The sequence below is a fragment of the Mesoplodon bidens genome (genome assembly GCF_964165515.1).
Source record: "Mesoplodon bidens genome assembly, chromosome: X".
NCBI lineage: Eukaryota > Metazoa > Chordata > Mammalia > Artiodactyla > Ziphiidae > Mesoplodon > Mesoplodon bidens.
In genome coordinates, this window is record NC_138163.1 from 39,313,551 (window position 1) to 39,601,908 (window position 288,358).

At 38.6% G+C, this 288,358-nt stretch overlaps 1 long non-coding RNA gene and 1 pseudogene across 2 annotated transcripts; both read right to left on the reverse strand.

Annotated features, from left to right (window-relative positions):
• Positions 1-48,607: 48,607 nt before the first annotated feature.
• On the reverse strand, positions 48,608-225,196 carry LOC308608611. Its single transcript, XR_014014202.1, has 3 exons — positions 225,078-225,196; positions 112,690-112,752; positions 48,608-48,709 (listed from the first exon to the last, which is right to left on the reverse strand). It is a non-coding gene; the product is annotated as an uncharacterized lncRNA (long non-coding RNA).
• On the reverse strand, positions 122,267-122,759 carry LOC308608701 (ADP-ribosylation factor-like protein 5A; annotated as a pseudogene). Its single transcript has one exon. The product of its transcript is annotated as an ADP-ribosylation factor-like protein 5A (transcript).
• Positions 225,197-288,358: the final 63,162 nt, after the last annotated feature.

A 288,358-nucleotide genomic window follows, 5' to 3' on the forward strand; every position in this document is an offset into this window, starting at 1 on the left:
GGGAGTTCAGATATTTTGAGCACTAGCTGCCTTGGACTCCTTGCTTGGAGCTCTGCAGTAAATGTTGCATTTTCCTTCACCACAACCTGGTGTCAGTAGATTGGCTTTAGTGCACATGGGTGAGCAGACCCAAGTTTTGCTCGATAACAACATATTTTGGGGTGGCAAATTCTGCCCCCTTACAGGCACAAGGTTGCTTAGATGAATGAAAACGTAAAGGGATTTATTGTCATTAAGGAGGCAAATCTGTGATAATCAAGTGAAATAAATGCTCTTCTTACAGAGATGTACCTGATGTGTAGACCCAGCCAAACAATTCTGAGGGAGGCTTTATTTCATTTTGGACTGAGTTAAATGACTTGCTTGAGCCTTGATCTCCTGATTCTCCTCTAGTATCTAATTCAAGAGTCTATACTGCAATGCTTTATAATTCAGAAAGACTTTCCATCATTAGAAGCTCTTACTGCTTTGTGTGGAAAATTCCCACTAGGCCTCTGAGAGGATCCAGGGTATTTATTCATCCATCAATCATTTTAGTTTACTCTCAGTACGAAATTGTGCTTCAAGGTAATAAAAATGAAAAATCCAGCAGATAATAAATAATCTACACCATAGCCAAAACCTGTATCTCTGGCTTTGAAGTGTAAAAACCGGAATTTATCTGAATTTCATGGAATTAAGTACCTAAAACTGAAATCAATATATGTCAAAAAATTTAAAATGGCACTAAAAATCAATTCAATAATTGTACCTGAAGCCAAACTAGAGAATATGTGAGGACGTTGGAAAATGTTAACTCCAGAGGTTAGTAACAGGGAGAGTGGTGGAGAAGGAAGGGAGAGAGAGCAAAGAGAAAAGTGAGTTGGAACCATGTTCAGAGAGCAGAGGTACAAACTTTTCAACTTTGTCGTTGGCTAGATAATACAAGTTAGCTCAAAAATGGCCATTGGAAGCAATAACTTTGTGGCTACTACTGATAGATTTTTTTACCCCCTGTCTTTTTTTCATTCTTGCTGCCTCTTCTTCTGAGGACAAGCTGAAGTGCAACATCACCAAGAGGAGCAAGAGGTATTTGTTGAAAAGTTGGAGGTGGGACAAGGAAAGAGATACTCTCTATCCTGCCCAGAAAGTGCAACATTACCTCAGGTCTCTAAATGTTTGAAAGCCACATTTATGTGGCAAGGTTTGAATAGCCTTTCTTTGGCTGTGTAAGAAATGCTGTCCTCTTAACCAGATATTTTTCAGCTCATCTGACATTTATTACTTAGTCTGACATTATTTCAAATACTCAGAGGGAAAGATGAATGTGGGATCCAATTCACAAAGTGCTCTTGGAGGAATGGAAAGGCATTATGACTTTTTCCTAGACCATTTTGGTGTTGATTTTCTCTTCTTTCTTTTAAATCAGCCTCTGGTTATTGAGCTCACTCTGCTCCCAGTAGAATGATTTATTTTGAGTTTCATTTTCAGAAAGTGACCAACAATTAAATTCTCCAGTGTTTGATGGCTTAAGTATGGCAAAGCTCCTGGAAAGGATGCTTGAGACATGGAGAAACCACATTGGAAAGTTCAGTGTGGGACTATGTAAAGCAAATTGTTTATAACTCAAGTTCATGGCTCCCAATGATTGGGTCATCCCCCTGGTGTTCTTCTGTACTCTTTCCTAGACAGGCATTTGATCATTAATTCAGGAAACATTTATTAATAAGTATCAATTGTTTATTAGGAAACTGGAAATACAGAAACGAATAATATGCCACATCATCTCACAAGGAGCTGATGGTATAAGAGGAAATATAGAGAAGGAAACCAGCAATTACAATGCAGTGGAGGCATATATAATGGGGTTCTATGGAGGCACGTAGGTGGTCACTTAACTCATTCCCATTGGAGGTTTAAGGAATAAGATGATGCTTCAGCTTGTAGGGGAGCAAAAATAATTTTCCCTCTATACTTCTAGGTTCTTGGCTTAGACCCACCCTGTAATATAAGACAGATGAATGGCAGAAAAACAAACAGAAGTTTAATAACATGTAGAACTCCTGTATTTATACATGGGAGATACCCAGGAAAACTGAGTAACTCTGTGTAATGGCCTAAGCCACCATCTTAAATACCATCTCCAGCTAAAGACAAAAGAAAGATGTTATAGGAGGTTAACAGGCAAAGCTTAGTAAAGGAGGATGTGGCTGCTATAATGCAGATTAAGGTGGCTTCTCCATTGATTAGAGTTTCTAGAGATTTCATCATCCTCTTTTTCCTGGTAAAGAGAGGGAGACACCCTTACAAATGGAGATTTCCCTTATAAATATAAATGTCTCTTACAAACCAGCGCCTCCTACTGGGTTTTCAGAATTTCTCTTGTGTCTACTATTTTTCTTCTTTTCTTTCCTTTTTTTAAATAAAGTATAATTGATTTACAATGTTGTGTTGGTTTCAGGTGTACAGCAAAGTGATTCAGGTATACACACACACACACACACACACACATATATTGTTTTTCAGATTCTTTTCCATTATGGGTTATTACAAGGTATTGAATATAGTACCCTGTGCTATACAGTAGGTCCTTGTTTATCTATTTTATATATGGTAGTATGTGCTGTTTCTTAAAACTAATCAGCTCAAAATAATGCTTATGACAAGGAGGCACATTTTGGGGTGTTATATTCTGCTCCCCTTCAAGATGAATCAGAAAGTTCAGAGTGAGCAGGATACTCTAGGCAGAAGAAACTACATATGTGGAAGAATGAACATATACAGGGAACTGCCAATACGTTATATGACTAGAGGGTAGGGGATGCCTTGAGGGGATAGATAGATGGAAATGAGGTCAGAGAGGTAGGCAGGAGTTAGTTACATCATGCAGTGTCATATGCGCTATTCTTGGGAGTTTGAAATAAAGTCACAGATCTATTTTATTTCCAGTAGTGTTTCTTTGTAGGTTTTCCATGATCTAGGCACCTTTTTTTTTCATCTAGTTTCCCTTGTAGTTGTTGCCTTTTATATAGTAGTTACTTATTAAAGCTTCATGGACTTTCAACTTCCTGGCAGGCCAGGTTGACTGAAACTATGGCCCTAAAATAGAGCAAAGATAATGAGGTTAATGAATCTGGATTGGAAAATGTCCTTTGTGTCATTAGTGCTAGGCCCCAAGAAATAGAAAACCTGCCATATTGAAGTTTCTGTTAAGGGATGGAATGATGCTAGTGAGGTATTGATGATTTCGGGCTAGGCTTTATGGGTGAATGCCCTTCTTGGTGAGGCTACTCCAGATCCTGGGTTTGTGTCTTAGTTTTTAAGAATAGAAACTCATTTTGATCAGTTTCCCCGTACTAGTCAAAAATCAGACAACTCTGATCTTTCAGACGCCCATTTTCTTAACTTATGATAAGAATTGTATTCAGCAGTATAACTGGTGTCAATCCTTTGCACAGGGCACACTCTCCTGGTTGGCAAGTTCACTCTAGAGATGAAATGATATGTCAGAATATTACTTTGTGAGTATGGAGTTAGAACAAAGGGAATCTGATGTTCCCAGGGGACATTTTCCTCAAGCTATGGTGGTATGACAGTTTGTCCTTCCCCACTCCAGAAATAGTCCTCTCTAGAGAACTGGTATTTGTTTTTTTGGAATCAGAGCACTGATTCTCCTGGACAGAGCACATTGACATTTTCTCACACTTTGGCTCTCCCTAGAATCCATGCAAACACTCTCCCAACCACGCTTGTTATGACATTGCTTGTCAGAGCCTAGCTTACATTAATCATAGTTTAGTCTGGTTGGAAACTAAGATGACATTGGAAACTCATCAGCAGCACATTTGCACACCATCTCTTAGGATGGAAAGAATTTCTGTAGGTGGCCTGCTTTATCCATTACTTTGTTTCACTTTCAGAAAGTAATTTCTAGTTTGATAGACAATTATTGGGAACTATCCCCATTTTGAACCTGTTGCATCCCTTAGATTCTCGTGCTAACTTATCCAAGTAAGAGTCACGGATTGTTAAGCAGGAAAAGAATGAAGAGTTCCAGTTCAATAATTTGTGAACACTTTTAAGGCCACTAGCATGCTTTTTGACAAATGTAATTGTACTCTGAGTACATATAAAAATATTAAAGCATGTATCTGAGGGAACACTGATCTCTTTTTATCATCTGCTCATTGTACAGATGAGGAAACTGATGCTCATAGAGGGGGAGTGATTTGCCCAGGATAAGCCAGCTGGTCAGTGGCAGATCCAGGACTAGAAGCTAATCTCCTGACTCCTAGTCCAGTGATATTTTTACTCCATCACTTACTATTCATGAAACATGTAAAAAGACAGGAATGGAAAAGAAAACTGATGCCTGCATTGAATGACTTCTGGAAGGTACTCACTGACAATTCTAAGTAGACAATCCCCATTGAAAACTTCAAACACTCTTTTGATGGGGAAAAAAATGACCAATGGGAGGGATCATTTTTGCTGTTGGAAATTTCCACCAGTGCCTCTGTATACCAATACACTTTCTGACCTTTTTTGTTATTCAAACAGCCTACTCTGGTGCCATTTATTTGCAACCACATTCATGCTTTAAAAATGCATGTTAAATATTATCAACAGAAACATAGAATATTTATAGAATGTTATCAATATAAATATAGAATACCTCTGCCAGAAATCCTGGGAAAGTTAATATAGCATGCATGCAAATATTTGTGCAGAGAGTGGTTGTTGGGAGTAGTGTCAGGATATTTTTATTGTTGCATGGGAACAGTTTGAGCTGGATGGTTTTTGAATGCTCTTTCCATATCTGAGAGATTTTATTTTTCCTTAGATCTTGTAACTTGAGTTGGCGCTGATGTCCAAGTAGGACTGACCCTAGAAGACAGGTAGATTGTTCTGAGGAACAGTTTGGAGTTCCCCTTGAGTACAGTGGTTATGTTACCCTGTCTGGCTATTAAGTCAAAAAGGTTAGATGGGCCAAAGTTAGATGAGCTCTTGGATGTTTGGTTTGGGTGAATGGCAAGTTTTAGTTCCTGTTTGGGGCTCCATGTCTGCCTTTGGAAAATGAGAGGAGGATAAGATGATCTCTTAGGTCCCTAGCAGTTCTGATATTATATAGTCATCTGATTCTTTAATTTATTAGGCTAATATTGAGCAGTTGACGGTCGTTCAGAATCTATGAAAGATCTAGCAACTAAGCCGTGGTAGCTGACTGTGCCAGTATTTCTAGCTCTTGCTCCTCAGCCCAGGCATGTCCCCTTTTCCCAGGCCCCACCCCTCTGGCTCGTGAAAATGACTACCTGTGAGTTTTCCATAGCATCTGTAGCTTCTGACTGTTTATTGATCTAGGAAATTCTCTTTGACTACCTACTGAAGGCCAGGTACTGTCCTACACATTGAGGACACAAAGATAAAAGTCCCCATCCTCAAGTGGAAGAGAGAAACAAGCAAACAAGTAGCTGGGCTGTGGCAACCCATTGCGATACGTGTTCTAGGAGTACATGAATATGGGGCTCCTGGGGATAGAGAATAGTGTACAGCCCCATGGGGAATGAAGGGTGTTGGTCAGAGTTTGGAGAAGGAAGTGGAGCCTGAGGTAAACTTGGAAGAGAAGGTAAAAGCCAGGTGAGGTGGAGGAGGCGGAGTATTTCAAGTAGAAAGTGCAGCTCAAAGACTTGCTGCAAGAAAAAATGTTGTGTATACAGGGACCTGTAAGTGATTTTTTTAAGTTAGCCAGTTTCTGTAAGTAGTCAGCACTTTGGAGCACCTATCTCTATGCTTGACCTTGGGGTAGATTAGAAAAGTACAGAAAGTTTGTAACTCATGTGTGGCTTGTGTTCCAAATTTTTGTTTGTGAGTCAGCCGTTTGGAATGTGGAATGCATTTTTCCCACAGAAAACAATGGTCTCCATGGTAATTAGGTTCCCAGGCCAGCCCATAAAAGCCTATGTAGCCCATAATCTGAAGGATCATGCTGTATTAATAATACCATAGATGTTAATGACCATGTAAAGCTATGCTTCTGTGGGAAAATCCACTCCCTGTTTCAACCCTGGGTTCTAGAAACACTCTCTTTCCCAGTGAAGCTTCAGAAGTGTGTAAAGAAACCCTTGCTTTGCCATCCCTCCAGGTGGTAAACCGGTGGGCCCAGGAATTTTTTCAGCTCTAGGTTATTACCAGTGTCTCTTGGAAATTGGGAGAGGATATAAAAGAAAGAGGGATGCAGATAAGCAATTCAGCAGAAAGCAAAAGGGTGTGGGGAAGAAAAGAGAGACAAGGGATTGATCATTGATGTTAGAGAATAATCCCAGTCCCTGTCCCTACCCTACTACCCCTGTCTCTCCCACCTCCCGCCACCATGGAGGCAGGGATGAAAGCAAAGCTGGGAAACTTTGTCCTTGCTCAGGGTGGGACTAGGGACTGAGGGAAGGAATTAGCACTTACTGAGTTTCAGGATGCCTCAGGCATTTTATACATACCTTTTTTTAATCCTTAAAAGGAATGTCTTATTATTCCTGTTTCCTGGGGAGGAAACTGAGAAGCAAATAAAAGACTTGCCCAGGGTCACACAGCTAGTAAGTAGCATAGCTGCAAATCATACTCAGATTCTATGAAGCTCCTACAGTGTACGTGTTTATTAGTAATATCTGTAAGTTGGGATATTGTCTCATTTAATTGCTGAGAAAATTAAGGCAAAAGCTGTAAGAGTGATTCTTTCAAAATACTACCACTAGACAGAGATAGCACCACCAGAAGAAAACTGTGGTATCCTGACTCTTTGTCCAGTGAAGTTCATGGCATGGAGTACCTACTGTGGGCAAGGTAATGCCTTGGGCACAGTGGGTAATACATGTCCCTTGAAGCCATGAGCTTACTGTTTAATGCTTTTGTATTTAAATGGCTCATCCTAGTAGACTAAGGCAGCCTATAGTAAGTGCCAGAATAGAGACATGAACACCATACATTAGAAGAAGATGAAGACTATAATTCTGAGTCAAGGGATCTGAGGAGGCTTGTGAAGGGTAATGGCGGTAGTATCTGAAATTGGGCCTTGAAGGATTGATAGGAAGTGATAGATGAGCAGACCTGGAGAGAAGATATTCCAGGAAAAGGAGCCAGACAAGCACATCACAAGCACAGTGCCATTTTACTGTGCACTTAACTTTGTGTTAGGCGCTGGCTATGTGTTTTATGTACATGATCTCATTTATTCCTCACAGTAATCTTATGAAATGAGTACCATTATTATCCTCATTTTATAGATAAGGAAACTAAGACTCAAAGTAGGTTATTTGTTCAAGTCTACACAGCTAATGAGCGGTAGAATCTAGAGCCTACAAACTTAGCCCATACACTCATCCATTCACTGGGGTGATTGTGGTAGAGTGGGAGTTTGCTTTGGACTGATTTGTGTGCTGTCCAAATTCATATGTTGAGGCACTAACCCCCAATGTGATGGTATTTGGACATGTGGCCTTTGGGAGATAATTAGATTCAGATGAGGTCATGAAGATAGAGCCCTCTTGATGGGGTTAGTGCCCTTATAATAGATACCAGAGAACTCTCCCCACCCCCACTCCCAACACAACACACACACACACACACACATACACATATAACATGAGGACACAGGGAGACAGCAGCCATCTACAAGCTACAAAGAGAGTGCTCACTAGAAATTGAATATGCTGGTTCCTTGATCTTGGACTTCTAGCCTCCAGAACTGTGAGGAAATAAATTTCTGTTGTTTAAGCCTCCCAGTTTACGGTATTCTTTAAATGGCAGCCTGAGCTGACCAAGACAGAGTCTTAGAGTTTTGCCAGAAACTGGCAAGCTTGGCGGGGTCACCTTGATGAGGGCTTTGATTATTATGTTAAAGATGTTGGACTTTGTTCACTGGCTCCCCAACACCAGCTAAACATTTTTGGGGTGATAAGGTAGGATTTGCTCAGATACTACTATTCTGTTCACTCTCTGAATGGACCCAATAGAGAACAATGAACAGATTTCCAGCTGTAAATCAAATCAAGTAGCAAAGTTAGTGGTAGATGAAAAATTCATTGTGTAGTTGGAGAAGAAAGAATTGTTGGCTTGATTTTCTAAGGGGGGCTTCACAGAGGAAATATGACTTAAGGTGGGTCTAGATAGGATTTGCATTGATAGGATTCTTTTCTGAGGAGCAAAATTGGGTTACAGATGCTGTGCTGCATATAGAATGTGTGTCAGTGGCACGTTTTAGAGGTACATCCACGGAGACTACTTTTAATGAACCTTGACTGAAACTACCTTCGCATGGAGGAGAGTGCTCAATAAAAGGGCATTATGCTTATAATGTGATCCTTTTCCTAGAATATCTTCTCTCCAGGTTGGCTCACTTGTCACTTGCTATCAATCTTTCACGGCCCAATTTAGGATGCTACCACCATTACCCCTCACAAGCGTCCTCAGATTCCTCGAGTCAGAATTGCAGGCTTCACATTCTAGGAGAAGGAAATGATGCATAGAAAGGCACACAAAGGGGAGGGGGTAGGGTTTGTGGGACACACCTGCTTGGCTGAATCACAGTGACGCGTGAAGGAGGATGACAGAAGCTAGGTCATAATTGCTACAGAAGGAATTGTCTCAAGGACTGAGATGAGGTTAAGGGCCACATGGTTATGTCACCTTTCCTAAAGGTAAAGGACGTCAGGCAATAACAGTACTTGAGCTCTGTACGCTTATGCAGGTGCGAAACACTGATTGCTATGTCCTCAGTCTTCTCTTGGCTGTGCGAGGAGTCCTTGGCCTTAAAGAACTTCTAATCTAGTTAGATCAAAGTGCCATGTTTGCAATGTCATAAGAATGTATGAAAATAATATATACAAACACGAGTGATGTATTTGAAGCTGAGTACAAGCTGAGGGCCAAAGAGCAAAGGCACTAATTTGATTTAATTTGAAACAGACTTGGACCAAGAGACAGGAGAGTTGGGCATCCTGAGAACTCAAGTGGAGGTGTCCCCTTGACCGTGAGGAGGGACATTTCTTCCTCTGAGGTGGGAGGGTGAAAGGTAAGGATGGGAGGTGGGACAGGTCAGCTGGGGAAGGTGAGTTCTAAGATTGCTTTTTTTAAGGAAGAGAGGTGATTCCTTATGATAAATATAAACACTTTAATTATTTGCTTTGGTGACATTTAAAGCTTCAGTGAAATTTCTCCTATTATTTTTCTGAGGGGCAAAATTGGGTTATAGATGCTATGCTGTACGTAGAATGTATGTCAGTGGCACATTTTAGAGGTACATCCACTGAGAGTTTATAGTTCTTGCTGAGTTTATATACTTTTATTGAACCTTTCTTGAAACAAGTACCTTTACTTCCTCGTTGCTGTATTTTTCTTCAGCACCTGAAATACCATAGAGGCTTTCTGACTGAACAATTTCTAGACTCAGTACTTTATTATTATTAAAAGGAAGGCTGTTTTTCAAGTTCTCCAAGCATTGCTCAACACAGTGTCCTTTGAAGTCAATTAGAGTTAGTCTGTAGGAGTCACAGGACAGAGATCTAGGTATCTGGAATATTTTGAGCTTTGCTGTAAGTCTATATGTTGATGCATTTTTAAATAAAGAATATTTACATTTTAGAGGACAAAAATCCTGGAGGTATTCAACAGAAAGGAAACAAACCAGTGATGATGGAGTGCCATATAGGCCTTTTCATGTTATTTATATCCATTCATCTATTCATTAATTTACATCATAAGTGATTTATTTAGTGCAGCTCTGTGCTACATTTTTAAGAGCCGTGAGGGGCTGCAAAGTAAACACATTTTCCCCATCCTCAAGGAACTTATAGTTGGAGATACACATGTTACTTAAATAAGACTGTATGTCATAAGACAGGTATAGTTTGGAGAGGGAGGTATCGTTGTGGCTTGGAGTGGCCGATGGAAGCCTTGTAGAAGAAAAATGTGTGCTGCAACCCAAATGTCCATCGACAAATGAATGGATAAAGAAGATGTGGTACATATACACAATGGAATATTACTCAGCCATAAAAAAGAATGATATAATGCCATTAGCAGTAACGTGGATGGACCTGAGATTATCATACTAAGTGAAGTAAGCCAGACAGAGAAAGACAAATAGATGATATCATTTATATGGGGAATCTAAAAAAAGATACAAATGAACTTACTTACAAAACAGAAATAGACTCACAGACATAGAAAACAAACTTATGTTTACCAAGGGGGAAAGGAGGGGGTGGGAGGGATAAATTAGGAGTTTGGAATTAACAGACACACACCACTATATATATAATAGATAAGCAACAAGGACTTACTGTATAGCACAGGGAACTATATTCAATATCTTGTAATAACCTATAATGGAAAAGAATCTGAAAAAGACAGATATAGGTCTGAATCACTTTGCTGTACACCTGAAACTAATGCAACATTGTAAATCAACTATATTTCAATCAAAGTGTTTTTCATTAAAAAAACATTTTAAATAAGAAAAATTTGTCCTGAGACGTGAGGAACGGGTAGAAGCTGGAAAATGTGAGAATTTAAATGAGGAACCCAGTGTAAGTAAATATGCACAGGAAAGACTAGTCGTGGTTTCTTCAGGGGGCAGTGAAGAGACAGCTTTGTCTGTAGCAGAGGATTTGTGTAAAGGAGTAGTGAGATATGATTTCGAAAAAGCTGATTGGGGCTAGCCTGTATAGGGCCTTATCTGCCAGGCTAAGGAGATCGGACTTTATCCCTTAGGCAGCGGGGAGTCAAAATACCGTGGTTTTTAGCACCTTATCTGTGAGACAGATATTAGACTACAGACTAATTGTATCTCTATATATGTATCATATCACAGAGCACCAAGGGCTGGTATTCAGTGCCGCAGTATAAGTAAGATCTTGAATCAAAAAGCAGAAGGGATGTTACTATAAGAAAAGGAATGAAAAGAAAGTGTCATTAATATTCATAGCCTGTCACAGTTGCACTTCATTTCTTTGCTCTATTCTTAATCCACTTTAAATATTTTTAGCCTTAACTACACTTCGTAAAGGATTCTAGTGAAAAGTTAGGACTTGTGCACTTGGTATCCAATTTTCCGACAAGATATAAATCCTCTTTAAATGGGTCGCTTAAGAGGGAATGGTGCTTTTAAATTGTCTTAGCAGGATGACTAGTAGCAAATTGAGGGCAAATTAGGTGAATCGCTATTATAAAAAATCCAATCTCTCCATACTGTAGCACACATTTCCTTTTCAAGATCAGTGAGGCGTTAGGGACTCGAGCAGAAGTGCCTGGTGTTTTGATGGGGAGCCCACTCAGTGATTTGGCGTCCCAGTAAGCAGAGTGAGGCTGTGTGTACACAATGCTGATTTCTCTGTTTTATACTGGGGAAAATAGAACTTTGACTGAATAGCCAAGTATCTCTGGATATTTCCATAAGTTTAATACCAAGTAGGCAGCATTCTTGCTGAGTGGTTTTGTTTGTTTTAGGTAGATGCTTGGCATCCTGTAGACAAAATTTCATTCACAATGAGAAAACTTTCTATTGAAAAGTTTCTCGTGGAATTGTGTGTGTGTGTGTGTGTGAACTTTGAATCTTGGTAGAAATATACTATTGTTAAGGAACTGCTGAAAATTCACTTTTGCTCCCTCTCATTCCATCCCATTCTCTTTAAAATGCAGCTGTCTATTAAACAGGCAATGACATATTCAAAAGGAAAGGCACATGCATAGCCGAGAACAACCCATCTTGTGGTCAGCTCACTAGGTTTATACCATTGTAGAAAAGAGCCTACTTCCTCCCTGTCTGATTTGGAAAGCACAGCATTTGGGGCTGTACTCCAGAAGCTGACAGACTGTCCACATTATATTCACAACAAGTTTTTACCTCTTTGGAAAACATACACAATGAAGCCCTAGATGGGGATTCTTAGAAGTTCCCAATTCTGTGACTATTATCACCTTGTGCCTTCTACTTCAAGCATGCAAGCTGTTCCTCTTTGCCTATGCAAATCCCATCCGTCATATAAGGTCCAGCTAGGATGTCCCCTTCTTTGGGAAGCTTTTAGTGACTAAACCAAAGGGAAGAGATGTCATCTTCCTCTGAACCGGCACCTTGTTAACAAACACTCCCATGGCACTTAACACGTATAGCCTATACCAGAGTAATTTGGTTATGTTTTATCTGTCTTACAGGATAAATTCCCAAAGGACAGACTGTCTCATATATCTTTATATTCGCCCCAGAACCGACACAATGCCAAGCACATAACAGGCACCCCAGGAAATATTAATGGAATCAATTCATGCATGATATGTATTTAACTATAGACTTTTAAGGAGGGAAATGACATCATCAGGGTGTTAGGCCAGGCGGCACTTGGATAAACAATTTTATTAATCAGCTCAGGGCTTCTGTACTGAGTTCTACCATGAATAAGGTTGAGGATATATAGCTGAATTGAAGGGTCAATCTTGCTTTGGAAGAGCAAGGGAAACCTGACTCTGTGGAAGAAAAATTTGCTATAATTCAGTAAATATTTATTGATCCAACTTTCATGTCAGGTACTATGTTAGTATTGGGAATAGAGAGATCAATAAGAGAAAATTTCAATCTTTTATTAAAATAGAGTTGACATACAATATTATATTCATTTCAGGTGTGCTACACAATGATTTGACATTTGCATACATTATGAAATGATCACCATGATAAGTCTAGTAACCATCTGCCCCTATACAAAGTTATTATAATATTATTGACCATATTCCTTATGCTGTATATTACCTCCCTGTGGCTTATTTATTTTACAACTGGAGGTTTGTACCTCTTAATCCCCTTCACCTATCTCCCCGCCCCCCGCCCCGCATTCCTGTCTTTAAGATGCTCCTAGCCTACTAATGTGGAATTAGGTGAGGTGAAAAGTATCAGGTAAGAAACAGAAGGGAAAGCCATTCTAGATTACTGATATCAGTTAGACCTTGGGGACAGCTAACACAAGAGCAGATTCTGGAAGGCCCATTTTCCCACCTTCTTGGCTTCTTTTGATAATTCCAGATGCACACTAAAGCAGAGCAGGAAATGTCAACCAGCTATCATAAGGTGATACACGTATTGGCTTTCTTGTCAGAAAAGTCACATTTTTTCACCTGCTATTCCTTGGTACCTCTCCCTACATAAGGTGTAATGTCAAGAATGTGGCTAATACTCTCAAAAAATAGAGAAGGCATTCTTATGACAGAAAAAGGCCAAAGAGAATGATACCTAGAGCTTATTTCTATTCTTGGCTTTGAAAAATTCCCTTGAGCTACACATACACACAACCTGGGCCACAGGGCTTCACATGCACAAACACATACACACCTCACATTTACATATACTCTGATACACACACAGGCACAGACACACACACTGACAAACACATATGTTTGCACACTGGAACGTCTTGAACCCAGCCACTGGCTCCTGCTGCTTTCTTCTATGGAGCTGGGTTATTGTATGAGGTGAAGTTCAATGGCTCACCTCCCAACCCCCCAACACCACACCCCCTCCCCTGGCCCCCCATGGGCACCTTTGCTTCAAGATTTAGAAGTGTCAGTTCTCCCTAGGAATCTCCTTCCTGGGGTCTCAACACCCGTCCCAAGGAAGGCCACACATCACAACTTATTCCCTTCACCTCTTTAACATTGAGTGAGTTCCCTTTCCTGGAGAGGTTTTTTTTTTTTTTTTTTTTTTTAAATCATGGAGAAATGTTTAAAGGGAACACAAGGACAAATAGATGCACTGACACTGGTTTGTGAATATGCAGATCTCTGTTCTTTTTATGCTCCATAGAGAACTGAGCCTCAGGTCTCAGATTGGTTCAGGTTTTGAGTTTTGGCTTCCTAGTTTTTGTCAAATGGCAATGATTGCATAGCAAACTCACTGACAGCCTCATATCCCTTACTTTAGGGAGCCTTCAGTATGACTATTGGGACCATTTACCTGGGAGCCAATTCTCCGGTTTGGATACTTTTAACTATCAATGAGAGTCACAAAACCCCTTTCACATGCCCAGGATTTACTGCATGTGAGACTGGGGAACTGGAAGTGTTCTATGAGAATCAATAATACAATTTAGATGCTTGCTGTATTTCAAATTAAATGGAACAATATTAATTCAAACCATAAACAGCACTAAAGAAACTCAAATGTCACAGTTTTTGAAAGGAGACATGCATCGAACAGATTTCCCCCTCATCCCATACCAAGCAGCACTTTAGCTATTTTTAATTAGAACTAGCTAAATATAACTCTTATCTTTATAGACGAGGGATGTGTTTGACATTTTGCTAAACCTTTCTTTAAAATACAAGGCTTATTAATAAGTGATGTTAATTGCTGGAAAAGAAGAAATTAAATGCTGAGACTTTGAGCTGACCTAGTTTCAAGGTCTAAGTCAAAGTGAAAGTTAATGGAAAGCCACCAGAATCGGAAAAACACGGGGTTTGTCGCTGTCTTGGTAATAGCCTGAGATGAGAATGAGAGAATGGAGGCGTCATCATGACAGGAGGTTTTTGAGAAGTAATTATAGAACGAAAATAGCAATAAAGAATCTCGGTAAAGAAAATCAATCAGAGTTATATGAAGATCACCAAAGATGTCACACTGGTAACATTGAGTTTTAGTCCCGTGGCACCCACAATGGGCAGCTCGCCTCATCTGAGCGGTCAGGACAGAAATAGGTTGTGTTACCACATCTCTGATGGGTCTGTCTGCCTGCCCTCTGTTTCCCTGCTGTGAATCCAAATGCTGGCTATGAACGCTCAGCTTGGCCTGATGATGAGGAGACGACGATTATGGTTGACCTGAGTGATCAAGTCACGGGATATTTACAGCTTTGGCAGTGAGTGAAATGCAAAGACTGCTGAGGTGTCATTGGGGGTGGCAGGTGGGTTGTGTGAGGAGGAAGAGTGATAATTTTCTAAACCAATCTCCTCAACATTTTACGAAATACTGATCTCCATTCAAATTTTAAGCCATGCCTTATGATAAGCCTTTTATCTCTTTACTTTTTTTTTCCTTCCAGAAGGAAAAATAAGTGCTTAAGAACAGTGCTTTTGGATAAAATTTAATTTTTCACTTTGATTCTCTGAGGGGTAGAGAGCATGCTTAGAGTATAAAATCTCTCCGTGCTATTGGGTGTTTTAAAAATGTATTCTTAGAGCATGTACTATAATCCTCATCCCCCTTTCTCCCTTTCATTCATCATCCATCCACCTGCCAGAGATTAATGAAACATTTGAAGAAGTTCACTTAGTTTATAACTTTCTTATCCCATAAGTGATACTTGAGTGTTGTAGAAAAATCAGATGATGTAAATAAGCAAAACAAGAAGAAAATAATGATCACCCTTAATGGGTACACAGAGGTGACCATTGCATTACACTTTGTTTTTTTATGCATATATGTATTTGTCTATGAAAATATAGATGGTCATAAATAATATATATTAATATATAATGTATTAGATATATAAAACAAAAAATAGACTATAACGCCATACACACGACATAATGTGTGTGTATGTGTGTATATATACATATAATGTCTTACAACTTTTTTTTAGAGAACATGCTATTTTATAATCTGTTTTATTTAATAACACTCTTTTATTTTAATAATTAGGCTCACATACCCAAATAGTGCAGTTAGGACATTTCTCTTGGCTGCAGATCCTGTTCCCAGACAGATGTTCAGCATGCAATGCCCCGGGACAGGTGTACTAGTTGTTTATAACCAGGGTCTGTTCTGTTCTTTTGAGGTTGAGGCAGATTCTGATTGCACAGTGCCCATGCCATACTGATTTCTAATATTTGACTATTACCCCTGAAGGTCACAGGCAATCTCCAGCTTCTAGAGAATACCACACTGTGGTTAGAATTAGGCTAGGGGCAGCCTAACAAAAACCTGCCATGTGCTGGATGTCCATGCGAGATGCGGATGTGTAGATCCCCCTGCCCCACGAAGAGCTTACAGAGTATTTAGGTAGTCATGCTGTACATGTAAGCAAAGGTGACCAACAGTGCTGGTACTCAATATTGGTTAGGTTCATTACCAGATGAATGGTGTGGTCTACAGAGATATTAGAGTTCAGAAGCCTGCAATAGTTAGAGAAGGCTTTACAGAGGAGATAACATGTGAGATAAGAGGAGAAGGGGGATGCAATTCAAATGAAGGGAATAAGAAAAACGTAGAGTACATTTGGGAAACTGCAAGAAGCTTAGTTTTGCTTTTAGAGTCATCCTATGTCCTTCCCTTGCTCTGTGAGGGTTTTGACCCTGGCCAAATAGATTTTCTGGGCTTCCTTGCCAAACGGCTTCTGGTTGGATTTGACCCATAGGAGATGCTAGTCAGACACTGGTGGGCAGGAGAAGGGGAGAAGCCATGGTCTCCCCCCTCTTCCTCTCGGCTTTCATTTGGGTTTCTGGCAGTTGGCATTGTTTCCTCTGTGGCTCTAGATCTTATTGGGAAGCTCCAGGGTCTCAGCTTCTATTGAGTGGCTCTTCCTCCAAGGTTCCAGCTCCTCTCTGGTGTTCCTGGCTCCTGGTTCCCAGGCCCTGGTAATATTATCTCCTGCCTTGTCCCTCAGCCGTAAGGGCGGTAGCAGCTTCTTGCAGTTAGTAAGGTCTAGGTTGCTTCATCTTTCCCCCATTGCTCTTCCTGTTCTTCTCACACGGTTGTAACTTGTTTCCTGTATTAAATGACCTCTATGGAGCTAGCTGGTGTGGGTTCTCTTTCCCTGGCTGGATTCCAACTGATGCAGTCTAGAACAGGAAGTGGAAAAGATGAGGCTGGAAAGATGGTTAGGGCCAGATTGGTGAATGACTCTGTTTCTTGCCCATGTAGGCAACCTTGCTATACCATAAGAAGCTCCAAAAAGATAGAGAAAAATATATTCAGTTGCTAAAAGGTCAGTGTTTGTGTCCTGTAGATTTCATTTTATTGCCCAGATGTCATTTGTAGCAAAAGTGTGGAAGTGACCTGAACTTCTCTTCTTCCTCACTTCACGCACTAATAGACATCTAGAAGAGAGGAAAAGGATGAAAATGGAGTGGAATTCAGCTTCTTGGTGATGAATCCAGTAATGGAGATAGAGTCGTACTCCAAGCAATGGGAACACTGACACCTCGGTCTGCCTTGGGAGGTATAGAAGCCTTTTAGGAGGTGGTGATATGTGAACTAAGTCCTAAAAGTAGGCATGTTAGTTTCCTATTGCTTCTGTAACAAATTACTACAAACACAGTGCCTCAAAACAACACAAATTTATTAGCTTACACTGACGGAGGCCAGAAGGCCGATACATGTCTCACTGGGCTAAAATCAGCGTGTTGACCTGACTGTGTTCCTTTTGGAGCCTCTAGGAGATGATCATTCCCTGGCCTTTCCCAGCTTCTAGAGCTGCCTTCATTCCTTGGCCCATGGCCCTCTTCTTCCATCTCTCATCTCCCTTATAATGACCCATATGGTTCCATTGGGCTCTATTGGAGAATCCAGGAGAATCTACCCATCCCAAGATGGAGATCACGTCTAAAAAGTCCCTTTTGCTAGGTAAGGTAACATTCACAGTTTCTGGGGATTAGGATATCTTTGTCGAGGTGGCATTATTTTGCCTGCCACAGTAGGGTAGAGTTTCATTAGGTAAAGGAAGAAGGGAAAGTATATTCTCATCAGAAGGAGCAGAATGTGCTGGACAGAGGCAAAGGATGATGAAGCACATTCTAGCCCATCAGCAGATAATTATTATCACTGACATTTCTCCAGCAAAAAAGCATGTTTACTATGACCTCAGGAGCATGCACAGTACCTCACATCCCTACAGTACAAGCAGAAATAAGCTGTTTAAGCCAAGATACAGGCTATCCTAAAGCTCAGCTGAATATCACCCCTTAGCAAAGTAGACAGGACATTGGACTTGGAGTCTAATGGTCCCCATTAGCTATTTTGGCGTTGCCACCTGTCTTAGTCCTTCAGGGCTGCTATAACAAAAATGTCATAGATTGGGTAGTTTATAAACAAGAAAAATTCGTTTTTCACAGTTCTGGAGGCTGGGAAGTCCAAGATCAAGGTGCTGGCAGGTTCAGTGTCTGGTGAGGGCCTGCTTCCTGGTCCATAGACTGATGTCTTCTCACTGTGTCTTCACATGGAGGAAGGGTCACTCTTATAAGGACACTAATCCTATTCATGAGGGCTCCACCCTCAGGACCTAATCACCTCCCAAAGGCCCCACATCCAAAGACCATCACAGTGGGTGTTATGTTTCAATATATGAATTTGGGGGGACACAGATATTCAGACCATAGCACCACCAAATAGCTGTGTAGTTTTGAGAGAGTCACCTTATCCTCTTTTAGCTTTAGTTTCCTTCTCTAAAATGGGGATAGAGGATCCCAACCTCATGGGGCCATTACTATCATTTAGGGAGATAATTCTTGTGGAAGCTCCCGAGACACTTCCTAGTACACAGCTCCCACTTATTCAAGAAGCCAAGGACAAATTCACCATTTTTAGAGGCTGAAGAGCCTGTGGTCTAGCAGTCAGTGGCTGACGCACCATGGGTGGGACAGAACTAAGGTTGGAAATACAGAACTGGCAAATGATACTGGAAAATTACCTAGAAAAGACAAAGTAACTGGGAGAAGACTGATTTATAGGTATTTCAGAAAAGAACAGATATGGCAAGTGGGTCAACTGGGACTGTAGTGGGAAGCTGTCTTTTACGGAGCCTTTGTTCAGAGTCTTAAGATATGTAGAAAAGGGCCAGTGTGAATCCCATAGACACTGGAGCCTAAATGCTGGTGACCATTTGCAACCTTAGGTCATCTTTCAGGTGTCCAGTAAATTTATGGACAGGCTTGAAAGGGTCAGCCATTACTCAAAAACATGATCAAGATAATCCAGTCATTATTCAAATTCACAATGCTCAAGCATTACAGCAATTAGAAATAAGGATTCTTAAGCATTATGTTTCCTATCTCCGGTGCCTAATACTGTGTGAAAAGCAGGCAGCAGGCCAGGGCTGGGTGGTGAGTGCATGTAATGGAACTAAGCATTTGTCTGTCCCTTGTTTCTCCACTGATAACAGTCACTAGCATTTAATGAGCGCATGTTACATATCAGGTGATCTCCCCAACAACGTTCTGAGGAAGGCAGTATTAGAATACCCATTTTGTAGGTTAGGAAACTGAGGCTTTGGGAGTTGAAGTGACTTACCCAAATTCACACAGCTAGTAAGGGGCCCAGTTAGAAACTGAACCAAGTTGAACAATGTTCTTAATTGACTACATCATGTGACTAATACACCATACCTAAACCAAAATTTGTCTCTGTCATCGTGGAACTAAATCTTGGTCTTTTCTTGTTTTTTCTCTGTCTGATTCCTGTAGTCTGCTCTTCTCAGGTTAGACTTTCCTTCAGTTGGTTACTCTCTGTTAGTTTCTCTGCTCAGTTCCACCCTGTTTCTCTCCCTAAGCCAACCTATCCTCCAGACAGTGTAGGGATAGTGGAAATGGGATAGACCTGGAAATTAGCTGCATGACCTTGGACTAGAAACTTCTCTAAGCCCTTGTCTCATCCATAAACTGAAGATAATAGAACATAGTCTCTTTTTTTGAGGATTATATAAAATATGTGCCAGTCTCTAACATTTCGATAATCAATGTAAAAAATCCCTAATATTTTATAAAATATTATTTCCTTTCCATTCACAGACGTCTTCAGGGATTTGTCTCAGGAACCAGCCTAACCAAGTTGGAATTTAAGCTCTGTCACTTGCTCGCTGTGAGACCTAGGGCAAGTTGCTGTGCATCGGTTTCTGAATCTATAAAATTGGAATAATAACAGTGCCGAACACATAGTGTTATTGTGAGATTTAAAGAGATGTAAAGTCTAATATGGCTTGGCCCATAGAAAGTAGCCGTTGTTAGTCTCCATAGGCATCCAGGGTGTATTAAATTCTTAAATATCCCTTACTCCCTTACTATTCCTTATGAAATACTGATGCAGTAACAATAATAAGTGCTAAGCAAAATTCAGTCTTCTGATCTTAAATTTCCTCAACTATAAGATAGGAATAACTATAGCACCTCCTTCATAGAAATATTTATGAGGATTAAGTGCAGTAAAATATTGAAAGCACTTAGCAGTGCATGGCATGGTAAATTTTCTATGTGTTGGATGCCATGATTATTCATTTGGTCAACAAATATTTATTCAGCACTTTCTATATACCTGGTACTGTTGCAGGTACTGGGGCTACAGAGTGGTGAACTCTGCTATCATAGAGATTACATTCTAATAGGGAATAGAGATGTAGTGGCGATTGCTATGAAGAAAAATGGAGAAAAGTAGGGTGGTGAGGTAAGTACTCTTTGAGGACCTTGAATGAATATGACATTGCAGTATGTTAATGAAGAGTCAAAGAAAGGACTTGTTTGGCAGATCACAGCATTGGCCATTTGTGCTGGGTGCTGCATTTGAAGCAGAGAACGGCAGATAATCAAAAAGGCTGAAGGGTGCTGACTAGAACTCTGGCAGCCAGCCCCACTGACAATTGACCAAAGTCAGCAGTGAGGCAAATAAAGAGAATGTCCTTTCTCTCTGGAAGTCTGAGGATGTATTGGACTCTGATTTTTTTTTTTTGCATGTTCTGGACAAACTGGTCCAAATAGTCATGTTTTTTAAACCTCATGAAACTATTTATTACCCTTTATTAGCCTCCAGAATGAGGACTAGATTGCTTCCTAGAGGTTTCATGCGATGTGTGGATCTTTATAGGACCTCATTGATTCTCTGTGTGAAACAGGCTGTTGGTGCTTTCAAAAAATGTAAGTAATAGCTAGCTAACAAACATCCTTACACTGAAACGCTGCCTGATGAGTGGAAGATTTGAAGATAACTGGTCCCCAAGTCTAGTGGTACTTCTCTATTCAACCCTACCAAAGTAGCCTTACTACTAAATGTATCCTGCTTTGGATTCATGTGGAGGCAGTGACTTCTGCCTTCTATTAGAGGGTCTAAATACTTGTAGACTTGCCCATTATGTCAAAGAGATGTCGACAAGACCAGAAATAGTAAGACACTCAAACTTTAAACTAGACTTCCATTTGATAGCCTCTTTGGGATTTTACAGGAGGAAAGTGCTGACAATTAGGGGAGAGTGACAGTGAGAATAAATGAATACCTGGATCACATGCAATAGGCACAACTCAATTGGATGACTCTTTCACACCAAGCTTAACTACCATTCAGATAATGGACTTCGAGGGCTAAGGTGTCACTAAAATGCCATCCAACCTACTCCTATCTCAGGTATTTAAAAATCCCCACAGCAGTTTGATAGAACCAGAAAGAAGAGTGACATTGAGTTTGACATTTTAGAAAATTAATTAACAGGGCTGCATTGACATGAACAGAGCAGTGTGATAAAATTCCACTGGGAGGCGATATTCAGACATACTTGCAGGCAGCTGGGCAATGAAATCTTATCTTGTCAGATAACTGGGCCTCGGTTATTAGGAGCGATTAAGAACTAGGTTTCAAATCTCAGGAGAGGACCTAGAAATAATTCAATTTTTAGTCACAAGGTTTGCCATATTTACTGAATGCCTGTCCTGTGCCAGATGCTGGATGAGACACTTGGGAAATAACTAACCTTGTCCTGTAGGAACTCTCACGCCAGAGGGAGAGACAGATAAGTAATTTAGTACATTAAGTCCTATGACAGAAGAACAGGGCACTGTGGGAACACACAAGAAGGGAGCTAGAGCAAAACTGGTGGAGGAATGATTAAGCTGAGACCTACTGAGCAAGAATTTCATGAAGGAAAGGATAGGTAAGGGAGATCTGAAAGCCTGGAGGAGTTAGGCTTAATATCTAATCGGTTCCCTGGTGATGGATACAAGTTGAACCATTCTGGGCTAGTGGTCACCTGTATCTGTACTCACAGCTTTTGCTGTACCCAGATGTTATGGCAACAGTTTCTCTTTCTGTGAGTGATCAAACCACTGCTTATACTGAAAATGTCCTGCCCATGCTTTTAATTAAAATTAAATCAATCTCTCTCTGATCAGATATGTATGTGTGGATTTTTTCCCCTCCCCTTTCCATGATTTTGATAATTGAAGAGATTGGGGATATTGTTCTGTAGAGTAACTCACCTTTTGGATTTACCTGTTTTTCCTTGTGGTGTCATTGAACTTATTCCTCTAATCCTTGTAGTTCTGAAAACTGGAATTTAGAACTATACCTTATTGGATTGAGGTTAAACATTTTTCATAGGATTGCTTCATAGATGAGGCTGCGTGTTGCAGATTGCATCCCATTGAGAGCCATATAATGTGTGGTTGACTCTGTATTAGTGAAAGGATCATTGGGTTAATGTGATGATTGGGTTAAGATGATGACTGTCAGCTTGCCCTATTGAAAAGTTAACCTTTTGCCCCTTTTCAGCTAGCAAGTAATCCACGCGGGTGATCCTTGGGCACTATGTAAATATGGAGTTTCCCATCAATCTATCACCTAATAGATTTTGTTTTCCTTCAGGGTCCTTGCGCAAATCAATTACTTCCGTGGGGTTTTCATCGCTGCCTATTCTTACTTTTTTTTTTGTGGTACGCGGGCCTCTCACTGTTGTGGCCTCTCCCGTTGCGGAGCACAGGCTCCGGACGCGCAGGCTCAGTGGCCATGGCTCACGGGGCCAGCCGCTCCGCGGCACGTGGGATCCTCCCGGACCGGGGCACGAACCCACGTCCCCTGCATCCGCAGGCAGACTCTCAACCACTGCGCCACCAGGGAAGCCCTATTCTTACATATTTTGAAGGGAGATAGTGGTTTTGCTGAGATCTTTGCTTGGTTCAGAGGCATATGAACTTGCTATATCAGATTATACATGCATTATACATACATTATACAGTTTTTCCATGTAACTAATCAGCCAACCACATCTCCTCATCACTGTTGATTATACTACATCCAGGGGCAATGGGTAAAGGTACAGTCATTAAGTAATTTAAAATAAGGTGTGAGTCAATTCTTTGGGGGTATGGTTTTCAATAAGAAGTGTTGTTGGGATGGGGGTAGGAGCAGAAAGTCAAAAGTCAGGATTTGCCAGTGCTGGAGGATTACTGAGATAAGGAATGTGGCAAGAGAAACAACATTGAAATGTAGGTCAGAACTAGACCAGAGTGAGACTATATGCTGAGTCTGAGAGTGTGGCTAGATCATGGGTCACAAACTCAAGTGCCTACAGAGACTGAGAGGTAAAGGGAGTGAAGCACACCAGGTGTAAGGAACAAGAAGGCGTGATGAGGCCTATGAAAGGAATGGAGGTCCTCTGTCCTGTCTAAAGGGGGCTTCTACTATTTAGCAACAGCTAATTGTTGTAATGTGCAGAATGGATCTAGTATTGCCAGATCTTTTGATATTGCTGGAGAAGCCGGAAGTCTGAATCATAAAGGGAAACAAAACAATATAAAAACGGGAACCACCAATATGAAGAGTAAATTAAAAATATGTGCAGTGTGGGCTTCCCTGGTGGCACAGTGGTTAAGAATCCGCCTGTCAATGCAGGGGACACGGGTTCGAGCCCTGGTCCGGGAAGAGCCCACATGCCGCGGAGCAACTAAGCCCGTGCTCCACAACAAGAGAAGCCACCGTGATGGGAAGCCCGCGCACCACAACGAAGAGCAGCCCCTGCTCTCCGCAGATAGAGAAAAGCCCACACGCACAGCAACGAAGACCCAACACAGCCGAAAATAAATAAGTTAAAAAAATATATATATATATATATATATATATGTACAGTGTAACACATCTGTTCCTGGGCCTCATTTGGCTTATGGGGCATAATTTTGCCAAATTTGATCTGAAAAACCTTAAATTTGTATTTACTAAGGTCAGAAATTGTGTGGATAGGTTGACGGTGTCCACTTTAGGTAGACAAAGGATCCAGAGCTCAGGAACTAGATAGTGCCTGATAACCAGGGATATTTACCAATCAACCCTGATCCTGCTACGGTGCTTTCATATTTGTCTATACAGTCTGTTTCCTAATTTGATTTAAGTTCTCTGAATGTATGCATCTTGTCTTTTTTCCCACAGCTTCTTGCATGTTACCCTTCATATACCAGGTCCTTGAAAGAGGGATGATGGTGATGAGGACGATGATGATGGTTTCTACCTAGTAAAAAAAATCACGGTAAGTTATTCCATGTTCTTCTTATCATGGATAAGCAAGAATGATGAATGAATTTTCTGCATAGCATAAAATGCTGCAGAGTTCATCTGTGAACTGATTTTGCCATTTAATGTTATTTTCAACAAAGCATTCATAAAATTCATGGCTGCAATTGTTCCATATTATTATGTTCTCTCTTGCAAATTTTCTTAACTAGAAGCCATTCCTCATTTTTATGTTGTAATGTTTGAGAAAGTAATGAATGATTAAGGTAATCAGGAATACATGAAGTTGGGGGAAGACACATACATATATATTTTTAGTCATATTTGAAGAGTAGCACTTAAATGATAGTGTACTAACTCTATCATAACATCAGGGAAATTTATATTATATGCCTGATCCAGCTCCATTTTCTGGAAAAATAAGTTCTTAAATATGTCACACCTATCACGTGACTTCCGAATCTAAAGTAGAAATGGGAATTTTTCTTTGTTCCATTTTCTCCCAAGGATTCTCTGATCTCTCTCTAACCAAATACCAATTTAAGGACAGAGGGGCATAAAAAGGGGAGTCTGAATATAGGTGCTAAAGGCAAATTACATATTTTACAACTTTGGCTAGGAATGACTGTTTAAGTGAGTAGCTCATTAACCCAAAGGAGTGAATTTTTAATGGTGGCGCTTTGGCAGAAAGTTTTTTTTTATTAATAATTCCAATTACTAAATGTCTTCTGTGTGCCCGGCATTGTAATAGCTGGTTTTAGTACCAAGTATCAGATTGTCTCAAATTTTTACTATACCCTGGCAAGGAAAGTAGCATTAGCCCCACTTACAGATGAGGAAACCAAGGCTCGTAGAGTTGAAGTAACTTGTCCAATGACACGTATCTAGTAGATACTGGAGCTGGGATTAGTACCTGGGTCTGCTGCAAATATTCTTGCCTTATACCATATTGCCTCCCACTATTGTTAAATAACAGTCCTGAAGAAAATAGGGACCCTATATCCATGTTACATAGTTATATAGTCCTTAACCTCCAATCAAAATATATATGAATTTTCCCTTGGGAATGGCATGATCTATAACCACAATGCCCTCAGATCCCAGTAGTCTGAAAAAGGAAAAGCAAAAACCTTGCTTTTCATTGACTTTGGTTGGTTGACCAGATGGTTCTCTATTTGTGCTTTTCATGGGAGAGGGGGATTGAAGGGTAGAAGAATTTAACCAGTGTCCTGGATCAAGAGGGATCTGGTTCCCCTCCAGCTCACAGGTACATGTAAAATAAAGTAGTCAGAGAAGGACAAATACTGCATGGTTTGACTTATGTGAGGTATCTAAAGTAGTTGAACTCAGAAGCAGAGAGTAGAATGGCAGTTGCCAGGGGCTGGGGGAGGGGGAAACAGGGACTTACCATTGAACAGGTATAAAATTTCAGTTAAACAAGATGAATAAGGTCTAGAGATCTTCTGTACAAACATGGTGCCTATAATTAACAGTACTTTATTGTACACATAAAAATTGGTTGAGGGTAAATCTCATGTTAAGTGTTCTTACCACAATAAAATAAAAATTAAAATATTAGCATTATGCCGAGTGACAGATGCCAGGCACAGAAAAGAGCACACTGTACAGTTTCATTTATATGAAGTTCTAAAACAAGGAAAACTAATTTGGGGTGATAACAGATCAATGGTTGTCTTGTGGGGGAGGGGTGACTGGGTTGGAGCACCCTGGAACTTTTGAGCATGGTGGCAATGTTCTACATTTTGATAGGGGTGTTAGTTACACAGTTGTATGCATTTGTCAAAGATGATATAACTTTATATTTAAGATTAATACATTTCACCATCTGTAGATTATACCCTGATAAAATATTAAAAACAGTCATTTAGAGGGCAAAACTAATAGCTTAGTGTGAATTAATTTAATCACATAAATCACCTAAGGCTAAAACAACTTTTTATCCCCAGAAAAATCTCTTTTACAGCAGACCTGACAGATGATTTCCGGAGTCATCCTGGGTATTTCAAGAGTTTGGGAAGTCATTATAAGGTGTATGTGTACTATAAAGTTGGTAACTCTCGTGTTTTCAATTTAATTTAAAATACTTGTAAGTCAAATAAAATAGTAACTAACATTTACTGAGTGTGTGACAAGTTCTAAGGGCATAGATGAGTTTTGTCTGTTTTTGTATCTTTTATAAAATATGCAATCATATTGGAATGGGAAAATTAAAACTGTCTTTTAGAAAACTCTAAAGAATCTACCAAAAAGTACTAGAACTAATAATTGAGTTTAGTGAGTTCACAGGCTTTAAGCTCAAAACACAAAAATTAATTGTACAAAACAGACAAAACCCATTCATGCTGTTGGAAGAGTAACTGACACTTTTCAAAATATATGCCTTTTCTTTCTTTCTTTTTTTTTTTTTTTTTTGGCCTATTGCACTTGCTCGGCCATCAGATACAATGTTGAATAAAGTGTAAGTATACACAGCCTTATGTTCTGACCTTGGGGGAAAGCATTCAGTCTTTCACTGTTAAGTACTGATGTTAGCTGTGGGTTTTTTGTAGATGCCCTTTTTAATGAGAATTTACATCACGAATGGGCGTTGAATTTCTGACAAATACTTTTTCTGCATCTATTGAGATGATCATGTGGTTTTTCTTCTTTAGTTTGTTCATATGGTGATTTATATTGATCGATATACAAACATTGAACCAGCCTTGCAATCTTGAGATAAGACTCACTTGGTCATGATGCATTATACTTTTTATATAATATATTGCTGGATTCAATTTTCTATGAATTTATCTGAAGACTTTTTCTATGTTCATGATGGTTATTGGTGAATAGATTACTTTTTTGTAATATTTTAGTCTAGTTCTAGTACCAGGGTAATATGGGCCTCACAGAATGAGTTGAAGGTGTTCCTCTATACTCTGGAAGTATTTGTTTAAGCTTGGTATTACTTAACATTTTAAATGTTTCATAGCACCTACCAGAGAAGAGATTTGGGCTTGAAGTTTTCTTTGTGTGAAGGTTTTCAATTATGAATTCAATTTCTTTACTAGTTATGAAGTTATTCAGATTTTCTATTTAAATGTGTCACTTCTCATAATTGGTATCATTCATGGAATTTGTCCATTTCATCTGATTGTTGAATTTATTGGCATAAAATTATCGTTAATATTGCCTAATTACCCTGTTAATATCTCTAAGATGTTAGTAATATTCTCTCTTTTCTTCTTATGTTATAATCCTTTTCTTGTTCTTGATTCATTTGAAGTTTGTGTTTAAGTTTTGCTAGTGTGAGTCAAAAGACTATCTTTTATTTTATGTCTACTTTAGTGCTATTATCAAGGTGTGACCTTCTTGGGTCTCTATTGAATACCCTTGGTGCTCAAAAAGGTCTCTACAATCTAGCTCAGAGCTCAGCAGCGAATAAACTATGGGTCAAATCCAGCTTGTGGATTGTTTTGGAATAGTGTGGGAGCTAAGAATTATATTTCCCTTTTTAAAACATAGTTTAAAAGAAAAAGAAGATTATGTTACAGACATCATATGTGACCCACAAAGCCTAAAATGTTTACTATCCCGTCCTTTAATGAAAGTGTTGGCTGACCCCTGCTAGCTGATGAGAACTAGAATATTTTCTAATCATGTGTGAGCAGGGAATTGTTCAGTTTACATCTCCCCTCCGGTTGATTTTTGCCTGGCCTCACAGAGCGTCACCCTAGGCATGAACAACTTCCTAGCCAGCCAAAAACATCATGGGACCTCTTGGACCCACCTTATTTTTCCTTCTTCTCAAGGATTTCGAATCTGCACTGTGTATTGTCCCATGTATGAAAATAGATGTTTCACATTTTTGTCCAGTTTTCTAGAGTTTTTAACAGCAGGAGGATAATTCCAGTAATGGTTCCTCTATCATAAGCAGAAGTAAAAGATCTCACCACACTAAATAAAGTTTTGATCTATTTTATCAATTATTTCTCTATATTTGTAGTGGAAGAGAAGCTTTTCAATTTGGATTGGTTTGCAAAATTGCTAGATAATTTCTAGTTCTGGAAGATGGTTTTTTTTGATGACAACAACAAAAATTTCTTGAGAATTGTGGTATGTCAGTCTGTTGTATTATTTAAATTTCATAGCAATACTCTGAGGTTCAGAGAAGTCATGTTTTCCAAAGACTCATGGTTTTTGCATAGCAGAACTAGAATTTGAATCTAGGTTTGTTTGACTCCCAAGCCTCAGTTCTTAGGCACTTCTTTTTTTTTTTTTTTCTTATTGAAGTATAGTTGATTTATAATGTCATGTTAGTTTTAGGTGTACAGCATAGTAATGCAGTTATATACATGTATATTCTTTTTCAGATCCTTTTCCCTTATAGGTTATTATAAAATATTGAGTATAGTTCCCTGTGCCTATACAGTAGGTCCTTGTTGGTTATCTACTTTATATATGGTAGTGTGTATATGTTAATCCCAATCTCCCAATTTATCCATCCCTCCCCTTTCCCTTTTGGTGACCGTAAGTTTATTTTCTATGTCTGTGGATCTATTTCTGTTTTGTACATAAGTTCTTTTGTATCTTTTTTTTTTTAGATTCCACGTATAAGCAATATCATATGATATTTGTCTTTCTCTGTCTGGCTTATTTCACTTAGTATGATAATCTCTAGGTGCGTCCATGTTGCTGCAAATGGCATTATTTCATTCTTTTTTAATGGCTGAGTAGTATTCCATTGTGTGTATATACCACATCTCCTTTATCCATTCATCTGTCGATGGACATTTAGGTTCCTTCCATGTCTTAGCTATTGAAAATACTGCTGCTATGAGCATTGGCGTGCATGTATCTTTTCAAATTAGAGTTTTCTCTGGATATATGCCCACGAATGGGATGGCAGGATCGTATAGTAACTCTATTTTTAGTTTTCTAAGGAACCTCCATACTGTTCTCCCTAGTGGCTGTACCAATTTACATTCCCACCAGCAGTGCAAGAGGGTTCCCTTTTCTCCACACCCTCTGCAGCATTTATTATTTGTAGACTTTTTGCTGATGGCCATTCTGACCGGAGTGAGGTGATAACCTCATTGTAGTTTTGATTTGCATTTCTCTAATAATTAGCTATGTTGAACATTTCTTTCATGTTATTCAGTTCTTAACAACTATAATCAACTGTTTTCACGTAGCACATTGCAGAACTGCTGTGCAAAGGGGAAAATACGATAACAAGAAGAAAAGACAGTAAAGCAAGTGAATGCCACCCCCACTGCTACCTATGTCCTCATTCTGTTACAAATTTGCCATCCTTATTAATATGGCTATGGCTTCTTTTCAGCCTGTATTCTAAAAGAGAATGAATATCATTATAGAAAAATCAAATTCTGCCCTGACAAAACTTTGTTGGGGCCCATCAACCTTCAATACCCGGTGATTCTCCCAATTTTTATTGGCCACTCGAGTGTTATCCCAGAACAGCGAGGACAATTATCATTCTTCTTTAGCAGTCTAAGTGTGCATTGGCTTAGGCACTGAGCCTCCTTCTGGGCCAAAGTGTTTTTGTGAAACAGCCATCGATCTTTAGTTTTTAGAATGCAGCAGACAGTACTCAAAAGGCTTTCTTTCATTTCTAGGATATTAATTCAAGTGTTTTATGAACATAACTTTTCCTATATGCAGGCAGCTTCATTCTCAGATTCTTTTAGGAACATGGAAAGGCATCACTAAAATGTATGCTTGTTTTAGGCCCTGAAATTCTCATTTCCATCATTGCTTTGGTTTATGAGTGTAAACTCTGATGAAATGCAGCCTGGTCACATTAACTATTCAGCATATAAAAGCTTATCCTATTAACTAAGATGATTTAGGAAGTGAGTGGAGGGGCAAGGTTGGGGCAGAAGACAGTATCGCTGGAGTTCTACGGTTTATTAGGAGATAGCTGTGGTGGGCATATCCTGGCAACAGTGTGTGGGCACAGGGATTGAATGGTTCTCTATTGATGGTAGATACAGAAGTTTCTTGGGATTTTCTGAGTGAGAGACAATATATATGATAATGTTTAAGAGATGAGCTTTGGAATCAGGCAGACCTGATTTGAGTTCCAGCATTTCCATTTGCTAGGTGCAGCTGCTGTGAGCTTTGACAGTGCTCACAAGCCATCTGAATATTGCCGCATAAATTGCAATATATTTAATATTAAATGCTTAAGCTATTTCTGATTGCCCAACCTAGGAAGAAATAGTGGTGCTGCATCAATGAAGAACAGAAATTGGGAACAAATGGGTTGGGGTATAGGCCAGTTGTAAAGGGACACACATTCTGAGTCAAGAAATATATGGTGGGAACAGGCTATGTTTAAACTAGCTGTGGGTACCCACTGGATGTAGTCAAAATAAGCTGTGGAGGGGCATTTTATGTTTGCAGATCCTTAGATCAGAAATTAGGTTATGATCAGGGGCAAGAAGCAGGGCAGGATAACTAGAAGGCAGGCTTTGACGGAAGCTGCTCATTCCAGTCAGGGACCAAGGTGAATGAGGCCCTTCCTTTTTAAGCTGGCCTAGATGGTCCTCACCAGCTCAGACGCAGAAGCAGATCTTATTCTGAAAGGTCAGAGGCTACATCCTCGTCTACCTAGCATCCTCCTACGTTATCGCCTAAGGGCAGTGCCACATTCTCTGGTGGACTTTGGATGCTTTTTCTGTGGTTAGGATGTGAGTTCTTACAAGTGAATTTCTTACTCTGGTCTTAACAAATTTGTGTCTTTGGGTGCCCCAGGGAAGAACAACAATTATTGGATTATGCTTTTGTTACACATCAAATGAATAAGCTGTGGTTTTTTTCTTTAATTAATTATGGTTTGACATCTTATGGAGAACATTAATGAATAAAAATGGTATTTTTCATTGCAAAAATATCAGAATGTCACATTCTTGTATTGAGTGCCAGGGACTAAGCATAAGGAAATGCAAGTATTAGCAGAATGATAAGTAATACTATGTTAGTTTCCTATTGCTGCAGTAACAAATTGCCACATGCTTAGTGGCTTAAGACAACACAAATGTATTATTTTACGTTTCTAGAAGTCAGGAGAGCGTCGTGTCTCACTGGGCTAAAATCAAGGTGTGGGTAGAGCTGCTTTCCTCCTGAAGGATTAGGGGAGAATTTATGCCTTGCTTTTCCCAGCTTCTAAAGGCTTCCAGCATTCCTTGGCTTATTGCCCTCTTCCTGCAATCACATCCCTCTGACCTCTGCTATGATCACACCTCCTTCTCTGACTCTCCTGCTTCCCTCCTCTTATAAGGACTCCTGTGCTCACATTGGACCCATCCAGATCATTCAGGATAATCTCCCCATCTCCACATGCTCAAAGTAATCACATCTTCAATGTCCCTTTTGCTATATCAGGTAACATTCACAAGTTCTGGTTATTAGGACATGGGTATCTTGGGGATGGTCATTATTCTGCTTGCCACAAATAAATTTAGCAATTGTTTTTTCCTATTACTGTAGGCACACTCTAAAAAGTTGTTTATCAAGCAGATATTTGAAAACTGAACTACACATTGCTATTTACTTTCATTATGAATTCAGAAACATGTTCTCATAAGGAGAAAACAAAATACACACACACACACACATATGTATCTATACACACACACACACACACACACATATACATATAACTTAAAGACATAGTAGAAAGAACTCCTGGGAATCCTAATAGTTCCTCCACAGACATCCTTCCCTTGTCACTGCAGTGCATGTGCATTCAGTGTTTCCATTTAAATCCTACACAGGCCATCGATCAAACAGCCTTTTACCCTCCTTGATCTTTTACCTTCCTTTCAAACAGCACATGCATATTTCGATCTATCACCCAGTTATATTCCACTGCAACTTGTGATGCTACCATTTCAGGTATTTGCAGGAACTCTAAATAATATCAGGATACTTTTAATGACAAAATAAATAGACATTCATTTGTCCAAGACAGTAAAGATGTTATTTTATCATCAAGTATATTTGACCAGCTACCAATTAATGTCTATGGATCCTAGTGAAGAACTGATTGCCAGAAGGGTTTATTGGAGAAGAAAACATTAAAACAGAGTCTCCTTAGCTAATAAGGGATCTGTGGTGCCATTAGGCCAAAGCTTCTGTGCTGAAGGGGTCTAGAACATGCCACAGCAGCAAAGGCATCGTTTGGAGCTGAAGACATTTGAGAATCCACAGCAGCAGGAAGAGGCTTTCTCTAAACTCTCTTTATCTTCCTGAAAGCAAAGCGTCCCCAAAGAATTCAGTTGTCCTAAATCCCCTCCCTGGGAGTTTCACAACCACAGACATTGACGCTGATCACTAAAGAGAAGATAAGTTAGCACCTGGATAAGAAATCGCCTAAATAGACATTGTCCTAAAACTATCACATTTCCTACCTATCCTCCTAAAGGCCCATTTATTTTTCCTAAAAGTCTTTTGTTCTCCCAGAAGTTCTCCCCCTCTACCCTTCTCCATCCCCTTTTAAGATGGTATATCATACCCCAATTCTAAGTGTCTTCTTGAGTCACATTTCTTTGGGAGCTCAACATGCATACATACATAATTAAATCTTTTTTTTTCACTTACTAATCTATCTTTCGTCAGTTTAATTCACAGGCCTCCCAATTACTGAACACCAGAGAAGAAAGGAAGAGGTTTTTCTCCCTGACAGTGCCTGGATGTGTGCATGGCAATAGACATAGTCCATGTGATTCAAATCACATTTTCAGTGTAATAAAAGGGGAAATAAGAACCTGAATATTTTATTCTGGCTCCTTAAGAGTGAACATGAGAGATATACTCATTTTACCTTCATTATTAAGGATCTATGACAAGATACATAAGTGTGACGGTGTGGACAGATGCTCTTTGTCAGAGGGTATAGTCACTTTGAGTGTCAGTGTTGCCATAGCTGGGCAACGGACCATTTGAAATCTCAGGCTTTAGGATACAACCCTTTGGCCTACAGCCTGAGCTCTGTGTGTCCCTAACTTTATATCTACCAGAAGTTATACATAATCTAGTTAGTTAATCATCATCCAATTTGGGTTATCCCTGTTGGGCAGAGTTTCAAATAAGCCACAGCTATTTGGCCTTCCCTGTGTCCAAGCCATATATAGTTGCCTATGACGTTGGAACCAATTACTAATTGGAACCAGCTACTTGGAACCAATTACTAATTGTCACTCTAGACAGGGCCTATGAGTGCAGGGGAGCAAAACTTGCCACCCCAAAATATCTTTTTGGCATGCAGATTATTTTGAGCTGAAAACATTCAAGGCCCAAAAGATTCAGGAAGAACCTTTGACCTTCCCTCAAACTGCCTAAAAGAATGTAGACTGAGGACCTGTTCCAGGAGGGGTTATCACCATAGATAACTATAATATGAACTAGGTGTGTAGACAGGGAGGAACCTAGCAAAGTCTGTTAAAATTCCTCTCTGTGTCCCATTGTCTCTGCCTGGCCCAGCATACATTTGTTTATCAAACGTTTGCTTGTCCATCTCCCTGTGAATTGGCTTCCTCCCCTTTCAAATCCCAAACTCCAACCCGCAACATCTTCTTTTGTCTTTAGCTGAAAAAAATTGTTTTTAATTTAATTTTTTAACATCTTTATTGGAGTATAATTGCTTTACGATGGTGTGTTAGTTTCTGCTTTATAACAAAGTGAATCAGCCATACATGCACATATATCCCCATATCTCCTCCCTCTTGCGTCTCCCTCCCACCCTCCCTATCCCACCCATCCAGGTGGTCACAAAACACCGAGCTGATCTCCCTGTGCTATTCGGCTGCTTCCCACTAGCTATCTATTTTACATTTGGTAGTGTATATATGTCCATGCCACTCTCTCACTTTGTCCCAGCTTATCCCTCCCCCTCCCCATGTTCTCAAGTCCATTCTCTACATCTCTGTCTTCACTCCTGTCCTGCCCCTAGGTTCCTCATAACCACTTTTTTTTTTTTTAGATTCCATATATATGTGTCAGCATGCAGTATTTGTTTTTCTCTTTCTGACTTACTTCACTCTGTATGACAGACTCTGTGTCCATCCACCTCACTACAAATAATTCAATTTAGTTTCTTCTTATGGCTGAGTAATATTCCATTGTATATATGTGCCACATCTTCTTTATCCATTCATCTGTCGATGGACACTTAGGTTGCTTCCATGTCCTGGCTATTGTAAATAGAGCTGCAGTGAACATTGTGGTCCATGACTCTTTTTGAATTATGGTTTTCTCAGGGTATATGCCGAGTAGTGGGATTGCTGGGTCGTATGGTAGTTCTATTTTTAGTTTTTTAAGGAACCTCCATACTGTTCTCCATAGTGGCTGTATCAATTTACATTCCCACCAGCAGTGCAAGAGGGTTCCCTTTTTTCCACACCCTCTCCAGCATTTATTCCTTGTAAATTTTTAATGATGGCCATTCTGCCTGGTGTGAGGTGATACCTCATTGTAGTTTTGATTTGCATTTCTCTAATGATTAGTGATGTTGAGCATTCTTTCATGTGTTTGTTGGCAATCTGCATATCTTCTTTGGAGAAATGTCTATTTAGGTCTTCTGCCCATTTTTGGATTGGATAAGGTCAGACACTATAAAACTCTTAGAGGAAAACATAGGCAGAACACTCTATGACATAAATCACAGCAAGATCCTTTTTGATCCACCTCCTAGAGAAATGGAAATAAAAACAAAAATAAACAAATGGGACCTAATGAAACTTAAAAGCTTTTGCACAGCAAAGGGAACCATAAACAAGACCAAAAGGCAGCCCTCAGAATGGGAGAAGATATTTGCAAATGAAGCAACTGACAAAGGGTTACTCTCCAAAATTTACAAGCAGCTCATGCAGTTCAATATCAAAAAACAAACAACCCAATCCAAAAATGAAGATGATTTTAAGATGGCGGTTTCAGCCATTTTGGTGAGTTTCTCATTTCTCCTGGGTCTCTCCCAAGTAAGTATACATGTTGTTAAGCTTTTGTGTGATTTTCTCCTGTTAATCTGTCTCGTGTCAATTTAATTCTTAGACCTCCCAGAAGAACCTAGATGGGTAGAGGAAAATTTTCCTCCCCAACATGAGCCATGGCAACTTTATGCAGAAAGAACTCTCTCAGTCTGCTTTACTCAGAATGGGGCTAGAGCCCTGGCAGGAAATTAATTAAAGCTTCCGGAACTGCTTTTTATTTTGCTGGAACTGCTTTTTATTTTGCTGAGTATCCTCAAAATGAGTTGGGAACGATTCAATTAGTATTAATTGAAAATTTACAATGGTACCATGCTGGGCCCTTGGTTACAATGTTCTCATGGACTCTAGTCTGTACTCATCTAGTCTGTGTATTCACAGATTACTGAATGCCAGGTGAAAATGACATATTCTGATACTTCTCAGCTTTGTGATCTTTGGCAAATCCATTTTCTTCTCTGAGCCTTCATCCTTCATTGCTTAAATGTAGCCTCAGTGTGTGAAAGGGCTTATGAATTATAAAACAGCATGCAAATATATACTGTTAATAATCTCCTGGACTCCCTTAACTGTTAACACCATGTATAGAGGATGCAAAGGTTCAACCATGCTGCAGCTGATAAGGTATATTTGACCATAATTATGGTTAACTGTAAGAAATTTCATTTTATGTTTGCCAGTTTATTTTGTGTGAGCAGCTTCAGCATAGAGGAATTGTACACAGACACAGATTCAATGTTCAGAAGAGTTCCTGTACATAAAAGTAAGTATACAGGGTTATGTGAAAATCATGAACATGAATAGTTTTCAAGTGTTTTTAGGGACATTGTTTGAAATTCTTTGTGGATAGCACCTTTAAATACTGGATGATGTCCAAAGGGAGTGGACTTGAATGAGCGAATTAGAAACAACAATGAAAACTGGGGGGAGGGGAAGACAAAAGTAGAAAGACAGGATTTATTATTTTTATTTGTTTATTTATTTATTTATTTTTTGCGGTATGCGGACCTCTCACTGTTGTGGCCTCTCCTGTTGCGGAGCACAGGCTCCGGACGCGCAGGCTCAGCGGCCATGGCTCACGGGCCCAGCCGCTCCGCGGCATGTGGGATCTTCGTGGACCGGGGCACGAACCAGTGTCCCCTGCATTTGCAGGCGGATTCTCAACCACTGCACCACCAGGGAAGCCTGAAAGGGCAGGCTTTTGTATACTCTTTAAAAGGTGGTTCAGAGCTGCTGGAGAAACAATTAACAGGCAAATCTTAGTAGTGTGGAGCCCCACAGAGGAAGGAGAAAGCTGTGTGGGTTAAGAAAACACTAGTCTCTTCAGGTCCTTCACTCGCAAGGTAACTGAAAAAGATTTTAAATAAGTAATTAAGACCTGTCCTGCTTTAACTCCTTTTAAGAACAATGTAGGAGTCTAAATAAATAAATGTAAAATGAATACCTGTACTCAAAATAGTAGCTGAGAAGAAAATGTTACCATGAGACCAGAAAATTTGAAAGGGCTTGAGACAGCCTGTAGGTGGGAAAAAGATAAGCCAACATTACATTAGGTTAGTCATAAGTACTGTACTTGAGTGTTCCTTTCCTTTCTGACTTTTGCTTTACTGTAGATATTTTGCAATGTGTAAGTTAAAGTCAGTTCAGCAGTATATGTGCCATTGTCTGAAGAAACAAGGCCATGTTTTTCTATAAAGGTCTGGGGAAGAGTTTGACCAGAGTATCTCTTCTTGTCTCCAATCCCTATGTCCACAGTAACTTTCATTTCCTCTGTGTCACCCCAGAAAGTCTTCACCCTGTAGCAGATCTCCATGCTCTTGTAAGATTCAGGAGCACCCTAAAACTTGCCCTTCAACTCCATTATTATTTTAATGCTTAAACTGTCCTAATTATTTCCCTAGGATATTTCATTAGGATGAGCTATTAGCTGTTGAGAAGGTTAGAGTTTCATTTGGGGAGAGTTTCTTTTACACTAATGGAGGTGAGAGCATAAGCTGGTAAAAGGATGTAAATCTTAGCCCTAATAAATTTCATTCTGAGAATTAGAATATTTTAAATGTAATATAGTACGGCAGGCTTAAGATTTGTATTGAAAGGATGGTGTCACCATAATGACATGCATTTTTTAAGGCCTTTAGGAATAGATGACTAGACTCTTAAACCAGCCTGTCCCCTGGGGAGTGCATTAACGAATTTAGGCCACAGGGTCGATTAGTAAATCACTGCTGTGATGCACTTACTCACCTCCCAGGGCCTCAAAGAGTTACTGCACCTCAGAAAGCCCCTGAGAGTAATTTATACACTGAAAGGATTTGACTGAATAAATACAGTCTGATGTGTTGTAATGGGCTTTGATGAGCATCAAAGACCAACTTTTAGAGTAGCATTTGTGCTTTGTAGAGGTGGGATTGAGGGCTCCGCAATTTAGAATTTCCATCTCTTCTTTTGAAATAGAATGAAAATTGTGTTCCTATGACCTTTTCAAGGGGTCATTTGTTTTGCAGGCTAATGCTATTTCCCTGTGTTAGATGGCTCCTTAACAATGGAGGAAGAGGCAGAATGGGCAATCAGTCAAGACACAAAGTGTTGAAAATGGCAAATGTTCAGTGTCATTAAATCCGGAGATACCGCTCATGCTAAAATCTGCTAAATGGAGTTTTATAAACACACAATATTGCCCTAGTTGTACTGTAATCCTATTCCGCCACTCTTCTCCATAGATGCAGTACTAATGGAAAGTAGTCACAATGGTGGTTTGCCTGTTTTACATTAGAAAATCTTTTAGACCTATCTGTATTAGAATTTCATCCTGGGTTTATTCCTCTCAATAGCCTCAGAAGCATCATGTATTTCTAAAAGTGATATTTTACCCTTCATTAAACCTTGTATTCCAAGAAAAAATTGTCTTTGCAACATTTAACAAGGGAGATCTTATAATGACATTTAAAGTCTACAGACAGACAGGATTCACAATGAAATAATTTGGGTTCCTTGTATAATGAATAAATTTAAATCAATGCTAGGGGGAAGGGAAGTGTCTTGAGCAAAAAAATTTAGGATGCTCAGAAAGGTTGCAATATTTCCATCACTAAATTAATATAAGGGGTACAATGTTAGTCTCATGAAAGTTAATTAACTTCTCAAAGGCAGGTCTGTAGACCACCTTCATCAGCATCACCTGGGGTGCTTATTTCAAATGCAAATTCTTGAGCACTACCTCAAACTTACCGAATGAGAATTTCTGAGAGTACAGGAAGGAACCTTCATTTTTAATTAGCTCTTCGGGTGATTCTTTTGCACACTTATGTTTGAGAAACCCCTAAAGGGCAGCAGGATATTTTGATAAGAAATCTAGTCAAAGCTTTTGGCTCACAACTGCCATGGACACACGTTCATTCAAGAGTCGTAAGCTTGCGAAACCAATACTCAAGTGACCACAACTGGACGTTTGATTGGTCACAACAAGGAATGCCAACCATATACATAGCAACCACCTTTAGGAAAACACTTAGCCGTTAGAATACTGGGAACAAAATGAGATAAAATAGCTGGTCACTGGTCAGTTGTATATGCACAGGAAGTGTGAGAGGAGGGGGGAGGTAGAGAGGATAAAGAGAAGGTAATAAGACTCACTGTTTAATCCAACAGAGGTTGATAGTAGTTAGGATAAGGGGAGCTTTAAGCAGAGAGGCAGCAGTGGTATAAGAGAGGAGTGGGGAGGTAGAGAGGATAAAGAGAAGGTAATAAGACTCACTGTTTAATCCAACAGAGGTTGATAGTAGTTAGGATAAGGGGAGCTTTAAGCAGAGAGGCAGCAGTGGTATATGAGAGGAGTGGGGGCTGTGTGTACAACTAGTACATAGGTTGCATCAAGGTCCCTTTAACTCCAAAGCCCACGAACATGAACAGTATTCGTGTTTCTCAAAAAATGTAGTCCCCTTACTACATGCATCATAATTACCTGTAGGTCTGTCAGAATGCAGGTTTCTGAGTTGCAACCCACCAGGCCAATTCAATCAGACCATCAGGGGGTTGGGAGTCCTGGAATCTGCATTTTGAGGATTTTCAAGGGATCCTGATGGACATGAAAGCTTAGACCTGCAGTTAAGATAAGTATCACAATTGTAGTACTCCCTTCTGGTAGCAAAACTTACTTTGGGCATTGTATGAATTTTTTATGGCCCCTTTGACAAACTACCCCAAAGGTGTGGCTTAAAAGAACGTAAATTTATGTAGTTTTTAATTTATATACATTTATTATCTTACAGTTCTGTAGATCAGAATTCTGACACAGGTTTCACTGGGTGCAAATCAAGGTATGTGCAGGGCTGTGTTCACTTCTGGAGGCTCTAGGGGAGAATCTATTTCCTTGCTTTGTCCAGCTTCTAGAGGTTGCCCACTTTCCTTGGCTCGCGTCCTCCTTTAAAGCCAGCAACATGGGGCTGAGTTTTCATGCTGCTATCTCTCTGGTCCTATTCCTTACTCACATCTCCCTCTGACTCCTTCTGCCTTCCTCTTCCACTTATAAGGACCTTTATGGTTACATCGGGCCCACCAAGATAATCTTATTTTAAGGTCAGCTGATGAGTAGACTTCATTTTATCTACAAACTAAATTCTCCGTTTTGCCATGTAAAGTAACATGTTCACAGATTCTAGGGATTAGGAAAGGGACATCTTGGGGTGGGGGGGGCAAAGCTAATTTATTCCTCCATTAAATAGGCACCTATTGAGCACCTAATGGATGCCCATCACTGTGCCAAATGCTGGGGATAGAAAGTCAATAAGGCAGTTTTTGCCAGTAATGAGTTTGTACTCTAGTGGGGAAGAGAGACATGTCATTAGTTAGAGTGTAGTAAGTACTATGATGGAGGCATGCAAAAAGGCACAATGGGAACCCCCAAAGGGGTAATATTTATTTTTCTAAGGGAAGTTAAAGGTTTTACATTGAACATTAGCTTTTCAACTAGTTTTTCAGGATACTTAGAATTTCACAATGTGAATACCAAAGGCAGAGCATCATAATCAGACAACTTGTACAAAGTCCTAAAGTTATGAAATAATGTGGCTTGTCCAAGGATTAACTAGTTATTGGGTGTGGGCAATGGTGTATGAAGTAGGTGTTGGCAGAAGATGGGGCTGGAGAGGCAAGGCAGGGACCAGATCACAAAGGAACCTTGTATGTGTTAGAGTTTGGACTGTATTCTGCATGCAGTTGGAAACCATTGAAGGTTTTAAATAGGGGGATGGTATGATGAATCTGTGATGCTGGGGGGAGAATGAATGGAGGGGAAGGGAAGCAAGACTGAAGACAGAGAGAGCAACGAGAAAGGTAACAGTAATTGAGAGATGACGGAGTCTGAACAAGAGTGTGACAGAGAATGGAGATCCAGGAATGGATCTGAGGGACAGAGAGGAAGAAGAATTAACAACATTTTGACTGACTCAAGGAAGTGGCATGGGGTAGAAGGGCATGGAATGGATCGGGGTGGGGGGACTGAAAGAGATTGTAGAGTAGAAAGAAAAAAAGAATATGAGCTTTCTAGGTAGAAAACAAAGTAGCTGGTATCCAGAGAAATGGAAAATGGAATAAAATGGAATAAAATGTGGAAATAGGAATGAAAGGTGGAAACTTTTTCCAAGTGGAAAATGGAATAAAAGATCAAATAATATTAAGATCTAAGTAGATATTTGATCTTGAGAATGTAGAGCAGTGACAAAAGCATAGATTTTACAACTAGTCATCTCTGTTACATTTGTGATTCTGTCATGTAGTAGCTAGATGGCCTTGGGTGAATTCTTTCACTTCCTTTTTTTTAATTGAAGTATAGTTGATTTACAATGTTGTGTTAATTTCTGCTGTACAGCAAAGTGACTCCGTTTTATATATATATATATATATATATATATATATATATATATATACTTTTTTATATTCTTTTCCATTATGGTTTATCACAGGATATTGAATATAGTTCCCTGTGCAATACAGTAGGACCCTGTTGTGTATCCATTCTATATATAATAGTTTGCATCTGCTAATCCCAAACTCCCATCCTTCCCTCCTTGACTCCCCCCTTCCCCTTGGCAACCACAAGTCTGTCCTCTGTGTCTGTGAGTCTGTTTCTGTTTCATAGATTGGTTCATTTGTGTAATTATTTCACATCTTTAAGCCTCATTTTCTCCATGTGAAAAATGAGGACACATTATGTATTCAATATGCTGTGAGAATTAACAAAGGGAACATATATAAAGCACCAAGCAGTGCCTAAAATATAGTAGGGGCCTAAAAAATGCTGTTTTCCTTGATAACATTGGAAAAGGAAAAGGAACAGGACTCCAGTCCATCGGAGGGAGATTAGGGAAACAGAGGGACTATGGTCCCGGCAACATTATAAGACACAGGGACTCAGGTGCAGAGAACAAAGCAGAGTCCACATATCTGAATCATGGAGCAAGGAATAAGGCAGAAATCTAGTTAGGAGAACTGAGGTAAAAGATGATGGCTGATGGGTGATTTCATGTTATATAAATTTTACTTCAATAAAACTATTAAACACATAAAAAATAAAAGATTATGGGTGAATATAAAGCCAAGTTGATTTAATATACCATAAAAGTTGGTCTGATATACCTTAACTTTTTTTTCCTTCCTAAAGTAAGGACCCATCCTAACAACTAGACTGGGGCTCTGTGTGTGTGTGTGTGTGTGTGTGTGTGTGTGTGTGTGTGGCGGGTGTGTGGAAGCAACGGCCCCAGTTGTGGAAGGAGGTAACCAGCAGAGGTCATGTATAGATGGCGTCTGTGGTCCCATCAAGCACCATAATTCTGTGATTTGATTTCAGCTGAAATTCGTACATTGTGAAGCAACTGGAGCAAAAAAAGTCCGTGCTTATTCCGGCTTAGTTCAAGAGTGGTAGAATGAGAATTGGAAGAGGTGTTTGTTGGTTTTGTTTTGTTTGTTACAAATCAATTTGAGAATGAATGAAAGCATTAGAAACTCCCCCGAAACACACCTAGGCACATGCACATGGTTGATATATAATTTCAGGAGGTTCAAAGATCCCCTGAAAATATCTGGTATTACTCACAGTTCTTTCCATCACCCACTGATTCTCTACCACTTTTTTTCTTTAAAAAAATATGTTCTATATTTCAGGCATACTCTAAACACTTTATCTGATTTAACTTAGTTCATCCTTATGGCAAACCTATGTGTGGTAGGCTAATAATGGCTCCCAAATATATGGCTCCATACTAACCCTTGGAACCTGTGAATGTTACCTCCTATGGTAAAGTTTTTTGCAGATATAATTAAAGCTCTTGAGATGAAGACGCTATCCTGGATTATCCAGTTAGCTCTAAATGCTGTCACACATGTCCTTATAAAAGAGAGGCATAGAGAGATCTCACACACACAGAGGGCCACGTGGAGGTAGAGCAGAGATTGGAGTGATGTGGCCACAAACCACCAAATACTGCAGCCACCAGAAGCTGGAGAGGCAAGGCAGCATTCTCCCCTAGAGTCCTTGGAGGGAACAGGACCCTGCCGACATCTTGACTTCAGACTTCTGTCCTCCAGAACTGTGAGAGAATACATTTGTCTTCTTAAGTCACCCAGTTTGCTAAGCCACTCTTAGATTTCTAATGCTCGAAAATGGTGCGAGATAATATATGCTTTTTGTTTTACGCTGCCCAATTTGGGATAATTTGTTACACAGCAATAGATAACTAATACAGTGAGATAAGTGTATTTAAAAAAAAAACCCTGAAACCCATTCATGGATCTTATAGCTGGAGTATAGGTTAAGAATCCTTGCTAAAGTAGTAAAAGGATATAACAAGGTAGGACTGTGTCAGAAATTTATTGTTTAATGTTTCAGTGAACCAAAAGAAATACAGGATCTCAAAACTGCATTAGACTCAGCAGTGCTTAGACTTTCCCTAGAGTACTGTATCTAATTATGGACTGCTTAATTCAAATGACATGTGGCAAACTTTAGGAGAGTTCAAGGAAGAACCATCAAAATGATGAGACAGTAGCAGGGTAGGAAGTGTGGAAAGATGAAAGTGAAGAGTTGAGCCTCAGCAAAAGGTACATAAAGCGTTAAAAAACAACATATACTGCAGTGCCCTCCTTACTCTAGGAATGATGGTGTATGTAAGAGAGAGGATGCCTAGAAGTTTTCTCTTCACATATTTCCTCCAGTACCTGCCATTATGCCTAAGATTTTGCTATTAATAATATTCCTATTTTATTTTACTTTAATTATTATTTTCTAGAGTCTCCTTATGCACATTCCTCTATGAAAGGTCAATTTATAAGATGCTGTCTTATGAACTGATAATCAGGGATTGGTTTGCCAGGTTCTCTCCAACTAAGTCAGCTAAGCACTAGTCTTCAGGCAGGATAGTACATTGGTTAGGAGCATGAACTTGGGGGCCAGAAAACCTGTGTTCCCATCTTAGCTTGATTCTTTAACAAGCCTGCAACCTTGGGAAACAAGCCTGCTCAACCTCTCTGTGTCTATAAAACGGGGGATAATAACTGTAATAGTGCCTTGTGAAGATTAAAGGTGTTCATATGTGTAAAACTCTTAGTGAAGAAGCCTATAGTAGATGTTATATCAATGCTAGCTGTTATTACTTTCCTATAATAATAATTATTAGTTTCCCAACCTTATTTACTCTTCTGACTGGTAAGAAGAATACTTTCCAAGGTAGTTCCCTGGAGCTGCCACATGGTCCATTCTGGGGTGAACTGAACTCACAGAGTAGTTCAGGAATTCTGTCCCCACACCCTCCTATCTGTGATTAGAAAGACTATGGACTTTCCATCAATCAAGAACATTCATGTTTTCTTTCCAAGTGGGAGAAAGTAGAAGGAACTTTTCCTATATAATCCCTGGTGGTCCTCCTGCCTTCCAAGTTATTTGGTAAACCCACAGTTCTAGCTTTCCAGGTATACCAGCCTTTTGCAGTTTGGGGACATTGGTTTCCTGCTTTGCTCTGCTGAAATTAAAATTTTTGCTTCCTCTGATTATAGTAGCTATCAGCCACACCCAACTTCTAAATCTAAGGCAACTCTAAGTTGCCTATTTACCTTTGATGGAGAGTTTTGTTGAGCTTTTTAAGTTGAGGGCAAAAATATATATTTCTTTCCTCATTGTTTTATGTAAGTCTCTCCTGTTTGCAAGTAAGAAAACTAATCTTAAATCAGCTTAAGCTCCACATTCTCACTTTCTGTGCTTAGTTCAAATTTCTGAGAGAGAAAATGTCATGGCTACTGGTATTCCAGTGGGTTGGCTACTCTTAAGTTGGCCGTCTATCTCTGGGGGTAGGTAGTGGTGTTGTTTATATAGATGAGGTCGTGGCCTGAGAAGACAGCCCAAAAGGTGTAAATGACTACTTCTTTTGCTCATATCTAGGGCATGTACTCCTTTATAGGTTATATTTATTTGGTTGATAGCATGGTGGTTTGTAGCATGGTGAAGCCATTTGATACTGGGAATAAAGAAGTGGAATTAGCTAAGACTATATATACTTGGTTTGTGTTTAGCCTCATTTTGCTATGGTGGTTTCTAGGTTCAGTTGACGCTCCTATAGATGCTAGAACTCAAACGGATTTCTGCCTCGTTACTCATTTTCTAATGTATGTGCAAGAGAAAGTTCCACTTTCAAAGAATCCAGTTATTCTGTCCTTCATCTCTTTCATAATAGTACTACTAAAAGTCCTATGTATCAAGTATTTTTTGGCAGTCACTGTACAATACATAACATCTACCATCTCATTAAATCCCCGAAATAACTCTCAGGGGGTTATTATCATTCATTCCATTTTATAAATAAGGATACTGAGATTCAGAGAAATCAAGTCAACTTTTTAGGATTGGACAGCTAAGTTGCAGAACTGGGATTCAACTCCAGATCTATCTAATTTCAGTATGCATATTATCAACGACTACTCTATACTATCTCTCATTACATTATATTGCAAACAGATTCAGTAATCACAAGGGTATGGCTTCCTAAGGTCAGAGGGTTAGGCTCAGCAACTCACTTAAGAGTGGAAAAAACATAGAGCACTTTGGCAACATCTACAGAAAATCAGAGACGTAACTAAATGACAGAATGACAGATACTAGAGACAAAGACTCCTGGCCAGAAAGAGTTCCACATAAATAACCAGCCACAAAAACTGGTCCACCAGTGCCACAGTGGCATCTAACTCAGTGGCATACATATTGAAACTAAAGCATTTAGAAATCATCTCCAAAAACAAGGGTAGAAATATAAATTTTGAATGAAAATAAAAAATCAACCTCAATTGTAATTAGATAAATGCAATGTAAACAAAATTTGTTTATATCTTCTTAAACCCTTTCAGATTTACAGTGATGGAAAAATTGATGATAGTGTTGGAGAGATTGTGAGGAAGTTGGGTGTTCTAGTTTGCTGCTGATAGCAACATAAATTGGTTAATACATTTTTAGGAGGAAATTTATAAATTCAACCTCAATTGAAAAGTGGATAGTCCTTCATTCAGTAGTTCTACTTCTAGAAATTTATCAGGCAAATAGGCAAATATCTATGTATAAGGATGCTCATTTCAATGTTGTTCATATTTGGCAAACTTGAGAACCAGTTTAAATAATTACTACTAATAAATTGTATTAATCACTATGATAGAATAATATGCAGCCCTTAAAATGATATGTGACTGTATTTACTTATATGAAAAGAGATTCAGGTTATAAAACCTCATGTTTAGTAATCATTTCATCTTTACCTATGTGTCTATCTAGGAAGATATAATTATAAAAGGTTAGCTAATTATAACTGGGCAGTGGATATTCTTCTTTTTCTAATATGTGTTTTTTTCCTTCAACATTTTACAGTAAGTAGCATCATTTAAATGATCCGAAACGTGTAAAACTTTTCTTTCTTTTTTTTTTTTTTTTGAGGTCATGCCACAAGGCTTGTGGGATCTTAGTTCCCCAAGCAGGGATTGAACCCATGCCCTTGGCAATTAAAGCACGGAGTCCTAACCACTGGACCACCAGGAAATTCCTAAAACTTTTTTTAAATTGACGTATAGTTGATTTACAATGTTGTGTTAATTTCTACTGTACAGCAAAGTGATTCAGTTATATATATGTATATTTCAGATTATTATCCATTATAGGTTATTACAAGATATTGAATATAGTACCCTGTGCTATACAGTAGGAACTTGTTTTTCCATTCTATATATACTAGTTTGTATCTGCTAACCCCAAACTCCCACTCCATCCCTCCCCCACACCCCCTCCCCTTTGGCAACCACAGATCTGTTCTGTATGTCTGTGACTCTGTTTCTGTTTTGTAGATAAGTTTATTTGTGTCATTCTTTAGGTTCCACATATAAGTGATATTATATGGTTATTTGTCTTTCTCTTTCTGCCTTACTTCACTTAGTATGATAATCTCTAGGTCCATCCATGTTGCTGCAAATGGCATTATTTCATTCACTTTTTATGGCTGAGTAGTATTCCATTGTATATATGCACCACATCTTCTTCGTTCATCTGTCAATGGACATTTAGGTTGTTTTCATGTCTTGGCTATTGTAAATAGTGCTGCTATGAACATAGGGGTGCATGCATCTTTTTGAATTATAGTTTTGTCCGGATATATGCCCAGGAGTGGGATTTCTGGATCATATGGCAACTCTATTTTTAGTTTTTCGAGGAACCTCCATACTGTTTCCCATAGTGGCTGCACCAGCTTACATTCTCACCAACAGTGTAGGAGGGTTCCGATTTCTCCACACACTCTCTGACATTTATTATTTATAGACATTTTGCTGATGGCCATTCTGACTGGTGTAAGGTGGTATCTCATTGTAATTTTGATTTGCATTTCTCTAATAATTAGCAATGTTGAGCATCTTTTCATGTGCCTGTTAGCCATCTTTATGTCTTCTTTGGAGAAATGTCTGTTCAGGTCTTCTGCCCATATTTTGATTGGGTTGTTTGTTTTTTTGTTGTTGAGTTGTGTGAGCTGTTTGTATATTTTAGAAATTAAGCCCTTGTCGGTCGCATAGCTTGCAAATATTTTCTCCCATTCTGTAGGTTGTCTTTTTGTTTGTTTATGGTTTCCTTTGCTGTGCAAAAGCTTGTAAGTTTAAGTCCCATTTGAAACATGTAAAACTTTTTTTCCACTTACAAATTATGTGTTAGAGCTTGTCAGTGGTGGGGTGGGTCAAATCTTCCCACCAATGTTGCATAGGCACTTGGTGTCACAATAGATTATGGATATAAGAGGAAATGTACCTGAATATTTGAAGCTTAGTAACAAGAACTGGAGGTCTAGCAAAGAAAAATAGTATTGGTAGTATGTGGAGAGTTAGGCAGATTGGTGGCCAGTACCTGGGCAATCGTGGAAGATTTGGAATCATTAGAATACAGGGCAAGACTATTCATTTTGTGGTGCCAATTTTCTTATATTTTAGTAACATATAGTTCCTACTGATACCCTGCACAAATTTAATGACTGAGGCCTTTTAGACAGATAGGGCAGAGTCAGGAGAAAGTCAGCTTTGTGTCACAGGACAGTCTGGTATGATCTGACTCTTTGAAGCTTGCCTTTTATACCACAGTTGTCATTGGCAGTCTTTTTTTTAAAACATCTCCATTGAGGTGTAATTGACATACCAGACATTCATCCATTTAAAATGTCCAATTCAGTGACTTTTAGTAAATTTAGAGAGTTGTGCAACTCTTCTCACAAACCAGGTTTAAATTTTCATCTCCCTATGAAGAAACTCCATTAATTAGTAATATAATACCCCATTTTCCCATCCCCTCAGCTCTAGGCAACTACTAATCTACTTTTTATCTCTATGGACTTGCCCATTCTGGGCCTTTCATAAAAATGGAATCATATAGTATGTGGTCTTTTGTGATTGGCTTCTCCACTTTCTTAGCATAAGGTTTTCAAGGTTCATTCATGTTGGAGCATGTCATAGACTGTCTTCATAGCATTGAAAGAGGAAAGCATAAATGATTAATGAGAAGCCTTTTCTCTGCTCAAAAGGAAAATAATTTTTAAAGACCAAAAGGACTGTTGCAGAATGGACACTAAAGACTGAGGATTTAGAACAAGTGAGAATTGAAAGGGTAATAAGAAATCAAAAGATTCTACTTGTGAAATTGAAACTGATAAACTCAATGAAGAGAAAAAATTTAAATATCTTTAAGTGGTTGCAGGAACTAGAAGAATTGGGGCAAAACTATAATGTTTTGCTTTATATAATAAACAACTGCTTAAAATTAATGCAAAGTTTCAGAAGAGATACGATACCTGCTCAAGAGAAGATAATAGAAGAAAGTGATACCTTAGCTCTTCATCTTTGGAGGTATCTCACTGAATATCTTTTTGAGTTGGATTATGGATAACATTAGGGGTGGCAATAGCAGGACTGCTGGATCTCCAGAAAAATTCATCAGGTCCTATTAGAGGAAAGCAGACAAGAAGAAAGATCTAGCATCATGATTTGGGAGATAGAAATTCACTGTGGTTGAGGGGCGGACAAAATGGGTGAAGGTGATCAAAAGGTACAGACTTCCAGTTATAAATAAGTCCTGGGAATTTCATGTACAGATGATGACTATAGTTAATGACACTGTATTGTATATTTGAAAGTTGCTAAGAGAGTAGATCTTAAATATGCTTGTAAAAATTTTGCCATTTGCAGCAACATGGATAAACTTGGAGGGCATCATGCTAAGTGAAATGTCAGACAAAGACAAATATTGTATGATATCATTTATATGTGGAACCTAAAAAATCCAATGAACTAGTGAATATAACAAAAAAGAAACAGACTCACAGATACAGAGAACAAACTAGTGATTACCAGTGGGGATAGGGGAGAGGGGAGGGGCAAGATAGGGGTGGAGGAGTAAGAGGTAGAAACTATTAGGTGTAAAATAAGCTACAAGGGTATATTGTACAGCACAGGGAATATAGCCAATATTTTATAATAACTATAAATGGAGTATAACCTTTAAAACTTGTGAATCACTATGTTGTATACCTGTAACTTATACAATATTGTACAGCAACTATACTTCGATTTAAAAAACGTTCTTGTCACAAGAAGACAAAAATGGTGGTGATGGATATTAACTTGTCTTATTTTGCAATGTATACAAATATGGAATCATTATGTTGTAATCTGAAACTAATATCAATTATAGCTCAATAAAGTATATAATATGTAATATATAGTATATAATCTAAATATATATATATATGAAAAAAAGACTCATGGAGATGGCAGACATACTATAGATAAGCAAGAGATCCAGAAGGAATATTGGCCTATAGAACAAACGATGTTGGATCAGAGAGAGGAGACTGAATAAACTATGTATATGAAGGGAAAATATGGAAAATTTGAGTGTTGAGCTAATAAGAAATGAATCATAAATATCTGTGGAAATGTTATTGCTTTATTTGGTAGTGAGAAAGGGTGATAAATATGTATAATATGTAAATAATTTTGCTAATTAAAAATCTACAAGGACCAAACAAGATAGTGACTGGAAAAGCAGTTTGAAAAACAGAAAACGCTATGCAAATGTAGTTGCCATTGTCATTAAGTTTTGTGCTTTAGACTCTAGATTATTCTCTTTGCATCAAACTATTCAAGGATGCTGCTTTATTGTCTTCCTTGGCCAAAACCCCATTTTGTGGCCTTTGGATTTTGGATTTTTCCTTCGGTCATTGTCTTCCCACTTCTGATATGTATTCCATATTGCTGTATTTTAGTTGCTTATCCTACTTGTCTCAGCCTTGCCTAGTCTCTTGGTTCTTCTCTATATGTGGTAATCCCAGTATCAATCCCACTAGGCTCTGATTTTCACTCAGTCTGAAGGCTTGTGGCATGTAGTGAGGTGGGGAAAATGCACCGGGTTGTGTCCATCGTGCCATTTCGTGCTCTTTGCCCTCCTTTCTCTGCTTCTTGTCTTTGTTAGTGGTTCCATCATGGCCTCACTGATTCAGGCTTACAAACGTGAAATCTTCCCCTCCTTCACTTAAAATGTTTCTGGAACACCTACTCTGTACAAGGACCAGCTGTGCTAAATAGTAGAAGGAGTGCTTGCCATCAAGGAGCTCATAGTCAAATGTAAAATAAGGATGTCTACATAACTAATAATAACATAAAGGTTGACACATGCTATGATGAAGTTGCAAGAAAAGGACAAATTTAATTGACACGGAACATGAGAAAAGGTTTCACAGAGAAAGGGATATTTGAGCTGCATGTTTTTTCCTTAAAGGTGTAAATTTCATACAGTAAGTCACCCTTTTTAGTATACAATTCAGTCATCCCATAACCATCCCCCTTGCTCTTCTGTAATCAAACCTTCCCCCTACTCCCAGCCCCTGACAACCACTAATGTGTTAGTTGTCTATAGTTTTGCCTTTTCCAGATTGTCATAAAAAATGAATAATATACTGTATAAAAAGAAGCCAGTGTAAAAATGCTTTATAGTGTAACACATTTGAGATTCATCCATGTTGTTGAGTGTATCAGTAGTTCATTCCTTTTTATTTCCAAGTAATATTGCATTTTATGGATGCATCACAGTTTGTATATCCATCTACCAGTTTGGGTTGTTTCCACTTCGGGGTATACAGGTTTTTGTGTGAATATGATTTTTAATTTCAGTTTGGTAAATATCTAGGAATGGAATTGCTGTGTTGTAATGTAAGTTTATAAGAAGCTATCAAACTGTTTTCCAAAGTGGCTGTACCTACCAGCACTATATGAATGTTCTGGTTGTTTTGCATCCCTGCTGGTACTTGGTAATGTCAGTTCTTTTTTTTTTTTTAAATATTATAGCATTCTAAATAGTGTGTAGTGATATCTAAATGTGTTTTTAATGTGATTTCCCTATGGTTAAATATGAACATCCTTCCATATCTTTATTTGCCATCTGTATATGTTGGGTGAAGTTTCTGTTCAAATATTTTGCCCATTTCTAATTGAGTTGTTATTATTGACAGTTTTTTCCCATTTTTATTGAGTGTTATTTTAACCACTATCTAATTTTCATCACCCCAAAAGGAAAGCCCATACCCTTTAACAGTCACTCTCCATTTTCCTTACCCCCAGCCCCTGGCAACTACTAATGTACTTTATATCACTATGGATTTGCATATTCTGGACATTTCATATAAATGGAATCATATAATATATGGCCTTTTGTGTATTCATTTTAGCATAAATTTATTCAAGGATTATCCATGTTGTAGCATGTAACCAGTACTTCATTCCTTTTAGGGCTGAATAGTATTCCATCATATGGATATATCACAATTTGTTTATCCATTCATCAGTTAATGGACAATTGGTTTATTTCCATTTGCTGACTATTATGTGTTTTTTTTTGTTTTGTTTTGTTTTGTTTTGCTGCACCGCACGGCATGTGGTATCTTTGTTTCCCAACCAGGGATTGAACCCAAGCCCCCTGCATTGGAAGGCAGAGTCTTAACCACTGGACCACTGGGGAATTCCCTGCTGGCTATTATGAATAATGCTGCTGTAAACATTCATGTGAAAATTTTGTGTGGATATGTTTTCAGTTCTTTTGGCTGTATACCTAGAAGTGGAATTGCTGGGTCATATGGTAACTCTGTACTTAACTTTTTGAGAAATACTGAGTTTTGAGAGTTCTTTATATATGCTGGATACAACTCATTTATGAGACATGTGATTTGCACATATTTTTTCCAAGTCTGTGGCTTCTCTTTTCATTATCTTAATATTGTTTTTTGAAGTTAATTTGTCAGTTTTTTCATGGATCATATTTCAGTGTCGTATCTATGAAACCTTTGTCTAAACCAAAGTTACAAAGATTTTGTTCTATGTTTTCTTCTAGAAGTTTTATAGTTTTAGGGTTTACATTTAGGTCTATAATTCATTTTGAGTTAGTTTTTGTGTATGATGTGAGGTATGATTCAAGTTGATTTTTTGCATGTGGATATCCAATTATACAAACACCATTGCCTTTATCCTTTGTCAAAAACCAGTTGGCCATATTTGTGTGGGTCTATTTCTGGACTCTCTTTTCTGTCCCTTTGATCTATATGTTTATCCTTCTGCCAATATCACACTTTCTGAGTACTGTAGCAATGTAATAAGCCTTACTATCAGGTGGAGTGAGTCCTCCAACTTTGTTCTTTTTCAAAATTGCTTTGACTATACTAGTTCCTTTCCCTTTCCATATGAATTTTTTTTGAACCAACTTGTCTACATCTACAAAAAAAAATTTCCTGCTAGAAAAATTTTTTAACATCATTATTGGAGTATGATTGCTTTACAGTGGTGTGTTAGTTTCTGCTTTACAACAAAGTGAATCAGTTATACATATACATATATCCCCATATCTCTTCCATCTTGCATCTCCCTCCCTCCCACACTCCCTATCCCACCCCTCTAGGTGGTCACAAAGCACCGAGCTGATCTCCCTGTGCCATGTGGCTGCTTCCCACTAGCTAGCTATTTTACATTTGGTAGTGTATATATGTAAATGCCACTCTCTCACTTCATCCCAGCTTACCCTTCCCCCTCCCCGTGTCCTGAAGTCCATTCTCTATGTCTGTGTCTTTATTCCTGTCCTGCCCCTAGGTTCTTCAAGAACATTTTTTTCTTTTTTTTAGATTCCATATATATGTGTTAGCATACGGTGTTTGTTTTTCTCTTTCTGACTTACTTCACTCTGTATGACACACTCTAGATCCATCCACCTCACTACAAAAACTCAATTTCGTTTCTTTTTATGGCTGAGTAATATTCCATTGTATATATGTGCCACATCTTCTTTATCCATTCATCCGTCGATGGACACCTAGTTTGCTTCCATGTCCTGGCTATTGTAAATAGAGCTGCAATGAACATTGTGGTCCATGACTATTTTTGAATTATGGTTTTCTCAGGGTATATGACCAGTAGTGGGATTGCTGGGTCGTATGGTAGTTCTATTTGTAGTTTTTTAAGGAACCTCCATACTATTCTCCAAAGTGGCTGTATCAATTTACATTCCCACCAACAGTGCAAGAGGGTTCCCTTTTCTCCACACCCTCTCCAGCATTTATTGTTTGTAGATTTTTTGATGATGGCCATTCTTACTGGTGTGGGGTGATACCTCACTGTAGTTTTGATTTGCATTTCTCTAATGATTAGTGATGTTGAGCGTTCTTTCATGTGTTTGTTGGCAATCTGCATATCTTCTTTGGAGAAATGTCTATTTAGGTCTTCTGCCCATTTTTGGATTGGGTTGTTTGTTTTTTTGATATTGAGCTGCATGAGCTGCTTGTAAATTTTGGAGATAAATCCTTTGTCAGTTGCTTCATTTGCAAATATTTTCTCCCATTCTGAGGGTTGTCTTTTCGTCTTGTTTATGGTTTCCTTTGCTGTGCAAAAGTTTTGAAGTTTCATTAGGTCCCATTTGTTTATTTTTGTTTTTATTTCCATTTCTCTAGGAGGTGGGTCACTGCTAGAAAATTTTGTCTGTAATTGTAGTTGAATTTGTAGATCAGTTTGGGGAGATTCGACCTCTTAACAATATTGAGTCTTCCAATCCATTAATGTGGTGTGTCTCTCCATTTATTTAGGTCTTCTTTGACATTTTTCAATAATGTTTTGCAGGATGTTTTTTTCCCCACACATACAGATCTTGCACATATTTTCCTAGATTTATACCAGTATATTTTATGCTTTTTAATGCTACTGTAAATGGTACATTTTTCTTCAATATCCAACTGTTCATTGCTAGTATATAGAAATACAATTTATTTTTACATTATAAACCTTGTATCCTGAGACCTTGCTAAACTCACTTAGTTCTGTCAGCTCTTTTGTATTTTGCTTGAGGTGTTCTACATAGACAATCATATCATATGCAGATAGAGACAGTTTTATTTCTTCCTTTTCAATCTGTGTGCTTTTTAGTTCTTCTTGCTTTTTGCAGTGGCTAGTACCTCCAGAACATTGTTGAATATGAGTGGTGGACGTAAACATTCTTACCTTGTTCTGGATCTTCGAGGGAAGGCATTCAATCTCTTACCCTTAAATATGAAAGCTGTAGTTTTGTAGTTTCCTCAGGTTGAGGAAGTTCCCTTATAACCCTACTTTGCTGAGAGTTTTTATTAGGAATGGAGATTGGACTTTACCAAATGCTTTTACCGTGTTTATTGAGATTTAATGTGCATATGAATTGCCTAGGTATCTTATTAAATTATAGATTCTGATTCATTCAGTCTGGGAGGGCCGGAGATGCTGCATTTCTTTTTTCTTTTCTTTTTTTTTCTTTTTCCTGGCTGTGCTGCACAGCTTGTGGGATATTAGTTCCCTGACCAAGGATGGAACCCCAGGCACTTGGCAGTGAAAGCGTGGAGTCCTAACCATTGGACTGCCAGGAATTCCTGATTCTGCATTTCTAATAAGCTCAGAGATGATGTTGATGTTGTTTGATAACAGACCACATTTTGAATAGCATAGACCTAGGGTCTAATCTCTATGGTTTGAAGGGAAGACAGTACTGAAGGGTGCTGAAAAAATAAGAGTTGCAAGGAGAAATGTAGAGAACAAATTTTGTCCTGGAGGCCAGTGAAGGAGAGTATCAAGAATGAGGGAGTCACCAACAGTTTTAACTTTTGTTTTTATTTTTTACCAACAGTTTTAAAACCTTCAGTATTAGATTTGTCAAACATGAAATTAGTGTTGGTTTTTTTTAAAATTAATTAATTATTTATTTATTTATTTTTGGCTGCATTGGGTCTTCGTTGCTGCGCACGGGCTTTCTCTAGTTGTGGCGAGCGGGGGCCACTCTTCATTGCGGTGCACAGGCTTCTCATTGCAGTGGCTTCTCTTGTTGCAGAGAATGGGCTCTAGGCATGTGGGCTCAGTAGTTGTGGCTCATGGGCTCTAGAGCACAGGCTCAGTAGTTGTGGCACATGGGCTTGGTTGCTCCGCAGCATGTGGGATCTTCCCGGACCAGGGCTCAAACCCGTGTCCCCTGCATTGGCAGGCGGATTCTTAACCACTGCACTACCAGGGAAGTCCCTAGTGTTGGTTTTATAGCAGAAGCTGTACTATTTGAAGTATCACATCATATTATAAAACCAAGCCTCCCTCATTGTCCACATCTGTTTAGTTCCCAAGTTTGGATTGTGGCAGTTCAGATAAGAGAGAACACAATGTGATCTGAATATATTTGGTTCCTGAGTGTTGAGTCATGAGTAGTAAGAGTCAGATAATGAGGAATATCTGTCTTAACTCAAAAATGTGTCCTAAAATATTTGGTTTCTATGTTAGTATAACAAGAGCTCAAATACTTATATATGTTTATATCATTTTTTCCCCTACTAGCTGCATACTTCTTGAGATTTAGGATTATGTATTTGCCTTTTTCTTCTCAGACCCTTGTATTATCACTTGGTACATGGTAGATGCTCATTAGATGTTCATTGAATTGTTGAAATGAGCCAAAGGGAGGAAGAAAAATTATAGACTGCTTTCTCAAGGATTTAGTAGTAGAGGGATGGAGAACGATAATCAGATAGGTAAGGAAGATTCAGGGTTGAATGAAGGCTTGTTTTCTTCTTCTTTTTTATTTTTAGCCATATAGGTATGTGGTTAATTGCAGGCAGAGAAGAAAGACCCAATAACTAGGAAGTGACTGAAGTTATAAGAGAGAAAAAGAATAATTAATAGAGCATGTTTCTGTAGCACATAAAGAGCACAAGTAGCTGGCTTAATCATAAGGGGGGGGGAACATGACAATACTTTAACCCATTTTGCATTCAGTCACATAGAATCTTCCTTTATCACAAAACCATTCAGACATAGCTTTCACTATAATCAGCCCTAATCCAGGACCTCATTGCTTTTTACCTGAGTAATTTATAGTTTGTCTCCTTCTCTATGTTCTCATTCAAACTCTTCTTTGCAAGTGGCTGTTGGAACTCTCTCCCAAAATCTTTTCCAGAAACAATCTTCCTACTGGAGAACCCATAAGGGGCCCCTCCTATCTGATTTCTGATTTCAGCCTAGTATCTCAACCCCTTGAGATGGATGATGATGTTGGGTTGTTACTGTTTTCTTCAGCCCTAGATTTCTTTATAGGTTCCATTATCAGAGGCTAATATGTGACTCTTGATTCTGTTGCTATGTTGGCATCTAACACAATGAAATTTTTTCCTGTAACTGAAAGTAAATGATGATAATACCTTCCATTTTCTAATCAGAGACAAGGATTTCTGCCAAGGAGACATTCTCAAAAAAAACTTTATTTCAAAGGAATGCCATCAAATGGATAGCTCTGTATGAATGTGTGCATGTGTGTGTGTTTTATGTCACAGACATAATTTCTATTTGATATGAGTTTATTCTCATGTGTGGGCTAATTGATAGCTTACAGGGTACTTGTGTTTTGCAGTCTGTTGTTTTTGCTCTGAGCAAAAATTTACTCAGCTGATGAGAATATTTTGACAACTCTGCCAGTGTGCCCAGGAACTGCAATTTGGTATGAATTTTCTGGCTGCAATGACCCAATTTTAAGATGTAAAATAGAATAGTCTAAATTTATATGGAAATAGTATAGCTAGCCTGGCTTCCCACAAGGAGTAACAAACATTAAGACCTTGTACAGCTCCTAATATATAAAATCATAGGATGGAAACATCATGATTTTTGTCTCCTAATCTCATTTGCAAATGTTACAAATGTTGTTTACTGAAATCAAGTTGTAACAAAAATTACAAAGAATTATGGTTTTTAGCTTGAGAAAACAGTTCAGTTTTTTTCTTAGGAATGTCTCAGTCAACATTTTATGATTTATTTGTACCTTTAAAAATACCCATACTTTCTCAAAATTCTTCATTTCTTGATGGCCCCACATATACATATGCCCAAATAATTAATTTTCAACAAAGTGTTCTGTCATTTTTCTATTGTGTTCAGTAGTTCAATAACTGCCTTTATGGTGCTTCATTGTGATTCCTATGTCCTCATTCATTTTTCAGCTATTTAACTTTTAAGATTCTGGTCACATAAAGGAATGCACACTGAGTTTTATGAATGACCAAAGGCAACCAATGGCTCCGCGTGTGTGTGTGTGTGTGTGTGTGTGTGTGTACATTTATACATATACATATCAATACGCACACACGTATGTATAAATAAACTGACATCATTTGCATAGGTATGTTGTGAACTTTAATATTTAAAAACCTGAAACTCAACCAACATAAGTACTAAGCTGTCATTAGTTATTAAAGATGCCTTTCCCATAGGATCAGTAAAACATAATTCTGCACTAGCTGACAGGGAAAGCAAAGCAATCTGTGTTCCCCGAAAGTGTGGTGTTTTAGCAGCTTTCTCCTGTAGGGTTGAGGCTGGCTTGGCAGCCTTGATTATATTGACCATTTTATGGGTCGATTGCCAGGAGATTGAACAGTTGATTTGATCTGGTCTTCTTCATGGCCAAAAGGGCCCGATGGTTTGACTGTGATGGTGACTGAAACAACAAACTGAACTGTGAAAACAGTTGAATCAGTGGTGATAGGTGAACACCATCCCACATCTCAAAGAGATCCCTAACATAGAAACTTCAAAACCTGATTTTCAGATTCAGCTGGAGCCCTTACTCATGATGGCTAGCTCAGAATTGGTGGCGCAGTAGACAACTTTAACTGAGGGGATTTTCCATAACGCAAATCAACATTTTAAAGGGTAGGATATTAAAGCAGCCGGAAAGAAAAACAACAAATTTCTAGTGCTATTGAGAAGCCTTGAAAGCATGCCAAGTTAAAATGATGATGGACCATGATATGAGAATCTATAATGAATTTATAGCACAAACATCATGACTCATAAGCTTGTCACGCAAGAGCAATTTTAAGAAGGAGTCATTGCAAATTGATACCTATGTTCCTTGCTCCCTTATGTCCTGAAGTGACATTTTACCATGTACTAGGAAACTGTATAATACTGAATTGACATTAGCACTTAAAAATAAAAGGCAGTATTATGAAGCAAAGATTTGTATATGTCCATTAAGGCTTAAGTATCCATCTAGTTTTATGACTTTGGGCTCCACTTGTGACTGTGATGGCAGTGCCTACACATATAAGGTGAAATGGGGGGTTGCAGCAATTCTCAAGATGACTCTGGTTGCAGCATCTCTTACCAAGGAAATTCACTGGGGGTGGGGGAACATGAAATCCTCAAACTTTATGAGCATCAAATTTCCTTAAAACTTGCTTTCTTTTTAAATTGCCCTTTTTTTTCTTTGCTACGGTGATTATTTGATAGTTTCATTTCTTGCACTGAGCTTTTTCCTTGCTTGTCCATATCAGAAATGTTACCATCCTGAGGATGCAGTATATCAGAAGTCTTCCTGGGTTTGAAACTGAGGGGGGGCATCTAATGAGCTATCAATAGTGATATCCATTTACCTGGGATTCTGGGTCCTCAGTATACAAGGTAAGGGTGGAGAGAGGAGCAACTCTGTTTCTAGAGCCTTTTACCAAGACACTGAGGGACGGCCTCTCAGATTTCTGTTCTTGAAATGTGAGGCCTGGATGAGAGAATGTGAATTTGAAGCAGGTTTTGTCAGAGATCTTTTGTCTCAGGGCATGAATTTATCTATTCGTTCAACAAATTATTTATTGAGTACCTGTTACGTGTTAGGCAATGTGCTAGGCACAGTGTATACAGTAGTTAACAATATAGCCATTGTCACAGACACTAATTTTTTTATTAAAAAATAATTTTTATTTAAAATAAAATATATTAAGATAGATTTGGAATTAAAAATTTTATATGAGCTAATACAGAAAAGGCCAGGGTGTTACGAATGAATAATGGAGACTGGTAACACCTTTCAAATCGATGAGGGGAAGTCTCTGAAGAGTGACATTTAAGCGGACACCTGAAGGATGAATAGGGTGTTAATCATGTAAAGAGAGGTGGGCGGTGGGGATAAATGTCCCATAGCATGTGTGAAGGCTTAGAAGAGAGAGGCCCATGTGGCTGCAGGCAGAGAGAGAGAGAAAGATCGCTCAAGATAAACCTGGGAAGGCAGACAGAGGCCAGGTCATGCTGGGTGAATTAGTTTGCTAGCCCTGCTGTAACAAGTACCACAGACTGGGTGGCTTAAAACAACAGAAATTTACTGTCTCATAGTTCTGGAGGCTAAAAATCCAAAATCAAGTTGTTGGTGGGGTTCGTTCCTTTAGAGGGCTGTGAGGTAGGGATGTGTTCCGGGACTGTCCACTTAGCCTGTTATGTAGCCACTTCTTCCCCCTGTGGCTCTTCACATTGTCTTCTCTCTATCTGTGTGTCTCTGTGTATACATCTCCTTTCTCTTTTTTTTTTTCATATATATAATGACACTAGTCAGATTGGGGCCTACTCTAATGATCTCACTTAAATTGATTACTTCTGCAAACACCTCCTCTCTAAATAAGGTCACATTCTGAGGTACTGGAGGTTAGGACTTCAACATATGAATTTTGGAGGGACACAGTTCAACCCATAACACAGAGCCTTGGAGGATATGTTAGTATTTTGGACTCTTCTCTGAGTTCCTAGAGCTGCCATTGAGGAATATTAATTTTTAAAAAGATCCTTCTATTGTGTGGGGAATCTATTGTGGGGAGTTACATTAATTTTTTATGGCTGCTGTAACCAATTCACACAAATTTAGTGGCTTAAAAACACACACAGATTTATTGTCTGTACTGCAAGTGAAAAGTCCAAAATCAGCTCTCTGGGCTAAAATCAAGGCAGAAGTGTTCCTTCTGAGGGCTATAGGAGAGAATCTGTTTCCTTGCCTTTTCCAGCTTCCAGAGGCCTCCTGCATTCCTTGCCTCATGGCTCCTTCCTCCATTTTCTTTCTTTTTTTAAAAAATTTATTTATTTAATTTATTTATTTTTGGCTGCATTGGGTCTTCATTGCTGCTCGTGTGGGCTTTCTCTAGTTGCGGCGAGCGGGGGCTACTCTTTGTTGCGGTGCGCAGGCTTCTCATTGCAGTGGCTTCTCTTGTTGCAGAGCATGGGCTCTAGGCACGTGGGCTTCAGTAGTTGTGGCACGCGGGCTCTAGAGCTCAGGCTCAGTAGTTGTGGCCCACAGGCTTAGTTGCTCCACGGCATGTGGGACCTTCCCGAACCAGGGCTCGAACCCGTGTCCCCTGCATTAGCAGGTGGATTCTTAACCACTGTGTCACCAGGGAAGCCCCTTCCTCCATTTTCAAAGCCAGCAATGTAGAATCTTCTCTCCTCTCTGACATCAGCTCCGATCATTACATTTTCTCTCTCTGACTCTGCCTCCCTCTTATAAGGACCCTTGTGATTACATTGGAGACAACTCTATAATCCAGAATAATCTCCCCATGTCAACATTCTTAACTTAATCACATCTGTAAAATCCCTCTTAACCATGTAAGGGAACCCATACACAGGTTCTAGGGAATAGTTTGTAGACATCTTCCTGTGTGTGTTGTGGGGAGGGGTGTGTGAGGGGCATTATTTAGTCTACCACAGGAGTAAAGGATGAAAGCAAAAAGCCAGTCACAAAGCTTCTGTAGCCATCTGAGCAGGAGATGATTGTAACTCAGACCAGGTGGCAATGGAGATGGAGAGAAGTATTCAGATTGGAGAATTGTTTAGGACACAAAATCAACAGGCCTTGCCAATGAATTGGATAGGATAGGGGAGTGAGAGAGATGGGGTCAACTGTAGTTTGGTTTATATCTACTATGCCTCCTGGTTATTCTGAATGTCATCTTTATATCATAGACCAGGAAATTAAAACTTGCACTTTAAAAATGCTCCTGTATATTTCTAAAAGGAACCATTTTTGCATTCGAAAAGAAGCTTTGTTTCTGTGCTTACTTTGGCATAGGTAGACATTTTATTTTTAACTTTTTGGAAGAGTTGTGTAAAACAGTTTGCTCAGATTTGAAACCTTATGAATAAATCATTTGAAATGGCCTCCTAAATTTGCAATTTATCCCGTTAAGTTTGAAAATGAAAAAGAAGCTCAAGAATTGGAAAATAAAGTCAACTAGCAAATGAAAATTGGTTGAATGTTCAACGTGCATCAAGAGCAAGTAGCAGTTGAAATACTAAAAAGAAAGAATTTTCCTGAGCGGATGACCAAAACTTGCACGTGGTCTGTATGACATTACAAGAAAGGAGGCTGGATTCTAGTTGGAGGTCTCCAAAAAAGTCCAATGGAGAAGACTGGCAAAGATATACCTGTTGAGAAGCTCCTTGACTGATTCCTATAATCAAGAGCTCCAGGGGATATTGAGGAATGAGGAAAGGGAAAACATAAAACTATATGGGCATTCTTGGGTGAGACAACACATTACAGGTGCACTTGGAAGCAAATTCAGCATATGGAACTAATAACTATTTTATGATGTTTGACATATCTCTAGAAGCACATCCCAGAATCCCATTCAATGAAAAATCCCTTTAGGAAAGATAAATGATCAGCTTAAATGATGACTCTGCCCAGCAAACAGAAGAAAAGCTGTTTCAGAAGTTGATGAGTTGTTGATTCATTTCTTTTTTGCAAATTTCCAGCTGAATTTGGAATGAAACATAACCACTGCATCCAGCGCTTTCCATTTTGAATCGTTTCTAGAGCATTCTATAGTTTAATATGGTCTTTTATGGCAAGATATAATTGTTCTGAACTGTCACTAGATGTCTTTTATTAACTCCAGTTTGGCCTAAATGGAAAAGATATATTAATGCTATGTTTATTTTAGTGATGGAGAACTAAAGTATCATACATATACCAAAGTCCATGTAGGTAAGTTTATTTGTACTAATCAAACAAACTGTCTAGAGCATTAGAAACTCTGGGCCATAGCATCATGTAATAGATAGTGGGTTCAGCACTTTTCCTCATTTGTTCTGCCTCTGTCTGCTCCAGCTCCTCCAGAGATGGGCCTGCTCCATTCACCATTTGAAATCTCAAGTGGTCTGATCCTACTTTCTCATCTATAAACAAGTCATATAGTATTTAGCCTTTTCCTGATTTGGGGGGGCGGCATTTTCATCTGTAATGAAAGCCTTACTAATTTACTAGTCCAAGCATATTTGTATAGCTCCATCACATGCCCACTTTAATAGATGCCACCTGATACAGAAGCCTACTACTTAGAAGCTTGCCTTATAAGCCTACTCAGTGTTTGAAATTTAGGCCACCTAAGAAAGGAAGTTCACCCATAGACACTGTTTCAGGTTTTGGTAAGCACTGGGGAGGGAAGCAGGAAGAATGAATAAATGAATGAATGAGACCTCATCTGTTATTAATATGGCAGTGTTTCCACCTATAAAAATAGGGGGCTGTATTAGATTTCTAGGGTTCCTTCCAGCTCCTGTGGAAGATATTTGGAGAAAAATATCTCCCTTTCTCATCCTCAGGACCTCCCACTCTGATTCAGGGCCTCCCACTCTGATACTGTTCCCTAGCCCTTACCAAAAGGATGAAGACATTTTATAGCTGATCCTAAAACCACATGAACTGTGGGCAAATGTATCACAGTATTTCTAGAACAGCATGCCAACTCTTGATTATTTATTATGTCATGAGTTTATGAGTGAGTGGGCCATGGTGACCTTCCTTCACAGGGGGGAGGACAAGTAGGCAGTGCATGACCACCGGGATAGCTGCCTTCATATGAAGTGTGGTGGATGACATCCTGAGGTGTACAGGAAAAGCCACATGATATGATGGAAGGAGCATGGGTTTTGGAGGACTATAGATACGGGTTTGATTCCTACCTCAACCATTTTTCTATCAGTGTGATCTTTTTTTTTTTTTTTTGCAGTACGTGGGCCTCTCACTGTTGTGGCCTCTCCCGTTGCGGAGCACAGGCTCCGGACGCGCAGGCTCAGTGGTCATGGCTACAGGCCCAGCTGCTCCATGGCATGTGGGATCCTCCTGGACCAGGGCACAAACCCACGTCGCCTGCATTGGCAGGTGGACTCTCAACCACTGCGCCACCAGGGAAGCCCCTATCAGTGTGATCTTATGTAAGTTATTTGAGTTCTATTAGCCTCACTTTCCTCATATGTTAAATAGGAATAATGATTCTATTGCCTATCAGGGTAGACATTCAGCAGTGATCCTTATTATGCTAAAACTATTTGTCACTCTAGGAAAGCCAAAGGTTTGTTCAGAAAGAGGGAGAGGGTTGCCTACACATTTTCCTTCATTCTGTGTGTTGCAGTACTAAGAATCATCTTGTATGCCACTGCTGCCACCAATCTCTTGACTAATTCTTGCCCTTACCTCAGGCTGTCAATGTTAAGAGTACAAGGAGTTTGAAGCTCTTGACCTTCTGATATATGCCTTTCTGTGGTTTAGACAAAAATGTTATGAATCCCCCCCTCTCCTCCCATCTTACCGTGGTTTGTCTACATGGTAAAATGAAAGACACAGTTAAGCATGTAAAGATTTTACTTTGAGATGGATAATATCTGTGATGGTTAATTTTATGTGTCAACTCAACTGGGCTAAGGGATGCCCAGATACCTGTTAAAACATTATTTCTCAGTGTGTCTGTGAGGGTGTTTCTGGAAGAGATTAGCATTTGAATCTGACTGAGTAAAGAGATATGCCCTCACTAATGTGGGTGGGCATCATCCAATCTGTTGAGGACCCAAATAGAACAAAAAGGCAGCTGAAGGGTGAACTCTCACTCTTCTTGAGCTAGGACTTCCATTTCTCCTGCCCTCGGACACTGGAGTTTCTGGTTTGCAGACTCTGGGCTCAGACTGAATTATACTTTCAGCTTTCTTTTGCTTGCAGATGGCAGCTGGTGGGACTTCCTGGCCTCCATGACCACGTGAGCCAATTCTTATAATAAATCTCCTCATATATATCTATATGTATATCTATCTATCTATCTATCTATTTATCTATTTATCTCCTATTGGTTCTGTTTCTCTGGAGAACCCTGACTAATACAATATCCAAATTAATATTAGTAATAATAATTACAATAATGGCAGCTAACAGTTATGAGCATTTACTATGTTCTGTGCTTTATGCTTAGTACTTGACCTTCATAATCACTTAATCATCTCAACAGTCTGATGAGACGGTTACTATTATTATTCTCATGTTAAGTCAAACACATTAAGGCTCAGAGAGGTTAAGTAGCTTGCCAAAAGCCATGTTTTGTAACTAATAAATGTAGGAATAGGAATTTGAGCCCAAATCTGTTTGACTCTATAGCCCGAGTTGCACCACTAAGCTATTTTAAATGATCCCCAATTGCTGTGAGAATCAAATGAGACTGTAATTTGGTAATGCTTTAAAGACCTAGAAGTACTGTCAAAATGGAAGGGCTTATTATTACCCAAATGATTAACTGAACCTAGCACTGTTTATTCAGATGCTTGGCAGCATGTAGACAAAGCCTAAGGCTGTAATGGACCTTTTCCAAGTGGCAAAAGCGTAAATGTAATATAAGCTAATTGGTGACATGTCTTGATTTTCAAAGCATTAGGCAAGCTCATAAGTTCAGCTTCCTACCGGTATACCTATCTCTTTTAAGCAACTGCACCTGTTTTACAATTCAGAGTGATTACATAACTTCAGAACACTGGCGATTGCTCTCTAGCATTCAATTCTCTTAACAAACATTTATTGAGCACCTTTACTCTATACTATGTGTGTCTATGGAGCATCTCCTGTGTTCAGAGCATTCTTTGTCTGGATAGAGCTTTGTGACTTATATTTGGAAACACTACTTTGAAAAGCCCAGAGCAGAAAGACTGAGATAAAAGTTGTTTCCTCTAGTGAGAACAGTTATTTACCTGGAGTTCACAGGTTTATGATAGTGGTTTTCATATTATACATGGTAAAATCATTCAAGGAACTTACCTGGGTTTTAATACTAAGATTCTGATTTAGCTGCTTTGGGGTGGTGGGTTTTTTTGTTTTTTGGGGGTTTTTTTGGCTGCATTGGGTCTTCGTTGCTGCGCGTGGGCTTTCTCTAGTTGCAGTGAGCGGGGGCTACTCTTTGTTGCAGTGCGCGGGCTTCTCACTGCGGTTGCTTCTCTTGTTGCGGAGCACGGGCTCTAGGCGTGTGGGCTTCAGTAGTTGTGGCACGTGGGCTCAGTAGTTGTGGCTCACAGGCTCAGTAGTTGCGGCGCACGGGCTTAGTTGCTCCATGGCATGTGGGATCTTCCCAGACCAGGGATCGAACCCATGTCCCCTGCATTGGCAGGTGGATTCTCAACCACTGTGCCACCAGGGAAGTCCAGGATGGTGGTTTTAACAGCTGCCCAGGTGATTCTCATTGTCCAGCCAGGCTTGTTGAGCCACTGGTCCATATCATCTTATCCCACCCAAGCCTCCAGCTAATGAAGGAATGAAATAAAAAAGGAAAACTACCAGAAATTTGGCTCTAGGTCCAACCTACTTGCTTCCTTTTCTCATTCCCCTCGATCCTTATGGTCACCCTGTCCCTTTTAAGTGTCTGAGTTTGGGCTTACAAGAAAAATATCCACACTCTAACAAGTGAAGTGAAAATCTGGGTAATCAAATAGTCGAAACCTCACATAGTTATAGAGGTTGGGCTGCTAATACAAATGAGGGAGGCGAGCCAGATGGAGACTATGGTGAACTTGAGACTACAGACCCCATCAAACATGAGGGTGGTGAACGGGGCAGCAGCAGTGACTGTAATCCAGTCAATTGTTCTCAGAGTTCTCAAAGTGTGGTTCTTGGACTTGGTCTAGGAGCATCAGAAGAAAACTTGTTAGAAATGCAAAAAGTCAAGCCCTGCCCCCAGATCCACTGACTGAATCTGCATCTGGTGCCTGGGAGCGGAGGTGGGGGGCAGCAGTCAGTGGTCTAACAAGCCCTTCAGGGGATTCTGATCCAATACAACATTTTCAAACCACTGTCTATAGTAATGCAAGCCCGGTGTGACCAGATCTGATTTTTCAAGAAAAGTCAGGAATCTGGCTTTCTTTTATTGAGCATCTTTAAACTGTGCTGTACGTGTTCATGGAACATCTCCTGTGCTCACATTATTCTGAACATCTCTTCTTGGCTTTCAATGATTGGCAACTAATTCAGTTTTTTGTTTGTTGTTTTGTTGAATACACCTTACGGTCCAAAGAAAACACATCCTTGGGCTAACCCTCAATTGTCTCTATCCTACAAGGGTTAAATAGTTTTGAAATATTCTTCATATCTTCGTGACATTTCCCGACCCACACCTCAGTATCCTGAGTAACCAATTAAACCATGAAATTTGGAATACTGGCATAGGTAATTTCGATATGAGAACCCCAGCCTAGGTTTCCTATTAGTTTTATGACAAAGAAGCAAAAAACTAGGAAGGACTGTGAATTAAATCAGTGTCACAAGTTTGAATCCTTTCACTCTTAAACCAAATTTCTAGACAGGGTCCATCCCTGGGTATTCATAATAAATTGCATAAATATCCAGTGAAGCCTCTTGATTTTTTTCAGCCTATTCCACTTATCTGGAGAGTAGGGAAGGCATGTAATGCCTAGATTGTGAAATTTACAACTCTTAAGTACAGTCATGACTTTAGCACTCTTTCTACATTCGAGGAATTATGTGTATGTGTGAGAGAGATTTACTTAGACTGTGCTCATCAAATGGTTGTTTTTGAAAGCTATTGTATAGCACAGGAACACTGGAGTTTAAAATATAGGATGACCAACCATCCCAGTTTTCCCAGGACTGAGGAGGTTCATGAGAAGGGGAACTTCCAGTTTCAAAACCAGGACAGTGTGAGAAAACCAGGACAAGTTGGTCTTCCTAGTCTTTAATACTCGAGTTTCTCTTGCATCACTTTGCTTTGGATGTAGAACAGAATAAAGGTGGGAGTTGGTAGAAAAGTTACATTGTATTGTTAAAAACAATTTTATAACTGGCTAAAATCAAAAGGCAGACATTGTAGGAAGGGAAATTTTAGCCAGAAATAAGAAAAGACTTTCAAATGGAGGTGCTACTGAAGTGCCTGACATGAGATATAATATCCTGGAAGTCAGGCAGGATCCAACACACTGCTGACCCCAGAGAGTTTAAAACATGGTCAAGTATGGAGACAAAGGACTAAAGCTTTTGAGGCACCTGGTCAGAAGGGCAAATCGAGGTCAGTGAATTGCAAGGTAATCATGTCAGGATAATCAAGAACAGGGCAGGAAGCAATGTAGGAGGTGCATCAGAGTAAATAGTCCAGCATAGAGGTAGTTAAGCAACAAGAGGGTATTTGCAGCCTATTTTTATGTGGTGGTAGGTGGTTCTGTGGTATAGGAGTAGACCTCATGAATTAAAGGCATAGGGCAATAAGAAACTTTAACAACTACAGTTGATGAAAGGTTGAATTAAATGACCTCATATTCCCGTTCAATTTTGATAATCATTGAAAATTCAGATTCTGTTTAAAAAAAGATATTTAACATGCTTATATTATTAATCTTTCACTCTATCTCTTCAAAAATTGGGGTAATAAATCAAACTTTGTGAGATTAATGTGAAGATTAAAGATAATGCATCACTTATCACAATGCCTGGAACATAATAGTTGCTCAGTAAATGGGAGCTATTATTATTATTATTAAAATTCTTAAAATATGTTTTCCTAAACCTAGTCTTTTTTTTGAATTTTTGAATTTTATTTTATTTTTTTTATACAGCAGGTTCTTATTAGTCATCGATTTTATACACATCAGTGTATACATGTCAATCCCAATCACCCAATTCATCACAGCACCACCTCCAACACCCCGCCACATTCCCCCCTTGGTGTCCATATGTATGTTCTCTACATCTGTGTCTCAACTTCTGCCCTGCAAACCGGTTCATCTGTACCATTTTTCTAGGTTCCACATATATGTGTTAATATACGATATTTGTTTCTGACTTACTTCACTACTTCACTCTGTATGACAGTCTCTAGATCCTTCCACATCTCAACAAATGACCCAATTTCGTTCCGTTTTGTGGCTGAGTAATATTCCATTGTATATATGTACCACAACTTCTTTATCCATTTGACTGTCGATAGGCATTTAGGTTGCTTCCATGTCCTGGCTATTGTAAATAGTGCTGCAATGAACATTGGCGTGCATGTGTCTTTTTGAATTATAGTTTTCTCTGGGTATATGCCCAGTAGTGGGATTGCTGGATCATATTGTAATTTTATTTTTAGTTTTTTAAGGAACCTCCATATTGTTCTCCATATTGGTTGTATCAATTTACATTCCCACCAACAGTGCAAGAGGATTCCCTTTTCTCCACGCTCTCTCCAGCATTTGTTGTTTGTAGATTTTCTGGTGATGCCCTTTCTAACTGGTGTGAGATGATACCTCATTGTAGTTTTTTTTTTTTTTTTTGCTGTACGCGGGCCTCTCACTGCTGTGGCCCCTCCCGTTGCGGAGCACAGGCTCCGGACACACAGGCTCCACGGCCATGGCTCGCGGGCCCAGCCGCTGCGCGGCATGTGGGATCCTCCGGGATAGGGGCACGAACCCGTGTCCCCTGCATCGGCAGGCGGACTCTCAACCACTGCGCCACCAGGGAAGCCCTCCTCATTGTAGTTTTGATTTGCATTTCTCTAATAATTAGTGATGTTCAGCAGCTGTTCATTTGCTTCTTGGCCATCTGTATGTCTTCTTTGGAGAAATGTCTGTTTAGGTCTTCTTCCCATTTTTGGATTGGGTTGGTTGATTTTTTGATATTGAGCTGCATGAGCTGTTTCTATATTTTGGAGATTAATCCTTTGTCCGTTGATTCATTTGCAAATATTTTCTCCCATTCTGAGGGTTGTCTTTTCATCTTGTTTAAGGTTTCCTTTGCTGTGCAAAAGCTTTTAAGTTTCATTAGGTCCCATGTGTTTATTTTTGTTTTTATATCCATTACTCTAGGAGGTGGATCAAAAAAGATCTTGCTGTGATTTATGTCAAAGAGTGTTCTTCCTGTGTTTTCTTCTAAGAGTTTTATAGTGTCCAATCTTACATTTAGGTCTCTAATCCATTTTGAGTTTATTTTTATGGTGTTAGGGAGTGTTCTAATTTCATTCTTTTACATGTAGCTGTCCAGTTTTTCCAGCACCACTTATTGAAGAGACTGTCTTTTCTCCATTGTATATCCTTGCCTCCTTTGTCATAGATTAGTTGACCATAGGTGCGTGGGTTTATCTCTGGGCTTTCTATCCTGTTCCATTGATCTATATTTCTGTTTTTGTGCCAGTACCATATTGTCTTGATTACTGTAGCTTTGTAGTATAGTCTGAAGTCAGGGAGTCTGATTCATCCAGCTCCGTTTTTTTCCCTCAAGACTGCTTTGGCTATTTGGGGTCTCTTGTGTCTCCATGCAAATTTTAAGATTTTTTGTTCTAGTTCCATAAAAAATGCCATTGGTAATTTGAAAGGGATTGCACTGAATCTGCAGATTGCTTTGGGTAGTATAGTCATTTTCACAATATTGATTCTTCCAATCCAAGAACATGGTATATCTCTCCATCTGTTGGTATCATCTTTAATTTCTTTCATCAGTGTCTTATATAGTTTTCTGCTTGCAGGTCTTTTGCCTCCCTAGGTAGGTTTATTCCTAGGTATTTTATTCTTTTTGTTGCAGTGGTAAATAGGAGTGTTTCCTTAATTTCTCTTTCAGATTTTTCATCTTTAGTGTATAGGAATGCAAGAGATTTCTGTGCATTAATTTTGTATCCTCAAACTTTACCAAATTCATTGATTAGCTCTAGAAGTTTTCTGGTGGCATCTTTAGCATTCTCTATGTATAGTATCATGTCATCTGCAAACAGTGACAGGTTTACTTCTTCTTTTCCATTTTCTACTCCCTTTATTTCTTTTTCATCACTGATTGCTGTGGCTAGGACTTGCAAAACTATGTTGAATAATAGTGGAGAGAGTGGACATCCTTGTCTTCTTCCTGATCTTAGAGGAAATGCTTTCAGTTTTTCACCATTGAGAATGATGTTTGCTGTGGGTTTGTCATATATGGCCTTTATTATGTTGAGGTAGGTTCCATCTATTCCCACTTTCTGGAGAGCTTTTATCATAAATGGGTGTTGAATTTTGTCAGAAGCTTTTTCTGCATCTATTGAGATGCTCATATGGTTTTCTCCTTCAATTTGTTAATATGGTTTATCACATTGACTGATTTGTGTATACTGAGGAATCCTTGCATTCCTGGGATAAACCCCACTTGATCATGGTATATGATCCTTTTAATGTGTTGTTGGATTCTGTTTGCTAGTATTTTGTTGAGTATTTTTGCATCTATATTCATCAGTGATATTGGTCTGTAATTTTCTTTTTTTGTAGTATATTTGACTGGTTTTCATATCAGGGGGATGGTGGCCTCATAGAATGAGTTTGGGAGTGTTCTTCCTTCCTCTGCAATTGTTTGGAAGAGTTTGAGAAGGATGGGTGTTAGCTCTTCTCTAAATGTTTGATAGAATTCACCTGTGAAGCCATCTGGTCCTGGACTTTTGTTTGTTGGAAGATTTTTAATCACAGTTTCAATTTCATTACTTGTGATTGGTCTGTTCATATTTTCTGTTTCTTCCTGGTTCAGTCTTGGAAGGTTATACCTTTCTAAGAATTTGTCCGTTTTCTCCAGGTTGTCCAGTTTATTGGCATAGAGGTGCTTGTAGTAATCTCTCATGATCCTTTGTATTTCTGTGGTGTCCATTGTAACTTCTCCTTTTTCATTTCTAATTTTATTGATTTGAGTCCTCTCGCTCTTTTTCTTGATGAGTCTGGCTAATGGTTTATCAATTTTGTTTATCTTCTCAAAGAACCAGCTTTGAGTTTTATTGATCTTTGCTATTGTTTTCTTTGTTTCTGTTTCATTTATTTCTGCTCTGATCTTTATGATTTCTTTCCTGCTGCAAACTTTGGGTTTTGTTTGTTCTTCTTTCTCTAGTTCCTTTAGGTGTAAGTTAGATTGTTTATTTGAGATTTTTCTTGTTTCTTGAGGTAGGCTTGTATAGCTATAAACTTCCCTCTTAGAACTGCTTTTGCTGCATCCCATAGGTTTTGGATCGTCGTGTTTCCATTGTCATTTGTCTCTAGGTAGTTTTTGATTTCCTCTTTGATTTCTTCAGTGATCTCTTGGTTATTTAGTAATGTATTGTTTAGCTTCCATGTGTTTGTGTTTTTTATGCTTTTTTCCTCTAATTGATTTCTAATCTCATAGCATTGTGGTCAGAAAAGATGCTTGATATGATTTCAGTTTTCTTAAATTTACTGAGGCTTGATTTGTGACCCAAGATGTGATCTGTACTGGAGGATGTTCCATGCACACTTGAGAAGAAAGTGTAACCTGCTGTTTTTGGATGGAATGTCCTTATAAATATCAATTAAATCTATCTGGTCTATTGTGTCATTTAAAGCTTGTGTTTCCTTATTAATTTTCTGTTTGGATGATCTGTCCTTTGGTGTAAGTGAGGTGTTAAAGTCTCTCACTATTATTGTGTTACTGTCCATTTCCTCTTTTAGAGCTGTTAGCACTTGGCCTTATGTATTGAGGTGCTCCTATGTTGGGTGCATATATATTTATAATTGTTGTATCTTCTTCTTGGATTGATCCATTGATCATTACATAGTGTCCTTCCTTGTCTCTTGTAACATTCTTTATTTTAAAGTCTACTTTATCTGATATGAGTATTGCTACTCCAGCTCTCTTTTGATTTCCCTTTGCATGGAATATCTTTTTCCATCCCCTCACTTTCAGTCTCTATGTGTCCCTAGGTCTGAAGTGGGTCTCTTGTAGGCCCCATATATATGGGTCTTGTTTTTGTATCCATTCAGCAAGCCTGTTTCTTTTGGTTGGAGCATTTAATCCATTCACGCTTAAGGTAATTATCGATATGTATGTTCCTATGACCATTTTCTCAATTGTTTTGGGTTTGTCTTTGTAGGTCCTTTTCTTCTCTTGTGTTTCCCACTTAGAGAAGTTCCTTTAGCATTTGTTGTAGAGCTGGTTTGGTGGTGCTGAATTCTCTTGGGTTTTGCTTGTCTGTAAAGCTTTTGATTTCTCCATCAAATCTGAATGAGATCCTTGCCAGGTAGAGTAATCTTGGTTGTACATTCTTCCCTTTCATCACTTTAAGTATATCATGCCACGCCTTTCTGGCTTGTAGAGTTTCTGCTGAGAAATCAGCTCTTAACCTTATGGGAGTTCCCTTGTATGTTATTTATCATTTTTCCCTTGCTGCTTTCAATAATTTTTCTTTGTCTTTAATTTTTGCCAAGTTGATTACTATATGTCTCAGCGTGTTTCTCCTTGGGTTTATCCTGTATGGGACTCTCTGTGCTTCCTGCACTTGGGTGGCTATTTCCTTTCCCATGTTAGGGAAGTTTTCGACTATAATCTCTTCAAATATTTTCTCTGGTCCTTTCTCTCTCGCTTCTCCTTCTGGGACCCCTATAATGCGAATGTTGTTGCATTTAATGTTGTCCCAGATGTCTCTTAGGCTGTCTTCATTTCTTTTCTCTTTATTCTGTTCCGCAGCAGTGAATTCCACCATTCTGTCTTCCAGGTCACTTATCCGTTCTTCTGCCTCAGTTATTCTGCTCTTGTTTCCTTCTAGTGTATTTTTCATTTCAGTAATTGTACTGTTCATCAATTGTTTGTTCTTCAATTCTTCTAGGTGTTTGTTCTTTAATTCTTCTAAGTCTTTGTTAAACATTTCTTGCATCTTCTCGATGTTTGCCTCCATTCTTTTTCCGAGGTCCTGGATCATCTTCACTATCATTATTCTGAATTCTTTTTCTGGAAGGTTGCCTATCTCCACTTCATTTAGTTGTTTTTCTGGGCTTTTATATTATTCCTTCATGTGGTATATAGCCCTCTGCCTTTTCATCTTGTCTATCTTTCTGTGAATGTGTTTTTTGTTCCACAGGCTGCAGGATTGTAGTTCTTCTTGCTTCTGCTCTCTGCCCTCTGGTGGATGAGGCTATCTAAGAGGCTTGATGGAATGGACTGGTGGTGGGTAGAGCTGACTGTTGCTCTGGTGGGCAGAGCTCAGTAAAACTTTAATCCACTTGACTGTTGATTGGTGGGGCTGGGTTCCCTCCTTGTTGGTTGTTTGGCCTGAGGCAACCCAACACTGGAGCCTACCTGGGCTCTTTGGTGGGGCTAATGACAGACTCTCGGAGGGCTCACGCCAAGGAGTACTTCCTAGTACTTCTGCTGCCAGTGTCCTTGTCCCCACGGTGAAACAGAGCCACCCCCCACCTCTGCAGGAGACCCTCCAACACTAGCAGGTAGGTCTGGTTCAGTCTCCCCCGGGGTCACTGCTCCTTGCCTTGGGTCCAGATGCGCACACTGCTTTGTGTGTGCCCTCCAAGAGTGGAGTCTCTGTTTCCCCCAGTCCTGTCGAAGTCCTGCAATCAATTCCCACTAGGCTTCAAAGTCTGATTCTCTAGGGTTTCCTCCTCCTGTTGCCAGACCCCCAGGTTGTGAAGCCTGACGTGGGGCTCAGAACCTTCACTCCAGTGGGTGGACTTCTGTGGTATAAGTGTTCTCCAGTCTGTGAGTCACCCCCCCCCAGCAGTTATGGGGTTTGATTTTACTGTGATTGTGCCCCTCCTACCATCTCATTGTGGCTTCTTCCTGTTGATGATTGTCCAGCAGCTAGTTGTGATTCTGGTGTTCTCACAAGAGGGAGTGAGAGCACGTCCTTCTACTCCGCCATCTTGGTTCAGAGCGTCAAATCTAGTCTTTCTTGATAGAAAATTTTGTTGTCTCTTTTTATTTCTTTTTTTGTAATTTGCAAATTGTGAAGCTGATTTTTTAAACTGGTAAATGTCTCATAGTAAACTTTGCCAAATTATTGATGCTTGGTGCAAATATTTCAATTCTCTTTATAATTGTTTTTTGACATGACCTTAATAACAATAACTTTTTCTCTTGTCCATAATTTAAATTTTCACTTAATAAAGTTTGCATTGCATTTCTAATTGCTTTGCATGACATTCTCCCGTATACTCTTTAAGTCATTTGGGATATAACACTAAACCATATTAATGAAATTAACCCCACTCATTGAACTTAAATAAGATGCTATACAACCATAAATCATGACACATGACCACCCCTAGTTTTTATTATTTACAGTTTATAGTAACTGATTTGGAATTTATTTTATTAATTTAAAAGAATATAATGTTTCATAGGGAAGTAGCATAAATAGAAGGCGATGGAATAGAATAGCTATTAAGTGCATGGGTTTTTGTAGTCAGGCAGATTGGTTGAAATCTTGGTTCCAATATTGTGGCATCCTCGAGCAAGTCACGTATTGTGACTTATGTTAGCCTCAGTTTTCTCATCTCTATGGTAGGAAAAATAATGTCTACATCAGAGTGTTGTCAGTGAGGCTTAAGTTAAATGAAATGACTGTTATAAAGCATTTAGAATGGTAAGTTGCTCAATAAATGTGAATCCTTTCTACCACCACTATTATTGTTAGTTATTTAAACATTATAAAACAATCTTTTAAAATCCTCATTTTGATGAAAGATATCAGATGTATTCTTTCTCTTTGAATCTGATATTTTATCTGATGATTTATGGCATACTTCTATCTTGCATATTCATCTTTACACTTTGTCTAGTATATTTAGCATTTAGGCAAGGGTGATATTAAGAATATTTAACACCTAATACTGTGTGAGCATTTACAATTCAGAACTTTCAGCTGGTCAATGAGAATGCGCACTGACCCTAACAATACATTAATACCATGCCACTACATACTGGTTGACTATCAACCTGCCTTTGACATAGGGCTGAAGGTGTGGCAAAATTTCATGGAGATTTGAAAGGCCAAAGTTTGCAGTATGATCAGGCCAAAGAAGATTTGAGTATGGGCAGGCCCACAAAGATAAAAAGTCTAATGTCTATTGCGGTGTATTATTCTTTACTAAGATCCTTGCAGATGGTATGGGGTTTCATGTCCAGTTTTCCATTCATTAAAGTCTTTGGTGCTGGGTATCATCTTTGGTATGGCATGATTATATTGCTTAGTGGGAAACTAGTGTGAAGATAGCTTAGCTTTCTTCACTCATTTAGGTAATAATAGCAGAGGCATAGACTTTGGAGTAAGACTTATAATCTATATGACCTTGGATATGTTATTTAACTTCTATGTATCTCAGTTTCCTCAAAACATTGTGGGACTGGCCTCTACATACAGCTTAATTCAAGTATAGTGTTGTCCAAGCCCAGTTTGACACCCCATCAGTAACTCCAGATATTTAGGGACACTGGCCAGATTCTCTGCTACAAATTAATTTTAACTATAAAATATCTATAACATGTAGCATATTTGCTTAGGGAAGGAGAGAATGCTAGAAATCAGACTATCAAAGGTAAGTGTATACATTTTAAAGGGTATTATAGCTCCAAAAAAATTAGAAATCATCGGCTAGGTTTTTGGTAGTAGAAGAATAAAAGTTAATTGGAGTCAGGCAAAGGCGTAAGGCAAGTTCAATAAAGGACACCAGTCTCTGTTTCAATAATGCCAAATATCCAAAAGGATATAAAAATATAAAGATAATTATTCAGATATGTTAAAATAAATCCCTATTAACCAGGTGATTTTTGTACAAATGTTAGGCATTCAAATCCTTCAAAGATAATAAAGTCCTTAGCAGGTCATCATGGTGCCTTGTAGACCACAAGAAGGAATTTGCATTTTATTCCAAGTATGATTTAAACTTCTGGATAGTTTTGAGCCAAGGAATTTTATATGTTAAAAATGCCTTAGGATGTTTAATGGATACTTGATTTTTGAAGTGCAAAAGAGGAATCACCTTTGGTGAAATGTTTCAAATGATAGTGGCTAGGAGAAGAGTAACATTGGTAGAGGAGGTGATAAAAGGTAAAATTTAGTATTTATTTTTTAAGATGGAGCTATTAAGATTTCCAGGTATGTTTTATGTAGCTGGTGGGGTGATGGAAAGAGCAACGAGGTGAATGATGGTGCTATTTCCTCACTTGCGGAAGATGTGAGACAGTGGGTTTTTTCTGCTCTCGCTCCCAACCTCCAAACCTGTGTTCATCCCATCATCAATTTTCTGTATTTCTACTCCTTGGATGGTAACATTATTGAAGAATCATTTCTCTCTGCTGATTGGTTTCACCACTGTCGATTTCTTCTTTTAATTCATCTGAGTTCTCACTGTTGTCTAGCAATGTGTTTATTTAACTATTAAATTCTGCATGGGAGATACTCCAAACTCTTCTCAAGCCACCCTCTGCCCTTTGTTCCTCCTATTCTCGGCAAGTAACTGTATACAGTTGTCGACTGAAAAATATGTGCAGTGTGAGAGTTGTGAGTTAAGTTTTATTTGGGGCAAAATGAGAACGATAGCCTGGGACACAGCGTCTCGGATAGCTTGGAGAAACTGCTCCAAAGAGGTAGGGGGGAAGGTCAGTGTTACATATGACTTTAGTGAAGGGGGACGTGCAGTCAGGCACGCATTTTGGCAGAGGTTGGCTGCTAGTCACAAGGAGCAGATGTCACTGTCAATGATTTTAGTGCTTTTCTAGATATGAGGAGATGCAAGAATTAGGCTCATAAAATCTTCTGAAAATTTCTGTCTGAAAGCCTGTTCTACCAGTTTTTCCCAGAGCACAGAGTTCCTCATACCTGATCTCCACCCTGAACTCCTTTCAGGGGGTGTTAAAGGTCAGAGGCTGCAGTGGCGTGTGACTTAATCCTTGGAGAGGCAGATGGCAAGTGCCAATTTGTAGGTGGCACAGTCATCCCTCAGAATCTGCAGGGGATCGGCTCTAGGACCTGCCATGGATACCAAAATCCTCTGATGCTCAGTCCCATAGTCAGCCCTATGTATCCACGGATGTGGAAGCCTCGGATACAGAGGTCAACTGTATTTTACTTTGTAGAGCATTTTAAGGTCATTTGATATATTTTCTCACATTTTTAGGGCCTCCTCTGCTTTCCTCCTGTCTTTAAGGAGAGTTTCCCTCTTCCTTTTCAAGGTTAATATCACACTTACGCTGTTGATTAATGGAAGAGAGAGTAGGAAATTGAATTATCTTTTCCTCTCTTCCTGGTATCTTCAGAGAGCTCATTTTCCTTTGAGATTGTTAATTATAATGAGTGTGTTAGCCTAGATCTGTCAGGGCCCACCAAGTGAAGAAGGACCTTCTGGAAGAGAAATGAGCACAAAGGAACAAAAAGGGGAGAGAGATAGAGACAGGGACACAGAGACAGACAGACAGACACTGTTTAAGTCCCCTTGGATCTTGCCCAGCTTAAAGCTACATATAGCCCTAGCCTTTGTTATATAAGCTTATAAGGTACAGTTTTAGATTTTTGCTTAAGCTAAGTTGAGTAGAGTTTCTGTCACTTGTGACCTATTGAGTCCTCTTATGGTGACCCCTGAAACACCTCTGTAACTCTAGGAACCAAAGTGAAAATAACTCTTCTTGAGTACAGTCCTCAACACTTACTTTTAGAAAATGAAGACATCTTGAACATGTTTTTTATTTAAAAATGAGAAAGAAGCATTGGGAGAGAGCTGATTGATGGAAAAGGTGAGAGCAAGAAATGCTAAAAAACATAGGCAAGCAGTTAGCTTTAGAATGGAGAATGAAAATCTGAGTCAGGGAGGAAGATGAGAACTCTTTCTGGATCTATTCAGTCTTGTTGAACCAACTTTGCTTACATGCCTGTCCCAGAACCAACCACTGTGGCTAGAGACATGAAATGTTCTGGCTGACCAAGCCAAGGGCATGAACCAGGGATGAGGATGACTAGAGCCACCTTAAATGGAGTGGGAGTGGCTTCCCATAGGGGAAAAAATGAGCCATAAAAAGTCTGAAAACCAGTGCCCTAGAACAAAAGTCAGCAAACTTTTTCTCTAAAAGGCTAAACAGTAAATATTTTAGGTTTTGTGGACCATTTGGTCTCTGTTGCCACTACTCAACTCTGCCTTTGTAGTGTGAAAACAGCCATAGACAATATGTAAATGAGTTGGCTTGCCTGTGTTCAAATAAAACTTTATTTACAAAATCAGGCAGTGGACTGGATTTGGTGTGTGGGCTATAGTTTGCCAACCCTTTTCCTAGAAGGTTGGCAGTGACCTGTTTGAAAAACCCAAAGAAATTTTCTTAGTGCTCCTCTTCCTTGAGCAGGAACCTGAAAACAGCCTAGAGTCATAGAAGAAGGGAACATTTTTTAAAGCAGAGCTTCTTAGCCTTATTTTTTAGATGCACAATGATTTCTTATTCTATCTTCAGTAATATCCCCATCAACTAAGATTTGTAGAGCAATCTCCTCCCAAATTTGATATTCACCACTAGGATTCATGAGATGATTTTAGGTGGCACAAGGATGAATATTTAAAAAATTTTAATAGTTATACTAAATCTTAAAATCCATGTTTTAATAGATTTCATTGCTTATTATGGTGCTGAGTTAGACAAAGTAGGTTGATTTAAATAATATAACACATGAATGATACAAATTGAGGAAATGGTTAATGAGCATTAACTCTCAGTTGAGCTATGACATCTATAGGCCTTTTGGATATGATTTTTGAAATTATACATGCTCTCTATTCATGCCTCAGACCCTCCCTAACCAAGAGATTGCAATACACCTTTCTAGGAGGCAGGCTTCCCCATTCTCTCCACTTTGGGACTTTTCTATTTTTAATGGGTTAAGTGCAGTTCACTGGCTCTTGGCCCCAAAATCTTCAAGATACCATTGTAGTACTTGACATCACCAATGTCTCATCTTCACATGGCCAAGCTAAAGCCAACAGCTTACCATGTGAGACAGCTTTTCTGTCTGTATTCTGTTTCTGCTAATAGTGCTACCGTCCTGTTAGTCACACGGACTGAGAACTTGGTTCACGTCTTTAACTCTCGCTCTTCCTGGACCATTCTGACTAATTATTTTAGGCATTTCTATCATCCAATGACTATACGTTCTAGTCTCTGTGAGAGAACATTTATTCCATAACTTTTTGTGGGGAAGATGTCAGGAAGGAGTTCCTTTTACTGCTCTCCCATCCTCTGGACTTTGGCTCTAAACAATCCTAGACACTACTTCAGGATTAATCTTCCTACAGCACGAATCTGACATGTCATGCTCATACTCAAGCATAGTCAATGGCTCTGCATTATCTACTAAATGATGTCTAAATTCATTAATATAGTATTCAAGATCCTTGACAGTCTGCTACCGCCTAATTATTGGTCCATGTATTCTACTGCTTCCCTCTATATTCCCTGAGCTCCAGCGAACCCAAGTGCCTCCACAGTTTCATTATACTTTTCCCCTCTGTGCTTTTTCATACTCTATTCTCCTGTCAAGAAGCCCTTCCACTTTTTCTTTTCAAAATCCTATCAGTTTCGAATGATTAAGTAAAAGGATGCTGTATCCATATCCTGGAATACTTTGTGGCTGTTAACATGATGGTTTACAAGGGTTTTAAACATTTATTCACTTACATGACAAATATTATAGAGCATCTCCTACATGCCAGATACTCTGCTATGTGCCAAGGATACAGAGGTTCAAAGGACAGACACAGCTGATGCCATCACAAAGCTTAAGTTAGAGTGGGGTGTTTAGATGTTGAGGAACTCAGTGGAGGTGTGCTGAGTGCTTGAATGATAATAGTGGGGGTGATAAGGACATTTAACCTCGTCTAAAGGTAAAGGGCAGCTTCTTGGAGGAAGTCATGTTTTAGGCATGCCTGAAACATGGAAAGATCGTGGTTCTTAAAGTTTTTGGTCTCAGGACCCCTTTGCATTCTTAAAAATAATTGAGCTTTTGTCTATATGGGTTATACATACATATTTCAATACTTACTATTAGAAATTTAGAATAATTGACAATTAAAAATGTGTATGTCAATAGGTTTATTATTTTAATAACAAAGACCTGTATTTTACAAACCACAAAATGTTTAGTGAGGAAAGTGGCACCTATATTTTTAGTAATCTCTTTAACATCTGGCTTAATAGAAGACTGGATTTTCACATCTGCTTCTGAGTTCAAGCTTTCTTGACGTGTTGTTTTGGTTGAAGACTATGAAGAGAGTCCAACCTCACACAGATATGTAGTTGGAAAATGGAGGGGTATTTTAATAGTCTTGTCAGATAATTGTAGATATTCTTCTCTGACACTACACCAAAACTCAACAGGTGGCAATTTATCAAAGGTTAGCTGCAATATGGAATCTGAAACGCTATCAATGAACTTTTCATACTCTGTTATATTAAAACCATTTCATCTACTTTTTTTACTTTGAATGGATCCTTTAACTGTACACGATTTTGACCTCGTGGATCCCCTGAAGGGGGCTCTCAGATCCACAGGGACCCTCTGATCACACTTTGACAGCTACTGGAGTGAGAGTTACTTTGATATTTGGGGGAGGGCAAAGATAAAGAAATATTCCAATGGTCAGAAAAGCATGCACAGGAAAATGCATAGGTTATGATGTTACTGAATATACAAGATATAACATACACAGGAGGATCTCAACTCTTTAAAGGAAAGTGATTAATGGAGAATAAAGTCTGTAAGGAAATACTCCAAAATGTTAACAGTAGCTCTTCACAGGTCATTTGCTATGTTTTTAAAATTTCCCTAAACGTTTCTATTTTCAACAATGAGCTGCTTATTACTTTGAAAATTAATGAAAAATAAATCCTAAGTATCTTTTATTTTTATTATTTTTTTTTGGTGGTGCCGCACGGCATGCGGGGATCCTAGTTCCCCAACCAGGGATCGAATCCGTGCCCCCTGCAGAGAGTCTTAACCACTGGACCGCCAGGGAAGTCCCTAAGTATCTTTTAAAATTTGGCTTATAGGTTATACCCTTTATGAAGCCTTTTCTTCTTCCCTCCCCAATCCAGAAGTAACCTCTCCTTGTTTAGTGCTTTCCTAACACTTAGTTCGCACTTTCCTATTGGGACTTCCAACATTTTGTAGTGTTATTGTAGGGCTGTTCATACAGATTGTACCAGTTCTGTTACTTGGAGGGTAGCAGCTAGAATTTGTTTCCCCAGCATCATGCAGAGTTCCTTATATTGTAAAAGGGCTCAACAATTTTTTTCTTTTTTTTGGAATTAAACTGAATTGAAATCCTAAGTGTTTCACCCAGTTTAAATGACATTTTAAAATGTTATTACTAAATAACATACAACTACTCTAGAAAATTTGGGAAAATAGAGAAAAGTATAGTAAGACAGCACAGCATCATGGTTAACAGCAAAGGCTTTGCAGTTCTACTGACGTAGCTTCAAATCCTGGATCTGCTATGTGCTTATTACTATCTCCATGTGGCCACGGATGTGTCTCCTAATCATTGTGATTCCTAGTTTCTCCATCTGTGAAGTGGAGATTATAATCATGCCTCCTAGCATTGTTGTGAGGAATTGATGAAATAATGTACATAAAACTCCAGGTATACAGTAATTCTTGATGAATGGTAGCTACTTATTACTATTGTTTTTTGGGGTCGGGGGCAGGGCGTGCCCTGCCGCATGTGGGATCTTAGTTTCCCGACCAGGGGTCAAACCTGTGCCCCCTGCAGTGGAAGCGCAGAGTGTTACCCACTGGACCACCAGGGAAGTCCCTATTATTATTTTGATTATCTATAATCATTCATCTGAAAATTCACAAATTCACTGCGATGAATGCATTCTCTAGTAGATTCAGAGTCACTGGGCACATAATATTCCTGTTACTGCTAATCACCTTTGAAAGTGTGCCCTGATGATTGAGTTGGTCTGAGGTGATCTCGCCATTTCCAAATAAAAATGTGCCTATAAAAAGTTCTGACTCAGTTTATGGGCTGCAATGTTATAAGCAATCCAGAGTGGTGGCAAGAGATTCAGATGAACAAGTGGAGGGTCTAATTACCAGCAATGTTTTCATTAGAAGGCTATAGCTCATATTGTGATTTTTGTTACATTTGTTAATGACAGTGCTGAATGACACACTCTGTACTTTAGCCTGGGAAGCATGTCCTGGGGCTGCTACAGCAGCTTTGTCAGTCAGCTGAATTGAATATCTGGTGAACTAATAGCCAGATCAACACATTTGTTCCCTGCCTCTTGTCATACTAAAAAAGAAGAAAATGTGCTCGACTTATGAAAATGATACCATTGACCCTTTTAAAATACCTGGGAATTTCCCAGTTGGTGGTCATGAGCTTTCGTGAAGCATACAACGCTATCTCCTTAGAACATACTGGGAGTAGGTGGAAGGTTCTCATTGGAGAATTAGGTTACCCACTGTCATCAATCAATGACCTGTTGTCCTTTTTAAGATGTTCACACCAGCACTGACACTTCCAGACCTAGCCTAGCCATTCTATAGCAAGAAGAGAATGGGCGAGAGAGTTTTCACTGTCCTATCTTATGGGTTACCAGGTCTGCTTCTGCTCTGCAGACTGCTTACCTGGCTGTGTTACCTTGAATCCGTGTTCTCCCAGGGACTAAAGTGGATATGCTTGGATATGCTTGTATCCAGAGTTACCTGCCCATTATTGTTCCACCTGGATCTGATCAGTGCCTTCCATTGTAGCATTTTGCCTAGGCTTTCTCTGAGATGCCAAATGTCCCCTGTCCTCAAATTACCTACTTATGAATCCAAGTGCCATCATCAAATCCATGGATTTGATGAATCCATCCAATCAAAATTCTCATTTCCTTGCTAAGTTTATTTTAATTGTGAATCAAGAGAAAGGCATATTTTTAAATTTTTGATACAATTTTTAAGGTTACTTACCATTTACAGTTATTACAAAATATTGGCTCTATTCCCCATGTTGTACAATACATCTTTGAGGCTATCTTATACCCAACAGATTGTACCTCTCACTCCCCCACCCCTATACTGCCTGCGCTGCAACTCCCCCCCCACGCCCCCATCCCCCGTAACCACTAGTTTGTTCTCTGTATCTGCGAGTCTGCTTTTTTGTTATATTCACTAGTTTGTTGTATTTTTTTAGATTCCACATATAAGGAATATCATACAGTATTTGTCTTTCTTATTTCACTTAGCATAATGCCCTCCAAGCCCATCCATGTTGCTGCAAATAGTAAAATTTTATTCTTTTTTATGGCTGAATAATATTCCATTGTGTGTGTGTGTGTGTGTGTGTGTGTGTATACATACATACATACCACATCTTCTTTACCCATTTATCTGTTGATGGACACTTAGGCTGCTTCCATAGAGAAAGGCATAATTTTGAATTCATTCACTCTGATATGTCAGTGACTGAGAGTTCCTTATCCTCCCACATAGCTTTGCTGGCTTTAGGTAACCTCATCCATGTAGTAAAAGTGTTTGCTATGTGCCACACCCTTTGTTATGGATCTGGTAAGTCCCCATTCTTGAGGAACCTATGGTCTTGAGAGTGAGAAAAACATATAAACGAGAAATTATTAATACAATGTGGTACTTGCAATGATAGGGATATAATATGTTATAGAAAAGGGACCTAACTCGATCTTGAGGTGTCAAGGAAAGTGACTTGGAAGACAAGATGTGAACTGCATCTGAGAAGCAGGATTTAGCCAAGTGAAGTGAAGGTGAAGGTCATATTAAGCAGAATAGATAGCATGAGGCAACGGAGCTGAGAAAGAACATTGTGTGTGATGAAACCTACAAGCAACTCAGAGGTACAGAAAGTAGCAAAGAAGGAAATGCAAAACAGGAAGCCAGAAGCCACTTCATGGAAGGCTTTTTTTTTTTTTTTTTTGGTACGCAGGCCTTGCACTGCTGTGGCCTCTCCCGTTGCGGAGCACAGGCTCCAGACGTGCAGGCCCAGCGGCCACGGCTCATGGGCCCAGCCGCTCCATGACATGTGGGATCCTCCTAGAGTGGGGCACGAACCCGCGTCCCCTGCATTGGCAGGCGGACTCGCAGCCACTGCGCCACCAGGGGAGCCCTGGAAGGCTTTTTTTGTGTCAGAAAATTTTAGCTTTATTTGGAGGGCAATGGGGAGGAGTGAAGCAAAAATCGAGCAGAGAGGGAGATATTGAAGATACGGGAGAAGGGAGTGAATGACAGAATGTGGTGATGAAGATGGAAAGGAATGAGAATCCAGAGCACAGATGGAAGGGTTGCCTCTGCAGGAAATACTCCCTCTTCTGGACTTTGTGCTTCTGCAAAAAAATCTATTTGAAATCTAATTTTTCTGTATTCTGTGGAAACAAGACACACTCTCCTCCTCTTTTGTTTCCTGACTTTGTCTTAGCTCGTCCAGCCCAGTCTGCAAATTGCACCCTTGCCTAACGTCCAACATGATAGACTGTGAAAACGGGCCAGAATTTTCCTCTATAAGAGGTAGTTGATAAGTAACAGTAGCAGTTGAGTGGCATCTGACAGTTCACAAAGCCTTTTCACATCCATTATCTCACAACAGCCCTGTAAGGCAGGCAGAAAAGCTGTGGCCATACCCATTTTATGAGGCTCAGAAAGTTTAAGTTGCTTGTCCAGTGTCAAGTCACTGAAAATGAGTACGTGTCAGAGCTTCACCTGGAAGCCAAGTCTTGGAATTCTAGGTCCCATACCCTTTTCGCTATACTCAGATGGTTATTCAAAGCTTTGTGTATGAGTAAATGGGTTGTATGGGTGAATACGCAATCAAGCCCATTATCTCAACTTTTTGAGTACAGTTCTATATAGTGAGCTAATCTCATCTGCTGGATCAGCATCGAGTCATCATAAATAAACGAACCCAGCGTGTTTATGAAATGGGAAATGGAACTCAATTTCATCTCTGGGCTTCTTTGTGGACAATGTATATGGAAACTAACTTTTTATTAGCCATTTATTCTTTACTTTTCTTCAATTTTAAATTGGGGTATAATTGATTTAGAATATTATATTAGTTTCAAGTGTACAGCAGAGTGATACTTTTTTTTTTTACAGACTATATTCCATTATAGGTTATTGCAAGATATTGAGTATAGTTCCCTGCGCTATATATGGTAAGTCCTTGTCGCTTATCTATTTTATGTAGGGTACTTTGTATCTGTTAATCCCATACTCCTAATTTATCCCTCCCTCTGTCCTCTCCCCTTTGGTAACCATAAATTTGTTTTCTATGTCCGTGAGTCTATTTCTGTTTTGTTTTCGTTTTTTTTAAAATTTTATATTGGAGTATAGTTGATTTACAAGGTTGTGTTAGTTTCCAGTGTACAGCAAAGTGATACGTATACATATATCCATTCTTTTTCAGATTCTTTTCCCATATAGGTTATTACAAAATATTGAGCAGAGTTCCCTGTGCTATATAGTAGGTCCTTGTCGACTGTCTACTTTATATATAGTAGTGTGTATGTTAATCCCAAACTCCTAATTTATCCCTCCCCTAGTCATTTATTCATTGATTTAGTAGATCACCCAGATGATCTGATTCTTCTCTCTTCCCTTCTCCTTACTTCCCTTTGTTCTTTTCTTCTCAAGTACCGTGGGGCCATCTCAGATAGAGCCAAAGTGGAGAAATACACTGGTAAGCAAGTGACACTGTATATAAAAATTTTGGGTGAAGGCTTAGCATTTAAAAGAATTGAAGTTCAAAACTCACATCCACTTTTGGTCTATTGAATTGCTCTAGCTTATACTTTCCTCATTAAGATAATTAAGACTTTACCATATATATTAGGCCTCTAGCTCTAATAAAATGAATAAAGTACATGAATAGGGGCAAAATGAGCTATTTGATTAATGGATCTAGCATCTGGCTTATATACTGCAAACTTTCTATCATTTATTTAGCTGTCTGCCCCTGGAAGTACCTCAACTGAGATGGCATTGAAGACAAAATTAGCACCATTAAATTATTCAAACCCCTCCTCAATATATCATGCCCTCTTAGTCTTTCTTTCATCCTTGTGCAGTTGTAGTCGACAAATTTAATCTATTTGCATGCTTGCTGATTGTAAGCCATTCTGGGCATGCAGATGCTGCATAAAATGTTGACTTTCAGTCACTCCCACTGAGTTGAGTAGGATAAAGTGTACCTGTTGTCTACCTACAGTTGACACTTTCCTTGTCGTTTTGCATCCCCCTGACATTTTCTACTTTCTTCAGTAACCTGCTATATGACCTTCTGAAATTTTCTTTCTTTTGCCATTTGTATTAAAAGGTAGTGCCACTGTCTTTTTTTCCCTGGACTCACTGCAGTGTTTGCATTTCAGCTGGCTAGCTCACTCGGGCTGCTGGATAAAAGGGGTACTGAAGACTACAGGGAGCTGGCAGGTGGGAGGCTGTCATTGCATTTCCTTGAGGATGGGGACTGGTAAAAAATGTTTGCCAGACATAACTGAACCCAATTATGATATGACTAACAAAATGCTGCTTTTAGCAAATATCCCTACTGTACTAGGGTAATTAATGATTATTCTCACAGCGCCTGAGAGAGATGATCAAACTCTCCTTCTGATATCTGCATTTGGGAAAATCGATTTCCCTTTATGAGAGAAAGTATATGAATGTGTGCGATTAACGGGATCATTAGCCCAGAAAATGTTTTTAGCCATTTCTCTACCTACTACTATGCTTGTCCTTGCTCTCCACCTATATTGCTTCCAGGGTAGTATGTATGTACTCTGTAGGGAGCCATAATTGTGAGGTATTCTCCCTGCCTCATAATATCCCTTCAGATATATAAACAAGTACTCAGACCTCATTTACTTATAGTCATCTATTTATTCAACAACCTTCATTGAGTACCTTGTTGGTGCCGGGCATTGTACTATGTGCTGGCGATTTAACAGTCAACAGGAAGACCTAGAACTTGCCCTGCTGGAGCTAAGAAGGAAAAGAGGGGCCACGGCAGAGAAAAAGGGGAGGAATCTACTTGAGATATGGTGGTCAGGTAAGATCTCTCTGAGAAACTGATGAAGCTAAGAGTTGAAGCATGAAAGCAAATGTTTGTTTTTTTCATTGTGGTATAGTTGTTTTACAATGTTGTTTTAGTTTCTGCTGTACAGTGGAGTTTCCTATGCCATACAGCAGGTTCTCATTAGTTATCTATTTTATACATATTAGTGTATATATGCTGATCCCAATCTCCCAATTCATCCCACCCCCTGCTTTGCCCCCTTGGTGTCCATACGTTTGTTCTCTACATCTGTGTGTCTATTTCTGCCTTGCAAGCCAGTTCATTTGTGCCATTTTTCTAGATTCCACATATATGTGTTAATATACGATATTTGTTTTTCTCTTTCTGACTTACTTCACTCTGTATGACAGTCTCTACATCCATCCACGTCTCTACAAATGACCCACTTCCGTTCCTTTTTATGGTTGAGTAATATTCCATTGTATATATGTACCACATTCTTTATCTATTTGTCTGTCGGTGGACATTTAGGCTGCTTCCAAGACCTGGCTATTGTAAATAGTGCTGCAATGAACATTGGGGTGCATGTGTCCTTTTGAATTATAGTTTTCTCTGGGTATATGCCCAGGAGTGGGATTGCTGGGTCATATGGTAATTCTATTTTCAGTTTTTTAAGGAACCTCCACACTGTTCTCCATAGTGGCTGTATCAGTTTACATTCCCACCAACAGTGCAGAAGGGTTCCCTTCTCTCCACACCCTCTCCAGCATTTATTGTTTGTAGATGTTCTGATGATGGCCATTCTGACCAGTGTGAGGTGATACCTCATTGTAGTTTTGATTTGCATTTCTCGAATAATTAGTTATTCGAGATGATGAGCATCTTTTCATGTGGCTCTTGGCCATCTGTATGTCTTCTTTGGAGAGATGTCTATTTAGGTCTTCTGCCCATTTTTGGATTGGGTTTTTTTTAATTAATATTGAGCTGTATGACCTGTTTATATATTTTGGAGATTAATCCTTTGTCTGTTGATTTGTTTGCAAATATTTTCTCCTATTCTGAGCATTGTCTTTTCATTTTATTTATAGTTTCCTTTGCTGTGCAAAAGCTTTTAAGTTTCATTAGGTCCCATTTGTTTATTTTTGTTTTTATTTCCATTTCTCTTGGAGGTGGGTCAAAAAAGAACTTGCTGTGATTTATGTCAAAGAGTGTTCTTATGTTTTCCTCTAAGAGTTTTATAGTGTCTGGCCTTACATTTAGGTCTTTAACCCATTTTGAGTTTATTTTTGTGTATGGTGTTAGGGAGTGTTCTAATTTCATTCTTTTACATGTAGCTGTCCAGTTTTCCCAGCACCACTTATTGAAGAGACTGTCTTTTCTCCATTGTATATCCTTGCCTCCTTTGTCATAGATTAGTTGACCATAGGTGCATGGGTTTATCTCTGGGCTTTCTATCCTGTTCCATTGATCTATATTTCTGGTTTTGTGCCAGTACCATATTGCCTTGAAAGTGAGGGAGCCTGATTCCTCCAGCTCTCTTTTTTTTTTCTCAAGTTTGCTTTGGCTATTCGGGGTCTTTGTGTCTCCATACAAATTTTAAGATTTTTTTGTTCTAATTCTGTGAAAAATGCCATTGGTAATTTGATAGGGATTGCATTGCATCTGTAGATTGCTTTGGGTAGTATAGTCATTTTCACAATATTGATTCTTCCAATCCAAGAACATGATATATCTCTCCATCTGTTTGTGTCATCTTTGATTTCTTTCATCCATGTCTTATAGTTTTCTGAGTACAGGTCTTTTACCTCCTTAGGTAGGTTTATTCCTAGGTATTGTTTTTGTTGCAACGGTGAATGAGATTGTTTCCTTAATTTCCTTTTCTGATCTTTCGTTGTTAGTGTATAGGAATGCAAGATTTCTGTGCATTAATTTTGTATCCTGCAATTTTACCAAATTCATTGATTAGTTCTAGTAGTTTTCTGGTGGCATCTTTAGGATTTTCTATCATGTTATCTGCAAACAGTGACAGTTTTACTTCTTACCTTCCTATTCGTATTCCTTTTATTTATTTTTTTTCTTCTCCAATTGCCATGGCTAGGACTTCCAAAGCTATGTTGAATAATAGTGGCGAGAGTGGACATCCTTGTCTTGTTCCTGGTCTTAGAGGAAATGGTGAAGGCAAATCTGTTATTCAAAGAAACCATGGTAAAGAGTATCCCAGGTAGAGGGAACAGCATATGCAGATGTTTGGAAATTATGAGGAATGGAGAGAAAGCCATTGTAGCTGGAGTATAGTGAGTCCTGGAGAGTATGATACAAGACGAATGCAAAGAGGCAGATGGAAGTCAGAGTTTTAGGGCCTTGTAGGTCATGATAAGATATTGAATTTTAAGTACACTGCCCTCAAAATCTCCTGGAAAGATTTTAAGTAAGGGGGTGGTATGAGCCACATGTATGAGCCCTATATTTCATGGCTCATTTGGGCTATAGATATCTGTCCCACTTCCAATTCTTTTACTACTCTGGTTACCTGACTCTGGGTTTGCTCCATGTGTTTTCAGTGTTCCTCTTGCAGGCAGCCTCTAATTGCAAACCTGACACCACAATTTTAGCCTATGTCCCTGGCAGAGGACAGCGATGATCAGGTCTTGTGTTCTTGTAGTATATGGACGTCATTGCAGTTACAGGATGCCATTGACTCATGGTGATTTCAGTTAACATATGAGGACATAGGTAAGTGAAGTGCTTTAGGGCTAGGGCTCCTGCATTCTATGCTCAGTCTCCCAGGTCCTGCTCAGTACCCACCTCCTTTATGAAATCTACCCTGGCTACCGCAGGCTCTAGTTACTCTCTTTTCCTTGGTACTAAAATAGGGCTGATGGTCTCTGTCCTCCATTTGGATGTTATCTTTTAATGCAGCGGTCACAAGTTGTCAACAGATGAACTGGATTTGGCAGGCAGATGTGTTTTGTTTGCCCTGCTCAGCATTTTATAAAAAAATAAACTTAGTTTCCAGTGTTTCACATAAAAATCCAGATTTCATTCTTTCCTAGAAATCTGAAGAACTGGCAACTCCGAGTCTGCCTTCCCATGTGACAACAAGCAGCTGGGAATGCAGCTTCTGTCCTGTTTAGATATTGCATGCGTTCTTTTATTTGTCATTGTCCTGAACACTTCTGTCAGGCCCGTTTCACTTTTGTGTTACCTGCTAGCACCTGTAGACATGCAAATTTGTGATCTCAGCTTTCATACCTTGTGGCAAGTCCTTTAATATACTTCCAGTACCTAGAACAATGCCTACTGCATTGTTGGTACTCGATAAGCATTTGTTTTTTTGCTGTTTTAAAAATTTATTTATTTTATTTTTGGCTGCATTGGGTCTTCATTGCTGCACGTGGGCTTTCTCCAGTTGTGGTGAGTGGGGGCTACTCTTCATTGCGGTGCATGGGCTTCTCATTGTGGTGGCTTCTCCTGTTGCGGAGCACGGGTTCTAGGCGCATGGGCTTCAGTAGTTGTGGCACACGGGCTCAGGAGTTGTGGCTCGTGGGCTCTAGAGCGCAGGCTCAGTAGTTGTGGTGCATGGGCTTAGTTGCTCCACAGCACGTGGGATCTTCCTGGACCAGGACTCAAACCCATGTCCCCTGCACTGGCAGGCAGATTCTTAACCACTGTGCCACCGGGGAAGCCCAATAAGCATTTGTTAAGTTAATGAATATTATGTGCAGAACTAAATTCTCAAGTTCTTGGAAGGAAAAAACTACATTCTGTATCTTTCAGCATCTCCTATAGCATTCATAGAGTGCCCTATTCTTAGGTCCCAATTAATATTTTTGATAGATATAGTGAAGAAGATGCTTTGTCATGTGATTGTATATAGCATGCTGAATGATCTTTCTAGAGGATATAACTGTTTACAAGAATACTTTCCAAGCAGTATGTAATAGAGCACTGAGTCAACTAGTAGTCAAGAAGTGGAGCCTCTAATCCCAATTCTGGAACGGACTCACTGTGTGACAATGGACAAGTGACATAACTTTGCAACTCCGCAGCATCCTTATCTGTAAGCAGGTACTTGTTTTACCTACCTCATTAGGTTAGCAGGGGAATTAAATGAAACAGTGCAGATTCAGTGTTTTTTGCATTTGTGCGTTCATCATAGGTGTTTTACCCTTTATATGTGCTTTAAAGTCTTGTTATTTTAAAATGGTATATGTGTTATAAGCTGAGGTCATTTTCTAATTTGTCAGAATACCATAAGCAAGTTTGTATCTCATTTGGTATGTGTCATAGTTCATACACTTATTCTATTCATGCTAACGTCAAAGGACAAAAGAGCCCTGGGTAAGATGGAAGAAAACTACTAGCATCTAACTTCTCTCTCCATCAAACACATTATGGCAGGCTCTAATCAAGGTACCATTCATTCCATGCTTAGTGGTAGCATACCCGAATTGCAAGAGAAGTTCTTAATAAAAAACTATTGCTCCCCTATACCAGTGAACTTAAATATATAAAGTGACAGCAGTACACACACCAAAGATGGTATTACTAATTTCATGGATGCTAACTAGGGGGAAATTTAGCTTTTTATAGGTAAGTGTAGGTGAGAGTGATTGAACAGTGGTTCATGCTTCTAGGTATAAGTATGGCGTCTCTGTGGTTCACTAATTCCAGTGTTAGTAATGTCTAGTGCCCATCTTCAAGCCTTTGACAATTATTTCTGAGTGTCATTGCAGAAGACTGCTGGACGTTAGGTAGTAGATCCTCTGTAGAGTTTGTCGGATTCCACAGTTGTAGGCACCTTCAATTAACTTGCTCCTTTACTATATTGTGTGATAGCTGTTAGTTGTACAAAACTTATAGCAATGAAAGTGATTCCTGACCATAGATATGCAAATGCATTTTGTCTCATAGAGACTCTGCCCTGTAGAAAAGATAATCTCAAACACTGCATTTTATTGCTTTATGGATTATTAACTGGTGTTGTAATTACAAATAAATTCAGTGAAGCCTTTGTGATTATTTATCCATCTTCCTGATTCTTATTTGAACTGGTCTCACAATCCTACTGCTTCCTTCATTACTTAATTACATAAAACCTTGTTCACATTTTCATTTTTAAATTTACATGAGAGTCATGTTTTTTATGTTTTTTCTTTATTTTTATTTTATATTGGAGTATAGTTGATTAACAATGTTGTGTTAGTTTCAGGTGTACAGCAGATTTATTCAGTTGTATATCTCCATGTGTCTATTCTTTTTCAAATTTTTTGCCATTCAGGTTATTACAGAGTATTGAGCAGAGTTCCCTGTGCTATACAGTAGGTCCTTGTTGGTTACCTATATTAAATATAGCAGTGTGTACATGTCAATCCCAAACTCCCAATCTATCCCTCCCCACCCTTCCTCCCTGGTAACCATAAGTTCGTTTTCTAAGTCTGTGAGTCTCTTTCTGTTTTGTAAATAAGTTCATTTGTACCTTTTCTTTAGATTCCACATATAAGTGATATATGATGTCTTTCTCTGTCTGACTTACTTCACTTAGTATGATAATCTCCAGGCCATCCATGCTGCAAATGGCATTATTTCATTCTTTTTAATTGCTGAGTGATACTCCCTTGTATATATGTACCACATCTTCTTTATCCATTCCTCTGTCCATGGACATTTAGGTTGCTTCCGCGTCTTGTCTACTGTGAACAGCACTGCAATGAACACTGGTGCATGTATCCTTTTGAACCATGTTTTTCTCCGGATATATGTCCAGGAGTGGGTTTGCAGGATGATATGGTAGCTCTATTTTTAGTTTCTTAAGGAACCTCCGTACTGTTTTCCATTGTGGCTGTATCAATTTACATTCACACCAACAGTGTAGGAGGGTTCCTTTTTCTCTGCACCCTCTCCTGCATTTATTGTTTGCAGACTTTTTGATGATGGCCATTCTGACTGGTGTGAGGTGATACCTCATTGTAGTTTTGATTTGCATTTCTCTAATAATTAGTGATGTTGAGCATCTTTTCATGTGCCTCTTGGCTATCTGTATATCTTCTTTGGAGAGATGTCTATTTAGGTCTTCTGCCCATTTTCTGATTGGGTTGTTTGCTTTTTTGAAATGGAGCTGTATGAGCTGTTTGTAAGTTTTGGAGACTAATCCCTTGTTGGTCGCCTGGTTTGCAAATATTTTCTCCCATATTGAGGGTTGTCTTTTCGTCTTGTTTATGGTTTCCTTCGCTGTGCAAAAGTTTTTGAGTTTCATTAGGTCCCATTTGTTTATTTTCATTTTTATTTCCTTTACTCTAGGAGATGAATCAAAAAGATATTGCTGAGATTTCTGTCAAACAGTGTTCTGCCTATATTTTCCTCTAAAAGTTTTATAGTATCCCGTCTTACGAGAGTCATGTTTTAATTCTTTGAAAATTATACTTTAATGCCAATCTGCCAGTTCTGGTTTTCTTTTTCTAGGAATACGAAAAAAATCATAGCTAGAAGGACCTGAAAACTTTTAGTTACATAGAAATACGAGCACATTGTACAAAATGTACAAGAAAGTTCACTTCAGTATTGCTTGCAATAGTGAAAAACTGGAAACAACCTATGAGTACATCAAGAGGAGACTACATAAATGAGGTATATACATACTAGGAGAATACTGTGTAGCCATTAAAATGAATGAGATAGCCATTTAACTGAATGACTCAGGCGTATATAAATGCATGATAGGCTGTGATCTTTAAGACATATTATTATATGAGAAAATTGTGTAACATTATGTGACGTATTGTCCTATGTAAAGTAAAAAAAAGCATCTTTATACATTATATCCAAATAATTATATATTTATAGAAAGAAGTCTAAAATATATATATAAACTGATAACAATTATCTCTGGGAAATAAGATCGAGAAAGGGTAAAGAGACTTTTAACTTTTACTGTACACATTTCTATATTGGTCATTTTTAAAACTAAAAATTGTGCATGATTTTGGAAAATAACAAAAATGAAAGAAATGATCTAAGCAACACAATAAACATTTTATTATTATAATCCAAGTATAAAATAAATATCCATTAGTCAATACTGATAGACACAAATGTTTTAATAAGTAAATGGAGGAGACAAATTTTCCTTATAGAAGAATTACAAATTGTATGTATGTGTATGTGCATGCATGTTTATCTCCTTCCTCCCTTGAGTGTGAATTTAATGATTCACTTCTAAAGAAAAGAGTGTAGAAAGATAAAAATAACACATTTTACAGTGGAGAAATTTGGCAAATACTACCTGTGGTAGGCAGAATATCCACCGCCCCCCCCCACACACAGCTGTTCATGTCCTAATCCCTGGAATCTGCAAATATATTAGGGTACATGGAAAAGGGGGGTTGCTAATCAAATGACCTTTATATAGGAAGATTATCCTGGATTAACTGGCTGGGTCCAGTATTCACAAGAGTCCCTCAATAGGAAAGGAAAAACGAGCTAGTCAGAGGCAGATATGACTAAGGAAGCAGCGTCAGAATGATGCAGTGTGGGAAGGACTCAGCCAGCAGTGGCTGACTGAAGACAGGGGAAGGAGGCAGTGAGCCAGGGAATGCAAGTGGGCTCTACAGGTTGGAAAAAGGCAAGGAAATGGATTCTCCCCTAGACTCTCTAGAAAGAAATGCAGCAATGCCAACACCTTGATTTCAGCTCAGTTCTATGTCAGACTTCTGAACTCTAGAACTGTAAGATAATACAATTTTTATAACCCATTGGGTTTTGACAATTTGTTATGTCAGCCATAGAAAACTACTACAGAGCTACTTTAACCAAGTTTTCAAGATTAACATCACCAATGATCAGTCATGCAGGCATCATGTACTACTTACTCCCTGATATGATGTGATGAGAAGGGCACTTTATCTCTGTGGTATCCTTACCCAAAACCCGTAACCTCAGTCAAATCATAAGAAAAATATTAGACAAACCCCACTTGAGGGACATTCTGGGAAGTATCTGACCAGTACTCCTCAAATCTGTCAAGGTCATGAAAAGCAAAGAAAGACAGAAATTGTCACAGACCAGAGAACACTGAGGAGACACGATAACTAAAGGCACTGTTCATTGGATTCTGGAACTGAAAAAGGACAGTAGTGGGAAAACTGGTGAAATTTGAATCAAGTCTGAAGTTTAGTTTATAGTTAGTTACCAGTGTTGGTTTCTTAGTTTTGATGAGTCTACCATACTGATGTAAGATGTTAACAATAAGAGAAACTGGGGGAGGAGTATATGGGGACTCTCTATGTTTATTATCTCTGCAACTTTTTGGTAAAGCTAAAATTAGTCCAAAATAAATCATTTGTTTTGTAAAAAGATAATCTAGTCTAACCACTTTACTAAACGAGGAAACTGAAGTTCAGAGAGGGAAAATGACTTATTCAAAACAATATAGTTCACTTATGAAAATTTCACCTCTTCCATTTCCAGTGTATTTATTGGTTGATTTTGTGTGTGTGTGTGTGTGGTACACGGGCCTCTCACTGTTGTGGCCCCTCCCGTTGCGGAGCACAGGCTCCGGACATGCAGGCTCAGCGGCCATGGCTCACGGGCCCAGCCGCTCCGTGGCATGTGGGATCCTCCCGGACCGGGGCACGAACCCGTGTCCCCTGCATTGGCAGGCGGACTCTCAACCACTGCACCACCAGGGAAGCCCCTACTGGTTGATTTTTTTTTTCTAAGCCTTAAAAAAGTCTGTTCTCCAAAATTTAGCTCTATCAATCTAATCCACATTTTCTAGTACTACCTAACTTTCATCTTGCAATTCTTACCTCCTTTGTGTATTGCTCATGTCACTAGGCTAAAAGAATATTAATACTTGTTCATAATAATTGTTCTCATTTCCTGCTTTAGCAACTAATATCACCTAAGAAATACTGACTGGAAGAAGAAGTAGGATAATTTTTCTTTGTTAAGGCTGTTGCCTGATTTTCCTAAAATTTGCCCTGATTTCTCATTAACCCTATATTGTGATGCATTTTTACATTTTTGTTGTTGTTGTTGTTGTTGTTTTGCGGTACGTGGGCCTCTCACTGTTGTGGCCTCTCCTGCTGTGGAGCACAGGCTCCGGACGCGCAGGCCCAGTGACCATAGCTCACGGGCCCAGCTGCTCCGCGGCATGTGGGATCATCCCGGACCGGGGCACGAACCCGTGTCCCCTGCATTGGCAGGCAGATTCTCAACCACTGCACCACCAGGGAAGCCCGCATTTTTACATTTTTAATTGAGGTATAACTGACATATAACATTATATTAGTTTCAAGTGTACAACATAATGGTTTGGTATTTGTATACATTGTGAAATGATCACCACAGTAAGACTAGTTAACGTCTGTCACCATACATAGTTACCAATTTTTTTTTTCTTGTGAGGAGAACATTTAAGATCTACTTTCTTGGCAAACTTTCAATTATACAATGCAGTATTATTAACTATAGTCACCATGCTGTACATTACATCCCCATGACTTATTTATCTTATAACTGGAAGTTTGTACCATTTGTCTCCCTTCACCTATCACCCACCTCCACACCCCCTGCCAAACACCAATCTGTTGTTTGAATCTATGAGCTTGGTGTTTTATTTTTGCTTTTTTAGATTTTACATATAAGTGAGATTATATGGTATGTGTCTTTCTCTGCCTGACTTATTTTATTTAGCATAATGCCTTCAGGGTCCATCCATGTTGTTACAAATGGCAAGATTTCATTCTTTTTTTATGCCTGAATATATTCCATTGTGTGTATGTGTGTATACGTGTGGTATGTATATATATACATACATATATATTAATAGGTCCCATTTATTTATTTTTGCTTTTATTTCCTTTGCTTTAGGAGACAGATCAAAAAATATTGCTGTGATTTATGTCAAAGAGTTCTATGTTTTCTTCTAGGAGTTTTAGGGTTTCAGGTCTTAAATCCAATTTATTTTTGTATATGATGTTAGAGAATGTTCTAATTTCATTCTTTTACATGTAGCTGTCCAGTTTTCCCAGTAACACTTATTGAAGAGGCTGTCTTTTTTCCACTGTTATCTTCTTGTGTCCTTTGTTGTAGATGGTTATATATGGCCTTTATTATGTTGAGGTATGTTCCCTCTTATGCCTACTTTCTGTAGAGTTTTTGTATAAATGGATATTGAATTTTGTCAAAAGCTTTTTTCTGCATCTAGTGAGATGATCATGTGGTTTTTATTCTTCAATTTTTGGCTATTGAAAAATCCTTGCATCTCTGGGATAAATCCCACTTGATCATGGTGTATGATCCTTTTACTGTATTGTTGGATTCGGATTGCTAGTATTTTGTTGAGGATTTTTGTCTTTATGTTCATCAGTAATATTGGCATGTAATTTTATTTTTTGTGATATCTTTTTCCGGTTTTGGTATCAGGGTGATGCTGGCTTCATAGAGTGAGTTCAGCAGTGTTCCTTCCTCTGAAATTCTTGGAATAGTTCGAGAAGGATAGGTGTTAACTCTTTCCTAAATATTTGGTAGAATTCACCTGTGAAGCCATGTGGCCCTGCAGTTTTGTTTGTTGGGAGTTTCTTTTGGTCTATTCAATTTTCTATTTCTTCCTTTATCAGTCTTGGGAGATTGTACATTTCTAGGAATTTGTCCATTTCTTCTAGGTTGTCCATTTTATTGCTATATCACTGTTTGAAGTACTCTCTTATGACCCTTTGTATTTCTGTGGTGTTGGCTGTAACTTCTCATTTTTCACCTCTGATTGTACTGATTTGGGCCTTCATTTTTTTCTTGATCAGTATGGCTAAAGGTTTATCAATTTTGTTTATCTTTCCAAAGAACCAGCTCTTAGTTTCATTGATCTTTTCTATTGTGTTTTTTTTTATATATATTTTTTCTTCTCTGAACTTTATGATTTCCTTCCTTCTACTAACTTTGGGTTTTGTTTGTATTCTTTCCCTAGTTACTTCAGGTATAAGTTTAGGTTGTTTATTTGAGATTTTTCTTGTTTCCCGAGGTAAGCTTATATCACTATAAACTTCTACCTTAGAACTGCTTTTGCTTTGCCCCAAAGATTTTGGATTGTTGTGTTTTCCTTTTTGTTTGTCTCCAGGTATTTTTTGATTTCTTCATATGTTGTTTTTTAATCCATTCAGCCCTTCTGTGTATTTTTTTAATATAATTTAATTTATTTTTTTATACAGCAGGTTCCTATTAGTCATCAATTTTATACACATCAGTGTATACATGTCAATCCCAATCGCCCAATTCATCACACCACCACCACCACCCCCTGCTGCTTGCCCCCCTTGGTGACCATACGTTTGTTCTCCACATCTGTGTCTCAATTTCTGCCCTGCGAACTGGTTCATCTGTAACATTTTTCTAGGTTCCACATATATGCGTTAACATACGATATTTGTTTTTCTCTTTCTGACTTATTTCACTCTGTATGACAGTCTCTACATCCATCCACGTCTCAACAAATGACCCAATTTCGTTCCTTTTTATGGCTGAGTAATATTCCATTGTATATATGTGCCACATCTTCTTTATCCATTCATCTGTCGATGGGCATTTAGGTTGCTTCCATGACCTGGCTATTGTAAATAGTGCAGCAATGAACATTGGGGTGCATGTGCCTTTTTGAATTACGGTTTTCTCTGGGTATATGCCCAGTAGTGGGATTGCTGAATCATATGGTAATTCTATTTTTAGTTTTTTAAGGAACCTCCATACCGTTCTCCATAGTGGCTGTATCAATTTACATTCCCACCAACAGTGCAAGAGGGTTCCCTTTTCTCCACACCCTCTCCAGCATTTGTGGTTTGTAGATTTTCTGATGATGCCCATTCTAACTGGTGTGAGGTGATACCTCATTGTAGTTTTGATTTGCATTTCTCTAATAATTAGTGATGCTGAGCAGCTTTTCATGTGCTTCTTGGCCACCTGTATGTCTTCTTTGGGGAAATGTCTGTTTAGGCCTCCTGCCCATTTTTGATTTGGGTTGTTTGTTTTTTTTAATATTGAGCTGCATGAGCTGTTTATATATTTTGGAGATTAATCCTTTGTCTGTCGATTCATTGGCAAATATTTTCTCCCATTCTGAGGGTTGTCTTTTCGTCTTCTTTATGGATTACTTTGCTGTGCAAAAGCTTTGAAGTTTCATTGGGTCCCATTTGTTTATTTTTGTTTTTATTTCCATTACTCTAGGAGGTGGATCAAAAAAGATCTTGCTGTGATTTATGTCAGAGAGTGTTCTTCCTCTGTTTTCCTCTAAGAGTTTTATAGTGTCAGGTCTTACATTTAGGTCTCTAATTCATTTTGAGTTTACTTTTGTGTATGGTGTTAGGGAGTGTTCTAATTTCATTCCTTTACATGTAGCTGTCCAATTTTCCCAGCACCACTTATTGAAGAGACTGTCTTTTCTCCATTGTATATCCTTGCCTCCTTTGTCATAGATTAGTTGAACATATGTGCGTGGGTTTATCTTTGGGCTTTCTATCCTGTTCCAATGATCTATATTTCTGTTTCTGTGCCATACTGTCTTGATTACTGTAGCTTTGTAGTATAGGCTGAAGTCAGGGAGTCTGATTCCTCCAGCTCCATTTTTTTCCCACAGGACTGCTTTGGCTATTCGGGGTCCTTTGTGTCTCCATACAAATTTTAAGGTTTTTTGTTCTAGTACCGAAAAGATGCCATTGGTAAATTGATAGGGATTGCACTGAATCTGTAGATTGCTTTGGGTAGTATAGTCATTTTCACAATATTGATTCTTCCAATCCAAGAACTTGGTATATCTCTCCATCTTTTTGTATCATCTTTAATTTCTTTCATCAGTGTCTTATAGTTTTCTGCGTACAGGTCTTTTGTCTCCCTAGGTAAGTTTATTCCTAGGTATTTTATTCTATTTGTTGCAGTGGTAAATGGGAGTGTTTCCTTAATTTCTCTTTCAGATTTTTCATCAGTAGTGTATAGGAATGCAAGAAATTTCTGTGCATTAATTTTGTATCCTGGAACATTACCAGATTCATTGATTAGCTCTAGTAGTTTTCTGGTGGCATCTTTATGATTTTCTATGTGTAGTATCATGTCATCTGCAAACAGTGACAGTTTTACTTCTTCTTTTCCAATTTCTCTTCCTTTTATTTGTTTTCCTTCTCTGATTGCCAGGGATAGAACTTCCAAAACTATGTTAAATAATAGTGGTGAGAGTGGACATCCTTGTCTTGTTCCTGATCTTAGAGGAAATGCTTTCAGTTTTTAAGCATTGAGAATGATGTTTGCTGTGGGTTTGTCATATATGGCCTTTATTTTGCATCTATATTCATCAGTGATATTGGTCTGTATTTTTCTTTTTTTGTAGTATCTTTGTCTGGTTTTGGTATCAGGGTGATGGTGGCCCCATAGAATGAGTTTGGGAGTTTTCCTTCCTCTGCTATATTTTGGAAGAATTTGAGAAGGATGGGTGTTAGCTCTTCTCTAAATGTTTGATAGAATTCACCTGTGAAGCCATCTGGTCCTGGACTTTTGTTTGTTGGAAGATTTTTAATCACAGTTTCCATTTCATTACTTGTGATTGGTCTGTTCATATTTTCTGTTTCTTCCTGGTTCAGTCTTGGAAGGTTATACCTTTCTAAGAATTTGTCCATTTCTTCCAGGTTGTCCAGTTTATTGGCATAGTGTAGCCTGTAGTAGTCTCTTAGGATGCTTTGTATTTCTGCCGTGTCTTTTGTAACTTCTTCTTTTTCGTTTCTAATTTTATTGATTTGAGTCCTCTCCCTCTTTTTTTTCTGCAGTACATGGGCCTCTCAGTGTTGTGGCCTGTCCCGCTGTGGAGCACAGGCTCCGAATGTGCAGGCTCAGCGGCCATGGCTCACAGGCCCAGCCACTCTGCAGCATGTGGGATCTTCCCAGACCAGGGCACAAACCCGTGTCCCTTGCATCGGCAGGCAGACTCTCAACCACTGCGCCACCAGGGAAGCCCCCTCTCCCTCTTTTTCTTGATGAGTCTGGCTAATGGTTTATCAATTTTGTTTATCTTCTCAAAGAACCAGCTTTTAGTTTTATTGATCTTTGCTATTGTTTTCTTTGTTTCTATTTCATTTATTTCTGCTCTGATCTTTATGATTTCTTTCCTTCTGCTAACTCTGTGTTTTGTTTGTTCTTCTTTCCCTAGTTCCTTCAGGTGTGAAGTTAGATTGCTTATTTGAGATTTTTCTTGTTTCTTGAGGTTGGCTTTTATAGCTATAAACTTCCCTTTTAGAACTGCTTTTGCTGCATCCCATAGGTTTTGGGTCGTCGTGTTTTCATTGTCATTTGTCTTCTCTAGGTATTTTTTGATTTCTTCAGTGATCTCTTGGTTATTTAGTAACATATTTTTTATCCTCCATTTGTTTGTGTTTTTTACCTTTTTTCCCCCTGTAATTTATTTCTAATATCATAGCGTTGTGGTCAGAAAAGATGCTTGATATGATTTCAATTTTCTTAAATTTACTGAGGCTTGATTTGTGGCCCAAGATGTGATCTATCCTGGAGAAAGTTCTGTGCGCACTTGAGAAGAAAGTGTAATCTGCTGTTTTTGGATGGAATTTCCTATAAATATCAATTAAATGTATCTGGTCTATTGTATCATTTAAAGCTTCTGTTTCCTTATTTATTTTCATTTTGGATGATCTGTCCATTGGTGTAAGTGTGGTGTTAAAGTCCCCCACTATTATTGTGTCGATTTCCACTTTTAGAGCTGTTAGCACTTGCCTTATGTATTGAGGTGCTCCTATGTTGGGTGCATATATATTTATAATTGTTATATCTTCTTCTTGGATTGATCCGTTGATCATTATGTAGTGTCCTTCCTTGTCTCTCATAACATTCTTTATTTTAAAGTCTATTTTATGTGATATGAGTATTGCTACTCCAGCTTTCTTTTGATTTCCTTTCCTTTTTTCATCCCCCCACTGTCAGTCTGTATGTGTCCCTAGGTCTGAAGTGGGTCTCTTGTAGACAGCATATATATGGGTCTTGTTTTTGTATCCATTCTGCAAGCCTGTGTCTTTTGGTTGGAGCACTTATTCCTTTCACGTTTAAGGTAATTATCCATATGTATGTTCCTATGACCATTTTCTTAATTGTTTTGGGTTTGTTTGTGTAGGTCCTTTTCTTCTCCTGTGTTTCCCACTTAGAGAAGTTCCTTTAGCATTTGTTGTAGAGCTGGTTTTGTGGTGCTGAATTCTCTTAGCTTTTGCTTGTCTGTAAAGCTTTTGATTTCTCCATCCAATCTGAATGAGATCCTTCCCAGGTAGAGTAATCTTGGTTGTAGGTTCTTCCCTTTCATCACTTTATCATGCCACTCCCTTCTGGCTTGTAGAGTTTCTGCTGAGAAATTAGCTGTTAACCTTATGGGAGTTCCCTTGTATGTTATTTGTTGTTTTTCCCTTGCTGCTTTCAGTAATTTTTATTTGTCTTTAATTTTTGTCAATTTGATTACTATGTGTCTCGGCGTGTTTCTCCTTGGGTTTATCCTGTATGGGACTCTGCACTTCCTGGACTTGGGTGGCTATTTCCTTTCCCATGTTAGGGAAGTTTTCGATTATAATCTCTTCAAATATTTTCTCTGGTCCTTTCTCTGTCTCTTCTCCTTCTGGGACCCCTATAATGCAAATGTTGTTGTGTTTAATGTTGTCCCAGAGGTCTCTTAGGCAGTCTTTATTTCTTTTCATTCTTTTGTCTTTATTGTGTTCCGCAGCAGTGAATTCCACCATTCTGTCTTCCAGGTCACTTATCCGTTCTTCTGTCTCAGTTATTCTGCTATTGATTCCTTCTAGGGTATTTTTCATTTCAGTTATTGTATTGTTCATCTCTGTTTGTCCTTTAATTCTTCTAGGCCTTTGTTAAACATTTCTTGCATCTTCTCCATCTTTGCCTCCATTGTTTTTCCAAGGTCCTGGATCATCTTCACTATCATTATTCTGAATTCTTTTTCTGGAAGGTTGCCTATCTCCACTTCATTTAGTTGTTTTTCTGGGGTTTTATCTTGTTCCTTCATCTGGTACATAGCCCTCTGCCTTTTCTTCTTGTCTGTCTTTCTGTGAATGTGGTTTTTGTTCCTCAGGCTGCACGACTCTAGTTCTTCTTGCTTCTGCTGTCTGCCCTCTGGTGATTGAGGCTGTCTCCCTTCTATATCTTTTGATTAGAGAATTCAATCCATTTACATTTAAAGTATTTGTTAATAGATTGTAATTGGCATTTTGTTAATTTTTTTCTGGCTGCTTTGTGGTTTTTCTGTTCCTTTTTTCTGTACTTGCTCTCCTCCATTGTGATATAATGATTTTATGTATTGGTATGCTTAGATTTCGTCCTCTTTATGTTTTGTTTATCTACTATAGGTTCTTGTTTTGTGGTTAGCACAGGGTTTACGTATAACAGCTTATATTTATAACAGTGTATTTTAAGCTGGTAAAAACTTAAGTTTGAATGCATACTAACGTTCTATATTTTTACTCTCCCTTACACCCTACCACATTTTAGGTTTTTGATGTCACATTGTACATCTCTTTATCATGTGTATCCCTTAACTATTGTAGTTATATATGTATTTGCCCTTACCAGTGAGATTTATACTTTTGTATGTTTTCTCTTTTAATTAATACTCTTTCTTTTCAGCTTAAAGAAGTTCCTTTAACATTGCTTGTAAGGCTGGTTTCTTGGTGATGAAATCCTTTAGCTTTTGCTTGTCTAGAAAACTCTCTCTCCTTTAATTCTGAATGGTAACTTCACCAGGTAGCATATTCTTGGTTGGAAGTTATTTTTTTCTTTCAGCACTTTGACTATATATCATGCCATTCACTTCTGGCCTGCAATGTTTCTGTTGACAGATCTGCTTATAGTATTATGTGGGTTACCTTGTATATAACAAGTTTTTCTCTTGTGCTTTTATTCTTTTCTTGTGTTTAACTTTTAACATTTTAGTTATAATGTATCTGGGTGTGAGTCTCTTTGGGATCATTGATTGGTTGCTTCAGCACTTGGCCCTGGGGTGGTGGGTCTGAGCACATGAGCCCTTTGACAGCTGTTTCTCAGTTCACTATAGCACTGTAGTCCTCGTGGACACAAGCCCTGTTGGTTTTCAAAGCTAGATGATTAGGCGGCTCATCTTCCAGAATATGGTCTTAAACAATGTAGTGCCTGATGTGAGAGGTTCAAACCATTCACTTCTCAGGGAGGATATCCAGGTTTTCAGATCTCTCCCAATTGTGGGTCACCATGCTGTGGTTGGGATTTATGGCAAGACTGTGTCTCTGCCTCTTACCCACTTTAATATGGATTTTTTTTCTTGTTTGCCCACTGCTGAGGAGTCATTCAGCTAGTTTAAGGTTTTTTCCCAGAGGAAATTGTTCCATATGTAGCTGTACATTCGGTGTATAGGGAGAGGTGAATTCAGGATGTTCCTGTGTTACCATTTTGAACCAGAACCCTCTTGTCTTTTTAACATCTTTATTGGAGTATAATTGCTTTACATTGATGCGTTAGTTTCTGTTGTATAGCAAAGTGAATCAGCTATACATATACATATATCCCCATATGCCCCACCTCTTGCATCACCCTCCCGCCTTCCCTTTCCCACCCACCCCTCTAGGTGGTTACAAAGCACTGAGTTGATCACCCTGTCCAATGTGGCTGCTTCCTACTAGCTATCTATTCTACATTTGAGAGTGTATATATGTCAATGCCACCCTCTCACTTCTTCCCAGCTTATACTTCCCCCTGCTCGTGTCCACAAGTCCATTCTCTACGTCTGTGTCTTTATTCCTGTCCTGCCCCTAGGTTCTTCAGAACCATGTTTTTTTGTTTGTTTTTTTAGATTCCATATGTATGTGTTAGCATACAGTATTTGATTTTCTCTTTCTGACTTACTTCACTCTGTCTGACAGAGTCTAGGTCCATCCACCTCACTACAAATAACTCAATTTCATTTCTTTTTATGGCTGAGTAAAAAGAAATTTTTTTTCTGTTGATTTGAGTCTTCGAGTCTTCTCCCTTTTTTTCTTGATGAGTCTGGCTAATGGTTTTTCAATGTTGTTTATCTTCTCAAAGAACCAGCTTTTAGTTTTATTGATCTTTGCTATTGTTTCCTTCATTTCTTTTTCATTTATTTCTGCTCTGATCTTTATGATTTCTTTCCTTCTGCTAACTTTGGGGGTTTTTGTTCTTCTTTCTCTAATTGCTTTAGGTGTAAGGTTAGGTTGTTTATTTGAGACGTCTCTTGTTTCTTGAGGTAGGATTGTATTGTTATAAACTTCCCTCTTAGAACTGCTTCTGCTGCATCCCATAGGGTTTGGAGCATAGTGTTTTCATTGTCATTTATTTCTAGGTATTTTTTAATTTTCTCTTTGATTTCTTCAGTGATCTCTTGGTTATTTAGTAGTGTATTGTTTAGCTTCCATGTGTTTGTATTTTTTACAGTTTTTTCCCCTGTAATTGATATCTAGTCTCATAGCATTGTGTTTGGAAAAGATACTTGATACAATTTCAATTTTCTTAAATTTACCAAGGCTTGATTTGTGACCCAAGATATGATCTATCCTGGAGAATGTTCCATGAGCACTTGAGAAGAAAGTGTATTCTGTTGTTTTTGGATGGAATGTCCTATAAATATCAATTAAGTCCATCTTGTTTAATGTGTCATTTAAAGCTTGTGTTTCCTTATTTATTTTCATTTTGGTTGATCTGTCCATTGGTGAAAGTTGGGTGTTTAAGTCCCCTACTATGATTGTGTTACTGTTGATTTCCCCTTTTATGGCTTTTAGCATTTGCCTTATGTATTGAGGTGTTCCTATGTTGGGTGCGTAAATATTTACAATTGTTATATCTTCTTCTTGGATTGATCCCTTGATCATTATGTAGTGTCCTTCTTTGTCCCTTGTTATAGTCTTTAAAGTCTATTCTGTCTGATATGAGAATTGTTGCTCCAGCTTTCTTTTGATTTCCATTTGCATGGAATATCTTTTTCCATCCCCTCACTTTGTCTGTACGTGTCCCTAGGTCTGAGGTGGGTCTCTTATAGACAGCACATATACAGGTCTTGTTTTCGTATCCATTCAGCCGGTCTATGTCTTTTGGTTGGAGCATTTAATTCATTTACATTTAAGGTAATTATAGATATGTATGTTCCTATTACCATTTTCTTAATTGTTTTAGGTTTGTTATTGTAGGTCTTTTCCTTCTCTTGTGTTTCCTGCCTAGAGAAGTTCCTTTAGCATTTGTTGTAAAGCTGGTTTGGTGGTGCTGAATTCTCTTAACTTTTGCTTGTCTGTAAAGCAAAAGTTTAATTTTTTAATTTTTCTGTCGAATCTGAATGAGATCCGTGCTGTGTAGAGTAATCTTGGTTGTGAGCTTTTCCCTTTCATCACTTTAAATATGTCTTGCCACTCCCTTCTGGCTTGTAGAGTTTCTCCTGAAAGCTCAGCTGTTAATCTTATGGGGATTCCCTTGTATGTTATTTGTTGCTTTTCCCTTGCTGCTTTTAATATTTTTTCTTTGAATTTAATTATTGATAGTTTGATTAATATGTGTCCTGGTGTGTTTCTCCTTGGATTTATCCTGTATGGGACTCTCTGTGCTTCCTGGACTTAATTGACTATTTCCTTTCCCATGTTAGGGAAGTTTTCAACTATAATCTCTTGAAATATTTTCTAAATCCCTTTCTCTTTTTCTTCTGGGACCCCTATTATTTGAATGTTGGTGCATTTAATGCTGCCCCTGAGGTCTCTGAGTCTGTCCTCAATTCTTTTCATTCTTTTTTCTTTATTCTCCTCTGCAGTAGTTACTTCCACTATTTTATCTTCCAGGTCACTTATCCGTTCTTCTGCCTCAGTTATTCTGCTATTGATCCCTTCTAGAGAATTTTTAATTTCTTTTATTGTGTTATTCATCATTGTTTGCTCTTTAGTTCTTCCAGGTCCTTGTTCAACATTTCTTTTATTTTCTCCATTCTATTTCCACTATTTTGGATCATCTTTACTATCATTACTCTGAATTCGTTTTTAGGTAGACTGCCTATTTCCTCTTCATTTGTTTGGTCTGGTGGGTTTTTACTTTGTTCCTTCATTTGCTGTGTATTTCTGTGTCTTATTTTGCTTAACTTACTGTGTTTGGGGTCTCCTTTTCGCAGGCTGCAGGTTCATAGTTCCTGTTGTTTTTGTTGTCTGCCTCCAGTGGGTAAGGTTGACTCAGTGGCTTGTGTAGGGTTCCTGGTGGAGGGGACTGGTGCCTGTGTTCTGGTGGGTGGGGCTGGATCTTGTCTTTGTGGTGGGCAGTGTTGCATCTGGTGGTGTGTTTTGGCGTGTCTGTGACCTTAATATGATTTTAGGCAGCCTCTCTGCATATGGGTGGGGTTGTGTTCCTGTCTTCCTAGTTTTTTGGCATGGGGTGTCCAGCACTGGAACTTGCTGGTCTTAGAGTTGAGATGGAGATCTCTGGGAGATCTCTCGCCGATTGATATTACGTGTTGCCGAGAAGTCTCTGGTGGTCCACTGTCATGAACTTGGCTCTCCCATCTCCGAGGCTCAGGCCTGACACCTGGCCGGAGCGCCAAGACCCTGTCAGCCACACAGCTCAGAAGAAAAGGGACCAAAAAAAGAAAGAAAAAATAAAATAAAATATTAAAATAAAAAAAAATTTTAATTTTTAAAATTTAAAAATTTAAAGAAAAAGAGAGCAACCCAACCAATAAACCACGATTAACTTAAAAATCAGAAACTAGTCAGTCACATACAGCAAACCCCCAAGTCTACAGTTGCTCCCAAAGTCCACTGCCTCAATCTTGGGGTGATTCATTGCCTATTCAGGTATTCCACAGATTCAGGGTACATCAAGTTGATTGTGGAGATTTAATCTGCTGCTCCTGAGGCTGCACAGTGAAATTTCTCTCTTTTCTTTGTTCTCACTGCTCCTAGGGTTCAACTTTGGTTGTGACCTCGCCTCTGCATGTAGGTTGCCCTCTGTCGTCTGTTCTTCACCCAGAAAAGACTGGGTTAAAGGAGCAGCTGACTAGGGGGCTCTGGCTCACTCAGGCCGGGGGGAGGGAGGGGTATGCAATGCAGGGCGAGCCTTTGGTGGCAGAGGCCTGCATGACATTACAACAGCCTGAGGCACACCATGTGTTCTCCTGGAGAAGTTTTCCCTGGATCACGGGACCCTGGCAGTGGCGGGCTGCACAGGCTCCTGGGAGGGGAGGTGTGGATGGTGACCTGTGCTTGCACACAGGATTCTTGGTGGCTGCACCAGCAGCCTCAGTGTTTCATGCCCATCTCTGGTGTCTGTGCTGACAGCCGTGGCTCACACCCATCTCTGAAGCTCGTTTAAAAGGTGCTCTGAATCTCCTCTCCTCAGACATGCCGAAACAATGGTCTCTTGCCTCTTAGGCAGGTCCAGAGTTTTTCCCGGACTCCCTCCTCGCTAGCTGTGGCGCACTAGCCCCCTTCAGGCTGTGTTCACGCAGCCAACCCCAGTCCTCTCCCTGGGGTCTGACCTCAGAAGCTCGTGCCTCAGCTCCCAGCCCATGCCCACCCTGGCATGTGTGCAGACAAGCCTCTTGGGCTGGTGAGTGCTGGTCGCACCAATCCTCTGTGTGGGAATCTCTCCTCTTTGCCCTCCGCACCCCTATTGCTGCCCTCTCCGTCATGGCTCTGAAGCTTCCCCCCACCCCGCCCACCCCCCTTCTCTGCCAGTGAAGCGGCTTCCCAGTGTTTGGAAACCTTTCCTCCTTCACAGCTCCCTCCCACTGGTGCAGGTTCTGTCCCTATTCTTTTGTCTCTGTTTTTTCTTTTGCCCTACCCAGGTATGTGGGCAGTTTCCTGCCTTTCGGGAAGTCTGAGGTCTTTTACCAGTGTTCAGTAGGTGCTCTGTAGGAGTTGTTCCATATGTAGATGTATTTCTGATGTATCTGGGGAGGAAGGTGATCTCCATGGCTTACTCCTCTGCCATCTTGAAGATTCTCCTGTCTTGTCTTCTTGATGATAGCAATTCTGACAGGTGTGAGGTGATGTTTCTTTGTGGTTTTGATTTGCATTTTCCTGATGATCAGTGATGTTGAGTATCTTTTCATGTACCTGTTAGACATTTTTGCAAAGAAGACATCCAAATGGCCATTTAGGTCTTCTGCCCATTTTTTAATTGTGTTGCTTGTTTGTTTTTTTAAATATTGAGTTGTATGAGCTGTTTATATATTTTGGATATTAACCGCTTATCTGATATATGGTTTGTAAAAATTTTCTCCCATTCTTTATGATGCCTTTTCATTCTGTTTGTTGTTTCTTTTGCTGTGTGGAAGCTTTTAAGCTTGATGTAGTCCCATTTGTTGATTTTTGCTTTTGTTGTTTGTTCTTTCGGTGTCATATCCAAAAAGTCATTGCCAAAACCAATGGCAAGGAGATTCTTCAAGGAGTGTTATGGTATCACTGACTCTTAGGTTTGAGTCTTTGATCCATTTTGAGCTAATTTTTATGATTAGTGCAAGATAGATAGGGGTCCAATTTCATTGTTCTACCTATGTTTATCTAGTTGTAGGAGTGTTATAGGACACTCATCTTGATGTTGCATTTACATAGCCAGCACGTTGTTGTTGTTGTTTTTTGTGGTACGTGGGCCTCTCACTGTTGTGGCCTCTCCTGTTGCAGAGCACAGGCTCAGCGGCCATGGCTCACAAGCCTAGCCGCTCTGTGGCATGTGGGATCTTCCCGGACCGGGGCACAAACCCGTGTCCCCTGCATCGGCAGGCGGACTCTCAACCACTGCGCCACCAGGGAAGCCCCAGCACATTGTTTTGGTTTAAAAAGTATTCTTATTTAAGAGTAACCATATATGTATGTAAGTGGCCAGTGGATATTATGGAAGAGTGAATCCTACTCCTTGACTCTGCCACTACTTAGCTTTCTCATGTCTAACAGAGGAAGAGAATCCTAAGGATGGTTTAATTTTCCTTATTTCCTTTACTTTCCAATTTCATGTGTAGTCCATAGTTCCCCCTCCTATTTACAACTATCCTAATCAGGTATGATTTGAAATTCAGATAAACACTTGAACCAAAATCCTTATGGCTGAGGAAGAGGTAAACAGAAGTTTATGAGCACTAGAATTTCACACATAGTAAAGTAATTCTGTAGAGATCATTATATCCTCACATAATCTTTTTTTTCAGTTTGTAAAGTAAATGTCAGAAAACGTTAAGCAATTTGCCTAGGATTATACAGTGGTGGAACTCAAATTTGTTTCTAAACTCCATTTTTTTTTTTTTTTGGCTACACAATGTGGATGCCACACAGTAGGCACATTGTGGGAGAAATGAGGCCAGATTGGACACAGTTCTTTGGGACAAAAGAGCAGTCAGAAGAAAAGAAAAAAAAAGAAGTGATTGAAATCATGGGTTATTTTTCATTGTCCTTTTATAATGTCTTTTTTGTGTGCCTTGCATGAAGGGGAAGGCCGAGAAAGCCCTTTTGTCTGTTCATTAACTTATTAGCATCAACAGAAAGTTTTTTAACCATGACTAGCCAGTCTGTCTCCTACTTCTCTATTTTCTGTGTTAAAAGCAGCATGATACTGGAAATAAGGGAAGAAGGAGATGCTGAATAGGAGATATTTTCTTATAGAAGTGATAGTGTTTAGTTTCTTTTTTACTGATAATAATATCAATTCCTCTATCATCCCACAACAGAGACAGATTTACACACACATCCATAGAGACTCCACTGTGTCTTATATCATACAATGACCTTTCCCAAACCAGAGTACTTCAGTAAATGCTTATTGGTTAGACTGACTGAGGCCAGGTTGTGATCAAGCACATATTTTGAGTTATATGGATTCTCCAGACCCTGTTTCAAGTTACTACCTCATCATTTTCAAATAGATTAACACATCATCAAACATGCCTCAAAATCACGCTCAAGGATCTGATTAGCCGAAGATAGGTTGTCTGCAATTTTATTCCCCCCCCCTCAAATTTTTCAAAGTACACCACTAATTTGGATCATTGAATAACATAACTCTCTGAAAATTTAACCAATCAGTTGCTCTCCTAAATCACTATTTTGTCTGATCACTGTGTTTAGTAATATATATTTAGCATTTCTGTAGAGGAGTGGGACATGCCTATTTGTCAAAGCTACTGTATAAAAATGGTTATATACAATACCAAATTTTCTCAGTGATCTCCTGTTTTTCTAGTTTTCTCTGGGCTAATAGATCAAAAAGAAATCTTACTTTTATATTACCCCTTATCTAAAGTCTAATTTCATTAAAATTTAAGCTTTATACATAGTGAAACTCCCTAAAGCATTGGAACAAGTTATGTACTCAGCTAAATATGAGATAACATGGTAGTAGCTTTCAAGAAAGAAATACGAGTGATAGATTTACAAAAGGTGAAAAATTACTCTATGCATTTGATTTCAAAGTAGGTGATAGGAAAGGATAGCTTCCTACTCCCAGGTTAATATGCAACCCTACAATTGAGATAAAATAATGTTTTGCCCTGCAGATATGCCTACCCTGTTCTACATTGTTCTGTAAATAGGCAGCGATGGCAGAGCAGTCTGCTCAGGCAAAATAGACACTGCCCTGGCCAGAAACACTGTCTGTATTAACATACCTGCCTGACAGCTCCAAATCAGATCAATGATTTTAAAGCCAAATAAAGGCTTTTGTTACATATCTCATGGTAGATGCAATCCTGGATATTTTAAGAACTATTTTTCATCAGAATGAGAATGAACAGTTTTTTATCTGCTGAATTTAATTATATATTAAAATATACAGTATTCTCTCCTATTATGAGTAATCAGGTCATGCAAATGTGCAAGTTTCATCCTTACATTTAAATGTGTTTCATTGGAGACAAGCAACAATATATTTTTTTCACATATATCTGCCTGGAAGAAAACATTTAATCTTTGACAGTTAAGGGCCTCAGGATTTAGTTATTATATCATTAGGTACGAATACTTTTTACTAACTTATCCCAAATATAAAGGAAAAATTGAGATCATATCAGTTTGACTTACATAATAATCTAGAACTTCTATATTGCATCCGCTTAATTAGCTAGTCTCCCCCGCCACACAAACACACACAGAGTCAGTCTCTCAATAGGTATTGACTTAGAAAATAACTCAAACCTAAATGGACCTTTCTCCACTCCAAATTTAATCAGATGCTCTTTAGTTTCTGCAACTTTCTGTAGCATCCAAAGCAATATATGATAACTAAGTCTTTTTAAGCATTTACATATGTGCTAAGCATTTTATACTCATTATCTTATTTAATGTAAACAACATTACCAAGAGTTTATAACTAATAGGCATTGCAAACCCCACCCATATTCTTTCTGTGAACAGCAAATAAATAGATTGTTCTCAGGCTATTTGTTCCTAAATTCCTTCAGCTTGTGTTTTTTCAGTTATAGTTTGAGTTTGATGCACTGAAACTAGACAAGGAGGTCCCAGTTCTTACCTAATGGATGTAGAAAAGGTGTCACGTCGATTGTCTTATGTCATTGGGCAAATGGAATAATGTCTGGAAGAAAAAAAAATACAGTAAGCCTCTATCACATCTGCACAGTGTAAACATCATATTATTTTCCTTCCAAATAAATACTAAAGTTAATTAGGCAACCAGGAGTTTAAATGGAGAAAAAGTAATGCAACAGATAAATATGGAATAACCATGAGAAAATGTAATTTTAAATATTGTCTGAGGAAGCCAGGCCCATAAAGGATACTAAGAACAGCTTGAGTAGAGCTGGATGTCTAAGAATGAACACGATTATTGAAATGTGGAAGAAGAGCATGGGAAGAAAAACAGAATTTAAGATGAACTGCCCAATGTCATGTCCGATTAGTGCTGCTGACTCATCTAGTTGGGCCCTGAAGAATTTTCAAAATGGTAACGGCACTTTCCCAGGGAGAGTGTATGACGTAGTGGAAAGATGGGCTTTTGTGTCAGACAGACTGGAACATGAACCTTCACTCAACTACTCCTAGTAGTGTGACTTTGAGTAAGTTACTTAAATTTTCTCATCCTGTTTCCTCATCTGTTGAATAGTTGCTAATGCCTCCTCAGGATTGTGTGAGGACTATTTGAAATAGCATATGCCCAGCCTTTAGCACTATACCTGGCACACAGTAATGCCCACTCAGAAATACCAGCTGTCCCTTCTGAGTTCATGAAGTGGTTGTCCATTGTGACACACTTTCTAGAAATGAAAGATTATGAGACAGAAATACTTTACAGAAGCACTGAAATAAACAGGAAACCTGAATTCTAGTACTGGCTTTCCTTTTGGCTTATTGTTCAACCTTGGGCAAGTAGTTCACTCTCAAAGGTTCCTTATGTTCTCATATAGAGAATAGGATCACATTATTTCTAATGGGCTTCCTGAAACTTACATTCTGTGATTCCTCCCCAAAAAGGGAATTCTAATAGATAAACTATTGATTAGACATATTTCATTTGTAATAGCAAAGAATAAGCTCTAAATGAACCATGTAACAAAATACTTTAACTGGATTATAACAGAGTATTTTTTAAGAGGTAAAACTACTGCAACCCATAAATACTCTCTAAAAGTTAAAACTGCATTTCATACAAATTCTTTATTTCCTTCAAAAGTATAGCCCTCTCAGCCTAGTTAGAAAGAAACATTCATTATTGTGACTGTTCTTGTATAAATTCATTTTGGGTTCACTTTTCATTGCAGGATCTCTGCACAATTTTCAGATATCATGAAGGCATAAACATGATTACACCTTTCTCATTTTACAGGTGAATAATTAAACTATGATGCAGAGAAGTTAAATAAATTACCCAGTGCCCACCCATGAGGGACAAAGCTGGAATAGAGCCTAGTTATTCTGATGCCAAAAATACCATTTTCCCTGCTGCATCCCCCACCATCATTACTCACTCCCAGATTCCCGAAGGACTCATTTGCTTTTGATAAGCTCAGACATGTCATTTTCTCTCTCTAAAAAGTGCTGCTTCAATCTTTTGAAGGGAGAGGATATCTGTAGTTGAAATTCGGCGCAAATAGCACCATCTCAAGTGAGAAGATCACCTACCCGCACCCACCATGTGCACTACTTTACTTTCTAGTCCATAGTTTGGCACTTTGTGTAGAAAATTGATCTTTTACAGCCACTTAGTAGTATTTCTCAAAGTCCCACAAGCAGTACTCTGCTAAATGGCATCTAGCTCATCTGGATATGTTGAATTTCCAGATCATAAACTCCTAAAGGGCAGAGTCTACAATTATTTGGCTAGCTAACTAACTTTATATCACTTGCAACTGTGGATGCTTAATAAATACTATGTCATGGTAATGATGAGGATGACAAGTTAATGCTCCTCCAAGTGTCAACCAACCAGTCAATTCAGTGAAAGTCAAACTGGTCATTTGATGTCATAAAAAAATCCAGTTACTTGATTGAATTATTCAAATTGTAGCTGGTTGCTTTTATGCTTGTATAGATATAACGTTAAAGTTGCTTCCATATTGAGAAGAGAATGGTGCAACATATTCATTAGTAGTCACTTTTATCTCATCAAATTAATAAAATATAATAATATAGTGGCATGGAATCTCAGGAATTTCCTTTAGGTAGCCTTTCCAAGCCATGAATTTATGTCACAATATTCTTGGCAGATAAATGCCCTGGCTAAACTTCATTAATATTGACCTAGTGCAATTAAAATTGAGTACCCTAAGAAGCAGGCTTCCGTTTACCATTTTTTGATTTATATAATTTTCACCTCCATATCTACATTTGGAAAATAAAGTGGAAATAGAATTCCATTGAAGACAATGAGCAATGGATAGGACCAGCAACGGTATACTGAGGATCATCAGAATTATCTTGATAATTGCTATAATGTACCCCTTTACTTACATATTAATATATACACAATTTGGAAAAAAAAGAATAAAGCTGGAAGACTTACTACCTCACTTCATGACTTATTCTAGATCTTACATGTTCTTACTACAGAAAAGAAATGATAATTATGTGATGTGACAGACGTATTAGCTAATGCTAAATGTTCATAGCAGCTCTACTTGTAATAATCTCAAACTGGAAACAACCCAAATGTAGTAATCATTTTGCAACATATAAGTGTATCAAATCAACACATTGTATACCTTAAAGTTATACAATGTTATCTGTCAAATTGTATGTTAATAAAGCTGAAAAAAAGATAAAGTAATCAGGGCAGTGTAGTGTATATGGATGTACAGACACATGGATCAATGGAATAGGAAAGATTCCATATAGAGAGTCACTCATATATAGTCAATTAATTTTTGAACAAATTTGCCAAGGTAATTCCTGGTGACAAGATGATCTTTTGAGAAAATGGTGCTGGAAATATTAGATAGACAAAAGAAAAATTTAACTTCAACCTCAATCACACCATATATAAAAATGAATAGAAAATATATCACAACCCAAATAGAGAAATGAACATCATACAACTTTTAGAAGAAAACAGGAGATAATCTTAACCTTGGATTTAACAAAGATATCTTAAATACAACAAAAATGAATAAAAAAATACTCAGTAAATAACGGTTCATCAAAAGTATATCTTGGGCTTCCCTGGTGGCGCAGCGGTTGAGAGTCCGCCTGCCGATGCAGGGGACACGGGTTTGTGCCCCGGTCCGGGAAGATCCCACATGCCGCGGAGCGGCTGGGCCCGTGAGCCATGGCCGCTGAGCCTGCGCGTCCAGACGGATCCTGTGCTCCTCAACGGGAGAGGCCACAACAGTGAGAGGCCCATGTACCGCAGGAAAAAAAAAAGAAAAAAGAAAAAAAAAGTATGTCTTAAAAAGACAATGATACACAAGTGTGAAAAGATGAGCCATAGACTTGGAGAAAATATTTGTAAAGCAAATACCTGACCAAGAACTTCTAAAATATCTAAAAACACTTTTATAACTTGTTAGAATAGAAACCACTGAATTAAAAATGGGCAAAATATTTGAAAATGTAACAAAAGAAACTCAGCAAATAAGCACATTAAATTATGCTCAAGATCATTAGCCATTAATAACGTGTCTATTAAAACCATAATAAGATACTGCTACATACCTACTAGAAAGGCTATAATTAAAAAGACTGAAAATACCACACATTGGTAAGGATGCAGAAATCAGATACACTGCTGGTGGGAATGCAAAATTACACAACCACTTTGAAAACAGTAAACAATTTATTATAATGTTAAAAATAAACCTGCCATACAAATCAGCCTTTGCATTCCTAGGGATTTACCCAACAGAAATTAAAGCATATGTTCCCTACTAAGATTTATACATAAATGTTCATAGCAGCTCTATTTGTAATAATCTCAAACCGGAAACAACCCAAATGTCTTATTGATATAAGTGAATGAATGAACAAATTTCAGCGTATCCATATATTGGAATGCTACTCAGCAATAACAATAAGTTATTAATACAGGCAACAATATAGATGAATCTTAAAATAATTACGCTGAGTGAAAAAAGCCAGAAAATAGAGTGTAGGATCCCATTTATATATATATATATATATGAACCTTGATAAAATGCAAACTAGTCTATAGTGACAGGAAGCAGATGAGTGGTTGCTTGGGGAATGGTGGTTGAATTGGCTAGGAAAGAGAGATTATAAGTGGACACCAGGAAACTTTTGAGGGTAAAGGATATGTTCATTATCTTGATTGTGGTGATGGTATACCTATACAAAACAAATTTTACACTTTAAAAATTGGGGGGATATATACATGTGTATATATATATATATTTTAGTCATCTGAATATATGTGGTAATTGAAATCTTGGGAATGATTATAGAATTAGAAGACAGTGGGGTCTAGGAACAATCTTGATTACAACATATAACAGCTGGGTCGAGGAAGATGCATTTGCAAAGGAGAAGAGAAGGAATGGGCAGAGAAGCAGAGAAGTAAAATAAGTATTGTAGAACCTAAGGGAAAAGAGTTTTCAGGAAGGATTTAGTCGTTTGTCAACAGTAAACATTGCTGCTAAGAGGTCAAATAAAATGAGAATAGTAAAATCTATTTAACTTAGAGACACTGGTAACCTTAGCCAGATCTGTTTTTATGGAGGAATGTGGCAGTAAACTAAATTGTAGTGGGTTGATAGGAAATAAAGAAATGGGGAGAGTGGATAAAAGTAACTTTTAAAGATTTTTGGCTGACAAAAATAGAAAACAGAGATATAGGTGGAAGTGGCCAGAGGGAGAAGAGCAGTTATGGAAGGCTATTTTAAAAATTGAGGGCATGGGAATTCCCTGGCAGTACAGTGGTTAGGATTCGGTGTTTTCACTGCCGGGGTCTAGGTTCAATCCCTGGTCGGGGAACTAAGATCCCCCAAGCCATGCAGTGCAGCCAAAAAAAAAGGGGGGGCGGAGCAAATACTACGACATTTATAACAGTGTTGTGCTTGAGATGGCTCTTGAGAGTCAATTGTTACGTTTTCAAAAATTTTGCAAGCCATTAAAAAATAAGTTATATAAACTTAGAATTAGGCAAATTATATTAAAACCAAAGAAATAAAAACTCAAAACTCATCAGTTAATTATACTATTATTTATACATAAGGTTGTATATATTGATTGTGTGGTGGGAATATTATCTGTAATGTTTACTGCTACATATCTCAACTCTATGTTCAGTGACATCATGTGGGTCATTTGAACTTGGCCATGGAGTTCTGGAATATTTACACCACAGAAATTGGTAAATACTACAAATAATGGCTTGCTTTATTTATTTTTGTTGTTGTTTTTATTGTCTAGCAAAAACATGATAGAGAAAATCTTAATGCTGATTAAACTTTAAAATTAGGTCTGTGACCATTACACTCTAAATAGCACAAAAAAATTGAGGAATTACTATTCCAGTATTCAAAAACTATTGGGTGATTCAGCAGAAAAGTCACTCACATCACTGATGAACATGCTATGTTCTGACACTTTCCATTTTTTCACTTTCATCTTATTCACTAATAGAAACAAAAGTATCAGTCAACACTCAATGCCAGAACTACATTCGTTTGTTAATTACAACCACAGCTTGGCTATTAATACACAAGCTCACCAAAAACAAAGACAGCATTCAGTGAGAATCAATTGATTATATGGAATTTATGATAGAGTATAGTATATTTTATTTGTAAATTGTGTGCTATACATACTCTTTGTTAGTGAAATTTACAATCATGCACATATATGCATGTATGCATATTTCTAGATAGCCAGTTATTAAACATTTATTAACACATTTATATGTCAATAAGCCATAATAAAACAGACCAGCAAAATCTTAAAAATCCATCTACATCTGTTGAATTACTATTCCTTGAGAATGTTAAATGACTTTAAAGCACGGACAAGACAATATGGGCCTGGGGCAAGAGTATAGATATAAAATATATATTTGAGAGGTATCCAATATAGTAAGGGACATGGCTGGGGTAAAGTTCAGAAGACACTGAATTTACCAACTTGGATCAATAACCTAGACTCATACCAGACCATGGTTAAAACTCAAGCAGTTCATTTGTCATTCGATTAAGGCTCTATAATAAAAGTAATAAATACTTAATGTGGACCAGATGCTGTGCTAAATATTTTAAGAATCCTTATGCAATAGGTATTATTATTACTACAGCCATTATATGAGCAGAGGAAAGTGAGGCTGACGGAGATTTATTAACTTGCACAAATTTATAGAGCTACTTAGTAGAGGAGCTAGCATTTGAACAAAGTTCTGCCTGACACCAGTTGTAAAGTTGCTGGTGCACCTAACCACTGTATACCACTGCCTCTTTCTAATCTTTTTTCCAGCTTTATTAAGGTATAATTAACGAATAAAAGTGGAATATATTTAAAGTGTACAAGTTGATGTTTTCATATAGATATTCTCTGTGAGATAATCACACAATCCAGCTAATTATCACTTCGCACTCTCAATTTTCTTTTTCTTTTCTTACTTTGCAGTGAGGACACAGGATCTACTCTCTTAGTAAATTTCAAGTATAAAATACAGTATTGTCGACTGTAGTCACATTGCTGTATACTAGATCTCTAGAACTTATCTTCTATAACTGAAACTTTGTACTCCTTGACCAATATCTCCCCACTTCTCCCTTCACCCAACCCCAGGCGACCAACATTCTGTTGTTTCTATGAGTTTGACTATTTTAGATTCCACATTTAAATGAAATCATATATTGCATGTGTATGTGTGTATATATATACATACATATCTCACATATATCTCATTTTCTTCATCCATCAGTGTACACTTAGGATGTTTCCATATCCTGGCTATTGTGAATAATGCTGCAATGAACATGGGAGTGGCGTACAGAGATATCTCTTTGACATACTGATTTCATTTCCTGCGGATATATACCCAGAAGTAGAGTTGCTGTATCATTACAATAGTTCTATTTTTAATTTTTTGAGGAATCTCCATTCTGTTTTCCCTAATGGCTATACCAATCTACATCCCCACCAACTATGTACAAAGGTACTCTTTTCTCCATATCCTTGCCAACACTTATCTTTTGACTTTTGATAAAAGGTATTCTAACAGGTGTAACATGATATCACATTGTGGTTTTGATTTGCATTTCCCTGGTAACTAGTGATGCTGAGCACCTTTTCATATACCTGTTGGCCATTTGTAAGTCTTCTTTGGAGAACTGTATATTCAGGTCATTTGCTCGTTTTTTAAATTGGGTTATTTGGGTTTTTGCTACTGAGTTGTATAAGTTCCTTATATATTTTGGATATTAATCCCTTATCTGATATATGGTTTATAAACATTTTCTCCCACTCTGTAGGTTGCCTTTCACTCTGTTGATTTTGTTTCCTTTGCTGAGCAAAAGCTTTTAGTTAGGTGCAATGCCACTTTTCTTTGCTGCTTTCATAGTTCTCTCTTTTTCCTTGAATTTTGACAATTTTATTATAGTGTGTCTAGGTGTAGTCTTCTTTGGATTGACCCTCTTTGTAGTCCTTAGAGATTCATGATACTTGATGTCCATTTCCCTTCCAAGTTTTGGAAAGTTTTAATTCATTATTTCTTTAAATAAGCTTTGCCTTTTTCTCTCTCTTCTCTTGCTGGGACTTCCATAATTCATGTTTTTTCATTTTGATAGTGTCCCATAAGTCCTATAGGATTTTTTTTTACACTTTTCATTCTTTTTCCTTTTTGTTCATCTGACTGTATAATTTAAAATGACTTGTCTTCAAAGCTTAGTAACTTAGGATTTACTTTTGTAAAAGCACGTTGACAAGTATTAAATGTTATACTTGCATTTTGACAATTATAGTATAAATATAAAACACAAAACATCCAGTGTTAAACACTGATCTCCCATGGTTGCCTTGGATTTAGATATTGGTAGTTTATATTTCATAGAAGGGAACTTTCAAAGTTCTGTCAGTGCTTATAGCATGTAATATTATTCCTCATCAAAATCTTCATGAAATCTAAAAGGCTGGTATTAAAAGTGGTTATTATTTTTTTCTTGAATATTCTAAAACATGCCAGTTTGGAGTAGCTTTCAGAGTTTCAAGGCATGAAGATATACTGAATACTCAAGAATATGTTTTAACACATTAAGTATAAGTTCGTTTACAGTTACAATAGAAATACCTTCAACTTTCAGCTACTGAAAGAAAATACCCAAGAAAACATGAAAGGTATTTTGGGCCAAGTTACTTCTTAGTGAAAATAGTATATCATCTTGATCAATTTTTAAACCAAATTCTTGAAAGCATTAAAAATTGTTTTTTGGGTTTTTTTTTACAATTGTCAAACTATTCCAACTCCTAATAAGAACTTTTCAAATTAAAAAATTATCTCTGTTGCTTAGAAAATATGTTTTATGTTTAATCTCAAATTCACTTTAAATGCTGGACATATGATTTAATACCTAAGAAGACTCTAGCTAAATTATTTGGTAATATTTATAGGGTGATACTTTTCTGGGTAGACATGTTTCACACAACAGTTTTTAATTAATGCTGAAAAAAATCACTTCATAATTTTAAATACACTGAACGATAGGCTGATTGATGGATTAACAGTTTATTTAGTAATTTAGGGTCCAATAAAGGCAACAATCTGGTAATTGCTCGATGTGCAATTCTGCCCATTAGTAATACTAAGCCAAGAACTTGATATTTCACTCAGTTGGATTACTTAGTTTCATGTATGTGATTTGATCAACAAAACAGTATGTACACAGTGTCAAGATTTTTCCTTCTTCTTTATTATTATTTTAAGAGCAGCTCAGTGATTGGGGGGGTGGTTAGTATAATACAGAGAACATAGGGAAAAAGTATAAAATGGCACTTAAAACCAATACCCATACTGATCTCATTATGGTCATAACTAAGAATATTAACTTTTGTGTAATTTGCTTTTCTTTAGAACATAAAGCATTAACTTGAACTTCAAGTATATACACAATACATAAATAACCTTATGCAAAATACTTTTTGTAAGCTATATTACATTTTAAAATATTGGAAACTGAGTATCTGTGCTGATTTGTCTTTTGACTATAACAAGAAGAGAACAACATTCAACAAGGGAGGGATATACTGATAATAAAGCTCTCAAAGTTAAAAATGTCTTCCTTTCCCTTTCTACCTAGTACAGACTATACAATGTCCCGAGAGGACTTATGATGAGAAAAATGTCAGTCACAGCTTTAAGCCCTTGGTTTGGAAGGAGCTAATGAGAAAGCCGATTGGAAGGTGAGACTTCATGTTTGTTTTCAAATAAGTGGTCTTAAACTTTTTCTATAAGAAGAAAAATTAGTTCATATATATATATCTATATATCTATATCTATCTATCTATCTATCTATCTATCTATCTATCTATATATATATAAACCACTCATTTTTACAGTTTTCAGGTAAAGTCCGACACTTGGTTTATACAAAGTCTGTGAGGAAAGGTCAGTAGAGATCATCTAATCTTAAATTGTGAAATCATTCAATTTCTTAGCATAGTCTCTCCCCAGTAAAAAGCACAGCATGCCTGGGTATGCCACTGGCGATCTCTAATAAATGTTAGTTCCAAAGACTGGGAGATTTCTGCTACAGTCATGCATTCTTTTCACCATCTTGTTTATTAGCAAAAATCAGCAATCCAGCTTTCCTTACGTCCTCATGGGCTAACATTTTATAGAGTTCTCTAATTACAGAAATTCTTGGTCTGTACTGTCCACAACAACTATTACAAAATCTCTGTTAGTACAGTAAGTGTTCCAGGAAGAATGAAGAGATTCTTGGCCACCAGTATTCCACATGAGGAAGCATGTATTATTAATCACTATCTCTTCTACATTACTTCCTATTGTAGGGATGTATGTACAATTTCATTCACAGAAAACTGGTAAAGGATGATACTTTTCCTTGCGTTATCCACCCCAACAATAACTTTGTGCTCCTGGTGCTTGAAGAGTCTCCATATCCTGGTGAAGAGAATTCCCATTCTTGGGTAGCTGACCCCCTTTCCAGCCACCTGGGTGACCTGGACACCCCCAGCTCAGGCTGAAGCAGAGGAGGAAGATGTGCTGGAGCCTACACCTCTGCTGCTGCTGCTTCTGCACTGACTGTTGGCCAGCTTCCTAGGAACCAGAGGGAGGCAAAAGCCCAGGCCTCTCTGCCACACCCATGGCCTGGACGCTGCCTCTGGGGCACTCTTCTGGCTTGCACACATTGCCTCCATATTGTCTGCAATGAGCCTCATGGACCACTTTCCTCCTCTAGCTCAGGTGACTTGCCTTGAAATTCAATAATTCTTTTTTCTGATTGATCAAGTCTGCTGTTGAAGTTCTCCACTGAGTTATTTTTTTTTTAGAAGATGTTGGGGGTAGGAGTTTATTAATTAATTAATTTATTTTTGCTGTGTTGGGTCTTCGTTTCTGTGCGAGGGCTTTCTCTAGTTGTGGCAAGCGGGGGCCACTCTTCATCGCGGTGCGCGGGCCTCTCACTGTTGTGGCCTCTCTTGTTGTGGAGCACAGGCTCCAGATGCGCAGTCTCAGTAGTTGTGGCTCACGGGCCTAGTTGCTCCACGGCATGTGGGATCCTCCCAGAGCAGGGCTCGAACCCGTGTCCCCTGCATTAGCAGGCAGATTCTCAACCACTGCGCCACCAGGGAAGCCCCTCCATTGAGTTTTTAACTCTTTATTTTTATTGTATTCCTCAGCACCACCATTTCTGTTTGGTTCTTTTTTATGATTTCTGTCTCATTGTTGAAATTCTTGTTTTGTTCATGTGTTGTTTTCTTGATATTGTTATCTATCTTTGTTCTCTTGTAGCTCACTAACAACTTGGCAATCTCTATAAAAAATGTATAATGCATGTATTGTTTGATTCAAAAGGAATTTGTCATACAAAACTCTCACAAGCAGGCAAAAATAGTTTTCAGTAGCATTGTTTTAGTAGGGAAAAGTTGGTGACAATGTAAGTGTTCATCAGTATCAGACTGGTTAAATTAATCATACCTCAATTATGCTATACAGCTCTTATTATATATAGAATATCACATAGCTAGTAACGTGGTTTATAATATTATATCTATATATACTGCCCTGAAAAAGTTACTGGAGATATATTGTTAAGCAAATAAAACAATTTACAACACGAAATGCATGTTATGATGCCAGATGGCCACATAAACAAGATATATGAGACCCAATGGGTTAGTTAGATATAGCTGATTGTGGATGCATAGAACCATCCTGAAAGTATATACATATGCTAAAGTGAGGACTTCAGAAAAAAGAGTGGAATGAAAAATGGGACTACACTTACTTTTTCCTTTGTTGCCTATGTAATACATTAAAACAAAATGGGCCTATCTTTATTTTAAAAAATACTAGCCTGCACATTGTATTTTTGCCACTGCCAGAATCAATGGGTATGGAGACAGTAATCAATAATTTTAGTGTGGCTGGTACATAAGATAAGGATGAAGCACTCTCTGGGTTTACTCTCTGTCTGCAGAGCCAGATTAAGACACAAAGTCAGGTTAGTTAAATACATATATAAGAGGGTCTAGAATGTTCTTGACATTCCCAGATGCCAGTGGCAAGAGCTTTATTTGAACACTGAAGTAGAAATATCGAAGATAGAGCATAAGACCATTAGATCTTCCCATTTCCGTAATGGAATGGAATGTGGAAAGGTTTGGAAAAATCATAAATTGCTTCTTAAACTCACAGAAATGTATATTAATGTTCAAACTCCGCCAGCTTCCAACTTTACTACTGTTAGTGTGCAAAAAATGAGAGCAAGTGTGTTTCTGACACATTTTGACAATTTTTTCAATGCATATAAGCAGGCAGAAAAATAGCATCCTCGAAGAGCTTCAAGTATCACGTAGGCTACTCAGCTGACACCCATAAAGTCATTTCTGGATGCGATTTCTCTTGTTCTAATCTATGGTCTCATAGTACTGTTAAAACTTGACCCCATCTTAATACTGATTTCATGGTCTTTTAATTAAATCCAGTTCAAAGAAAGGACTCAGTTCTCCAACCATATGCATCACATCTGGAGTAATGGAAATAATTATGCTCTTGATTTAATGCAGTCTGTCTCTTTCCTGAACATTTTTAGTGGGAAACATAGGTGAAAAGCTAATGGAAGAGGAGGAAAAGATGGGCATCCAGGGAAAGTTATACTAAATATTGAAAGGAGAATGATTTTAAAGGAGCACACATTCATGAAAATTATACTTAAGCATGGAGAAATCTAATAAGAAACTTCTAAATCGATAACATGAAACTTCTAAATTGATAACATTTCAGAAATGGATCCTTAACTAATAATTTGGGTTTGACAAAATGGATGAATAGGTATCTCTTGCTTTCCTCCATTTCAGTTCAGGTAGGCAGTCCCTCAAATGGCCCCAAAGGCACCCACCTTCTGAGATGAATGCCCTTGTGTAATCCCTCCTCCAGTGTGGAGTGGAACTAGTGACTTGCCTCAAACAGAATACAGCAAAAGTGATATAATAGGAAGTCATTTCTCGAGGTTAGTTTATAAGAAGACTCTGGCTTCCATTTTACTTGCCATCTCTCACCCTATCTCATTCATATTCTCTCTCTGCCACTGCTCTGGTGGAAGCCAACTATCATATTTTGAGTAATTCTTTGCCCAAGTAGTAAGGAACTGATATCACTAGCCATAGCCATGGGGAGGGACTTAGGCCATGTGAGCAAGCTTGACAGCAACTCCTACCTCTTTTGAGCTGTGTTAGATATCTTCAAGCAGAGGCTGCTCCATATTCCTGACCCAGAGCAACTGTGAGATAATAAATGTTTGCTGTTTGAAGCCACTAAGTTTTGGGGTAACTTGCTATGCAGCAATAAGTAAATTAGTGAATTTTTTCTGAAAAATATTTAAGTTTCATAAATCATTCCATTTTATATGTATGAGAGGAGTAAGCTCCCTGTTTAAAAATATCCAGGGGTCTTATGTTTTTCTGAAAAGATAATTTAGTAAAATGCAATCACCCCAATCATTGGTTTTATTAAATTCAGTTTTCTCATAACAAGAATTCCTAGGGTATGGCATACTTTTGGGTGTACACTGTAATCTGAAATATGGTGGCTAGGTCATAAATGAAAATATGCATACTAATATGTCAACTTTTGCTGAGGTCTTTATGTACGTCAGGCACTATTCAAAATGCTTTGTTTTAAACATGTATTATAATACTTAATCCTCACCCAAAAAAGCTAATAAAGTAGATTTTTTTTCCCTCCCATTTAACACATGAAGAAACAGGCATGGAGGGCAATGGAGGTTAAGCAACTTGCCCAAAGTCCCACGGCAAGAAGATGCAAACTCTGGCACTCAGAATCCAGAACCCACCATCTCAACCACAACTCCCCTGAGAACTCATGTTCAATTCTGGGACTGCATTCTTTGTATGGAGCATTCTGTTCTCTTTGATCACAAAGCAGAGAAATTTTAGATGATAGATGTAAATATTCACAAGGACGAACGCTAACCTGTAATGAATCAGAGACTTCCTGGGAGATAGTATAATTTGAGTAGTTAAGAATGAGGACTCTATCCTATGACTACAAAAGCAGAAAGAGATGGGGGCGGAACTAATGTTACCAGAGCTTGGTGAAAGCTGCAGCTGTGACCACAGAAGAACACGGCCACTGTCAGAAGTGTGCCAAGGCAAAGGGGAGGTGGCAAGAAGAAATATCCCAACTGGTCTCTTCCTCCCATCTTTAATCTCCTGACACTTCCCCCCACACTGGCCAAACCCAACTACAAACCAGAGGGCAAGGACCCCTGGGTGATAGAATCCACTGAGGCCACTCTCTTGGGGCACAGAACAGGGCAGAGATGGGAGAAGATGGATTTGGGTGGCTTACCACCTCACCTAATTAAAAAAGAAAAAAGAAAGAATGAGGATTCTAGCGTAGAAGAGCCTAAATTCCAATCCCTCTCAGCCAATAGTTATTTGTGTAATTTGGGTTAAGTGACTTATCCTCTCTCAGATTCATTTCATCAAATGTAAACCGCTGACCACATCTGTCCCTCCCTCATAAAGCTGGTGTAAGCATTAAATGAGATAATACATGGAAGGGTTTGGAGTAGTCCCTAGATACAGTAAGCAGTTAATAAATGTTAACTATTATGATGATGATAATTAATATCTGACAGAGGAGAACAGAACTGAACACAGAGTTTTAGGCTCTGTTCTTTCCAGAGGAAAACAGCTATCCAAATAAGTAGAGAAAGTAGGCTAAAGGACAAATACAGTGAAAGACAATAGGATGTATTGATATTCTACAACGCCAAATGTGCTTTGCCTACATAATTTTCTTTAACCTTCACAGCAGACTATGTAAATAGTATTCCTCTTTTACAAATGAGGAAGCTTTAATGGAGGAATTTATCCAGGGTTTCAAAAGCTGCCAGGTAACAGGTAGCACCAGTGGGTATTCAAATCAAGGCACATCTGACTCTCCCTCTTTCACCATGAGAGACTTCTGTGTTTAAAAACCAGAGGGATTGGAGGAATTACCCTAAATTGTGAAGGCATGGCCTGCAATTTAGCTAAATTTAGGTGTTCCCTATATTCTGTCTGTATACATATATCCACTGCCTGCCTGGTGCAACCTTCTGTGCAAGATACACACAGTTGCCAGGCAGGGCTGTGTCCAGCCATGGGAGAAAAGGGATTGAAATCCAGCCCGTGATCCATTCGCCAAGCCTTGAACCTAAGGGCATACATTTGCCAAAGAGGTACTTTTTCTAGTTTACACAATAGTGAAATGTGAGCTAATGGAGACCCTAAAATTATGGTTAAGGGTATGACCTAATCCCTGCAATCTACTGAAAATTCAGATTGTGCCTAGATGACCTGATAGAGAGAACCTCAATTCTTTAGTATCTAGAGATGTTGAGTGAGAGCTACCTGGCCTAGGGGTAAAGAAGCAGGATGGAATTAAAATGTACAATCCTGAAGAGGAGGCTAGAGGTAAGCTGTACCCAAAAGGATCTTAGGTAAAGTAACTAAACTGACCTGGAAATGTATCTATCTGTAGCCCAAGATTACTCACTCTGTGAGATTAATTTCTTACACTCTTAATTATTACCTTAATACTGATGGATAGAAATGGCAGGCAGTTATGGCATGGGGTGTGCGGATTGTGTTTACAAGGCTATTACTTAAAGAGGAGACTCGGGCTTATTTCAGCCTGGGGGTGGAAGAAGCAAAGTAATGCAGGGTGGCCTCTGCTGTTTCACCACAATTTATTTCTTACTCTTTACTGAGTGATTTGGAGCATTGTTTTCTTTTTTTTTTAAGATTTAAAAAAAATTAATTTATTTATGTATTTATTTTTGGCTGCATTGGATCCCTGTTGCTGTGCGTGGGCTTTCCCCAGTTGCGGCGAGAGGGGGCCACTCTTCATTGCGGTGCACAGGCTTCTCTTTGCGGTGGCCTCTCTTGTTGCGGAGCACGGGCTCCAGGCACGCAGGCTTCAGTAGTTGTGGTGCACGGGCCCAGCTGCTCTGTGGCATGTGAGATCTTCCCGGACCAGGGCTCGAACCCGTGTCCCCTGCCTTGGCAGGCGGATTCTCAACCACTGCGCTACCAGGGAAGCCCTGGAGCATTGTTTTCTACATCTTTAATTTTACAATTCAATTTTCTAAATGCAAGTATAACAATACAAGGCTAACTGTGACCATAATTATATACTTTTTCATCTCATGGAACGTTGACACAAAACTCTAATGACGAGTATTTCTCATGAAACAACAAAGGATTTCATTTTATGTTTTAGAGAAAGCATTTGATCAGAAGTTTAATTCGGGATTTTGAATGATCAATAGCAATGTCACTTCAGTTGTGAAAGATTCTTTTACTTTCTGAGGACCTTTCAAGATATATAAGAGGGCTACCCTGGTGGCACAGTGGTTGGGAGTCCGCCTGCTGATGCAGGGGACATGGGTTCGTGCCCCAGTCCAGGAAGATCCTACATGCCGCGGAGCGGCTGGGCCCGTGAGCCATGGCCACTGAGCCTGCGCGTCCAGAGCCTGTGCTCTGCAATGGGAGAGGCCACAACAGTGAGAGGCCCGTGTACTGCAAAAAAAAAAAAAAAAAAAAGATATATAAGAGGGTATCACCTTTAAACGTATTAATATTTAGGGGAGAAAATGCATTTCTGTTTTAGCTTTGATATACATATAATGTCACAGTTGTAAGAAATTACTTCCTAATTTTAATTGCAATGCAGTAGTCACACTTACTCCAAGACATCTTCCAGCTGTTACTATATTGGGTTGGCCAAAGAGTTCCTTTGGTTTTTAAGTAAAAATAAGAGGCATCTTTCATTTTCACCAACAACTTTATTGAACAACGCATTCACCATTTTATTCCACTACCTTCTGCCATTTTTCAGGCAACTTCATAATTCCATTTTCCCAAAACTTTTAATCTTTTTGAGCAAAGAACTGTTCCAGGTGCCTTTTACAGTCTTCCAAGGAATTGAAATTTTTTCCATTAAGAGAATTTTGTAAAGACCGAAATAAATGGAAATCCAAAGGCACAATGTCTGGTGAATACGGCAGATGAATCAGAACTTCCCAGCCAAGCTGTAACAGTTTTTGCCTGGTCATCAAAGAAACATACGGTCTTGCCTTATTCTGATGGAAAATTATGCATTTTCTGTTGACTAATTCTGGATGCTTTTCATCAAGTGCTGCTTTCAGTTGGTCTAATTGGGAGCAGTACTTGTTGGAATTAATTGTTTGGTCTTCTGGAAGGAACTCATAATAGAGGACTCCCCTCCAATCCCACCATATACACAACATCACCTTCTTTGGATGAAGACCGGCCTTTGGTGTGGTTGGTGGTGGTTCATTTCACTTGCCCCTCGATCTCTTCCGTTCCACATTATTGTACAGTATTTTCATCGCCCATCACAATTTGTTTTAAAAACGGAATGTTTTCATTACATTTCAGTAGAGAATTGCATGCAGAAATACGGTCAAGAAGGTTTTTTTTTCGCTTAACTTATGTGGAACCCAAACATCAAAGTGATTCACATAACCAAGCTGGTGCAAATGATTTTCAACGCTTGATTTGGATATTTTGAGTATGTCAGCTATCTCCCACGTGGTATAACGTTGACTGTTCTCAATTAATGTCTCAATTTGATCGCTATCAACTTCAACTGGTCCACCCGACCGTGGAGCATCGTCCAGAGAGAAATCTCCAGCACAAAACTTCGCAAACCACTCTTGACACATTCGATCAGTCACAGCACCTTCTCCATACACTGCACAAATCTTTTTTTGAGTTTCAGTTGTGTTTTTACCTTTCTTGAAATAATAAAGCATAATATGCCCAAAATGTTGCTTTTTCCTTCCATCTTCAATATTAAAATGGCTACACAAAAATTCACCAATTTTGATTTTTTTTAAATGCACACTGATATGACAGCTGTCACAATGCAATCTAACAAAATTGTTTCAAATGAAGTTAAAGACAACTAAGTGCTACTAGAGCCACCAAACGAACTTTTTGGCCAACCCAATAGCATATTCAAAATAAGCGAAAACCATAGCAGTGTGAGAAGATGTGGGACAGAGATTTAGGTATAAAAAGAAGAATTTAAGTCCTGGAGTTGGGGGGTTGGTTGGTATGCAATGGAAACTCGCACTAACATAAGCAACGGGGAGGTTTTATTATAAAGATGTACTTCTTTCTCCCAGACCCCAAGGGCAGAAATGCAGCCAGGCCTCATGAGGTACTGGAAGCATGAACTGAAAAGTCATCTGAGAACTATTCATCCTGTGTGTTTGTCTTTCTCTTTTCTTGTGATCTCATGGTCTTTCATTGTTGCTTCTATTTGATGTTTTCATTTTTCTTTCTCTACAGACTGGATCTCACAGCTCATCTCTACACCCAGCATGAGAGGGTTACCCCACAACTTTCAAGTCATCTTTATGTTCTATAAGGAGACTAAGATCATATTAGGCCAAACAGATTTGCTATTAAACTATGATGACCAACACAAGAATGGAAATTGTAGAAAGAAGAGAACGATCCTTTGTATCTAGTCCTGCAGTGACCTGCTACTGCTATTGGGACCACATGCATACACCCATTCTCCTACAGTTTCCCCCACTCCAAAGGGATAAATTGAGTCCCTGCTTATACTATTTTAACAAAGGCTTTTATCCACTTATAAATAGATAACGAGGTAATCGAATGTTTCAGTGACAAATCCTTCCATTGAAAATTAAGAAAAAGGTAAATGGTGAAAGAAAATGAAATAGAGACAATGTCCTACTGAAAGAGAATAAGCATTGCTCTGTAATAGTTACCACTCGCCCAGTGGTTCTGAAAATTGGGAATAACCTTGAGAAATTGTTAAAACAGAGATTACTGGACCCAGAAACTCCCAGAGGTTCTGATTTAGCAAGTAAAGCATAGGCCATGAGACTGTGTGTTTTCGCCAAGTTTCCCACTGTATGTGATACACTGCATCAGTGATACCCCTGTGTCAGCATATTTGTCATTATGGTGTTTGAGTGCAAATTGGCTTTCAATTTTTCTCATATATAACTTAGAGATACTCTGCTGTGCCGAAATCAGACAGGCAGGGACTAATACACGAAGGAAAAGGAAACCACCCAGAGCCTAACTGGTTTTGTAAAATACTGACTTATCCATTAAATACCTGCTGATATTAGACTCTCTTGCAGTTCCTTTCTGAACCTACTACTCTGTATTTCTATTGCTGCAGAAAAAGGAAAATGAAAACAAGGACAAAGCAAACAAACAAAACCTGGCTTGATAAAATATGATACTGCAGAGTAGATTGCTATGTTCCATAGAGCAATGCACCACATAGGGATATTAAAATGGAAAGAACACACACTTGAGATAAAAAAATAAAATGTTTACAGTCTCATAAGGCACCATTTTATAAAAAGATTAGGAATTAACTAATTCACCTTCCTTTCAGGAGAAAAATACCTTTCAGGAAAATAAATTCTTTTTAAATAAATAAATTCTTAAAAAATAAATTCTTTTTAACTAAATTCTTTTTAAAATGTTTTAAAGTTATGTGTTCACCGAAAGCATCAGTTTTGAAAAAAATTTCCTCTACATACAATATGTCCTGGTCTCGTGTGTTAATATGATCAAGTGCCAAAGAGCTGTATCCGTAGATACATGACACTATGCATTTGTCAAAACCCACAGAACTTTACAGCAGAAAGTGTGAACCTTAATGTCTATAAAACCAAAGTAATTTAGGAGTCAATGCAGACTGTGACAAAAGAATGTAACTATTACAAACATGTGCAACAACCTCACTGAAGGAAGAAGGCACAAGAGATGCTGACAAAAGGAATTTTGGAAATGAGTGGATGGTAAGATTAAAGGCAAAAGGAATGGTATATAAACACTGTACTCTAGTTGATAAAATTATTTCCCATGGAAATACAGGTTAACAATTCTGAGACCACTATACATGTATACTAGAATTGAACAATTAAGTAAACGGATGGCAAATGGTGGGAGCCGGGTTTCTTCCTGTTGGGGAGGGAGGTTACAAGCAATGGGAACAGGTGTGAATAGTCACGTGGTAAAGGATTAGAGGAGGAATCATCAGTTTGAACTCATGTTTAGTTAAATACTGATAGATGCCTATAGAAATCTTTATAGACATGTATATATACAGATTGGTATAGACCATGTTTCTTTGCTCTATCAGCTGAAAGGGCCTGGAAGCGATGACACCCCAGTGGTAATGAGCATACCCAGCACACAGATCTTGGTTTCTACTATTCTCCAATAAAAGGAACCAGGGATCTCTGGAGAAAGGCTGATTCAAGGACTGTGGCAGGTAACATACGAGAGAAGCCTGGAGCATCTTTTAGTGCCACAAATTAAGGAAATGCTCAAAGAATCAGAATGACGGGAGTATGTCAAAGGGACACAGGAGCCAACAGGAAGAGCTCTCAATGGCCAAAGCTGGAACAATTTGAGTAACAAAGTGGTATTAAATTACAGCCCAAAGTACAAAATATATAACCTGAGTCTATATTGATATAAATGATTAAATAAAGAAATGAATGGGGGAGAATAGCCAAGTCTCCCTTTGGAAGATTTATCTAGATATTCTGCTCTCAAGGAGCTCGAACACAGTGGAGGTTGTGCATAGTGACTTCCTTCCGAAGTGTAGAATATGGAAAGGGGGTGAAATTGTAACTTTACAGTGGAGAAGCCTGACAAACACTACCTCAGCCCGGTGATCAAGGTTAACATCATCAGTGATAAGACGTGAGAAGCATGGACGCTTGATGTGATGTGGTGAGAATGGCACTTTACTTCTGTGGTCTTCCTCTCCAAAACCTACAACCCCAGTCTAATCATGGGGAAAATATCAGAAAAATCCTGATTGAGGGACTTTCCACAAAATACCTATCAGGAATCCTCAAAACTGTCAAGGTTGTTAAAAGCAAGGAAAGTTTGAGAAACTGTCACAGCTATGTTACTTTCACATAGGAGAGACTGGCTAAAATTCTCAATCCTTTTTTATGACTTTTGCTCACCTCAGAGTAAATCCTAAGAGTTCCCATCACAAGGTACTGCACATGGCAGTGGTTCGGATGGCAGCTGTTGCCAAGGCATCTCTCTCAGATTTCACCAAGTTTGAGTCTATCTTGAGAGGTCAACCTGCACCTAAAGAGTGAGAATTGCCTCCTGCTCCTGAGCCGTCCTCCACCTTGGCTACCAACTAAATCAACTCAACAAAAAACTATGGGGGGAGAAACACAACAAAAAATCCGCATTAAGACAGAATGGTGTAGGAGGAGTGGCCAAGATGGCGGAGCAGGAAGACCCTGAGCTCATCAGCTCCCATGGGCGCACCAAAATTACAACTATTTACAGAGCAACTATCAGTGAGAATGACCTGAAGACTAGCAGAAAAGATCTTCTACAACTAAAGATATAAAAAAGGAGCCACAAGGAGATGGGTAGGAGGAGTGGAGATGTGGTATAGTCAAGACCCACACCCCCAGGGAGGTGACCCACACAGCAGAAGATAATTACAATTGCAGAGGTTCTCCCCAAGGAGCAAAGTGTCTGAGCCCCACACTGGGCTCCCCAACCTGGGGCTCCTGCACCAGGAAGATGATACCCCAGAACATTTGGCTTTGAAGGCCAGCAGAGTTTACTTTCAGGAGAGCTAGAGGGCTGTGAGAAATAGAGACTCCACTCTTAAAGGGTGCACACAAAATCTCACATGCTCCAGGACCCAGGGCAGAAGCAGTAATTTGAAAGGAGCCTGAGTCAGACCCACTTGCTAATCTTGGAGAACCTCCTGGAGAGGCAGGAGGCAGCTGGGGCTCACTCTGGGGACATAGATGCTGGCAGCAGCCATTTTGGGGAGCTCATCCTACTACAAGGACACTGGTGCTGGCAAGTGCCATTTTGGAATCCTCCCTCTAGCTTATTAGTGCCGGGACCACCAGCCAGTCAGTACAAGTTGTTATATGATGACAGATAGCAACTAGATTTATCATAATGATCATTTTGAAATGTACAAAAATATTGGATCATTATGCTGTGTACCTGGAATTAACATAACATTGTAAGTCAATTATACTTCAAAAACAAAAAATAAACTCTTAGAAAAAGAGATCAGATTTGCGGCTACCAGAGGCGGGGGTTCAGGGGAAGGGGAGTAATTGGATGAAAATAGTCAAAAGGTACAAACTGCCAGTTATAAGATAAATAAGTACTAGGATGTAATTTACAACATGATAAATATAACACAACTGTGTGTCATAGATGAAAGTTGTTAAGAGAGTAAATGCTAGGAGTCCCCATCACAAGGAAAAAAGGTATATTTTCTCTATTCCTTTAATGTTGTATCTCTATGAGATGACAGATGTTCACTAAATTTATTGTGGTAATCATTTCATAATGTACACAAATCAAGTCTTTATGCTGTACACCTTAAATTTATACAGTGCTGTATCTCAGTTCTATCCCAATAAAAATTCAAAAGAGAAAAAAAAGGAATGATGTAATAGGGAGTGAAGTCTGAGAAGAGTCACTTCAGGAGGTCACAATTTGAATTGTGACCTAAATGGGGGCTGGCCATGTGACTGAGGGAGGGACTGTTAGGGCAGAGAAACCACAAGGGTAAAGACCCAAGAAGGGAAGGAGTCTGATAATGAAAGGAAGATGTAGAGACACAAGAAAGGGTGCAAGTTGAGATTAGAGAGGCAGACCGTCGGGTCAGGTGGTACTTTGAAAGTCACGGTCCATTGTTTGCATTTATCCCTAGTGCAATGGTAATCATTTGAGGATTTTAAGTACCAGAGGGGTGTGACACGATGACCTTTTTTTCTTTGACTTTTTTTAAATTGAAGTAACACATACAAACATACATTAAACTGAATCATATTTACAGATTAAAGAGCTAATTAATGGATGACTATCCAAGTGTTTACATGTTCATTGTCCTCCAGCATCAATATCATAACTCTGAAAGCTATCTCCTTTCTCTTTGCTTACAGAAGAAAAATCATTTTAATTGAACCATGTAAAAAATCACAGGTCATATGTGGCCTATTGGCACAGATTTTTGTCCCTGCCCCTGGATTTTCTTTTGGCACACTCAAAAGATTAAAAGGTAGAATGGAGTGCAAAATAACTTCCTGCTAATAACCTTTTTCTGCTCAGATATTTTATCTCCATTTTATATCAATAACTAGGTTGCTGAGTGCCACCAATGGCAGAGAATTCTTAAAGAGAAACATTTTCTACAACTTTTTTTTTTTGCTATCAATATTTTGGTATATTTTCTTTAATCTTTTGTTACACATTGGTTCCCTTTTGAATACAATTTCTTACTGAGATATAATTCACATACTATAAAATTAACCCCTTTAAACTATAGAATTCAGTGGTTTTGGTATATTCACAAAGAATGCAGCTATCCCCACTATCTAATTCCAGAACATTTTCATTACCCCCACATGAAACTCTACCCTTTATCCTTCATCAACCAATCCTCTCATCACTTTCCCATCCAGTGCTAGGAAACCACTAATCTACTTTCCTTCTCTACAGATTTTTCTAGTCTGGACATTTCACATAAATGTAATCATACAATATGTTGCCTTTTGTGTCTGGATTCTCCCACTGAGCATAATGTTTTCTAGGTTTATCTAGTTTATAGTACGAATCAGTACTTCATTCCTTTTTATGACTGACTAATATTCAGCTGTATTGATATACCACATTTTGTTTATCCATTCATCAACTGATGGACATTTGAGTTTCTTCCACTTGTCTTTTTTTTTTTTTTTTTGCGGTACTTGGGCCTCTCACTGTTGGGGCCTCTCCCGTTGCGGAGCACAGGCTCCGGACGCACAGGCTCAGCGGCCATGGCTCACGGGCCCAGCCGCTCCGCGGCATGTGGGATCTTCCCAGACTGGGGCACGAACCCGTGTCCCCTGCATCGGCAGGCGGACTCTCAACCACTGCGCCACCAGGGAAGCCCCTCTTCCACTTTTCAACGATTATAAATAATGCTACTAAAACATTCATGTACAAGTTTTTGTGTGGACATAGGTTTTAGATCCTCTTGGGTATATATCTAGGAGTGGAATTATTGGGTTATGTGGTAACTGTATTTAACATTTTAAGGAACCTCCAAACTGTTTTCCAAGAGGCTGTACTTTTCATATTCTCAACATCAATGTATATGGGTTTCATTTCCTCTACATTCTTGCCAACAATTATTATTACCTATGTTTTTGATTATAGCCATCCTAGTGAGTGCTTTCTCATTGTGGTTTGCATTTCCCTAATGAGTAATGATATTGAGCATCTTTACACACTGTATGCCTATCAGCAAAGATTTTCATTATTGCTTTGTGCAGTTGTTTTTTTAAATCAGATAAAAACTTATAAAAATACATTTATAGTGTCTATCACATTTCCTATTATCTTGCCTTTTTGGATGTTCTTCACTTATTAATGAGGATTTACTTATGTGTCTATATCCCTTCATTTCAGCCTAAAGAACTCTCTTTAGTATTTCTTGTAGGACAAATTTGCTAGCAACAAATTCTATTAATTTTTGTTAGTCTATTGTGTACCCCAGCAGTCCCCAACCTTTTTGGCACCAGGGACTGGTTTTGTGGAAGACAATTTTTCCACAGACGGGGAGGTGGGGGGTGGTTCAGGTGGTAATGCGAGCGAGGGGAAGCGATGGGGAGCGGCAGATGAAACTCTGCTCGCTCACCAGCTGCTCACCTCCTGCTGTGCAGCCCAGTTCCTAACAGGCTGCGGACCGGTAGCGGTCTGTGGCCCACAGGTTGGGGACCCCTGGTGTACCCCAACTATTATTCACCCCCTCAGTCAGCCACAATGTTCAACAATTGCCTCTAGTTGCTTTCAACAAATGCTCCCAAGAGAAATAGTGTTCAAACTGGGCAACTACTTCTTGTGGTCTTCCTATGCATCACATATCTTTTCCCTAAAACAAAAAAGATGGCAAGAATGAACTTCAGAATGAGTCTTTCAATCACTGGGATGAAACAGCACTTAGAGAAAATGGAACAAGATAGTATGCATGGGATATAATTTATGTCCAAGAAGCTCAAATATTGATCATGTCTCACAAAAATAAACTAGCTGTCTTTCATTTTTTCCCTAATAAGAATGAAAAATCCCCCAAGATATGCTGAAACCCTTACTTACATTGAGATGAAGAATGTATGTCCCAGCCATCTATTAATAATAATATTACATGTGCTTTCAAATCCCTACCCTCCAACATGTATAATTACCCTCTACAACCCAGGAAAAAGTGTCTGCCTGGAAGTGGTTTGTTGCTTTTCCAAGCTTAATTTAAAATAGAAAATTGTAAGGTACCAGAAAGCACAACCTGAGGATAGTTAAGAATATGCAGGAAATACTGATTATTTATATGGAAGTTTGGCATCCAGAGTTCATCCAAAGCAAACTAAAGACAGCTATAACAGGCTATTAAAGCTCTGTAGGCACATCTGCCAGGCATTGGCGAGTGAAGATACTTGTAAACTTTCTGAGTTTATAGCAGGTTAGCATTTTCTCACCTCTCAAAGCATGAAAGCAGCACTTCATCCACATACCATAATGACAAGCCTGGCTTACTGTCTCCACTGTCAAGATCTTCAGCAAAAGCCACTTCACTTCTGCCTGCAGGTTCAGCCTGGTTTGCTGCTCTAGGGAAAAACCTAGCTTCTAGATGAGTTAAGTATAAGAACTGCACTCACAGATCCAAAGTTCTGAGGTTTACTATCAAGTCAGTGTTACTGCCTTTCAACTGACCTGCCTCCTCGTTTCAGTATCAGGATACTGCCTTTATCCCTTATGTTCCAGGCCTTGCCTAAACCATTATTTATATACCATTATAGCATTAGGTACATTCAACTTAAAAGGAAATCCAAAGAGTCAAAGCAGAGGAAATGCAAGTTCCAGAGACAAGTCCTTTCTACATCACATTTTTTCATCTGGTTTCAATGAAAGAACATGCATCATTATACTTAGTGTGCTTTGGTTGATCAGATACTCATGTCAGAAACCAATGAATTAGCTCTTAGGAGGCCTATGTTCTAATTGTGGCTCATCACATATTAACAGTGTGATATTTCACTCTCCTAGACTCAGTTTTCACATCTATTTAATGATAATCATCATTGTACAAATTAAATGAAACTGGATTTAAAGCACTAGGCATCATTCTCAGCACCTATTAAGCTCAATAAATCCTATTGGTGGATGAGAAGGTAGACGAGGGGGAGGAAAAGATGGTGAAGGAAGAAGAGACAGATGGAGGAAAAGAAAATACAAAAGGAAGAGAAGTAGAAGAAAGCAGTAGTGGTGGTTGTGCAATGGTGGTGAAGAACACAGATTTTGGCCACAGTGCTGTGTAACCTCGAGCAAGTTAGTTCATCACTTTGAACTTGCCTCAGTTTTCTAATGTGCAAACCTAGAATCTGATGATAATAATTGGTATGCTTACCCACAGGACTGTTGTAAGAATTAAATGAGATAATGGATGTGAAAGTACTTTGATACCTACTAAATTCAATAGAAGCCTAAAAGATTATTACTACAAAAAGCAGTCATGTGTTAGGCAAATATGTAATAAAGATGTGTCACTTGACATAAAGCTTCTTCTTAACGTCATCCATAGCATTTATATGGACCTGAATTGGGCTTAGAGAAGAAGCCAGGTGTGATCTAACCACTCCTTGGAAAGTTTTTCTATGGACAAAACAGAGTCCTGTATTTGAAGTTGACTTGTACCTGAAACATGTTGCAGGGTACAATTGGTCCTTGTATTAAATGAACACCCTTATCTGTATGCATGGATGATCTCTTCCACATCTATTTGAGTTCTGTGGAGGACAATACAGTTTGGACAAGTATATGAAACTGGATCAAATGCTCTGGGAATCCATTTATTTAAAAATCAAACATAGCAAACTGTTTTTGTTTTTTAATGAATTATCACACTTTTAGCACCCAAAGAAACAGCCCATGAATGAATTGAACCAATTACCTTTAAACCTTCAATCTCTGGAGAAAACATTTTTAACAGGTTGTCTAGGCCCTTCTATTCTTAAGATGGAAGGGCGTGTGGTGGCATGGCCCTCGTCCCCTACCCACTCGACTCTGCCAGTAAACACATTTTTTTTTGAAGCATAATGGCAAGCTTTCCTTTCCATGCTCAAACCACCCAAACTCTAGGATCCTGTTTTCAGACTGACCTGTCATAGTTCCTAAAACCTCATACTTTGGGAAATTAGCAGAATTGAGGTCTCAGAATTCCACCTATGCGCTCTTGGTTAGCTGATGACACTCTGTGAGATAGGTCCGTAGGAGGCAGGTAGGTAGATAAAAGGATTTTCAGGAAGTTCTAAGAAGAAGGGGAAGTATATATATAAAATCATAATTGTATAGAATCATGTTTCTTTTTTATTCTTGTGACAAACTAAGTAGCACTGGATGATTTATGAAAAGAAGACACTTTGATGTATAGTAATTTCTCTGTTCTAAAATAAATATTCTAGGTCTTTAGGCATTTGCAAGTTAGTTGATACTATATTTATGTATTTTTACAACAGTGTTTACTTGTCAAAAAAGAAAGCCTTGGGGCTTCCCTGGTGGCACAGTGGTTGAGAGTCCGCCTGCCAATGCAGGACACATGGGTTCGAGCCCTGGTCTGGGAAGATCCCACATGCCATGGAGCAGCTGGCCCTGTGAGCCACAATTACTGAGCCTGCGCGTCTGGAGCCTGTGCTCCGCAACAAGAGAGGCCGCAATAGTGAGAGGCCCGCGCACCGCGATGAGGAGTGGCCCCCACTTGCCACAACTAGAGAAAGTCCTCGCACAGAAACGAAGACCCAACACAGCCAAAAATAAATAAATAAAAATAAAAAAAGAAAGAAAGCCTTCAGTAGAGCAGAAATCAATGATTTATAGCAAAGGTAGAAACTAAAGTCCTAGAAATCCTAGGGACAGCATAGCATTGTAAAATGTCATTTCAGCTTTCTGGAACTCAATTTCATCATCACAGGTTGCCAGATAAAATACAGGACTCCCAGTTAAAATGGAATTTTCAATACACAACAATTTCTTAGTATATTCCAAATATTGCATAGGACATAACTATGCTAAAAAAATTACTCATTGTTTATCTGAAATTCAAATTTAACTGGGAGGCCTATATTTTTATTTGCTAAATCTAGCAACACTGTGGTAAAATGGGAAGTTCAGGAAGGGATGACATAGGTAACTTCTAAAAGTTCTTCCAGCTGGAAACTTCCAGATTTCTGTTGCAGGACCAGGCTGGCAAACTATGTGCCTACGTGGATCAGATATGAGTATATGCTTGTAAGGCTGTGGTTCTCAAAATTCACTCTCCTCATGAATCCCTTAGGGAATTTCTTAAAAATGTCAAGTCCTAGGCTACACTGTATGAATTTCTGATTCACTAGTTTTGGGGTGAGGCTAGGGCATCTGCACCTTTAACAGGCAACCCAAGTAATTCTGGTGCAGGTATTCTAGGACCATACTTTGAAAAACACTGCAACTTTCTCCTACAAATGCAGAAATCATAACTACCTGGATGTCAGAATTTCCCCACTCATCATTCATTTATGAACATACTAAAACTTGAACACTGCTCTTCTAACCACACAAAAGACTCACTCTGAACTACTCTGCTAATACTTCTTTGACTAACACATTTAATGCTAAATTGGTCATGAAATTGGTTTTCATTAATTTTTGTGAAAGGGAGGAAAATTCAACTAAATCACATTCAGATATGAATTAAAGCATTCTCAACAAAAATAAAATGCAGTTTCCCTTTAATAAAGGGAAATGACTTGTTGAATATTAGGCATGGCAATGATAGAACAAACCAGAATGGAGAAGCAGCAGCATGGGGAAGTATTCTGACAAGAGAAAGCTAATTATTTTAATCTGATTCAATCTGCTATTTGACTAAAAGGTCAGAGAACACTTCATAAAACTCCTACATGAAGCTCATCTCCAGTGAGGATTCAATATTCTGCAATAGTCTGGTTTTTCCTAATTTGGTATTTCAATACTTCCCCTTTTAGAGTGTGTCTAAAGTTAACATTTAATACCTTCACCAGAAGTTGTTATTGTAAGCATAGCTAGTTCAACTTTAGTTGTTCATTAGACAAAAAATTGGTCTAATTTGTCGTTAGACCAAAGATTGACTGCTTTGGGGGCCAGAACTAGATTATGACTGACCTGATTATGAATGGTTTAAACCCTGGTATGTACAGGTATCACATAAGGACACATCCACACATCCAGAGATAGCTAGGAGGGAAAAAAAGTTCCTTAATTGTTGTAAAAAAAACACATGTCTTTGTAAGATTATCCCACTATAACAAATATCTTTGATTCTCTACTCTGCGTTAACTCTAAGAGGTCTGGATTTCCATCTTGTCAGAAGGAACTAAGATGAATCTATTACAAAATGGTGTGGCAGCATTTCTTGGGTAATTGTTTTTACTATGTGGGAATGAAAGCAGTGCATTTAACATAACAGAAGTCTGATTCTGGAGGCAGAATTCCTGGGTTTCAATCCCAAATCTGCAACCTATTAGCTGTATGACCCTGGAAATGTATGTAGCTTCTCTTTTCCTCAATTTCTACCTCGCTAAAATGGGGCTAGAACCTTCCTCATGATTGTTCTGAGGATTAAATGAGGTAATGTGGGTAATATTCTTCCAGTAGTGTCTGGTGCATGGTAGGCGGAGAAGTGGAGAAGCAGGAGGGACTGTTATCATTATGCTTCCAGTTCATGGCCTTTCCAAACATTCTCCTGGCTGGTGGCAACCCTCACCTACCATTTTGTTCACAGTTCATTCTAGGGGATCAAATATTCTCTGTTGTAGAATGTTGAATTCTCAGAGTACAAACTATGTGAGATGAAACTACAAAGTAGGCAGCTTACTTTTATCCATTGATTATGTATTGGATTGGCCAAAATGTTCGTTCGGATTTTTCCCTGACATCTTACAGAAAAACCTGGATGAACATTTTGGCCAACCCAATAATTAGTTTCTTGGCCTCGTCAGTACATTGTGTGTGTGTGTTAAAGATAATGAAGAAGCACACCATCTCACAATGCTGAGGTTGGCACAGCTCTGAAAGATAGAACCATTTCCTTCCCGGAGCCCCAACGTTTGAGATAATGTTTTATTTGTCTTTCAAGCCCAAGCCTGCATGTTGACTGTCTGTTTGCTTATGTCTTCATTCCTAAGATTCCCTGCCTTTCATTGTTACCTGTAGTCCTAGAAAATCTGCCTTCTATTTTGAATGAGTTCCTGAGTTTTTAGTCCAAATAGGTTCTCACAATTCCCTTTTCTTAGTCTGTTCCTCCAACAATTCTGACTCAGTGTGACTTATGCTCTGAAAGAAACTCTACCAGGCCTTTCTCAAGGTTCTGTGTACCTCTTCCAGCAGTTTCTCTGAGTGAGTATGGAAGTTTCCTGAGCTGTCTTATTCATAACTATGCCCCTAAGACGAATGACAATGCCTGGAACACAATAGTCAACATAATGTGCTAAATGAATGAATAGAAATTAGTGATTTATCTCAACTGAGGAGAACCTACTGTATAGCACGGAGAACTCTACCCAATGCTCTGTGGTGACCTAAATGGGAAGGAAATCCAAAAAAGAGGGGATATATGTATACATATAGACAGATGATTCACTTTGCTGTACAGTAGAAACTAACAACATTGTAAAGCAACTATACTCCAATAAAAATTAAAAAAAAAGAAATTAGTGATTTATCTCCACCAACACATATATCTCCTTTTGCTTATGACCTTCCCTCTTTATTGCCTAACTTTGTGCTTAATTTTATTTTTTATTATTTTAGTGAACTCATTACCACCCAGTCTCTCCACTAATATGATTCCACTTTTTACTACTGAGTGTTATTAGCAGATCTGTTCATGCCCAGATGTGCTATTTCTACCCAAGAAAATCCCATCCACATCTCCAAAGCTTGGTTTGCCATATAGGCAATTAATATACTAGAGAAACTCTTAATCGATGCATTATATTTTAATTCCAGACCAAGTCCTCTGTTTCTAACCAGACTCGAATGCATCATGACCGTTAAAGAAAGGAGATTTATTATAGAGGCCAACTCCATGATAAACAATTCCTACCTTTGTCTCGAGTCCATATTTGCCCATCAACCCATAATGCCAAAAACACTATCAGATTAATACTTAATGATCAACATCTCAGGTAATGGTAGGGAATGCCAATACAGTTGTATAGAGGATAGACAAAGGCAGATTTGGGACACACTGAGTGACATTTAATAAGAAAGTAACTGGAACCTGCAAAGTAGTTTGTTAGGTGTTTCTTATGACAGGTTGGTGAAACCCTTCGGTTTGTGTCTTGGGGAACAAGAGCACCTAAATAAATGTCACATGGAGTCAACAAAGAGATCTGTCCCACCCAATATTGAATCTCTGAAGTCTTGGGGGAGATGACCTTCAATAGCTAGGCACAGTCCCAACTCGGCCTGCCAGAATACCCTCCAGGGGGCTTCTGAAAAAAGGGTACTCGGCTTAGATAGCAGGCTTGGCTGGAGGGGAGAGATTTCTGTTGACTACTCTCATAAAGCAGAGTTGATCAGATTTACTTATTCATTTAACATTTCCGTGTGGGTTACCTACAATGCCAAATCTTTTTCTTTCAAAAAGTTTTTGTTTTTTTTTATAATCTAGATAGTTTAAAACATCTCTAACTTTGATGAGGCATTACACTCCTTTTTTTAGAAAGTGAAATTGCTGTTCTCAAATGGAAACAAATTTTACATCAAAGAGCTTGAATTCAATGCAGAGGGGGAAAAAGCCAAATATGTAAAGCATCTAGCAGCTGGCACTGATATTGGAAAAGTCTGTCTTTAAACATGCAAAATGAAGAGATATGAGGTGGTTTTTAAATAATTCCAGAAGTTTCACACCTTTATTAAAATTAGCCGAACATTTAAACTAAAGTGTATCTTAGGCTCGAGTGACATGAAGACCTAACTCAAAAGTCCCCCTAATTGTATATAGAGAAAGGCAGACCCTAGCTATGATACTAAATACCTATTTGTTTAGAAAAATCTAGCTAATTGACTGCATTTTGTAATCTTCATCCAGATACTTAGCGACAGGGAACCAAAAAGAAGGCCAGTGAGAATATCTGTAACCTTTTCCAAAGGGCAGAGAAAACTGTTGTCAAAATATTTTGTGGTGGAGAGAGAAAGAATCGGGTTATGCCAGTTTAATATAATTACAGTGGTAGCATACTCATAGGCATAAAGTTGCCTGGATACCCAGAGCCTAGGCAAACTCTTAGAAATGCAGCTAAGACCCTCTTACTATGACCTGTAATCACTGTTGGCTAACTCTTTGTAAGCAAATATTAGTTTAGTTAGAAGGCTATGTTTTGACAAAAAGATGATTAAAAAAGTGAAAGAGGTATTAATAATGTCTCTTGAAAAATTGCCTAAATTCTCACTAAAGAAGCAAAATAATTCAATAATTGAAAGAAAAAAACAAAACAAAAACCCAACAACAACCAGACCCTGCGGCAGTGTTGAATTTCAAACCATTCAATTTCAAAAATCCCCATGACTAGTTTTACTAGTACTGCGCCTCTGTGTAAGTGACTGCATGGGAGAAGGAGAGAGACAGAGAAGGAGGGGCAAGGGAGAGTGGGGGGAAGGGAAGAGGTAGCAGGGAAAAGAGAAAAGACAGAATTTTCATTCAAACAGGAGGATCTCTGTTTCAGTGTGGCAGAGAAAACCAGTTTAGATATTGTCAAGTAGCTCAGGCTTCTGTTAAGGCTGTCTGCCCGTGGTTGAATCTCATTGATAGATGTGTCTGGTTCCCAGGCCCACCCTGACCGGGTTGGTATAGGGAAAGAAGGCCTAGAAGGATCCACCCTTCTCCAGATATGGGTTGGCTAGCCAGCCTTTTTCAGCAAGTTGATGGCAGTCTCCACGGTTCCAGTCAACTGAATCAACCATTTCCATTGTACAGACAGGGCCACCCACCAAAGCACTAATTTGACCCAAAAGTCTTTTTTGTTTTGGCTGCTGAGCAAATGAGTGCCCATAAAATGACTGATTCCTTCATAAGGACAAGATTCTCATAGCTGAGCAGGAATGAGAGACAGAATGTATCTCTTCATTTTTCACAGGGAAATGAGGAGATCTCACTGGTAAGGCAGAAACAGAGCTCTTTGCCAGTGATGTAACAGCCAGTGTGGTTGAGAAAGGGTATCTGAAAACAGAGAAGAAAGGAAATAAAGAAAATGAGACTACCAGCACAGGATCTGAATACAAGTTCAAATCAATGTTAGCAGAATGGAAGAAACAGCAGAAACCTGTGTGACAAACCACATCTATAACTGATTTCCAATAGTCTTTTATGTGAAAATATTTGGGTGCATAATTACCCTGTCAAGCCAGCTATTCAAAATTCTATACCAAGGTTTTCTTGGTGTGCGAATATAGTTTTCTATTTCCTTTGTGACAAGATATATTTGACAGATGGATTAACTCCATAAGACATGTTATTTGGGCATTTTAAAATTCAGTTTGTTTGTTTGTTTTCCCTTACTAGCAGCATACAGATTATGGAACCATGAATAATTGTGACCTCAACCCCATTATTTTAAAAATATGATCCATGTGATTTCTTCCTGGTTCCATAGGTTAGCAGAAAGGAAACAAACTGGTCTTTCTCATGTGGTTGTTAGTTTGAGGAAATGTCTTAAATATAACAATTATGTCTCGTAGAAAAACACTTAATCCATGAGATCTTCAATCCAGCCACCCAAAAGAAACATTAGGTTAAATTATTGCTATGCCAAGCACACAAGGTTTTGAATTTGATCAATTTCCTTTGATCTGCCCATCTGAAAGTCTATCTTACTTCGATGTTTCCAAGGTGAAGTTTCTTTGATCTCATATGACCATGAGAACACAGGTTCTCTTTATCTCTGGAAACCTCTTGCAAACAAACTTTTTATAAGGCTTTGTCTACAGGACACTTTCAGGAAAAAAAAAAAGCTTTTCAGGACACACTAAGATACTTCACAGCCATCTATTCAATTGTACTTGTTCAAACAAACAAGCAAGTTGTACTAAGTGATAAACACTAATGAGTTTGGCCTAACATTTCCCCTACACAGTGCATCTAGAAAATAATAAGCAATGAATTGATAATGAGATATAGGATGATTGATTTGCTTGTGCACAGAATGATCAACCCTCAGAAATAATCATTCATCACTACAAAGCAGGCAGGTGTTACACAGGGAAGACAATTTTTTTTTTCGGTACGTGGGCCTCTCACTGTTGTGGCCTCTCCCGTTGCGGAGCACAGGCTCCGGATGCGCAGGCTCAGCGGCCATGGCTCATGGGCCTAGCTGCTCCGCGGCATGTGGGATCTTCGCGGACCGGGGCATGAACCCGTGTCCCCTGCATCGGCAGGCGGACTCTCAACCACTGCGCCACCACGGAAGCCCAGGGAAGACAATTTTTAAAGAGGAAGAGAGGGAGGAAATGCCTAACATGGATCTTGGATAGAGAAACACACTTTATGCTCTGGCTTGAGAATTTCAGTTCATTTAAATTCAAGTGAGTTGACTCTCTTAAATATAACTGTGTAATTCCTAGAAACTGAAAGACTTAAGACCATCCACTGGGGAAAAGCCTATGTTGCTGTCTTTGAAATCACGAAATCTTGCTTCCATTCGGGAATGTCAAATAGCTTTGAAATTGATGTGTTCAGTCATTAAGCACGAACACTTGACAAAGCTTCTTTGATTTCATAGACTGTAATTCCCTGGAACACTGCAAGAAGCCATTTATGAAATTGAGCTATTGACTGTGCTAATCTATACAGTGATTACTAGAGGTGGCCTAATGAGTAGATGCTGCCTCTAAAGTATGCTTAAGAGGCCCCATACAGGGCTACAGCCGAAAAGTTTGTTCCTTTGGGCCTGAGCATTCCAGTCTGACCAAGTTCTTTATTAAAATAGCAATGTTCTTATGTAGGGACACAGCCCCCAACATTTTTTATTCATTAGTCCATTCACTCTTTTAATAAATATTGAGTTTCTACTATGCCCAGTGTACTTTGAGAGGGTCAAAAAGAAATATGATCTGATCCTTACTTTCAAGAACTTTATCACCTTGGGAGAGGAGATATAATATGCATACACATAAGTATGAATTAAATAGAATGGGGAGGGATTCGTTGGTAATTAAGATGATGAATGAAAATCAGAATAGGCATCGGGTAGGAGGACAGGGTTAGAAAGAACCGGCTCCAAAAAGATGTAAGAAGAAACAGGAGAGAGAACTAAATGCATCTCACTTTTGCACATCCTAATTATGTTCTTTAATTTTTCCTTCCTTGAGTTAGCCAGAATGATGAGAGAAGGTAAACGAACCGCTAGGCTTTAAGCATAGCCAGCTACTCTAAGGAAGGATGTGGGGACAGTAATAGGACAAACCATCCAGTTCAGCTGAGAACATCAGCCTCAAGGGATCAAATTACAGACAAACAAATGAGCAGCTCAGGGCTAGAACTCTTACTCTAGTTTGTGTTTATTCCTTAACAGTCTAAAAGAGGGAAACAGAAAATCAACTGATATGAAAAACGCATGTAACCTGCAAGAACTGTAAATGAGACCTAGATGCAAAAGATGAGTATAGAGTTCAGTTTGGAACTGAAAATACATTTGGAATTTACTGTTTTCCATTTCTCCCTAGACAAGACTTTTAATATTGCAAGGTTTGTTATTCAACGTTTTATTTTTTTCCAAACAAAACTCTACTATCTACAGAATTTAGCTAAACGAAGAAATTTAGGAATTCCTAACAACACTGACACTTGATAACTTACACCACAACTTAGTAACACAGCAAAGGAAGCTATTATAATGATACCAGGAGAATAATAGCCATCAACATCCTTATGCAGATAGATGGTGATGGTGATGATGGTAATTCATAATTCCAGAAAAGGCTTCTTGGCAAACAAACACTGACTGTTAAAGTGAAAGACACTCAAATGTATCTACTTTAGCTAAAAGATGTGCATCATTCTTAAATGTTGTAATATCATCTATACTTGGAAGTTTCCTACAAGCAAATATTTCAGTGAATAGGTTCCTAGGTGGACTGGCTACATTGAGAAGAGCATTACACAGTCCCTAACCTGCAGTCTAAATATATGTACTTTATAGCCAAATGTCTAGAACTGGCTTCTTCTATTAGAAAAAATACAAGTATTAGATAATAATAATAATTGTTGTTGTTGTTTTGTTATTATTATTCTTCCAGGACACTTTTCATTTATTTCCCTCTTGGAGGACTGAAAGATTTTCTCAAGGTTTTTGACCTCTGGCTTCCTAATGTACAGTCATCACCCATTGGTCTCGATCACATGGACTATTATGGATAGTTCTTTCATGCATGACAAATTACCAAATAGTGGAAGAAATGCACTGTGTAACTGGGTATTTTTTAAAATATTTTTTGCTTTTGTTTATTTTTTGAAATATATTGAAAATAAAATTCAGGAGGTGGGGAAAGCAACATCCCAGTGAGAAGCAGTTTGCTTCTGACTGGAAAGCATGCTTGCATGCATATAATCTAGATATTATTAGGAATATAGGAGACGGGCTATTCTCTCACTAAGTGCTACCTGCCCCCTCCTCATTGCACATGAACAATTGCCTAATGGGTAGCCATTTTGTTTCCTTCATATACTCCCATAAAATGTCTGCTAAACCTCCTCCCCAGACATGAAAACTATGTGGCTGGATCTCACTGCTCCAATCACTCAGAGACATTGTTTGTTATTTGTCGATTCAGGTTACAACACTTATAACAACCTCAATACCACTACACAATCTAAGGTACAGAATCTCAGAATAAAATATTCCAGATCCATCTAAGATATCACATCCCATTATGAAACCCTCCTCTCTGTCCTCATGACCACCTCAATCCTGCCCTCTCACCTGCCCTCCTCAAGGCCTGAATTCTACTCCATCACAACACCACAGATCACAGCTTGGGGCCTGAGGGCAGGATTCATGAAAGGCTTCATAGAGGAGGCCGCATTTAAGCTGAGTCCTAAAGAGTAGGCACCAATATGAGCAAAAGGAATGGATAGTTGTGTGGTGAAAATGCAGTGCTAGGTGTTTTATAAACATCTTAATGTGTCTCAAAATGTAGTGGTTTTTATTTTTAAATTTATTTTATTGAAGTCTAGTTGATTCACAATGTGTTAATTTCTGCTGTATAGCAAAGTGATTTATTTATACATATATATATATATATATATATACACACACACACATTCTTTTTCATATTCTTTTCCATTATGGTTTATCACAGGATATTGAATATAGTTCCCTGTGCTATATAGTGGCACCTTGTTGTTTACTTTTTTTTTAGGAATTCTTTTTGCTTTATTATCTGATAAACTGCTAATAAGCTCCCGTTAGAAGTTCTTTAGACATTACACCAAGTCATCTTGGTCTTCTGATCATATATATATTCACATATATATATGCATTTTTTCAAGTAAAGAAATGTTTAACAAATGTAAACTATTTATTGAGTATTTGCCACCAAATACGTAGATTTTAAATATTAAGATTTCTGAGCTCAACCCTAGCCCTAATGGAAAAGAATCCCTTGGAAGCGGGGTCCAAGAATCTGCAGGATAAGAACATCTCTCAGGTGATTCTGATGTACCTCAGGAATCTATATTACAGAATATAAAATCAATGTCATAAAATTTTCCATGCTCTCAGACACAATGACTCATGGTTTTGGTGATGGTATCAGCATATCAGTTGGCTCCCACCATTTCTAAGAAAAAGTGGCCTGCTTTAATATTTTCCCTGGTTTTTCAAGACATTTTTGAGAAAGGCAACGTTACATGCAGTTGGGAAATAAAGGAGTTTGGCAGACTACTGCAAAAGGAGATGAAAAGTAGCCTAATGGGATGGTGAAAACATTTGAAAGACTATTTTGGAGAGAGAATTTGATGTGACTTAACTCAATGCTCAGGCTTTAATCTGAGTATGAACATTTACATTGTATATTCCCAATTCATTTTGGAAGGACCTCTGGCTAAATAACATTAAATATAAATTCACTATATTTACATAGAATTTGAGATAAATGAAAATTAATTGCCCTTTCAGGAAATTCATAGTGGACTCATAAAAATGCTTTTTTATTCTGTAAGGCCCTTCAATATTCAAACTCCTCCAGCACACCATCTGTTCAGTCTTTCAGTGCATCTGCAAGTTCCATCTCAGTGACAGAGAGATCGGAGAGCTGTACAGCTTTAGAATATTTAAAAAAGATTGAAGTATTTAAAAAGTATACCACCACTGAAAAGTCTCATGATGCTTGTTCCCTAAAATGTGGGAATTTTAGTCAATAAAGTAATATTTGTACAGCCGGTACAGACTTCGTTGATGTTATTTGTCTTGATTAAGAAATCAAGGAGGTTACTTTTCTTCATCAGACATTCTAGTTGAAATTATTACAGACAGCACTGTGAATCTCATCAAAGTTTATAAACTATTAATCAAAAAATCCCAAATGTCAGTTGATCTCATGCTTCTATTTGGGGGCAGATTCCTTTTCTAATTTTAGATGCCAGAATTTATTTGAATGAATTTCATCATTACATGTAATAATTCATTAGGTATTCAGGAAGCTTTTATAATTTCAATTTTAAATGTTCATGTCAGCATTTGGAATCTCTTTTCTTTCCCCCCAGAGAGAGTACATTTTTCAGGAGTTAAAAGTTCTCTGCCCCCAAAATTTGAAATTAATCTGAATCAAAGAAAAGTCTAGATTCTTAAGAAAAACCATTCTCACCAGCTATCTTATTAAATTAAAAACTGCAAGTTGTAAAATTCCCACAACATTTTTCCATATGACAACTACAAAATAATTTAATGACTAACTCATTAAAATGTATTTTATTGTTAAGTATTCAATATTGCAGAACTGACATCTATTTATTTACTGATCTTTGATACTAAAAACAAAGATACTGTCAAGGTGGTGTCACAGATCCTTTTCTTTTCTCCCTGGTGACACCAAAAGAAGGCATGCAAAAATAATATTCTGGGATTTCAAAGGTGACTTGAGACACTATGCTTAACATAATACAAGAGAGCAAACTTAGAATCTTCACTGCTGCTTCTACTAATTGTTGACCTAATTTATCAGTTAGCAAAAGGAGTAGACTTCAATCTTCTTGATCAATGTGATGAATAGAACCTGTGTGTTTCAGAGAACACCTTACAGGAAGGTCAGCAAATTCTTAAGGGAAAATGTTTGATAGATGCTATTAAATGCACAAGGCCTGGGTGTATTGCTTATTGACATGTTCTTAAGCTAAATGATTTTCACTCATGCTTGAAGGTCAAACCAGCCACCCTTTGATAAATCACCAGCGACAAGACCACTCTTGGTGAAACGCTGAACTGTTAGTCAGAAATTTAAGAGTTTTTCATAAGCTTAAGATAGGTCTGAGGGCAAAGGAGGGAGAAAAAAACAAAAGGGTTGTTAGGGAACGACAGAGAGAAGCAGTTTCTATCTGCAGTTGTTTTTCCTCCGGACAGTAAAGCAGGAAGTGCCTCTCATGGCCTCCTAATGAGGGTGTGAGAGGCTCCAGCCTTCCTAATTTGCATATGCAGACATCATGGCATTAGTACTGAGCATCATGGTGCTCAAACATCTCCCTGGTAGTCGAATGCTGGTTTTCAAAGTGCCCTTGGATCCCAAACAGCTAAAAAGGCATTTGTGAGCAGATGGCAATTGTGTGATGAAAAGTCTGATTGTATTTGCCTTCTCTAATGGACTGAGAGCCAGGACAGTCGGGCAGGTCAAGGCATGTGGGCAGGACTAACATATTCTGTGAAGAGAAAACTTGGAAGGCTCAGTGTGATAGCTAATGAGATAACTTACAGGGCCCCTGGCTGATTGTGTGCCTGCAGAGTGATGAAGGAAAGGCAAGAATTGAAGCACTAACCCAGAAAGTGCAGGCCCATAAGCCAAGCCTCCTGAACACTTCATAGAACACAGGAGCACTGAAACCAGACAGAACTGTGCTCTTGAATCCCAGCTCTACCGCCTAAAAACTGGGACACTAGACAAACTAGTTTACCTCTCTAAGCCTTAGTTTTCTCATCTATAAAATGATGATAATGATAACCCTACCATAAGTTGCTGTAAGGATTATGTGAAATAATACAAATACAGGGACTTCCCTGGCAGTCCAGCGGTTAGGACTCGCGCTTCCACTGTAGGGGGCACAGGTTCGATCCCTAGTCGGGGAACTAAGACCCTGCAAGCCACGGGACATGGCCAAAATAAATAAATAAAATAAAAAATACTACAAATACAAATAGCACTTAGCAAAGTGTTTGCTTCATAAGAGCTCAATAAACATTATCAATTAGTTTTAGCAATTATCAAAATGATGAATGCAAAAAATATTTGGGTGGGGGGCTCTATTATGTTGGGTTTCCAACAAGCAGAGCTTGAGGTAGGAATTATTTGTAATGGAGGACAGCTTCACATACTGAGGTATGGGGAAGTCATTCTGGCTTATACATGATTTGGCTTGAGCTTGATGCTAACTAGAGCAGCCTATCTTATGGCCTGTCAAACATGCACTGTATGTCTGCTTTAACCATTTGAGAAAATAATGCATTTGAAAACCCAAAATGGAAGAGCTGTGATTCAGGCATCCAAAATGGAGCTGGGTGGCCATTGTGAATGTGGTTTCAGACATGTTCCTGGATCACTGAGAACTTGAATTTCCTGAACTATATCGCACTCAAGGACATCACCAACCATTCTCAAAATCATATCTGCTAGCAGCTGCCAGCTATAAACTTATAGTCTCTCAAGGTCTCCCCTTGTAACTATGCAACCATTCTGGACCCCAACCAATCCTTACTTCTCGCCAGCTCTAATTATAATTCTTGACAAACAACTTATGTAACTTTGCAGTTTTTGCCTATATAAGCCTCCTCCATTTTGTAGTCTGGCAGAACACAATTCAAGTGCTTCTTGAATCTGTGTCTCCTGGGTTATAGTCCTCAGTTTGGCTCAAATAAAACCCTTTTCTATTCCTATTATAGATTGTTTATTGCTTATTTCTGTCAACAGTTGGAACTAAATACCAGTGGCAATTTCAGGGTGACTTCCCAGGTTTTCGCAGAATCAACAGTGATCTCAAAAGTTGGTTGTGCACATCCCTTCCTGAGTATGTGTTCAGGGATGTTATGTTGGTAGCTTGAAATCAGCTATGGTGGGAGTATTTATACCATAGAACTCAGCAAATGTTATAATCAGCCTCCCTCACTCTGCCCCCTCCAGCCAGTTGTTAAAACATTTACCAGGGGCTTCCCTGGTGGCACAGTGGTTGAGAGTCCGCCTGCCGATGCAGGGGACACGGGTTCGTGCCCCGGTCTGGGAAGATCCCACATGCCGCGGAGCGGCTGGGCCTGTGAGCCATTGCCGCTGAGCCTGCGCGTCCGGAGCCTGTGCTCCGCAACGGGAGAGGCCACAACAGTGAGAGGTCCGCATACCGAAAAAAAAAAAAAAAAAAACATTTACCAACACACCACTGTTTGTAACTAAATAAGGAAAAGATATTTCAAAACCTGATCTCCACATATGATTTCTAAGGTGGGATAAGGCTGAACAGGGAAAGGTCCCAAATGTCTAGAAACAGCCAAGATGTTTCCAGCTAATGCCTTTTTTAGTACACAAAAATATTCTTCCACAGAGTCGGACCTCCAGTGCCCCGGGTTCTGCATATGGGGATTCAACTAACAGGGGATCGATTTTCCATGGATGTGGAACCAGCTGCTAGGGCCAACTGTACTACACGTTTTTATATAAAGGACTTGAGCATCCATGGATATCGGTATCCATAGGAGTCCTGGAACCAATCCTCGGCAGATACCAAGGGATGACTGTATGTATACCTAATTTAATCACTTTCCCTTATTTCTGGTTTTTGGTTTTTTTTCTTTACTCACCCTTCCCCATGCCTCTGCTGATAAATAATGTGGCTCTAGTAATGGACGGAGCTGCTACAGTAACATGACTCTAACAACAGACTGGGAAGAAACAGCAGGATAGGAACACAGAACTGAGTCACTTAGCAACCTGAAGTCACTCAGATGAACAATGGAATCACTTACGCCACAGTTGATTTTCCCAAAAGGATACTATACCCTGACCCAAAGAGACAGTTCAAAGTTTGTGGTACTACTTCCCAAACTGAGTAATCAGATTCGCTAGAAATGTTTTCAACCATGCCTAATATCCTTGCAAATCAGTCTCCCTGTCTGGTGGACAGCAGCTATACAGCAACAACTGTAAACTGGATCAGACCGAGAATGCAGCAAATATCAGCCCCAGGGATTCCTTTCAGTGCTACATACAATAATTTAAAGTAAGAAGTTCTGCCTCCCAAATCCCTGATCATCATCTCACCCTTTGGGAAAAACAAAAACTAAGCAAAAGATAAAAACAGTGAAACTTACTTTCCAAATTCACGTATGTCTCTTCAGGGAGTTAAGAGGCATTTAGAAAAAAAGGGTTGATTATACCCCTCAAGATGCCCCCCACACCCCAACTACATACCAGGCACTGAAAGAATAAGAAGCTGCTCAGCTTCATCAAACAGCACATGCTATTGATGGATTGCACTGCTAGGTATCCTAAATCTAATATAAAAAGCCGTAAGAAGTAGCTTTTTCAAGTTCCCCTGAAACCCTAGGAGCAGCACATTCTGAGCCCACGAGCAATCTGACACTTGGATGGGCCCTTAGGTTTATCCATGGCATTATGCAGTGTCATCATTATTACATCTTAGAATAATAAATACTGGATATAAAATAGCAAGTATGGTGGGTTATTTTTTTAATAACTATTGGTTAATGAGATTTTAAATTATACAAACAATACAGGCTCATGATTTTTAAAAAAGTCAAGTCATAAAAAAACTTATAATGTTCTAGAAAAATTCTAATGGCCGGCTCTTTCCCATTCTTTAGGACTCAGCTTCAATATGATCTCCTCAGAGACGCCTTCCTTTTCTAAAGCGGCCATTCCTATTCCTATTGTTCATTCTCTCAGGTCCCATCTTTTCCTTTTTTGGGGGGTCTTTAGTAGAAATTACAATGTATGATTATTTTATTTATTTAGCATATCTCATAAAACCTAAAATGCCATTAATTATTATAAGGTCTATTATTTCATGAATTGATATAGTGCTTTCTTATCATGTGACTTTTAAAATGCCCCCTCTGTAATGTAAACTTCATGGGGGCAGTGACTATGTCTTTTTCGTTGTCGGATTTTCAGTGTCTGGCACAATGCCAGGCTCGCTAAGTGTTTACTGAATGAATGAATCAGATCATGTTAATCATACTGCTCTGAATCTTCCCACATCAGTATGTAAAAAAGGGTCTGTTTTCTTTTTTAACAGGTTTATATTATTCCATTGTATTTATTTAATAACTCCTTTTTGGATGACTATTAACAGTATTTCCAATTTTCCTATTAAAAAATGTTCACTGAACATCTGGTACGTATGACTTTTGGGTAACTGTAATCTCTTTAAGATAAATTCTTAGGAGTGCAATTGTTAGGTCAAACATGTATGTATTTTTAATTTGGGTACATTGCTAAATATAAGATTTTGTTTCTGAAAGAACACACAGCATAGAGGAGATGTTCTAGAAAGAGTTATGATTTGAGTGACCTATTTGGAAGAACACACTTCCCCCTTTATAATTTTATTTTTTTTGCCTATACATGGGTCCCAAGTGGCAACTATTTCTCTACATTTCTTAGAGACACGCTCCAAGATGTTCTAAGTTTCACCAACCTCTCTGCTTTGGAAGAGACCAAACAACTCTCATCCCCTTCAATCTATCCTGTACACCATCACCAGGTTAATTTACCATAAACACTCTTTCAACTTGTTGGAAAACCTGCATTGGTCTGGGAATACATGCAATTACAAACCTCAAAACTCCCTCAAGGCCCAAATCAAGTCTTACTTCTTTGGGAAAGACTCTTTGTTTTTAATGAGCTTACTCTGAAAACTTTTTTTTTTTATCATGTGAGATAACACTAAGTTGACTATTTTTGATTCTGATGAATTATTTAGCTTTTCATATATGTAAGTATTGTCTAAATAATTTTAAGAACTGAGAGCTGCGTTCTTCAATAAAGTAGTCACAAGTGATTATATTTAAATTAAATTAATTTAAGTTAGCCAATTATTGGCTGATCACTAAACTGACCAAACAAGACACTTCAGTGGCTACACGTGACAAAGAATACAGACTTTACAGGATTAGTTCAGAAATACCACTAAACAAACAACAAACAGCAACAAGAACAAACCCTCGGGAGGAGAGAGAATCTGATTTCCAGAGTTTCCATGTTACTTAAAATGTCCAGTTTTCAACAACAAAAAAATTGTGAGACATGCAGAAAAACAAGAAAGTACTACCCATACACAGGAAAAAAACAATAGATACCACCCCTTAGGAAGCCCAGGCATTGGACTTACTAGACAAAGGCTTTAAATGAGCTTTTAAATATGGTCAAAGAAGTAAATGAAATGACTAAAGAACTAAAGGTAAGTATGAAAACAATGACTTACCAAATAGAGAACATTAATAAGGAGATAGAAATTATCAAAAAAAAGAATTAAGTAGAAATTCTAGAGTTGAAAAGTATAATAACTGGAGTGAAAATTTTACTAGAAGGGCTCAACAGCAAATCTGAGCAATCAGAAGAAAGAATCCATGAATTTTAAAACGGATTGATAGAGATTATGCAACATGAAGAACAGAAAGGAAAAAAATGAAGAAAAATGAATTCAGCCTCAGAGACCTGTGGCACAACAACAAATACACTAAGATACACACAGTGGGACTTCCAGAAGGAGAAGAGAGAAACAAGGGGGAAGAATGAATGTTTGAAGAAAGAATAGCCCAAAATATCCCAAAATTGATGGAAAAAAACATTAATCTATAAATCCAAGAAGCTGAAACTCCAAGTAGAATAAATTAAATACAATTAAAAAATAAATCCCCAGTTACAAAGCCACATTTCAAGTGTTCAATAGCCACATGTGGCTAATGGCTACCATATTGGACATTGCAGATATAGAAAATTTCAATAATTGCTGAAAGTTCTGTTGGACAACACTGACCTAGAATACAAGGCCAGCGTCTTTTATGTAGATTTTTGGTCCTTCCTATCTCCCAGTTCCTGAATCCCTTTAACTCCTTATTTAAAGCTACTCCTCCCACTCTCTCCCGAGATGTCTATAAACTTACTCTTATTTATAGAATGAATCATAATCCTGTAAATTGGGAGGGATTTTAGGAGCTCTAACCAGGGTCACAAGACTCAGTATTATGTTACTCTTACTCATAATCCCACCCTTGTTCTGCACTCTAGTTCTGATGATGGGATTTTTTTTTAAACATCCTTATTGGAGTATAATTGCTTTACAGTGGTGTGTTAGTTTCTGCTTTATAACAAAGTGAATCAGCTATACATATACATATATCCCCATATCTCCTCCCTCTTGCATCTCCCTCCCACCCTCCCTATCCCACCCTGCTAGGTGGTCACAAAGCACTGAGCTGATCTCCCTGTGCTATGTGGCTGCTTCCCACTAGCTATCTATTTTACATTTGGTAGTGTATATATGTCCATGCCACTCTCTCACTTCCTCCCAGCTTACCCTCCCCCTTCCCTGTGTCCTTAAGTCCATTCTCTAGGTCTGTGTCTTTATTCCTGTCCTGCTCCTAGGTTCTTCAGAATCATTTTTTATAGATTCCACATATATGTGTTAGCATATGGTATTTGTTTTTCTCTTTCTGACTTACATCACTCCATATGACAGTCTCTAGGTCCATCCACCTCACTACAAATAACTCAATTTCATTTCTTTTTATGGCTGAGTAATATTCCATTGTATATATGTGCCACATCTTCTTTATCCATTCATCCGATGATGGACACCTAGGTTGCTTCCATGTCCTGGCTATTGTAAATAGTGCTGCAATGAACATTGTGCTACATGACTCTTTTGGAATTATGGTTTTCTCAGGGTATATGCCCAGTAGTGGGATTGCTGGGTCATATGGTAGTTCTATTTGTAGTTTTTTAAGGAACCTCCACTTTTTCAGAGGTCTTCCCTTCAGGCTACTAGAGTCTACTTTGACTATAGTCTGGCAGAAATGGAAGCAGGTGAGCAGACGAGCCTCTCAGGCTGGTGAGTGCTGGTCGGCTCGGATCCTCTGTGTGGGAATCTCTCCGCTTTGCCCTCTGCACCCCTGTTGCTGCACTCTCCTCCGTGGCTCCGAAGCTTCCCCGCCCCACCACCACTACCTCCCCATCTCCGCCCGTGAAGGGGCTTCCTAGTGTGTGGAAACCTTTCCTCCTTCACAGCTCCCTCCCACTGGTGCAGGTCCCGTCCCTATTCTTTTGTGTCTGTTTTTTTCTTTTTTCTTTTGCTCTACCCAGGTACGTGGGGAGTTTCTTGCCTTTTGGGAAGTCTGAAGTCTTCTGCCAGTGTTCGGTAGGTGTTCTGTAGGAGTTGCTCCACATGTAGATGTATTTCTGATGTATTTGTGGGGAGGAAGGTGATCACGTCTTACTCATTCACCACCTTGAAGGTCTCCCCTGATGATGGGATTTCTAACTTGTTTTTATGACAAAGTGGCCACCTTTAGTCCTTGTAGTTGGATTCCTTATTTGTACTTTTTCCCTGTGTTAGAGTACAGTTCCCTGTCTTATAACCAGCCTAGGGCCATCGTTCTAAGACTGAAGTCCTGCTTTGCCCTTGCCAGTTTCCTTCCCAGGGACTAAAGACCTTCAAAATGAAAGCTCAAAACTGGAGCTTCTACTACCTGATCACAACTTTAGTAAACACTAATAAGGGAACGGTCCCCCTAAATGCCAGATACAGTCTAGCTGTTTTAATTCTGTGTACAATCCTGAATTGTTGATTATATATATTACTTCTACCTTAGAGGTAAGAAAATCAAAGGTCAGAGAGATTATATAATGTGTCTAAAATCATCTAGCAAATAAGTAAGAGACCTGGAGTTTTAACCACATTCACCTGGCTTCAGAATTCATGTCTCTTCTACTATTCTATATGCTGACTATCAAGGACCAGCTCTTTTTTTTTTTTTTTTTTTGGCAGTACGTGGGCCTCTCACTGTTGTGGCCTCTCCCGTGTGGAGCACAGGCTCCAGACGCACAGGCTCAGCGGCCATGGCTCACGGGCCCAGCCCCTCCGCAGCATGTGGGATCTTCCCAGACTGGGGCACGAACCCATGTCCCCTGCATCGGCAGGCGGACTCTCAACCACTGCGCCACCAGGGAAGCCCAAGGACCAGCTCTTAATAGTATATTCTAAGTGAGTGAATGGGATCATGCAACCAGACATGGTCTGTTACATGGTCACATAGCAGACATCCCTTATTCCAATTCTCTGCCTCAATTGACTTTCTACTGATCCAGGATTGCTTATTGCTGTCCTGGGCTCACTTGATTGCTTCCTGAATGGATTCTTTGATGTTGACTGACGTAGTGAACTACTTGCATGTGATGTTCTCTCCTGTTTATCATGATTGATTTGTTGACCTGGACTTCTTTCTAGGACCTACATTTGAGTTTGCCTCACAGAGCCTACTCCAATCCAAGGGAGACATCTAGTTCCCTGGTCCTGACCCCTCTCAGTCCTTTCCATTTTAATGCCATTAAAAAAATCAAGCCTGATCTAAACATGACACTGCTTGACATAGAGCCTAGCACACAGTAGAGCTAAATACACATTTGAAGTGGTTATACAAATAGTGAGTTTTTAATAGGAAGCATTTAAAAATGTGCATGCAAGAAGTCTTAATTGCTCAGTTTCAGGTATGGATGTCCCCTATGTGGTATAAATACCATTGGAACCAAAAGAAAAAAAATCAAGAAGTAACAGTGCCAGGTAAAAGGGAATGCCTTCAGTCAAGCTAAGCACAACCAATAATAAAAACAAGAAGTATTTTTATTATTATTAAAATATTAGTGCTATTAATTTTAAAAGGTGATAATAAGCTACCATTTATTTAGTGGTGAATATATCTCAACAATTATGGTAAATTCTTTACATATATTATTTGATTTAACCTCCCCACATTGAAACGTAGTTTAGTAAGCTATTATTACCTTTTTCAAAATGAAAGTTTAAGTACCTTTAGCAAGGTCAAAGAATAACTTTAGAATTTCTGGAAAAGAGGGCTTTAGGAATGGTAATCAAAGGGAAAAGCAAAGGGACTTGTCTTGAAGTTTTGTTGGCAGAGCAAAGATGGTGGCTTTAATTAGTGGTTAATGGGTATTACGGGCAAAGGAAGGCTGTGTTAAAGGCACTGCCCCTGCTAACCTAGTTAATTGTGTGCTGGGATTTGATTATAGATTGTCTGAATCCAAACTCAGAACTATAGCACCACTCTAGGCTCACTCAAATCTGCATTCCAAACAGGGACTCCAACACTCTAGGAGGTGAGCACTGGGATCTGATTAGGTATTTATCTTTAAGGAACAGATTATTTCAGGAGGAACTTCATCTGGAGTTTCTGTGTTTTAACAAAGCAGTGTGTTTTGTCTTGTTGTGTAAAACAATTGACAAGGACCTTCAGATTTATGTTTGCTGAGATTTTAGGTCATTGCATGCAATGGTTTTTCCTGGCTACCCGCAGGCAGTGAGTGAACTTTGAGGAGGTCTTTCTTGATTCATCCATCAGTGTGACTTCTTATTTCCTGTCCCCTAAGAACATCCAGCTGACTGATAACCTCCACAATGCATGGGATTTCTGTATCTATCAAGAGAGCTCTGCAAAAGGAGAGTGAGATGGTTGCTAAGTTTCTTCCTTGGTAACTGACTAAATCCCCTGTCAATAGTGTTACCTCTCAAGGCAACTATGATCAAAGAGACAAACTGAGATTATGGAAAAGTTCCTAAGGAGGAAAGACATTTGAAGTCCTTCGCTATACTGATTGTCTCATTTTTGTCACTCATCTTGCAGGACCTGGTGTTCTGGGAGAAGTGCAAATGTCCTTAGTGAGCAAGTTATTGTGCAAGGTCTGCCCATTGCTGATTGCTGAACAAGTGACAACACAGAACTCCTCTGGGTTTTGGAACAGTGCTGATATCAGCCTGCCTTTGCGCTATAGTACTCAACCTAAAAAAAGGCACATGATGACTCAGGTCATATATTAATTTTTATTTTTATATTCACTGCTTATCCAAACATAGAAAAAGCAAACGAGCAGACTCCTGCCTCCTGCTGCTTTGCCACTGTTGGAAAGTCCAATCGGTATCTACAAAGAGGTGCTAAAGCTTAAGGAGGAAGCCCAGAGGGTTCAAAGTTAGATTGACAGCAGGCAATCAATCTGCTAATACATCATTCAAAATCCCTTCCTGAAATGTCTGTGGTCCTTAGTGATTCACAATAACAGAAAGCCACCGTCCCCCTTCAGCAGCTGTTCCTGTTGGGTGAAAGCTAGATGGCCACAAATCTGCTGTCAAGGAGTGCTTTCACTCAAATAGAGGGGTTTGTGTTTCCCTGGCAGCTTCTCAGTAGTATTCACTTTCAAAATGAATGTCTAGCCTTTCAGGTCATCAAGCGTCCAGTTGAGCAAATTTAAGTCGTTTATTGAAGGGTACCATGATGACCTGAAAGACCTAGTCATTCTCAAGTAGGAATGTCTAGATCCAAAGGAAGATTATGTAAACTGAATGGCAAATACAGAACAACAGGACTGCCAGAGAAAAGAAAATACAGCAAACCCTTCTCCTCCCCCATGCTTGACACCACTTCAGGCCTCCTTTCCACATGAAAAGGACTTGCCCTGGCTGGGAAGCAGGGCTTTTTACGCCATAGTGTTGCCTCTGCTTCCCTCTTTTCCTCAAAGCTGAAGTTTATGGGTGCTTCTATTAGGCCCAGGTATGTCCCAGCTCCTGACTGAGATAGACAGTTTATCTGTAATCTCAACCATAACAGTTAGTGGGACTTAAAAGTAAGCTGGGCTTCCCAGGTGGCACAGTGGTTGAGAGGCCACCTGCCGATGCAGGGGACACCAGTTCGTGCCCTGGTCTGGGAGGATCCCACATGCCGCGGAGCGGCTAGGGCCGTGAGCCATGGCCGCTGAGCCTGCACGTCCAGAGCCTATGCTCCGCGATGGGAGAGGCCACAGCAGTGAGAGGCCCACGTACCACAAAAACAAAACAAAACAAAAAACTAAGCTACCAGCCCCAGGCTAGATTCCAGTCACAAGTTAGGAGTCCCTAAATTGCTTCCCAGTTCAACATGGCTGACAGATATATAGGTGATTTTGTGCCTAAAGACAGAGAGGTGCCTGGTTTGCCCCCAAATTGCATCTTTCCCTTGCCACTGTCATCCCAGACTGAGTCCATAGTTCTTACTTTGGTCCTTAAAGTTTAAGAGCTTGGGATCTAGAATCAGATTTCATGGTTCATATCCTAACTAGCACTGAAATGCTATGAGACTGTACAAATAACTCAATTTGTTTGAACTTCAATTTTCAAAACTGTAAAGTTAGGAAAATAATCATACATGCCGCATAGGATCATTGGGAAGATTAAATGAGATGATACATTTAACACACTTAACCGGGTCTCAACATGACAAGGACATGCTAAATGTTACTGTTACCCATTGTTACTATTCATAATCGCTCAACTAACCTGCTTGCTGTCCTGATCCCCTTAGGGGTCAAGAGCTTTCCTAGAACTTCTCACCCAGCCTTGTGACTGCATGGGGAGTTGTAAGGAAGAAGGTAGATAATGGTATAGTTTTCCCTAGTCAACTATAGTCTCTCCTTATGCACAGATCTCCCAGAGCATGACTACCACCCACCTACCTATCTTCTATACATCCTACTCGGTTTTTGATTGACTGGATTCTCTCCACCTGATTGAAACATCGAAACCATCTTTAGCCTGTGCTGTGACCTGCTATGCCATGCCTTTACCCTGTACCCGATACTCTCAGCCCCATTGACCTTGACTGGACATTTACATACACCCACTCACATATGCCCTGGAACAAGATCTCAACCCCCTCCTCTCAATACCTCTTTAATACTGCCTCTAGTAATCCTGAGTCATGCCAATGAATGGTAGGCCAGTAGCCACCACTGGGGTTTCCTTTTTGTTTTCTTGAGTCAGCAGGTATAAGAAAGGGGAGGTTAATAAGGCTGACCTTTCACAGAGGCACCAACTTGGTAAATATCAGAAGCATTAAAAAAATACCCTGCTCTTTCCCTATCCTGAAAAAATATGTTCCCCATCTACAGGCTGATCCCAGAAATTCCACAGCTAAAACTGTCCCTAATTTAAGAACATGATCCTTGGTTCAGGCAAAAGCACGTGGAAGAGCTAACATCAATCTACCATTCATCACGTTTTCAGTCCTTTTGGTCTCTTTCAATTCTCTCTTTATCTGATGGGCCAACCTATAAACTCAAGCCTGTCCCACTTCCTGAGCCAATCCCAGTAGAGTCAAGATTCTTATTATCAACATCTACCCGCTCCTACCCTAGTCCCACAGAGCATAAGAAAGACGAAATGGTCCTCTTCTCAACAGCACATACTCTTTCCAAGCCACCAGGCTATCATTTCATATGTATAGGAAGTTCTGAATGTGATCTGTTAGTTTACTGACGTTTTTCAACTGGAAGGGATTTGAGAATATAAAAAATGGAAGTTTGAGTAGGCTGATGCCACCAACACAGATTCACAGAACCAAGAAATAAGTATGCACAATTCCATGCAGATGTGCATGCTTGCAAGCATATGCACCCTGTCATACTGAAAGTGATAGACTAATAGACATGGTATGTGCAAATGAAAGGGCAGGAAGATGAAGCAGGAAGAACCAAGGTGAGATGAGGCAGAACTAACAAGAGAAAATTTTAAATGAAAAATAAAGGCAATGAAATCAGGTGAACAGGGATTCATATAAAGAGAAATGATAATATCACAGAGCAGAGGAATTAGAACAAGTCCACAAGTTCACACAAACATGTCTATAGAGAAATAAATTAAAGCTTCACATTAATACATTAATGTTTTGGATATTAAGACATGTTAGATTAAAAGAGTGAGTTCTGGGCTTCCCTGGTGGCACAGTGGTTGAGAGTCCGCCTGCCGATGCAGGGGACATGGGTTCATGCCCCGGTCCGGGAAGATCCCACATGCTGCGGAGGGGCTGGGCCCGTGAGCCATGGCCGCTGAGCCTGTGCGTCTGGAGCCTGTGCTCTGCAATGCGAGAGGCCACAACAGTGAGAGGCCCGCGTACCGCAAAAAAAAAAGTGAGTTCTTCTCAATGTTGACAAATGCCACTGACACTGTAACAATCTAGCCCAATATAATATCCCTAGTTCTAGATGGGTAGGTCCATGGGGTGTAGTAAGAAGAGTTTCTTACTAAAAAATGTGTTACTCAACCAAAGCTAATGATCACAGAATTCTTTATTCAACGTTTTTGAAAATAATCACTCACATGATGCAAAAATTAAGTTTAAAAGTGTAGAAATTGAAAAGTCTCCCTCCCATATATTTTTTCATCTCTACCCAATTTCCAACCCCACTTCCAAACAGGTAAATACTCTTTTGAGTTTCCTGTATAGCTGTCTGGTGGTTTTTAGGCATAAAAATAAGGATTCTTATTGCTCTCTCCTTTTTATTAAAATGGCAGCACACTGAACACAATTTTCTGCGTCTTGTTTTTCCTCCTCATTTAATTGTATTATCTTGGAAATCTTCATTGGTAAATAGAGCTTCATCATTCTTTTTTTTTTACATTTACATAACAGTCCATTGTATGGATATATCATAATTTATCTAGTCTGCCCCTAATGGTAGATATTTACCTTGCTTTTGGTATTATAAACAATGCTGCGATTAGTAAACAGGTACATATATCAACACATATTTCACTTTGCACATTGTGAGAGTCAATAGTAGTCTGTAGACTACTTTCTTAGAAGTGAATGCATTTGAATATTGCAAGGTATCACCCAACTGGACTCCGTACGGATTGTGCAATTTGCACTCCCATCAGCAATATGTGAGAGTGGCTATTTCCCCATGCCAGAGCCTCACTAGCCTTTGGATTTATTTCAATCTAAAAGGTGATAATGGCATCTCAATATAACTTGAATTAGCAGGTCTCTTATGAGTGTATATGATTAAATTAAATGGAAATAAGGGCCATATGTATCTATTTTTCTGCAAACTATCTGTTCATATCCTTTGTCTACTTCTCTGTTAGCTTTTTCTTATTCACTGGAAGATGTTTGTATATTGGGGTGATTAACCCTTTGTATATGAGTTGTCTCATGCCATCTGGTATGCACTGGGCTATCCATTTCTTACTTCAAGGCTTTTATTACCAACTCTTGCTTTTGTGTATATACTTGCTCAAACTACAAATATTTACTTGTGAGTTTTTCATCTACTTATTTCTAAGGGAAACTTTGCTTCTACATATGCCCAAAAGGAGATGTCTATTGCTGCATGATGGTGCAGTTCTGTGTTTAGTCTCTGCACACCAAATGTTCCTCTGCCACTGTGGTGATGGTGGTGTATTATAAGCAACTTTTAGTGAGAAAAGGTCACTTTCCCTTAGTATATGAGCCAAAAATGGAACCCCTTCTTTACACAGCAACACCTGAGAATTATGACATTTCCTGTGGCACAATATTAAAAACCCACCTGCTACATTTTTTCTTTTTTTATAATATTTTTAAATTTTATTTATTTATTTATATTTTTTGGGCTGCGTTGGGTCTTCATTGCTGTGCGTGGGCTTTCTCTAGTTGCGGCGAGCGGGGCTACTCTTTGTTGCGGTGCATGGGCTTCTCACTGTGGTGGCTTCTCTTGCTGCAGAGCACAGGCTCTAGGCGCACAGGCTCCAGTAGTTGTGGCTCGCGGGCCCTAGAGTGCAGGCTCAGTTGTAGCACACAGGCTTAGTTGCTCTGCGGCATGTGGGATCTTCCCTGACCAGGGCTCAAACCCATGTCCCCTGCATTGGCAGGTGGATTCTTAACCACTGCACCACCAGGGAAGCCCCCCACCTGCTATATTATCAATGATAGCAGTTGAATATTTTGTACATGACATCAGAGATAGTGTTACCAGATAAAATTCAGGATAATCAGTTAAGTTTAAATTTCAGATAAACAGTGAATTTTTAAAGTATGTATACCCCAAATATTACATGGCATAAACGTACACTAAAACATTTTCTTTTTTATCTGAAATTCAAATTAAACTGGGCCTCCTATATTTTTATTTGCTAAATCTGACAACACTGATTTTCTTTTTTTCTGAGACCAGGATCCCAAGACTATGGTTTGCTGATTTTGAAACATGTACATTGGCTGACAATATATGGAATTTTGAAACATTATTATAAAAAACTCTAGGATGGATAAAAATATTCTTAAGATCATCAAATTCAGCCACACATTTGATGTGTGAATGCAGTCTACAATATCCTCCACAAGCAGTCATCCATCTTTTAACTGGATACTTTCAGTTGTAGGAAATTGTCACTACCTAAAAGACAACTCATTTGATGCCTGCATTGATCATTTAGTAAACCATTTCTCAAATAAAGCAAATACTCCTTTCTTGACATTTTTTTCCATTCATCCCAGTCTTAGTGGTCACTGAAAACAAGTTAAATCCCTCTTCCATATATATGTCAACCCTTCAAATATCTGAAGACAGTAGACCACTCTTAAGATTCTTTTTTCTCTTTGATAAATATTTTCAGTTCCTTCAACTATCTTTTATAAAAAATTGTTTCAAGTCATCTTATGCACTACCAAATATTGATTTTTTGTACCTTCTATGTACCAGGCACCGTACTAAGTGAAATGACACTATAATGAACAGCATAAAATTCCTCAACTCTCAGGATACTCTTAGTCTAATGCAAGAAAATGACAAACATTTACAAAGCTCTTTGACAAGTGCTATAATAAAATTATGAATAGCAGTTTTTGAGAACATGGAGGAGGATTGTCCAAATCTACCTGGAAAAGAAAGGGGAGAATGGGTGACAGGGGGAAGATTCACAGAAGGCTTAGCATGTGATGTGTGAGCAGTCTTGAAAGTTACATAGGAATTTTCCATTTGAACAAGGAGACAGGAAGCAGAAATTGCTAAATTAAATCTGTATTTTAACATCTTTATCCTATAGGAACTCTGCTACATTAGACAATGAGTTAATCAGTTACTTCTTGAAGCACTAGGTTCCTATTAAACTGCACTCTGCTCTCACTATTCCTTTTACCTTTCAGGGACTCCTTCTGGGCCTGCCTCTTCCCCTTCAGTGTTGTTCTTCTCCAGGGTTCTGTTCTCTGTACACTGCTTTTCTTATTCTCTATTTATTTTTAGCAATTCCATTTACTTTTGTGGTTTTCATTACCATGTTAAATGTTGGTGATTTCCAAACATATATTTCTATCCTGGACCTCTCCCCTGGGGTTCACACATCTGTGTGTGATCCACAAGCACCTCAAACTCAACATGTCCAAACCAGAGTCCTCCTTCCATGTTCGTCACTTAGATGGAACTAGCTTTATCCACACAATCACCTATATTAGAAACCTGGGGGGGTATTTCTGACTTCTTTGCCTTGTTCCATACATACAATCACCAAATCCTCAAATCTCTCTTAAACCACTACCTTAGTTCAGGTTCTCATTATTTACATCTTTGACACATAATAACGCCTGACTCTAGTCGTTTCCTTTTAATCACTCATCAACTCTAATCACACCTACCAAAATGATCTATAGCAAATACTAATAGGGCAATTGGCTTCCGGCACCAACAGCTTGAGCAATTCCACTGATCCAGTCCTTAGTGAAATTGGTGAAAACTAAAAACAAAACAAAACAAACATTTTTAAGCCTCTGGAAATGGTCCTAAGGGGTAAAATAGCAAATGATGAATAATCTATTCAAGAACATCTATGAAAATTCAGTAAGAAAGGCAAGAGACTGTGATATTTGAACCAAGATCACACCTTCCCTCTCCATCAGCTCAGCAAGGCAAAGACTCCACTCCAGACTGTTTTCAGCCAAGAATACAGGACTCCCTCTCTACCCAATATCCTGACAGAAGGCTTTCCTCCTAGGGGGAACAGGATATCAGTGATTTTCATCCTACTCTCAGCTACCTGATATTGAGGCTAAGTCCCAGGCAAGTGTGGCTAAGAGACTGGGGCTCCCTTCTGCCTAACCCCCACTTGTGGAACAGAGGCCCTACCTTGGGTATAGAATACTGAGATACTGAGGTGCTGATCAATCTTGCCCTGACTTGTGATATGGTAGTTCCATGCTAGGACAGGTAAAGTGAAGATACCTAAGGCTGCTGCCCACCCACTCCACTGAGCAGGGTTGTCACTCAGAAAGAAGCTTGCCATTGTCCCCAACCCTCACTCCAGAACACTGACTCAGAGGTTTAACTTGGGGGAAGAAACAAACCATAAAACAGATAAATCCTAATCTCTTTCCAAAGGAGCTAACTTCATTTGCAAGAGAGAATGAAAATTTAAGCCTAAAAGCACTTTCAAAAACAAAGGAGTTTGTGGTGAAAGGCAACTGGGAAGAGACTGAAGATACAGACTAAACTGTAGGCCAGCTAGTTTGCTGGAGAGAACCAAAGAATAAAAGAGCTAGGGAGAGCCCTCCCAGGGTCAGAACAAAAATCACACACCAACTTCAGAAATTAATATTTCAAAAGAGCCAGAGTTTGATGGGGTTAGTTTGCAGAGTGATTTATGCCCCACAGCATTATTGAAAACAACAGAACAATAGGCTTCAATTAGAGGAGTTTAACAGCTGAATTTGGCCAGGGAAAGAGTAAGAGAAATCTACTGACATTGCAGAGTGATTGTGGGCATACCCAAAGCTATGCCTCCCTCAGCAACATCAGAAGTTGAATTCTGTGGGGTAAGGGAGAACAGCCTTCACTAAAATAACCCAGTTAGTCACTAAATAAAGAAATTGTAAAAATAACAAGCCCCAGGGTGGGGGCAGTACCCAGAGTTGCTGCAATATAAAATGTCCAGTTTCCAACAAAAAATTGCAAGGTATGCATGAAATAGGAAAGTATAATCCATACACCAAAATAAAAATAGGCAGCACAAATTGCCTGTGAGAGACCAGATACAAAAGTTATCAGAGGGCTTCCCTGGTGGCACAGTGGTTGAGAGTCCGCCTGCCGATGCAGGGGACACGGGTTCGTGCCCCGGTCCAGGAAGATCCCACATGCCGCGGAGCAGCTGGGCCCGTGAGCCATGGCCGCTGAGCCTGCGCGTCCGGAGCCTGTGCTCCGCAACGGGAGAGGCCACAACAGTGAGAGGCCCGTGTACCACACACACACACACACACACACAAAAAAAAAAGTTATCAGAAAAAGTCATTGAAGTAACCATTTAGTTCACAGAACTAAAGGAAACCATGATTAAGCAATAAAAGGAAGGTATGATTACAATGTTGTATCAAATCCAGAATGTCAACAAAGAGAAAGAAATTATAAAAAGAATCAAATGGAAATTATAGGGTTGAAAAATATAGGTCTGAAATTTAAAAAATTCACTAGATGAGATCAGCAGTAGATTAGAACTGGCACACACAAAATGAATAAATGATCTTGAGGACAAAAATTATGCAAGCCAAAGAACAGAGAAAAAAGAATGAAGAAAAATAGAGTTTCAGAGAAATGTGAGACACCATATAATGCACCAACATACACATAAAGGGAGCACCAGAAAGAAAGGAGATAAAGTAGCAGAAAAATATATTCAAGGAAGTATGGCTGAAAACTTCCCAAATTTATTGAAAAACATTAACCTACACATTGAGGTAGCACACACACAAAAAAACACAAACAAACAAACAAACAAACCCTCCAAGGATGATAAACACAAAGAGATTCACAAACAGAAATGCTGTTTCAGTAAAAATGCTGAAAGTCAAAGACAAGGAGAAAGTCTTCAAAGCAGCAAGAGAAAAATGAATCATTACTTACAAGGGAGTCCCAATAAGATTAAAAGTTGAATTCTCAGCAGAAACAATTGAGTTTAGGAGGGAGTGGAATAATATAGTCAAAGTGCTCAAAGGAAAAACACTGTCAACCAAGAATCCTCTATCCAGAAAAGCTATCTTTAAAATATGAAGGCAGCTAATGCAGTGCTGAGAAGAAAATTTATATTTGTAAATACCTATAAGAAGAAAGAAATCAATACCTAACACTTCACCTAAAGACACTGGGAAAAGAAGAGCAGACTAAACCTAAAGCAAGCAGAAGGAAGGAAATAATAAAGATTGAGCAGAAACTAATGAAATACAGAATGGAAAGTAGAGAAAATGAATAAAACCAAAAGCTAGTTCTTTGCAAAGATCAACAAAATTGACAAATCTTTAGCTAGATTGACCAAGAAAAAAAAGATAAAATTCAAATTAATAGAATCAAAAATGAAAGAGGGGATATTACTACAGACCTAACTAAATAGAAAGGCTTACAAATAAATACAATGAATAACTGTATGCCAACAAGTTACATAATTCACCTGAAATGGACAAATTCCTAGAAAGATACAAACTGCTAAAACTGATTCAAGAAGAAATAGGAAATCTGAATACATACAGTTAAAACACATGAAGAGACTGAATTAGTAATAAAAAAGCAACTTACAAAGAAAAACCCAGACCCAGACGGCTTCATCACTGAATTCTACCAAACATTTAAAGAAGAATACCAATTCTTCACAAACTCTTCTAAATAACAGAAGAGGAGGGAAGATTTCTCAACTCATCACAAGAAAAAATGCTACAAACCAATATTTTTTATGTATGTGGATGTAAAAGTCCTCAACAAAATACTAGGAAACCAAATCCAGAAACATATAAAAAGAATTTTATACCATGACTAAGTGGGATGTATCCCCGAAATGCTAAACTGGTTCAACAACTGAAAATCAATTAATATATCAACAGAATTAAAATGAAAGTCACATAATCATATTAATAGATGCAGAAAAAGCATTTGACAAAATCCAACACCATTACATGATAAAAACAAACTGAGAAATGGAGTGGAACTTCCTCAACCTGATAAAGGGCATCTAAAAAACCACACAGATAACTTCATGCTTAATAGTGAAAAATTAGATGCTTTCCTTCTAAGATCAGGCACAAGAATGTATGTTCTTCCCACTTCTATTTAATACTGTACTGGAGATTTTAGCCAGGACAATTAAGCTAGAAAAGGAAAAAGGCATGCATACTGGAAAGGAAGAAGTAAATCTATTTCTATTTGCAGATGACATGATCTTATATATAGAAAACTCTAAGAAATCTACTTAAAAACTATTAGAATAAAGAAGTCCAAAAGAGTTGCAGGATACAAGATCAATATACAAAAATCAGTTGTATTTCTATGAACTTTTAATGAACAGTCCAAAAATGAAATTAAGAAAACACTTCCATTTACAATAGCATCAAAAAGAATCAAATCCTTAGGAATAAATTCAACAAAAAAGTGAAACAGATATACTCTGATGACTACAAAACATTGCTGAAAGAAATTAGAGAACAACTCAATAAGAGAAAATGTCCCATGACTAGAAGAATTAACATTGTTAACACATTATTGACCAGGGGATTTTTGCAGAAACTAATGCCTGTGGCTGTAATACGTCTCCGGTCAAAACTGTGCTAAGGTCGCAATACTCCCAGAATTTATCTACTGATTCAAAGCAACTCCCACCAGAATCTCAGCTTATATCTTGGTAGAAATTGCAAGCTGATTCTGAAATTCATATGGAATTGCAAGGGGCCCAGAATAGCCCAACAATCTTGGTAAAGAAAAACAAAGTGTGAAAAACATACTTCACAATTTCAAAACTTAATGAAAGCAAACATAATAAATAAAGAAAAAGGATGGACGTATAGATCAGTGGAATAGAACTGAGAGTCCAGGAATAAACCCATGCATCTCTGGTCAACTTAATTTCAACAAGGGTGGCAGGACCATCCAATAGTCTTTTTTTTTTTTTTTTAGTAAAGAAAATACTTTTAGAACTTTAAACATTTTTCGAACTTTTCTAAATCACTATTTTTGTCGGCTGATAAAGTAGGCACTTCAATATAGAAAACCCTCCAGAAGCAAGTGCCTGGGCTGGATGGCACAGCTCACAACTGTGTGGTCCCCGAGCTGTCCCACTGGACGCGGCCGCCTGCTCAGAAGCAGGGCTTGCACTTGCGGCCAGTGTACTGAGTGTCAGGTCGTACCTCCTTGCCCTGCCACCGGCGGTGCTCCTTCTTCTCCAGCACCCACTCTCGGCTCTTCCTCACCACCCCCTGATTTGCCATCCTGTACGGGACCCTGTCTGTGGGGCAGGCAGGGGCCAAGCTACTTTTGGGGCTCACAAGAGCCGATCCAAGGAAAGCAGGCCCTAGTCTGGCTGTGAGCCCAGCACGCTTGGTACAGACCAAGTTGGGGCTCCCAGCAACAACAGGTGTCTGAGGTAGGAAAACAAGGCTGCCCCGCTTGTGGCAGCCCTGACAACGATCCTCAAGGGGTGATCTTGGCCTCCAGTCCTGGCTGAGGAGAAAAGGGACCTCCCACAGCTCTATGGGAGAGAGCAATAGTCTTTTTAACAAATGGTGCTGGGACAACTGGATAGCCACATGAAAAATAATGAAATTGCACCCTTACATCACACCATATACAAAAATTAACACACCTTAGAACGATGGCATAAATGTAAGAGCCAAAACTATGAAACATTTAGAAGAAGACATGGTGGTAAAACTTGATGACCTTGAATTTGGCAAAGGATTTTTAGATATGACACCAAAAGTACAAGCATCAAAAGAAAAAATAGGGCTTCCGTGGTGGCGCAGTGGTTGAGAGTCCGCCTGCCAATGCAGGGGACACGGGTTCGTGCCCCGGTCCGGGAAGATCCCACATGCCGCGGAGCGGCTGGGCCCGTGAGCCATGGCCGCTGAGCCAGCGCGTCCGGAGCCTGTGCTCCGCAGCGGGAGAGGCCACAACAGTGAGAGGCCCGCGTACCGCAAAAAAAAAAAAAAAAAAAAAAAAAAAAAAAAAAAAAAAAAAAAGAAAAAATAGGTAGGTTGGACTTCCTCAACCTTAAAAACTTTTGTGCTTCAAAGAATAACATCAAGAAAGTAAAAGGACATAATAGAACAAAATATTTTCAAATCATATATCTGATAAGTCACTGTATCCAGAATATATAAAGAACTCTTAATGTAACTGAGCAGGACCCTATGGGGCCTTCTGGGGAAAAAACCCCCACCACCATGTCCTCTGCCTGCCTCTTGTTTGTAGAAAAGCAGTACTCTCCCAGGCCTCCCCCAAGTCACAAAAGCCTGGCTCAAGAATTAATGATTGAAAGGATGTGAACATGTAGTGACAAAAGTAGCAGTTGGGCCAGGAGAACTGGTAACAATTTAAACAGTAAATCAGCCATATGGCAGTCACAGAATGTTTAGTTCTTCCCTGAAGGACGTAGATAATAGTGTCTGATGCACATTCCTGAGTTGTTTTGCAGATACTAAAACTGCCACCAGAGGGAAAAAGCTAACTGCATGATGACTAGACTCTAGGCATAACATACGCTGCTTGATCTTTTTTTTGAATTGTATATATGTTTTTTTATACAGCAGGTTCTTACTAGTTATCTATTTTATATATTTTAGTGTATGTATGTCAATCCCAATCTCCCAATTCATCCCACCACCACAACCCCCCACCCCCCACTTTCCCCCTTGGTGTCCATATGTTTGTTCTCTACATCTCTATCTCTATTTCTGCCTTGCACACCAGTTCATCTGTGCCATTTTTCTAGATTCCACATATATGCATTAATGTATGATATTTGTTTCTCTCTTTCTGACTTACTTCACTCTGTATGACAGTCTCTAGGTCCATCCACATCTCTACAAATGACCCAATTTCATTCCTTTTTATGTCTGAGTAATATTCCATTGTATACGTGTGCCACATCTCCTTTATCCATTCAGCTGTCGATGGACACTTAGGTTGCTTCCATGACCTGGCTATTGTAAATAGTGCTGCAATGAACATTGGGGTGCATGTGGCTTTTTGAATTATGGTTTTCTCTGGGTATATGCCCAGTAGTGGGATTGCTGAATCATATGGTAATTCTATTTTTAGTTTTTTAAGGAACCTCCAAAAGCTGGACATAAGCTGTTCCATCTTGCAGAATTCCAGAACTGGCCTCAGGAAATGGGAACAAATCAACCCTGGAGTTAAAGATTAACTGTGCTTAAAACAATCAAGATGACACTGACCAGACCACCACACGACCAGTTTCAAGATGGTTGTCAGAGTTGACTGTGCTGTTCTGCACATAGCCCCCTGCCTGCACACCCTTGAAACTTTCCCTTATAAGCTCTTGCCCCCGATCGGCAATGGGGAAATGGTTTTGGGGACATTAGTCCACCATGTTCCCAGGTTGCTGGCTTCCTGAATAAAGCATCTTTCTTTTTCTACCAACACTTGTCTCTTGAACATTGACTTTGGGGCAATGAGAAGCTGAACCTGAGTTCAGTTCCGGTTCCAGCTGGTAACATTACAATTCAGTAATAAAATGAAAAATAACCCAATTAATAACGGGCAAAGGATCTGACTAAGCATTTCTCCAAGGGACATATATAAATGGCCGATAAGCACATGAAAAAGTTCTCAACATCACTAGTCATGAGGGAAATGCAAATCAAAACCATAATGAGATACTACTTCACATTCACTAGGATAACTCTAATAAAAAAATAGAAATTAACAAGTGTTAGCAAGATGTAGAGAATTTGGAACCCTCCTATGTTCCCGGAGGGAACGTAAAATGCTGCAGCCACTTTGGAAACATTCTGGCAGTTTCTCAAAACATTAAACATAGAGAGGTACAATATGACCCAGAAATTCCACTCCTAGGTATATACTTAAGAGAAATGAAAAAATATGTCCACACAAAAATTTGGACATGAGTATGTATAGACATAATACTGCAATTAGCCAAAAGACTGAAGCAACCCAAATGTCCATCAACTGATGAGTGAACAAAATATATATCAATAAAATGGAATATTAAAATGGCCATAGAAAGGAGTGAAGTACTGATATATGTTACAACATATATGAACCTTGAAAATATTATGCTAAGCGAAAGAAGCCAGTCACTAAAGACCATACAGTATATAATTCCATTCATATGAAATGTCTAGAACAGGAAAAATCTATAGAGACAGAAAGGACATTAAGTGCTTGCTTAGGGCAGGGAGAAGAGGTTGGGAGGATAGGCATGTGATATCTAGAAAGAAGGTAAGGGGTTTATTTTTGAAATGATGACAATATTCTAAAATCACGGGAATTGTTGCACATATCTGTGAATATACTGAAAAAACATTGAATTGTATATTTTAAATGGGTGCACTGCATGGCATTTGAATTACATCTCAGTAAGGCTGTGAAAAAACAGTTAATGCTAAAATATGAAACACTGTTATCAAAGATCACTAAAATTACAAATACTAATGAGATGATTTCAATTTTTTCTTCATGAAATCTTTTCATGGCTCACTGCTGCCCATAGAATAATGTCCATGGTCCTTATGATGTTATTGTAAGCTGGGCCCTGCCTACCTCTTCAGTCTCATCTATAGTCAGCCTTCTATCTCTCGCTCTACCGTATATCAATACCAAACGTTCTGTTTTCCCACATATACTTGTCTGTTCCTGATATTCATAACCTTGCTTATGCTCTATACCCTCTACCAGGAATTCCAGAATTGGCTAATCCCTATGCCCTCTGAACTCAAGTCTCATCTCCTTCAAGAAAGTTTCCTACCCCAGCCTTGACTTATGTAGGTTTTCCCCTTTGTTCCTCCATAAGACCTCGATCTTTACACTTAATGTTATAATAATTTTATGGCTTTTTCTTTCACTAAACCATGAGCAAATGGAGGGCAAATACATGTTTTTAATCTCTAGCACATAGCATAATATTCAACATGTGTATCTATCATAGGTTTAAATAAATACCAGTAAATGCAAAAGCACAGAGACATAAGGGAAATTTGGGGTTCAAGGAACTGCAGGAAATCTGACTGAGAAATGAACTGATGCCTGAAATTCAGGCAGTGACAAGCAGATATGAAGAAAATAAAGGGATTAAGGAGAGATGCAATGGTAGAAATGATAGGAAATTGGTAATTAACATTGAGTACATGGAGTGAGGTAAATGGAATCAAGGATAATTCCCAGTTCCCAGGATCTTCCGATTACAGCAGGTGGATGCCATTATCAGAGATTTTTTAAAATTCATGGAAGAACATGTTTTATTGTGTGAGCACTGGTGTTGTAGGAGATGGTGACATATGGATAGGAATGATGACTCTGACTTTTGACGTCTTGAATTTGAGACGTCAAGAGCACAATCAACTAGAGATGTCTGGTGAGCAACTGGAAATAAACAAATGTAGGTGTGAGAACCAGAGGAAGGTTCTGGCTGGAGATACAGACTTGAAAATCATTGATTTCCAGGTGAATTGAAACTGTTACCTTAATGTGTAGAATGAGAAGGAAAGATTCACTTAAAGCGTAGGGTTCAGAATTTAACACAATACTCCAGATGTGGTCTGTTAAGCACAAAGGACTATGAGATATGGACCTCTCATGTCACTCCATCCAGATGCTGCATTTCTGTTGTAGCTTTGGGTTGCATTAGCTGTCTTAGCAGTACTGATACTGATCAGTGAAAACATTTAAGTCTTATTCACAGAGGCTGCTCCACAGTTGGTTTTCTGCATTTAAGTATATAATTTGTATCTTATTAGATTTGACCATCACTCTGGTATATTCAGATCACATCATATCTTGATTCTGTCATTTAATGTATTTACTATCCTTCCCAATTACTAGACACACACAGATTTTATAATTATGCCTTTGTTACAACATGCAAGCCTTTAATAAACTGCTGGAGGGATCAGACTGAGAATAGATTCCTCACTGGAAATCTCTCTTCAGAACAGCAGTCTACTAATTATTCTCTTTGGGTGTGGCCATTCAAGCAGCTAATAATTCCCCTCGTAATAATTGTACTAACAACAAGACACATTTCTCTATTTTTTCCACATATACCTCATTCTATACCTAGTCAAATATCAAATCTCATTGAAGAATTTCAGATTCACTTGTTTAGTGAATTTCCCTGATATCAAAGGGTATTAGGTTATACTGGTGTGACTTAGTTTTAGTAAGCTAAAATTGGACACCAGTGATCATTTCGTCTATTGGCTCACAATCTATGCTTTTAATAAATCATTCTAGAATTTGCCTCAGGATCACTCTTGTCTCTTAAAAATTGAGATGCTTTTGGTCTATTTCTAATCTTCCATCACCCAGTTTGGAATGAGGGAGACAGTGAAACATTTAGCTCTATGAAACACGCTTGTAAAAAAACAATGTTAATAAAAAGTAGATACCGATAGTAGCCTTCAGGGCTGTTAAGTGATGAAGTATCTGCCAATGCTCTGGAGATGTCATTCATCTGAGCCTGGAAACTAGGATGCAACACGTGTGAGGGGTTCCTAGATTCTTCCTGCATAGCAAAGCAGTCAGGGGAAAGCAAATTCTAACTGGTTCAAAAGATCACTCACAAGAATTAGCCAGCCATCAACAACATAGTACACAGGACAGAATACTGGGCTCCAATCTTTGCTGCACTCTGACAGAGATATACGTCTTGCCCCTTCTCTTGGGAGGAAGCAATTAAGAGCATGTACAAGGTAAAACACAAGTGATCAGAGATAATCAACCTACCTTTTGACAACCCATACCTTGACTCCTATCAGATACATAATCCTGGAACTGTTTTTATTTGTTTGTTTGTTTTTGGCTACATCGCATGGCTTATGGGATCTTAGTTCCCCAACCAGGGATTGAACCCCGGGCCCTTGGCAGTGAGACTGCAGAGTCCTAATCACTGGACTGCCAGAGGATTCCCAATCCTGGAACTGCTGAACCAAACTCACAATTACAATTTTAATCATAGCAGTTACAATGAATATACTTATTGAGTAAAGCATATGAGAACTCAGGACATGAAAAAATAAGTGATTAGAGTAGAGTGAACTTGATCAAGAAAAAGTTTTTGGAGGAAGCGAGTTTTTAAAAAAATAAAAATTGTATTTGTTTAAGGTATACAACTTGATGTTTTGATATGCACAGTGAAATGATTACTACAGTCAAGCTAATTAACATATCCATCCCTTCACATAGTTACCTCTGTGTGTGTGTGTTTGTGGTGAGAGCATCTGAAAAACTCTTAGCAAATTTCCAGTAAATCACAAAAGTAGGTGATTTTTTTTTTTTGGCCACACCGCAGGGCATGTGGGATCTTAGTTCCCCAATCAGGGGCTGAACCCATGGCCCCTGCAGTGGAAAGGCAAAGTCTTAACCACTGGACCACCAAGGAAGTCCCAAGTAGGTGATTTTTTGAGCAGGTTTCAAAGGAAGGGAGGGACTCAGATTCAAAGTCCACAGTGCAGGTGGGGGCTCTGACCAGGAGCAAAACCCAGAGGAGGGAGAAGCTGGCTGTGTTGGGAAGGGTGGAGACAGCAAGTAATTGGGTACTTCTAGAGCTGCAAATCAGGAATCCTGGGAGGATGGGAGCACTGCAGAGAAGCAGAGCTGCAGAGGTTCTATAGGATGGTCTGGGAGGGAGGGGTACAGGCAATGCCAATGACAGGTTTCAGACTCTCCCGCTATTGTTGGTTACAAGGTGCCAAGTAGACAGTAAGAAGCATCATTCACCATGTATCTCAGGACTTAAATTGGTGTCTGGAGCACTGGATGCTGAATGAATGAAATATGAACTAATTTGATAAAGTTACGTGCTATCTTTCCATCAAGTTCAAATTCCTCACAGCCATTTATTTTTATTTTTTTATTATTATTATTTTTTTTGCAGTACGCGGGCCTCTTACTGTTGTGGCCTCTCCCATTGCGGAGCACAGGCTCTGGACACGCAGGCCCAGTGGCCATGGCTCATGGGCCCAGCCGCTCCACGGCATGTGGGATCTCACAGCCATTTTTATTCTCTCCTTTTCCATGTGAAAATAATTCTCACTGACAGAGAACACAGGTGTCAAGTAAGAGTTGAATAACTGTGATTTCTTTTGGCATTTATAAAACATTACCTAATATACCTCAGGCAGCAAAATTTCTCTTTCTTGACCACTTTATTGTTCTGCATGTAGCTTTAATAGGGTGATCAATTTATCCTGGTTTGCTTGGGACTGTCCCAGGCTTAGCACTGAAAGTATCATGTCCTGGGAAGCCCCTCAGTTCTGGGAAAACCAGGATGGTTGGTCATCCTAGCTTTAAAAATCCTTATTTGTATTTCTAACATTTGTTGAAGGCCTCAGTTAAGTAGGGACATTAGCCTCCCAGAATCTTCATATTGGTCTGTTCGTCTCTCTCCTGTATGGTCTCATCACCCCAGCCCCTTCCTGCGGAATCTCAGGAAACACTCATTTCTTTGCTTATGTCCTCCATTCATCATTATTGGCATCAAAATTTTAAAGACATTTTCCTAGCAGTAACTCCATTTTACAAAGCTAAATTAATCTAGCACTTCAGTGTGTATCATTACATTGTATCTAGAATTCAAGGAACATAACTGTATTAGTTCCCTAGGGCTGCCATAACAACCTACTACAAACTGGGTGTCATAAAAAAACAGAAATTTAGGGCTTCCCTGGTGGCGCAGGGGTTGAGAGTCCGCCTGCCGATGCAGGGGACACGGGTTTGTGCCCCGGTTCGGGAAGATCCCACATGCCGCGGAGCGGCTGGGCCCGTGAGCCATGGCCGCTGAGCCTGCGCGTCCAGAGCCTGTGCTCCGCAACGGGAGAGGCCACAACAGTGAGAGGCCCATGTACCGCAAAAAAAAAAAAAAACAAAAAAAACAAAAAAAAACAGAAATTTATTCACTCATAGTTCTGGAGGCTAGAAGTCCAAAATAAAAGCGTCAACATGGTCATGTTCCCTCCAAAGTCTCTAAGGAAGAATACTTCCTTGTCTCTTCTAGCTTCTGGTGGTTGCTGGCAATCCTTGGCATTCCTTGGCTATGGCAGCATTGTTCAAATCTCTCCCTCCATCATCACATGGCCATCTTACCTTTGTGTGTGTATGTGTCCAAATTTCCCTCCTCTTATAAGAGTACCAGTCATTGGATTAGGGGCTACCCTACTCCTGTATGACTTCATCTTAACTTGATTACATCTGGAAAGACCCTACCTCCAAATAAGGTCACATTCACAGTTTCCAAGTGAACATGAATTGGGGGAGGGGCACTATTCAACCCAATACAATAACCTACAGTAATTCATACAATAATTCTAACATTATCAATAGAATGTTAAATCATTTCTCCATGTCCTCCGTTCAATAGTTCTGTATTCATTCTTAATTATACCACTTAATCATAATCATCATTATACTTCTCAGCTGTCTCTTCATTATCATGGCAGATCCAGCTTTTGGTTTCCAGAAATTCTATTTAAGTTCTGTGATTATCAGTCAAGCAGTTTGCCAGTTGAGTGTTTCTGAAGATTTTGTATAAATTCAACTGCTGCAGTTTAGAACCTGGTATCCTTAATATACAGCTCTTGACTTAGCTTAATACGTAGGCTTTTCACCAATTCCACTGGACTCTGAAGTATAAATATCTTCAATCATACATATCATAAATGAAAAACATGAGGGAAAAAAACCCTTCTTGGTTCTTCAGCTCTATCTTCTGCCAATCCACTTTCAAAATAACATCCCGTTTCTATATGCATCAGCGTGTCATGAAAACATTAAATTGCGTTCTTTCAAGGCCAAAGTCAAGAGGCAATTCTGTGGTCTTCCTAGTCATGTTCTCATATTCAGAATATAAGACAATCTGTGATTTTTCTGACTTTTCAATTCATGTATTTTTATGTGTCATTTTACCAGTACCACTCAGTCAAATAACACTCCAAGGTAAATCATATTGATTTGAAGCATGCATCTTCATATCAGGAAGTTACTTCTAAGGGTTAAATTCAATTTTGTCGCCTACAAAGTACAGTTTTTACAAGACATTTCAAGGTTTCCAAACGTGGCTGTTTCCATCATTTTCATTTTGTTTGAAAAATATACATCGATTTGAATTTTCAGCTGGAGTGCTCACCTTTTTATATGTTCTCCAATAATTTTTATCTTGATTAGTTGACTTGGACACAACATAAGTCACAATTTGGCTTCACAAAACAATGCTCAATACAAAGCAATGTGTTTGGGCTGTTAAGACACAGATCAATGTCTTATAAATTGCATCTTCAAAAGTCATATAACTCTTTATCTACATGATAAACAGAATTAATCGTTCAAAATAGATGACAGGAAGTTAATTGCTATTGCAACATAAATTTGTACTGTGATGTATTTGTGTCTGCTGAGTGACAAGACAGAAAATACTCCCATGGCTGGGAACTTATATTTCTTACACTAAGACCCTAATGCATCTTTCATTCTCTGCTAACCACTAGTCTGACAGTAGAATACCAAAGGCTTAGTTAATCTCTCCAAGTCTTGGTTTGCAAAATATAAAAATAGCAAAACAAAACAAACAAAAACCAAACTAAACCCTGGACTGTTTTCCTTACCAAGAAAAAGTATAGCCAAGAATTTCAAAAAACAACAATGAAATCAATGACATAAAATTACTTACTACTTGAGGGAGGCTATGGACACAAGGTATGAGGCCCTGTGAATATTCCGTGCAAGACTATATACATGGGCCAGGACTACTTAGAGGGCAAAAAAAAGATTTCCTTCTTGCTGGAAAATTGGATTAATTGAGAGTAGAAATCTGGGCACACCGCTTGGATTCTAAACCCAGCTTAACTACTTACTAGCTGTATGAATTTTGACAATTAATTTAATTCCTCGATACTTCAGTTTTTTCATTTTAAAAACACTGGTGATAATCATAAAACCCAACTTACGTTGTTGTTAGGATGAAATGCTATACTATAGGTAAAGCACTTGGAATAGCATCTGGCACAATGTAGGAAGTCAGTAAACGTTAACCAGTCATACTACAGGTGGTGGTGGTGGTACTATAGTAACAGTAGTAGTAGTAGCAACAATCATAGGTAGTGATAGTATAGTATCTTTAGAATTATTGCTCTAAGTTGCCTTTGACCATGAATCAAAAAAGTAGGGGGTACTATCTATGTCAATGATGAGGATACTTCTCTTAACCCAAACACCTTCCCAAGAAGACAATCTCCAAAATCTGTGGTAAAGCATGGAAAAGCAGTAACTTCAGGGATTATTATTTCTCACCTTTCGGAGATAAGTTGGGGGAGAATTGCAAGGAACCAGGTGCATGCTGTGGGAGCGTTTTCTGGCTCTAGATTGGACTGGATTGTTTTATTACTGGTTATTATTCTTGTGGTTGCTTTGTTTGTAGAAAAATGGAATCTCACCTCTTGGAGAGAGATCAAGAGTGGCAGCAGCCAGGGATGTTGTCTTTGGTGACAATGATGAAAAAAAGGCAAAGGGAGAAGAAATAAAGCTTCAGGGGTGTCCTACATAGAGTGGTGGGTCTGTATTCTGCCTAACCTGTGCCCAACAAGGGAAGGTCAAAATACTTTGGGGGAGGGGGGCACTGAGTAGCCAAGAAGACCAAGCAACAGGAGAGATGGTAAGAAGAAGGCAGAGTTGACTGAACATTCTGAGGATTTTTTTTTTTTTGTAGGGAGACAAGCCAGGTAAATTCCTTGGTGGAATGAAGGGTCAGGCTGCGCTTGAAACTGAGAAGGAAGTATCCACATGACGTTGGGACTCTCCTGGATACAAGTGAACAGAACATTCTATTATGATTTCTCCTGGCATTCCTCCCTCCCCCCAGCCTATGTTACATTAAAGAGCTCTGCAAAATGTTGGGTTGACCCAAAAAGTTCGTTCGGGTTTTCCGTAACATCTTACAGAAAAACCTGAACGAACTTTTTTGGCCAACCCAATATATCCCTATTCTTCCTATACTGATTACAATCAGAGACAGTTAATCACTTCCCCCAAGGTTCTAGATTATACAGCTGAACCATTCAATGGTCCTCAGACCTTAGTACAGCAACATCTACCTGGGAAGCTTTTTGAAAATATATAACCCTAGGTCCTACCTTGTAGAAATTCTGTTACAACAGTAGTTTTGGGGTGAGGTGGATCTTAGGAATCTGCATTTTTTTTTTACCAGTTCCTTAGGCAAGTCTGATGAAAGTGATCCATAGACCACATTTTGAGAAACAATGACATATCCCTGGATCTCAGGGGTGACTTGCAATTCCCTAGCTGTCCCAGAATGTTTACTCTCATTGCCACAATTCCTGAAATTTTACCACTGGAGTAATGCTTTTTCCCTCTGTGGCAGCACACTTCCTTTAGGGAACATCTCAGAATCTCCTAGGGGCTTTTTCAAATTGCCTCTGAGACTTTGTCTCATTCCCCTTTATTGAGAATCACTGCCACTAACTGAGCCAGTCACTTATGAATGTATGCTGTATCCTTAGTTGTGTTGGAGAGGAAAAGTGTTATTTACAGTACTAATATCTAACAAGTTCTAACTATGTACTGCTTGCAAAGTACCATGATAATCACTTAATAAAAATAAATAAATAAAAACTATCATTACCCCCAACTGACAGATAAGGAAACTGAGGATTTGAGGGGTTAAGGACTTGTGCAAGGTACACATCTGTTAGTGATATAGCAGAGAAAACGTACTTCTCTATGTTATCAAATTCTATGTTCTTGCCACACTGCAAGAGTGCTTTGGAGATACATTCCAGTGGGATAAGCAATCCCTCTCCAAGAGCCTCATATAAAGGGCAATGAACCCTGAGAAGATTAGCACAATGCATCACTGACACCTCAGGGACCCAGGATAGCAAGTGAGTTGGCCCTGCCAGGTTATTATCTTTTGTAAATAATTTCTGCTTGTCTGGGCAGGGTGAACAAGTGAAGGGCAAAACTTGATAGAGAGGAAATAAATGTGCTAATTTAACTTGTCTGAAGTTTGCATCAAAATTAAAGTTTCAACTTCAAAGCAATGGATGTGAGTGCCTGAGAATTTATCAGACAAACTCTAATGTCTTGAACAGCTGTGAGAAGAGCAAAATGCAAGTTTGGGCAAAAATCCCTTTCAGAGCCCTGTCTGGAGAGCAGATATGAGCCTGGAGTTTCCCCTGCACTGAATTGTGTGGAAGATGACTAACAACAGAAATCTTCAGGGCAACCAATAAAGGACATAGGCTTCCAGGCTTCCCAGCTGCATGGCACACATGTCCCCTCCAACCTCACTATGTTCAAGAGGTATTTCAATAAATCCTCATTTAAGTCAAATGAGGTTGTTCTCAATGGAGCCTTCTTCAATAATTGAAGGTTGATCAGAAAACCTGTTTGGCTTCAGACTTCATTATAGCACTAATTCTAGAATATTCATTGCACTTTCTTGCAAAGAATGATACAATGGGGGAACTCCCTGGTGGTCCAGTGGTTAGGACTTGGTGCTTTCACTGCTGGGAACTAATATCCCACGAGCTGTGTGGCATGGCCAAGAAAAAGGAAAAAGAAGAAAAAAAGAATTACACAATAGATATAATAATCTTTCTCTGCCAACTAAGGATATTATAGGGCACCTGCATGATGATCATAAACGCTGATGATAACTGTTTGTAAAAGTCACCCTGAAAAGATACCCAAACAATGAAGAGACTGGCATGATGCCAGGGAATGCCACCTAGTTTCCGAGACAGGTCCTCACCAAGAGGCATCACTCTAAGTTCATCACAGTCCAAGGTTTATTCTCCTACTGCCAGGCTTGAACAAATAATTTTATTAAGTTGCAAATATAAATACAACTCTCAAGCTTGGAATATTAAGCCAATATCATAGATACTGACTTATATAATCAGAATATCAAAGTGTTCATTTTTATTGAAGGGTAGCAGAATTTGCCACAACAAAGTATGTGGCTGGCATAATGATTGTTTTGAGCTGATTGTTTTCAGGAACAGTAGAGACAGGAGACGTTCTGAAAATAGAGTAGAAACCTTTTTGTAAGGAAAATCTACATTTGGAAAGGAAATCTCCATTTGTAAGGGTGTCTCTCTCTCTGTACAAGGAAGAGAAGGATGACTAAATCATGAGAAAAAAAATCAATGGAGAAGGCACTGACTTCTGTGTAACAAACCTCACCCTTGTTTACCATGCTTTTCCTGGCAATCTCCACATAACTGTTCTACTGCTGTCCCCTTCACCCCACACCCCCACTTTTCTTCTTTGCCTTTAGTTGAAGATGGTATTTAAGCCAGAGTTTGAAGCCATTCCTCCACAGAAGGTACACAATTGGACCTCAGTTGAGCAAAGCCATACTAAAACAAAGTAAGAATTTTGGAAATTAGAAGTTATTCATAGCAAACTATTCTTAAGGACAGATCTGAGAGGGGGAGGCTATGGACATCCAAAGGTATCACGGCCTAATTCTACCTGATTTTTAGCAAGAGAGTCCAGAATTTCAGTTTTCCTGTCCTACATATAAGGAAGTACTCGGAAAGGATCTGCGCACAAGCATTTTCCACACCTAGAGGCTTTCACCCTGTGATATATGCTAATTTGCTATGGGGTTAACAGGTGTGGGACTCTTAATATATACAGATGACCCTTGAACAATGTAGGAGTTAGGGGTGCTGACTCTCTGTGCAGTTGAAAATCCAAATATAACTTTATAGTCGGCCCTCCATATCCATGGTTCTGCATCTACAGATTCAACTAACTGCAGATCGTGTAGTACTGTAGTATTTATTGAAAAAAGTTCACATATAAGTGGACCCACACAGTTCAAACCCATATTGTTCAAAGGTCAGCTGTAGTATTTATTTAGAAATGATCTGGCAATGTAACCTAAATGGATATAGGCAAGGGGAAAGGACAGGCCATATGATTGTTTATTGGCAAACAATGGTTCAAAAAAATCTCTCTAATAGGTAATTCCAGCAGAGCCAAACCAAATAAAAAATACTCTAATCCAGCTATGTAGAACACTGACAAAGAGACCCACTTGCTTCTCACCCCATCCAGAATACTGAGGTGTGCTGCATGACTGTGGGGTGGGGAGCAGCTGAGAGAATAGCATCCACAGCTCCTGGAGGGTATCAAAGAGGCATGGATTCAATTAACCATATATCAGGCTCCATCAGCAATCCTGCCTATGAGCTGCTGAGGACATGTAAGCTGTGGATTTCCCCCAGCTGGCCCACAGGCACTCCCAACACTCCATGTGTCCCACCCCCACAATCCACCCACCCCATGGCTAGCTCCCCATGAATGCCCCCAAGGGTGGTCAGACAGAGCCTTTGCAAATGTCTCATGAGCATGCGCAGAAAGTCAGCCTGACGCTGTGGGAATGGAAGAAAGTATACAGATTTGTGTACTCAGCAACACCTTAGGGAAAGCAAATAGAGGCTGTCAGCACCCAGTCTGGCTCTGCAAGATTGAGACGAGGCATACAATCTTAAGAGTTCCCCCACAAGCGAGAACAAGAATTATGGAGCAGGCATATACATATGAAAGTTCTGGGAAGGCCTCAGAACCCCTAACAGGGCTGATGGAAGGTATTTCTCTCTCAAAGCAAGTCAGTAAAGACTGGTAATTACTGGAAAAGGTGACTGCTTCTCCAAATGTGAAGACAACAATGCAAGACTCCAAGGAACAGGAAAATTCAAGGAAATATGATGCCAAAGGAATATAATTTTCCAAGCCAACTATAAAGAAATGGAGATCTGCAATTTGTCCAGTAAAGCTTTCAAAACAGTTATTCTCAGGAAGCTCAGTGAACTGCAAGAAAACATGGAAAGACAATTTAAAAAACCATAAAACTAATACACAAAAAACCATCAAGATTTATGGAGAGAGAGAAATCATGAAAAAGAAACAAACAAAAATCCTGGAGTTGAAGAATACAATGAATGAAATGAAAAATGCAATAGATTACATCAACAGTAGACTAGATCAAGCAGAAGTAAGAATCTGTGAAATAGAAGTTATTTGAAATTATCCAGTCAGAGGAGAAAAAGGAAAAGGAGTGAAAAAGAATGAAGAAAGTCTACATAAAGTATGGTATACCATTAAGAGAAACAGCCTGTGTGCTATTGGAGGCCCTGAAGAGAGGGAGAAAGGGGCAGAAAACTTTTTTAAAGAAATAATGGCTGAGAACTTCCCTAATCAGTGGAGAGATTTGGACATTCAAGTTCATGAAGCTCATAGGTCCCCCCAAAATTTCACCTTGAAAAGATCTTCTCCAAGACACATCATAATAAAACTGTCCAAAAGCAAAGACAAAGAAAGAATTTTTAAAGCCTCAGGAGAAAAATATTCTTCAAATGCAAGGGAACTCCCACAAGTTTACCAGTGGATTTCTCAGCAGAAACCTTGCAGGCCATGAGAAAGTAGAATGATATATTCAAAATGCTGAAAGAAAAAAATGCTACTAACCAGGAATACTTTATCTGACAAAGTTATCCTTCAGAAATGAAGGAGAGAGAGACTTTCCCAGACAAATAAAAGTTTACAAGTGCATCACCACCAGACCTACCATAAGAGAAATGCTGTAAGCAAGTTCTTAAAGCTGAAACAAAACACCCTAATTAGTAACATGAAAACATGAAAATATAAAACGCACTGGGTAAAGGCAAGTATATAGTCAAATTCAGAATAATTTGTTAATGGATACACAATAGAAAAAATGAAAATTATGTCATTAAAAACAAAATGGTGGGAAGAGAGTAAAAGGGAAGAGTTTTGGGATGCATGATACTCAAAGGTAAAAGGCTGAAAGCCTTACCTCTAAGATTAGGAACAAAGTTGCCCACTCTCACCTTTCCTATTCAATATAATACTGGAAGTCCTAGCCAGAGCAATTAGGCAAGAAAAAGAAATAAAAACATATACAAATTGGAAATAAATAAAATTGATTCTTTTTGCAGATGATGTCTCACATATTAAAGATCCTAAAACTCCACCAAAACAACTGTTAAAAACTAATCAATAAATTCAAATTTCTGGACAGAACATCAACATACAAAATTCAGTTTCATTTCTATATACTAGCAATGAACTACCTGAAAAGGCAAGAAAGAAAACAATCCTACTGTGTGATCTCACTTATATGTGGAATATAAAAAACCAAACACATGGGTACAGAGAACAGATTGGTGGCTGCCAGAGTCAGGTGGTGGGGTGGGGGTGGGGGCAGGAGCCAAAATGAGTGAAGGTGGTCAAAAGGTACTAACTTCCAGTTATGAGATAAATAAGTCTTGGGGATGTAATAATGTACAGCATGGTGACAATGGTTAACAGTGCTGTACTGTACAGTTGAAAGTTGCTAAGAGAGTAGATCTTAATCCTCATCACAGGAAAAAGATCTGTAACTATGTGTGGCAATGGATATTAACTAAACTTACAGCCATAATCATATTGCAATATATAAATATATCAAATCATTACGTTTTATACCTAAAACTAATACAATGTCAATTATACCTCAATTTAAAAATGAAAACAATCACATTTACAATAGTATCAAAAACAATAAAATCAGTAGGAATATATTTAACCAAGGAGGTAAACGAAGTATACACTGAAAACTATAAGACACTGATTAAAAACAAAAATTAAAGACACACAAAAAGTGGAAACATATCCCATGTTCATGGATTGAAATAACTAATACTGTTAAAATGTCCATACTACCCAAGTCATCTGTAGATTCAATGCAACACCTATCAAAATTCAATGACCTTTTCCACAGAAATAGAAAAAACAATCCTAGAATGCATAAAGAACCACAAATAGACACACCAATCTTAAGAAAGAAGAACAAAGCTGGAGGCATCGAACTTTTTGATTTCAAACTATATCACAAAGTTATCATAATCAAAACAACATGGTACTGGCATAAAAAGAGACACAAAGACCAGTGGAATGGAATCTATAGCCCAGAAACACAACCATACATATACAATCAACTAATCTCTGACAAGAGAGCCAATAATACTCAATGGGGAAAGGTAACTCTCTTCGATAAATGCTGGGAAAACTGGAAATCCACATACAAATGAAACTGGACTCCTATTTTATACCACTCACAAAAACTAACTCGAAATGGATTAAATACTTAAATGTAAGACCTGAAAACATAAAACTCCTAGAAGAAAATATAGGAAAAAAGCTCCTTGGCATCAGCCTTGGCAACAGTATTTGGCATATGACACAAAAAAGGACAAGCAACAAAAGCAAAAATAAACGAGTGGGATTACATCAAACTAAAAAGCTTCTGCACAGCAAATGAAGCAATCAACGAAATGAAAAGCAACCTACAGAATGGAAAAAAATATTTGCAAACCATTTATCTGATATGGAGTTAATATACAAAATATAAAAGAAACTCATATAACTCAACAGCAAAAAAGAAAAAAATTTAGAAAGTGGACAGAAGACCTGAATAAATGTATATCAAAAAAGACACAAAATGACCAACAGGTACATGAATAGATGCTAAAAATCACTTATCATTAGGGAAATGCAAATTAAAACAATGATATATCACCTCGCACCTGTTAGAATGGCTATGACAAAAAAGACAAGAGATAACAGGTGTTGGTGAGGATGTTAAGAAAAGGTAACCTCTGTACACTATGGGTAGGAATGTAAATTTGTACAGCCATTATAGAAAATAGTATGGAGCTTCCTCAAAAACTTGAAAACAGAACTAGCATAAGATCCAGTAATACTACTACTGGGTATACGTCTAAGGAAATGAAATCCAGATGCCAGAGATATCTGCACCCCCAAATTCATTGCAGCATATTTCACAATAGCCAAGTCATGGAAACAATTTAAGTGTCCATCAATGGATGAATGGATAAACAAGATGAAGTATATATATATATATATATATATATATATATATATATATACACATACACACACACACACACATACACACACACACACAACAGAATAATAGTCAGTCATAAAAAAGAATGAAATCTTGCCATTTGCAACAACATGAATGGACCTTGTAGACTTTATGCTAAATGAAATAAGTCAGACAGAGAAAGACAAATACTGTATGATCTCACTTATATGTGGCATCAAAATAAGCTGAACTCATAGAAACAGACAGTAGAATGGTGGTTGCCAGGGGCTGGAGGCTGGGAGGAAATGGGGAGATGTTGGTCAAAGGGTAAAAACTTCCAGTTAAAAGATGAATAAGTTCTGGGGATCTAATGTAAAGCATGGTGACTATAGTTAATAATAGTGTATTATGGACTTCAAAGTTTCTAAGAGAGTAGGTAACAAATGTTCTCCCATAAAAAAAGGTAATTATATTAGGTGATCTATGTGTTAACTAACCTTATCTGGTAATCATTTTACTGTACATATGTGCACCTACACATGACATTATATACTTTAAACTTACATTATATATGTTAATTATTTATCAATAAAGTTGTGGAAAAATGGCCCTAAGACCTTAACAGACACCTCATCAAAAAAGATATACAGATGGCAAACAGACATATGAAAAGATGCTCCACATGGAATTTATCCCAGGGGTGCAAGGATTCTTCAATATATACGAATCAATCAATGTGATACACCACATTAACAAGCTGAAGAATAAAAACCATATAATCTCAATAGACGCAGAAAAAGCTTCTGAAAAAGCTTTTGACAAAATTCAACACCCATTTATGATAAAAACTCTCCAGAAATTGGTACAGAGCTAACTCACCTCAACACAATAAAGGCCATATATGACAAACCCACAGCAAACATCATTCTCAATGGTGAAAAACTGAAAGCATTTCCTCTAAGATCAGGAACAAGACAAGGACGTCCACTCTCACCACTACTATTCAACATAGTTTTGGAAGTCCTAGCCATGGAAATCAGAGAAGAAACAGAAATAAAAGGAATCCAAATTGGAAAAAAAGAAGTAAAACTGTCACTGTTTGCAGATGGCATGGTACTATACATAGAAAATCCTAAAGATGCCATCAGAAAACTACTAGAGCTAATCAATGAATTTGGTAAAGTTGCAGGACACAAAATTAATGCACAGAAATCTCTTGCATTCCTGTACACTAACAATGAAAAATCAGAAAGAGAAAGAGAGAAATTAAGGAAACAATCCCATTCATCATTACAACAAAAAGAATAAAATACCTAAGGAGGCAAAAGACCTGTACTCAGAAAACTACAAAAGACTGATGAAAGAAATCAAAGATGACACAAACAGATGAAGAGATTACCATGTTCTTGGAATGGAAAAATCAATATTGTGAAAATGACTATACTACCCAAAGCAATCTACAGATTCAATGCAATCCCTATGAAATTCACAATGACATTTTTCACAGAATTAGAACAAAAAGTTTTACAATTTGTATGGAAACAAAAAGACCCCAAAGAGCCAAAGCTATCTTGAGGGAAAAAAAAAACTGAGCTGGAGGAATCAGGCTTCCTGACTTCAGACTATACTACAGACTATACTACAAAGCTACAGTAATCGAAACAGTATGGTACTGGCACAAAAACAGAAATAGAGATCAATGGAACAAGATAGAAAGTCCAGAGACAAACCCACACATCTATGGTCACCTAATCTATGACAAAGGAGGCAAGAATATACAACAGAGAAAAGACAGTCTCTTCAATAAGTGGTGCTGGGAAAACTGGACAGCTACAGGTAAAAGAATGAAATTAGAACACTCTCTAACATCATGCACAAAAATAAATTCAAAATGGATTAAAGACCTAAATGTAAGGGCAGACACTACAAAACTCTTGGAGGAGAATATAGGCAGAACACTCTGACATAAATTACAGCAATTTCTTATTTGATCCACCTCCTAGAGTAATGAAAATAAAAACAAAAATAAACAAATGGGACCGAATGAAACTTAAAAGCTTTTGCACAGCAAAGGAAAACATAAATAAAATGAAAAGACAACTCACAGAATTGGAGAAAATATTTGGAAACCATGCAAGCGACAAGGGATTAATCTCCAAAATATACAAACAGTTCATGCAGCTCAATATCAAAAAACTAAACAACCCAATCAAAAAATGGGTGGAAGATCTAAATAGACATTTCTCCAAGAAGACATACAGATGGCCAAAAAGCACATGAAAAGATGCTCAACATCACTAATTATTAGAGAAATGCAAATCAAAATTACAATGAGGTATCACCTCACACCAGTCAGAATGGCCATCATCAAAAAATCTACAAACAATAAATGATGGAGAGAGTGTGGAGGAAAGGGAACCCTTCTACACTGTTGGTGGGAATGTAAATTGGTACAGCCACTATGAAGAACAGTATGGAGGTTCCTTAAGAAACTAAAAATAGAGCTACCATATGATCCAGCAATCCCACTCTGAGCATATATCCAGAGAAAACCATACTTCAAAAAGATACATGCACCCCAATATTCATTTCAGCATTATTTCCAATAGCCAGGACATGGAAGCAACCTAAATGTCCATCGAGAGATGAATGGATAAAGAAGATGTGGTTATTCCTGTACACTAATGATGAAAAATCTGAAAGTGAAATCAAGAAAACACTCCCATTTACCATTGCAACAAAAAGAATAAAATATCTAGGAATAAACCTACCTAAGGAGACAAAAGACCTGTATGCAGAAAATTATGACACTGATGAAAGAAATTAAAGATGATACAAATAGATGGAGAGATATACCATGTTCCTGGATTGGAAGAATCAATATTGTGAAAATGACTCTACTACCCAAAGCAATTTACAGATTCAATGCAATCCCTAGCAAACTACCACTGGCATTTATCACAGAACTAGAACAAAAAATTTCAAAATTTGTTTGGAAAAACAAAAGACCCCGAATAGCCAAAGCAATCTTGAGAATGAAAAACGGAGCTGGAGGAATCAGGCTCCCTGACTTTGGACTATACTACAAAGCTACAGTAATCAAGACAGTGTGGTACTGGCACAAAAACAGAAAGATAGATCAATGGAACAGGATAGAATGCTCAGAGATAAACCCACGCACATATGGTCAACTTATCTTTGATAAAGGAGGCAGGAATGTACAGTGGAGAAAGGACAGTCTCTTCAATAAGTGGTGCTGGGAAAATTGGACAGGGACATGTAAAAGTATGAGATTAGATCATTCCCTAACACCATACACAAAAATAAGCTCAAAATGGATTAAAGACCTAAATGTAAGGCCAGACACTATCAAACTCTTAGAGGAAAACATAGGCAGAACACTCTATGACATAAATCACAGCAAGATCCTTTTTGACCCACCTCCTAGAGAAATGGAAATAAAAACAAAGATAAACAAATGGGACCTAATGAAAGTTCAAAGCTTTTGCACAGCAAAGGAAACCATAAACAAGACCAAAAGACAACACTCAGAATGGGAGAAAATATTTGCAAATGAAGCAACTGACAAAGGATTAATCTGCAAAATTTATAAGCAGCTCATGCAGCTCAATAGCAAAAAAATAAACAACCCAATCCAAAAATGGGCAGAAGACTTCAATAGGCATTTCTCCAAAGAAGATATACAGACTGCCAACAAACACATGAAAGAATGCTCAACATCATTAATCATTAGAGAAATGCAAATCAAACTACAATGAGATATCATCTCACACCAGTCAGAATGGCCATCATCAAGAAATCTAGAAACAATAAATGCTGGGGAGGCTGTGGAGAAAAGGGAACACTCTTGCACTGCTGGTGGGAATGTGAATTGGTACAGCCACTATGGAGATCAGTATGGAGGTTCCTTAAAAAACTAAAAATAGAACTACCATATGATCCAGCAATCCCACTACTAGGCATATACCCTGAGAAAACCATAATTCAAAAAGAGTCATGTACCAAAATGTTCATTGCAGCTCTATTCACAATAGCCCGGAGATGGAAACAACCTAAGTGTCCATCATCAGATGAATGGATAAAGAAGATGTGGCACATATATACAATGGAATATTACTCAGCCATAAAAAGAAATGAAACTGAGCTATTTGTAATGAGGTGGATAGACCTACAGTCTGTCATACAGAGTGAAGTAACTCAGAAAGAGAAAGACAAATACCGTATGCTAACACATATATATGGAATTTAAGAAAAAAAAATGTCATGAAGAACCTAGGGGTAAAACAGGAATAAAGACACAGACCTACTTGAGAATGGACTTGAGGATATGGGGAGGGGGAAGGGTAAGATGTGACAAAGCGAGAGAGAGGCATGGACATATATACAGTACCAAACGTAAGGTAGATAGATAGTGGGATGCAGCCGCATAGCACAGGGAGATCAGCTCGGTGCTTTGTGACCGCCTGGAGGGGTGGGATAGGGAGGGTGGGAGGGAGGGAGACAAGAGGGAAGGGATGTGGGAACAGATGTATATGTATGACTGATTCACTTTGTTATAAAGCAGAAACTAATAAAAAAAAGATGTGGTATATATATATACACATACATATACATACAGTGGAATATTACTCAGACATAAAAAAGAACAAAATAATGCTGCAACATGGATGGACCTAGAGCTGGTCATACTGAGTGAAGTAAGTCAGAGAAGGACAAATATCGTATGATATCACTTATATGTGGAATCTAAAAAAATGGTAGAAATGAACTTATTTACAAAACAGAGTTACAGATGTAGAAAACAAACTTATGGTTACCGGGGGGTGAAGGGGGGTGGATAAATTGGGAGATTGAGATTGAGATATACACACTACTATATATAAAATAGATAACTAATATGGACCTACTGTATAGCACAGGAAACTCTATTCAGTACTCTGTAATGACCTATATGGAAAAAGAATCTAAAAAAGAGTGGAGATATATATATATATATATATATATATATATATATATATATATATATATATATATATATATATATATATATATATATATGATTGATTCACTTTGCTGTACAGCAGAAAGTAACAAAAGATTATAAATCAACTATATTCCAATAACAATAAAAATAAAAATTGAAAAGAAAAGATGCTCCACATAATACGTTGTCAGGGTAATTCAAAATGAAAAAACAATGAAGCATCACTATATACCTACTAGAATGGACAAAATCTAAAAGTGACAACACCAAATGCTGATGAGAATATGCAACAACAGAACTCTCATTCATTTCTGGTAGAAATGCAAAATGGTACAGCCACTTTGGAAGACTGTCTAGTTTTGTAAAAAACTGCCAACATAGTCTTACTGTACACTCAACAATTCAGGCCTTTGTATCTACCAAAGAAATTGAAAACTTATGTGCACACAAAGACTCGCATATGCATGTTTATAGCACTTCCTTGGAAGCAACCAAGATGTCCTTCGGTAGGTGAGTGGATAAACAAACTGGCACATCTAGACAATGGAATGTTATTTAGTGCTAAATAGAAATGAGTTATCAAGTCATGAAAAATCACAGAGGAATTTAAATGCATATTACTAGGAGAAAGAAGCCAATCTGAAAAGACTACATACTGTATGATTCCAACTATATGACATTCTGGAAAAGGCAAAACTATGGAGAGGGTAAAACAATCAGTGTTTGCTAGGGATGGTGGGGATGGGGTGGGGAGGGAATAAATAGGTAGAGCATAGAGGATTTTTAGGGCAATGAAAATACTTTGTATGATCCTACAGTGGTGGATAAATGTCATTATACATTTGTCCGAATCCAGAGAATGTACAAAACCAAGAGTGAATTCTAGAGACTTGAATCAAGATGGCAGGGTAGGAGGATGCAGAACTCACCTTCCCCAATGAACACATCAAAAATACATCTATATATGGAACAATTCTCACTGAAAACTAACTGGAAACTGGCAGAAAGACCTCTGTACAACCAAGGCTGTAAGAAGGTTATATGTGGAAGCAGGTAGGAAGGGAAGAGAAGTGATCAGTTTGGGACCTGTGCCCCTGGGAAGAGACTCAGAGGAAAAGAGAAATTACACAGTGGAGACTCTCCCTGAGAAATGAACAGTTCAAGCTACACTTTGGGCTTCCCAGCCCTGGGATTCAACAAAGGGAAGACAAGCCCTCTTGGCGGGTTGGGGGGCTGGTGGAACTAACAGAAGGGTGATGGGAGGCCTGGATTCTGCTCATGAGGAGCACGAGAATGTTTGCTTGCTCCTGGAGCAGGGCAGATTGAAACTGCACTGCTGGCTGACTGGTTTCCTGTGACCACCCTGTTGCACGCCCCAGCCTGAGCGGAGCAAATGCTCCAGAACCATTCACCTTGTGTCACAGCTCCACACTGGAGCAAGGGCTGCCATGACCCAGGAAAACACTTGGCTGTGAGTCACTGTAGTGGCTCAGATGCTAAGAGATGTCTGAAGAGGGAGGAGGTAGCCATTACTGTCAATTGTGCAGGTGGAGCACCAGAGTAAGACCAGATCTCTGATGGCAGCCAGACTGCCACACCTCATGCCTCAAGCCTCGCTAAATACCCACACTGGCCCCTCTTACTCCAACACTGCTCTCCTCTGGGGGCTGGGGGTGCTGGTACTGGGAGGGGGAAGAGCACACACTTAAAGTGAACTGAGCCAGCTAAGACCTGACCCTCAGGGCTTCTGCCCCAGCAATTTTGGAGCTGACCCCACCCTCAATAGAATGGTGACAGCCACTGAGCAGAGATGAAGCCCCACCTCACTCCTGGCTCTGGTCCTACCCGTCCTTCTCCAGCCCCATATCCTACCAAGGTAATAGCTGGCAGCAAATCCTGAGAAACGATATGACTTGTGTTCAGGTCAAATCCAGCTCTCCCACCCACGCAAATGGGCACATGCGGACTCTATAGGGAAGCTCCCACATTAGGACATCCGTCCAAGACTGCCATAGGTTAACTATTTCACCTATTTTCATAGAGACAGAGAAAGATAAGCAAAATGAAAAGACAGAGGAATTTGTCTTAATTGGAAGAGCAACAGAAAAGCTCTGAATAAAAGAACTAATGAAACAGAAATAAACAATTTACTAGATAAAGAATTCAAAGAGGTAGTAATAAGAATGCTAACTGAATTAGGGACAAGAATAGATGAATATAGTGAGAATTTTAACTAGGAAATAAAAAATATAAAAAAGAACCAGTCAGAATTGAACAATACAATAACTGAAATAAAAAACTCACTAGAAGGAATGAACAACAGGCTTGGGAAGTTTTCAGCCATAATTTCATTCTACCAAGCCATCATTACCTACATATCAACCAACCAAAGACAATACAAAAAAAGAAAATGATAGGCCAATGTCTTTGATGAATATAGATACAAAAATCCTCAACAAATTATTAGCAAATAGAATTCAACAATAAATAAAAAAGATCATACACCATGATCAAGTGGGAATTATTCCAGGGACAGAAGGATGGTTCAATATTCACAAATCAATCAATGTGATACACCACATTAACAAAAGGAAGGATAAAAATTACATGATCATCTCAATAGATGCAGACAAAGCATTTGACAAAATTCAGCATCCCTTCATGATAAATACTCTCATCAAAGTGGGTATAGTGGAGGCATACCTTAACGTAATAAAGGCCATTTATGACAACCCCCCAGCTAACTTCATACACAATGTTGAAAAGCTGAAAGCTTTTCCTCTAAAAATCAGGAACAAGAGAAGGATGCCCATTCTTGCCATTTCCATTTAACATATATTGGAAGTTTTAACCACAGCAGTCAGACAAGAATAAGAAATAAAAGATGTCCAAATTGGAAGGGAAAGAAAACTGTCACTATTTGCAGATGACATAATATCATATGTAGACAACCCTAAAGTCTCCATGAAAAAAAATATTCAAACTAATAAATGTATTCAGTAAAGTTACAGGACACAAGATTAATATACAAAAATTTGTTGCATTTCTATATACTAATAATGAACTATCAGAAAGAGAACTTAAGGAAACAATTCAATTTACAATCACATCAAAGAGAATAAAATATCTAGGGATAAACTTAACCAAGGAGGTGAAAGACCTGTACTCTGAAAACTATAAAATTGATGAAGAAACTTGAAAATGAAACAAAGAAATGGGAAGACATCCTGTGTTCTTCGACTGGAAGAATTAATATTCTTAAAATGTCCATAAGACCCTGAATTCCCAAAGCAATCTTGAGAGAAAAGAATAAATCTGGAGGTATTATGCTCCCTGACTTCAGACTATACTACAAGGCTACCGTAATCAAAACAGCATGATACTGGCGCAAAAACAGACACATAGATCAACGGAATAGAATAGAGAGCCCAGAAATAAACCCATGCACTTATGGTCAATTAATCTATGACAGAGGAGGCAAGACTATACCATGGAGGAAAGACAGTCTCTTCAATAAATGGTGCTGGGAAAACTGGACACTGTATGTAAAAGGATGAGATTGGAACATTTCCTCACACCATATACAAAAATAAACTCAAAATGGATTAAAGACCTAAATGTAAGACCGAAACCATAAAACTCCAAAAAGAGAACACAGGCAGAACATCTTTTACATAAACCGTAGCAATATTTTTTTGGATCTGTCTCCTAAGGCAAAAGAAATAAAAGAAAAAAATGGGGTACCTGATTAAACTTAAAAGCTTTGGCACAGCAAAGGAAAACATCAACAAAATGAAAAGGCAACCTAGTGAATGGGAGAAAATATTTGCAAATGATATGACCAATAAGGGGTTAATATCCAAAATTTATATACAGCTCATACAACTCAATTTCAAAAGAACAAAGAACCAATTAACAAATGGGCAAAAGACTTGAATAGACATTTTTCCAAAAAAGACATACAGGTGGCCAACAGGTACATGAAGAAATGCTCAACATCACTAATCATCAGAGAAATGCAAATCAAAACCACAATGAGATATCACCTCACACCTGTCAAAATGGCTATCATCAAAAAGTCTACAAATAACAAATGTTGGTGAGGATGTAGATAAAAGGGAACTCCACTGTTGGTATGAATACAAATTGGTGCAGCCACTATGGAAAACAGTATGGAGGCTTCTCAAAAAACTAAAAATATAACTAATATATGATCCAGCAATTCCACTCCTCCGTATATATCCAAAGAAAATGAAAACACTAATTCGAAGATATATACACCCCAATGTTTATAGCAGCATTATTTACAATTGCCAAACTATGGAAGCAACCTAAGTGCCCATCAACAGACTAATGGATAAAGAAGACATGTTATACGTATACAATAGAATATTACTCAGCCATAAAAAAGAATGAAATTCTGCCATTTGCAGCAACATGGATGGACCTGGAGAGTATTATGTTTAGTGAAATAAGTCAGAGAAAAACAAATACTCTTATGTTATCACTTATATGTGGAATCTAAAAAAATAAAACAATCAAACCCAAACAGACTCACAGATATAGAGAACAAACTAGTGGTTACCAGTGGGGAGAGGGAAGGAGGGATTAAGAAATACAAACTACTAGTTATAAAATAAATATGCAAAAAGGATATAATGTACAGCACAGAGAAATAAAGACATTATTTTGAAATAACTTAAAAAACAGTATAGTCTATAAAAATACTGAATCACTATGATGTACACCTGAAACCAATAGTGTAAATTACATGTCCATTAAAAAATGGGAAAAAAAGTCAAACTAAAAAGAATCATTATGCTGTACACCTTAAACTTATACAGTGCTGTACATCAATTATAACTCAATAAAATTGGAAGAGAAAAAAGAATGAATTCTAATGTAAATTACGGACTTTGGGTGATTATAATATGTCAGTATAGACTTATCAATTGTAACAAGTATACCACTCTGTTGGGGGATGTTGATAATGGAGAAGGCTGTGCATGTGTGCAGTAGACCAGATAGGAGATATCTCTGCACCTTCCCTTCTATTTTGCTGTGAACCTAAAACTGCTCTACAAAAATAGTCTCTAGGGCTTCCCTGGTGGCGCAGTGGTTGAGAGTCCGCCTGCCGATGCAGGGGACACAGGTTCGTGCCCCGGTCTGGGAGGGTCCCGCATGCCACAGAACGGCAGGGCCCGTGAGCCATGGCCGCTGAGCCTGCGCGTCCGGAGCCTGTGCTCCGCAATGGGAGAGGCCACAACAGTGAGAGGCCTGCGTACCGCAAAAACAAACAAACAAAAAAGTCTCTAATAAAAATAATACAAATATAAATGTGAAAAAATTAAATGATTAATTTTCTAAAAGACTGGATTAACACAGTTAGTTAGTAGAAGATCAACATACCTGAGAAGATCAATAACCATAGGATAAAAATGGTAATGTTGTGAAACAACTACCATTAAAGAGGTTTCCAAGCCCAGATAGATCTATAAATTTTAAGTAGCATATAATTTCCATGGCATAGAAATTATTTTAGACCATAGATGGAAATGGGAGTTTCTCAAATGATTTCATGAAATTTAGATACCTTGATACCAAAATTTAACAAATACTGGAAAAAATAGATATTATAAAACAATCATACTTATTAATATATATGAACAATACTATAAAGTACTAGCAAATAATATATCTGACTTGTATTTATGCAGTGAAGCAGGTATGGTCTCTTACTAGGCATACTTAATGAATCACAGTATCACTAAGACATAGCAGAAAAAACAACATAAAAATTTATATAGCTGCTCAAAAGGCATTTGATAAAATTCTACACCCATTCCGAATTTTTAAAAAATTCTGAAAGTTTTGAGTAATAAGTTGCAAAAAGCAAACACAAAATTATTGGAAAGGAAATAAATTATCACTATTTATAGATAATGACTACTTAGAAAACTAGAGAATCATCTGAATAAATATGAGATGTACCAAGAGCTACTCTAGATGCTAGAAATAGAAGATATAGTAAGGAAAATTCCATTCCTTATAATATGAATATTAATGTTTTTCACGTGTATGAAATCCCACTATACATACATAATTCATTATATATACATATGTATATAAATATATGTAAATAAAAATTAATGCAAAAAATTAACAAGAAAAGAAGAAAAGTGCAATGGCTACATGAGAAAATCTTCAAAATTTTCCCAAAGGACATACAACCTTACTTTAATAAAAGTTCCTTGACAGGAAGAATAAATGTGGACAGAATTGCAAAATTTCCAAAATTTAACATATAAGTTCATTGAATTACAACACAAAGTACAACTAGATATTTTTCTTTATTTCAAGTAGCAATTCATTTATAAGGATAAATTGTAAAACTAAAAAAGTTTGGGAAAAAAGGGTACCAGATCCCAAATATATATATATATATATATAAATATAAATATAAATATAAATATAAATATATATATATATATATATATATATACACATACACACACACACACATATATATTTTGCTGTACACGGGCCTCTCACCGCTGCGGTCTCTCCCGCCGCGGAGCAAGGCTCAGGACGCGCAGGCTTAGCGGCCATGGCTCGCGGGCCCAGCTGCTCCGTGGCATGTGGGATCCTCCCGGACTGGGGCACGAACCCGCATTCCCCACATAGGCAGGTGGACCCTCAACCACTGCGCCACCAGGGAAGCCCTCCAAATATATTTTAAAAGAAACAATTATCAGAATGTGTTACATTGACACATTATTCAGACAATGAATATAAAAGAACTGAGTTTCCCAAAATTGTTACATTTGGATGTATATAGGAGTATGATGTCCCCAAATTGTTACATTTGGATGTGTATAGGAGCATGATATTGAAGAGATACAGTCACCTTCTATTTAACATCAGTAATCCATATCTGAAAATCAGATATTCTGTGTAAAAGACCTAACCAAGAATATTTAACTGCAATATTGGAAATAACTGCAATATTTCCAATTCTTTAAATGGGAAAAAATTATAGTGCAATATACTTTACCGAAAACCCTCAACCAATTTCCTAAAACAAAACTACTACACAGTAAAACTATCATATTATGATATAAACTGCTTAAAACATTGATTCCTAATCACCAAAAACATTTACGTGATTGATAACAAACCATTGCATCTTATTTAGTAATATGGCCTCTGAATCGCCTTTGAATTAATATTTAACTCCAGTAGAAGGTTAGGGGATGAGGCTCAAGAACAAAAAAAACCCCAATTTTTTATAGTTAAAAAGCCCTTGCAAATATATGTGTGTATATATACACACACATACACATAGACCAGATACATTAAAATTTAATATAATGAATAAAATCATAAAAAGCAGAATAAAAGGTAAAAATGTATCTGACTCAACAGAAGAAACATTTTTTTAAAAATATAAAAGCACTGGGCCTCCCTGGTGGCGCAGTGGTTGAGAGTCCGCCTGTCGATGCAGGGGACACGGGTTCGTGCCCCGGTTCGGGAAGATCCCACATGCCGCGGAGCAGCTGGGCCCGTGAGCCATGGCCGCTGGGCCTGCGCGTCCGGAGCCTGTGCTCCGCAACGGGAGAGGCCGCAACAGTGAGAGGCCCGCATACCGCAAAAAAAAAAAAATAAATAAAAATAAAAAAAAATAAAAAATAAAAATAAAAAAAATAAAAGCACTGAAAGAAGCCATAAAGGTAATGATTCACATACTTGACTATGTTAAAAATGATAAACTTTTATGCATTAAAGCTCCATAAAGTCAGAGGCAAATCAGAGCCTGGAAAAATCTATGTTACATACATTACACATAAAGGGTTAATGTTATATGTAAAGGATTTCTGGCAAACAAGTCAAAAATGAATTAACTCAAAAGAAATTTGGACAAAAGACATGAACAGAACATTCACAAATAAAGACAAAAGGTAAATAAACATGTAAAAGTGTCCAAATTTATCCAAAACATAAGTTAAATCCAGACACCAATTTTTTCATCTATGAATCTTACAAACATGTAAAAACATGTTGGTATCCAGTGTTGATGTGACTAAGGGACAAACAGACTTCACATACTGGTTGAGAGGATGAACTGTTAAAATCTTTCTGGAGGGAAATTTGTCATTATTAATCAAAAGCCTTAAAATCTGCATAATCTCTACTCTAAAATATGTCCCTCTGAAAACTTATCCTTTAAGGCTGTCTGGCAATATTTGACAAAAGCCTTAACAATGTACATAAACATCAACCTAAAAATTCTACTTACATAAATATACACTAAGATTCATGGACAAAGGTGTTGATCAAAGATTTCTAAATGTAAAAAAACTGGAAATAAGCCAGTTTTCTAACAGTAAGGAATTGATGAAATAAATTATGTTTCCCTGCTACATGCTCCTAAGGAACCTTTAAAAATCATGTTCTCAAAAGATATTTAAGGACTTTGGGGGAAAAGTTCTTTACAGCATGTTAAGTAAAATACCACCATATTGATTTATATAATGTTCCAATTTTGTAACACTTGTATATATATTAAACATATATTTCTGTGTACCTGGGGAAATATATCTCCATATCAAGTTACATAGTTCTAAAAGCATAAAATGAGAAGGGAATATACCAAAATATTAACAATGTTCGTTTCTAGGTGGTAGCACTATAGTCAATTTTCAGTTTATACTTTATACTGTTTGTATATGACTTTTATAATGCATAAACAATTGAATGATATAACATTAACCAAAAAAGCCTGCATGGTGACCAGGGATTTAGAACCAGGGGAATTATTTAAAAGATTCAAATTACTGTGACTTCCTTGGACATCTATCTTTTGTGACAGTATTGTTTCTATGCTGATATGGTCCTTTGTGACTGACATGTTTTTCTTGGGCTATACTAATGTATTGAGTTTACATTCATTTCTTTCTGGTTTTGAAGAATTTCTATCTCAGGACACGGAGAGATGGGAGTACAATTACCTAACTATAGCCAATTATGTTCCATAAACACCCTAACGTGGTCTGGGACTAGAGGTAGTCCCAGACTATCTCTGGGACTAAAGTAAAGGGGATTTTGTTGTCTCCATGTAGACCCGAACTACAGTCTTACATAAAACCCAACGGTAATAACCTTATTTTTACTTAATACTTTCTTATGAGTATAAAAAAAAGCTCAGTGATGTGTGTGATTTACATTAAATGTGTTCCAGTTAAACACGGTTGGTTTGTTTGTTTTTTTCAGCTTTGCCACTTTCTCTGGTTCTTTTCTACGTCGTGGCTCTATTTGATTTTGAAGCCCAGGCATTCGTTCCACTCTAATTTCACTAAGACTTAATGATCCAGTCCTACCCCTTCCTTCACTGCCATGAGCTTAGTTTTATCTATTACTGCTCTCTGTCATCTTCCCTGCTTGACTCTGAACACTCAGGACTGCAACACCTTTGTTAAAAGCCCCAACCGCCTAAGCCCTATATTTATATATGTGAAAACCTTCACTGTATTTTTCCCAACCAAAAGGTTTCTTTTCACCTAACCACGTCTCTAATGTTTCTTGGTTTTCTTCTCCTTGAGTGAAATGGTTTGAAGCTCTCTTCCTCCCACCTGATCAATAGCTTAGCTGGGTGTTATGTAAAATGAAGTTTGCATTCGATTGTTTCCATAGCAACCATCACACATAGGATTAGATATAAAACTGCTTTCTGATATGACTGCTTTCTGATAAAGGGCTTAGAGTTGCCAAACCAAGCTTTCTAGAACAAAACTTTGAAAAACACATTTAAGCAGAATTTATAAGTATAGTGAAAGTTCGCTGTCAAAATGCAAATAACTTTAAGGGTATTTGTATTTTAATACCATAAACCTTTTAATCTAAGAAAGAGTCCATAGCTTAGCAGATGGAGTTGCCCCCTCCTTTACAGACAAGAGTGAGGCCATCTACCATGAACTCCTAAAAATTGCCTTGCTTCCATTTTATATCTTCTAACTCTACCTATCCTTTCCTCTTCCCTCCTAGCTTGAAAGAAGTGTCCTTCCTAGGTTGTAATCTTTTTGCTGTGCTCTTGTTCCCACCTCTTCCTGTCTTTCTGGGACCTTATTTCATCAATCATCTCCATCTTCAGTATCTCCATTGATTCCTTCCCCTTAGTCGACAGACATATGCAAATCTTCCTCTATGCTGTAAAACTGTTCTTTATCCCTGCTTCTTTTTCAAGTTACAGTTCTTTCTTTTTTTAATTTATTTTTTATTGAAGTATAGTTGATTTACAATGTTGTGTTAGTTTCTGCTATACAGCAAAGTGAATCAGTTATAGATATACATATATCCACGCTTCTTTAGATGCTTTTCCCATATAGGTCATTACAGAGTATTGAGTAGTGTTCCCCGTGCTATACAGTAGGGTCATACTGTACAGTTCTATCTTTCTAATCCTTCCATTTGTCATTTGCGGTCTCCATTTCCTCACCTCACATCCCTCTAATAACTTGCAATCTAGCTTCTAACCTCACTGGTTTACTGGATTTACTCTCAACAGAAATGCCCTTCCAATTAATAAATCCAGCGACCTCTTCTCTGTCCTTTTTTGGCTTGACCTCTTGACTGTTGTCAGCATAAGATGGCTACCTCCATCTCTCCTGCTTCCGAGACACTTAACGCTCCTATTCTGCATCCTGACTGTATCTCTTCAGTGCCCTTGTATTTTTGCTTTTACTGTCCACTATTTTATCAATATTACAGGCATTTCTTAAGGGGCTACCTTTTGCTGCCTCCTCTTCTCATTCCACAATTTCTCTACATCTTTTTTCCTCCCATGGCTTCAAAACTGCCATAATCTATCTTCTTATCCTCGATCTCTCTGCTGAGTTTCAGGTCAGTATATTCAAATGCCAGGAAATAGATAGACCTATCTATGTATCCCAGAGGCTTCTCAAACTCAATACATACATCTCTGAATTCATCTTCCACCCACCTACCCCATCCATCAAACTTGCTTCTCTTTCTTATTTTCCTTTTCTAATTCAGTGCCATTATCATCCTTCAGTCACTCAGGCTAAAAATCCTTGAGTTATCTTCAACTTTCCCTGGCCCATACTCCTCCCCTTTCTATATCCAGTCAGTAAAAAAAAACAAAACAAAAAACCATACTAATTCTACCATGGAAGCATGTCTTGCCTCTACCCTGTCCTTTCTACTTCCAATTAGGGAGCTCAGATCATTATCTCCTGCTTAGACTACTTAAAAATTGTCCTAACATTCCCTGTTCCCTGATTCTCTCCCTCCTGCAATACATCCTATAAACTCCATCCAGACTCGCCTAAAGCAAATTAATCAATCATTCATTCATACAAATTTTTATTGAGTGCCCATTATGTCCATTATTTATAAAACTGCACAACTCTCAGGGACAATATTTGCATTGTAGTGTATGTGAATGCCACGCACTGAAATTATGCAGGTTATAAACCTCAGGGCTATAGACAGCAGCTCTAATTATATTCTAGACACTACTCTGGTTACTAGGGGCACAGTAGTGAACTAAACAGAAAAGAATCCCTGCTCTCTTGGAGTTCTCAACCTACCGATGGGAAGCAGACAATAATAAGCAAAGGCACAGGTCTGATTGTGTCCATTCTAAGCTCAAAACCTTCAATATTTCCTCATTAAAAACAGAAAAAACTCAATTCTTTATGACACTGGAGTTATTCCAGTGTCCAGCTCTGTTTCCTATCTTCTTTTTGTCTGAGGTTCCTTACAATCTAGCCGTACCAAACCACTTCAACCCATTCTTCAAAATATGCCTTGTACTACACTGCTATCTCTGTGTTCATCCTGCCACCTTAAATATTCTTCTACTCCAACTCTACCTGTGTAAGGTCTAGCCATTTTAAAAGCCTATGTCAAATGTTACCCTTTCTGAAAGCCACCTGCTCAAGATCTTCATAATTAATCTCTTCTATCCCTCCAATGAGCAGTCGCATTGTAAAAAGAACAGGCCTTAGAATCAGATAGACCCAGATTTGAATCCTAATTGTTCCAATAATAGCTGTGATCTTGGAAAGTTATTACATGTCTTTCTCAGTTTCCTGATCCGTAAAATGATGGTTTTAATACACACCTTGCAGAATTATAAAACATAAACATAACTCATAGCAAGCATCTAGCAGGCACTCAATAAATGATAGCTATTAAAATGCTATTGACTGTGGGTTTAAATTACTCACTTTGCTACTTACTAACTATATAAACTCAGTTTCCTCCTATGTAAAATAGAGATAATAAAAACTAAGCCTTAGGGTTGTTCTGAGAATAGGGAAAGTTCAAGTACAGTGCCCGACCCACAGGAGGGCCCGGAACAGATGTGAGTTTCTGCTTACCACACTCCGAATTCAATCATGGCCTGTGTGTGCTCGCACACATGCGCATGCCACATTCGGGTCTATTTCTCCCACTAGATTATAGACTCCTTAAGCCAAGTATTGTGTTTTCACCCACCCTTCTATTGCCCCCACTACTTTTCACAGTGCTTCCCAATCGGCTGGCATTGAACTGTTACTTGCTATGTTTCCCTTCCTATCCCCAACTCCTCCCTTTCTTCTTTCCTCTTCTGAAATTATATAACAGGTCATATGCATTTTTCTACAACACTAATCACAATCTTCCTCATTGTGCCCTTGTCGTATCTGTGCCACCATCTCTTTCTCCCCTCACCACTACCAGGTAGGTTATGTTTGGGTAACAACATGATGCTTGAGTGATGTATTATTCTCTGTGGCACCCAAGAGGAGTCCTGGAACTGGGACTTTTAAGGAGTAGGAGCTAAACATCTTGGTTAATTTGAATTAAATCCACTCTACCTGTACCATAAAAGCCTCTAATGAGAGCTTTAGCTTGGGTTAAACAGGGGAAGTACAAGTTTATTAGACATTATCCACAGAGTGTATTTGTATGGAAATGATCAATTGGGCCCACACATGCTGAGCATCTGTGTGATGAGTGATGCATTTCTTAACTTTCAGATATATTTCAACCACAAAAATGAACATCCACGACAATTTTCCCAAGCAAGGCCCAGGTGATTCTTTCGACTTTGTCCACTGCATCTGTATTTTGATAAAGTGATATAACTTATTGCAATTTCATAAAGATATTCTGAGAACAAATTCATCTTACCAAGATGTCAACTATAAGATAAGAAATCACAGTTAGAATGTGATTATGCTACAGTTTTCTTCTACTTTCTCCCCTGTGATCTTTGATCAGAATGTTTTGTATTAAATTCGCATCAGAAAGTCACAAAGGTGACAACTTCTCATTTGGGCTTTAAACCTAATATATAGTCATAAACTGCTTTGCTAAGTCACTTTACACAGATCCATTTAAAGTGCTACCTCTGCACTGACAGATGTGCTGACTTCTGGTAAAAACTGCCTAATGTATTTTACTTCATGTTACTTGGTTTCATGTTGGATGATGAAAGTGTACCACTAATGCTTCTGCTTTTGTCAGCAACCAAGTTTTTCTTTATATCCATCTTCTCTTCTCATAATAAAAATCCAGAAATCAGTGTGATGTAAACAAAAATGGCCACACTAAGGATTCACAATAAAATAAAGAATATTAGAAGGTAGAAAATGGCCCTGGGAATCCCACACCAAATTCTTTCCACTTGTGTTTATTTTATTAGATCTGTGCATAAGGACTTAATAGTCATAGACTGCTTTGCTAAGTGCAAAGCCCAAACTCCAAACAATTGGAGAACAGTTATATAACTAAATTATAATATGTGTATAAAATATTATGCAAACATTAAAAATGACACATATCTCCATGGAAAAACATTCAAATCACATTATATTTAAAAGGAGGAAATAAAACTGCACATATATACGTAACACACCGCCTGAATGTCCCATTTTTTATTAATTTTTTTGCAGGGCAAGATGTATTTCCTCCTCACAACTGTCTTCCTGGAGATTATGAAAGCTGGAGGCTATAAAAGGGAACTTTTGTGACATAACTTGAGGCTGAAAGGAAGATACAGTTTTTTAAAAAAAAAGCATGATAAAGTATAGGACATAATGCTGAGAGGAGACTACTTTTCCTACTGTAAAGGGCCTGGTTTTGTTTTTTCAAGCATTCACCTGCAGCACAGATGTCAGTGAGAGCTTACTTTTGTCCCTTCCTCCCACCTCAAAGATCCAAAGTCCCCAGCTCTCCATCCAGTAGCTGAACGGAACAAAGGACACAAACTTACTAACAATTTCTACCATATGGCCCGACACAAAAGGCAGGACTTTGTTTGGTTTTCAAATGATCGAGAAACTATGAGGGATGGAAGAAAATAGATAGAACTGAAGCGCTGGCTACATGATGTACCCCAAAACATTAGTATTAAGGCCACACATCCATGAGGTTTGGGGACAAGCTGAATGGAATGAGAAAGCTATACCTTATGTCAACCACATTGCAGATTCTGTGAGATATATCATACCATTTAAACCCAAGACAAAAAAATTATATATATATGTGTGTGTGTATAATATATATATATATATATATATATATATATATATATATATATAGCATTCTTCAGCATTCCAAACATTTTCTTGTTTTGCTGACTATTTTAACATGAACTGTCCCCATCCCTCCTTCCCTCATAGAGAACATAGGACCAGTTAATCACATTCGTAATTACATCTTCCTAGGAAATGGGTACATTGAACATTTCTAGGAAAGACCTCATGATATTCTACGAAATAACCTAATTCATATATTACTGAGCTGCAAGGATGTAAAATGTGATAGTGGCATCTCAACTTATAGGCACAGAACCTAGAAGCCTTAAATCTGTTTAAAAACCATGAAACTGGGGCTTCCCTGGTGGTGCAGTGGTTGAGAGTCCGCCTGCCAATGCAGGGGACACGGGTTCGTGCCCCGGTCCGGGAGGGTCCCACATGCCGCGGAGTGGCTGGGCCCGTGAGCCATGGCCACTGAGCCTGAGCGTCCGGAGCCTATGCTCCGCAACGGTAGAGGCTGCAACAGTGAGAGGCCCGCGTACCACAAAAGCAAAAACATGAAACTGGAAACATTCCAGATTGATATGCAGTGAATAATATGTATAGTAACAGCTACCATTTATTACTGAGCACCAGGTAAACCTAATACCCACTCTATGTGAACTATGTCCCCAGTTGAGAAATGAAACAAGTTGAGAGAAGTTAAAAATTATTTTTTCCCCAAGGTAGGTAGCAGAGTAACTGAGAGAGCCAGAAGTCAACCACAGCTCTTATTCCAAAGTCAGTGCTCTTTCCACTGTGCTGAGCTGCTGCCTAAAAACCATGGAGATATCTGTGGGAAGAAGTTAGAGAAGTGAGCCCTGTTCTCCAGAGGCACTGAAGAAACATAAGAAGTTAGAAATTGGGAGGGAAGAGAGATGGGAGCATGGAAAGAGAAGCCAAGTAAGCCGCACTCATCTTTCAACTAATTTTGACCAAATACACTCCATACTCATTCTGTGGATCAAAATAAAACCACTCTCCCACTTTATAAAATCCTTCTGAGCTTCAGGTCCCATGACGGCAAGGAGACTAGCCAACAATAGTTTACATGACACTCTTTGGCAGTTGCTTTTTCGGCTCTGCCAAAAGTAATTACTTCCACCCATTCAGGGGTTGGGTCAAAGCAGTGTCTCTTAGGGAGCTGATTATCGTTTTTCCTTCCTCACTGAAGGAAGAAAGTGAAGAGAAAATCTACAAATAAGGTTCCTGACCATCCTCCTATAAAATTAGTTTAAAGCTTATGCTGCAGATTTGGTATTATTTGGAATACAGTGTTTTAATCTCAATCTGAGACCTGTTCTCATCCACTAAAATTTCATAAAAAGCATCAAAAAAAGCTTTATTGACATATAGTTTACATACCAACAAATTCACTCATTTAAAGTGTACCATTCAATAGCTGTTAAGTATTTTCACAGACTTGTGCATCCATCACCAAAATCAATTTTAAAACATTGACATTACTGCCCAAAAGAAACAAACCTCCTGCTCTTTAGCATTTACCCCATAACTCTCCTAACAAACCTAACCTTATACAACCACTAATCTACTTTCTATCTCTACAAAGCAACTTAGAGATAAAATCCTAAATGTTTTCTGGTTTTGAAGAGATCAGTACTATCCTGAAAGCTTTCTGGAGAATATCTGAAGTAGTCAACTTTTGCCAGAGAAAGACAAAATAGAAAGAAAGAGAATAGCACCACATTGTCTGATGTGAAGTCTGCTATCCCTATTTTCTTTTCTTTTTCTTTTTGCAAAGAAGCAGCTTTTATAATTAGGAAGTAAATCAAAAGAATACATTAATGTCTTGTGTTTGCCTGCTAATAAATTGAGAAAACTCACAAAATGGATTATTGATAGATTTTTTTTCTTTAACTAAAATAAAAGTAGGCTTTAGATTCACCTGGTAAGGCCTTACTTAAACAGGCAGTGCACCAATACAATTCACTAAACTATGCTTTCTATACAATTAGGAATTAAACAAACCCCTTTTAGAGACTGACCTGAGATGACATTTAATGCTAAAACCAAAATAAATAATCTAGCAAGAACAAAATTTTTAAAATTTCAATAATGTCAGCCTTGGAGATATTTGTTCACCAAAATTAATCAACATTTCTAAAATATCTTAATACAAAATTATAAAAGAAAAGTGAAGTTGGCATTTATTCTACCCTCACTTTGGCTTTCAAGAACTTCAATGCACTCACCAAATGGAGCCTTTCTCTTCATCATCAGGCTGGGTCCCTTAAGTTGGTTTTCTCAGAACACTGACAGCATATTCAGGTCACAGTCTTCTTCCCGGAAATCTCAGTGAATGCAGCAGAGGCTGCTGGGAGAGAGTGGTGCTCTCTACTGGTCACATCTCCACTTACTGGTTTCTGAAAGCTCCAGGGAACCCAGGAGTTCCCAGTTTCTTTCAAGGTAGGCAAAGAAAGGTGTCTTCGAACCCCTGACCCATTGGGGTTTGACAAAATTGTGAGCTGTGTCTTCAGGGACTTTCTCTTTGGGCAGCCCCTTCCTCCCACTTTGGACACAGCATGATGTGGTAGAAAAATCCGGTCAGGCATGCTTGCTTAGACTCCTAGGTCCATATACTAGGTGTATGATCTTAATCTCTTTGATCCTCAGTTTCTTCATCAGTAAAATAATAATGCTACCATCCCACTGGTAGAGTTATCATGAGAATTAAATGTAATGACACATGTGCTAAGTGCCAAGCACAGTGTAGTGTACATAGCAATGGACAAGAAATACTAGCTTGTCCTGGGTGAGCCTGATGTAATTAAGGGAGCCCATTAAAAGAGGGTCTAGGGGACAGAGGGGGAAGGTCAGAGACTCTCATGCTGGCCTTGAAGAAGTACGCTTCTATGAGTTCTACAGCTACAAGGAAATGAAATCTGCCAACAACCACGTGAGCCTGAAAAAGAACTCCTTGCCTCAGATCACAGCCCGGTCCTGGCTGACATCCTAATTGCAGCCTTGCAAGATCCTGAGCAGAGGACCCAGCTAAGGTGTGCCCAGATTCCTGACACAAAAACTATGAAATAATAGTGTGTTGTTTTAAGATGCTAAATTCGTGGCAATTTACTACACAGCAGTATATAACTAATTCATTAGGTCTGGGTGAGGCATTTCTAACAAGCTCCCAAGTGACTACTGATGCTGGTGAATGTCTACACTGAGTAGCAAGGATATATCAGTCATTCCGAGACTCATAGTGGTAATGGATATTAAGGATCAACAACTGGGTGTGCTTTTATAATTTCTTCAACCTTAAACATAAAGTTTAATGATTCCTAATCCCTCATTATAACCTCTATTTTCTCAAGTTGACTCTCATGTGACTTTTGTTGGAAATTCCCACTTAAACTTCCATGTACCTATTTCCAATTAGAATCTCAGCCCTTTAATTTCCTACACTTGCAAGAAAATTAAATATGTTCCTAGTCAAATGCAAAGAGCACAGAGATGTAATTATCATTTTATCAATTCAGTCCAATCCTCTTTAACCACACTAGATATTAAAAGTAACAAGAGCTTAATGATTACACTTGAGGATGTTAAAGACTGAACAAAAATGAATTGTTTCTTGGTTTTGCCAAATATAATATATTATTCACAAAATAAGTTTTTTAGCTTATTATCATATTAAACAATTTTTGATGGTTCTCTTGTTTGGACCATGTGGTTGAATTCTACTAGGTGTGAAGGAACATCTGTTCTACACAGTCTGGTTGATTTAGTGGGTCAAACCATCAGGAGTCTTAGGACTGCAGGACTTACTTGCATGGGACTACAGGTTTCAGAATTCTATTAGCTGACAGCATCATTTGGTACAGCAGTTTATCCTGTGTGGTTGAAGAAGAGCGCCTAGCCTGGAGATCACTGAAGGTAGAACCAAAAGAACTCAATTGTTGCAGATCTCTTTTTGGACTTATTATATGAAAAGAGGAAGTCATTTTCTCTGGATGCTTTATTCTTCATTTGTTAAATCTCACTAAACTTTCAGTTCAGTTCAGTCTAGTTCATTTCAAAAAGTATTTAGTACATGACTGTCCTAGGAACTACAGAAACAGTATGAATAACACGTAGTATCTGCCCTTATGCAGTTTATGATCTAGTGGGAAATAGAAATTTGATTTCTAGAATCAAACCAACCAGATTAGAGACTGAATTTTCGGTAGAATGAACTGGATCTTTTGGCATGTTCTGAATAGAGCCTTAATATGTCAAGCTTACCATAACTGTTTTTTAAGAACTTAAACTTTAAGTAGAACTGGGTTTACTGAGAGGTAAATACTCTCTAAATGTCAAGTAATTATAATAATACTTTTACCTATGACATTGGAAAAAATTCTTAACTCCTTGTACTTATAGCAAAAACCTTTTCCTTTTAAAGATCACCCGTCGGCATAAGGCACAACATCAACATAGTTTCAAAAAGTCCTTTCTTCTACTTTTGTAAACACACACGCACATGCACACACACAGCCCACTTGGCTATACGCTGAACTTTTATTGTTCCCTTTTGCTTAGTTAAGGACAAAGTCTGCCATTTCAGGATTGAAGCAGAGTCCTTTCGGCTTCCAGGGAGAGGTTGATAAACATTTTTCTTTATACTGCACCAGCAATGCAGGCTTAGTTGAGAACATTGCTTCTCTAAGGGCTACTTCTTAAGACTGGGAATCGATGCAGTTGTTTTGTTGGTCACCAAGCTACTCAGAATCATTGATATACAAAAATGCAAGTTCTGACTTTACAAGATACTCTCAGAGCTATGAAAAAGTGTTTTAAAAAGTAGGCTGAAGTCTGATCTGGAAAGACAATGGAAAAAAACCAAAGATTTCAGTTTGACATACACCTTTCTTTCTTTCTTTTTTAATAGTAGCCAATCATACCAGAATCATCTGGAAAGATGCTGCAGGATACTGGGGGTAAAGGAGACAAAAGGATTAAGGCAAAGCAGAGGACAGGGAGTAAGTTTGTGTTGGGCTTACAAGTTTGTCCGCTGGGACATATTCTGTTCTCATGTATAAGTAATACCAAGGAGTTGTAAAAGAGAAATGTATTATTCATCTCCAAGAATGAGAGGAGAAGAAGAAATAAAGGAATCTTACTTGCATATGGAATCTTATAGTTGGAAAAGACCTTAAGGACCATCTAAGCTTAGTTTCCACATTAAATGGCTTCCCAAAGGTCATACACTTAATGACAGAACTAGGACCAGAATTTCCATTTCTTGATTCATGATTTAGTGTTCTTCTTAGTTTACCATAAATCATAAGTAGAGTCCATATAAAAATTTTTATAATGTATTTATTAAATAGGCTATTTGGAAAGGAAGTTCTAAGTTATTAAAATAAGTGAGAATCCCAATATGGTGGAAATGTCTAAGATAATACCCAAATCAATTCCTGGTAGACAAAATTCACTCCCTGGTAAATCTACAAAATGCCAAACTAGAAAAAAGAACACCAATATACCCATCAAGATGCACAATAAAGGGAAAAGCCAAGAAAACAGCAAGAAGAGATAAGAGGCAGTCAGAAGTAAAAACAGAAACTTTTGCTCAGCCCAGTAATAGGTGGTGAAGACTAGAGAAGCTCAACTATGAATGTGGGAGATGTATTTCCAAATGTCTTGCCTCTTTCTGCTTTGTCTGTTCTTGAGTTCAGTTCTTACACTGAAATCTCAACTCTTACAACTCTCACTCTATCCTTTCCCTGGCTTTCCTCTTTTGACCCACAAAGGATTTGTGCTGGCACTTCAAGGTGTTCATTTAGCCATCAAATCCCATACTCCTTCCTACAGTCTTGGTCATAAAAGTAGGGAAAGACAGAAACGTATGGGTTAGCATTATGATGGATATTCTCAAGATAGCTACTACATAGTAGATATCCAATAAACATCCAAGAAGCATAGCTTACTTGTATTCATTCCACTACCAGAGATGAAGTCCTATGAATCCTAGAGGCTATAAAATCTTCTACCATCCCAATAATCATGAAAATGACTCAGGAAAATATCACACCCTCAGCTTTTATCAGCTTTTATAATAAGTTATAAAAGCTTTAATAAGCTTTTATAACTTATTAAAGTTATTTATTCATAGCTTCTGAGAGTAAGACACTAGAAGCAGGATATATGCAAGGGGGATAGGAAAAGGAGGGAGAAGGCCATGATGTAGAAAAAGGACCAAAAAAGAAGACTGGGAGAAGCTAAAAAGCAAGCCTCGGAATCCCATTTCCAGCTATGCTGATATAAGTGGTACCAGACTTGCCCTCCCACTGTAAACAGTTATAAAATTTTACAAAGTATATGAAGCAACTGTCTTCAGGCATTGAACAAAAGGCAACACAGAATGCAATACTCAAAGAGGAGCAACAGAGGAGATGAGAACCATGTTCTCTATTAGTGTACAGTTCCAACCTCAACACAGAGAGGTGGAGGCCAAGCAGAGCATGACAGAGACAATAGAGAAAATGAAATAGAATAATAAAAATATGTGATTAACCCAAAAGAAAGCAGAAAAGGAGGAATGGATGAATGAAAAGAACACATAAAACAACTAAAATACAACCAGCAAATTATAGAATTAAAATAAGTCATATCGATAAATACATTAGATATACATGGAATAAGCACAGTAAGAATCATTTATTATCAAACTGGATAAAAATGAGACTCAAAAATATACTTTCTGCAGGTGTTACACTTTAAATATAAAGACACAAATAGATTGAAAGTAAAATAATGTAAAAAGAAAGCCAGAGTGTCTGTATTAATATTGGACAAAGCAGATTATGAAACAAAGATTATTACCAGAGATAAACAGAAATGTTGCAAGTGATAAAAAGGGTACCTTAAGAGTTAAACATAATCATTCTAAATGTGTATGGTCCTAATAATAGATTTACAAGATACATGAAGTAAACACTGACAGAACTAAAAGGAGAAATTGAGAAATCTACCTTATTGGTTGGACATGTTGCAGCCTTTTCTCAGTAACTGATAGAAGTTAAAAAGAAACTACCAAAACACAGAAGATATGAGCAACCCTATCAATGAACTGGACCTAAATGACATTTATGGAATACTACACTCTGTAATGTCAGAAAACAACTTTTTAACTCCACATACAATATTCATCAAGATAGACTATATGCTAAGTGCTGAAATATAACTCATTAATAAAAATGTTTGAAATCTTATAAAGTGTATTATCTGATAACAATGAAACTCAATTAGAAGTTAATAATGAGATGTCTAGAAAGTTTTCAAATGTTTGAAAAGTAAATATCACACATCTAAAATAACCACAGGTCAAAGGAACAAAAGGAAAATTAAAAATTATTCAGCTGAAAGATAATGAAAATAAAATATATCAAAATCTGTGGGAAGTAACTAAATCAGTTATTAAAGGAAAGTGTAAAATTTAATGACTATATTAGAAAAGAAAGGTTTGAAAAAAATTATATAGTTTTGCCTTAAAAAAAGAAAAATTAAAATAAATGGAAAGGAAAAATAATTAAGTTCAAAATTCAATTAAATAGAAAAAATAATAATCAGAAAGAAAAATTAACAAAGTTATTTGAAAAAGGTAATCAAAATGATAAATCCTTAGCAAGACTGATCAGAAAAAAACCACAATTTGCTAACATTAAAATTGAAAGAGGGAATATCATTACAGATCCTACAGACATTTAAAAGATATTACTGGAAAAACCTTTAGGTCAATAAATTCAACAAATGGATGAGTGGAGAAACTCCTTGCAAGATATTACTTAACAAAACTGACAGAGAAGAAATAGAAAAGTTCTACAGAATTATATTTATTAGGGAATATAATATTGTAATAAAAACCTACAAAAAAATCTAGACCCAGATGGTTTCAATGGTGGATTCTATCAAATATTTAAGGAAGAAGTAATATCAATCTCATATATACTTCTTCAGAAAAATAGAGGAAGAGAGATCTCTTCACAACTCATTTTAAGAGGTCAGAGTTACCCTAATACTAAACCTGACAAAAACATTACAAGAAAACTACAAATTGGTATGCTTCATGAAAATAAATGTAAAAATTCTAAACAAAATATTAGCAAATAGAATCCAGCAAATAAAAATGTTCACTGCATCAAAGAAAAGTGCAGTTTATCCCAGGAATAAATGATTTGTTCAATATTTGATTGTCAAATCATGTAATATATCACATTAAGTGAAAAAGGAGAAAAAAAACCCCACATGATCCTCTCAGCAAATTCAGAAAAAGCATTTGACAAAATTCACCACCCGCTCATGATTAGAAAAACACTCAGCACCCCCATGTTCATAACAGCATTATTTACAATATCTAAGACATGGAAACAACCTAAGTGTCCATCAATGGACAAATAAAGAAGTTATCTGTATCTTACATATATATGGAATATTATATATATATGGAATATACTATATATATAAAGGAAGATTATATATATATAATGGAATATTATTCAGCCATTAAAAAAACAAGGAAATCCTGTTATTTGCAACAACATGGAAGGACCTTGAAGGCATTAGGCTAAATGAAATAAGTCAGAGGGAGACAAATACTGTATGATCTCACTCATATGTGGAGTCTTAAAAAAAAAAAAAAGAAAAGAAACAAAAATACCCCCACCAAACTCATAGAAAAAGAGGAGATCAGATTTGTGACTACTAGAGGCAGGGGGAGGGGGAATTAAAGGGGGTGGTCAAAAGTTACAAACATCCAATTATAAGATAAATAAGGGGGCTTCCCTGGTGGCGTGGTGGTTGAGGGTCCGCCTGCTGATGCAGGGAGAGTGGGTTCATGCCCCAGTCCAGGAGGATCCCACGTGCCGTGGAGCGGCTGGGCCCGTGGGCCATGGCCGCTGGGCCTGCGTGTCTGGAGCCTGTGCTCTGCAATGGGAGAGGCCACGGCAGTGAGAGGCCCACGTACCACACAAAAAAAAGATAAATAAGTACTAGGGATACAATGTGCAACATGATGACTACAGTTAACACTACTATATGATACGTAGGAAAGTTGTTAAGAGAGTAGATCCTAAGAGTTCTCATCACAAGGAGGCAATTTTTTTCTTTTCTTTTTATTGTATCTATATGAGATGATTGATGTTAATTAAACCCACTGTGGTAATCATTTCAAAATATATATAAATCAAACCACCATGCTGTATACCTTAAACTTATACAGTGATGTATGTCAATTATTTCTCAATAAAACTAGGGAAAAAAGGATCATACATGATGGTCAAGTGGGATTGATCCCTGGGATGCAAGGCTAGTTCAACATATGCAAATTAATAAATGTGACATAGCACATTAACAAAATGAATGATAAGAATTACATGATCCTCTCAATCAATGCAAAAAAGAAAACATTTGACAAAATTCAACATCCCCTCATCATTAAAAACTCTCAACACATTGGATATAGAAAGAACGTGCCTCAACATAATAAAGACCATATATTACAAATCCACAGCAAGTATCACACTCAAAAGGTGAAAGTTTGAAAGATTTCTCATGAAGAACAGGAAGACAAGGATGCCCAAACTCACCACTTCTGTTCAACACAGTACTGGAAGTCCTAGCCAGAACAATTGGGCAAGAAAAAGAAAAAAAAAAGGCAGTCAAATTGGAAGGAAAAACATAAGACTGTCTCTGTTTGCAGATAGGATCTCATACATAGAAAACCCTAAAGACTCCACCAAAAAACTATTAGAACTAATAAACTCAGTACAGTTTCAGAATATAGAAATCAACATACAAAAATCAGTTGCATTTCTGTACATTAATGACAAACTATCTGAAAAAGAAAGAAAGAAAACAATTGCATTCACAATAGCAACAGAAAAAAATACTTAGGAATAAATTTAACCAAGGAGGTAAAAGCATTATACAATGAAAATTACAAGGCATTGATGAAAGAAATTGAAGATGATACAAATAAACGGAAGGATATTCCATTTTCGTGGATCAGAAAAATTAACATTGTTAAAATGTCCAGCTACTCAAAGCCATCTATAGATTCAATATAATCCCTATCAAAATTCCAATGACATTTTCACAGAAATAGAACAAACAGGCCTAAAATTCATATGGAACCACAAAAGATCTCAAATAGCCAAAGCAATCCTGAGAAAGAACAAAGCTGGAGGCATCACACTTCCTGATTTCAAAGTTTATTACAAAGCTATAGTAATCAAAACAGTATGGTACTGGCATAAAAAGAGACATAATGGAACAAAATTGAGAGCCCAGATATAAATCCACATATATGTTCATCTAATTTTTGACAAGGGAGTCAAGAATACTAAATGGGGGAAAGAAAGTATCTTCAAGAAATGGTGTTGGGAAAACTGGATAACGATGTGTAGAAAAATGAAATTGGACTTCTACCTTACACCACTCACAAAAATTAGCTCAAAGTTGATTAAAAACTTAAATATAAGACCCCAAACTGTACAACTACTCTAAGAAAACATAGGGAAAAGATCTTTGACATTGGTCTTGGCAAAGACTTTTTGTATATGACACCAAAAACCTAGCAATAAAAGCAACAATAAACAAATGGGACTGCATCAAACTGAAAAGCTTCTGGACAGCAAAAGAAATAAACAGCAAGATGAAAAGGCAACCTACGGAATAGGAGAAAATATTAGCAAACTATATAACTGTTAAGGGGTTAATATCCAAAATAATAAAGAACTCATAGAACTCAATAGCAACAAACAAAATTCGGTTTAAAAAGGGGCAAAGGACTTGAGTAGACATTTTTACAAAGAGAACATACAAATGGCCAACAGGTACATGAAAAAGATGTTCAACATCACGAATCATCAGGGAAACACACATCAAAACCACAATGAGCTATCACCTTGCACCTGTTACAATGGCTATAACCAAAAAGACAAGAGATAGCAAGTGTTGAGGATGTGGAGTGAGGGACCCTTGTGACCTATTAGTGGGAATGTCAATTGTCAATTGGTACAGTCACTACAGAAAACAGTATGGAAGTTCCTCAAAAAATTAAAAATGGAACTATTGTATGATCCTCAACAAACTTAAAATAGAAGTATCATATGATCCAGCAATCCCACTTCTTGGGATATATCTGAAGGAAATGAAAACACTATCTAAAAGAGGGGTCTGCACCTCCATGTTCATCGCAACATTATTCACAATAGCCAAGGCACGGAAACCACCTAAGTGACCATTAACAGATAAATGGATGAAGAAGATATGGTATATAAAAACAATGGAATATTATTCAGCCAGAAAAAAGGAAATCCTGCCTTTTGCTACAACATGGATGGACCTTGAGAGCATTATCATAAGTGAAATAAGTTAGGCAGAGAAAGGTAATTATTGTATGTTTTCACTTATATGCAGAATCTAAAAGAGCCAAACTCATGAAAACCGAGAGTAGGATGGTGGTTGCCAGGGGGTGGGGGAAATGGTGAGATGTTGGTCAAAGGGTTTAAACTCCCAGCTATAAGATGAATAAGTTCTGGGAACCTAATTATATTCACCATGATGTTCATTAACAGTATTTGAAAGTTGTTAAGAGAGTAAATCTTAAACCTTATCACCACACACACACACACACACACACACGATAATTATGAGAAAGGATGGAAGCATTAACTAACCTTATTGTGGTAATCATTTTTTAAATTTAATTTTTAATTTATATTGGAGGATAGTTGATTTACAATGTTCTGTTAGTTTCAGGTGTACAGCAAAGTGATTCAGTTGTACATATACATGTATCCATTCTTTTTCAGATTCTTTTCCCATATAGGTTATTACAGGGTATTGAGCAGAGTTCTCTGCGCTATACAGTAGGTCCTTGTTGGTTATCTATTTTATATAAAGTAGTGTGTATATGTCAATCCCAATCTCCCAATTTATCCCTCCCTGCCACATTTCCCCTTTGGTAATCATAAGTCTGTTTTTGAAGTCTGTGAGTCAGTTTCTGTTCTGTAAATAAGTTCATTTGTATCATTTTTTAGATTCCACATATAAGTGATATCATATGATATCATTTTACAATACATACACGTATCTAACCACAGTATATACCTTAAAGTCACATGTTATATGTCAACAATATCTCAATGACTCTGGAAAAGAAAGGGATGCTCAATAGCGTTAGTGATGAGAAAAATGCAAATTAAAACCACAATCTGATAGCACTGCACACCTACTAGAATGGCTCAGTTGTAAATTATGTCTCTATTACCAAATGCTGGCAAGGTTGTTGAGCAACCAGAGCCCTCATGCGTCTCTGCGAGGAATGTGAAGTGATACAATTACACTGAATAACTGCTTGGCAGTTTCTTATAAAGTTAAGCATATACCTTCCAAGTTTTAGGTATTTACCCAACAGAAATGAAAACATATGGCCACCAAAACATTTGTGAAAAAATATTCATAGCACCCAAATGTCCATCAACAGGAACACAGATAAACAGACTGTGATGTATTCACACAGTGGTATACTATTCAAAAAGGAACAATCTATACATACAACAACATGGATGAATCTCACCAACATTTTGCTGAGTGACAGAGCCACATGCAGAAGAGTATAGGTTGTAGGATGGTATTTACATGAAGTCTTCGAACAAGCAAAATGAGTTTAGAGTGAAAGAAAACAGATCAGAGTTTGGGGGAGGGAGGTATTAAATTTGTCAAAATTAATTGAGCTGTACACTTAAAATCAGTGCACCTTATGGTATGGAAATTATACCTCATTAATCGAACAAAGGAAACCTCACATAAATTAAAATTTTGTCGAACACCAGTGGTACATACTCTTGAGGCTCAGTGCATCGCAACTCTATTTGCACATGAGAAGCACCTAGGATTCTTTTTTAATATACAATCCTATGACTCATTACCAAATATTGAGAACCCCTGACCTGCTATGAGAACCATTCCTATATCAGCTGGGAAGTTGCTACCAAAATAGAGTAGTTTGATTTTCACAGCATCTTTTAGTACAGAAATCCATCCCCACGTCCAAATGAACTTGCCCATGCCTGCTTAGAACTGTGAATTGTTGATACACGGACATGGCTATGATATTAACAATTATGTCACATCTTCCAGAAATAGATTTCCCCTGCCATAAAACTGTCAAAAAGGGCTTCCATTTGTTATTTTAGTTCTCTTCTAAGCGCACATAATGGGAAGAGCCTACAGAAACCAAAACCATGCCTTTATATGCTTTTGAATTACAGATGGTTCTGTAAATCTAGCTTCCTCTTCAGAGCCTGTACACCATTTTGTAAAACACCTCTCATTAGCAGGCTTGTTTCTCGGAAGTGACAGTGGAACTCTTCAAGGATATACAGTCCAGCGGTAGACATTAGCAACAGAATCTTAAATAGAAAAATTCTAAAAGACAGAATGGGCCCCAGAGAACAGAAAAATGATACCACCACAAGAGGAGGAAATAGAAGCAATAGGAAACTGGCTTGGAAGGCAACGAGAAAACAGCTATGTCCTTTTCCACTTCAGAAGGACAGCCCTAGGAACAAGATTGAGAACTCACTGCTAACACAAACCAACCTGAATTGCCAAAAGCAACACAATTTAAATAAGTGGTGTAGGGGAAACCATCTCTGACTAATCCTCTGGTAACCTAGCTCAGAGGCGAAGTCAATCGACTTTTAGAAATTTCTTTTTCCTCTCCAAGCGGTTTCACCTTTTATGAAGTGAGGAGTTAGGATTATATAACTTCGAAGCCTGGTCTATTTCGGCTATTGTGATTCAGCTTCAACTCCAGTATATACTATCTTCTAGGATATGATGCACTTGCAGGATAGAGGTCCATTGCTTGGGTCCCAGTAGCAGAGAGGCAAAACCACACATGGGCTTTGCTTGGATATCATGTACAAGACAGGTTAAACGGCAACTGAACAAATCGATGTTAATTCCAGTTCAGTTGGCTTGTTCCCCATCTTTCTCTGCACCTGGCACCTCTAAATCTCTCAATGTAAAAACTCCAGTCTTAACCTCTGTTCTGTGTTAAAGCAGTGATCAGTTTATAACTTCTATCTGCAACTTCCTCTTAGAGAATGACTGTTGTTTAAGGAGCAGTGACACTGCATTTTCATTAGAGATAAGGATTTCAAGCAATGCATTTGGGTGTGGGTTTAGCCTTGTGGTCTCATTTTGTGAATTAAATTCTCAGGCATGCGCTTAGGCTTGGAATATCCAGCGGTATGGTGGTCATGTTTTCAGGGAGGAACTATGTATGCAGACAAATGACTCAGAGCAACTTAAAAAATTATGCTGTTTTGAAATCATATCAGGGCCCTTGTGTTTGTAGGTTCTAGTCAGAAGCATCACATCAAAAGACCAGAGTTGTTTGTGGTCAAATCATAAACAGCTGTGCCCTTTAAGTAAGTTAGCGAAAATGAGTTCTTGCCTAGAGACAGCAGCAGGATAATTAGCTTCTCCACTGGTAATGTTCACTCAAAAGAGAAGACAAGCTTGCCCAGGAATAAATCAATCTTGTTCTCACATCCTCTCTCTGTCTCTCTCTTTCTCTGTCTGTCTCTCTCATATATACGTATATGAAATCCCATATGAAGTCAAAACTCCCCTACAAGTCAATAATAACACAAGCAACTTTCCCCAAAACTGGGCAAAAAAAACTAAGTCAAAAACTCACAGAAGATTACGTGCAAATGGGGCCAGGAGAACTTTTAGCAGATCACAAGGCTGAGGGAAGAACTCTTGACCCGCCAGCCTCCAGGACTGGAAACACTCACCCTGTGCCGGCCTGGGCGATTCCACCGTGCTGGGATTAACGAGGACCACGTGGTCAGGAGTATGGTCATATACATGGGGATCCCGTTGGAACTGACGCGCGGTTTGGACCCCACTTGAGTGAAGGACTTGCCCCAGACGCTGCCAGTGCTGTTTGAAGCCAACCTTTAGCGGCAGCTTTGCGTAATAGCCGCCCCACCCAAGGCCACGCCCCTCCCCAGGTGGCCCACATCCAATGTATGATTCACGGGGGAATGTCAGGGCCCAGTAATCTTGGCCAAATTCGGGACAGCTGTGAAGGATTGTTCTGGCTCCAGAGCTCCTTGTGGGATCTTGTTGGGTGTGCATCACAGCTTGACTTTTCCCTTTGTCTAGCCCTGCTTCCTTCCCTTCCCTTCTACCAGTGTTGCTATTAATAACAATTCTTAGTTAACCTCCTACCAGCTAAGCCCAACTGGGTCTTAAAGAATGATTCCAGAGGACCCTACCTTATGGCAGGGATTGAATAAGTAAACGTTGATAATAAAAGAAATCAAGATATATAAGATGTGAGATATCCATTAGACATTACTGTGGACATATTAAGTAAATAATGGAGTATAGGAGGTGCAGGATGAAGATAGAAACTTGGAAATTCACAGATATATAGACTCCCCTCCCCCATCCAGAGGGATGATGAGGGGCCAGTGGGGGACCAGCAAAGGGATCTCACACCAGTAAGCACCCAGACCAAAAATGGCCTGAGACCCTCCACCCCTATCCAGAGATACCAAGTCAGCACCAGCAAGACAAATCTCACTACAAGTCATGGACCTGGAAACCTCTGTTCATCTCCTACAGACGGGAAGCATCCCATTGCATCAAGCACCTGCCTAGGAAACTGTCTTCTTCGCATCGGGCCAGAGATTCCCTTCCCCCACCTAGAGGTACCAGGTGGCTCAGCTTGGAGAAGCTCACTTCAGCCCCTCAAAGCCCCACCAGCAGAAACCAAAGAGGGTTTTTAAAATAATGGGCTGTTTTGTGGGGAAGAAAGAAATGGGGTGGGTGGCGGGGAGAAGCCTAGAAGCAGGGTGATCTACTGGGACACCACTGTAGTAATCTCAGCACCTAGAGCAGTGCCTAGTTTGTTTCACTGCATATTTGTTGAATGGATGAATGGATGAGGGAATGAAGGAATCCTCTCTAAGCCTGTTTTCATGAAATGGAGCTAATACTATCTCCCTGTATGAGTTGTTTTAAGAATTAAATAACACATGTACAGGCACACATAGGCACCCCCAAAAATGACAGTAGGAGTAGTTATTGTTGTTATTATTCCAGAGGGATTTAATTTATACCTACAAATCTGAACATCACGGGGAGAATCTCACCATGAGTGTATCAATAGGCAATAAGGATCTCTCCCCAACTCCCACAACTGACACTATTTGAGCTCACTAATTGTACTAGCCACGTCAGCCTTTTTTTTTTTTTTTTTTTTTTTTTTTTGCGGTACGCGGGTCTCTCACTATTGTGGCTTCTCCCGTTGCAGAGCACAGGCTCCGGACGTGCAGGCTCAGCAGCCATGGCCACGGGCCCAGCCACCCTGAAGCATGTGCGATCCCCCCGGACCCAGGCTCGAACCCGCATCCCCTGCATCGGCTGGCGGACTCTCAACCACTGCACCACCAGGGAAGCCCTGCCTTTTTAACCCCAGAACATCATATCTGGTTCCAGGTTAAAAAGCTGGGATTTAAGTTTTCGCTACCATAGACATACAAGTGCCACCAAAGCCTCAGCATCATCTCCACAGATAGAAATTGAATCTCTTTCCCTGGGTCACCAGATATATGGCGTCTGAACCATCTATCACACTGAAAGAAGTCAAATCCATCAGAGGAGGTTTCCAAAGCACATCTAGATTGCTGAATCCTGCACGGTCATTTTTCGGCACTCTACTGATTCTGATGGTTGAAGTAATGAGTGGTGATTATTTAAGTTAATGTAGATCGGCCCTTCATTTCCACACTCTCCTCTCCTTAGCAGATTTGTTGTTGAGTGTATAGGAGTAAAACACGTGTTTGCATTCCCTTAAACCACGTCAGACTTCATAATGGCAAAGCAGTGGGAATCAAGGAGAGTTACAGCATGTAGCAAGTCACCATCTGATTATTTCCGGACACCTCCCTCCCCCAACCCCCCGCCAAAAAAAAAAACATTCAAGTGTAGCCAAGGTCCCAGGGTCCTTGACTTATTTTTTTTCCAGGTCCTCATACTTCAGCCCAAATAGTTCTTAAACCTCATTATACTTCATAGTTGAGGAGTTTGCTAAAAAAGCACCCTCTAGAGCCCGTTCCATACTTTAAATCTGAGACTGATTTTTAACACTCTCCCCAAATAAATTTTTACCAAACTCTCCAGGTGATTCTGATGATAACTCAGGTTATAGAAACTTCAAACTGTTAGTGATGGTATCTCTTTCTAGCATATTTACCCCTCTATCTCTGTATGTTGAAATCTAGCTCACACTTCCGAGAACAGTTCAAATTCAACCACCAATGTGGTGAATTTCTTGATGAGATATCTACCATGGTGACAGAAAAGGGAGGCATCATTCCTAGGGTACAGGAGGGCATTGGATATGACATCCAGGAACAGGGGTGGAGGAAGAGTTCTAATGTTTCCACTGAAATTTCCCACTGGAGTTTGTGCACTTGGCTGTAGGCTGGGTCAAAACAAAGTAACCTGGACAGGCCTCTGATTTATAAAGGGACATGAATTCCAACCACCTAGCAACCTCATTTTGGGAGGAAGATTAGAAGCTACCACATAATTTGGAATTTATGTTTAAAAGGAGAAAATTTTTTAAAAAGGAAAATAATCGAAAAAAGCACATAGATATACACGTATATATGCATAACCAAATTACTTTGCTCTGGACCTGAAACTAACACAATATTGTAAATCAATTATACTTCAAACAAAATAAAAGGAGAAAATAGTGGCTATCAAAGAGACTGCTACATAGGTGCAATAAATTGGGGGTGGTGGTAAAATACTGAAGGGGACTTACCTATGGTTGAATAAGAGGTGAACAGAAAGAGGTTGGCACTGGAAGGGAGGTAAGTGCTGTCTTAACATATCCTAGGCCAGTGTTTTGTCATGTTTAGTCCCCAGATGGCCTGCATGAGTGCCATTAGGATGCTGGCTTAAATTCCAGCTCTATGAAATTAGATCCTTTGAGAGTGAGACCTAAGGACTTGTAGTTTAAGAAATTCCCAGGTGTGTGTGATAATCAGCCATTCATTTTGTCAATAACCCTCACTGTGATAGGTAAGAACCACTGTACACACCACCAATACCCCTTAAAACTATAATGTGGAAAGGCATATAGGTTCATCAAGGTGTCAGGGTATAGGTGACCTGGGAGAGTACTAAATAAAGCTTTTACTTCCTTCTTTTGTTAGCGTCCACTTTTGCAGTCTCTACTTCTTTAAAACATTTGCCTTGTGCTGAATCATTAGATTGTGCATTTTTTTCTCCCCTCCCTTCCAGCACAGGTTTTAACCTAAGCCTCCTACTATCATCTGGGTATGAAAATTACATATTTGCCCCCATGCTAGTAGGAAGTTAAATTAATGAGGAAAGAAGGGTGTCACTTGGCCAGCATTCATTTTTACACGGTCCCTCAAGAGAAGGATATTAGTGTTATCAATCTTGGTCACGGATTCGTTTGCATTTCCTTCACCAAAAACAATTTCATTATCTAATAAACCACATGATTTTCAATTCCAGTCTGTGCTAATTGATTTTTCCCTATTTATATCTTCAGCGGCTGGGAGGGCTTTTCTCCAGATACGGTAGATTTCATTTTCAAGCCTTCATTATGTTCAGGGCTCCATTCTATCAGCAAATTCCTCCATTACAGCTGAAGATCGCTGTTCCCTAACTCCTTCCTATTAATTAATCACTATCTTTATACATGTAATAAATAGTATAACTGCCGGCAAGAGGAAAAGAAGTTTAGCCTTAAAAGACAGGGTATTTTTTCCCTCTGAAAACTACTCCAGACAGCATAAATACTGGCCTCAGTATGATGTTTTGCCATCTAAATAACAGAAATTGTCTTAACTTGTTATTTCCAAGCAGGAGTTGAAGAAAGACAGGACCACAATTGCAAACTGAAACCTTGCGCAGCAGGCGAAGGCTAGCATCAGCTCAAAATGCCGCAGTTGTAAACGGCTTCGTTAATTAGCATCCTCTCTACACTTGTCCTGAATTGTAATCTTTTGTTTCAATGGGAGTGATTTTTACATCTGAGAGGGGGTAATGTTTCATAATAAGCTTCAATCTGACAAGTTGTGAGTCTCACATCTTGCGTTTCCTAAGGAGAATCCACTGTGCTTTGTTCGCATGCAGTATTATGCCACAACTTTGGTTCTCAGAAAGGCCCAAGTCTTAAGCAGATAATCACAAACCACAATACAATGGGAGCCTCATTCATGCATTTTCTATTAGCTGTTATTTATTGACATTAGACGGTGAGCTTTCAGGTAACATGGACCTCACGTGGAAAAAGGTCACAATACCAATGCAAGGGCCTAGTTCATATGTGTGGCTTTGTAATATTTCAGCATCTTCAAATTGATTTCTCCTTCAGAAGGTACCATGATGGAGGGAGGAGTGGGGAAAAACTGAAATGAAAATCTTGTGTTTTATCCCTTAAACCAGAGCTTCCAAATGATATTCCTCGAATGGGTCCCTAATGTGCCCAGACATTGTTCTCCTCGGTCCTCGGGGCAGCTGAGTGGGATCTGGGGCATCCTCATCACTTCAGGGTACCCGTGGCACACTTGTATAATTTTCTACCTATGCTGGGATGTCACAAAGGTTGGGAAGGCTTTTTTTTTACTCGAGAGGTCAGATCAGAGTTACATTCATCCTCCGATACTATGCTAATCTTTGCCTTAGTGAGTCACTGGTCATCGTGGGATTTTTTGATATCCCTCAATTGTGTTATGTGTTGGGCTGGATAAAAGTTTGAGAACAACCTTACTGTACTCCATGTGTGTGTGCGTGTGTGTGTGTTGCGGGGGGCGGTTGTAGGGGGCATACAAGAGAAATCCAAAGAAATGTACACTGTAAAATAAAGATATTGTATAAATGATATATTAAAAGATATTATATAAAAAGATATTAAATAAATGACTATTATAACTAGTCATTTCTGCCTGTGAGGCAGTGCCTTATCATTCTTCTGTCTCTTCCCTATCTCAGGTCTGGTCATACACCAGGTATCCAAAGAGATCGTATTATTGAATAAATTGGCTTAAGAATGAGAACCTGGTGCACTACACAAGGGTGTTGTTGGCACAGGCAGTTTCAGGGACAAATCTGTAGCAGATGCTGTTTACGATGCAGGAGATAAGTTCCTGACCACAGGCTTTTCTGGACAGGATGACGTGGAGATTTAATCCATGACTTTCCTGTCTTATCTGTCATTATTCTCTTTCCCTCTGTCTCCACTCCTTCATTTCCCTCACTCAGCTCCATCCTGCCCTTGTCTCCTTTTTCTCCTTTCCACCCTCTCTGTTTTTCCTCTTAACCTTCGATAGAAGGTCTGCATTGATATTGGTAAGGTGGTCAGTTCATTACCTCCTTTCTGTTATGAGTAAAAGCCCTTCCCCTGGCTTGTGATTGGGAAGAAAAGCAGGCTTGACAAATAAATGTCTTTTGTGCTCCTTCAAAAACCATGTTAATGAAATTCACTTGTTTCTTCTGCATAGAATGCTCTTCCCCCAGCTGTTTGCACGGCTCAATCCCCCACTTTCTTCAAGTCTCTGCACTTCACCTCACACAGCACTCTTCTCTGGGTCCTTACCCTGCTTCCTCATAGGACTGACCACAATCTGAAATATTCAATGGCTGTTTGTGTCATTGTTTCTTGTCTTTCTCCCTTGACTAGACTGCAACATGAGTACAGGCACTCTGTTTCATTCATTATTTTATCCACAGCTTCTAGTACATAGTCGGCATTCAATAAATATGGGTTGAACAAATTAATGAACATCCACATTTAGAAGCATAACGTGCATAAAAGCTATATTTTAAGAAAATCTCCTTAGTCCCTATGCATCATTTGAACCATGAATTTCTCCCTATTTGCAGAAGCATCATCACTAAGTGAACTGATATACAATCACAGTAGGGGCAAAGGTCAGAGAGTCAATTAAAATATCACCCTGTCCAAGAAGATTCCCTCAATATAAGACTCTACAAAGAGGTCTTTCCAACTTCTTAGTTCGTGTAGCACTTTGTACCACTTATAATAAGCTACCTCATACTATGCATTGCTACACGAGCACATGTTTGATCCTTTGGTTAGATCATAAGTCTTTTATAAGGGCAGAGGGCACATCTTATGCAGTTCCTTATCTTTCATCCTGTAGCACAGTGCCTTGAATATATTAGACAGTCTCTAAATACGTGATAGGTTCATGGCTTATTTGCTGTTTATCACCCTAATGTGGGTATCAGGGAATGATTCTGTTACCTTGTCTATCCAATGAGAGGTTGACCTATATCATTTCTAGGGTCTTTCTGGCTCTGATTCTCTATGGTTCTATACCAACATACCTTCAAAACATATATCTTCTCTTTAAAAGGCTTTCTTTTACTCCAACGATAATAAGTTGGAAGCATTGCTACATGATTCTTAACAAAGGACGTTTTGTTAAATTGGTTAAAAATTAGCAACTGTCTGAGATGTTAAGCTGAGTGTAATAATGAGCTGAGTTAAAAATAATTTAATGAATTCGTGTATCCTTTTAACACATATAATTTAGAACCGGATAAAAATGACTTCCATGAAAATGGACCATGCTAAAAAATCTCTACCACATAACTGTTAATATTTCTACCTTGTTAGATGAGACCTCTACTCCATTACAATGCCATTAAAAGAGAAATATGTAAGTCTGATTTTTTGACTTAATCAGACCTTTTTGGTCTCGGAATTTGAGCCCGCTTTACCCTCACCATTGTAGAGCCTCCATCTCAGATGCTGAACTATCATTTTATTGAAATGTATCTGTGCTTTCTTTGGTCATGTCATGTTGGTGTATTTGTATGTTTTCACTCTTCATCTCATTCTCTACTCTTATGACCCCTGGGCAAACTTTGGGGCCAAAATGAGGGGTTCTCATCCCAATTCTGTAATAAGGAGCCACTGTTACCAAATAAGTCTACTCCAAGTGCCTCTCTCCTTGAAGGCAGACACAACCATCTCTGGGGACCAGCTGAATTTGTTCTTCTCCACCACCTGTTAGGGAGAACCAGAATTCCTCTGATCCCTATGGAAATGAGAGTAATGGACTGTAGGTCAGGCCACTAGCCCTTTAGTAAGAGGTAGAAGCATCCTAGAAGGCTTCTCTCAATAATTATAATACAAGTTGAAAATTCTCTTTAAATGTAAAACCTCATTTCATCCTTATATTAATCCCAAGAGTTATTTCCATTATAAAATTATTAGCACCAATTTACAGATGTGGAAACTGGGACTCAGAAATACTAACTTGTATTCATTATTTTATACTAACACTTAACTTGTAAGTAATACACACAGTACTCAAGCCCTGGTTTAACCTACACCAAACCTCATATTCTTTAACACCAAAGCTCATATTCTTTATCACTAAATTGTATGACCGAATCAGGAGGAGGCCAGCACTGGAAGGTGTACCGAGTGCCCCTGGACAGGGAGTTTTGAAAAGCTCATTGAACATTAGTTACCTTAACTACTCATCTATCATTATAAACTAAAGACATGAGCAAACATCCCCCTGGCAAGAGAGAGACTTTGCTTCGTATAAGCAACTTCCCCATATGACAAAGGTTTTTAGAGCATTGGAAAGCATTTTATGATGATTCTTGGAAACAAAAGTTATTTTTTGTATACTTAAATATATACATATATGTATATATGTGTGTGTTTGGGTATGTGTGTGTGCATATATATATATTGCATGAGCATATAATTACCTGCCAAAAATCATAGGTTACTAATTATTTCACTAGATTATAGTCTAATATGTACAATGTTTTCTCTGATTTTTCCATATATTTTCTCATTTGAATAAAGCCGAGGTCCAATATTTCAATAAGAAGATTGGCTCCTTGATCAAATGTCTGATGTTTTTCTGAACTGTATGTGCTATGGAGCTGCCTTCCTGTGGAGGTTTGGGGACAGGCACAGTATAACTGTGATATTCCACACATCCCGCCCTATGTGTGTCCACTCTGCTCCCATCCCCCATACAGGCTCAGAGCTTTCATTATGCCCAGTTCTTCCTGTCATGTGCTAAAACTTTTTCACATCTTATAATACAAATATTTCCAGGATGTTTAACATACAAAAAAGAACTATGGAGAGAGGGAAATACTGATCTCAAATAGCAGAATTTCAGATACAAGAAAAGGAGGATGCTTTTCATCTAATTTCCCACTAAACCCCACACACCCCTACAGCCAAACCAGTAAATTGTGACTTATGTGTACGGCCAGTCCTGGTCTCTTGGTCTATCATACTGTGTATGAATATTGATAGCCTGAAACAGTGTTTTCCAAATTTGAGCATGAGAATCACTAGGGGAGACTTGTTAAAAATACATATACCTAGATCACTCCCCAAGAGATTCTGATTCAGGTCATCTGGGGTGAGATCTGGAGCCTCCTTGTAACAAGCATTCTGGGTAAAGCTGATGTTCAGCTTTGGGAACACTGACCTTAAAACAATCCAGTGAGTGACAATGATTGTTATAAGATACGCAGTCAAATTTTTGTCATCACCATCTAGGATAAAAGCAATCAGGTACGTGAAATACTTAAACTTTCAGGGCAATTTTAATTCCTTTACTGCCCAAGTTGAGAGTGAATCATGTTTCCAATCTGAATTTAGTGGTCTTTGTTGGATTGCTGTCCTATATTAGCAAATATCTCCACTCATATTTTCTGATGAGAAAGCAGTTCAGTACTCCTTTGTCAATAAACAGCTGGCATTCCTATTACCATAGCTCCCTCAGTATAATAGGAAATGTCCTATCATTTGTTTTTAATGGAGTTTAATGTAATAAGGAATATTTAATGACAAGCCAGACACTATTGTATTTTATAGCTATATCCTGATCTATCTAAAACTAGTCTAAACTTTAGTTTCACAGGAAAACATTTATTTTATTTTCTGCAGTAGGCACCATTAATGATGTCATCATGTAAAAGCATGCTATTAAGTCAAATTAGATTTTGTTTTATAAAAGTAGGGTATTGAACCACAGTTATCAATCATAAGCTTACGCTTTTACATGCTGAGACAGACTTTAGGCCATCAAAATGTCCTCCTTTACTCCACTTGCAGAAAAGAAAACACACACACACACACACACATGCAGATACACAAAGACCACAGAAACTACTTATCTCTAGTAACCAGAAACTGCATGATATTTTTAAGTGGAACCCATGAAATAAAGTCTCTTCTACATTCTCTGAACAGTTTCTGACCATGTTGAGGACCTAGTAGTTGCTCAATAAATGGCAGTTTACTAAAGGAAGCCAAGGGCATACTAAATTTTGCTTGTTATTTTTGTTTCTTTGGCATATGTTGTTTGAGGGAACTCAAGCAAAGCTCAGCAAGAAGGACCCTTCACTTTGAACTTTTGCCACATACTTTGGACATGGATAAATCAAGTAAAATAACCACGAAAACTTCCTTTTTCACATCGAACTTCACATGTAAAAATAAATAAATAGCCTTTGGGGATTGAGAAAAATCACTTTATGGCAGGGGTCCCCAACCCCTGGGCCATGGACAAGTACCAGTCTGTGGCCTGTTAGGAACTGGGCCGCACAGCAGGAGGTGAGCAGTGGGCAAGTGAGCGAAGCTTCATCTATATTTACAGCCGCTCCCCATTGCTCACATTACTGCCTGAGCTCAGCCTCCTGTCAGATCAGCGGCGGCATTAGATTCTCATAGGAGCATGAACCCTACTGTGAACTGCGAATGTGAGGGATCTAGGTTGCACGCTCCTTATGAGAATCTAATGCCTAATGACGGTGGCCTTAAAAGTATTTTCAAGACAACTTCAAATCTCCATACGTTCTGGATTAAAGTCAAGGTGGAATATCCTGAGATTGCCACAAAAGCACTGAAAAGCCTGCTTCCATTTCCAACATCTTATCTTTGTGAAGCAGGGTTTTCTGCAGTGACAGCAACCAAAACGAGATTATGGAGTAGATTGGACATAAGCAACACATGTCAGGTGTCACTGTCTCCCATCACCCCCAGATGGGACCATCTAATTGCAGGAAAACAAGCTCAGGGCTCCCACTGATTCTGCATTATGGTGAGTTGTATAATTATTTCATTATATATTATAATGTAATAATAATAGAAATAAAGTGCACAATAAAAGTAATGCACTTGAATCATCCTGAAACCATCCCCCACCCCCTGGTCTGTGGAAAAACTGTCTTCCACGAAACTGGTCCCTGGTGCCAAAAAGGTTGGGGACCACTGCTTTATGGTACTCTTTTTTAATACGTTAATGAATTTTGAATGCTAGGGTTCAATAAACATTTATTACATACCTCTCTAGAGAAGGGACCGTGCTATATACTGGGGAAGGAGGGTGTATTCATTGTATTAATGGTCTCCAGAGAAACAGAACTGTTAAAATAACAATAAAAACAATACATATACACAAAACAGTCAATAGAATACAAGTGAATGAATGGGTGGCATCAGCAGATGAGCACTTTACCAATAATTCCAGGAAGCAGACAGAGGAGTGATAACTGATAAAAGAGGGTTCAATAAGCCACAGCTTGGAGAAAGGGTACTCAATCTTAGCTGCACATTGGAATCACATGGTGAGCTTTTGCAGCCACTAGTGCCCAGTCCAACACCCCTCTTCCCCCCTCACCCCGAGATTCTAATTCAATTGGTCCAGGGTGAGGCCCTGGCCTCTGGATTTTTTAAAGCTGCCTGGGTAATTCTCTAAGTCCAGCCAAGGTGAGAACCACCGGCCTACACAAAGCAGTACTTTTCGGATGAGTTTTCAAATATGATAACAGGCATATAAAATATGTAGGGATCTTGTTAAAATGCAGATTCTGATGCAGTAAGTCTGGGGTGGGGCCTGTGAATGTGCATTTATAACATGCTCCCAGGTGATGTTGGATACTGATGATCCACAGACCACATTTTGATTTTGTAGCCTGGTGGTTCCCAAACTTGAGGGTGCATCAGAATCTCCAGTGAGGGGGTGTTAAAACACAGATTGCTAGGCCTTACCCCTAAAGTTTCTGATTCTGTAGGTCGGGGGGCGGGGCCCCCAAATTAACATTTCTCACTAATTTCCAGGTAATGCTGATGCTGCCGGTCTCTGGACAACACTCTGAGAACCACTGTTATGTTCAGCTTAGGAGGAAGCTACTAAACCCCCCAAAACTCTGCAGAGTCTGATCTCAATAGTTGAATTAAAAGTAGATGCTTCTGGGGCTTCCCTGGTGGCGCAGTGGTTGAGGGTCCGCCTGCCGATGCAGGGGACACAGGTTCATGCCCCGGTCTGGGAAGATCCCACATGCCACGGAGCGGCTGGGCCAGTGAGCTATGGCCGCTAAGCCTGGGCGTCCGGAGCCTGTGCTCCACAGCGGGAGGGGCCACAGCAGTGAGAGGCCCGTGTCCCACAAAAAAAAAAAAGTAAATGCTTCTTCCCCTATTTGTGTCTCTCACTCAGAACTGCAGACGGCCCGGCCTCTCCCTCTCATCCCTCTCATGTAAAACTCAAAGAGCTCTTCCCTAAAGAAATTACACAACTCCAGAGCAATCTTCTGAATTTTGGCATTTAATGAGATCCTGGTTTGTTGTTTTATTTTTAAAGTCTTCACTCAATGACCCTAAAGCAGCAGCAGATCTGAACCCTCACTGTGCATTAGAATCACATGGTGAGCTTTAAAAAAACTTACAGAAGCTCTTGAAAAAATACTAGTGGTGAGGACTGAATCTATTTGCATAGACTAAACAAATGTGGGTATTATGGTTTTAGAACATAATGTTGTCAATCTTGAAAAAGTAAAAATAATAAAAATTTCAAGGCAGACTGAGAAAGAAGTGTTAGGGTGTTAATTTCTTCACTTTTTCACAGCAGAGAGTTCATACAGTTTGGAACTAAAAGGTGATGTTAAGAAAGAATACAATGACTTCCTCCACTTCCTAATTATTTTCCTTAATAATCTTTAATAATCTTTTTTATAACCATCGAGAGATCTTTTGGAAATGACTACCTCCTGTGCTAAAGAAATATTTATCTGAAACTCAGTACTTGTTTTCGTTTCACTTCAGTTTCTTGTTCTTATCTTAAATTCAAGTTAGGCACTTAGGAGTTTGGTTGTCATCTACTCTTTAGCAGACAGATCATTATGAATGATGCCAAGATGCCTCTGATACATTAGACATACATTAGATAACATGAGAGATTGGAGAGCTGATGGTCTCAGAGAGGCTTGGGAAGATAATGTACAGCAATGGCTGGGGCTAAGGAGGAAGATGCACTGGCAACTCTGGGCCAAGTCTTATGCTTCCAACTTTCAGGGCAGCCAGGTTCAGGAAGAAGGGCCCTGGTGACACATGGCAAGAAACCACTGGAAGCAGAGTAGGGAAGAGGTACTGGAGATAGTGCAGGTATTGGAGCCCAGAGGCAACCACAAAACTTTCTGTCATGCAGGGCAACAATGAAGCCAGAGTCCCTGGAAAATCCTGCAGCATCACATGACCCTTGCTCTGGCAGATGGGAATCTGCAACCTTGCAGGGAAGTGGAAGGTGACAGATGCTCCATGAGGGAATAAACACACAACAAGGGCTCGGGACCTGGCCTGAGAACGCAGAGGTTCCCGTCTTAAGAAACTAACCACCCACAGGGTGAGGGAAACTGCCAGAGTCAGAGAGCAGAGGCTGCCTCTGGGTAGACTGGCCAGACCTCTGAGAGCCGGATGTAGGAACCAGAGGAGCCAAAGCTGGGATGAAACGGGGTGCCCAAGCCACCAGAAGTAGCAAAGGAAAACAGTTCCTGTGCTCAGCAACTCTGCTATGGTCAGATGTGTTGTGACTACATTTTCCCCATCCCACAGTCCACTGTGCTCACACTTCCAATGTACACGTACATTCCCATGTTACAAGTACCTAATACATTTTTGATATTGTTAAAAAAAAACGAATGAAAACACTCCCTGTCTTTTTTTTTTTTTTTTTGTGGTACGTGGGCCTCTCACTGTTGTGGCCTCTCCCATTGCGGAGCACAGGCTCCAGACGCGCAGGCTCAGCGGCCATGGCTCATGGGCCCAGCCGCTCCACAGCATGTGGGATCTTCCCGGACTGGGGCATGAACCCGTGTCCCCTGCATTGGCAGGTGGACTCTCAACCACTGTGCCACCAGGGAAGCCCTCCCCTCCCCTTTTTAAATAATAATTCATTTATAATTAAACACATATAATCAAATGAATCCACTCAAAGTGTCTTTAATGATTGCCTCCAGTGTCATTACATTCTGTAGGCTTGTTACTGCATTTCTGGTTAACTTAATGCACGATTTAAACCCTTAGTAACTAGGAATCATTCCAATTTAGCCAGATTGTATTCCACGATGTTGAGGTTTACAAATATTTTCCTCTCCATGGCTATTGAGTTTTGGAGATTAATATCCCATTGGCTGTTGACTGAAAGACACTTATCAGTATTGCTCTTAGTTGACTGAGTGGAAGAGGATGATCTCACAAGTACAAGAGAAGTCGATTTTGATGACATTTCACCAGTGTTTCTCTTCTTTTTGCTTCTTCTGGTCCGTGGCATGCAGGCTCTTCATGGACGGGGGGCAGACGATGGCGCGGACCCGTGTCCTGCGCCACAAGGGAAGCCCCACCAGTGTTTCTCTGTAAGGGAAGGAAATTATACATATGTAGTTTATTGAGTTTAGTAATATCCAAATACCACCAAATAACATCCTTAGTCTTGGTTTACCAAAATGAACTGATGGTCCTCCCCCAAGATTAAAAATCTGTTGAATGAATACACTGATTTGGAAATATGCCCTTCCCAAACACAGACTGAGAAAAAAAAATTAAAGTAGCCTTTTAATGCCCAAATGCCATACCCTTGGCTTACATTTCTTGGGCATTCCAGTAGGTCTATACTTGGATCCTGTCTGATTCCTATCTAAAGGCACTTCACTTGGAACTTTAAATATCACCAGGAAACCCACATTTTGACCTTAATTACTTGTGAATGCCCCCAAAAGCTCTTATAAAGATGGCTGATGGGCTTCCCTGGTGGCACAGTGGTTAAGAGTCCGCCTGCCGATGCAGGGGACGCGGGTTCGTGCCCCAGTCTGGGAAGATCCCACATGCCGCAGAGCGGCTGGGCCCGTGAGCCATGGCCGCTGAGCCTGCGCGTCTGAAGCCTGTGCTCCACCAACGGGAGAGGCCACAACAGTGAGAGGCCCGCATACCACACACACACACACACACACACACAAAAGATGGCTGAAAAAGCAAAAACAAGGGAGGAAGAGGCAAACAGAAACACATGTGGCAGTAGAAGCCAAAGAAGAGAGAAAGTACAGATTCTTAAAATGGGAGGTGGTGCTGGAGAGTGGGTGCTTTCTGCTGTACTTTTCAAGTGGGTGAAAAGCTGACCATATCACTTAGTGACTTGGGGCTTTTTATAACATACTTCAGCTGTGGAACCACTGGTCAATATGAGAGAAGTGTGCGGGTAAAAACTCAACATCTGGGGCTCTTTCAAAAGAAAAAGGAATGAGGTGACCTCCCCCTTACTCTTATTATTATCATTATTATTTTTGCGGTACGTGGGCCTCTCACTGTTGTGGTCTCTCCCGTTATGGAGCACAGGCTCCGGACGCGCAGGCTCAGCGGCCATGACTCACGGGCCCAGCCGCTCCGCGGCACGTGGGATCTTTGCGGACCGGGGCACGAACCCGTGTCCCTTGCATCGGCAGGCAGACTCTCAACCACTGCGCCACCAGGGAAGCCCCCCCTTACTCTTATTTTACTATCTTTCTACTCTCTTAAACACGGCCCCTCCCCAGTCCATGTATTCATCGAGCTTCATCTAATTCCAATTGCTCTTGTACACTTTACCTGAAACAGGGTTTTCCAGAAGACAAACATGAAGGTGAACAGAAAGTAGCTCATTAGCAGGAACAGGACTCCGCTCATGGCTCCTCTACGGCCTCTTCACTTTTCTTGGGCACCAAAGCACTCAGCTGGCACTTGGGAAGCAGGGGGCTGCTAGCCGCCCAGACCACGGAAGCTGCTGGCCAGTATGCTAAGCGCGCCGCACCGCCTGGTGCGACTGGGAGGCACGGCAGCGTCCAGCCTTTTATACTGGAGAGGGCTTGTGACCTCACAATTAAGCACACGCAGCGGGGCGCTACTCACAACCTGATGACGTAACACCGGCTTTCAGGAAACCAGGCAACGCCTAGTAACCGCCCACCTGGTTACAGTGTTAGAGACGATGGGAGAGTTTGGGATTTTCGGGAAGCTGAAACATGGTAGAAGTACAGACTCTAAATTGACTGGTTAAATACTAGATTTTAAAAATGCTCCCCCCCATTTTTTTGTTAAGATAAATTTATCTTTGCTGCAACCACTCCATTATTCATTTCAAAAACAAGTTCAAAAACGAAGTAGGGCTTCCCTGGTGGCGCAGTGGTTGAGAGTCTGCCTGCTGATGCAAGGGACACGGGTTCGAGCCCCGGTCCAGGACGATCCCACATGCTGCAGAGCGGCTCGGCCCGTGAGCCATGGCCGCTGAGCCTGCGCTTCTGGAGCCTGTGCTCCGCACAGGAGAGGCCACAACAGTGAGAGGCCCGCGTACCGCAAAACAAACAAAGTAGAAATGCTGTAAAAGTAGTTACCTACAAATTGTGAGTCTTGGCCAAATACCTCCTCCTTACCCCCGCTGCTATTTTAGGATTCACTCCAACCCTATTCACACTGGGATAGTTAATGTATATTTGTGTCACTGTACAGTTTAAAAAGTAATTCCAGGGTCATTCCTCCACATAGTTCTCACAATAATTTTGTGCTATAGGTATTTTTAATACTGTGTCTACTTTTGGAAATGCAGAAACAGATTCAGATGTTAAGTAAACTCATTTGAAACTAGCAGCAAAAGCACAACTTGAACCCACAGAGTTTGAGTCCTGAGATAAACTCTCCCATTCCCTTACCCTCATCCCCGTCCCCAGGACTTCTACCTACACTTGTGAGCCTCAAGTATATACTATTCTCCACCCAAGGAATTGAACAGTATATTTGGATTAGATAATGAGAGGGGATAGATACAGGAATCATTGTACTAGACAAGTTAGAAGCATTCAAGAAATTCAGGTAAATGTACAAAATGGCACTGAACTAAAATGCAGAACTAAAAGCAATAGCCAGGGTAATCTCAAGATGAGTGTCAAAGTGTAATCCACTAACCCTGCTTGGGGAATAACTCAAATCTTCATATAGACAGGAAGGAGAGGAATTACATTTATACATTTTTCATATCAAACTTATTTCCCAATGAGTTCAGAGCTTAAAGATTTATTTAACACGTATTTATTGAACACCCACATAAAGGGTGGGCACTGTGCTGTATTCTGGGAATATGACTTTGAGCAAAAATAAAGTCTCGGGGCTTCCCTGGTGGCACAGTGGTTGAGAGTCCGCCTGCCGATGCAGGGGACACGGGTTCGTGACCCGGTCCGGGAAGATCCCGCATGCCGCGGAGCGGCTGGGCCCGTGAGCCATGGCCACTGAGCCTGCGCGTCCGGAGCCTGTGCTCTGCAATGAGAGAGGCCACAATGGTGAGAAGCCCGCGTACCAAAAAAAAAAAGTCTCTGCTCACCTGGAATGTGCACTCTAGTGTGAGACATAGACATTAATCAATCAAATACTCACAGAAATCATGTAAAAGTATTAATGAGATAAGTGATAACAAGAAGTACATGATGACACAGGAGCTTATACTAGGATATGAGATGTAAAGGAGAGTGTAGGTCCTGGCTTTATGGCCTACTCAATTGAATGGATGGGAAATAACCAAGTATGGGGGTGCTGATCATGAATTTGGTGTTGGACATGTTGAGTTTGACTTTGAAACATAAAATAATTGATCTCAGGAAAATAAGTGAAAACATACATTTGGGAGGCATCTGTATATAAATGATAATTGAAGCTCTAGATGTGTAAGAAATTCCCTCATGTCAGTGTAGGGCGTACAAACTGAAAGAGAAGTAAGAATAGAGCATTGAAGCATTTAAATATTTAATAGTTGGGTGATAACACTTCCTTTGGCATGTAATTGTGGTTATATTAACATTTAATTTTTATTTCATTAAATAAAATTGAGTGAAGCCAGTAACATTTTCTCTAACAATAGCATTTTGAATTTTGATCTTACTGGTATCCAAGGGAGCACCTCAAAGATTTTGGAAAATATTCCCATCATGCACATTGACTGTTGCTAACATTGACTTTTTCTGGCATTTTTTAAATTGCCATAAAGTATATAAAATATACAACTTAACATTTTAACCAATTTTAAGTGTACAGTTCTGTGGCAGTAGGTACATTCACATTGTTGTGCAGTCATCACCACCATCAATCTCCAAAACTTTTTCATCTTTCCCAACTGAAAATCTGTACTCATTAAACACTAGCTTCCTATTCTCCCCTCCACACATGCCCTGGAAACCACCATTCTACTGTCTGTCTCTATGAATTTGACTATACTACATACCTTATATAAGTGGAATTACACAATATTTGTTGTGTTGTGACTGGTTTATTTCACTTAGCATAATGTCTTCAAGGTTCATCCATGTTGTAGCCCTTGTCAGAATTTCCTTCCTTTTAAAGCTGAATAATATTTCACTGCAACAATAACTTAAACAAAAAGAGCTGATTAAAAGACAAGCAATTCAGTGTGGGCACGGGAGATTCATAAACGTATTGGGAACCCTGGTTTGTTATACTCTGTCGCTTTGTCATCTTCAACATACATCTTCCACCTCATGGTCCAAGTTGTTGCTGAACTATTCTGTTACCAGACTGGTGGAAAACGTGAAGAAGGACGTGTCTCCTTTCTTTTAAGGACATTTCCCCAAAGCTGCACATGATACTACCACTCTCATTTTACTGGCCAGAATGTAGTCCTTATGAAATTGAAAGTTAATTCTGAATGCATCTCAATTGTTCAGATTCTTCTACCAAAAATAATGTTTCTTATTAACGTTGAGTGAAGACCCTTATGACTATTTGGAGAATACTGAACTTAGCTGCAGTAACTTCCACTTTGAACCACATTTAACATTTGAACCCTAAGTCTTAAAAACTTTATTTTTTAAGGAGAAAGGAGGGAACTTAACTTTAAAAATATACTATGTGCCTGCCCATTTCGCCAAGTGTTTTCACATAGGCTCTGTGATTTAACCCTTACCACAAACTGATGAGTTGACATTGTTCTTCCCATTAATGAGGAACCCAAGGTTAAGAGGTTAGGTAAACTGCCCCAGGTCACATAACTGGTATATGATGGAGCCAGGATATAAAGCTAGGGCTATCTGGCTCCAAAGCCTGTGATCATTCAACTTCTCTAGATTGCTTTTTACGGGCTATTGTTTTTTGTTTGTTTGTTTGTTTGTTTTGCGGCACATGGGCCTCTCACTGCTGTGGCCTCTCCCGTTGCGGAGCACAGGCTCCAGACGCGCAGGCTCAGCAGTCACGGCTCACGGGCCCAGCCGCTCCGTGGCATGTGGGATCTTCCTGGACCGGGGCACGAACCTGTGTCCCCTGCATCGGCAGGCGGACTCTCAACCACTGCACCACCAGGGAAGCCCAACACTCTCTGTCTTTATTCCCAGCCGAAATTACTGTCTGATAAACTACATTGCTACTGAGAAATCCTTAAAATGAAGCAGTTTTGTATCTTACCCTGGATGGGTGGTGCCTGACAAAGCTGGGCAATATTTATTTCATCCTTGTGTCTGCTTAACCCAACCCCGTTTAACAGTTAGGTACTGATACCTACAATGGGCACAGTCCTCCCTCTCCCTCTTACATTATGATAAGCACCCCACAAATAATTCCCCTCCTTGTGTCCACTTCAAAAGTCCCAGAGCGCCTCGCAACTGAATCCATTCAAATTTTTACTTATTTAATGCAACTGCCACCAGAGACTTTTTTTTTTTTTTTTTTTTGCGATATGTGGGCCTCTCACTGTTGTGGCCTCTCCCGTTGCAGAGCACAGGCTCTGGATGCACAGGCCCAGTGGCCATGGCCCACAGGCCCAGCCGCTCCGCGGCATGTGGGATCCTCCCGGACCGGGGCACGAACCCACGTCCCCTGCATCGGCAGGCGGACTCTCAACCACTGCACCACCAGGGAAGCCCCAGAGAGTTTAAAATCTACATTTTTGTGCTATTTTTAAGTTTAAAACAATCATAAGTCGTATGCAACAGCATAATTATACCACTAAATCAGTGTCCCTTTATAACTTTGGCTTAAGCCTTCAGGTAAAGGATATGTAAAAGGTCAGAGGGCATATAATAACTACTTTCACACTGATTGGGAATACTAAAATAATTCAGAAGGCAATCATCAGTCCAGGGATATTTGCAGTCATTGCTTAGAACTTGGTTTGCAATATTTGCCTTTTGAGGGTCTTTTGTTTCTTCCTGACCTCACTGCTTGAGATTCACAGAAGATGCCAGTAGGTAAAGGGTGATACAAGGTCATGTTCATATCGTCAGAAGTGGGATTCCCTATAGACATGGCAAACAGAGTAAAAACTGTACATATGTAATACTTTCCCCCATAAGTAAGTTTTTGTAAATCAAGCACTATTATAATCATGCCATCTACTTTAAGAATTATAAAATTTAGAGACTGATAGAAATGGGCCCTGAGGCAAAATCAGCTTCCTTACCCCACTTAAATTTTTAGCTTTGTTTCATCTAACCTCACTGTCTTAGCTTTGGCTACTATAACAAAATAGCATAGACTGTGTGGCTTTAAAACAAATTTTGGGGGGACCTTAAAGATGGCAGAGGAGTAAGACGTGGAGATCACCTTCCTCCCCACAAATACATTAAAAATACATCTACATGTGGAAGAAATCCTACAGAACACCTACTGAACACTGGCAGAAGACCTCAGACTTCCCAAAGGCAAGAAAATCCCCATGTACCTGGGTAGGGCGAAAGAAAAAGAAAAACCAGAGTCAAAAGAATAGGGATGGGACCTGCAGCTCTGGGAGGGAGCTGTGAAGGAGGAAGAGTTTCCACACACTAGAAGCCCCTTCACGGGCAGAGACTGCAGGTGGCAGAGGGGGGAAGCTTCGGAGCCATGGAGGAGAGCACAGCAACAGGGGTGCAGAGGGCAAAGTGGAGAGATTCCCGCAGAGAGGATCGGTGCCGACCAGCACTCACCAGCCCGAGAGTCTTGTCTGCTCACCCACTGGGGTGGGTGGGGGCTGGGAGCTGAGGCTCGGGCTTCGGAGGTCAGATCCCAGGGAGAGGACTGGGGTTGGCTGCATGAACACAGCCTGAAGGGGGCTAGTGCACCACAGCTAGCCAGGAGGGAGTCCGGGAAAAAGTCTGGACCTGCCTAAGAGGCAAGAGACCATTGTTTCGGGGTGTGCGAGGAGAGGGGATTCAGAGCGCCACCAAAATGAGCTCAAGAAACGGGTGTGAGCTGCGGCTATCAGTGCAGACAACAGAAACGTGCATGAAACGTGGAGGCTGCTGCTGCAGTCACCAAGAAGCCTATGTGCAAGCATATGTCACTATCCACATCTTCCCAGGAGCCTGTAGAGCCCGCCACTGCCAGGGTCCCATGATCCAGGGACAACTTCCCTGGGAGAACACATTGTGAGCCTCAGGCTGTTGCAACATCATGTTAACCTCTGCCGCTGCAGGCTCACCCTGCATTGCATACCCCTCACTCTCCCCGGCCTCAGTGAGCCATAGCCCCTGAATCAGCTGCTCCTTTAACCCCCTCCTGTCTGGGCAAAGAAGAGATGCCAGAGGGTGACCTACATGCAGAAGCAGGGCCAAATCCAAAGCTGAACCCCAGGAGCTGTGCGAACAAAGAAGTGAAAGGGAAGTTTCTCCCAGCAGTCTCAGGAGCAACAGATTAAATCTCCACAATCTGCCCTGCATCTGTGGAATACCTGAATAGACAACGAATTGTCCCAAAATTGAGGTGGTGGATTTTGGAAGCAAATGTAGACCAGAGGTTTGCTGTCTGTGACTGATTTGTTTCTGATTTTTATGTTTATATTAGTTTAGTTTTAAGTGCTTGTTATCATTAGTGGATTTGTTTACTGGTTTGGTTGCTCTCTTATTTTTTACTATTTTAAAAAATTTTAATGAATTAATTAATCAATTAATTATTTTTCATTGTTTTTTTCTACCTTTTCTTTTGAGCCATGTGGCTCAAATGGTCTTGGTGCTCTGGCTGAGTGTCAGGCCTGACCCTCTGAGGTGGGAGAGCTGAGTTCAGGACACTGGACGACCAGAGACTTCCCAGCCCCAAATAATATCAGCTGGTGAGAGCTCTCCCAGAGATATCCATCTCAGCTCTAAGACGCAACACCACCCAACAGTCAGCAAGCTCCAGTGTTGTACATCCCATGCCAAACAACTAGCAAGACTGGAAGACAACCCCACCCATTAGCAGAGAGGCTGCCTAAAATCATAATAAGGTCACAGAAACCCCAAAACACACCACCAGACACAACCCTGCCCATCAGAAAGAAAAGACCCACGCCCACCCACCAGAACACAGGCACCAGTCCCCTCCAGCAGGAAGCCTACACAAGCCACTGAACCAACCTTACCCACTGGGGGCAGACACCAAGAACAATAGGAACTAAACACCTGCAGCCTGCCAAAAGGAGACCCCAAACACAGTAAGTTAAACAAAATGAAAAGACAGAGAAGTATGCAGAAGATGAAGGAGTGAGCTAAAACATCCCCCAGACCAAACAGATGAAGAGGAAATAGGCAGTCTACCTGAAAAAGAATCCAGAGAAATGATAGTAAAGATGATCCAAAATCTTGGAAATAGAATGGAGAAAATACAAGAAACGTTTAACTAGGACCTAGAAGAACTGAAGAGCAAACAAACAATGATGAAAAACACATTCATGAAATTAAAAATACTGTAGAAGGAATCAATAGAAGAATAATGGAGGCAGAATAACCGATAAGTGACCTGGAAGATAAAATAGTGGAAATAACTACCGCAGAGCAGAATAAAGAAAAAAGAATGAAATAATTCAGGACAATCTCAGAGACCTCTGGGACAACATTAAAGGCACGAACAGGGCTTCCCTGGTGGCTCAGTGGTTGAGAGTCTGCCTGCTGATGCAGGGCACATGGGTTTGTGCTCCAGTCCGGGAAGATCCCACATGCCGCGGAGTGGCTGGGCCCGTGAGCCATGGCTGCTGAGCCTGCATGTCCAGAGTCTGTGCTCCACAACGGGAGAGGCCACAACAGTGAGACGCCCGCGTACCACAAAAAAAAAAAGGCACCAACATTCGAATTATAGGGGTTCTAGAAGAAGAAGACCAAGAAAAAGGGTCTGAGAAAATATCTGAAGAGATTATAGTAGAAAACTTCCCTAACATGGGAAAGGAAATAGTCAATCAAGTCCAGGAAGCACAGAGAGTCTGATAGAGGAAAAATCCAAGGAGAAACACACCAAGACACATATTAATCAAACTATCAAAAATTAAATACAAAGAAAAAAATCTTAAAAGGAGCAAGGGAAAAGCAACAAATAACATACAAGGGAATCCCCATAAGGTTAACAGCTGAGCTTTCAGCAGAAACTCTGCAAGCCAGAAGGGAGCAGCAGCACATATTTAAAGTGATGAAAGGGAAAAACGTACAAATAAAATTACTCTAACAAGCAAGGTTCTCATTCAGATTTCACAGAGAAATTAAAACCGTTACAGACAAGCAAATGCTAAGAGAAATCAGCACCACCAAACCAGCTTTACAACAAATGCTAAAGAAACTGCTTTCAGCAGGAAACATAAGAGGAGGAAAAGACCTACAATAACAAACCCAAAACAATTAAGAAAATGGTAATAAGAATATACATATTGATAATTTCCTTAAATGTAAATGGATTAAATGCTCCAACCAAAAGACATAGACTGGCTGAATGGCTACAAGAAGAAGACCCGTATATAAGCTGTCTACAAGAGACCCATTTCAGACCTAGGGACACACACAGACTGAAAGTGAGGGGATGGAAAAAGATATTCCATGCAAATGGAAATCAAAAGAAAGCTGCAGTAGCAATTCTCATATCAGACAAAATAGACTTTAAAATAATGACTATTACAAGAGACAAAGAAGGACACTATATAATGATCAAGGGATCAATCCATGAAGAAGATATAACAATTGTAAATATTTATGCACCCAACATAGGAGCACATCAATAGATAAGGCAAATACTAACAGCCATAAAAGGGGAAATCGACAGTAACACAATCATAGTAAGGGACTTTAACATCCCACTTTAACCAATGGACAGATCATCCAAAATGAACATAAATAAGGAAACACAAGCTTTAAATGAAACATTAAATGTAATGAGCTTAATCGATATTTATGGGACATTCCATCCCAAAACAACAGAGTACACTTTCTTCTCAAGTGCTCATGGAACATTTGCCAGGATAGATCATATCTTGGGTCACAAATCAAGCCTTGGTAAATTTAAGTAAATTGAAATCATATCAAGTATCTTTTCCGATCACAATGTTATGAGACTAGATATCCATTACAGGAAAAAAACTGTAAAAAATACAAACACATGGAAGTTAAACAACACGCTATTAAACAACCAAGACATCACTGAAGAAATCAAAGAGGAAATAAAAAAATACCTAGAAACAAATGAAAATGAAAACATGATGACCCAAAACCTATAGGATGCAGCAAAAGCAGTTCTAAGAGGGAAGTTTATAGCAATACAATTCTACCTCAAGAAACAAGAAAAATCTCAAATAAACAACCTAACCCTGCATGTAAACCAATTAGAGAAAGAAGAACAAAAAACCCCCAAAGTTAGCAGAAGGAAAGAAATCATAAAGATCAGATCAGAAATGAATGAAAAAGAAATGCAGGAAACAACAGCAAAGATGAATAAAACTAAAAGCTGGTTCTTTGAGAAGATAAACAAAACTGGTAAACCACTATCCAGACTCATCAAGAAAAAAGGGAGAAGAATCAAATCAACAGAATTAGAAATGAAAAAGGAGAGGTAACAACTGACCCTGCAGAAATACAAAGAATCATGAGGGATTACTACAAGCAATTTTATGCCAATAAAATGGACAACCTGGAAGAAATGGACAAATTCTTAGAAAAGCACAACTTTCCAAGACTGAACCAGGAAGAAAGAGAAAATAAAAACAGACCAATCACAAGCATTGAAATTGAGACTGTGATTAAAAATCTTCCAACAAACAAAAGCCCAGGACCAGATGGCTTCACAGGCAATTCTATCACACATTTACAGAAGAGTTAACACCTATCCTTCTCAAGCTCTTCCAAAATATAGCAGAGGGAGGCACACTCTCAAACTCATTCTACAAGGCCACCATCATCCTGATACCAAAACCAGACAAAGATGTCACAAAAAAAAGAAAACTACAGGCCAATATCATTGATGAACATAGATGCAAAAATCCTCAACAAAATACTAGCAAACAGAATCCAACAGCACATTAAAGGATCATAAACCATAATCAAACAGGGTTTATCCCAGAAATGCAAGGATTCTTCAACATATGCAAATCAATCCATGTGATACACCATATTAACACACTGAAAGATAAAAACCATATGATAATCTCAATAGATGCAGAAAAAGCTTTTGACAAAATTCAACACCCATTTATGATAAAAACTCTCCAGAAACTAGGCATAGAGGGAACTTATCTCAACATAACAAAGGCCATATATGACAAACCCACAGCCAACATCATTCTCAATGGTGAAAAATCGAAAGCATTTCTACTAAGATCAGGAAGAAGACAGGGTTGTCCACTCTCACCATTATTAATCAACATAGTTTTGGAAGTTTTAGTCACAGCAATTAGAGAAGAAAAAGAAATAAAAGGAATCCAAATCAGAAAAGAAGAAGTAAAACTGTCACTGGTTGCTGCTGACATGATACTATACCTAGAGAATCCTAAAGATGCTACCAGAAAACTACTAGAGCTAATCAATGAATTTGGTAAAGTAGCAGGATACAAAATTAACACACAGAAATCTCTTGCATTCCTATGAACTAATGATGAAAAATCTGACAGAGAAATCAAGGAAACACTCCAATTTACCATTGCAAAAAAAGAACAAAATACCTAAGAATAAACCTGCTTAAGGAGACAAAAGACCTCTATGCAGAAAACTATAAGACACTGATGAAAGACATTAAAGACAATACAAACAGATAGAGAGATATACCATGTTCTTGGATTGGAAGAATCAACATTGTGAAAATGACTATACTACCCAAAGCAATCTACAGATTCAATGCAATCCCTATGAAACTACCAATGGCATTTTTCACAGAACTAGAACAAAAAAATTTACCGTTTGTATGGAAACACAAAAGACCCCGAATAGCCAAAGCAATCTTGAGAAAGAAAAACGGAGCTAGAGGAATCAGGCTCCCTGATTTCAGACTATACTACCAAGCTACAGTAATCAAGACAGTATGGTACAGGCACAAAAACAGAAAGATAGATCAATGGAACAGGATAGAAAGCCCAGAGGTAAACCCACGCACATATGGTCACCTTATCTTTGATAAAGGGGGCAAGAATATGCATGGAGAAAAGACAGCCTCTTCAATAAATGGTGCTCAGAAAACTGGACAGCTACGTGTAAAAGAATGAAATTAGATCACTTCTCAACACCATACACAAAAATAAACTCAAAATGGGTTAAAGACCTAAATGTAAGGCCAGACACTGTAAAACTCTTAGAGGAAAACTTAGGAAGAACACTCTTTGACATAAATCACCTTAAGATCCTTTTTGACCCACCTCCTAGAGAAATGGAAATAAAAAGAAAAATAAACAAATGGGACCTAATGAAACTTAAAAGCTTTTGCACAGTAAAGGAAACCATAAACAAGAGGAAAAGACAACCCTCAGAATGGGAGAAACTATTGCAAATGAAGCAACGGACAGAGAATTAATCTCCAAAACATAGAAGCAGTTCATGCAGCTCAATATCAAAAAATCAACCAACCCAACCCCAAAAATGGGCAGAAGATCTAAATAGACATTTCTCCAAAGATTATACAGATTGCCAATAAATACATGAAAGGATGCTCAACATCATTAATCATTAGAGAAATGCAAATCAAAACTACAATGAGGTATCACCTCACACTGGTCAGAAGGGCCATCATCAGAAATCTACAAACAGGCAGAAATGGAGATACAGATGAAGAGAACAAACGTATGGACACCAAGGGGGGAAGCTGTGGGAGGCGGGGGTGGAGTGGTGGTGTGATGAATTGGGAGATTGGGATTGACATATATACACTAATATGTATAAAATGGATAACTAATAAGAACCTGATGTATAAAAGAAAAAATTCAAAAATTCAAAAAAGTATCTACAAACAACAAATGCTGGAGAGGGTGTGGAGAAAAGGGAACCCTCTTGCATTGCTGGTGGGAATGTAAATTGATACAGCCACTATGGAGAACAGTATGGAGGTTCCTTAAAATCTAAAACTATAACTACCATACGACCCAGAAATACCAGTACTGGGCATATACCCTCAGAAGACCATAATTCAAAAAGAGTCATGTACGACAATGTTCATTGCAGCACTATTTACCATAGCCAGGACATGGAAGCAACCTAGGTGTCCATCAACAGATGAATGGATAAAGAAGATGTGCCACATATATACAATGGAATATTACTCAGCCATAATAAGAAACGAAATTGAGTTATTTGTAGTGGGGTGGACGGACTTAGAGTCTGTTATACAGAGTGAAGTAAGTCAGAAAGAGAAAAACAAATACTGTATGATAACACATATATATGGAATCTAAAAAAAAAGGTTCTGATGAAGCTAGGGGCAGGACAGGAATAAGGACACAGATGTGCAGAATGGACTTGAGGACATGGGGAGGGGGAAGAGTAAGCTGTGACAAAGTGAGAGAGTGGCATGGACATATATACACTACCAAATGTAAAATAGATAGCTAGTGGGAAGCAGCTGCTTCACACGGGGAGATCAGCTCGGTGCTTTGTGACCACCTAGCCATGTGGGATAGGGAGGGTAGGAGGGAGATGCAAGAGGGAGGAGATATGGGGATATATGTATACATATAGCTGATTCACTTTGTTATACATCAGAGACTAACACAACATTGTAAAGCAATTATACTCCAATAAAGATGTTTATAAAAAACAAAAAAAACAAATTGTTTTCTCATGGTTCTGGAGGCTGGGAAGTCCAAGGTCAAGGTGCTGGCTGATTCTGTTCCAGATGAGAGCTCTCTTCCTGGTTTGCAGAGAGCAGACTTCTTTTTGCATCCTCACATGATGAGGGTTGGAGGGCCGGGGTCACAGAGGGATAGAGAGAGAGAGAGAGAGAGGGAGAAGGAGAGGAGATGGAGACTGAGTGGGGAGGTGGGGGGTAAGAGAGAGAAAGAGAGAGCATGCATGCATGCATGTGAAAGAGAGGTGGCAGGGGAGCATTCTGATCTCTTATTATTTTATTTTATTTTTTTACAACTTTATTGGAGTATAATTGCTTCACAATGATGTATTAGTTTCTGCTTTATAACAAAGTGAATCAGTTATACATATACATCTGTTCCCATATCCCTTCCTTCTTGCGTCTCCCTCCCTCTCACCCTCCCTATCCCTCCCCTCCAGTCGGTCACAATGCACAGAGCTGATCTCCCTGTGCTATGCCCCACTAATCCTATCATAAGAACCCCACCCTTTTGACCTCATCTAAACCTAATTACCTCCCAAAGGTTCATTTCCAAATACCATCACAGTGGGAGTTAGGGATTCAATGCACGAATTCTGGAAGGACACAAACATTTAGTCCATAGCACTCACTGAGTTCCATTGCTCAGGGTTCCAGCCCTGAACCCTTTGCTCATATTGCTTCAGATAGTAAGGGACTGTGGACCTAAACAAACATATACGGGTGCCCAAGCCTCCTACCCCAGCTCTTCAGGTTCAAGTGCTGCTCTAACCCCAAGATAAAGATCTGTTGTTAACAACACTCCTCTCAAAGCCTCATAGCCTCAGGAGGAGATTGTCTTTCCATGTCTCTCCCTTTTTGAAACAAATAAACAAAAACAGCAAAAGAAATATTATAAATGCAAATTTATACCATGATTACATATTCCTATTGTAATTTTTGCTACAAGACTTTTTCTGTCCTTAAGGCCTATTTTTATTTAAAATTGTAATTTCCAATGAACACTTAAGCTTATTGATTTGCTACTTGGAAAGGTCTCCCAATTTCTAACAGGCTTCTTTTTGGATGTTGTTTGTTGGAATACGCCAAGATGGTTTCCCACTGTACTTAAATTTAAGGATCTGTAAGTAATGCACAGAAGTCTCTTGGTCTCAAAATCATCTTTGCAACTGTACGTAGATGATTATACCAACCATATAATCTTTCAATATGCCATACCACACTAAAGATGCACATTCATTACATGTGTAATCTGTGTGTATTAAATTATTTAGATGTCTATCAACTGTTAGCATACAAAATAAAGAAAATGTTGTGACCAAAGCAATAATATTCTAATTTGATAAATCACCTTTCTTAGTCCTCTATAGTTAATTCTGTGGCACTATTGCATTTTATCTTTCTCTAAAATTTTATCTAACTGATTTGCTTCATATTCATCAGAAATTCTTGGCTACTTCTGCCCTCAATACATTGAGATAAATTTACCTATTACCTGATTTTTGCCTCATGGTATCCATCTAGGCTCCTATTGCCTCTGAGAAATGACTCATATTTTGAAAAATGACACATAACAGGGTTGCAGTTAAGTAATGAGCAGAAGTGGGTAGAGTTGCGGGTGAATTGATAACATAGGAAAAATACAAAAGAACTGCCTGGCTTTAGTAATTCTTTTCCTTGGGAAATAAAACTCTACATTTACCTTTTTGGAGAAAGACATCTCGTCATTTAATCCCATTACTTATGATGGAGTATAGCACAAGATCATTTTGAGGCTTAAGTGAGAATGCCGGGGAAGAAGCTGCATGATGGCCACATGCGCCATAGGGGGTTATTAAAATACAGGTGACTACAGAAGGGTAATTTTGCTTTCTACTTTGTATGTTTATTATATATTTTATATATAGTGTGTATATCTATATTATTTGCTTTTTATGACTAGCATATACTACATTTATGATTGGAAAAATAATAGTTTCATTTTTGAACAACTAAATAAAGATGAGAATATTACAAGAAAAAAAAAATAAAATGCAGGTGACTATCTTGTTGTACAAGCACCTGATTATGCTGCTTCTAGTGAGCTCATGGCTTATTTTTGTTGCAGAATTACAAGGTAATATTCATTTGTCAAAAATTATTTTCCCTCACTAATATCATCTATAAAATCATAACTAAAAAACAGCAGATGTGTCTCATTTTACCCAGCTGCATGTGCTATCTTAGCAAGCAATCGCTTGAAAGATTTCTGTGTGCAATGACTCCAATGAGGAAATTCTGAGCAGAGGCAAGATAGTTTCATGGTCACTTCCCTACAGTGCCCTCTGAAAGGCGTCAGGGGTCTCTTGAGCAACTAAGATAGTATTCACTCATGCCTCAAAACCATCGATACCATCACTAACAGCCTGAAAGCAGTTTTGGCATCATGTCAACCAAAACAGCCACATGGGGGCCTGGCTCATCCCCTTCCTTGATGGCAGATAGGGCTAGCCTTAAGCATACAGACCAGGACAAAGATGTATACCTAATCAGCCCATGTATAAAAAGAAGTGCTCTCTATATTAAAATTGTGAGCACCTAGCTACACTTTTGAGCTGGTCCAAAATTAGTTGGCATTCCACTGACACCGTTCAAGCTTCTGAAATACAGAGATTTAGGTATCCATTCTAGACATATGTTAATCATCTTGGAACAGTACTCACTCAGTGAGAGAACAAGCCAAGCTGGTCTGGAAACAATCACAGTCTGCCTTACATCAGAGAACTCCCAGATGTTTGCCTGCTGCAGGCTTCCCTGGCAGGTGTTACCATAAAAAGGGAGTTCCAGCCAGGGTGCTGTCAGCACTGAAAAGGCATGTCATACACCTTTTCACAGTGGTGGAGAAATCAGCCATTTCCTCCAGATTGGAAATCAGGACCATATGGCATTTATTTTTAAAGGATGTCACTGAGGTATCTTTCAAGGTTACCAAATGATTCTCCCACCTCCCTTTTGATAATAGACAGTTGCTAATTCTATCACCTGTGAAGTCTGAAGGTAAAAGTTTTCTTTCTGAGGTTCGTATTTATTAAATTCCACTGTGTATAACAAAGCTCAGTGCTCATGGATCTTACGGGTAGGACTGCTTGAGGCTTTGGTCAAAATATAAAGGAGGAGGAAAGTGATTTTTAAGACAAAGAAAACACAGATGGGAAGCCAAAGAAAGATTCCTTCTCTCACATTAAGCTTTTCATTTCAAGTCTCTATTTTCATTCCATGTCCCCCACTTAGTAGTAACATGCTAGTGATTCTAAGAGCAGGCTGGAGCAGGGGTGCATCTCAAAGGAATAGCAAACCTCCTGGTGTTTGCTTATTACACATCATGGTACACACGTGAGTATGTACACACACACACACACACACACACACCAGTGGACTACAAACTCAAACACTGTGCCTGCAAAAAATTTAAAATTCTCAACCATAGGGACAAGATTAAGCTAAGAAATCTGTAATCAGTATAAGATGGTGTTTCTCAGTGAAGTCCTTGAACTGCTTGCATTAGAATGTCCTGGGGTGCTTGTCAAAAGATATCCAAATCTGGGTATCCACATACTGATATCTATATTACTGATAGTCTGGATCAGTAAGCTCCTGATGCTCTGGGGTGAGGCCCATGGATCCTCAGTGACTGCAGGCTCACTTGCAGTATAAGCATCACCGCCCTAGGACAACCTAAATGCTGTTTCATTCAAGTGAATTTAGGACCCCAGTTTGGTCTTTAAATTCACCTCTTATCTCCTCTATTTTACCGAAAGAACCCAAGACCTTTCTCGGAAATTAACTCACTTAGGGTACCCCCAAGGATTCTAAAGGGGCTACAGTTCAGAAATAAGTCTTCCAGTACAGTTCCACTGTGGAATAAGACCTAAAGCAACTCTGAGAAAAAGTGAAAGCAACCCTAGGCACTGTAGGGGCTAGAAGAGGTCTGCTTTTTAAAACTAATTGGCCCCTAAAGCATGAAATCCTAGTGCTTTTAAAGGGGCTTAGCATGCACCCCTATGTTCACAGCAACACTATTCACAATAGTCAAGACATGGAAACAACTTAAATGTCCACTGACAGACAAATGGATAAAGAAGATCTAGTACACGTACACACACACACACACACACACACACACACACACACAGGAATATTACTCAGCCATCAAAAAGAATGAAATAATTCCATCTTCAGCTACATGGATGGGCCTAGAGATTATCATACTAAGTGAAGTAAGTCAGAAAGAGAAGGATAAATACCATATGATATCACTTATATATGGAGTCTAAAAAAATGATACAAATGAACATATCTACAAAACAAAAACAGACTCACAGACACAGAGAACAGATTTGTAGTTGCCAATGGGGATGGAAGTGGGGGAGGGATGGAGTGGGAGTTTGGGGTTAGCAGGTGCAAACTATTATATAGAGAATGGATAAACAACAAGATCTGACTGTGTAGCACAGGGAACTATATTCAATGTTCTGTGATAAACCATGATGGAAAAGAACATGAAAAAGAATATATATGTATGTGTGTGTGTGTGTATATATATATATATATATATATATATGTATATGTATATATATATATAAAAAACTGAATCACTTGGCTGTATACCGGAAACTAACACAACATTGTAAATCAACTATACTTTAATTAAAAAGGAGGGCTTAGCAATTTTTAGCTGGAAGGAGAAACTCTTCTCCCCGAAATTCAAGCTGAAAATTTCAAAGACATCTTATTCTTCTTCTTTGAGCCATTGGCTCCTATATTTCAAGAGCCACTCCCACCTCCACACACACAACTTCCTTATTCCACTTTTTAAATATTTCTTTCATATGTCTTTCTCTTCAGCTTTACTTCTAAAGACCACAGTTTTAATGTCCATCATTTTATGGCTGGATTATTACAAGACCTCCTAACTGCTCCCTTTATTCTTATATCACTCTTTCCCACAATTCTTATGCACTGCCACCAGACAAGACTGGCAAAAACACAAACCTGCTCAAAGACTTCTGATGATTCCCCATTTCCTAAAAGAGCAGTCTAGACACATTTGTATCTCATAGTCATGAAGTACGTCACAAATTTTCCCTTTTCCTTCTGCCAAGGTAAATTGTCCTCATTTTTTCATTTGGCGCCAGTCTATCTATGTGAAAAGACAAATAATCATACCAAGCAGTACATATCCTTCCTCCTTAATTAGGTTTAAACTCCTTAAGGGCTGAGAGAAAGTCTTTGCAATCCTCTCAAAACCAAACATATTGCTCAAGTATTTGTTAAATAAATCAAAGGCTGAATGATACTGGATTAAGCCACCAACAGCCAATCTCACCTCCTGACCTGAGGTACCACTGGGCAGTTTGTGAATTTTCTGTGTTCTGAGCAAGGGTAGAAGTTCAATCCTGTTAATTTCCTCATCACTTACTCTTCTACTGGAAGAAATTGGTCCCAGAAGTTTGGGACTTTTCCCCCACACATGCAAAAACCAAACAGTTCTGCAAGAAGGATTTATGTTGGGAAAAAGATACAAATTCTTTGTCTAGCTGGTTCCTCCTAAGAGTTCCAAATTCCAATGTGTGAAAAAGATTCCGATCTTTACCACAGTGGAAAGTCTGTGATGTGAGAACTACTTGAAGAAATTTTCCATCTCAGATCAATGACAAAGTAGACCATACACAGCTTTTAGTGGCTACAGATGCTACCGATTTAAAGCATTGTAATAATTCCTTCAAAGGCAGTTAAGACCAACCATGTCAAGCAATGTTTTGGTGCTAGCGTGAGTGAAACCAACTCAAATGCCAAGTTTGGCTGAGTAGCAGAATTGCACATGTTGTTTAAAGATATTGCTGTATTTGTCAGAAAAAAACTTGTGTCAAAATATATTTTATGGCATCATTATAATTATAATTATTATAAATTGTGATCAGAGACCTGGAAAAAAGAGTTATGTATACAATTTTTATGTATGATTAAAAATCAGAATTTGTCTATTTACACTTACTAGATTATCTCCAATACACACACACAGACACACACACACACACACAGAATTTGCTTAGCACTTAAATTAAAAAATGTTTTTAGGGCTTCCCTGTTGGCGCAGTGGTTGAGAGTCCACCTGCCATTGCAGGGGACACGGGTTCGTGCCCCGGTCCGGGAAGATCCCACATGCCGCAGAGCAGCTGGGCCCGTGAGCCATGGCCACTGAGCCTGCGCGTCCGGAGCCTGTGCTCTGCAGCAAGAGAGGCCACAGCAGTGAGAGGCCCGCGTACTGCAAAAAAAAAAAAAAAAAAAAAAAAAAAAAAAAAAAAGAAAATGTTTTAAAATTGAAATTAAAGCTAAATTAAATTAAAATTAAAAAATTGTTTTGCATTTAAAAATTGCAGTTGAAGTATAAATGAGGATAACCCTGCGACAAATCACATATTACAAATTTAGGGGCAGATTGGGTTTTAAAATGTGATGTTTAGAATGCTAAACTTTAATATTATACATATTCTGACTTGACTGTCACACTTCTAAATTTATCTTTTGAATATTTGTACCCAAGAAAATGATTTCTCTTATGAAGTTTTAAGCAGATTAAATAGTATTTAAGATAAATACTGTTATTTTGAAAATATTTTCAAAACTATGTTTGAATTTCACAAATTCTCCCAGAATAATCAGAAAAAATTAAATATTTGTAATATCTTTTTTAAAAATTCACTAATTCCTCAATTAAGCCATAATTTCCTTTAAAGCCCTTTGAAGAACAGTGGTTGAACTTGGCAGTTACACCAATGAGCATCCAGATGCTGCCATTTCCTGGATTTAATTTTACATGACAGTTTGTATTTAGTGTCTTGTTACCCTAACTTTAATTAGGATAAGCTCAAGGGGAAAAAAATGTTTTTGGACAGAGGTTGTTTCCAGTGGATACTTCAGAAGCATGAGGAAGGTGATTGCAATTAGGGGAACATCTTTCAAAATGCTACACAATGGAATAAAACATAATAAAAGATCTGCAAGAGTCCTTTGGACTCACAAGTCTAACCCCTGTATCTTATACCTGGGGAAAATAAGTCCAGAGAAGTGAAGTGAATCATCTTGTGGTCAGCCTCCAAGGCAGGATTAGTTGTCCCTTCCACTATCTCATGTTTTCTCTTGAGGATAAATTTCTAATTCCAGGTTTGATTTGCTGGATGAACTCAGGTACTTGCTAAGCTAAATTTATAAAATAACAGAATATTGGTCTCAGATGGGCACAATAATGTTTTCTCAACTGTTAAAAATACAAAGGAATTTAAAAGCCCGAGGGTAGAGCTTAAGTCTAAAATTTCCAGTCTCAGCTCTTTGACTAGTTTAAATTTTACAGCAATTTCTGAAATGCACCTTTTCCCCATTACAACCATGCCACCAAATGATCAGTCCAGTTTGTTGTCCATAAATACAATTTACAAGGTAACTAAGAGGGTCAGTTTTGTCTTGCCAGAGGGCTCAGAGCAGGGGTCTTCTAATAGCTTACAATGGGTTTAATTTACAGTAACATAATTTATAAAATGGCATACAGAAAATTTTAAATGAACATTGCTAAAGAAAGGATCAGCCACATCCTTGGTGCCTTTGCATTCAAGCATTGTTCCCAAGGCTTTCTTCTAAAGCCAACTCTGCCTCTCCTGACACCTTCACCAACTGACCCGCCATAACAAAGCTGCTGAAGAGTGAGAAGATATGGCTGCTTGCACCACCATGCCTCGCTGGTTTCAAACCCTTCACACCTATGTCCCTGGTAAACCCAGAAAGGATGCACTGCTGACAGAAAGCAAAAGAAAACATCAATCACCTGAAGGATGACTGGGACAATAAGCCTAAGCCAAGTAGCGAGCAGGAAGTGGAATGAGTTTGCCTTTCATCTATGGTGCATACCACAAGGATGCCTGCTGTTTCATTAGAGTAATTTTTTTTATTGTGATAAAATTTACATCACATAAAATTAATCATTCTAAAATGTACAATTCAGTGGCACATACTACATTCCAAATGCTGTACAACCATGACCTCCATCTATTCATCACTCCTATAGAAAACCCCACACCCATTAAACAGTCACACCCAGTTACTCCCTTCCACCATCTCCAGAAACCTTCAGTTCATTTTCTGTCTCCTATGGATCTATCTATCCTGGACACTTCATATAAATAGAATCAAATAATATGAGACCTTTTGTATCTGGTTCCTTTCACTTAGCCTAGTGTTCTGAGGTCCATTCATACTATAACATGTATCAGCTCTTTTTTATTGCTGAATGATATTCCATTGTATGGATATACCACATTTTGTTCATTTATCATTTGATGAAATTTGGGGTTATTTCCACTTTGAGGCTACTGTGAATAGTGCTGCTATGAACATTTATGTGTAAGTTTTTGTTTGAATACCTGTTTTCAATTATTTTGAATATTTACCTAGGAGTGGAATTGCTGGGTCATATGGTAATTTTATGTTTAACTTTTTGAGGAATCATCAGTCTGTTTTACAAAGTTGCTGCACCATTTTACATCCCCACAAGCAATATACAAGAGTTCCAATTGCTCCACATCCTTGCCAACACTTGTTATATTCAATTTTGTTTATTATAGTCATCCTACTGGATGTACAGTGACACCTCCTGGTTTTGACTTGCATTTCCCTAATACTAATGATCTTGAGAATCTTTTCATGTGATTTTTCATCATTTGCATATCTTCTTTGAAGAAATGTCTATTCAAGTACTTTGTTCACTGTTTAATTGGATTGTATGTCCTTTTGTTGTTAGAAGTCATTATTATATTCTCTATAATAGGCCTATACCAGAAATATTATTTGCAAATATTTTCTTTCATTCCATATGTTGTCTTTTCACTTTTGTAATAGTATCCTTTGAAGCACATTTTTTTTATTTTGATGAAGTCCAATTTGTCTTTTTTTTTCTTTCTGTTCCTTGTGCTTTTGTCATCATATCTAAGAAATGATTATCAATTCAAAGGATATGAAGATTCATCCCTATGTTTTCTTCTAAGAATTTTATAGTTTTAGCTTTTTACATTTAGATCCTTGATCCATTTTGAGTTAATTTTTGTATATGGTGTAAGGTAGGGGTCTGCTTCTCGCTTTGCATGTGGATATCAAGGTATCCCTGCACCATTTGTTGAAAAAACTATTTTCCCCATTGAATGGTCTTAACCCCCTAGTTGAAAATCAATTGTCCATAGATGTATGTGATTATTTCTGGACTCTCAGTTCCACTCCATTTTATCCATATGTCTTTTGTTGTGTCAGTATCACACTTTTCTGATTACTGTAGATTTGGAGTAACTTTTGAAACCAGGAAGTGTGAGTCCTCCAAATTTGTGTCTCTTTTTCAAGACTGCTTTGTCTATTTTGGGTTCCTTGCAATCCCATATGAATTTTATGATCAGTTTGTTCATTTCTGTGAAAATTATCATTGAGAATTTGATAGAGATTGCACTGAATCTGTAGATCATCTTGGGTAGTGTTGCCATCTTAACAATATTAAATCTTTGAATAAATGAAAATAGATGACTTTCTATTGGTTTAGGCCTTCTTTAGTTTTTTTCAGCAATGTTTTGTAGTTTTCAGTTAACAAGTCTTACACTTCCTTAGTTCAATTTATTATCCCCAGTATTTTATTCTTTTTGATGCTAATATAAATGAAGTTTCTTATAAACTTCATTTGGAAGAAGTTTGGAATGTTCATTGCTAGTGTATAGAAATAAAACTATATTTTATGAAATAAAGCTATTTTTTTTGTATGTTGAACTTGTATTCTGCAAATATGCTGTATTCATTTATTAGCCATAAGTGTTCTCTTGGTGTGTGTGGATGTTTTAGTATTGCTATATATGAGATCATGTCATCTGCAAATAGAGATAATTTTAATTCTTCCTTTCCAATTTGGATGCATTTAATTTTTTTATTGCCTAATTGCTCTAGTTAGCACTTCAGTACAATATTCAATAGAAGTGGTGAAAGGGGGCATTGTTGTCTCAGTCTTGATCTTAGAAGAAAAATTTTTAGTTTTCATCATTGAGTATGGTTGTCAGCTATGGGTTTTTCATAAATTATCCTTTATCATACTGAGGAAGTTCTCTTCTATTCCTAATTTGATTTCTATCATGAGAGTATTTGATTTCTCAAATGCCTTTTCTGCATCACTTGAGATGATCATGTGATTTGTTTCCTTCATTTTGTTAATATAGCATATTACTTTATTTTTGTATATTGAACTACCCTTGGATTCCTGGGATAAATCTCACTTTTTCATGCTGCATAATCTACTTAATATGCTGCTGAATTTAGTTTGCTGGTATTTTGTTGAGGGTTTTTACATCTATATTTACAGGAGATATAGGGCTATATTTTTCTTGTGATGTTTTTATATGGATTTGGTACAGGGTAACTCATAGATCTGATAAAGGGTTAATATCTAAAATAGATAAGAAACATACAATTCAGGACCAAAGTACAAATAAGCTGAATAGACTTCTTTCCGAAGAATACATACACATGGCCAACAGGTATAAGAAAAGATGCTCATTGTCACTAATCACTGGGGAAATGCAAATTAAAACATCAGTGAGATGTTACCTAAACCTTTTAAGATGACTATTATCAAGATGGCAAAATATAACAAGTGTTGGTGAGAGTGTGGTACCTTTTGTGCATTTTTTATTTCAAATATTGCACTTTTCAACTCTAGAACTTCTATTTGGTTTCTTTTTAAAATAATTTCTGTTAATAGTATCCCTTTGTTGAAACATCATTGTCATACTTGGTTTAATTATCTAGACATGATTTATTTTGGTTCTTTGAATATATTCATAGTAGATGATTTAAAGTTTTTGTATAGCAAGGTCAACACCTGGACCTCCTCAGGGATAGTTTCTATTAACTGCTTTTTTCTTTCCTGTGTATGGAACCTATTCTCCTGTTTCTAGTGTATCTCACAATTCTTTGTTGAAAACTAGACCTTTCAGATAATGTGGCAACTCTTGAAATGAGATCTCACTCTCTCTCACGTTTTGTTGTTACTACTCTGTTTTTGTTGTTTTTGCTGCTCTTTATTTAATGACTTTCCTGGGCTAATCCTGTAAAGTCTGTATTCTTTGTTGTATGTGAGTGTGTGGCCAGTGTAAGTTTTGTTTTGTTAGTTTACTGGTCAACTAATGATTGAGCTAAGACTTCCTTAAAAGCTTGGATCCAGTAAGTCTCCCAGAATTTGCCAAGCGGTTCTGTGTATATTGGATCATGTCTTCAACACTCAGTCAGGTAGTTTACAAGTCTGCATATCCTGCTTGTACAAGGCCTCAAAACCAGCCAATGATGAAAGACTGGCTTCCTCTCAGGTATTTCCTGAGCATACACACAGCTCTGCATGTGCACGGGGCCTTTTAGATTACCTGGGAATATTTCACAGCTTTTCAAATTTCCCTATAAATGTCTTTTTTCCCCACATTATTTTTAAAAAGTTTTTTGGTCTGCCTCTTCTTGGCTCCAACTGTTATTGCTGCCTCAGGCAACTGAGATGTTAAACAATTGCCACTGATTGTTTTTGACAAATGACCTGGGGATAGGGCTGTTCTGCAAAGCAAGTGCTGAGTCCGGTCCTAATAATGATAATACACTTGGAGTGGGGCTTTTTCAGGGAGCTGTGAGACAGGTCATATAGTGTCAAAGCTCTAGAAATGGGAATGCTCCAGGGATGGGACTTTTTGAGGAACTTTATACACAGTCTCCTCCTTCCTGTAACTGCAAGTGCGCTCATTTTCATAGTGGCCAATATTTGTGAGGCTTCTGACTTTCAAGGCTACTGCAGAGCTGCAAAGAGGGAGATGGGGAGTAGATTAAACTACAAGACCATAAACCCTGCTTTCCTTACCAACATTCAGCAGTTTTTCTTAAAATAAATGATCCTCAGATTGTTGAAAGACTTTGGTTCATTTCCAGAGTTGATTTTGAAAAAGTTAATTTTGATGACTTTGACAGTGTTTTTGCTGTTTTTATAGAGGGGCACATTTACAGAGGTCTTTACTCTACCATCCAGAAGTTGTACAGTGGTTCACATTTGTGGCAATTATTATTCAGTGTTCTTGTGTGACTTGACTCTTCCAAACTCTGGTAGTAAGCTTTATCTTTTTGTCTCTACACCAGATCAAAAAGAGAAGATATTAATGTATTTAGAATATTAAATAGAATCCAAGAATGGTAGCAAAGTTACTAATGGGACAGTCTTATGGAAGATCTCTCTCTCACATACCTGCTAAATACTATCCTCTCTCTACTGAAATGATGCTGCCAATGCAACACAAAGCTTGTTAATATAGTAACGTGATGAATCTACACCTGTTTATCTGCATTTCCAGATCCAGTCTCTTCATGATAAATAGAACATAGCTGTCAGGAAAAGGGGTAAACTTAATTGGTCTAGCAGGAATAGAACCCACAACATTGGCCTCCATTGCATGATGGTCTGAGTTAATTAACTCTGTGATGTTAGAGTACACTCTGTTATTCTTGCAAGGATGGAACATGCATGAAAGAAAAAATAATCTTTGTTTGGACAGGGTTTCAACCTCCCTTAACAAATATTTGACTAAATCCTTGGGTTTCTTTCACATAGTTATCTTCTGATAAAAGAGCTAACAAAGAGAGAAGCAAACCCACTTACCAAATAATTGGCTATTGGAAAACTGAGAATTGATATTAAGAAAGCTACATACATTTTCGGGGATCACTCATTTGACAGATATCACCTAAAGGAATAAACTGGCATACTATTCCAGTTTCTTATAAACAAGAGGGAAAATTGCTTTTGTAATTAGATATTTACAAGTACAGAGTCCTTTTAACTAAATTGCCTTTCAATCTTGCCAATTTGGGGAAAAATGCCTCTTCTTTGGCTTAATAATGAAACAGAAGTAGAAATGGGTCAATAAATCTCATTTGCACTTAGCTATAGTTGTTGGAGCAGTTTTATTCTTCTTACATCAGGATTGCAAAAGTGGTTAAGGTATGCTCTACACAAAATAATCCCTTACCTACACACTCCTGTTATATCTCAGAACAGCCTACATAATTGGAAATATAGAAATAGTGGCGCATATGTGCCATGGGGAAATTTAGAGACACATTGAGCAACGAACTATGGCATGCTATAAAGCAGCACATCTCAAACTTTCATATGCATGCAAATCACTTGGGGGAGATTGTCAAAGCACAGATTCTAATACAGGAGTTCTGGGGCAGGGCCTGAGATTCCACATTTCTGAAAAGCTCCCATGTGAGGCTGAGGCTGATGTTTCTTGGACCACATTTTTTTATGTCATAAGAAAGTGAAGAAATCTGAGTTCAGGTTTTGATTTTATTATAACACATAATGCTTGTAATTTGTATTTTTCTTGTTTATTATATTATTGTTACAAGTTATATCCTTTCTGGGACTAGGAAAGACATAAAAAATGGGAAAATATCAAATTGCCCAAAGCATAAATAAAAATAATATATCTAATGAATAAAGTAAGACGTGCACACAATTCAAAAACTGAGGAAATATGTCAAAATATCCAAAAGGTAATACAGCCAGATGATTTAAAAGTTGCTATCCCAGTTTTGCATAGAGCTCTAGGAAAAAGAGCCCTGGATTTGGTGTCAGGAATCCTGAGTTTATAGCATGGACTCTACCTTAACTAGCTCTATGCGTGGGAACTTAGGCAGTCTGTTAGCCTCCTTTTTCTTTGGTCCAAAAGAAAGGATTTGAAATAGTTGATCTTGAAATAATGCCATATGCAGCAATATGGATGGACCTAGAGATTCTCATATTAAGTGAAATAGGTCAGACAGAGGAAGACAAATATCATATGATATTACTTATATGTGGAATCTAAAAAAATGATACAAATGAAGTTACTTACAAAATAGAAACAGATTCACTGACATAGAAAACAAACTTATGGTTACCAGTGGGGAAAGGGGGGTAGGAGGGATAAGTTAGGAGTTTGGAATTAGCATATACACACTATTATATATAAAATAGATAAATAATAAGGACCTACTATATAACACAGGGAACCATATTCAATACCCTGTAATAAACTATAATGGAAAAGAATCTGAAAAAGAATGTATGTATGTGTATGTGTATATATATATATATATATATATATATATATATATATATAGAGAGAGAGAGAGAGAGAGAGAGAGAGAGAGAGAGAGAGAGGAAGCTGAATCACTTTGCTGTACACCAGAAAATAAGACAACATTGTAAATTAACTATAATTCAATTAAAAATATTTTAATTAAAAAAAAAGAAATAGTTGATCTCTAAGTTCTACTGTAGCACTCACACTTTTTTCTCTCCTGTTATGAAACACTTGGCCAATGCAGATGATTTTCTCCACTTTGAAATCTCTGTTTTAGCCATTTTTTCCTTAAATCTAAGAGATGCCATAATTTCTTTAGGTTGAAGGAAAATATAAAGTTACTTTAAGGTGGATAACTAAGCCACGCCAGGTTTCCATACAGGCAGCATTCATTTGCTGGCCTTTCAAGTCTGGTGAACCCAATGGGCTTTTACTCCCCCCGATGGAGAATCAGCCCAGCTGGACTTTGCCCAAGGCCACAGTTCCAAGTGAGGGTTCTGCCAAAGGCCAGTCCCTGAGTTGAGAGGAAAATCTACCTCCACCACTTCCCTGACTTCTCAGTCTGGATTGTTAATCAATTACAGATGAAATTTTCTGACCATTTATGTCCATGACAGGCCAACACAAAGACCAGCCAAATCCTTCCCAGACTTTCCTGGTGACCACTACTGTAGGAAGATCACCTGGTATGTCCACTGATAACTCATCTGTACAACTGACCCTTCAGAGGAGTATGGAAAACTGTCATATAAATGTAAAAGTATTGTTTTCTTCCAAGTGTAAATGAGGATCAGTAGTGTTATGGTTATGAGGATGAGATAGGGTTTGAATCTTCATTCTGCCACTGTATGACAATGGGGCAAATTGACCTTTCCCTTGCTCAATTTTCTCCTCTGTACAATGTGCTTGTTTTGAGGACTAAATGAGGTAATGCATGTCCTTGCTATACTAAGTGTAGTCCACAGACCAGCAGCATCAGCATCGCCTGGGAGTATGATAGAAATGCAGAATCTCAGACCCCTCCCCAGACTTAATGAATCAAAATCTTCAGTTTAAACAAAATTCTCATATGCTAAGCATTCAGCACAGTGCCTGTTTCATAGTAAGTATTCCTACATCAGAAGTCACTGCTATTAGGATATTCTTGATCTCCTTTCTCACTTTCTCCTCACCACCATCCTGAGAAGTAAGCATGATAGTTATTTCTAGATTGCCTGGCTCCCTGCCTTCAGTACCAGAGCCCACCACGGGCCTCTTTGTCACCATAAGACCATCTGGCTTTCTTCTGCTGTCTTGGCCCAACTCCCTTCCATCACTCCTAGTTTTTAAGGTGTGAAGGTCCATTTTAAGGAATACCACACTGCCCAATATATGGAGATTCCTAACAGATTTTGTACTCTTATCACATATTTATTCTCTGCACTCGATCGTGTCACGTTCTACTTCATGTTTTAGTTATTTTTGATGTAGTTGTTCACATGGGCTCTGAAGTTGAAATTCTGTCTCTACCACTTACTAGCTTTGTAATCTTGGGAGAGCCACTTAACTTCTTTGAACTTCTTATATGAAATGTAATTTAAATGCGGTGATGTAGGTAAAGCATTCCATAGTCAGTGCACAACAAACGATAGCCCTTAATATTATCGTTACTGTGCTTATTGTTATTTTCATAATCACGTCGTCTCTGTCACTTTATCCTCACAAAAGCAAGACAAATAGTATTGTATCTACTTTCAGATAAAGAGATGTGAAGTAATAACTCACCTAAAGCCATACAGTTAATTTGTACAGAACCAAGTTTAGAACTCAGTCTGCCTTCTTACCATATCACACCACTTCATAGGGTAAGTAACATGGAACGTTAGAGAAGAGTCTGGATTTGGGCATGAGAACAGGATAGAGAATGTGAATGAGGGTACAACCAATTGTCAGTCTGCTTTAGTCCAAGTGTATCAAAATTAACTAAACTACGGTCCAAGTTATAAGCCTAAAATTAGAAGCCACAGCAGGATTCTAAATCAAACAGCCATCCCCACAAGATGAACTTCAGGAATAGCCCAGAGACTACTGACTAAACCAACAGCTTCTTTCTTCTTTGCCTTCTTTAGAGGACCACACACCTACTGGGCTTTTTGAGCATGGTCAACCCTGGGAGGCAAAGTGAGTTAATGAAGGAAGAATTATTGGCAAGTCCAAAGTATCTAACCCCTCTACCCCTCTGCTGGGAATGGCTTTTAAAAAAACCATTCAAACTCACAGAGAACAGACTTGTGGTTACTAAGGGGGATGGAGGGATGGGGGAGGGATGGAGTGGGAGTTTGGGGGTAGCAGATGCAAACTATTACATATAGAATGAATAAAGAAGGTCCTACTGTATAGCACAGGGAACTATATTCAATATCCTGAGAAAAACCATAATGGAAAAGAATATGAAAAAGAATGTATATATGTATAACCGAATCACTTTGCTATACAGCAGAAATTAACACAACATTGTAAATCAGCTGTTCTTCAATTAAAAAAACCCCAACCATTCAATATGGGTCAAAAGGGAAGGGCACATGAACACAGGTGGAGCCATATTAAGTTCTGAAGAGAAGAATGATCACTTGGTTCTTGAGAGGCTAAAGGGAAAGAGGGAACGACATGTGTTTGGAAAAGTGTTGATAGTCGGGGGAGTGCCTCCCCGACGATCTCATGTTGCTAATGACAGTGGAAATTGATACAGCCCCTTTGGAGAACAATTTTGCAGTATATGTATCAAGAGCCTTAAGATATCTTTGGCCCTGTAGCTTTTACTTCAGGGAATCTGTCTTTGAGGGAAACTACTAAATATAGGGGAAAAGTTTTATTCTTTTTTTTTTTTTTTTGGCCATGCTGCACGGCATGCGAGATCTTAGTTCTCCAACCAGGGGTCGAACCCGTGCCGTGCCCCCTGCAGTGAAAGCACAGAGTCCTAAGCATTGGACCACCAGGGAAGTCCCCAAAAGAGTTTTATTCTTAAAAGACCTATGACAGATCTGGCAATTTTGGTAGCATGATTGATGAATGTGAAGCTTGAAAATGTCTTTTCTTCTCAGGCTCTAGTGGTCATGCTGGAAAAAGGGCCTAATCTGGCAAGGACTTTACTACTTCTTATTTTTGTCACATAAACATGAACCTCTGATTTTAACCTTTTACATGTGTCCTTACACTAAGAAAGGCTGATATCACTGAGGGAGTAATCACTTTATGAAAAACTTTGTTGCAGATTTCCTTAAATATCAAGTACTGTTCAGCATGTTTATTTCTTTACAGAGAAATTTTAAGCTGAAAAGTCCATCTGCCTGTCTTATCCTCTGTAAGTTTCTCCCATGGAACAGTTAGAGTATGGGCAGCATTGCCAGTTGAAAATCAGCCAGCAGTGTTATTCCAAAGCCATTTTGTCCTTAAGGAAAATAAATTTCTATGTAACTTTTTAGGAACATAGTGATTTCATAAAGCTGAGTACATCTGGAGTTCTTTTCCTGACTTAGGTCCATTCTCCACAGCAAGATTTCATGCAAATTCTCTGCTCCTTTTACTTTGAACACATATCTGAATACAGAGCACCTTCTTGGCTGTTACCAAAAGGCCTGGAGTTTCAAAAGTTAGAATAGGATGAATAGGTTTGGAAAGGCCAGAAAAAGTTACACACTAAGCCCCTATAATGTTAATAGTCAGAGAATATTAAAGACTATTCTGAATGGTAGTTTCACGAAAATAGTCTCTTACCTTTGTTATCTGAGCACATCCTTGGGTTCTAGGATAAAATTGATTTTTAGTTGATCATCTGTTTATGTAATTAGTATAATTATGCTTTATTACATAATTAGTGTAAGTGCATGTAATCAGCTATAACATATAATTACATAATTGAGCCATTGTAAAAAAAATCCTTGTGAAGCAGAATATAATGTTTTCTGCATCTGCCAAAGATAAATACTTCTGTTTTTTTAATTAGGATTAGTTAAAATGGGTTTTTGTTTGCTTTTGGAGTGGTTACCTTGCTCAAGGGTTGAGAGATTCCACATAGCATTTCAAAGAAATGACTACGCTTTCAGTTCCCTATCTTCCAAATTTCATGGTGAAAATCAGACTGTCCTCCAAACCCATTATTTATCTGATGCACAGTAGATCATTTAAAAATAGCTCTGTCTACACTGTTTGGGGCCCTGAAGATGCTGAGGTGCAACACAAGATGAAACTAACAAGAGAAAAATAATGATGCATTTCAAATCCTTTTACATGTAACTATGTACATATGCCTACACTGGAACGTTTTCATTATTTGAACTCAGGATACCAAGTTTGAGCTCTTTTGGTTTTCAAATAGTTTAATGGAAAAGAAATTTATTATGTTCTTTGCCCATAAGGAAGGTTTAAGATGGGAATTTTTAAACCGTATCCTGTCCATCTAATTTTTTATGTTTTTGCTTCTAGGTTATATAAATGAATTAAATTATTATTTACAGGTAATTCTTAACTTTTTTAAGTTTTTAAAAAATTAATCTGTCCTGATCTAAAGAATAAAGGTGGGTCATAAGGGTTTTTTTGTTTGTTTGTTTGTTTGTTTTTGTTTTTTCGTTTTTTTGTTTTGGGAAGAAGGGGGTTTCCAATCATTAAAATTATTCAAGCAAAGGTGCTTTGTGAAGATGTCTTAAATGGAATCCTTGCAAGGGATTATAAATTTTACTAAGTTATCTCTAAAATCCCTTCCAAGTCTTGGATTCTACAATGTCTCTTTTCATAAATCCCGGCAAATGAGAGAATCAGTTTAGTTATTAATGAGCAGGAAAGCATCACGTTGCTACAAATGTGTCTGCAGTCGGGGAACAGATGACTGTCTTCAAGCCACTGGGAAATGAGCAAAACTGAAGAAGGCAAAGATTATCTTTGTCTATTAATATTATTTTAAGTAAAAATGACTGTGAACACATATTAATCTCGTCCTTAACACCCTATGTTGAATTAGTCATTCTCTCTCTTTCTTCACAGGACTGTGTTCCTTGAGGTTACAGATTGGGTAATCATTCTACCCCAGGTAACAAACAGTGTCTAACATATAGCAGCAAGCCTCTATATTTCTTCCCATTTTTAAGGGATGACTGTTTGGATACATTAATTAGTAAATTCAAAATAAGTATTTATGATGTTGTGTGTTTTCCTTCCCAGGAACAATTTTATTTAAAATGAACTCTGCATGGAAATGATTGCTTAAAACAAAGAAATGGATCACTAATGGTGGAATTCTAGGCACCAGTAGGGAAGATTTTGATCCTCAGAGTCTTATCATATGATACCATTAACACACATACCTATTCTCCTGGGGTGTAAATGTAAGACCACAGGAGAAAACAGGCTCCTATGTCAGATTACACATTCCTTCTCAGCTCCAGCAGGTAGGACATGACAAACATGTATAACCTCTTTCAAATGGCTCAGACTCAGGATCTCCCCAGTGCTTCCTCCTGTGCTTATGACAAAGCCCAGGTGATCTCACACTGGTGCAATTTCATCTCTCTTTCTGAATGGCCATTAACAGCTGATAGAAGACAGGAGGTCACCAAAGAACAGTGCTAGGTGGTCACTGTCATTTCTCCACTGCTGTACACAATCACTTCCAGCATGGATTACCAATCCTTGTGCATCACCATTTCATGTAAGGAAAGCAGATCATGTTGGAGTCATTAGCTTTTACAGTTCTCAGGAATTTTCCAACTACATTTTCCATGAAACCTTTTCTACAGTGATGTTATATTATTATATAGTAGGCCTTCCATAGCAGCCAGTCTTTCTGGTTTGGTTTTGTCATACACATATTTTTTACAGAAGCAAACAAGGATCAATGACAAGCACAGAAAAATCTCTGATACTTCATTGAAATGGATTTTTTTAATTAAGAAACTCAGTTTTATTTTTTTCTGAGTACACACTGTTGTATGAATTGCCTATATACAAAATATTTCGGATTCCAGATTAAACAGTGCTTGACAACTAAATAGAGAGGTTTCATTTATAATTAGGACTTTTTTTTACATCTTTATTGGAGTATAAAAAAATATGGAACGCTTCACGAATTTGCGTGTCATCCTTGCGCAGGGGCCATGCTAATCTTCTCTGTATCGTTCCAATTTTAGTATATGTGCTGCCGAAGCGAGCACTGAAATGGATTTTAAGGGCATCAAAGATAAAGCTAAATGAGAAGAGGGACAATGTAGGGAAAGTTAAGACAAGATGGAGTTGGAAACCAAATCTCACAGTTGGCACGTTTTGTGGCAAATCAAATACGGTCAAGTACAGGGCAAGTTCTCTCACCACCACTCTCCTCACCTGTCTTTATCATCCTCCTTCAGACACCAATCAGGCTTGAACCAAAACAGAGGGTGGTACCTCCCTATGATCTGCAGAAGCCAGCAGAAATCCAGGATATACCAAGTCACTACTGGAGCCCAAGGATCCTAGGGTGAAAGGGTAGTTCAATACAGAATCCACCTCAGGGGAGAGTGTTAAGTTTCACTCTGGAGTAGACTTGGCCTGGCCTTAGAGTATCCTGGGACAATGGAAACCTCAGATGTATCTGCTACTTGGGGAGGATGCAAAACCATGGCAATGTTTAAGGAATCAATCTTTAGAAACTATCATAGACATTTCCAGGGCATCAGAGGTGAAGCTGTGTTTCAGAATGGAGGAGAAATATCTGAGCCAAGTGCTGAAGCCCTTGGGGAGGATATAATTATTTCTGGGGGCCAAAAGACAGTAGCAAAATGACTTGAAAAGAATTGTAAGGCAGATAGAGAGGATTCTAGAATTAACATTGGAGAGTGATGCTGATCAGATCCTCTCTCTTTTATTCCCTATATCTATAAGAAAAAGTCTTTGCAATCTTGCCCCAGCACCAGAGAACTGGCAGGGGGAGGGATTTCTACCTGGCGAATAGAAGGAGTCAAGAAATTAGTTTATGAGCATGGAACTAGTGAGACAATGAAGATGGTTGGGAAAACACAACATGGCTTTAAGGCTTCTTAGTAAAGCAGTGAAACAAATGATGGAGAAGAGAGGAGCACTAAGGCCTGGAGGCAGAAATGAGGTGCATGATGTGACTATAGGTTGTAAGTTATGCATCAAAAAATGTATAGTAGATGTTTCATATCCAACCTTACTACTATTGTTCCAAACAAAAATAAGTTTACCTTGATTTTTCTCTAAAGATAAAGACAATAGATATTATGGTTAAAAACTGAAGCAACACAAAACAGTTTACGGAAAAAGATTCACCCTGCTCTCTCCAAAAAACACAATCACCCCAAACTTAAATGTCTAGAGATGATCACTGTGAACATTTCAATGAACAGACCTGCCAACATCTCTATTGGCACGTATAAAAAGCCACGAACAAAAAATGATTACCTTATACGTGTTCTTTTGTAATCTGACGTTTCCTGCAATAATATATATATAATATGGAAAATTTTTTTATATCAGTAAATATTGATCATTTAAAATAGATATTACTGAGACTTCCCTGGTGGTCCAGTGGCTAAGACTCCATGCTCCCAATGCAGGGGACCTGGGTTCGATCCCTGGTTGGGGAACTAGATCCCACATGCCGCAACTAAAGATCCTGTATGCTGCAACAAAGATCCTGCATGCAGCAACGAAGATCCTGTGTGCTGCATGAACACCCGGCAGAGCCACATAAATAAATAAATAAATAAATAAATAAATAAATAAATAAATAAATAAATAAAATAGATATTATTCCACTGTAACGTTATACCATAATTTATTTAAATAATCTTGTATAAGGAATATTTAGGATGTCTCCTGCTCCTGCTTTTTCTCTATTATAAACAAAGATCCAGAAAACATATTTTTACACACATCATTGTGCACCTAATTCCTTCTTTGGGATAACACTTAGACGTGGAACTGTTAGGTCAAAGTGTACACACATTCACAGTTTTTATCATACTGTCAAAGTGTTTCCTGCCCCCACCAGAAAGCTTACGTTAATTACATCTCCTCCTTTGATCTGTTTCAATTTGATGAGTATTTCATGATATCTTGTTTTTTGTTGACACTCCTTTTATTTCTAATAAACATATGAAACATATTTCCATGTGTTTATTGATCATTTATATGAACTCTACTGAGTGGCAGTAGAGAAATAGGGTCAGCCAATTATAGGCTGTGGGCCAGAATCAGCCAATGTGCCAAACTTGGCCTAGTACCCTCTGATGTTGTATGGTCTGCAAGTAAAAATGGTTTTTAGGGACTTCCCTGGTGGTCCAGTGGTTAAGACTCCATGCTTCCACTGCAGGGGGCTCAGGTTCAGTCCCTGGTCAGGGAACTAAGATCCCACATGCCATGCAGTAGGGCCAAGGGGAAAAAAAAAAAGAATGGCTTTTATATTTTTGCATCACTGGTAAAAATATCCAAAGAAGCAGAATATTTCATGACACATGGAAATTCCATGAAATTCAAATTTCCATGTCCATAAATAAAGCTTTATTGGAACACAGCCACATCCATTCTTTCACATAATATCTCTGGCTGCTTTCTCACTATGACAGCAAAGTTGAATAGTTTTGACAGGCACTGTGTGGCCAGAAAGGCCTAAAATATTTACTATCTGGTCCTCACAGAAAAAGTTTTATGAACCTGTGGTAGAAAGTAATGATTAAGAGGATAGATTTCAGAGCCAAGACTTCCTGAATTCACATACCTGCTCCACCATCTGCTATTTATTTGACTGAGACAATATATTTAATTCTCTGTGCCTCAATTTTTATTCATCTGAACTCAACTTAAAATATTTTGAGGGCTTCCCTGGTGGCACAGTGGTTGGGAGTCCGCCTGCCAATGCAGGGGACACGGGTTCATGCCCCGGTCCGGGAAGATCTCACATGCCGCGGAGTGGCTGGGCCCGTGAGCCATGGCCGCTGAGCCTGCGCGTCCGGAGCCTGTGCTCCGCAACGGGAGAGGCCACAACAGTGAGAGGCCCGCGTACTGCAAAAAAAAAAAAAAAAAAAAAAAAAAAAAAATTTTGAGGATTAGGTGAATTTATCACTTAATGCCTAATGTGAGTGCTATATAAATATTATCTATTATTTATATTAATTTTAGTATAAATTTATTTTCTGTATTCTTTGCCTAGCTTTCCTTTATTGTCTATTAAATTAAGGAAGCTTTTACATAGTAGAGAGTTTAACTCTTATCTATGATGTATTGTAATTTTTTTCCAGTTTGCTGGTGATTTTTCAACCTTGAAGGTAACTTCAGTCGACTCTAAGCAATTTCCTACCTTAATTGTAGTTGTAATTTTGTAAAATATTAGTGAACAAAGGGGGTTGAAATGAAGTCATCTAGTCCAAGTACCCTCCTCAAGCTTAATCATCCCCCTAAAATGTCAAGAAGTAGTTGAGAGTTCACTACCTCCTAAATTGGGCTCTCCCACTGCTCCCAATTTGAATTCACATGATCACAAAGGACAAATCTAATACCTCTTCTTTGTGTAAAACCTCCAAACATGGGGAAAATCTATCCTCTCATCTTCCGCTTAACCTTCTCCACCCACACCTCCATTCCAGGACTTCATTTTTGTATGCTGAACCTGTCAAAGGCCTTCAAGTGATTTTCCTGTGACATGGATTCCCTGATCCTGTTCACCATCAACATTCTTCCTCTTAAAACAATCCAATTTGTCATGAGGCCTTTTGTTTTGTGTCTTATTCTGCAATGCGAAAACAGCAGGTTTAACACAGTCTTGTAATTAACTTCTAATACCTCATCACATGTCCTATTAGAGCTTGGGGAGTTCACAGCTCCAAATTCTAGAAGCCTCTCTCTTTTATTGATCTAAACCATTTATATGGTAAATTGCTTGCTCCTGGGATTTATCCAGACATCAGCAAAGCACACACTCTGTAAAATGGGATCCAGAGGCTTTGTACAGCATTTTAAATAAGTACTTGTGGGACCTTTGGCCTTCATATATGGCACTAGAGTGAAAAGTATACTTAGAGTTGCTTTTAATAATCTGTGGCACTGACACAGTTTCTCATGGTCATAATGATGTTTTGGGCTTTGATGCAGACACAGCTCAAAACTTAGAACTGGGATGTGCCTCTATTGATATAAAATGATACAGACTTTTTGCCTCCTATAGAGTGAGAACAGTGTGTGTGTATATATATATATATATATATATATATATATATATAAACACACACACACATCTCTCAGAGATGGGTTCTTTTCCTTCCAGAATCTTAAAACAGGCTAGCATGCATTTCCCAGTGGCCAACAGAGCTAAGAACTGACAGAATACATTTCAGACATTAAAATGTTACTTGTCTTGACTAATCATGAATAAAATTTACCTAAACATATAAATAATTTTCTCCTGCTATCCAAATGGCATATGGAGTCACATTTGTGACTTCATAAAGCTACTATGTAGGGACTTCCCTGGTGGCGCAGTGGATAACACTCCATGTTCCCAATGCAGGCGGCCTGGGTTCAATCCCTGGTCAGGGTACTAGATCCCACATGTATGCCGCAACCAAGAGTTTGCATGCCACCACTAAGGAGCCCGCCTGCTGCAACTAAGACCCAGTGCAACCAAATAAATAAATAAATAGATAAATATTTTTAAAAAGCTACTATATAAGGTGAAGCTGGTCCAACAGAAAACAAGTTTATGAAAAATAAAGTGACTTGGAGTAACAGTTTATTTTTTCCCCAATTACAATGAAATAAACTTTTAACCCTCAAGCAAAAATAAATAATTAGATATGTGTTTTACCTATACAGTAAGAAAATAGGCTAAAAATCAAGGAAAATGTCTTTTACTTTCCTATTTTGTAAAATTAAAACGTTAGGATTTCACATCCTTCCTAAATATACATTATCACTAATGCTTAACACATAATAAAATAGGGTGCTTTGAAATAAGAAATGCTGCAACTGAGTCAGTCCAATGGTCTTATCTATTACCAGTACAGGGTCCCCATATTCTGTAGCCCTTACTGGTGCTATAACATCTCTGTGAAGCCAGACACAAGTTTGGCTGGCAGGATCAGAAGAACCTACATATACACATATATAGCTCTACACAGTTAATATACATCTCAATGAGTTTGGGGATAGGTGTACACCTGTGAAACTATCACCACCATCAAGGCTTTAAACATACACATCACCTCCCAAAGTTTCTTCCCACCCCCTTTATTATCATGTTTTTATTCAGAAAAGCTTTTAATTAATATTTTTCCTGTCTTGCCACAGGAGTAAGATAGTCTCCTGCCTAGCTCCGAAGCCTATATTAAAAAAAGGCTTAATACAAAAAAGAATGAAATAATGCCACTTGCAGCAACATGGATGGACCTAGACATGATCACACTAAGTGAAGGAAGTCAGACAGAGAAAGAAAAATATCATATGATATCATTTATATGTGGAATCTTAAAAAATGATACAAAACAGAAACAGACTCACAGACATAGAAAACAAACTTATGGTTACCAAAGGGGAAAGGGGGGGAGGGAGGGATAAACTGGGAATTTGGGATTAACAGATACACACTACTATATATAAAACAGATAAGCAACAAGGTCCTACTACATAGCACAGGGAACTATACTCAATATCCTGTAATAAACTATAATGGAAAGGAATCTGAAAAAGAATATATATATATATATATATATATATATATATATATATATATATATATATATATATATATATATATATATATATATATATAACTGAATCACTGTGCTGTATACCTGAAATACTGTAAATCAACTATACTTAAATAAAAAAACAAAAAAAAATTTTTCAAAAGGCTTAGAGAAAACTTCATATTCCCATTGTAAAATTGCATAACCCCTTTCCAGGTCAGCACCTTCTTATTACCATAACAACCAGAGAGGTAATGAGAATTTATGACCTTCCACTATGACCTCAATCTGGACAGTCAGTTCTGAGGGGGACCCTTCTTATCTCCTTGTGCACTCAGAGCACCTTGTTAACAATCTGCTGAACATCCTTCCATTTGCATTTCTCTCATTTGTCAAGAATCAATAGATCAGACAAATACTCCCAGATTAAAAAGATCCTACTTATAAACTGGGAGAAAAGTGAGAGGCATTTTAAAGTGATAAGAAAGTACGTCTACTGATAGCCACTCAACTTAATGAAATAGGAAATTCTCGATGAGCTATAACGTGACCCAATCTTAGGGAACAATGGGGAAGCTTTGCTAAACTGAGCAAGTTTGCATCTGGACTCCTACTGTTTCAGGGAGGACAGCAGTCTACCACCCTTGATTCCAAATGAAGTCATTCTCTTTACAGTTATAGGGATGGGGCTTCCAGAGCAAGAAGGGGTGTTATAGAAAATAAAGCTACGTCTTGTACCTCTGAGTTGAAAGTTATAAACTTTGACATGTATATGCTTATATACACATAAAAACACATAGGTGCATAGACTTAAGCCAATTCCCCATACATTCATCCTCTGTGTCAATAAAAGTACATTGGTATCCTCCTTCCTAGGTGGGTGAAATGAATAATGTAAGGACTGGGAGGGAGGGGAAGAACATCTGAAAAATGTTTTGTACAATGACAATTTATTGAAAAAGTAATCTCTTTCCTCCCAAATCTTTACATCTCTACACATAACAAATATTAGATTTTTTAAATTAGAAAACAACTTTTACAAAATAGTATATTTTGTTTTACACCTGAAGATACGGGCCAAAAAATTGCAATAAAAGCTTGTACAAATTTAAATAGAACACATCTGGTGATTACTTCCTACCCTCCACCAGTCCGTGTTTTCAAAGTGGGTTGGGCTAAAATTCTTATTTTCTGGGAGAGATGGGCATTACCATTGATAGGGAGAGGAGGGAAGAGTATGCACATTCCCTTTTATTTCCCACAGTGATGTGCTCGTGGGGAAGAGAGTTCTGAGTGACTGTCAATAAGTTCAAGACTTCCCAAACCGGACTGCCCCTCAGAATCACTCCAGGAGTTTGTATTTTTCCTCCAAATACACATTTATGAGCCCCACCTTGACCTGCTAAATCAGAATATTTAATTACCTAGGGATTTGTTTATTTATTTGTAATTGGCAATGCATAAATATGGTTCTAAATTCACAAGATACAAATACAATTGTTGGTATCCAATAAAAAGTAATCTTGTTCACTCCTCTCCTCTAGCCCCCCTATCCTGAGGAAACCACAGTTATCAGTTTAGTGAGTATACTGGTACCGGTTTCTTGAGTATTTTATGAAAACAACTTCTGTGTATTCAAGCAAATATGTGTGTATATATCATTTTTTTTACAGAGTAACAAGCTATACATACCACTTTGCACTTTGATTTATCTCTTCCCATAATGTTTTGAAATTGTTCCATATTATTACACAAAGGAATACCACTTTTTTTTTTTTTTTTTACTGTTGTACGGCATTCCATTGTTTGGATAAGCAACAATATATTTATAAAGTCTTCCACTGCTGGAGATTTAGATTTTCTTCCCCATGTTTTTGCAATCACAAAACAATGCTACAGTGAATATTCTCATACTTAAGATATTTGCACATGTGCAAGTGTCTACATAGTATAAATCCCTAGAAATAGAATTTTCTGAACAAAAGGTATGTGAATTTTTTATTTGAATGAATATTGCCGAACACCCTTCCACAAAAAGACATGCCAATTCTCATTAGGAATTGTAGATTTTTACAAAATCCCCCAAGTGATGCTAATGATCAGACAGGATTAGAGACCAGTGGTCTAGAATATTGGCTAGTGTGCAAAGCTTGAATTTGTAGATTTGATCCTCTGCCTGTGTTTATGCAAAGCCACTTCTTCTTTGAAACTTCCCCTGTGTCATCTAGCCCAATACTCCTCAAACTTTAAATGTGCACATGAATCATTGGGAGGATGGTGGCTCTTGTTAAAAGGTAGATAACTTGAAATTCGTATTCTAATAAGCTCCTGGGTGAGGCTAACTCTGTGGTCCATGGACCATACTTTGAATAGCAATGTCCTAAGGAACTCTCACAGTCAGCAGCACATAGATTAGTGCTTAGATTGTATTGTTTAGTGTAGTAGTGTTCAAATATTTTGGTCTCAGGACCCCTCAGAACTCTTAAAATTATAGAGCCCTGTCCCCACAGTAAAGCTTTGCTGATGTGGTACAAATGGAATATTATTCAACCATAAAAAAGAACAAAATAATGCCATTTGCAGCGACATGGATGGATCTAGAGATTGTCATACCAAGTAAGGCAAACAGAGAAAGACAAATATCATATGATATTGCTTATATGTGGAATCTAAAAAAATTATACAAATGAATCTATTTACAAAACAGAAATAGAGTCACAGATGTAGAAAACAAACATGGTTACCAAGTGGGAAAGGGGGAAGGGATTAAATTGGGAGATTGGGATTGACATATACACACTATATAAAATAGGTATCTAATGAGAACCTACTATATAGCACAGGGAACTCTACTCAGTACTCTGTAATGGCCTATATGGGAAACAAATCTAAAAAGGAGTTGATATATGGATATGTATAACTGATTCACTTTGCTGTAAAGCAGAAACTAATACAACATTGTAAATCAACTATACTCCAGTACAAATTAATTTTTAAAATGGAATAAAAAAAGATTTGTTTATATGGGTTGAATCTTTTAATATTTACCATATTTATAATTAAACTGGAATTTTAAAAGATGTTTATTTCATTTCAAATAACAATAATAAACACATTACATGTTAACATAAATAACATATTTTTTATGAAAACATTTTTCAAAAGAAAGAAAGTTAGTGAGAAGAATGGCATTGTTTTACATTTTTTAAAAAATCTCTGACATCTGGCTTAATAGAACACAGCTGGATTCTTATATATGTTTCTGCATGCAATCTGTATTGCACGTCATGTAGCCTCTGGAAAACTACACTGTACGCTTGTGAAAGATCAAGATTGAAAAATGCAAATAATGTCTTAGTATTATAATGAAAATTGCATGGACATTTTAGATACCCTAAAATGTTCTTGGAGGTTTCCAGGAGTCCTTAGACCCTACTTTGAGAACCACTAGCTTAGCGTGCGTTCCTTTTGCCTCATCCCATGGAGACTACAAACGTCTTAAGAATAGAGATTGTATTTTATCAATGTTCTTTATTTCCATAGAGCTATCTCAGATTAAGTGACGAACCAATGTTTCTTGATGTGCTGATTATTAGAATCAGATTTTGCAAGGTATTCTCATTCTATTCCTTTGCACAGGCAGTTATAAACTTGAAAATGGGGATATCAGTGGAGAGGGGGAATAAGCCTCCTTTCCCTCACCTTCTCCATAAAGGAGGGTTCACAGTCACAGATATGAGGCTCAGCTGTAAAGAAAGTAATTCCATCATGGTATTATTACGAAGTACCTTTACATCAATTCTTTTATTTGATGGTAAAAATAAAACTGCCAGCTAGGTAGAACCATTGTTATTATCCTCATTTTACAGATAATGAAGCTGAGACTCAAACCAATTTGCCCAAGTTTTTATAGCTAGTAAGTGACTCGTGAGCCAGGGTTGAGAAAATAGAACTCAACCTTGGATCATGAATGGACTGAAAGAAAGGTTTAAGTGTATTTTATTGCATGCTCTTCTTTGTGTCATGGGATGTAATACCATTCAGAGTTGAGAATATTTACAATAAGGTGCTTTTATGGTGATCAAATGTTTCCAGTTCTTAGGGAGCATTCAATCACCTGCTGAAACTGTTTATTTCCTGATGCTTGACAGTAAACATTATCCTTCAAATTGCTTTCTGCTATACTGCTGTTGCATAATTAGGTTTTGCAAGAAGTCTGTCTTGGTGTCATCATAATTTTCATTAGCATAGTGAGTAAGGACAGCTTCTTCTGCTACCAGACTGGTGTGATTATTTCTCAGTAAGCCTGGTATGTTACCTTCCAAAGGAGAAGACCAGGGTGGCAATTCAGGAGTTCAGAGTCCCTGTGGAGAGCAAGGGCAATTTCTGTTTGGTAAGAGTAGGAAGGTCTGTAGTCACTGAAGAAACTCTAGAAGCATGGTCTAGAGTGCTGATCCTCTCAATCACAGCTCCCATCCCCAAATCCTAAAAAATTGGAACTGGAGTCCTATTGTATTATTCCTAGGTGGATTCTGGCCTTCTTTGGCCATTTTCAATACTTGGAGCCCTTAAAACCTATAGTAAGAAATGCCAAGAGGCAGAAAGTGGAGTAGAGACTAGTATGCTCTTCTAAATATGCCTCAAAGCTCACTCCACAGGTCTGTCAGTTGCAAAGTAAAAATAAATACAGTTCACTGGCAAATGCTGGTTCTACACAATTCAGATTTCAGTTGTCATCTGAAAAATCCAGTTAGAAAATTTGGTGGTTAGTCTTAGACAAAATATATAGACACACGGTGTGTGTGTGTGTGTGTGTGTGTGTGTGTGAGAGAGAGAGAGAGAGAGAGAGAGAGAGAGAGAGAGAGAGAGAGAGAGAGAGAGAGAGACGTGAGATGAGATTTAGGCCTTTCCATTTGGTATCATCCAGAAATTGCCTTTATTAAAAATCAATTAGTAAAAACTTCAGTTTCAAATGTATTATTTTCATTTAGTTTAACCATAGTTAGGGATATAAGTAAAAAGAAATACTTGGGAAGATATCAGCAGGACTCTTTTATTATCTAACTAATCTGTAAAACATGGAGAGTCACAAATGATACTCCAGTTTAAGATCTGATGACAGGGCTTCCCTGGTGGTGCAGTGGTTGAGAGTCCACCTGCCGATGCAAGGGACACGGGTTCATGCCCCGGTCTGGGAAGATCCCACATACCGCGGAGCGACAGGGCCCGTGAGCCATGGCCGCTGAGCCTGTGCGTCTGGAGCCTGTGCTCCGCAACGGGAGAGGCCACAGCAGTGAGAGGCCCACATACCAGAAAGAAAAAAAAAAAATATATATATATATATATAACTGATGACAATGAAGAGCTGTGAGTACGTGTGTGAGCCCTTTTACTGAGGATACATCTTCTGGCTTATTAAATAGCTCACTTTGCAGTGAAATTGGTTCATATGATGCTTTTCTACATAGACACAGCAATTGTCTTTTTTTTGAGATATATATTTTCTTACTGACCTTTCTCTTAAGCTTCATGTATTCAGTGTTAGAAGTCTCCAAAGATAAAATGGAATTGGTACTTTGCCCATTAAGTTTTTTATTGGGTGGCAGGGATTATGTATTTTGCTTAGGGGCAAAACACAGCAGATCCTTGAAAAATAATATAGTCAAGTATGTGAAATAACTATCATTGAGGGATAATCTGCTTTGTCATTTAGAATCCAATGCATAAAGAAAACTAAGGCCCTTTTCTAGACTTATTATGCAAGATAAAAAATTCCATAATTGTGGACCAAGCCATAGACAAGTAATCAATGCAGGATTTATGTAGCCTGAAAACAGCAGCAATCAGGGAAGAGGGAATGGAGATGATTCTACTTAACTCTCATTAACAACCACGAAGAACTGTGAGAAATATGTTTTTATTTGATAGAATCTAATGAGATTAAAAGAAAATTTCCAGTTTATCTACAACACAGACAACTAGGCTTCAGAATCAATCCTCTAAAATTGTCTCACTCTTTACTCTCTCTTTAAAAGAACCAGTGTCTACTGCCTAACAATTCTCACCAACTGTTTCTGTCACCATAACCCTCTTAAGGTCACTGTATTTTAGCAAGTTAGCATTTACTGACTGCTGACAATGAGCAGGTGGGTCGCTATACACCTGAGTATAGGTGGTTATAAAAAAGTGGAGGATGGATTGGTTGCCCTGATGGCTTTTATAATCAATGAGAAAGAAAAATGAATAAAAACAATCATGCCAGAAATATATAAATGTATGTATTACTGCCCATATGGAGAAACTAACCTAATCTTCTAAAGAAGATCTGTACATTTCTAATCAACACCTGCTTAAGTGTAAAGAAAGGAAGATTTAGAGCTCAATACAAAAAGTGATTATTTAGTACAAAATTCTAATTGCCATCATAATTTGAATCGCTGAATAAAGAATTTTTATCTGTGTTTGTACATGTCATGTTTGGTAGCAGTTTGTAAATAGATCAGTTGAGAATTACCATTTTTTCATTATGTTATTAAAGTACCTACTATATACCCAGCAATGAGCTACACTTCATCATAAACAAGCAAACCAGGAAGTAGGGTAGAAGACATAAAATATTTGGATAAATTACAGGGCTCTCCAGTTCCAACATTATACGGATATATGGAGTGAGTATCATTTCCACTCCAGTTTGGGGAGTTCTCAAGGAACATAGAGATCAACACCCTTCAGTTCAGTATTAAAAATGTGAGAGCATCAGTATGCCCAGGCTCTCTGCATGTTGCTCCAAAGTGTATGAAGATGAATAAGTTCCAATCCCTGCCCTCAAAGAACTCATAAACAATTATACAAAGAGTTCTAATTTGAAGCCAAGTGTTATTAGTAGCATTAGACAGGACCACCTAAGATACTAGGGGGACCTTATAGTAAGGATAGTAGGAACACATCATCTTGTGATAAGGAAAGCCTTCACAAAAGAAGCAGGAATGGGGCTTCCCTGGTGGCACAGTGGTTGAGAGTCCGCCTGCTGATGCAGGGGCCATGGCTTCATGCCCCGGTCTGGGAAGATCCCACATACCGCGGAGCGGCTGGGCCCGTGAGCCATGGCCACTGAGCCTGCGCGTCCGGAGCCTGTGCTCCACAACAGGAGAGGCCACAACAGTGAGAGGCCCATGTACCGCAAAAAAAAAAAAAAAAAAAAAGAAGCAGGACTGACAACAGACTTTGAGAGATGGACAGGATTTCAGAGCAGTGTTGGCAAACATATAGAGGCAGAAAAGCTAAGGGTGAATTCAGAGACAAATGACTACTTTATTTTGGCTAGAAAGGAATTGGGGTGGAGGGAGTTAGTGGAGTACCTGTACAAGCTAGTGGTGTTAGGACCATTGTGATACTTTACTTTGACTCCTGTCATGGTCCCTGGCTGAAGTATTCCCCTTCCTTCTAAACTCCCCTGCTCCACTCAATTCCTCCCCTTCCTTCAATAACCAGCTTAATTTTTTTATTTTATTTTTATTTCCTTAGGTTTCCTTTGATGAATCCAGGCCTTCTCTGATCAGTCATAGCCTTTAATATGTATTTAGCATTTAGCACTTCATGAACAACTGTCTTGTACTGTTCACAGTTATACCTGTTATACTGGTCATGAACATCCCCCTGGAACCAAAGCAGTCACAAGGTCTATCAGCTCAGGGCTTAACACCACCTTCAAAACTGAGTTACTCAGTAGCCCGAAGCCTCTGGGCCATCTGTCCTACTAGTCTGTTATGGTCCAGGAAATGGTTCCCTCTTGTAGTGTCTTCCCATATCTAGAGTTATACTATTACAATCACTGATCTTATAGAACTATGTATTTGACAATTGTTTTAGGCACTGTCCTGTGCCTGCCTGCCTTTCCTGGGAAGGACCTACTCCTGGTTTTCTGAGCTGAGAATCTGACTCTGTTCTGTTTTACACACAAGTTATTTCTATATGGCTTTAAGATATGCTGAACTTTGCAGGAATAGAACAACGATGTGATTCTTGGAAAGCTTGTTCTCACAGTTCTTCAGAACTTTACCAAGAATTCTCTGACATTTTGGAAAATCAAATCTCCTGGTAAAGTGGCTCAGAGTTTCTGAATTGCCAGTAAATGCACCAGGATTGCTGTCACCACAGTAATTCGAATTCTATACAACAATGCCTATATGTCCTCGTTTAAAAATATAAAATATAAAATTAGAATCGAGAAAAAAAACTGAGTTACTAACATAGTATCTATACTTTTCCAGAATTTTCTACAAGATGATGCTCCTAATGGTCAAACATAAGGCTATCACCATCATTATGACTCTAATTTTAATAACCTCAAATATTCATTGAGTGTTTTGTGTCTGTCGAAAGCTAGGCAGGTGCTGTGTATGGTTTTTTTCACCTAACTGTTGCAACAACCTAGTGAAGCAGGTACTGTTATTAGTCTCATTTCACAGATGAATAAATTGAGGTTCTCAACTTGTTAATAGTAGCCCTGAAGTTGGAAAAACTTCTGTCTGACTTGAGGACGCTGGCTCCTTATAATCTACTTCCCTGCCTCTCATTCACAGCTTAACTCCATTCAGTGCTACTTTAATAAGAAAAAAAAAATTACAACCCATTAAATAAAATATAGCAGGAATCTGATTTGCATACATGAAAACTTCACACAGACATGAAAGATTCTCTTCTGAATGGCACTATAGCTGCCCCTGTAAGAACGGCAACTTCTTCAAAGGACCATGAGAGCTAAAGTTCTTTTTCAAAATATTCTCCTAATAAAGTGTCCGCTCAGAAAGGTGCCACCCTTCAGGGAAGGCTTGCTGATCCGTCAACCCCAGCTAATACTTTTGTTTGTTTTTGCTTCTCACATCATCTCGATTTCTTAAGATAAAACTCTAAAAATACATATTTAAATAGAGCATAACAAGGCTTGTACTAAAAGCTAAAAAATAATTTCTCCATTTGTGTAAAATAGAAACATATATCCCCCATTAACCTCTTAGCTATGAAAACTTAAAGGGTAGCTATTTGGGAGAGGTACATCATTTAAACTAAAGTTGGGATAAAATTCTGAGCGTGATGGTGTCCTAAGACTATCTAGGGCATCAGGGGATGTGTCCATTTAGAGTAAAGTACCACAAATTTGGTAGCTAAAAAAACCCTCAATGTATTCCCTAACAATTCTGAAGACCAGAAGTCCAAAATCAGTTTCACTGAGCCAAAATCAAGGTGTCAGCAGGGTCATGCACCCCCTGGAGCATCTAGGGTAGAATCTCTTCCTTGCCTCCTCCAGCTTCTGGTGGCTGCTGGCACCCCTTGACTTGTGGCCACATCACTCCAATCTCTGCCCCCATGGTCACATTGTCTCCTCCTCTTCTGTCTGTCATCTTCCTCTACTTCCCTGTTATAAGGGTACATGTGATTTCATTTAGGGCCCACCCAGACAGTTCAGGAAAATCTCTCCATCTCAAGATCCTTAATTCAATCATATTTGCAGGGATGCTTTTTTTCCAAATCAGGTGACATTTATAGGTTCTAGGTATCAGGACCTTATAACTTTGGGGGCCATTATTCAACCTACCACAGATAGAAAAATAGTCAAATAAGGCAGCTTGTTGATTTAACCATGTTTATACTGATGATATAGCCCATTTATTCACAGACATCTTACTACAAAGAACAGTAGCCTCCCTGCCTTCAGTGATTCCTTTCCTCCTCCAGCCAAGCATTGTCCACATTAC